Raw genomic sequence first — 243,793 nt, 5'->3', positions numbered from 1 at the left:
ACCCTTATAACTTCCTAGCAAAAAAAAAAATGTTTCCAAAATTGTGCTGATGTAAGGTAGACATGTGGGTAATGTTATTTATTAACTATTTTGTGTCACATACGTAACTCTCTGGTTTAACAGAATCAAAATTCAAAATTTGAAAATTGCGAAATTTTCAAAATTTTTGCCAAATTTCCATTTTTTTCACAAATAAACGCAAAGACTATCGACCTAAATTTACCACTAACATGAAGCCCAATATGTCATGAAAAAAAACATTCTCAGAATCGCTAGGATCCGTTGAAGCGTTCCTGAGTTATTACCTCATAAAAGGACACTGGTCAGAATTGCAAAAAATTGCCAGGTCATTAAGGTCAAAATAGGCTGGGTCATGAAGGGGTTAAATAAACATGCTGCCAGTGGCGTATCTAGGGGGGGGCAGCCGGGGAATGTGCCCCGGGCGCAGCTGGCAGGGGGGCGCAGTTGGGCCGCCAAATGTCTCCCCTGGCAGCTGCATTCTGCCGCCCCTGCACTCGGAGTCAGCTGTTCTCTGTGTCGGACTGTCAAGCTGACATCCGGCACAGAGACGCTGCAGCGCGCGGCTCCCAGTGTTCAATTGTACTCGTATCTTACGGACATGAGTACAATTGAACATCTGACTGCAGTGCCTGTCTAGAATGGAGCTGATTTTGGGAGGTAAGATGTCACCGGAAGGGGCGGGGCCTCCTTCAGTCCAGTGAAGACAGATAGCAGGAACCAGGAAGCTGCTGGAGTCGTGTGAGGAGGACTGAGGGTCTGCAGCATGCAGCCATGTGAGGAGATTACCGAGGTGTGTGGGGATTGGAGGGATAATGATGAGGGGCTGTGTAGTGGATGATGAGAAGCTGTGGGGATTGGAGGGATAATGATGAGGGGCTGTGTAGTGGATGATGAGAAGCTGTGGGGATTGGAGGGATAATGATGAGGGGCTGTGTAGTGGATGATGAGACGCTGTGGGGAATGGAGGGATAATGATGAGGGGCTGTGTAGTGGATGATGAGACGCTGTGGGGAATGGAGGGATAATGATGAGGGGCTGTGTAGTGGATGATGAGAAGCTGTGGGGATTGGAGGGATAATGATGAGGGGCTGTGTAGTGGATGATGAGACGCTGTGGGGAATGGAGGGATAATGATGAGGGGCTGTGTAGTGGATGATGAGAAGCTGTGGGGATTGGAGGGATAATGATGAGGGGCTGTGTAGTGGATGATGAGAAGCTGTGGGGATTGGAGGGATAATGATGAGGGGCTGTGTAGTGGATGATGAGAAGCTGTCTGGGGAATGGAGGGATAATGATAAGGGGCTGTGTAGTGGATGATGAGACGCTGTGGGGAATGGAGGGATAATGATGAGGGGCTGTGTAGTGGATGATGAGAGGCTGTGGGGAATGGAGGGATAATGATGAGGGGCTGTGTAGTGGATGATGAGAAGCTGTCTGGGGAATGGAGGGATAATGATAAGGGGCTGTGTAGTGGATGATGAGACGCTGTGGGGATTGGAGGGATAATGATGAGGGGCTGTGTAGTGGATGATGAGAAGCTGTCTGGGGAATGGAGGGATAATGATAAGGGGCTGTGTAGTGGATGATGAGACGCTGTGGGGAATGGAGGGATAATGATGAGGGGCTGTGTAGTGGATGATGAGAGGCTGTGGGGAATGGAGGGATAATGATGAGGGGCTGTGTAGTGGATGATGAGAAGCTGTCTGGGGAATGGAGGGATAATGATGAGGGGCTGTGTAGTGGATGATGAGAAGCTGTCTGGGGAATGGAGGGATAATGATGAGGGGCTGTGTAGTGGATGATGAGAGGCTGTGGGGAATGGAGGGATAATGATGAGGGGCTGTGTAGTGGATGATGAGAAGCTGTCTGGGGAATGGAGGGATAATGATGAGGGGCTGTGTAGTGGATGATGAGACGCTGTGGGGAATGGAGGGATAATGATGAGGGGCTGTGTAGTGGATGATGAGACGCTGTGGGGAATGGAGGGATAATGATGAGGGGCTGTGTAGTGGATGATGAGACGCTGTGGGGAATGGAGGGATAATGATGAGGGGCTGTGTAGTGGATGATGAGAAGCTGTGTGGGGAATGATGATGGGCTGTGTAGTGGATGATGAGGGGCTGTGTGGGGAATGGAGCATGATGAGGGGCAGTGTGGAAAAAGAAGGAATGATGAGGGGCTGTGTGGGAGAAGGGGGGTGATGAGGGGCTTTGGGGGAGAAGGGGGGTGATGAGGGGCTGTATGGGGGTGATGGGCTGTGTGGGGAATGGGGGATGAGAGGCTGTGTGGGTGATAATGAGGGCCTGTGGGGAATGGGGGGATGATGAGGGGCTCTGTGGAGAAGCGGGGTGATGAGGGCCTTTTTGGGGAATGATGAGGGCCTGTGGGGAATGGGAGGATGATGAGGGACTGTGTAGGGGTGATGAGGGGGAGATGGGGTTGATGAGGGGCTGTGTGGGGGATCAGGAGATGGGGGTGATGAGGGGCTGTGTGGGTAATGGGGGGATTTATTGTGTGGGGTTGAATTGGAGTGGAGATGGGAGATTTGAGGACACAAAATGAACAGCAAAGGGGGTGATGGGGCACAGAATAGAAACTGAGTAGTGGGTTCGTAGCATGGGGGCAGTGTAAGGGCACAGCCAGGAGGGGACAGTATACCAAGGAGGGGGAGTGTGATGAGAGAGTACAGTATAAATACTGGGCCCTATATGGGGGACACAGTGTGAGAGGACAGTGTGAAGAGGGGACCGGTATGGAAAGGAGAGGTCAGTGTGAAGAGTATGTACCATAAGAGGGACAGTGTGGGGGTCATATTTTGTGAAGACAATATAGTAAGGGGCAATTTTTCATTCAGGAGCATTATAATGACACTTGTATCTTTAAGGGCATCGTGAAGATGAAGAAAAGAAGAACGACTCCAGAGACGACATCATCTATAAGGTACCTGGATGTAAATGTTAATTGTGATACTGACTAACTCTCATGTTTTTATTTATGTTAGGAGCATTAAAGGGGATGTCCAGGTTTGTAATGTGTCTGCAGTCATTCTTCGTGACTGCAAACTTCTGAGTTCTCACAGTGCTCATTGCACGCTGTCAGGATTCTCTCGTGCTGGCAATTTACATACATGTGGTCACGTGCTGACTAGACATGTGTGGCCTCCGTCAATGAAAATGAACTGAGCGAGGCCGGGCACGTCTAGTCGGAATGTGTTCAGAATTATACAAATCACATGCTTGTACTGACATGACCGTCCACCGGCAAGGGAGAATCCTAAAAGTGTCCAGTGCATTCGTTGTGAGAATTCAGAAGTCTGCGCCAAAATGAATTCTTGCCCCGGGTGCCAGAAACCCTAGATACGCCTCTGCATGCTGCTGCTATATTTATGAGCTCTGTATAAACCCAAACCCACCATTCATTGGCAGCTTTCTGTCTATGCACAGTGCACACAGAAAGCTAAAATCAGTGGTGTGGGCAGAACTAAGTATTCAGAGAACTTCTAGATCTGCAGCAGAAAAAATGGATTTTATCAAAACAACAGCAAGCAGTTCAGTAAGTGACACATCCCTGGAATCAGTGTCTCTGCCATGCTGCTCTCATATGGGGTGGCAAAAACCTGATGGCAGATTCCATTTAAGAGCTGAATTAAGTAATAACTAGCCTAGTTAATGATAAACTTACCTGGAGCAGCCAGTGCCAGGCAGCAGCTGCCAAGGCAAACAGGATCATGGGGTGCATTAAAAGAGGTCTGGATACACATGATGAGAGCATTATACTGCCTCTGTACAAATCCCTAGTTAGACCGCACATGGAGTACTGTGTCCAGTTTTGGGCACCGGTGCTCAGGAAGGATATAATGGAACTAGAGAGAGTACAAAGGAGGGCAACAAAATTAATAAAGGGGATGGGAGAACTACAATACCCAGATAGATTAGCGAAATTAGGATTATTTAGTCTAGAAAAAAGACGACTGAGGGGCGATCTAATAACCATGTATAAGTATATAAGGGGACAATACAAATATCTCGCTGAGGATCTGTTTATACCAAGGAAGGTGACGGGCACAAGGGGGCATTCTTTGCGTCTGGAGGAGAGAAGGTTTTTCCACCAACATAGAAGAGGATTCTTTACTGTTAGGGCAGTGAGAATCTGGAATTGCTTGCCTGAGGAGGTGGTGATGGCAAACTCAGTCGAGGGGTTCAAGAGAGGCCTGGATGTCTTCCTGGAGCAGAACAATATTGTATCATACAATTATTAGGTTCTGTAGAAGGACGTAGATCTGGGGATTTATTATGATGGAATATAGGCTGAACTGGATGGACAAATGTCTTTTTTTGGCCTTACTAACTATGTTACTATGTAGCCTACTTGAGAATAACATGGTAAAAACTTTATATAAAGTAAACCTATTTGTTACTATTTTGCAATTTGGAGAAACTTCATACATTTTTGTAATATTTAACTAAGATAATGAATTTAAATAGACCTTGACAGTGAGTCTTATTCCATGTGAGAAAATCTGATTGTGGAGCACCTGCCTAGCTTAATGACATCACATAAAGAAACACCCCTGCTTCCATAATAGTCAGTGCATGGTAACCTGTGGTGAAACTTCTAGTTTTCTTTTACTTAGTGACATCGAGCACGATGGATCATAAAGCAGCGCTGTGCGTCCTCGCCATCTGTCTCTGTGTCAACGCAAACACCTCTGACACAGTAGAAAGGGTCCTAATAGAAGACACTGAAATCGCCAGGGGCACGGTCATTGTAAGTACTGAAGATCAGATTTGGTATATTTTGCTGTGAATCTATAGTAAAACAGAAATGACAAGCTGTTAATATCTTACCTCTGTGCAGTCGAAGATCATTTTGGCCTCTGAAACTCAACAAGCAATAAAAGCTTTACAGACTCCTCACTAAAAGTGAAATGCAATTCATTCACTATGGATTAGTAACAATCACACTGATTTATGAGTGAATCAATACGCCGAAAATTGCTTAGTAAATATTCTTGTTTTCTCTGGACTACAAATTAAGCTTCCATTATATATGTCCATATTATCATAACATATTCTCCTCCACCCCATATCCTTACATAGGTCTTTTTACCTATATTATGGCTCAAAATACGTAATTGAAGTGATTGAGGTAGCTCTGGTACATATCTGACATTAATAGCAGCTGGTGATGAGCCAATGTGCTCGAATAAAGTGTTACCTGAGCATGCTTGGGTGCTATCCCAGTATCTTCGATGTACTTGAATAATATGTTCGAGTCCCTGTGGCTTTATGTCTTGTGGCACATAGTTCTTAACTAGTGATGAGCGAAAGTACTCGTTTCTTGGGTTTTCCAGAGCACGCCCGGGTGACCTCCGAGTATTTATGACTGCTCGGAGATTTAGTTTTCATCACGGCAGCTGAATGATTTACAGCTATTAGCCAGGCTAAGTACATGTGGGGGTTGCCTGGTTGCTAGGGAATCCCCACATGTAATCAAGCTGTCTAGTAGCTGTAAATCATTCAGCTGCCGTGATGAAAACTAAATCTCCGAGAAGTCATAAATACTTGGAGGTCACCCGAGCATGCTCTGGAAAACCCGAGCAATGAGTACACTCGCTCATCACTATTCTTAACCTCTCATCGGTGTCCCCTTGAGGCAGTAGCGGGGTGCCTATGAGTTGCCATGACATCCACAGGTCTGCTGAAGACTTCTTGTGCCTGTCATGAAGGTTTTCTTATGACTGCCAAATTATTTCTAGAGTGTTCATAGGAGACCATGATTTGTGTTATATACAGCAATACTTTGGTAGTGATTAGTGATGAGCGCGTGCGCTCGTTACTTGAGTTTTCTGAGCATGCTCGGGTGTTCTCTAAGTATCTGGGGCATGCTCGTAAATTATGTTTATGTCTCACAGCTGCATGATTTTCAGATGTTAGACAGCCTGAATACATGCAGGGATTGCCTGTTTGTAAGGCCAGTCTCACACGTCCAGATAATTCCGGTACCGAAAAATCGGTACCAGAGTTATCCGTGTCCGTGAGCTCACGTAGGCCATCCGTGTGGCACACGTGCGGCACACGTGTGCCGCTCGTGGGCCGACTGGGTACCACATGGAGCGTGCAGGAGACAGCGCTAGAGATAAGCGCTGTCCCCTGCATCTGGTGCTGAAGCCGCCATTCATATCTTCTCTCCAGCAACGTTCACTACAGTCATGAATATGCGGCTCCAACCCTATGGGAGGTGGAGCTGCATATTCATGACTGTAATCGGCGGCACCACGTGGCCGCTCATACAGGAGAAGCTGGCGCTGAGAGGACGCTGCGAGGGAGCCGGGTGAGTATTTTATTACCAGCGGGCGGGCGCACAGGAGGTGTGAGGGGGGTGGGGACATGGATCTTTATTTAAAACAAGAAAAAAAAAAAAAAAGGATTTTTCATATCTTGACTTTGACTTTAATGGTTCCGTGTAATCCGTGCGCTCCCACGAACACTGACATGTCTCCATGTTTTGCACACGGACACACGGTCCGTGAAAACACGCTGACATGTGCAGAGACACATTGATTTCAATGTGTCTATGTGAGTCAGTGTCTCTGGTACGTGAGGAAACTGTCACCTCACGTACCGGAGCCACTGACGTGTGAAACCGGCCTTAGGGAATTCCCACATGTATTCAGGCTGACTAGCAGCCACAAATCATGCAGGAACACAAACATAATCCACAAGCATGCCCAAGACACTCAGAGAAGACCTGAGCATGCTCGGAAAACTCGAGTAACGAGCGCACTCGCTCATCATTAGTAGATCAAGTCCCGGAAGTGGAGTAATATTCAAAGTAATAAGTTGGAGTTTTTGTTTCCATTTTTCAGGACATTATATGGTAATATAAATTGTGTAATTCAAAAGTAGAAACCATCCGTCAAAACACAAGTTCTCATAAGGCTATGTGGATGGAGATGTTAAAAACTTATGGCTCTTGGAAAAGAGAAAGGGGAAAAAAGGGACATAGAGATTTCATCTTTTAGTTTTCCTAAGGGGTTAAACAGCGCAGAATTTGGACCTTACGCCCTATCCGACATGGTGATTTTCCATTTTTGCACTTTAGTTTTTTCTCCCATTCTTCCATCGATATAGCCTTATCCGAGAGCTTATTTTTCATAAGACGAGTTGTGCTGTTACATGACAACATACATTATACCATGCAATGTACTGGAAAACTGAAAACAAAATGCGGAAAAATTGCAAAAAAGCACAATTTTGCCATAGTCTTTTAGGTTTTTGTTTTATCGGCATACAGAATTGCAATATATCCAATAAAATGAAAGATATACTGTGGCTCAGCATGGCTTCTGAATTTATTTTCATATCCATAGACTTGAATAACTGAGTTTCATCCGATTTATTTAAGAAACTAGTGCATGCTGACATTTTTTTCACATGCAGATTCAGTCAGTGAAAAAAAAAATCACTCATCTGCATTTCCCCAGTGAATAACATTGGTCTGAACGCTGTCTATTGTTTCCACGGGAAGCACTAAACCTGAAAATATGATCCTGTGAAGGAGCCTAACTTGTGATAAACTCCAGGCGCTGATTAGGCACCAGTCAGGATTTTACCCAGAAGCTGATATACAGAATGCCAGGGTGAATTCAGAACAGTATCTTCGACAAAAGTTTAAAAACTTACAAAATGCTTATATTTGTACTTCAGTAACCATAGAAATGTCTGATTAAGGGCTCATCTCCACTTGTGTGAGAAAAAAATGGTCCGATTTACGGACCGAAAAAACTGATGTAACGTCTGTGAGTGCCATGCGAGTGCCATGCGAGTGTCATGCGAGTGTCATGCGAGTTTTTTATCGCAACATCCGTATGACATCCGTATTGCTGTCCGATTTTTACGCACCCCTGTCCTTAGAAAAGCCGGCAATTCAGCGCAGAGTACAGTAAAATCACACTGACAGGTTAGAGTAGATATATACACATAGAATAGGTATATATACATATACAGGTCCTTCTCAAAAAATTAGCATATAGTGTTAAATTTCATTATTTACCATAATGTAATGATTACAATTAAACTTTCATATATTATAGATTCATTATCCACCAACTGAAATTTGTCAGGTCTTTTATTGTTTTAATACTGATGATTTTGGCATACAACTCCTGATAACCCAAAAAACCTGTCTCAATAAATTAGCATATTTCACCCATCCAATCAAATAAAAGTGTTTTTTAATAACAAACAAAAAAACCATCAAATAATAATGTTCAGTTATGCACTCAATACTTGGTCGGGAATCCTTTGGCAGAAATGACTGCTTCAATGCGGCGTGGCATGGAGGCAATCAGCCTGTGACACTGCTGAGATGTTATGGAGGCCCAGGATGCTTCAATAGCGGCCTTAAGCTCATCCAGAGTGTTGGGTCTTGCGTCTCTCAACTTTCTCTTCACAATATCCCACAGATTCTCTATGGGGTTCAGGTCAGGAGAGTTGGCAGGCCAATTGAGCACAGTAATACCATGGTCAGTAAACCATTTACCAGTGGTTTTGGCACTGTGAGCAGGTGCCAGGTCGTGCTGAAAAATGAAATCTTCATCTCCATAAAGCATTTCAGCCGATGGAAGCATGAAGTGCTCCAAAATCTCCTGATAGCTAGCTGCATTGACCCTGCCCTTGATGAAACACAGTGGACCAACACCAGCAGCTGACATGGCACCCCACACCATCACTGACTGTGGGTACTTGACACTGGACTTCAGGCATTTTGGCATTTCCTTCTCCCCAGTCTTCCTCCAGACTCTGGCACCTTGATTTCCGAATGACATGCAAAATTTGCTTTCATCAGAAAAAAGTACTTGGGACCACTTAGCAACAGTCCAGTGCTGCTTCTCTGTAGCCCAGGTCAGGCGCCTCTGCCGCTGTTTATGGTTCAAAAGTGGCTTTACCTGGGGAATGCGGCACCTGTAGCCCATTTCCTGCACATGCCTGTGCATGGTGGCTCTGGATGTTTCCACACCAGACTCAGTCCACTGCTTCCTCAGGTTCCCCAAGGTCTGGAATCGGTCCTTCTCCACAATCTTCCTCAGGGTCCGGTCTCCTCTTCTCGTTGTACAGCGTTTTCTGCCACATTGTTTCCCTCCAACAGACTTACCATTGAGGTGCCTTGATACAGCACTCTGGGAACAGCCTATTTGTTGAGAAATTTCTTTCTGGGTCTTACCCTCTTGCTTGAGGGTGTCAATGATGGCCTTCTTGACATCTGTCAGGTCGCTAGTCTTAGGGTACCGTCACACTATACGATTTACCTACGATCACGACCAGCGATATGACCTGGCCGTGATCGTAGGTAAATCGTAGTGTGGTCGCTGGGGAGCTGTCACACAGACCGCTCTCCAGCGACCAAGATGCCGAGGTCCCTGGGTAACCAGGGTAAACATCGGGTAACTAAGCGCAGGACCGCGCTTAGTTACCCGATGTTTACCCTGGTTACAAGCGTTAAACTAAAAAAAAACAAACAGCACATACTTACATTCTGGTGTCCGTCAGGTCCCTTGCAGTCTCTGCTTCCCGCACTCAGTGACTGCCGGCCGTAAAGTGAAAGTGAAAGCACAGCCGCTGTGCTCTGCTTTCACTTTACGGCCGGCAGTCACAGTGCTGGAAGCAGACTGCAAGGGACCTGACGGACACCAGAATGTAAGTATGTGCTGTTTGTTTTTTTTTAGTTTAACGCTTGTAACCAGGGTAAACATCGGGTAACTAAGCGCGGTCCTGCGCTTAGTTACCCGATGTTTACCCTGGTTACAAGCGAACGCATCGCATCGCTAGATCGGTGTCACACACACCGATCTAGCGATGACAGCGGGAGATCCAGCGATGAAAGAAAGTTCTAAACGATCTGCTACGACGTACGATTCTCAGCAGGATCCCTGATCGCTGCTGCGTGTCAGACACAGCGATATCGTAACGATATCACTGGAACGTCACGAATCGTACCGTCGTAGCGATCGAAATGTTATAGTGTGACGGTACCCTTACCCATGATGGGGGTTTTGAGTAATGAACCAGGCAGGGAGTTTATAAAAGCCTCAGGTATCTTTTGCATGTGTTTAGAGTTAATTAGTTGATTCAGAAGATTAGGGTAATAGGTCGTTTAGAGAACCTTTTCTTGATATGCTAATTTATTGAGACAGGTTTTTTGGGTTATCAGGAGTTGTATGCCAAAATCATCAGTATTAAAACAATAAAAGACCTGACAAATTTCAGTTGGTGGATAATGAATCTATAATATATGAAAGTTTAATTGTAATCATTACATTATGGTAAATAATGAAATTTAACACTATATGCTAATTTTTTGAGAAGGACCTGTATATATATGTCAGGGAGACACATATATATATATATATATATATATATATATATATATTTATTTATATTTAATGCAGCGTGAGATAGCTTTAAAGCTGGTAATTCAATTACCGGCTTTTGCTTTCTCTTTCACAAACCCGACATGATATGAGACCTGGTTTACATACAGTAAACCATCTCATATCAGCATTTTTTTTGCATATTCCACACTACTAATGTCAGTAGTGTGTATATGCAAAATTTGGCCATTCTAGCTAGTAAAATAAGGGGTTAAATGGCGGAAAAAATTGGCGTGGGCTCCCGCGCAATTTTCTCCGCCAGAGTAGTAAAGCCAGTGACTGAGGGCAGATATTAATAGCCTGGAGAGGGTCCACGGTTATTGGCCCCCCCCGGCTAAAAATACCTGCCCCCAGCCACCCCAGAAAAGGCACATCTGGAAGATGCGCCTATTCTGGCACTTGGCCACTCTCTTCCCATTCCCGTGTAGCGGTGGGATATGGGGTAATGAAGGGTTAATGCCACCTTGCTATTGTAAGGTGACATTAAGCCTAATTAATAATGGAGAGGCGTCAATTATGACACCTATCCATTATTAATCCAATACTAGTAAAGGGTTAAAAAATTACCCAAACACATTATTAAAAATTATTTTAATGAAATAAAAACAAAGGTTGTTGTAATATTTTATTTAACGCCCAATCCAATCACTGAAGACCCTCGATCTGTAAATAAAAAAACATAAACCAACAATATACATACCTTCCGAGGATCTGTAAAGTCCAACGATGTAAATCCTTCTGAAGGGGTTAAAATATTTTGCAGCCAGGAGTTCTGCTAATGCAGCGCTACTCCTCGCTGCAAAACCCCGGGGAATGAAGGTAAAGTAGGTCAATGACCTATATTTACCTGCATTTGCGGTGAGGCGCCCTCTGCTGGCTGTTCATAGATCGTGGTAACTTTCCTAGAAAGCTCCCAGGCATATCATGTCGGGTTTGTGAAGGAGAAAGCAAAAGCCGGTAATTGAATTACCAGCTTTAAAGCTATCTCACGCTGCATTAAATATATATATATATATATATATATGTGTCTCCCTGACATATATATATGTATATATACCTATTCTATGTGTATATATCTACTCTAATCTAACCTGTCAGTGTGATTTTACTGTACTCTACGCTGAATTGCCGGCTTTTCTAAGGACGCGGGTGCGTAAAAATCGGACAGCACTCGCATGGTCCGAGTGCAATCCGATTTTTTATCGGATTGCACTCGTCCGTTTTTCTCACAAGTGGAGATGAGCCCTAGAGATTCTAAAATCAGTGAAGCAGCAAAAAGTGAAAACCAAAATTTGTGCCAGACTAGTTACTTACACTGCATATTCCACTGTCTGTTTTTCCATATGGTACAAAATAAACTATGTATATATTTCTGAAAAGACATTACAATAGAAGCGATCAGCCTGCAAAAAATGATTGTCCCATAGTGGGACAAAGTGTAAAAGTTAGAGTAATGTAAAACACTTTTTTTTAAATAATTGTAAAAATCTAAAACAATAAAATTACACATATGGTATGTTTGGTATCGCCGCATCCGTAATGATCCAACCTATAAAACTGTCCCACTAATTAACCCCTTTAGTGAACACCATGAAAAAAAACTAGGCAAAAAACAATGATTTATCATCATACTGCCGAACAAAAAGTGGAATAACACGTGATCAAAAAGAAGGATATAGGGCCCTAGAGGCTTGCCCTTCCTCTGGTCTAGAGCTAGTCCACCTGCCACTCTTAGGTTAGATGAGGTAACACTGATGACATTGCGAATCAAAAGGTTACTGTTAGAAGAGCTCCCACCCGACACTTTCCCATCAGTAATGACGCCTATTTGTGCCATACCATTTTTGTTATCCCCAGATTTTAGAGACCCTTATAACCTGTGGGTGGGTCTGCCGAGGGAAGATTTGAATAGTTTCTACATCAATAACACCCTACAGCTGGGTAGATGGCCGGCAAACGCATCATCCCAACCAAAAAATTTCCTCCAATGTCAACATATTAGGTGCACAATCACATGTTTCAAGCAGAAGTACCCAGCCAGACCTAGTTGGTCTTGGCTTGACATCCTAACCAAATTCCCTCTTCCGAGAGTCAAAATTATATCTCGTCTCTACTCCCACCTCATCACACCGGCCCTACATTTCAAACCCTCATTTATCCACTCTTGGGAGATGGAACTCAAAATCTCTTTTTCAGATTAACAGGTTTCCAAAATTTTATCACAAGCTAGAGGCTTTTCTAGATGCATTATCCTACAGGAGAACTCATACAAAGTCCTGACCAGATTGCACATGACCCCAGCTAAGCTTTCCCAACGTGGTTCTAGCGGACAGTGATGTTTGCTGGAGATGTCTGAACTCGACTGGTCACCACACTCACATATTTTGGGAATTTCCAAAAATTAGATCCTTCTGGGGGAGTGTAGAATCCGTTCTTAGAAAGCTGCACTTGATAAAACATAATCTGGAGGCACAGGAGATACTCCTCCATTGTCCGTCTCGAAATTTTACACCCAAAAAACATGGTCTGCTCCCATTATTATTGCGTGCTGCAAAACATATGTTAGTGTTGTATTGGAGGGAGGAGGCTTCCCCTACTTTGACAGAGAGAACGGCAAAGGTGAATCAAATCTCTCGCTTAGAGGAATTGTCGAGCTGGGAAGTCTTCTGTCATGATTCCTATCAAGCAACTTGGGAACCTTGGAAAAAATATCAGGAATCTCAGGCCTCTATAGGTATCTCTTGAATGGTCCCCCCGACGTTGCCCTCATTATAAATATAATGTTCCCGTTTGTTACTCACTTCAATGTGCTTTAGTTCATGTAGAGGTTAGGTGCTCACACCCTTTGTGTACATAGTTTTTATTAGGTTAATTTGTCCTCTTCCTGCTTTGCCCCTCAACCATATATGTTGCCTCCCCCCCTCCCCTCTCTTTCCTTTACAGGCAGAGGCGTAGCTAGGGTTTTGGTCCAGGGGGGGCGAAGCTTCTGAGTGGGCCCCTAACCAGGTATCCTTCATTACAATTCGGTGATGCGCCCTAATAGTAGAGGAGAACTTCAGCAGATGACAGCACTGTTACTGAAGATAATCTCTATATAAAGACCAACACTGATATTACCGCCATATGGTTAGTGGTAGATACCAGTCCTAAAGAACATATAACAGATCACTGCACAGTTACAGATAATGACTTACCTCTGATGTTCTTTCTGATAGAATTGTTCATTTTTCCCGTCTTTTCCATCTGGCCCAGACCGACATGACAAATTCTTCCAGCTACAACTCATCTGCAGAGAATACAACAAAGACACGTTTCACTTCTCACATTTCAGCCCAATCACCATCTATTCCCAACCTGCACAAACTCCTCATCCTGCTGATACCCCAATACTGAGCCGCTGCTGCCGTATGTGTCCCTATTACTGCTCCTGATACCCCAATACTGACCCACTGCTGCTGTATGTGTCCCTATTACTGCCCCTGATACCCCAATACTGAGCCGCTGCTGCCGTATGTGTCCCTATTACTGCACCTGATACCCCAATACTGAGCCACTGCTGCCGTATGTGTCCCCATTACTGCACCTGATACCCCAATACTGAGCCGCTGCTGCCGTATGTGTCCCTATTACTGCACCTGATACCCCAATACTGAGCCACTGCTGCCGTATGTGACCCTATTACTGCACCTGATACCCCAATACTGAGCCACTGCTGCCGTATGTGTCCCTATTACTGCACCTGATACTCCAATACTGAGCCGTTGCTGCCGTATGTGTCCCTATTACTACACCTGATACCCCAATACTGAGCCGCTGCTGCCGTATGTGTCCCTATTACTGCACCTGATACCCCAATACTGAGCCGCTGCTGCCGTATGTGTCCCTATTACTGCCCCATATACCCCAATACTGAGCCGCTGCTGCCGTATGTGTCCCCATTACTGCACCTGATACCCCAATACTGAGCCGCTGCTGCCGTATGTGTCCCTATTACTGCACCTGATACCCCAATACTGAGCCGCTGCTGCCGTATGTGTCCCTATTACTGCTGTGTGGTTCTCTGTACCCTCTAAATTCTAAAGCACCCCTCTATAATATAGTAATGACGGGTGCAAGTGCCCTAGAAAACAGTGCCCACATTTTGTCCCCTAGAAAGTAATAATGCTCTGTGTGTAACTCTTTGATAGTCACAGTAAATTGAGTTCCCTTATAAGAATAAGTGCCCACTTTACATTTAATAAAGTCCCGAGTCTCCCCCCTTGTACAGCTCCCCTATGCACAGTATGATGCCCCCTCACTGTATATACTGACCCCTTAATATCCCCCAAACTGGCTCCAACACTGTATGATGGCCCCGTCACTGTAATCTCCACACTGAATGATGGCCCTCTAGATAGCATCCATATAGCAAAATACACCAGATAGTCCTCAATATGGTATAATACATTCCCCATATAGTATAATGCAGCTCCCATAGGCAGCCTCTATAAGGAAGGCTGTAAATGTGTCTCCAATCCCCTCTGCAAGGTATAAAAATGACCTCTCATTATACTCACCAACGGCGCTCACCAAGGCATAGCTGGTCTGGACTTAAGATCGCCATCCTCCATTACGGCTCCATCTGGATGACACGTCCTACGTCATCCACACAGTGTTACCCAGCGCACTCCTGTGCAGGCGTACTTCTCTCTGGGCTGCTGAAAGCAGAGTCAAGTACTGTAGTGCATATGTGCTGGGAAAGGCCAAAGGGCGCTGATGACCTGGAAATAAAGCCGGTGCATGCACACTACAATACTGTGCTCTGACTTCAGCAGGGTAAAGAGAAGTGCGCCTACACGGGAGTGCGATAGAGGACACTGAATGCATGATGTAGGACGCATCTTCCACGCAAAGCGGGACAGCGATCACAAGAAGAGGGACGGTGCCGGATCAAGACTAGTGACGCCCAGATCGCGCCATCTGTGAGTATAATAAAAGCTCTTTTTTGTGCCTTGCATAGAGGATTGGGGACATAGAGAGCATTCAAGAACACTATGTGAGGGCGTACAGATGCTGGCCGGACCTTATATGGTGACAGGCTTCCACATGTAAAAGCCGTCCTGCAAGATTCCAGCCGCTAGCAAATTTAAGGGTACGTGTCCACCTTCAGGATGGCCAGTGGTTTGGACGGAGCGGCAAAACCCACTCCGCCCTCTTCTGTGATGCAATGATGCCGGATGTGTTCATTGCACACATCCGACATCATCGCACCCCACACATAGGGCCCTGTGTTATACCTTGTGGCGGCTCAGCAAGGTACACGGACATGCTGCGATCTTAAAAGATGCGCAGCATGTCTGGAATTGCAGGGCTGCCGGGTGCGTGTTACCACGCATAGTGGAGACAGGATTTGATAAAATCAACTCCACTATGCTGTAACATCTGGACGCTGCGGGTTTGACGCTGCGGCTCTGCGCAGCGTCAAACACGCAGTGTTTACTGCACGTGGACACATACCCTAAGAAAATAATCATTCTCCTTCTCATAAGCTAATCAGCAGTAAATAAATTATGTGCCAAGACACTTATCGATCACATGCCAGTTTTCAGTGTCTGTCCAGATTGCAGGATAAACAAGACCTACAAGTTTAAGAACCTTCATTGCTTTATATACTGTGCCTGTATGCATGTATTTAAGGCAACAGATCAGACATATCAAAAAGCAAATGACAAGTGCCAAAATACTCATCATGCTGGGTGGAGAGTGTCCTCTGGTCCTGGGGGCTGCTCCTCCGGCTCCTGCCAGTCAGATGCAGACATCATGTGTAGGCAGTGAGTCCCCCTGCGTCCCCGGCGGCTGCTGCTGGAGCTGATCTTCTCTGCAGCACCGGAGCTTTGAAGCAGAGCGCGCTCAGCCAGGATTGGGTGAGTGGTGGGTGACCTCCCTTCCCCCTATCCTCCACAGACTGCAGATGAGCGGTCACATGACTCACTCCCTGCACTCTGATTGGAGGCCTTCTCTTCCTTCTCTCTGCTGACTCCCTGTGAGCGTTTGTACTGTGCATGGACTTTAGCTACATACACAGTACAAACGCAGGGGAAACTAAAGATAAACATTGACCGGAGGCAGGGGCCCCTAATGCCGGCCCGAACAGTAGCGTAGCTCTGGGTGGGCCCCCTCAGAGCACTGGGCCCGGGGCGTCCGCCCCCTCTGCCCCCCTGGTAGCTACGCTACTGTTTACAGGCCTTTCTCTGATATGCAACGGATTAAATAGAGTTGGTATTGTTTTTTCTTGCAATTGTATGTAAGATTGTCACTTTACTACTTTCAATAAATAAAGAATTTACAAAAAAAAAGGATATAAAAAAATCATGGTACCGCTGTAAACGTGATCTTGTTCCGCAAAAATCGGGCCCCCATACAGCTCCATCAGCAAAATTGTCCACTCAGGACAATTTGGACAACAGCTTTTGGGGTCCAATTTCTCGTGTTACCCTTGTGAAAATAAAAAATTGGGGGCAAAAAGATTTTTTGTGAAAAAAAATATGATTTTTAATTTTTATGGATCTACGTTGTAAACTTATAAACTTCTGTGAAGCACTTGGGGGTTCAAAGTGCTCACCACACATCTAGATAAGTTCATTAGGGGGTCTAATTTCCAAAATGGTGTCACTTGTGGGGGGTTCCACTTTTTAGGCACATCAGGGTCTCTCCAAACCCAACATGGCGTCCGATCTCAATTTCAGCCAATTTTGAATTGAAAAGTCAAATGATGCTCCTTCCCTTCCGAGCTCTGCCATGTTACCCTTGGTAAAATAAAAAAAACTTGGATCTGAAGTAAATTTTTTGTGAAAAAAGTTAAATGTTCATTTCTTTTTAAACATTTCAAAAATTCCTGTGAAGCACGTGAAGGGTTAATAAACTTCTTGAACGTGGTTTTGAGAACCTTGAGGGGTGCAGTTTTTAGAATGGTGTCACACTTCATTATTTTCTATCATATAGACCCCTCAAAATGACTTCAAATGTGATGTGGTCCCCAAAAAATGGTGCCGTAAAAATGAGAAATCGCTGTTTAACTTTTCACCCTTTTTTACCTCCTAATAAAACAAATTTGGGTTCCAAAATTGTGCTGATGTAAAGTAGACATGTGGGAAATATTACTTATTAAGTATTTTTTGTGACATATCTCTGTGATTTAAGGGCATGAAAATTCAAAGTTAAAAAATTGCAAAATTTTCAAAATGTTCGTCAAATTTCCATTTTTTTCACAAACAAATGCAAGTTATATCAAATAAATTTTATCTCTATCATGAAGTACAATATGTCATGAGAAAACGTCAGAATTGCCAGGATCCATGGAAGCATTCCAGAGTTATAACCTCATAAAGGGACAGTGGTCAGAATTGTAAAAATTGGCCTGGTCATTAACATGCAAACCATCCTTGGGGATAAAGGGGATAATAATGTCAATTAAACGATACTTACCAAACACCTAGTCCACCGAATCAAAAGTCTCCTGCAATAAAAATAAAATAATAAACCACAATATTCCTCACCTATCCGTAGAGAAGGTAATCCAGAATGTCCAATGATCATCCTGATCACTTTGAGAGTAGTCACATCAGTAATGTGACTGCTCTCAAAGACAGCCGGCGATACACTGACAGGATATTAATCGCTCCCGCAATGTATCACTGAGCTGCCACGAGAGAGTTCACCGGAGTTTATCAGCTGATCAGCTATGGTGATCTCCCTTTCGGCACCACTGCTGCGTAGGAAATTCTCACGCAGTGGTGCCATAAGTGAGAGCATCAGAGCTGATGAACTCCTGTGAACTCTAACGGCAACTCAGTGATACACTGCAGGAGCGATTACCTACATGCGAGATTGCCGTGGGACACTCTGGATTAGGCCCGGATCACAAATACGAGAGATACGACCGAGTCTCGCAGGTGAAAACCCAGCTCTGAAGCCGGCACTCCAGAGCAGAGCATGCAGCCACAGCAATACATGGAGCTGCTCGCTCCACTGCAGAGTGCCGGTACCAGAGCTGGGTTTTCACCTGCGAGACTCAGCCGTATCTCGTGTATGTGTGATCCTGGCCTTACTTGGAGTACGGCAGACACCTGAATATATGTTGGCTTATTATTTTACATTATTTCTAGGAGATGAGGGCATCACACATTTTTTGTTAGGTGAGTATATAATTTTTTTTTTTTATTTGAATATGTATGTAATTTTACTTTTTTAATTTTAATTGTGAGCACAGGTGCTGGCAGATGAGACTACATCTCCCATCAGAAGCACCTGTTGTCACTGTTATCAGTTAAATATAGGGGTGCATGATGCATGCGTCGCCGCGGCTGCGCCCAACGCTGCCCCGCACAGTGCTAATGTGAACGTAGCTTAATATCTGCGTTTCTGCTGTGGATTTGACTGACTCAATTGAAGTCAATGCGTGAAAAACACTGCAGAAACGCATGAAGAATTGCACTGCAAATACTTAAGGAAATTTACTGATCATGTGCACAATACTTCAGGATTGTCATAGAATTAGCTTGCATAAGGATTCCATAGCGTTTTTGGCCCAGTTCCACACGGAAAAAAACACTGCAAAAATGCATCAGATACACACTATGTGCACATAGCCATATTATCCAGATCTGTATGATTATAACAAACTTATGATGTTGTTGTTTTTTCATCATTTTATTGGTGTAAAAAAGAAACATTAGATATTTCTAAAGTGAAAGTAAAAAATTTGGTTTAAGACGCCGTTTTAATTTTTTTTATTAGTGCCACTTAGGAGTACACATATTGAGACATTCTATTTCATTTTTATGACCAAAAAAACACAATTCTAGTTTAAAAAATTTTTTTTCTTTCATCTACGGATTATATAATTTGATTCTGGGATGGTGTGATTGCTTTTATTAAGCACTGCTTATATAGCGCTATTATATTCCACAGCGCTTTATATCATCATAGCAATCACCAAAGGGGCTCACAGTCTAAATTCCCTATCAATATGTCTTTGAAGTGTGCGAGGAAACTGGAGTACTCAGAGGAATCCCACGCAAAACATGGGGAGAACATGCAAACTGCTTGCAGATCTTGTCCTTGGCGGGATTTGAACACAGGACCCCAGGGCTGGAAATCAACAGTGCTAACCACTGAGCCACCATACTTAATCTACAGTTGATATAAAACGTCTACACACCCCGGCCAAATGTCAGGTTTTTGTGATGGAAGAAAATCATATCAAGATGAATCATCTCAGAACTTTTTCCACCTTTATTGTCACCTATAATTTCTAAACAATACAATTGAAAAATAAACTGAAATCTTTTCAGGCGGAAAAAGAGAATTAAAGAACGAAAATAAAATTCATATATGTGCGTCTTTTTCAGGTGGTTTTCGCCCATAATTCACCTGAAGAAGCCCCGTAAAGGCGCCTCATGAAATGAATTTAGTACACAGCAATGCCAAAAATGACATTGCTGTGTGCATAATTCCATTTTATGTCAGGATTCCACAGCGGTTAAAAGATGTGACATGCTCTTTCCTCTAATGAACGTATAGAGTGAAAGCTACTGGTGGCAGAGCCACCTCTTGAACTATGGCCAGCTTTTTCATGAAGTGGCTTCACTTTTGAAAGTTCGTGTGTGTCTGCGCTGGCATCTAAATGACACTGTGTACACATATCATTAAATTAATACTTTATTGAAATAACATTTGAAGCTAAGACAAAATTCAGTCTTTTGGATAAGAGTCTATCAGCATGGCACATCTAGGATTGGCAATCTTTGTCCATTCTTCCTTGCAGTAGCTCTCCAACTCTGTCAGATTGCGAGGGCATCTCCTGTGTACAGCCCTCTTGAGGTCAACCCACAGATTTTCAATTGAATTCAGGTCTGGGTCCTGGCTGGGGCATTCTGAAACTTTATCTTCTCCTATTGCAGCTACTCTTTAGTTGATTTGGATGTATGCTTAGGGTTAAGTCCTGATAATCAGTGTCTTCAACAGCTGCATTTTTGCAGAGGCCCAAAGTTTTGATGAAAAATTGATATTGGCATATGAAACTGTTCATAATTCCCTCCATCTTGACTAAAGCTCTTGTTCCAACTGTTGAAAAAGAGCTCTTGGTGATACACATTGTTGGCTTTTCACGAGTTTAAATTTAGTAAGTAATTCTAAGCACAAACACATCCCCAATTAGGCTACTTTCACACTGGCGTTTTTTTTAATATGTCGCAATGCGTCGTTTAGGGGAAAAAACGCATCCTGCAAAGTTGTTTGCAGGATGCGTTTTTGCCCCATAGAGTAACATTACCGACGCATTGCGATGTATTGACATACGTCGCAACCGTCGTGCGACGGTTGCGCCGTGTTGTGGCAGACCGCCGGGAGCAAAAAACGTTGAATGTAACGTTTTTTGCTGCCGACGGACCGCCCCCACCTCCCCGCACCTCGCAATGGGGCAGCGGATGCGCCGGAGAAATGCATCCGCTGCACCCGTTGTGCGGCGCATCAAACGCTAGCGTCGGAATCTCGGCCCGACGCAATGCGATGGGCCGAATCCGACGCTAGTGTGAAAGTAGCCTTATCAGAAGGTATTCACACTTATGAAACCACATTATTTTAGTTTTCTGCTTTTTATTTTTCACTTCAAAATGATTTCAGTTTATTTCTCCATGGATTGCTACAGATCTTGTGTGGCACTAACCCCTTCACCCCAAAGCCTGTTTTCACCTTCCTGAACAGGCCAATTTTTTTCATTTCTGACCAATGTCACTCTGAAACGCTTCAACGGATCCTAGTGATTCTGAGACTGTTTTCTTGTGACATATTCTTCACGATAGTGGTTAAATTTGTTTGATGCGACTTGCATTTATTTGTGAAAATATCAGAAATTTAGCAATTTTCAAACTTTTCATTTTTATGCCCTTAAACCATAGAGTTATGGAACACAAAATAGTTAGTAAATAACATGCTATCAGGAAAATCTTTGGAATGAAATGGCAAGCCACGACTGAGATTGAATCAACACCCAGGTTTATTTCTCATATGCGAGGAGTCAGCTCAAAAATCACCTCAGAAAGGATAAGGCAGAGTGTCTGACTCATCGTTTATTTTTGCGGTGATGGAGCTGTATGGCAGCTTATTTTATGACATTTTCAGAGATACCACTTTTATTTATATTTGGCTTTTTGATTGCGCTTTATTTTACTTTCTGTTTAACAGTATGATGAAAATGCATACGGTAGTTCTTTGCAGACTTTTTATTTATTTTTTTAACAGTGTTCATGGAAGGGGTTAACTAGCAGGACTGTTTCATAGGATGGGTTGTTCCGGATGTGGCGATACCTACCGTAATATGTGTACTTTATTAGTTTATTTTTATTTTTGCACAAAGAAATGGATTAATATTTTTTCTTTTTTTGTTCTTTAGTTTGGAATTTAAAAAAAAATATTTGTAAAACTTTTTAGTTTGTTACTAATGGTACATCAACTTTTCCTGCTTTTGCACTGCAGGACATGAGATCAGCGTCTCCCAGGCAGGGAGGAGGCATGTCAGCTTCTGTTCTGAGCAGGAGCTTACAGGCCACCATCCCTGGAGGAATCTGTGGCCATCTTTAGGCCCAGGGTCACCATGGAGACCATCAGCACATTGCAAATGCAATCGCAATCACTCTGTGGCAATTGGAGCAGAGAGGCAGCTCCCTCCCTCTGCGTTTCTCATCGATGTCGCTGTCACTATTGACAGCAGCATCAGAGGGGCTCAACGCCCATAATCGGTGCAAGCACAGATCGTGGGCGTTTCTGCAGAGTGTCAGCTGTCGTATAGAACTGACCCCCGCATTTGATCGGGGCGGTGCTTGACGTGAGCTCATGTGTTCATCAAGCAGTATCTGTACAGGGGTTTGAAGACTTTTTAAAGCCTTTGTATACACCGTGCTGCAATACATCAGCATTGCATTATACAGCTAAAATCATGGTCTCCTTTGAAGCGTAGCAGTTCCCATTCAGCAATGTTGGCAACTCCCACGTCATGGACAGTGCCCTGAGATGAGTGCTACAGATTGTCATAGAAAATATTAAAAATCCTTGAGGTCCCTCATGTGCCCCCTTCATGTGTCTTGAGGAGGCAGTGGTGGATTCCTTTATGTAAAATGGCAGTGACGGATGTGACAGAGATGTCTGCAAATTGAGATACTGATTTGGCTTTTATCCTAAGTCATATTACAAGACTCGTTAAAGGGTTTATTGTGACTTGTAGGATTGTTACTTCCAACAGGTGGCGCTTAAGAGCTCAAGTCCTCTTTTTCTCTGAAGAGGCAATTTGCATATTAAATTTCCCAGAGGAGCATTGCACGGCGAAAAAGCCTCCTTACCTTGACAAGCCAGAGCTGGTATGGCACTCTCCACAAGTAGAAACCTTACCCCTTAGACCCCAGTCCAGAGCCTCTCACCCTTTACAGCCAGCTATGGTAACTGCAGTACAATGTGAGCAGACAGTATGGCTCCAGGAGAAAATATGGAATATTGGATTACCTATACATCTAATATTAATGAGACGTACATTGTTGGATGCCATGTAATCACCGACAGATAAGCCATGTTTGGTTCCTAAGCATAGCTAAAATCACAATACAAAAGATGACATCAGTCTCAACCCTCTGTGATCGCTCTATGAGGAGTTATTACATAAATTTGGATTTCCTCATTCCTGATTGACCATTTTTTAAAGTCAGTTGTGGGGAATCTTTTATGTTGTTGCATAGGATTATAAAAGGGCTGCTCAATTTTTCAAGAAATAGAACCTGCTTATGGATTAATACTCATTGGGAATTACAGGCACAGATCATAGAGAAGAGTGTCACTGTTGCTGAAAAAAATCTTGTACAAACCCAATGATAAACAACCAGGAATCTTTCTATTATTAGCATGTAGTTAGAATTTTCGGTACAGTTTATAAATCAGTATTGTTAAAACTTAGTAACACTCACTTTGTATTTTTCTTGCTATACTTTTCATTTACAGGCCCCAAGTGTTGTAGGATGTGCTATAAAGAGCAAACCAGGACTCTACAAATTCATGCTGGACATCTTTGGACTATAGTATCCTTTTATTCTAAATAACATCTGTAGCCCATTACTCATTTTAAATCTCAAGATGAGACATATTAACAATACATACATACAGTTAAGTCCAGAAATATTTGAACAGTGAGTCACACAAGTTATTGTATTTAGCTGTTTAGCAAAACACATTCACAATATCGTTATATAATCAATATTGGCTTAAAGTGCATGCAGACTCTCAGCTTTAATTTGATGGAATTTCCATCCTAATTGGAGAAAGGGTTTAGGAATTGCAACTCTTTAATATGCAGTTGCCTCTTTTAAAATTGACCAAAAGTAATTGGACAATTATTTTAAAAGCTCTCTAATGGGCTCAATGAGCTATTCCCTTGTTAATCATTAATCATCAATTAAGCAGGTAAAGGGTCTGGAGCTGACTCTAGGTGTGGCATTTGCTTCTGGAAACATATGGTCAAAGGAGCTCTTAATAGTAGAGAAGCAGACCATCATTAGGTTGAAGACTAAAGAAGAAATCAGAGAGATAGCAAAAATGTTAGGAGTTGGAAAATAGACTATTTGGTACATTCTACAAAAAAAGAGCGCACTGGTGAGCTTTGTAACTCAAAACAGCCAGAATGTCCATGGTAGACAACAGTGGTGGATGATCATAGAATCTTTTCCATGGTGAAGAAAAATCTCTTCATAACATCTACCCAAGTGAGAAACTCGGGAAAATAGGTAACACACTAAAAATTACAATCGACCCTGCCGTTTCTGTACAAAGTATTGGTCCTGTCCCCAATGTCCCTAGTGGTTATTGCGTGAGCTGATGTAGCCCAAATCGTAGACTAGACAAGGCAACTCAAACCTATGCTTCCTGGAAGTCAGTCGAGTGCCCTCACGTTCCTCATAAAGAACCGGAGATCAGTGCAGAGTACAATTACCTACAGAAGGGAAATTGTGCTGAAATAGAAAGAGATCCCATAGTGAATAAAGCAAACCATGAAAAAGAAAATAAAGGATTAAATACGTAGTGTCAGCAAATATGCCGCCTACTTCCTAAAAAGAAACAAAAGAGAGGTGTATGGTAAAGAACATAAATAGCAGAGAGATAAACCCTAGCAGGTCTTTAAGTGACTGGCTAAAAACTACAGCAGTATAGCTGGACATCAAAATGAGACTATCACCAGCATGAAATACCAGCAGGGGGAAGTATATAAGGCTGCACCTGAAAGGTGATCTAGAGCAGACAAATGAGTAATCAAAAGCAATCTAGACACATGACAAACACTTTCCAGTAAGTTGGTGTTTCAGTATCTAAGTCTACCATAAAAAGAACACTTCATTAGAGAAAAAACAGAAGGTTCACTACAAGGTGAAAACCATTAATGAGCCTTAAAATTTAGAAATGGCAGATTAGACTTTGTCAAAAGACATCTAAAGAAGCCAGCCCAGTTCTGAGAAAGATTTATTTAGACAGAGGAAACTAAGATCAAATTGTACCAGAATAATGGGAAGAAAAAGAATGGAGGAGGCTTGGAACAGCTCATGATCCACAGCACACCACATCCTCTGTAAAACATGGTGGAGGCAGTGTGATTGCATGGGCTGGGTAATGCACGGCTTCCAATGTCACCAGGTCACTACTACGTATTTATGATGTGACTGAAGACAGAAGCAGCAGATGATTTCTGAAGTTTACAGCGCTATACTTTCTGCTGAGATTCAACCAAATGCAGCAAGTCTGATTAGACAGCACTTCACAGAACAGATGGACAATGACCCAAAACATACTGTGAAAGCAACCCAAGAGTTTTTTAAGGCAAGAAGTGGAATATTTTGCAATGACTGAGTCATTCTCCAGATGTCAACTCCATCCAGCAGCATTTCACATGCTTAAGACAAAACTAAAGACAGAAAGACCCACAAACAAGCAACAACTGAAGTGAGCTGCAGTTCAGGTGGCAAAGCATCGCAAAGGAGGAAATCCAACATTTGGTGACGTTCATGGCTTCCAGACTTCAGGCAGTCATTGTCATAAAGTATTAAAAATGAACATTTTATTTATGATAGTTCATTTATCCAATTACTTTTGAACCCCTGAAATGAGAAGGCTTTTTAGAAAAATGGTTGCAATTCCTAAACATATCACAGGATTTTTTGTTCAACCCCGTTAATTAAATGTGAAAGTCTATATTTCAATTTCATCTCAGTTGTTTAGTTTTAAATAAAAAATCATGGCATGCAGAGCCCAAATCACAAATATTTGGTCACTGTTCAGATATTTCTGGATTTAACTGTAAATGCAATAAATTAGAGTGAATTTTAATCAATTTTCCTAAGTGCATCTTTTTGGAATTAATTAAAGGGAATCTAACACCAAGTTTTTGCTGTGAAATCTGAGAACAGCATGGGATAAGGGTTAAAACACAGATTTCAAGGTTTGTCACATGTCCAGCTGTGTGCTGGTCTTTCCTCATCCTGAAGATTTTATCACCTTGTGATTATCAGGGTCTGGACTATATCAGCTACAGCAGCACATGTTTAAAGCAGGTGACCATATGCATCATGCAGATGGACAGGAGGTGGAAACAGCCAATGGCAGGAAGTTTCAGTAGTAATGAAAACAGTTAAACATTTTGAAATAGAATAATCCCAAGCAAATTATACAATATGGAACATGTAATGAGTCTTAGAATTCAATTTAAAGCTAGGGAAGTCTCTTAGGGATTATGTTTATGTCCATCCAACGGGTCATACACCCTTCCTGTGCGAGCTACCATGTTGATTTCGCCTGAAGCAATGGCCCTGGCAGGGGTCTCCGATTCTTCTAGATAGGCCTCAAGTCCTCATGATAAAGTCTACCAAAGCACATTGGGCCATCTACAATTCAATTGACCACTGCCCTGTCCGCTGTAATAGCCCAGGCCACCCCTGTACTGTACATCAGTGTTGGAAGCGAAGGCCTAGCTCACTCTCATCATCTGTTCACCACTGCAGTGGTCCACTCTCAGGCAAAGTCTCTTCATGAATCTTCGGTGCTTGAGTGCCTGTGGGTGTCCCATAGGTACAAAAGTGATGGGCTCTGGAGGTTCAAAGGAACGAGGACTGGACTCTGGTTCATGTCTGGCATCATCTCGGCTCTTGGTCTTGAGTGGTGGATTCAGGCCTTAACAGCATAGTCGGAACTACGGGTCTTGACCGACGTAGATCGAGTCCTTGGGCCTTGAATGGCATAGTCTGTACTCTGGGTCTTGTGCCGCTCGGATCCTGTCCCTTACTGTGCCGTGTCCACCAGCGCAGACTCCTTACTACGGCCTGTCAACCCGGCTGCAGCATCTTTCCCTGAGTGCGTCTGGTCCACTCTCCTTCCTGGAGCCAAAACCAGCTTCGGTTTGGTGCACAGACCTTTTATACCCAGGAACTTCATCAATGGCACCTGTCTAGGTGTTACATCCAACACATTCTCCCTGCAACTCTTCCTCTTCCGATTGGTTCTGAAAGGTCCTATTTGGATGGTAGGTGGCAGTCTTCTAGCACCAATGACAAACAGCGCTGTTTTTTTTTTATTATTGTCACTTCCTATTACTCATGCATGCTAGTCCCACTCCACCCCTTCAGTGATAAGCAGCTCACTGCCTATAGAATTTGTACACTATGAGCTTAGTGTGGGCAGGGGCAGCTTTTTCAGCTCTGGTGCATTGCTAAATCAAAGAACTCTGTATATGAACCGCTGCACTCAGTAAACTAAGTGATACATTGTTGGATTTAGGGTCTCTTTGCTCTCAGTTGAGGTAGCATATCCTGCTGACAGATTCCCTTTAAATTGTGTTGTTTTTCACTGATATATAAGTTAAACAACTTTCAAACAAATATCTATAACATACAGGCACCCAACCTGTGTCTATATAATTCTCATGTCTTTTGAGTAATATCTTAAAATATGTTCAGGGGCTAAAACATTTGCGATGAATATTGTCCCAGCAGAAAGTGTGTTTTCTTTAACATAACATTTTTACAGCCATAACCTTGTTTATGATTCCAATGATGATATTGAACCTCAGATCATTTTCTACAACTATAAGAATGAGGTTCTTAAGGTTTGTATATGAGTAATTACAAGTGACAAATGTAATTAGGGAAGTGCTAATACCTTATCTACCAATTAGGTTTAGTTTATACTCAAAGATTTCTGATGAATAAAATACAGATCTTAATAATAAATTTTGGTCCAGCCATATACAGTACAATACAATAAATAGGGACATTCAAATAATGTTGTATAAACTGGTTACTAGCCAGAATGTGTATAAATACAGATGCAAAGTGTTAATGAGAGCATGGGAGGAGGCCAAATTCTGAGGAAATGTTAGGAAATGAGAACAGGAAATAGATGAATGAGGTGAGGTGATAGACCAGTCTAAACAAATGTGTATTTGGAGCACACAATGGATACAGGGAATTAACTGGATTGTCTTAGGTAGTGCTTTCCAGAGAACTGGTGCAGCACAAGAGAAATCATGAAGACAGGAGTGGTAGATTCGTATTATAGAGGATGTTAGTCTTACTTTTAGGTCATTATTGGAATGGAGAACATGGGTACCCTGGTAAACAGGAGATGTAGGATGTTAAAGAATTGTGGAGAACTTTGTGGGTGAGTGATAAGTTTATATTGTACAGTATTGGCAATGACTGGTACAGGGTGGAGACATCGGTGGAGTGACTGTACAGACATATGAACTGGCTGATGCATTCAGGATAGATTGAAGAGGGAAGAGTTTAGTAAAATAGAGACTGATTAGTAGAGAGTTGCAGTAGTCCAGATGAGAATTAATCAGAGCCGCAGTAAGGCTATGTGCACACGTTGCGGATTTAGAAGCGGATCCGCAGCGTTTTTGAAAGCGTGGAATTGCATCAGATCCACAGTGTAGTGCACAAGCAATGTTAGTCAATGTGAAATTGACATTTGGTGTGCACATGCTGCGGAAAAAAATCGCGCGGAATCGCAGTTTTTTTTCCGCAGCATGTCAATTCTTTTTGCAGCGTTTCAGCGTTGACTTCCATTGTGTCACACCAATCCCAGCGTTTCTGCACCCATTGACTTCCATTGTATCAGGCCAATCCGCAGCAAAGCCACAAGTATACAAAAAAATCTGCGGATTTGCTGCTGATGTGCCTGCGAGAAACGCTGCAGATCAGGAGGGGGTAGAGTGTGTGGGCGGAGACTGTGTATGTGCGGAGAAGATGTGCGGGGCTGTGTGTGGGTGTTTGTGTGTGTCTGCGGGGCTGTGTGTGTCTGTGTGTGTGTGCGGGGCTGTGTGTGTTTGTGTGTGCGGAGAAGATGTGCGGGGCTGTGTGTGTGCGGAGAAGATGTGCGGGGCTGTGTGCGGGTGTTTGTGTGTGTGTGTGTCTGCGGGGCTATGTGTGTGTGTGTGTGTGCGGAGAAGATGTGCGGGGCTGTGTGTATCTGTGTGTGTGGGTATGCGGGGCTGTGTGTGTGCATGTGCGTCTGTGTGTAGGCAGGCATCGCCCGATGGGACTACTAGTCCCATCCGACTATGCCTGCTACAGTGACAGCTATCCGGATTATGGGACAGTAGTAGTCCCATCATCCAGGTTCTGTGTTCAAGTATAAAAAAAACCAAAAAAAAAACCACATACACACACATATACAGTACATACATATAGACATACAGTATATACTCACCAATCACCTAGTCCCCGAAGCCCTCGATCACCTGTAAAAAAATAATAAACCAACACTACTCTCTGATCCGATGTAATCCATTTAATAACGAGTGTCCCATGACGATCTCCCGTGGAAAGCTTTCACATCACCAGATGTGAGCGCTCTCCAGGGGCACCGGGATACAATGACAGAAGGTATCCCTCTGCCACTGTGAGTGCAGAGTTCATACTGTCACTTGCAGCACCGCTGCGTGGGAAAATTCTCACGCAGCAGTGCCCTAAAGTGAGAGGCTATTGAACCCTCAGTGATAACACTGCATTAGCCATTGTCTCCTGTCAGTGTGTCACTGGATGCCTATAGAGCAGTCACATCTCCTGATCTGACAGCTCTATAGGGGAGATCGTCATGGGACACTTGTTATTAAATGGACTGTGTCAGACCAGGGAGTATACTTTTGGTTTATTATTTTTTTATTTTTTGCGTTTTCTGCCAAGCGATGCAGATTCTGTGCAGAAAATTCTGCAGACAAATCTGCAACATGTGCACATACCCTAAGAGTTTTTGCAGAGCCAAAGGAAATGAAAGGTCGACTTCTAGAGATGTTTTTGAGGTGCATATGACATGATTACATGAGCAAGCAAATGATTGTATAGAGCGACGCTGTGCCCGCTAGACTGGTTGTGCAAGGGAGTATGCATACTGAATACCTGACCGCCATTCCCGGGGCAGAGAATGGTGAATCCTCGTAGTGCTCAATGTGTTCTCTGGGAGGATTCATTTTAGACTGGACAACCCCTTTATGGTACAACCAAACACAGAAATGGCAATATTGGTTTTACATGGGTTAGTAAATGGAGGAAACACAAGGAATTCACTTTTTGACAGATTTAGTTTTACACCATGTTCCACATTATTATGCAAATTGGATTTAAGTGTCAAAGATTTAATTGTTTTGTTTTTCAAATAAACTCATGGATGTGTCTCAGGGCTCAATGGATCACTTAAATCAATCTTAAACACATGTGATAATTAGTTTTCCAGGTGATTCTAATTAAAGTAAAACTACTTAAAAATGATGTTCCACATTATTAAACAGGCCACATGTTTCAAGCAATATGGGAAACAAAAAGGATCTCTCTGCTGCTGAAAAGCGTTAAATAGTGCAATGCCTTGGACAAGGTTTGAAAACATTAGATATTTCACGAAAACTTAAGATTGATCATCATACTGTGAAGAGATTTGTGACTGAAACAGAACACAGACAGAGTTCATGCAGATACAGGCATAACGAGGAAGGTTTCTGCCAGATAAATTAATTGGATTAAGAGAGCAGCTGCCAAAATACCATTACAAAGCAGCAAACAGTTATTTGAAGCTGCTGGTGCCTCTGGAGTCCCTCAAACCTCAAGATGTAGGATCCTTCAAAGGCTTGCTGTTGTGCATAAACCTACTATTCGGCCACCCCTAAACAGTGTTCACAAGCAGAAACGGTTGCAATGGGCCCAGAAATACATGAAGACTAATTTCCAAACAGTCTTGTTTATTGATGAGTGTTGAGCAACCCCGGATGGTCCAGATGGATAGAGTAGTGGGTGGTTGGTGGATGGCCACCATGTCCCAACAAGGCTGCGACGTCAGCAAGGAGGTGGAGGAGTCATGTTTTGGGCCGGAATCATGGGGAAACAGCTGGTAGGGCACTTTATGGTTCCTGAAGGTGTGAATATGACCTCTGCAAAGTATATAGAGTTTCGTTTCTGACTGATAACTTTCTTCCATGGTATAAAAAGCAGAAATGTGCCCTCAGGAGCAAAATTATCTACATGCATGACAATGCACCATCTCATGCTGCAAAGAATACCTCTGAGTCATTGGCTGCTATGGGCATAAAAGGAGATAAACTCATGGTGTAGCCACCATCTTCCCCTGACCTCAACCCTATAAAGAACCTTTGGAGTATCGTCAAGCAAAAGATCTATGAGGGTGGGAGGCAGTTCACATCAAAACAGCAGCTCTGGGAAGCTATTCTGTCTTCATGCAAAGAAATACAAGCAGAAACTCTCCAAACACTCACAGGTTCAATGGATGCAAGAACTGTGAAGGTGATATCAAAGAAGGGGTCCTATGTTAACATGTAACTTGGCCTGTTAGGAGGTTTTGGAGTTAAATAGATTTTTTGTTCAGTGAATGTGACCTCCTAATGCTGCAAATTCAATAAATGAGCATTTTCAGTACTTTAAAACATATCAAATGTTTAGAAATTCTACTGTGCCTAATAGTTTGGGACAGTGCATTTTGAGGTTTCATTAATTTTGGAGATTATACTGTTATCATTGGGAGGTTTCTTCAATAAAATTCGATGTATAATCTAACGGTTGATGACTTTTATTAGACTGACTAATTTGCACCGACCATTTAGGAAAATCCTAGAAAGATATCGTTTGCATAATAATTTGGAACATGGTGCAGATAGAGGGAGGACATAATGTTGGGGACAGCAGACACAGCCACCGCTATTTTATAGCAATGCAGGGGTGATGTCCAGAGATGATGGGTATAGTTGGGTGTCATCATATAGAGATGGTATTGAAAACCTAATCTACTGATAGTTGTCCAAATGTAGAAGGGACCCAGGACTGGATATTTTAAGGTGAGAGAAAGATGAGGGGACAAAGAGATAGGAGAAAAACTAGGAGAGAACGATGTCCGTGAAACCAATAGAGTGGGGCATAGAGAGGAGCAGCTGGAGATCCATAGTGATAAATGCTGCAGAAAGATTAATGAGATTCAGATGAGATTAGTGAGTGACCATTAGATATAGAATATAAAGAGCAGAAACCAGATTGTAAAGGGTAAAGAGGAAAGTTATCCGAAAAATAGCGGATTACACGAGAGTAGACCAAACATTCCCGGAGTTTGGAGTTGAAGGGAAGGTTAGAGACAGGTCTGTATTTAGCAGATGATGAAATTGATCTCAGTTGATGCTTCGCACCTAGAGATATTTACTTACTGTGAACCTGTCATCTGATTGATGCTGCCCAAATAGCAGTCAGCATCAACCAGAGCCTGGCTGAACAATTGCAGATGATCATATATTTCTCTAAATGCCCAGGCGTTTTAGAGAAGATATAGTTTGAAGATCCTGTCATAAACAGAAACGAGACCAGTCCGACTCTTCTTAGTGCTGCCAGAGCTGATTAGCAAGTCTTTCCCATTGCAAGAAACCTGTCAATCATCAGAAGCAAAGCTGGGTATATTTTCTCTGAACCACTGGAGCATGAAAAAAATATTAAAAAATATACCTGTCTGCTATCATGCAGCCAAGCTCTGATTCACCAACCAATTTCAATTTTGAAAATTTGCTATGAATGTCCTTAACCCCTTCATGACCTTGGGATTTCGTTTTTCCGTGTTCGTTTTTCACTCCCCTCCTTCCCAGAGCCATAACTTTTTTATTTTTCCGTCAATTTGGCCATGTGAGGGCTTATTTTTTGCGGGACGAGTTGTACTTTTGAACAACATTATTGGTTTTAGCATGTCGTGTACTAGAAAACGGGAAAAAAATTCCAAGTGCGGTGAAATTGCAAAAAAAGTGCAGTCCCACACTTGTTTTTTGTTTGGCTTTTTTGCTAGGTTCACTAAATGCTAAGACTGACCAGCCATTATGATTCTCTAGGTCATTACGGGTTCATAGACACCTAACATGACTAGGTTATTTTTTATCTAAGTGGTGAAAAAAAATTCCAAACTTTGCTATAAAAAAAAAAAAATTGCGCCATTTTCCGATACTCGTAGCGTCTCTATTTTTCATGATCTGGGGTCGGTTGAGGGCTTATTTTTTGTGTGCCGAGATGACGTTTTTAATGATAGCATTTTGGTGCAGATACGTTCTTTCGATCGCCCGTTATTGCATTTTAATGCAATGTCGCGGCGACCAAAAAAAGTAACTCTGGCGTTTTGATTTTTTTCTCGCTACGCCGTCTAGCAATCAGGTTAATGCTTTTTTTAATTGATAGATTGGGCGATACTGAACGCGGCGATACCAAATATGTGTAGATTTGATTTTTTTTTTATTGATTTATTTTGATTGGGGTGAAAGGGGGGTGATTTAAACTTTTATATTTTTTTTATTTTTTTCACATTTTTTTTTTAACTTTTGCCATGCTTCAATATCCTCCATGGGAGGCTAGAAGCAGGCACAGCAAAATCGGCTCTGCTACATGGCAGCGATCTGCTGTTCGCTGCTATGTAGCAGAAAATCAGGTGTAATGTGAGCGCCAACCACAGGGTGGCGCTCACAGCTGCCGGGGATCAGTAACCATAGAGGTCTCAAGGACCTCTATGGTTACTATTCTGAAGCATCGCCAACCTGCGATCATGTGACGGGGGTCGGCGATGATGTCATTTCCGGCCGCCCGGCCAGATGCGGTAGTTAAATGCCGCTGTCTGCGTTTGACAGCGGCATTTAACTAGTTAATAGGAGCGGGCAGATCGCGATTCTGCCCGCGCCTATTACGGGCACATGTCAGCTGTTCAAAACAGCTGACATGTCCCGGCTTTGATGCGGGCTCACCGCCGGAGCCCGCAACAAAGCGGGGCTTCTGACCTCGGACGTACTATCGGACGTAAATAAAACCTTTTTCCTATAACAGACTTGTATTTGAGATGCTGTTAATCTTAACAATCATTATATTTGTCAGACAAATTATGTTTTCAATCAGAAATATGAATTTAGGTTGACGTTTCTCTGATTGGACAGAAATAAGTCTAAACATACAAAGAAACCCCCTAATCTCAAGTGACAGCATGTAACAAATGAAAGCAATATACTACCTAAAGAGTTAAAGCTTCCACAGAACTGAATAATAAGTCTGTTTTAGGCCATGTTCTCACTATAAGGTCGGGGTCACACTAGCTAGTTTTACGGACGTATGAGAGACGCAAAATCTACGCATTGCACATGGACCAATGATTCTCTATGGGGCAGCTCCTATCTGCCGTATATTTCTCTGCCGTATTTTACAGGCATAGAAAATCGCAGCATGCTGCGTTTGTCAGCGTATTGCGCAAAAAATCCGCCAATGAAAGTCAATGGGGTGAGAAAAATACGGATTACACACGGACCAACAGTGTGACTTGCGAGAAATACGCACCGGTGCTCTATAGAAAAGCCGGCAATTCATCGCGGTGTACAGTAAAATCACACTGATAGGTTAGAATAGAATAGCTAAAATAAATGTCTACACATGGAATAGGTTTACTGTATGTAAACCATGTCTCATATCCGGTTGGGTTTGCGAAGGAGATAGCAAAAGCCGGCAATTGAATTACTGGCTATTAAGCTATCTAGCGCTGTATTAAATATAAATATATATATATATATAAATATATATATATATATATATATATATATATATATATATATAGGTGTCTCACTGATATATATATATATATATATATATATATATATATATATATATATATATATATATATATATACTAGCTATTGAACCCGTTCTGCGCCGGGGTGGCGAGCATTTATATTGGTATATGGTCTCCATCCTGGTATGTATTGCTTCCATCCTGCGCCCTAATCTTGTCATGTGCTGCTACCATCTTGCGGCCCCATCTTGTCATGTGCAGCCCCATCCTGTGCCCCCATGCTGTCATGTGCTAATCCTATCTTGAGCCCCCATTCTGTTATGTACTGCTCCCATCCTTCGCCCCAGTTCTGTCATGTGCTGCTCCTATCCTGCTCCCCCATCCTGTCATGTGCTGCTCCCATCCTGCGCCCCCATTCTGACATGTGCTGCACCCATCCTGTGCCTCCATTCTGTCATTTGCTGCTCCCATCCTGCGCCCCCGTTCTGTCATGTGCTGCCCTATTCTGTCATGTGCTGCTCCCATCCTGCGCCCCCGTTCTGTCATGTGCTGCTCCCATCCTGCGCCACCGTTCTGTAATTTGCTGCTCCCATCCATATGCCCCATACGCTGCTCCATAAAGGTTGATAGCCCCCATAAGATGCTCCATAGTATATGCCCCGTATGCTGCTCCATAATTGTTGATGGCCCCATAAGATGCTCCATAATATATGCCCCGTATGCTGCTCCATAAATGTTGATGGCCCCCATAAGATGCTCCATAGTATATGCCCCGTATGCTGCTCCATAAATGTTGATGGCCCCCATAAGATGCTCCATAGTATATGCCCCATATGCTGCTCCATTATGGTTCATGGCCCCCATAACATGCTCCATAGTATATGCCCCGTATGCTGCTCCATAAATGTTGATGGCCCCAATAAGATGCTCCATAGTATTATATGCCCCGTATGCTGCTGTGATATATAAAAAAAAAATAACATACTCACCTATCGTCGCTGGGCGCCGAGTGCTGGGGGGCCTGAGCAGGCGGGGACACCGGCGCGCTGTGGGGGTCAGGTGCCGGAGTCGCCACTAGCTCAGGCCCCCGACACTTGCTATATTCACCTGGCCCTGATCCAGTGCTGCGCGCCGCCGTCTTCCGGGTCCTCTGGCTGTGACTGTTCAGTCAGAGGGCGGCGCGCATTAAGAGCGTCATCGCGCCCTCTGAACTGAACGTCATAGCAGAGGACCCGGAAGACGGCGGCGCGCAGCGGTGGAACGGGGACAGGTGAATATAGCTCATACTCACCCTCCTGGCACGTCCCTGCTTCTCCGTTGGAGATTTCGGTGTGCATTCAGTGCTTACGCATACCGTGATCTCCTGGGCTGCGTCACTCTGTGCGGTCCAGACTGCTTGCGCAGTCTATAAAGGCTTCAGACAGAGTGACGCTCTCAGCGTTATAGATACTGTATATAGACTGTATATATGTTTTCATCAATATTTGCATGTCCATTTTGCAAGCCGGCGAGAAAATCTCGCTGTACGGATGCCATACGGATAACATACGGAGGTTTACATGCGCAAAATACGCTGACACACCCTGCCTACGGATGACATACGGATCACTATTTTGGGAATATTTATGCGTATTACGCATGTAAAATACGGACCGTATTTCCCTACGCTGAGTGTGACTCCGGCCTAAGTCTTGGGTCAGTATTTTGCCTCAGTATTTGTAAGTCGAAACCAGTAGTGGGTGATAAATACAGAAGTGGTGACATGTTTCTATTATACTTTTCCACTGACTGTGCCACTCCTGGTTGTGGCTTACAGATAGTGATATGAAATACTCACCAAATACTGAATGTGAGAACGTGGCCTTAGGCACACATACCCCATTAAAGGAATACTGCTGTCAAAAGTGATACACAGAGTTAGGGTATGTGCACACGCTGCGGAATGGTGTGCCGATTTTTTGGCACTGATGTTGGTAAATCCGCAGGTAAACCGCACTGTGGATTTATTGCAGAATTACTGTGTATTTACAGCGTTTTTCCGTGTTTTTTGTGCGATTTCCACCTGCAGTTTTACACTTGCGGATTCCTATTGAGGAGCAGGTGTAATCCGCTGCGGAATCCACACAAAGAATTGACATGCTGCAGAATGTAAACTGCTGCAGTTCCGCGCGTTTTTTTCCGCACCATGTGCACTGCGGATTTTGTTTTCCATAGGTTTACATTGTACTGTAAACTCATGGAAAACTGCTGCAGATCCGCAGCGTCAAATCTGCTGTGGATCTGCAGCAAAATCACATTATTGCCAATACTCTCATGTGAGAGAATTGGGATGATTATGCTAATGACACTTGGCTCAAACTCTGTCTGAGCCGAGTGTCATTTTAGTGTGATCTGTTTTTCTCAAATGAGAGAATCTTAACACAGGTGCAGAGAAGTCAGAGAATTTAATTTCTCCATCTTCACCATTCTCTCTGTGTGAGTACATCGGACTGCACTCGGATAACATCTGAGTGCAGCCCTATGTTTCACATGCACCCATAGATTTATATGGGTTTGCATGATCTGAATATCGGAGCCACATTGTGATTGTTTTGTCATACCGAATTGACATGAGAAAATAATCACAGATCTGCACTTCCCCATAGTAGGACATTGGGTCAAGTGCTATCCGATAAAACATCAGATAATCGGCCTTGTTATACAGCAGTGTGAGGGAGCCCTAAGGCTGCAGTCACACTGTCAGTATTTGTTCAGTATTTTACATCAGTATTTGTAAGCCAAAACCAGGAGTGGGTGATAAATGCAGAAGTGGTGCATATGTTTCTATTATACTTTTCCTCTATTTGTTCCACTCCTGGTTTTGGCTTACAAATACTGATGTAAAATACTGACCAAATACTGCTAGTGTGACGGCAGCCTAATACCTAGTACAGGGCCACACAGGTGGGACATGACATAGGGATATTAGGAGCACCACCAAGAGTCCCTGAGGCATTCACTGGCTCCATAGACCCTGCACTTTCACAGTGTAGTTTTTTTTACATGTGCCAAAGTGTTTCTAGTTATACCTGTCCAAATATTGGAAGCTCGATGTTCCTTCTGGCTACGTGATGTTACACGAAATGATCAATGTTTAGTATTTGACATCTTCAGGCAGATAATAAGCTTTTCGGATCGATGTGGAGGCCATTTAAAGGGAACCTGTCACCCCCAAAATCAAAGGAGAGCTAAGCCCACCAGCATCAGGGGCTTATCTACAGCATTCTGGAATGCTGTAGATAAGCCCCCGATGTATCCTTAAAGATGAGAAAAAAGAGGTTATATTAATATATTATACTCACCCAGGGGCGGTCCTGCTGCGGTCTGGTCCGATGGGCGTCGCGGTCCGGTCCTGGGCCTCCTATCTTCATCAGATGGCGTCTAGTGATGAGTGAATATACTCGTTACTCAAGATTTCCCGAGCATGTGAAGCGATGGCCGGGGTACCACCACGGTGCAGGAAAACTACTGTACACAAGATGAGGTGCAAACAACAAAGGGTAGATTTATTGGGAGGCAAGGAATGAATGGAATGAGGAAGATGCAAACAGGGGTATACAATGGCAAAAGACAATTTACAAGAGTAATAAACTTTATCTTTTCCATAAAATAGCACAGTGCTTCAACTATTACAGACTCAAAAAATGTCTAACAAGCAAATGTAAACAATAAACGAGTGATGATGTGTTATGAACAGGTAATTCAGAACCACAATGGACCTTGAAGTTCAGAGCACACAAAGTGACCTGACAATTACCAAAAACATAGGACGAGCTCTGAGACGTGGGAACTCTGCTGACCGCAATCCCTAATCCTATCCAACCACACTAAAGGTAGCCGTGGAGCGCTCCTGACCAGTCCTATGCGCCTCGAGCACAGCCTGAGAAACTAGCTAGCCCTGAAGATAGAAAAATAAGCCTACCTTGCCTCAGAGAAATACCCCAAAGGAAAAGGCAGCCCCCCACATATAATGACTGTGAGTTGAGATGAAAATACAAACGCAGAGATGAAATAGATTTAGCAAAGTGAGGCCCAACTTACTGAACAGACCGAAGATAGGAAAGATTGCTTTGCGGTCAACACAAAACCCTACAAACAACCACGCAGAGGGGGCAAAAAGACCCTCCGCACCGACTAACGGTACGGAGGTGCTCCCTCTGCGTCCCAGTGCTTCCAGCAAGCAAGAAAAACCAATATAGCAAGCTGGACAGAAAAAATAGCAAACAAAAATAACACAAGCAAAACTTAGCTTATGCAGGACAGACAGGCCACAGGAACGATCCAGGAGAAAGCAAGACCAATACTAGAACATTGACTGGAGGCCAGGATCAAAGCACTAGGTGGAGTTAAATAGAGCAGCACCTAACGACTTAACCTCATCACCTGAGGAAGGAAACTCAAAAGCCGCAGTACTACTCTCATCCACCAAAGGAAGCTCATAGACAGAACCAGCCGAAGTACCACTCACGACCACAGGAGGGAGCTTGGCCACAGAATTCACAACAATGATGCTACTCTACGTATAACCTCCCTGGCCTTTACTAAGCAGGCCACACGGCTCGCGTGTACTGACTATTGAAGCCTACACTAGTCCCTAACATGTGCACCAAACAGGAACAAGCTCACGGTGATATTGGAGAATCAGGTCCAGTCCCAGGGGGGCCCCCAGCAGTCCAATATGGTGGTGCGCACGGCTTTCTGTCAGCTCTATGAAATGTGGTCTTCTCCTTGCTTCTGGATCCTAGGGATGCTCCTGGAAACTGTAAATCCCTTTCTCTGTATCTTCATGGCTCTCTTGCAGCTATATCAGGACACAGTTATTCTCTCTTTCAGCTATTAGCACAGAAAGTCCTCTCTGCAGCAGCCTCAGCTCACACATGCTGCTCCAGCTCCACACCTGCACTCTGCGCAGACTAGTTCATTACAATGATTATTGCAGGGGAGAAGCAGAACATTCCATCACGCCAGACAAGGGGGTGCAGCCTCTTAAAATGACAGCGTGTTCCTTACTGTCCATAACAGCACCACCCTCTTACACATGCTTGGGGGTCCTCCGAGTATTTTTTAGTACTCGGAGATTTAGTTTTTCTTGCTGCAGCTGAATGATTTACATTTGTTAGCCAGCAGAAATACATGTGGGGGTTGCCTGGTTGCTATGGAATCCCCACATGTACTTATGCTGGATAATAGCTGGAAATCATTCAGCTGCGGCAAGAAAAACTAAATCTCCATGCACTAAAAAATACTGGGAGGACACCCGAGCATGCTCGAGAAGTCTCGAGTAACGAGTATATTCGCTCATCACTAATGACGTCCTCTTCTTGTCTTCATGCTGGGGCTCCGGCGTACTTTGTCTGCCCTGTTGAGGCCAGAGCAAAGTACTGCAGTGCGCAGGTGCCGGGTCTCTCTGACATTTCCTGGCACCTGCACACTGCAGTATTTTGCCCTCAACAGGGCAGACAAAGTACGCCTGTGCCGGAGCCGCAGCGTGAAGACAAGAAGAGGACGTCATCGTAAGAAGATGGGAGGCCGAGACCGGACCACGACGCCCATCGGAGCAGACCGCAGCGGGACCGCCCCTGGGTGAGTATAATTTAACCTCTTTTTCTCTTCTTTCAGGATATATCGGGGGCCTATCTACAGCATTCCAGAATGCTGTAGATAAGCTCCTGATGCTGGTGGGCTTAGCTCATCTTCGGGGGGTGACAGGTTCCCTTTAAAGCTCATGATTAAATTGATACTAGGCTGTGACACATAAATTCATATGAAAATGTTTATCTCATTGCTACCATTTCTTTTCTAACTCCATTTCATTATTACAAACTCTTGAGTATATTTTCTAGATCACCAAAATTAAGCAAAAATCAGCTGATGAAATTAGTGCAATACTGGATGAAGCAGGATTCTACAAAAAATCTAAAAAAGGAGAAGAGGTCCCTAAGGAATTCCAGCACTACCCACTGAAAGCACCAAGGGACGAGCTATGAGCTCCACATGTACAGGAAAAGCGAGCTCCACCAACAACCAAGAAATCTGTAGAATTTTTTTTTCTTCCTATAATAAAATATTAAATGAATTGCTCTTGTAGTAAACAAGGACTTTGTAGAATTTTACATTTTTATAATAAACTATTATAGTCAGTGTTTTATGTGACCGTAAATTTACTAAATGATGACATAGTTATCCAGGTATCATGAAAGGTACAATATTCTAGGCACTAAATAAAAAAATAAACCAAAACTGACTCTAGGAACAATTCAACCATATAAATGACATCTCCAAACCTACAAACATTTATAAAAAAAAACTCTATTAGGCTATGTGCTCACATTGCGGACTCGTGTGCGGATTTTCAGCACCGTTTTTTCAAAATCCGCAGGTAAAACGCACTGCGTTTTACCTGCGGATTTACTACAGATTTCCTGCGGTTTTTGTGTGGATTTCACCTGCGGTTTTCCACCTGCAGATTCCTATTGAGGAGCAGGTGTAAAACGCAAGTCAATGGGACACAAATATCGGAATGTAAATAAGCCCTTTCTGTCCTTCTACATCCTGTTCCGGAGGGGGAAAGAGTGTGGGCGGTGCGTGGGCGGACACTGTACGTGTCTATGTGTGCGGGCGGGGTCTGTGCGGGCCTGCTGGGGACTTGTATGGGCCTCTCAGGGCTCTGTGCGGGCTACTGGGGGTCTGTGCGGGCCTGCGGGGCTCTGTGTGGGCTGCTGTGGGTCTGTATGGGCCTGCTGGGGCTCTGTGCAGGCTGCTGGGGCTCTGTGCCAGCTGCCGGGGGTCTGTACGGGCCTGCCGAGGCTCTATGCGGCCTGCTGGGGCTCTGTGCGGGCTGACGGGGCTCTGTGCGGGCTGCCGGGGTTCTGTACGGGTCTGCCGGGGCTCTGTATGGGTCTGCCGGGGCTCTGTGCGGGCCTGCCGGGGCTCTGTGCAGGCATCGTCCGATAGGACTACAAGACCCATCAGACGATGCCTGCTACAGTGAAAATGATTGACACATTAGCCAATGGTGGGACAGTAGTAGTCCCATCATCTGGCTAATGAGTTGAATGAAAAAAAAAACATACATACTACATACATACTCCATACATACTACATACAATACATACATACTACATACAGTACATTCATACATTACATACAATACATACATATAGACATACAGTACATTAAACATAGAGTACATACTCACCATTACTTGTCATTTTGATCCCCGAAGCCAGTGTCACCTGTAAAAAATATTAAAAATAACAAACAACCAATATACTCCCTGTCCGCAGATATCCACGAGTGTCCCACGACGATCTCCCGTGGAGAACGGCAGCATCAGCTGATGCGACCGCTCTCCAGGGGCTCCAGGAACACAATGATGGGAGGAAGGTATCCTTCCGCACTGTATTCCTCCACCGCTGTAAAAAAAATAGTCCCTAGTCTCACTTTTGGCATTGCTGTGTGAGACTTTGAACTATAGTAACCTCAGTGTGCACTGCAGGAGCCATTGTCTCCTGTCAGTGTGCCACTGAGGGTCCTATAGAGCAGTGACATCACCCGATATCACTGTTCTATAGGGGAGATCGTCGTGGGACACTCGTTATTAATTGGACTACGGCGGACAGGTAGTATACGGTTTATTATTTTACGTTTTTTGCAGGTGCTGAAGTATGGTAAGTATGGTTAAATGAAGAATATTAAAATACTTTTTTCCTAATGTGTGCGTGTTTTATTAACCTTTATTACTATTGGATTAATAATGGATAGGCGTCTTATTGACGCCTCTCCTTTATTAACCCGGCTTAATGTCACCTTACAATAGCAAGGTGACATTAAAGCCTCATTACCCCATATCCCACTGCTACACGGGAGTGGGAAGAGAGGGGCTAAGTGCCAAAATTGGCGCATATTACAGATGCCGGGGGGGCCAATATCCATGGCCCATCTCTAGGCTATGAATATCAGCCCGCAGCTGTCTGCGTAGCCTTTCTGGCTATAAAATATAGGGGGACCCCACGCCATTTTTTGGGGGGGTCCCCCTATTTTAATAGCCAGTAAAGGCTACGCACACAGCTGCGGGCTGATATTCATAGCAGGTTACAAATATTGGCCCCCGCCCGTCGGCTTTCCCCCTCTAGCACCGTTTTTTTCCGGTTTTTTATTAAACGCTCATTAAGGCCTCTTTCACACTTGCGTCGGTACGGGTCTGTCGCTATGCATCGGGCCGACGTACCGACGCACGTTGTGGAAAATTGTGCATGACGTGGGCAGCGGATGCAGTTTTTCAACGCATCTGCTGCCCATTCTGAAGTCCGGGGAGGATGGGGCGGAGTTTCGGCCGCGCATGCGCAGTAGAAAATGGTGGACGCGAAGGACAAAAAAAACGCTCACTTGAATGTTTTTTCGTGCCGACGGTCCGCCAAAACACGACGGATCCGTTGCACGACGGACGCGACGTGTGGCCATCCGTCGCAATCCGTCGCTAATACCAGTCTATGGGTAAAAAATACATCCTGCAAGCACATTTGCAGATCCATTTTTTCCCAAAACGACAGATTGCAACGGATTGCTAAAAACGCAAGTATGAAAGTAGCCTTAGAAACATCGACCTTTCTATTATATATCTATGGATATATCTATCTATAGATATATTTATAGATAGATATATCTATAGATACATAGATGTATCTATCCATTTATCTGGCTGCTTTCACAGATCAGGTTTTTGCCGTCAGGCACAAACTGGTGAGTTTTGAAAAAAACGGATCTGGCGGAAAAAACGGATCCAGCGGAAAAAAAACGGATCGGTTTTTTTCAAAACTCGCCGGATTTTTCGTTTTTCCGTGTTCGTTTTTCACTCCCCTCCTTCCCAGAGCCATAACTTTTTTATTTTTCCGTCAATTTGGCTATGTGAGGGCTTATTTTTTGCGGGACGAGTTGTACTTTTGAACGACATCATTGGTTTTAGCAGGTCGTGTACTAGAAAACGGGAAAAAATTCCAAGTGCGGTGAAATTGCAAAAAAAGTGCAATCCCACACTTGTTTTTTGTTTGGCTTTTTTGCTAGGTTCACTAAATGCTAAAACTGACCTGACATTATGATTCTCCAGGTCAGTACGAGTTCATAGACACCTAACATGACTAGGTTATTTTTTATCTAAGTGGTGAAAAAAAATTCCAAACTTTTCTAAAAAAAAAAAAAAAAAAAAAAATTGCGCCATTTTCCGATACTTGTAGCGTCTCCATTTTTCATGATCTGGGGTCGGTTGAGGGCTTATTTTTTGCGTGCCAAGATGACGTTTTTAATGATAGCACTTTGGTGCAGATACGTTCTTTTGATCACCCGTTATTGCATTTTAATGCAATGTCGCGGCGACCTAAAAAACGTAATTCTGGCGTTTCGAATTTTTTTCTCGCTACGCCGTTTAGCGATCAGGTTAATGATTTTTTTATTGATTTATTTTGATTGGGGCGAAAGGGGGGTGATTTAAACTTTTATATTTTTTTTATTTTTTTCACATTTTTTTTAACTTTTTTTTTTTTAACTTTTGCCATGCTTCAATAGCCTCCATGGGAGGCTGGAAGCAGGCACAACTCGATCGCCTCTGCTACATAGCAGCGATCTGCTGATCGCTGCTATGTAGCAGAAATGGAGGTGTGCTGTGAGCGCCGACCACAGGGTGGCGCTCACAGCCACCGGTGATCAGTAACCATAGAGGTCTCTAGGACCTCTATGGTTACCATCCTGAGGCATCGCCGACCCCCGATCATGTGACGGGGGTCGGCGATGACGTCATTTCCGGCCGCCCGGCCGGAAGCGGCAGTTAAATGCCGCTGTCTGCGATTGACAGCGGCATTTAACTTGTTAATAGGTGCGGGCAGATCGCTATTCTGCCCGCGCCTATTACGGGCACATGTCAGCTGTTCAAAACAGCTGACATGTCCCGGCTTTGATGCGGGCTCATCGCGGAGCCCTGCATCAAAGCGGGGCTTCTGACCTCGGACGTACTATCCCGTCCGAGGTCAGAAAGGGGTTAAATACATTTTAAATTTTATTTTAAGCCATGTAAGGCTTCTTAAAGGATTGGTATTGACTTTTAGGATTGCTACATCCAATAAGTGGCACCAGAGTTCATGCTATTCTCCCCTCTCAAGAGGTTATTTGCACATTTAAATCCCCAGCATAGCATCGCTTACCCTATAAGTCTCCTTACGCCAGCTTCGTACTCTCCACAAGAAGAAATGTTCCCCCTTAGACACCTTATAATATGTATGAAGAGCTTAGCCAGTCATACATACAACTTGAATGGTGTGGTAGGCTAAAAACATTTATTCCAACACTATTTCGCATAATCATGTATGGTTATATTACATTATGAGGGGGAAAAGGAGTAAGCTGTTCCCAAATACACACTGGTAATTTAGCTCTTGTGGGTACACATGAAGTCAATGGCCTATCCAGTCGCTATTCTTGCTTTCGGCCATCTTTGCTCTCATGCTTATGGTCAGCGTTAGACACCTGATAGGAAAGAAACTAAATGTAAGCATACGTATAGGAACATAACTGAGTCACACCTGTACAGTAGATGTACAATACATATCATATAAATATGTTACTTGTGACTAAGTAGCTTTAAACATGGTCTAGGGAAATGGATCTCAAATACTCAATGAGTTAAAGTGGTTGTCTCATGTTCATTATTGTTAAAATTGCAAAGTGCTCATAAAAAAGCAACTGTGTAATTTATCTATTAACCATTTCACACTGCAGCCCAATTGTTTTAACGCTTCCGTTTTTTCCTCCTTTTTTTCCCCAGAGCCATCATTTTTATTTTTATGTGCACATATACATACGAGGACTTGTTTTTTTGAAGAACAATTTGTACTTTTGAATGACACCATTCATTTTACCACATAGTGTACTCGAAAACGTGAAAAAAAACAAAATTCTGATACAGTTTTTTGGTATTTTTTTTATGGGGTACATTTTGTGGTAAAAATGACCATGAAATATTATTTTCCTCATCAATAACATGTCCAGTGATAGTGATGAAAAAAAAAATAGAAATTTGCAAAACCAATTTTTTAGAGTTATGTAGAAATTTTCCGAGACCCGTAACATTTTTACTTTTCATCCAATGGAGCTGTATGACGGCTTATTTTTTGAGGGAGAGACGTTTTTATTAGTACCACTTTGGGATAAATGTGACTTTTTGATCACTTGTTACATAATTTTTGTGGAATTGTGGCTAGAAAAAAAATGTAATTTTGGCATTCTTGAAATTTTTTAATTTTTTCATTCACAGTGTTTACCGATCAAGTTACCATATTTTCTGCCATATAAGATGACTTTCTAACCCCTGAAAAATCTCAAAAGTCGGGGGTCTTCTTATACGCCGGGCACAGCGTGTGCAGGGAGCGGTCCTGTAGTTCCCAGGATCTGTAGGAGCGGAGACTCTCCTTCAGGCCCTGGGATTCATATTCATGTGAAAAAAAGAATAAAAAAAATATGGGATATAATTACCCTCCGACAACCCGCGGCTCTCAGCGGTGCAAGCAGCGGCCTCCATTCCTAAGGATGCATTGAGCAAAGGACCTTCGATGACGTCACAGTCATGTTTGGTTAAAAAAAGTAACTATTACTGACTACCACATTTTTTGTTCTTAATTTCATTAGTGTTTCTTAAAGCCAGAGAGTTGCCATTTGAAATGACTTTAGTTTTGTACCATGCCTGTGATCTGCTTTTCTCCTACAAAATTAAACAACTGATTGAACATCCTCCAAGACCGGTGATTCAATAATTTTTGCCAGGGGCTAGATAGATAGATCGGTGAAGTGAGTTCATTGGCCATGAACTTGCAGGACCTGTGAGATTTTTCTCTCTCGCTGGTGGTGCCCTCAGACAAGGAATATGAGTTCACAGGGAGACATTGAGCACACAGAGCTCAGTGTTTCTGCTGGATAACAGGCTGTATGGCCACATCATGCAACCATGTAGCCTGTCATCTAGATGTAGCAGAGCTGGACCCGTCATAGGACAAATGCATTTGCAGCATCTCTGCGGAAAAGTGAGGAATATTGTTGTTTGTTTTTTTTTTAAACTCTTTTGCATATGACGAGGGCATTGGGGGAATTGGCGAGGTTGTAAGTATAGTTTAATTAAGATTATTACACCATTATTCTTTCAATTAAAGGACTTTATTCTGGGCATCTGTGCTTTCATACAATGTGACTATGGGGTTAGTAATGGGGGCGTCTTATTGACGCCTCTCCATTACTAACCTCTGGGCTTGATGTCACCTGACAATGCAAAGGTGACATCAACTACCACCCAACTTGCCACTGCTACAGGGCAAGCAGGAAGAGCAAGGCTGAGTGCCAGAATTGTCATCTTTCTGGGGCGGCTGAAAGCTGATGTTTTTAGACTGGGGGAGGCCAGTATCCATGGCCCCTTCCTAGGCTATTAATATCAGCCCGCAGCTGTCTGCATATCCTTTGCTGGTTATTAATTATAGGGGGACCCCACACGATTTTTTTTTGGAGTCCTCCATTTTAATAGTCTGGGAAGCTCCATGGGTATTACCCCCTTCCCAGGCTATAAACATCTGCCCCAGCTATCGTCTTTCCCTCTGTTGGTTAAGACAATTATGCGGGAGCCCACGCCATTTTTTTTTCAGAAAAATAATCTTTTATTAATGAAATACATGTACAGTAAGCTGTTCACACACTGTACTAATTGTATATGTCCCTGACATCTATATAGCCATCTATTCTCTGTGAATTTACTGTATGAAATCCATCTCTTCTATCCTGTCAGCTCCTGCAGTGATTTTACAGTACACGGCAGATGAATTGTCAGCTTTTCTTCTATTTATCTATGTAATATATATACATATATATGTTTGTGACACTGACATATATATTTATTCTAGGTGTATATATATGTGGCACCCCTAGGGGTATTTGCCACAAAAATAGTTACTGACACTAGACACAAATACTAAAATAGCAAAACTGCACTACCACCTCCGGCCAGAAGGGGGAGCTCCAGAGACTCCCCTTAATCCATTCTGGTCTGAGAGAAGAAATGGCAGTTGGGCTAAGGAGCTGATAGTGAGAGGTCATACAGCTGAATTTCTAACAGCCCTATGACGGTTTCCAGGCCCAAATCACCGGCCTGAGGAGAAGAGGGACAGAGAAAAGGGACATTGTGAGAACCGGGTAGCATTAATCACTACCCAGAACAGGCGCAAAGACGGATACCGGATCCGTGGCTGTATTCATTATATATAATACAGCAACCGGAAAAACGTGAGGTGATATCAGCTTCACTAGGGCCAGACGCAGCAACAGACACAGAGTTCAGCGGTACTCCCGGAGGGGGTAAGCCGATAAAAGGACTCGGGTTGCCCGTCGAACCAGGACCCGGAGGGGACAGATTGGGCCGGCAGCCAGTTCACATACAGCAGCAGGGCCACACAGAAATTGCGCACAATAAGAGGCGAAGACCCCGGCAGGGTCAAAGTAACTCAGAGTTCCCATACAGACTCCGGTGACAGGACTGGTTGTAAATCCTTTTATGTTAAAGTAAACTGGTTAAACGTTTCAGTGCCTCAGTCTTTCATTTGGACAATAGCCATCTATCCAGGATCGGGATCGTCACCGCTGGGAGAACCTGCTGCTGATCAAGTAAGTGCCTGTCCCCTCACGATACCCCTTACACTGTGCATTGCCTGAGGCCACAGCACCGGGTCAAGCCACCTGTGACATCCCCCTCAAGAGACAGACCCCATTGGTCCGGTGCTGGGTATCCCGGTCTCCTAGGCGTCACATATATATCGGGATCGTCACTGCTGGGAGAACCTGCTGCTGATCAAGTAAGTGCCTGTCCCCTCACGATACCCCTTACACTGTGCATTGCCTGAGGCCACAGCACCGGGTCAAGCCACCTGTGACATCCCCTTCAAGAGACAGACCCCATTGGTCCGGTGCTGGGTATCCCGGTCTCCTGGGCGTCACATATATATCGGGATCGTCACTGCTGGGAGAACCTGCTGCTGATCAAGTAAGTGCCTGTCCCCTCACGATACCCCTTACACTGTGCATTGCCTGAGGCCACAGCACCGGGTCAAGCCACCTGTGACATCCCCCTCAAGAGACAGACCCCATTGGTCCGGTGCTGGGTATCCCGGTCTCCTGGGCGTCCTGGATAGATGGCTATTGTCCAAATGAAAGACTGAGGCACTGAAACGTTTAACCAGTTTACTTTAACATAAAAGGATTTACAACCAGTCCTGTCACCGGAGTCTGTATGGGAACTCTGAGTTACTTTGACCCTGCCGGGGTCTTCGCCTCTTATTGTGCGCAATTTCTGTGTGGCCCTGCTGCTGTATGTGAACTGGCTGCCGGCCCAATCTGAATTGTCAGCTTTTCTTCTATTTATCTATGTAATATATATACATATATATGTTTGTGACACTGACATATATATTTATTCTAGGTGTATATATATATATATATATATATATATATATATATACACACATATATATTTTATATATATATATATATATATACAGTTAGGTCCATATATATTTGGACAGAGACAACATTTTTCTAATTTTGGTTATAGACATTACCCCAATGAATTTTAAACAAAACAATTCAGATGCAGTTGAAGTACAGAGTTTCAGCTTTCATTTGAGGGTATCCACATTAAAATTGGATGAAGGGTTTAGGAGTTTCAGCTCCTTAACATGTGCCATCGGACGAAGCTCCTATACCGCACCCTCGTATATACCTGATGTCCTGATGGATGTAACTTGCATTTTTCTCCAATAAAGACCACAATCTTCACAGTTATCCTGGGGTGAGTGCCGCATATTTTCTTCTTCTCTGCTGTTGATAGACTCTATGCTTTACTTCAGAGACCGGCAGGGCAGTCGATTCCAAGTTGGCTGTCCGACCTAAACACCTAAGCAGACACAGTGGCAATCGCGGAGGAGGGGCGTCACTAGGGTCCCTATAAAATAGCCTCAGGCCATCACTGTCATACGGGTTTGTCCTATCCATCTGGGGGACAGAGATAGAGAAGTAACAACAGTGAGGACCTTATGGTAGCTAATGCAAGTAGGGACCTACTACGTTACTGTGCATAAGGGGAAAGCTACTGATTTCCACCTGGATAAGGGGACTCTGGAATTGCCATCAGACCGGCCGCACCCTGCCTACCCTGTCATCCGGCACTCTGGACTGTGGATGCTGAAGCCTTCAGTAAAGGTAAATAGACTGCACCCATTGTGTCCTCGTTATTCACTGCGCCTTGCACCACCCACCATCAACATCTACACTTCTGGGAAGCCCTGGGGATATACTTCACCTGTGGGAAGGTATACCATCTAGCTGCCATTCCATCACCCCAGCGGACCCCTAAGCAGCGTCGGTCACTCTGACCGAATACCACAGGTGGCGTCATGAACACTACCGTTATCTACCAACTCTGCTTTTTATTGGGCGCCCCTCGTAGGGCCATGGTCCGGGTCGGGCCACCGTGACATCCTCGCTGAGGGAACTGAAGGACCCGGTACAGAGTACCCCATTGCCCTTACATGGGGGCGATCCAAATCTTGGCGTCACGAACAGGATCTACTTAAGCCTGAAGAATTGGGTCATGTGTGCCTTAGAACTGTGCCAGAATTGTGTTTGAACTGTTTGTGCTTAAAGACTGTGTATTGCCATTTACCGCCAAAAATTCCCGCCAAAACTGCCGCCATTGCCGCGCCACGAGGAGTGCTGGAGAAGAAGAAGGGCGTGGATTTGTGGGTGTGAACGAACTGAGAAGCGCGAAAAACAATGGCCGCCCAGTCTATTATTGTATCTTGAGGACGTGTCCGTCAGCAGCCGAGATCCGCCTCCTGATTGTCTATGGAGGGCGGGGGCCGAGGAGTCGGGGCCGCCCCCGAAAGAGAGCGCAAGAGAAGAATGAAGAGGAAGAAGGGACCGACATGGCGACCCCCAGGCGTCCACATGGGAACGCTCTGGTCAAGCACGAGCCCTCATCAGAGGAAGGGGACTCAGGTCCGCCACCGCAAGAGGAGTCCGACGGCCAGTGTTGTGAATTCTGCTCTTGGGTTCCCTCCAGTGGTTGTAGGTGGGAATGCAGTTGTCTCTGAGTCACAGTCCTGGCCAGGTGTATCTGCTGATTGCAGTTCTGACTGGGATATTTAGGTGTGCAGGATACATTAGTCCTTGCCAGTTGTCAATGTTTCTTGTGAAGTGTTGGATCACTTTCTGGCTTCTCCTGCTTAGCTGCCAATTCAGCAAAGATAAGTGTCTGGTTTTGCTTCAGTGGCACACATGCAGTGTGCTTATATTCTGTGCTATTCTTTTGTTTTTCTCTTGTCCAGCTTAGACTGTGTCAGTGTTTTCTCAGTCTTGTTGGATTCTCTGGAGTTGCAGATATACGCTCCACATCTTTAGTTAGATGGTGGAGTTTTTGTATTTTCTGCTGAGGATATTTTTGGGAGGATTTTTAATACTGACTGCTTAGTATCCCGTCCTATCCTTTCCTATTTAGCTAGTGTGTGCCTCATTTGCTAAATCCTGTTTCCTGCCTGCGTGTGTCTTTTCCTCTACTACTCACAGTCAATATTTGTGGGGGGCTGCCTATCCTTTGAGGTTCTGCTCTGAGCCAAGGTAGAAATTCCTATTTTCATCTATAGTGGTATTTAGTCCTCCGGCTGTGTCGAGGTGTCTAGGTTTTGTTAGGCACACCCCACGGCTACTTCTAGTTGCGGTGTTAAGATTAGGGTTTGCGGTCACTATAGTTACCACCTACTCCAGTGAAAGTTTTCATGCTGCTCCAAGGTCACCTGATCATCACAGGCCAGCCCCTGGGCAGCTGGTCGACTATGGCTGAGGCCCGACGGCTGGTCTCCAGTTGGAGAAATGCTCAGGGGGGGACGTGACCCACGTCGTTGCTGGCTACGGTCTTCCCCTCTGCAGAGGAGACCGACCACGGTGAAGTTTACCCCCACGCGGATACTAGCCCTGGCTGTACCTCGGGGCTTCGCCTGTCTCCTGCATCCACTCCATTGCCTGCTGTTGCTACTGAAGATTCGACTGCACTGCTACCTGGTCACGGGTCACGGGGGCCGGACCTTAGGGTCCTTCCTTGAATGGAGTACCAGCGGCACCGGATGGCGGAATGGAGGGAGGAAGCTGGAAGCGAGATCCGGATCGCTCCGCTGGACGACCCCCTGTCGAAATGGGGTGTTGTCGTGACCTTTCATCCCCAGGAGGGAAGGGGGTCCATCCAAGAGATCGGACTGCCAGTGAGGTTGCACGTCGCCCGGGACGAGGTGGAGCCCTGCTGGGGAGAGAAAGATGCTGACCGTGATTTGCAGCCCGGGATGCCGTAACCTATACCCAGTGGCAAAGAGGAAATGCTTGGTGGGCTCAGGACGTCCAGCGGTGTGCAGCTCTCCTAGCGGTGCCTACGAATCAGAGAACCGAACCCGTTGTGGAAACAACGTCTGCGACCTCCGCTGCTTGCGATCACGCGGTCCGGACCCTGGGTTCTACCCTTTCTCGGCCGAGAAGGGTGGTGTGCAAGGTAAAGCCACTACAGCCGTTTAAGTAAACCTCGGAAAACCAAAATTGTATATAGTTCTTTTAAACTTCTTTCTTTGCTTCAAACGCATCCAGGGTTAATCCTTAAAGGGATCCCTTCGTTTACCCGGGATCCCTATTTGTTCCAGTTTGCACAAGTTTATCATGGTTTTTAAGAACTGTGGAATCATGAACGGAGCATGGTCACAAACTGTTCCTGTATATAATTTGCACCTTCTTAAAGGTGCTCTCTACTGGTTTTACAAGAAAGAAGACTTTGCAAAGAAACTGTTCCTGATGACGATGTGAAAGTTTCTATTGTCTTAAAGTTATAACTGACTTGTTGATTGTTTGCACTACCTCAGAAAAGACTTGAGTTTCCTCTTAAAGGGAATGTTTACTTGTTGTACCTTGATAGTGTTACTTTGAGAAGTTAAACAGTAATAATGTTTACATAACTGATAGTATGTTGCTAGATAGTGATAGAATGTTTAATGACGTAATTTAAATAATAGTGAGGTTTTAGGAAGAAAAGATGCAGTAGGCCCATGGGGTAGACAGATAGTCCTGCATATGAAGAAGAAGAATAAAGAAAATGTTGAATTGCACATTAAGGGTTAATGATAGTATACTCTTAGAGGGTACTTGCACTTAGTAAGATAGAATACCTGTATGGGTAATTGTATTTTATAGTAAGATAGTAATTGTTCTTCAATTTGCCTTAAAGGCTAATACGCACAATGTAAATATGTTCTTGTTTGCAACGTTCAAGTGTTCTCACCTCCCATAAAGGGAAGCACTGTTAAATTAATTTGTTTTATAGCATTTAAAAATGTTGCATGTCTTTTGGTAACCTGTAATTGTTGTTTTTTTTCCCAGCCTGGGAGTGCTGTATTTAACGGGGGAGCTGGGGGGTTTAGGAGTGCAGCGCCCCAGAATCCTAGTCGTTGCAGTAATGTCGTTCCTCCACCAGGGGGAGTGATGTTACATCTAATGGCACCAAGGGAGTTCACCCCCTGCCAGGTATCACAGCCACACACACACACACTTCACACGCCAGTCCACCAGGGGGAGCTAAGGGTTCTATTCACTAGGCCGCTCCTCACATGGGGTAAAATTGGTGGGTTGGTTAGGAAGTCAGTCAGTTGAAGGGAGAGTGAGTCAGGAGTCGGAAGGAAAAGGAGAGAAGCAGACTGGGCTCGGCCCAGGGAATTCCTGTCAGGCAGACAGAGGGAAAATGAAGAACATCAGCGGCTCAGTGGGAAAGAAGGACACGGAGCTGCGCCTGCAACCCATGCGGCAGAATCCTAAGAAAGGACACGAAAGGAAGTGTGCTGTAGTGAGTGAGCACAGAAGTCATAGCAACAGGAGTGAAACATCAGTGGGAGACCAGCTAGAAGCAGGCTGCCTCCATCTGAAGCGCAGATCCGGTGGCCGGAATATCGAGGGAGTAATAGACTCTATGCTTTACTTCAGAGACTGGCAGGGCAGTCGATTCCAAGTTGGCTGTCCGACCTAAACACCTAAGCAGACACGGTGGCAATCGTGGAGGAGGGGCGTCACTAGGGTCACTATAAAATAGCCTCAGGCCATCACCGTCATACGGGTTTGTCCTATCCATCTGGGGGACAGAGAGAGAGAAGTAACAACAGTGAGGACCTTATGGTAGCTAATGCAAGTAGGGACCTACTACGTTACTGATTTCCATCAGATTGCCATCAGACCGGCCGTTGTCTTGTGGAAGCCCGTGTTTCCCTGCCTCTCCTGCATTTGACATGATGTCAGAATAAAGTTTGGATTTTATTTGGATGGTGAGTGCCCGCATTTCTTCTATTTTCATGCAACAGTACTGATATCAGATGGCAACCACAGCCATTCATCAATTAGCAAATAACTCCTTTTACAAGAGAACACCATGAAAATAAGTAAAATAAAAATATACACAAAAATGATACCCACATAGCATATCACACCATCACACAGATAAACATAAAATTATAGAATAACATTGGTCCGAATGCAATCTGATTTTTAATCGGATTGCATTCATCCGATATCATCGTAAGTGGGAATGAGCTCTTACCCATAGAGTCTGAAGATTGTTGAAAACACTCAGAAGAGAACTGGATACCGAAAACGACAGTGGTAGTTAAGTATAATAGCACACTGACACTGCAATAAATACTCATATGAACAGGTTTAGTGAATAAAAAAATCATGAGAGTGCTACTTTAAATATGTTACGGCACAAAGATAGGTGATAGCATATGCCATAAATGCCTGATAGATGTGGGTCTTGATGTCGGGACTCGCATCTATGTCAAGAACAGAGCTTTTCCTACCGATATTCCATAAATGTCTCAGATGTAAAGGTCACAACACGTAGTTGCGCTAACACAGTCATTGTGTAGCACTTAATGCAGGGGCGGACATATCATTGGTGCAACCTGGGTCCTTTTCGAGCTCCAAAGCAGGAGGAATTTTGCATTATGATGAGCTATTAGACTGCAAAGGGCCCATATAAAGTTTCTGCACAGGGGCCCCAGTCTGTCTCTGCCAGTGACTTAATGAACACACCATCTGTTTTAATGACTTTGCGTAAGTATGAGAATCAACAGCTGTGGGGAGGTGAAAAAAGTCCTCCTGAAATAGCAGTTTCTGCAAAGGTAAAGATTATCTTATCACATAGAAGAAACTTGCCATACCACATGGTGCAAACACTATGGTGCAGCTATGATTGTGCAACATTTAAAAGCTTTACTCACCTTGTACTGTGAGATCACATACATAATCCCAGCCTGGCTATGCAGGAAAATTGTCCACTGATGACTAGGTCTTCATACTGGAATAAAGTAACCAATGGGTAAAAACAAGTTGACAAAGCAAGTATTTGGCAAAATTTTAGATGGAAGGTGAGTCATGGGGACTCAGTCTGGCAGCATGGGTGCTGTGCGGCACCAGGCCATCCGCCCTGCCGATGCATTGTCACTGGTCAGCGCACGACTAAGAAGAAAACTGGAGGGCACCACAAAAACGGGATCACCCCTTACATGCTGAAACCATGAACATGTAAGAAAACAAGGAAAGTAGCATGCAATTAAACGGGATCACCACGTAAATAATACAAGAATCTTTATTAGATGTACCACACTGTAAATTTAAAAACATTTAAACCACATGTAACGACATGATAGCCCTTAATAGGCTGTGCCTCTGCCAAACCCCCAAATGCACAGCTGCAATTTAAAAAATCACACTCTGGATACATAAAGTAGCACTGTTTATAGTTGGTACCCATCCAGGTAAGCACAATGGAGAAATGTTAGCGGCATTTACATTTAGCCCGTAAAATGCTGGTGTGCAAACCAAGGAAATAAAGGGGGACAAAAATAGTCCAACTGAGATACCATTAATGCATGCTAGTGAATAGCCAGATAGGGCTGACTCTGAAATAAGCCCAGTGTGACAAAGTACATACTCCCAAAATCAAAGGGATGGAAACATTGGAATAACAGTGTCCAGCAGTGGACCGTGAATCAGCATACTACGTGGACGTCAGCCAAATAATACCCACAAAGGGAAAAATCCTATGAGCAATAGTGCTGCAAGTGAGGATAATGGAGGAGGCAAGGGCACAGGATGTGCCCAACGTGTGTGTTGCCAGGTGACCTGGCTTCTTCAGGGGCAATCGCACAACTCCGCTCTGTTAGGGCGATACAGACCCACTAAGAGGTTTGCCGTGAAGTGGCAGTGGGCTTCATACAGTCTGATCAGAATGTTAAACTAAGAACCTCATGTTCAGCTATATACCGTATATTTTTGCCGACAGGCATTAGATCATTGTATGATTTTTGGAGGTGCTGTCCTTTTTCTTTTTTGAGCATGATCTGTCCTTTTTTTTTCTCTTCGGATGTGCACTCCTCCCCCTTGGCACAGCTGATTTTAATTAGCAGTAGACTGCAAAGACAGGGGTCTAGCTCATTTGTGCTTTCACTGGAGAGCTTGAGGAAGGTGAGTTTCAGTGCTCCTTTCATTTGGTGTTGGTGCTGTGTGACGGCCATTGTTGCTATGGTTTTATGCTCGTGGGGCGGTCTGGAGTCATGGGGACTCCGTCTTGCAGCATGGGTCCTGTGGGGCACCAGGCAGTTTGCCCTGCCGGTGCATTGTTGCTGTGCGGTGGTCGGCACATGGCTCTGCTCTGTTAGGGTGATAGGGACCCACTAACATGTTTGCCGTGACTTGGCAGTGGGCTTCATACAGTCTGTTCAGAATGTTAAACTAAGAACCTCATGTTCAGTTATATACATTTTTGCCTAGCGGCATTAGATCAATGTATGATTTTAGGAGGTGCAGTCCATGCTCTTTTTCAGTATATTGTAATGTTAAATTCTTTTAACTCCTTAAGGATTAAAGGCGTTGTTCAGTCATCATTATCAAATCTAAGGGGGTCTGACACCGGCAACCCCACTGATCAGCTGTTATTTGCTCCGGCAACATCTGAATGTAAACACTTTGAATGGAGCTGCAAAGCACAGCTGCATTCAACATGTACTGGCCGCTGTCAGGTACTGTCTGCACGCAGCTCTTTTGCCTTGTTTGACACAGACAGTAAGTTATCACTCAAACTTAATATGCTGGTGCTTGGCTGGAAACAACCTTAAGGTACTGTTACACTAAACGATTTACCAACGATCACGACCAGCGATACGACCTGGCCGTAATCGTTGGTAAGTCGTTGTGTGGTCGCTGGGGAGCTGTCAGACAGACAGCTCTCTCCAGCGACCAACGATCAGGGGAAAGACTTCGGCATCGTTGAAACTGTCTTCAACGATGCCGAAGTCCCCGGGTAACCAGGGTAAACATCGGGTTACTAAGTGCAGGGCTGCTCTTAGTAACCCGATATTTACCCTGGTTACCATTGTAAAAGTAAAAAAAAAAAAAACAGTACATACTCACATTCCTGTCACGTCCCCCGGCGTCAGCTTCCCTGCACTGTGTAAGCGCCGGCCGTAAAGCAGAGTGGTGACGTCACCGCTGTGCTCTGCTTTACGGCCGGCCGGCGCTGATACAGTCAATGAGGGAAGCTGACGCCGGGGGACGTGACAGGAATGTGAGTATGTACTGTTTTGTTTTTTTTTTACTTTTACAATGGTAACCAGGGTAAATATCGGGTTACCAAGCGCGGCCCTGCGCTTAGTAACCCGATATTTACCCTGGTTACCAGTGAACACATTGCTGGATCGGCGTCACACACGCCGATTCAGCGATGACAGCGGGTGATCAGCGACCAAAAAAAAGGTCCTGATCATTCCCAGCGACCAACGATCTCCCAGCAGGGGCCTGATCATTGGTCGCTGTCACGCATAATGATTTAGTTAACTATATCGTTGCTACGTCACAAAAAGCAACGATATCGTTAACGAAATCATTGTGTAAAGGTACCTTTAGGCCTCATTCACACGTCAGTATTTTTTTTATCAGTACTTGTATGCCAAAACAGGAGTGTCTCCAAAACAGAGTCCAGTTGTAAATCCTTCACTTAGGCCAGGGGTGTCAAACTGCATTCCTCGAGGGCCGCAAACCATGCGTGTTTTCAAGATTTCCTTAGCATTGCACAAGGTGCTGCAATCATTATGTGTGTAGGTGATTAAATTATCACCTGTGCAGTACAAGGAAATCCTGAAAACATGACCTGTTTGCAGCCCTCGAGGAATGCAGTTTGACACCCCTGACTTAGGCTATGTGCACACATTGCGGATTAGGCTTAGGAAATTCTGGTGCGGATTCTGCCTCTCCTGGCAGAAAACACACCTGCAGTTCCGCAGCGTTTTTTGTGCAGTTATTTTTTTGTGCAGCGTTTTTGCTGCGGTTTTCTTGCGGATTTGCTGCGGTTTTTACCTCTGCGGTTTTCTATAATGGAATGGGTACAAAAATGCTGCAGATTCACAAAAAATAAGTGACATGCTACTTCTTTTAAACCGCAGCGTTTCCACAGCGGATTTTCCGCAAAGTGTGCACAGCATTTTTTTTTTTTTTCATAGATTTACATTGTACTGTAAATCAATTGCGGATCTGCAGCGTTTCTGCACCTCAAACGCTGCGGATCCGCAGAAAATCCGCAACGTGTGCACATACCCTTATAGTTTTTCTTTGAAAGTTCCACTCCTGGTTTTGGCATACAAATACTGATCAAAAAATACTGACGTGTGAATGAGGCCTTAGAGACTTGCCATGCCCAGAACACTTAACATCATCTGTGAATGAAAACGCTGATTTCTGAGGAATGCAGCAACAGTATTAACGTCCAACTTTTTCAGTATGGTAGCAAGGAATTATTTTGTTCTGAAATGAATAGTTCGTTCTTTCTGATCATTACCAAGTAGTAAACAATATCACAACTTTTAAATGACCGGAGAACATGGTACAGTATATAGTATATTTATTTAGGATATTTTTGGCTTAATCACTCCATATATCTAAAGTTTAACACTTTCATAAATTGCATCTGTCTACTAAAAACAGTTGGCTAATCCCAGTTGGGCAGCAGATTGAAATCCTATTAAGACATCACAATTAGCAAACAAGCCTTTGATTAATCCGGTCTGTTAAGAAGAGAAAGACGGTGTTGAGAAGCATGAGTTTTGACCATGTCTCTTCATACTCCCCTGCCAAGTAATATCCGCCACGGTCTTGCAAACATCAGTGGTTCTTTCTTCATCCAGAACAAAACTAGGGATTGTCAAGAAAGTCTTCCTTATCACAGAGGTAATGATCTATGTTTTCTATATTTATGGGGTATAGAAGTCATGTACTCAGGCCTCTGCATAGTCCCTTAGTGCTGATCTGTTGAGGTTTTTTTTTATACTTCTATGCATTTTTGTTCACCAATCAGAATTATTTATTTAATACCTTAAATATACAAATGCTGTGGCCAATGTAATATATAATGACCTGTGTAGAAGGATTTCATGCTGTACAGAGCCCTATTAGGGTTCATCCAGATCCATGGAGCCTCTCTGATTCCATATTTAAGCATACAGAGGTTTTTTCTTCTTTGGAGCATTGCATGGCTTTTAAGTCTCACTGCACCGACTTTGCACTCTCTACCAGGAGAAGGTTTACTTCTTAGGCTGCCGTCACACTAGCAGTATTTGGTCAGTATTTTACATCAGTATTTGTAAGGCTGGGGTCACACTGCGTTATGGCGGTACGTTTAACGGACTACGTTACACGACGGCATAACGCGGTGTAACGTAGTCCGTTAACGCCGCCATTACTGTCTATGGCGAACGCATCGCTAGCGCACGCCCACGCAATGTGCCGTAATATGAGTGACGGACTGCGAACGCTGCTTGCAGCGTTCGCGGTCCGTTCCTTGCTAGCGCAGATCGGGGATCTGCGCTAGCAGGATCGGCTAACGTGAGCCCTTTTGGGACATTGCATTAGCGCAGTCCGTAGCGCTATGCGCTAAACGGACTGCCCTAACGTAATGTGACCCTAGCCTAAGCCAAAACCAGGAGTGGGTGATAAATACAGTAGTGGTGCATATGTTTCTATTATACTTTTCCTCTAATTGTTCCTCTCATGGTTTTGGCTACAAATACTGATGTAAAATACTGACCAAATACTGCTAGTGTGACGGCAGCCTCAGGCCGGCTTCACACTTGCGAGTTTTACGGACGTAAGAGCGCAGAAACTACGTCCGTAAAACTCGCAAAAAATACGGCACAATTATTCTCTATGCCCCTGCTCCTATCTGCCGTATTTTACTGATCAGTATTATACGGCTTTTTACGGCCGTACAAAATCGCAGCATGCTGCGTTTGTCACCGTACTGCGCAAGAAATACGCCAATGAAAGTCTATGGAAGCGTGAAAAATACGGATTACACACGGACAAGCAGTGTGACTTGCGAGAAATACGCAGCGCTGTTAGAGAGAAAAGCCGGTAATTCAGTGCGGTGTACAGTAAAATCATACTGACAGCTTACAGTCCAATAGGTAGAATAAATGTGTACACATAGAATAGGTATATATATATATATATATATATGTCAGTGAGACACATATATGTGTATATATATTAATATTTATTCCAGCGCTATACAGCTTGAAAGCCGGTAATTCAATTACCGGCTTTTTCTTTCTCCTTCCTAAAACCCGACATGATTTGAGACATGGTTTACATACAGTAAACCATGTCTTCTCTCCATTTTTTTTGCAGATTCCACACTACTAATGTCAGTAGAGTGTATCTGCAAAATTTGGCCGTTCTAGCTCTTAAAATAAAGGGTTAAATGGCAGAAAAAATTGGCGTGGGCTCCCGCGCAATTTTCTCCGCCAGAGTAGTAAAGCCAGTGACTGAGGGCAGATATTAATAGCCTGGAGAGGGTCCATGGTTATTGGCCCCCCCCTGGCTAAAAATATCTGCCCCCAGCCACCCCAGAAAAGGCACATCTGGAAGATGCGCCTATTCTGGCACTTGGCCACTCTCTTCCCATTCCCGTGTAGCGGTGGGATATGGGGTAATGAAGGGTTAATGCCACCTTGCTATTGTAAGGTGACATTAAGCCTAATTAATAATGGAGAGGCGTCAATTATGACACCTATCCATTATTAATCCAATTGAATGAAAGGGTTAAATAAAACACAAACACATTATTTAAAATTATTTTAATGAAATAAAAACAATGGTTGTTGGAGTATTTTATTCTACGCCCAATCCAATCACTGAAGACCCTCGTTCTGTGAAAGAAAAAACATAATAAACCAACAATATACTTACCCTCCGCAGATCTGTAACATCCAACGATGTAAATCCTTCTGAAGGGGTTAAAACATTTTGCAGCAAGGAGCTTTGCTAATGCAGGCTGCTCCTCACTGCAAAACCCCGGGAAATGAGTCTAAATATAGATCAATGAGCTATATTTAGCTTCATTTGCGGTGAGGCGCCCTCTGCTGGATGTTCATAGATCATGGGAACTTGCCTAGAAAGCCTGGGAGCTTTCTAGGAAATTTCCCACGATCTATGAACATCCAGCAGAGGGCGCCTCACCGCAAATGAAGCTAAATATAGCTCATTGATCTATATTTAGACTCATTTCCCGGGGTTTTGCAGTGAGGAGCAGCCTGCATTAGCACAGCTCCTTGCTGCAAAATGTTTTAACCCCTTCAGAAGGATTTACATCGTTGGATGTTACAGATCTGCGGAGGGTAAGTATATTGTTGGTTTATTATGTTTTTTCTTTCACAGAACGAGGGTCTTCAGTGATTGGATTGGGCGTAGAATAAAATACTCCAACAACCATTGTTTTTATTTCATTAAAATAATTTTAAATAATGTGTTTGTGTTTTATTTAACCCTTTCATTCAATTGGATTAATAATGGATAGGTGTCATAATTGACGCCTCTCCATTATTAATTAGGCTTAATGTCACCTTACAATAGCAAGGTGGCATTAACCCTTCTTTACCCCATATCCCACCGCTACACGGGAATGGGAAGAGAGTGGCCAAGTGCCAGAATAGGCGCATCTTCCAGATGTGCCTTTTCTGGGGTGGCTGGGGGCAGATATTTTTAGCCAGGGGGGGGGCCAATAACCATGGACCCTCTCCAGGCTATTAATATCTGCCCTCAGTCACTGGCTTTACTACTCTGGCGGAGAAAATTGCGCGGGAGCCCACGCCAATTTTTTCCGCCATTTAACCCTTTATTTTAAGAGCTAGAACGGCCAAATTTTACAGATACACACTACTGACATTAGTAGTGTGGAATCTGCAAAAAAAATGGAGAGAAGACATGGTTTACTGTATGTAAACCATGTCTCAAATCATGTCGGGTTTTAAGAAGGAGAAAGAAAAAGCCAGTAATTGAATTACCGGCTTTCAAGCTGTATAGCGCTGGAATAAATATTAATATATATACATATATGTGTCTAATGACATATATGTGTCTAATGACATTATATATATATGTATGTATGTATGTATGTGTATATATATATATATATATATATATATATATATATATATATATATATATATATATATATATATATATATATATAATTTATATTTTTTTCTTTTTGGGACACATGGATCATTTCTATAGCGGTATGTTGGTTTTGCAAGCCTGCGAGAAAACCACGCAGTACGGATGCCATACGGATTACATACGGAGGATGCCATGCGCAAAAAACGCTGACACACCCTGCCTACGGAGGAGCTACGGACCACTATTTTCGGGACATTTCAGCGTATTACGGCCGTAATATACGGACCGTATTTTCATACGCTGAGTGTGAAGCCGGCCTCAGACCTCCTGTCAGAAGCTTATCACCAAGCCAAACAAGTTCTCCTGCTTTACACTGATTAGGGGCAAATATCCTGAAAAAGGTGTCTGCAACTGGAGTTTCTGATTTGGCTTCTTACCCAAAGTCATGTGGCAAAACCCTTTAGGGTATGTTCCCACAGTCAGCAATTGCTACGGGTTGGACGATGTGTACATCTGCAGCGTCCAGATGTTACAGCATAGTGGATGGAATTTCAAGAAATTCCATCTCCACTATGCGTGCACCAACGCCCGCAGCTTCCCTGCGGAGACGGACAAGCGGCACGTCTTTCCAGACTGCAGCATGTCAATTTATCTTGCAGAGACACTAGTCTACGCAAAATAAATCTCACCCGTACAATGTATTGGACTCTGTAAATCCGCACGATTCAATGATCACATGTGGAATCACCTGCATTCAAAAGCCAGCAACGCTTTGGACGCAGCAGACATGTGCTGCGTACAGAGCGCAGCCAATTACTGACCGTGTGCACCTAGTCACAAAGTGTCAACACTGATTTTTAGGATTGTTATCTCCAATAGGTAATACTAGATTCCCTATCCTCTTAAGGTACTGTCACACTAGACGATATCGCTAGCGATCCGTGACGTTGCAGCGTCCTCGCTAGCGATATCGTCCAGTGTGACAGGCAGCAGCGATCAGGCCCCTGCTGGGAGATCGCTGGTCAGGGAAGAAAGTCCAGAACTTTATTTCGTCGCTGGACTCCCCGTAGACATCGCTGAATCGGCGTGTGTGACACCGATTCAGCGATGTCTTCGCTGGTAACCAGGGTAAACATCGGGTAACTAAGCGCAGGGCCGCGCTTAGTAACCCGATGTTTACCCTGGTTTCCATCCTAAAAGTAAAAAAACAAACACTACATACTTACCTACCGCTGTCTGTCCTCCAGCGCTGTGCTCTGCTCTCCTCCTGCTCTGGCTGTGAGCGTCGGTCAGCCGGAAAGCAGAGCGGTGACGTCACCGCTCTGCTTTCTGGCTGCCCGGCGCTCACAGCCAGACCAGAGAAGCAGAGCGCCGAGGACAGACAGCGGAAGGTAAGTATGTAGCGTTTGTTTTTTTACTTTTTAGGATGGTAACCAGGGTAAACATCGGGTTACTAAGCGCGGCCCTGCGCTTAGTTACCCGATGTTTACCCTGGTTACCGGGGACCTCGGGATCGTTGGTCGCTGGAGAGCTGTCTGTGTGACAGCTCTCCAGCGACCAAACAGCGACGCTGCAGCGATCCGGATCGTTGTCGGTATCGCTGCAGCGTCGCTATGTGTGACGGTACCTTAACTCTCTGAAGAAGCAGTTTGCATATAAAATGATCCCTCGGTATGTACTCACTGTTGGATATCATGTATACAAAGGTGTTATCCCCTACAATAATTGCTTCTAGAGGAGAAATCTTGTACAGATGGCACCCAGCAGACTGTGTACAGCAACACACATCCTCCCCATACTAAAGGTACCGTCACACATAACGATATCGTTGCAACGTCATGCTTTTGGTGACGTAGCAACGATCCTGCTAACGATCTCGTTATGTGTGACAGCGACCAACGATCAGGCCCCTGCTGGGAGATTGTTGGGGAATGATCAGGACCATTTTTTTGGTCGCTGATCACCCGCTGTCATCGCTGGATCGGCGTGTGTGACGCCGATCCAGCGGTGTTCACTTGTAACCAGGGTAAATATCGGGTTACTAAGCGCAGGGCTGCGCTTAGTAACCCGATATTTACCCTGGTTACCATTGTAAAAGTAAAAAAAAAAAACAGTACATACTCAAATACTGATGTCTGTCACGTCCCCCAGCATCCACAGGGTTAAAACTGCTTTCGGCAGGAGCGCTGCTAATGTGTCAGCACCGGCCGTAAAGCAGAGCACAGCGGTGACGTCACCGCTGTTACTGCCGGTGCTGACAAGTCAGTGCAGGGAAGCTCTCGGCAGCAGTGCGTGCATTAGCAGCGCTCTTGCCGAAAGCAGTTTTAACCCTGTGGACGCCGGTGGGGGACGTGACAGACATCAGAATGTGAGTATGTACTGTTTTTTTTTTTTTTTTTTTTTTACTTTTACAATGGTAACCAGGGTAAATATCGGGTTACTAAGCGCGGCCCTGCACTTAGTAACCCGATGTTTACCCTGCTTACCCGGGTGCTGCAGGGGGACTTCGGCATCGTTGAAGAGTTTCAAGGATGCCGGAAGTCTTTCCCCTGATCGTTGGTCGCTTGAGAGAGCTGTCTGTGTGACAGCTCCCCAGTGACCACACAACGACTTATCAACGATCACGGCCAGGTCGTATCGCTGGTCGTGATCGTTGGTAAGTCGTTTAGTGTGATAAAGCTTTAAGAAGCATTGCTGTATTGGCTGGACAAGATATATTAATTTTTAGTAGCATTATATTTATCTACTAGCTGAAGAGCCCGGCGTTGCCTGGGCATAGTAAATATCTGTGGTTAGTTATAGCACCTCACTTCTCTTATTTTCCCATCACACCTCTCATTTTCCCAATCACATCTTTCATTTTCCTCCTCACATCTCTCATTTTCTCCCTCACACCTCTCATTTTCTCCCTCACTCTTCTCATTCCCCCCTAACACTTGTCATTTTGACCTCACATCTGTCATTTTCCGATCACTCCACTATTTTCCCTCACTCCTCTCATTTTGCACTCACACCTTTTCATTTTTACCTCACACCTCTCATTTTCACCTCAGTATATACATGTTTGTCATCTCCCTTATATATAGTATACACCTGTATGTCATCTCCTGTATATATTATATACCTGTATGTAATCTCCCCTGTATATAGTATATACCTGTATGTCATCTCCTTCTATATATAGTATATACCTGTATGTCATCTCCTCCTGTATATAGTATATACCTGTATGTCATCTTCTATATATAGCATATACCTGTATGTCATCTCCTCCTGTATATAGTATATACCTGTAGGTCATCTGCTCCTGTATATAGTATATACCTGTCATCTCCTCCTGTATATACCTGTATGTCATCTCATCCTGTATATAGTATGTACCTGTATGTCATCTCCTCCTCTATATAGTATATACTTGTGTGTCATCTCTCCTGTATATAGTATATACGTGTGTCATCTCCTCCTGTATTAGACCTCGTTCACACGTTATTTGCTCAGTATTTGTAAGCTAATTTGGCAGCCTGATAAATCCCCAGCCAACAGGAAGCCCTCCCCCTGGCAGTATATATTAGCTCACACATAATAGACAGGTCATGTGACTGACAGCTGCCGTATTTCCTATATGGTACATTTGTTGCTCTTGTAGTTTGTCTGCTTATTAATCAGATTTTTATTTTTGAAGGATAATAACAGACTTGTGTGTGTTTTAGGGCGAGTTTCGTTTGTCAAGTTGTGTGTGTTGAGTTGCGTGTGGCGACATGCATGTAGCGACTTTTGTGAGATGAGTTTTGTGTGGCAACATGCGTGTAGCAACTTTTTGTGTGTCGAGTTGCATGTGACAGGTTAGTGTAGCAAGTTGTGTGCAGCAAGTTTTGCGCATGGCGAGTTTTGCGCGTGGCGAGTTTTGCGCGTGGCGAGTTTTATGTCTGGTGCCTTTTTGAGTATGTGCAAGTTTTGTGTGAGGCAACTTTTGCATGTGTTGCAACTTTTGTACATGTGGCAATTTTTCCGTGTGTGCAAGTTTTGCGTGTGGCAAGTTTTCCATGAGGTGAGTTTTGCACTTGTGGCGAGTTTTGCAAGAGCCTAGTTTTTGCATGTGGCGAGTTTTGAGCGGCGACTTTTGTGTTTCGACTTTTATGTGGCGAGGTTGGTGTATTTGTGGTGAAATGTGTGCTGAGGGTAATATGTGTTCAAGCACGTGGTAGTGTGTGGCGCATTTTGTGTGTGTTCATATCCCCGTGTGTGGTGAGTATCCCATGTCGGGGCCCCACCTTAGCAACTGTACGGTATATACTTTAGCGCCATGGCTCTCATTCTTTAAGTCCCCCTTGTTCACATCTGGCAGCTGTCAATTTGCCTCCTACACTTTTCCTTTCATTTTTTTCCCATTATGTAGATAGGGGCAAAATTGTTTGGTGAATTGGAAAGCACGGGGTTAAAATTTCACCTCACAACATAGCCTATGACGCTCTCAGGGTCCAGACGTGTGACTGTGCAAAATTTTATGGCTGTAGCTACGACGGTGCAGATGCCAATCCCGGAGACACACACACACACACACACACACACACACACACACACACACACACACACACACACACACACACACACACACACACACACACACACACACACACACACACATTCAGCTTTATATAGTAGATTATCAAATTCAAAGTTTACTGAGTGATATGCATGCACTTCTGTTATAATAGAAGATGGACACAAACCACTATTCACACCTTCATTACTTACATATGCACATTGGCTCTTCTGTATGCGAGCCTGGTAGAGATTGAGCAGATCGATTTTCATCATGCTACGATGATGACATCGTACCAGCCTGGTAATGAAAAGCTGCCATGGGGATCCCGGAAGGTAGAAGATTGGTGAGCTTCCCAGCCAGCGGGCAAAGACTATGGACCTGGCTAATGGACAGGTGTCCTGTAGCTCGATCCGCTCATCTATAGTGCCTGTTACTGCAGTTTGTGCGTTTTGAAGTAAATTTATGCCCCAGAAGGTCAAACCGCTGCCTATCAAACACCATAGTGTTTAGGCCTATCCTAAAGGAAAACTGTCAGATATAGGCCGGGATCACACATGCGAGAAACAAGTCCGTGTCTCGCATGTGAAATCCAAGCTCTGGCACTTGGGAGCGGAGCGTGTGGCTCCATGTGTTGCTATGCAGCCGCACGCTCAGCTCCCAAGTGTCGGCGCCAGAACTTGGATTTCACATGCGAGACACGGACGTGTTTCTCGCATGTGTGACTCCGGCCATATAGTATGAATCAGAGGCATACAGACCTGTATGGATGCTATATCATGGCTCTATCCAACTTGTGAAATTCTCTGTTCCTCTGTGACAACTAAATAAAGATTGACAACGGTGAGAAAAATATCTTGCTTCCAAAAGCAGCATAAACCCTAACTACAGGCTGTATATTTGATATCACAGCTCTGTACCATTGAATCAATAGCGCTGAGCCGCGACGCCAAACTCAATCTGAAGATGGGGATTTGGCTAATTTTGACAGAAGGTAACAATGTTGTTCCAAATCCTGAACAACACCTTTTAAAAACCAAACAACTCTATTATAAATGTGTCCAAAATGGCAGCTTCCCATAATGGTGCTTATAGTAATAAATTTGGCACTCAAAGACTGAGGTCCAACTTGCAAGTGTGATGAGAGAAACTTGCACATCAATACCTGACACTGCCGCCGACACTCGGACCGAGGTGTGTGGCTACATGTATTTCTATGCAAGTCTCTCGCATCACACTTACTAGTGTGACCTCGGCCCAAGAGTAAGTTCCTACTGAGGGTATGTTTCCACGTTCAGGAAGTGTAGAGCCAAAGCATCAAACACGCAGCGTCCAGATATTACAACATAGTGGAGGGGATTTCCTGAAATCCCTTCTCCACTATGCATTAAGACGCATGCGGCATACCAACGGAAACGGACAAGCGGCGCGTATTTTCAGAACAAAAGGACAGCGCAGGTGACCTGCCAGTGACCTGCCAGTGACCTCAGGTGCAAATTTGGTCAGGATTTTACCTGCATAAAATCCTGACCAAATCCTGATGCAATCCTGAACGTGGACACATACCTTAAGGGTATGTGTCCACGTTCAGGATTGCATCAGGATTTGGTCAGTATTTTCCATCAGTATTTGTAAGGCTAGGTTCAGATTGCGTTAGAGCAATCCGTTTAGCGCTAAGCGCTAGCGGGTTGCGCTAACGCAATGTGATTTTCGGGGTCGCGTTTAACGTCCCCGCTCTCGCAGATCCCTGATCTGCGAGAGCGGGGAACGGACCTCGGGCGCGCCGCAGACGCTGCAAGCAGCGTCCGCGGCGCGCTACAAAACACCGGCACATCGCTAGCGATGCGCGTTCCCATTGCCTTGAATGGGCGCGCTAACGGACGCGTTGCACGGCGTTAATTTCGCCGTGCAACGCTGTCCGTTAAACGCGATCCCATAACGCAATGGGAACCCAGCCTTAGCCAAAACCAGGAGTGGAACAATTAGAGGAAAAGTATAATAGAAACATATGCACCACTTTTGCATTTATCACCCACTCCTGGTTTTGGCTTACAAATACTGATGGTAAATACTGACCAAATCCTGATGCAATCCTGAACGTGGACACATACCCTTAGTGTTTTTTTTCTATTCGCCACGACAGCACCCACTAGAGAGAGGGGATCCGCCCCTAGGAACAGGAAACCTACAGAGAGATAAAAGGGGCGGCCCCCCCTCGCTCCTCAGTTGGTTTCCTGTTCCCAAGGAGGAAACCCTCAGAGAGAATCTCTGCAGCTAAGAAGAGGAAAAGCTCGCCTGGAACACAGCCTGTACGTCTCTGTTGAGCGACAGGGGCCCCAGAGCGAGCGTCAGAGACGGGTGTTCCTGTTGGTTCCCCCCTCATCTGGATACATCAGCAGCATGCCGGGATCACAACAGTCTCCCTGTTGGGAGACCGTTGGTTTTTGCTCCACCGCCTAAAGAATCCCCGTCAGCACATCAAGTAAGTGTCGCTATGGAAAGCGCTTACCCTCCGGCCACAGTGGGGCATGAACGGCCGCGGTAGCAGGAGCTTCTCTTCCTCTGCAGCATAGAAGGAAGACGCGCGAGCGCACATGCAGGCGCTGTATGGTCGGCGTACCCGGATGTAAAGAGGAACTTCCGGGTATGCGGGGTCAGCTGAGCGTGCTGGCGTGGACGCCTTGGACAGCGGTGGAGAGGGCTAATAAAGTTGGTCAGGTAAAAAAAAAAAAAAAAAAAAAGGGGGGAGGAAAGATGGGGGCGTGTATCCCTTGTAAGAACGGCTCTATATAAGGCTGGAGACACATGGCACTGTGCGCACCATGTCGTCTCAGGAAGATATTGAGCGCCCACTGGAGGTTGTAATCCTGCCTAGTGGTGATGCTAATAAGAAAATCAGCGGACACTCAAAAATGAGTGATTCCACGGATAAATCAGGGAAAAAATCGTCCCGTTCCAAACCCCAGGCCGACCAGACAACTCTGCAGCCGGCTAAGCGGACGTCAAAATCTAAACATAAGCAGTGTAAGATATGTAATGAGCCCCTACCTGACTCATATATTAAGGAGCTATGTCAACATTGCATTGATAACACTTTACAGCAGGAGAGTTCGGTCAGGATGAATGACATACGTCTCATGATCCGGGAAGAGCTTCAGTCCTTGAGGGGTAGTCCGGCGGTTAATATGGAAAGGAGAAGTAGAAGGACTCTTTCACCTATAGCCGACACATCAGCAGAAAGTGGAGAGGTGGACTCAGACATCTCTCAGAGATTGGATTCCTCGGAGGAGGAAGATTATGTCTGTTTTCCTACAGACAATGTAAATAATTTGGTTAAAGCTGTAAGAGGAACAATGGGGGTGTCAGAGTCTAAAGATCCCCAGACACCACAGGACATCATGTTCGCAGGTTTATCGCAGCGAAAGGGCCAAGTATTCCCTGTGAATCAGGCCATTAAAGACCTTGTTAAAAAAGAATGGGCTAAAGGACAGAAGGGCTTTGTACCGGTATCATGTAAGAGGCGGTACCCCTTTGATGATGAGGACTTGGCAGTTTGGTCTAAAATTCCTAAAGTGGATGCGGCTGTGGCATCAACTTCTCGCCGATCCTCCTTACCCGTAGAGGATGCGGGCTCCTTGCCTGACCCCATGGATAGAAAATCAGACGCTCTGCTTAAAAGGTCATGGGAAGCTTGTGTCACGGCATTTAAACCGGCGATCTCAGCCACGTCCACTAGTAGATCTATGCTGGTCTGGCTGGAGCAGTTGGACCAAAATATTAAGAGTGGTGTATCTAGGGAGAAACTACGTGCCTCTATTCCTTTGATTAAGGGGGCGGCAGCCTTCATTTCTGATGCCTCTATAGACTCTCTCCGCCTAGCAGCCAGAACAGCCAGCCTCACTAATACGGCACGACGCGCTTTATGGTTAAAGAATTGGAAAGGGGATGCCCAGTCCAGGGCTAAATTGTGTACTATACCCTGCCAGGGTGAGTACCTCTTTGGAACGGTCTTAGACGAAATTCTCACTAAGGCAGGTGAAAGGAAGAAGGGGTTCCCTAATCCCTTTATTCCTTCTTACAGAAGGGCGTTCAAGAAACCACCATTCGGAAGGAAGGGAGGCTTCAAGGACAGATGGAATAACAAAGATTTCAAACAAAGAGGAAATTTGTTCAATAAGCGCCCCTTCAAGCCAGCAGATAAATTCCGCTGATTATATTTCACCGGTGGGAGGAAGACTAAAACAATTTAGTAAGCAGTGGAAAGACATAACGGTTAATCCATGGGCCATTGATTTAATATCTTCAGGCCTCACATTAGACTTTATTAAAAGGCCTCCGGACTCCTTCCTCCTTACCACCTTAAGATCCAGGCCTCAACAAGAGGCACTTGAAACCGAAGTTAAATCCCTCATACTCAAACAAGTCCTGGTAGAGGTTCCATCTTCCCAGATAGGGAGGGGATTTTACTCTCCCTTATTTCTGATTAGTAAGCCTGATGGCTCTTTCAGAACTATAATTAACTTGAGAAAACTGAACTCCTTTATAAGACCCAAAACATTTAAAATGGAATCCATACGTTCGGCCATAAAAAATCTATTTCCAAACTGTTACATGGTAGTATTGGATCTTAAAGATGCTTATTACCATATTCCTATACACCATTTACATCAGCAATTTCTTCGGGTAGCAATTTGTATAGAAGGGCAAATTCGTCATCTACAATACCGGGCAATGCCCTTCGGTTTATCTATGGCCCCAAGGGTTTTTACTAAATTGCTAGCGGAAGTAATGTCCTTTTTACGGGTAAAAGATACCTTGGTCATTCCGTATTTGGATGACCTATTGATTGTAGGTAAGAACTCCCTACAGTTTGAGCAGAGGTTACAGGAGGTAGTGTCATCCTTACAAAACCTGGGCTGGCTGGTTAATTGGGAAAAATCTAGACTCCAGCCAGTAACGTGTCAGAAATTCCTTGGGCTCCTTCTAGATTCAGTTGACCAGATTTGCAAGCTTCCTGAGGATAAGAAAACTTCCATATTCGATAAAGTGTCCTTAGCGATCAGAAAGCGTAGTATGTCATTAAGGAATGTCATGTCACTACTAGGTTCTCTAACATCGTGCATTCCTGCGGTCCAGTGGGCGCAGTTCCATACTAGGCATCTACAAAAATTTGTATTGGATGAGGACATTAAAAATAGAGGATGTCTGGATAGAACAGTTTTCCTAACGTCAGAAGTAGTACACTCCCTTATGTGGTGGTTGAATCGAAAAAATCTTTCGAGAGGGGTTCTATGGGTAATCACCCCTTCTAGTATAGTGACCACAGACGCTAGTCCTGAAGGCTGGGGGGCACATTTTCAGGATCAGTGGGTCCAGGGTCTTTGGTCCAGTTCAGAACTTAATAATTCCTCAAATGTCAAAGAGTTGAGGGCTATATACTACTCCCTACTTCACTTTCTTCCTCAGCTCAGCGGCTCTCACACAAGAGTATTCTCCGACAACACCACTGCGGTGGCGTATCTGAACCATCAAGGAGGTACAGGGTCGGACAAACTCAGAGAAGTGGCTTCAGACATCATGGAGTTGGCCGAAGGTCCTCTGCTATCCTTGTCAGCAGTGCACATCAGGGGCATAGACAATTTTCATGCCGATTTCCTCAGCCGTCACACTCTTCATCAGGGAGAATGGATGCTGAACAGGAAGATTTTCAGATTAATAACAGCTCGATGGGGTGTTCCTCAAATAGACTTGTTTTCCACAAGAGCCAACCGTCAGGTCAGGAGGTTTGCCTCTCTATGCAGGGAGGACAAGCCGGACATACTCGATGCCCTCCAGGTACCATGGACATTCGACCTGGCCTATGCTTTCCCCCCATGGAATCTATTACCTATAGTAATAAGAAAAATAAGGGAGGAAGGCGCAAGAGTTCTGTTAATAGCCCCATTCTGGCCCAAAAGGCCATGGTTCTCATGGCTGAGGGCGATGTCAGTGTCAGACCCGTGGATTCTGCCTCAGTCCAAGGACTTGCTCTCTCAGGGACCATTCCTCCATCCTCAGGCAAAGGGCATGAACCTGACTGCCTGGAGTTTGAGAGGCAGTTACTAAGTATAAGGGGGTTTTCTAGTGGGTTAATTAACACTCTTATGAAGAGTAGAAAACCTTCAACTACTAGAATTTATGTTAGAATTTGGAGAAAATTTCTTCAATTCCATACTGCACAACTTTCATCTGAAGTTCCTATATTTCCAGTGTTGGAATTTCTACAAAGAGGTTTGGAATTAGGACTCTCCGTAAGCACTCTGAAGGTCCAGGTTTCAGCTTTAGGAGCTCTTTTTAATTATGATGTTGCGGGTAATAGGTGGATATCCCGATTTATATCTGCCTGTGAGCGTTCAAGACCAATTAGCATACCGCAGGTTCCTCAGTGGGATTTATCCATAGTCCTGGAAGCATTGACACAGCCACCGTTTGAGCCTCTCCATACAGCCTCACTAAAAAATATTTCTTTGAAAACGGTATTGTTAGTGGCATTAGTTTCTGCTAGAAGAGTGAGTGATCTCCATGCATTATCTATAGATCCTCCCTTTTTTATCTGTAACATCAGATAGGATAATTTTGAAAACAGACCCTTGTTATCTTCCTAAAGTAGCCACTACTTTTCATAGAGCCCAGGAGATCTTGTTACCTACCTTTTATGAGAACCACTCAACTCCAGAAGAAGTAAAACTTCATACTCTAGATGTAAAAAGGATTGTGCTAGCCTATTTAGAGAGAACCAGGGACTGGAGGAAGAGTAGGGCTCTCTTTGTGTCTTTCCAGGGTAAAACCAAAGGTACCAGAGTGACAAAGAACACATTATCTCACTGGATCAGAGAGGCCATAATCTTGGCGTATAAAGCTGGAGGTAGAGATCCTCCAATGCATATAAGAGCACACTCTACAAGAGCCTTGTCGACTTCCTGGGCAGAAAGGGCGAATGTGCCAATAGACCTTTATATGTAAGGCTGCAACTTGGTCTTCACCTAATACCTTCTATAAACATTATAGATTAGATCTATCTTCTGCTTCTGATCTGACTTTTGGGGTATCGGTCCTTGACTCAGTAAACCCACCCAGTCTATAGTCTCTGAAATTCTCTCTAGTGGGTGCTGTCGTGGCGAATAGAAAATACCGGATTACTCACTGGTAATGCTCTTTTATAGAGCCCACGACAGCACCCTTTCACATCCCTCCCTTTTCTGTATATAGTCGCACGTGGTGCTTCTTTGGTGAGGTGTAAATATTAGAAGAAAGTAGCATAAGGTTGTAAATATGTGTGTGTATATATATATATATATATATATATATATATATATATATATATATATATATATATATATAGATATACCTGAACCTGTTAACTAAAACCTGGCGGCGGTTCCTCCTATTCTCTGTAAAACAACTGAGGAGCGAGGGGGGGCCGCCCCTTTTATCTCTCTGTAGGTTTCCTGTTCCTAGGGGCGGATCCCCTCTCTCTAGTGGGTGCTGTCGTGGGCTCTATAAAAGAGCATTACCGGTGAGTAATCCGGTATTTTTTTTCCGTAGCAAAACCTGATCTCTTGGCCTGAAAGAAGCTGCAGGAAAAAAAGCAGGTTTTTCTTGTGGGTTTTTTTTTTTTTTTTTTGCTGTGTTTCTGGCATGCTAGATTTGTCTCTTGTGCATGCTGACTAACCCCTTTCTACCACTGGACGTACTATTCCACCCATGTGGGGTGGGCCCTACTTCCCAAGGACGGAATAGTACGTCCAGTGCGATCAGCCGCGCTCATGGGGGGAGCACGGCTGATCGCAGCCGGGTGTCAGCTATGTGCCAGGAGCGGTCACGGACCGCCCCCGACACATTAACCCCCAGCACACTGCCCAGCACATGGTCGCAGTGTTCCGGCAATATAGGAAAGCATTGCGCAGGGAAGGGGCTCCCTGCGTGCTTCCCTGAGACCCACGGAGCAACGCGATGTGATCGTGTTGCTCCGAGGGTCTTTTACCTTCCTCTCCCTGCAGGCTCCAGATCCAAAATGGCCACGGGGCTGCATTTGGGTCCTGCAGGGAGGAGGCTTTCGAGGGAAAGTCCTAAATAATAATAATAAATATATTGTTCCAATAAAGGAATGTATTTATCTAAATAAAAAAAACAATAAAAGTACACATATTTAGTATCGCTGCGTCCGTAGTGACCTGACCTATAAAACTAAGGGGCTACCAGGTACACATAAAATTGGCCATTTTTATGCGCTAAACGCTCTCATTTTTCATATTTCTAGTGCAGTAATGCAGTTCAAATTTCGTTTTTCAAGTTTGTATGTTCTAGCGCTGCAGTGTGCTGCCTTATTTACTTAACTATATACGAGTTGGCGACTCTAGGTTCAGCACCTGTTCACACTTAGTCTATGTTTGGATGTGCCGGTCAGGTTTTTTGAAATGTATTCTTTAGCCTTCTGATCGTGCACTCCGCCTCCTAGCCACAGGTGTTTTAATTACAGCAGGTCCAATACCCCTCCACAGAGAGAGAGAGAGAGAGAGAGAGAGAGAGAGAGAATTTTAGTCTAGGAAGAGGTTTCACATGTACCCATTCAGATGGAGACGTTTATTCTCAGCGAGGTAAGGCAAGCGTAGGACCTGGTATAAGAGAGATGCCGTAAAGGGGCTACCAGGTACACATAAAATTGGCCATTTTTATGCGCTAAACGCTCTCATTTTTCATATTTCTAGTGCAGTAATGCGGTTCAAATTTCGTGTTTCAAGTTTGCATGTTTCAGCGCTGCAGTGTGCTGCCTTATTTACTTAACTATATACGAGTTGGCGACTTTAGGTTCAGCACCTGTTCACACTTAGTCTATGTTTGGATGTGCCGGTCAGGTTTTTGAAATGTAATCCGACCTATAAAACTGTCCCACTAGTTAACCCCTTCAGTGAACACCGTAAAAAAAGAGACAAAAAACAACGCTCTATTATCATACCGCCAAACAAAAAGTGGAATAACACGCGATCAAAAAGACGGATATAAATAACCATGGTACTGCTGAAAACGTCATCTTGTCCCACAAAAAAACTAGCTGCCATACAGCATCATCAGCGAAAAAATGAAAAGTTAGTCCTCAGAATAAAGCGATGCAAAAATAATTATTTTTTTTTCTATAAAAGAGTTTTTATCGTATAAAAGCGCCAAAACATAAAAAAAATGATACAAATGAGGTATCGCTGTAATCGTACTGACCCGAAGAATAAAGCTGATTTATCCATTTTACCAAACGCGGAACGGTATAAACGTCACCTCCCCCCCCAAAAGAAATTCATGAATAGCTGGTTTTTGGTCATTCTGCCTCACAAAAATCGTAATAAAAAGCGATCAAAAAATGTCACGTGCCCAAAAATGTTACCAATAAAAACGTCAACTCATCCCGCAAAAATCAAGACCTCACATGACTCTGTGGACCGAAATATGGAAAAATTATAGCTCTCAAAATGTGGTAACGCAAAAAATATTTTTTTTGCAATGAAAAGCGTCTTTTAGAGTGTGATGGCTGCCAATCATAAAAATCCGCTAGAAAACCGCTATAAATAGTAAATCAAATCCCCCTTCATCACCCCTTATTTAATTAAAATATTTAAAAAAATTATTTATTTCCATTTTCCCGTTAGGGTTAGGGCTAGGGTTAGGGTTGAGGCTAAAGTTAGGGTTAGGCCGGGGTCACACTAGACCGTAATACGGACGAGTGCAATGCGATAAAAAAACGCATAGCACTCGTCCCAATGTTAATCTATGGGGCAGCTCCCATCATCCGATATTTTCTCGGCCGTATTCAGGATCCGAGTGAAATCGCAGCATGCTGCGATTGTCCGCGTATCTCGGCCGAGAATCGCCAATGAAAGTCTATGGGGGTGAGAAAAAATAGCACAGCACACGGACCATCAGTGTGACTTGCGAGAAATTCTCAGGCATTGGGCAGGTGACAGGAAAGGCTCAGCCATTATTTGCTCATTTTGCAAGTGTGTGAGAAAATCTCGCCATACGGATGTCACACGGATGTCATACGGATCATTTGATGCGAGAAAATCGCATCCTTGCACTGCACACGGATCACTGTTTTGGTAACATTTGTGCGATTCTCGTCCGTCAAAAACGGACCGTTTTTTAATACGTTGTGTGTGTCCCCGGCCTTAGGGTTAGGATTACATTTACGGTTGGGAATAGGGTTGGGATTAGGGTTAGGGGTGTGTCAGGGTTAGGGGTGTGGTTAGGGTTACTGTTGGGATTAGGGTTAGGGGAGTGTTTGGATTAGGGTTTCAGTTATAATTGGGGGGGTTTCCACTGTTTAGGCACATCAGGGGCTCTCCAAACATGACATGGTGTCCAATCTCAATTCCAGCCAATTCTGCGTTGAAAAAGTAAAACGGTGCTCCTTCCCTTCCGAGCTCTCCTGTGTGCCCAAACAGTGGTTCCCCCCCCCCCCCCACATATGGGGTATCCACATACTCAGGACAAATTGGACAACACTTTTGGCGTCTATTTTCTCCTGTTACCCTTGGTAAAATAAAACAAATTGGAGCTGAAATACATTTTTTTTTTTTGTGGAAAAAAAAAAAAAAAAAAGTTAAATGTTCATTTTTATTTAAACATTCCAAAAATTCCTGTGAAATACCTGAAGGGTTAATAAACTTCTTGAATGTGGTTTTGAGCACCTTGAGGGGTGCAGTTTTTAGAATGGTGTCACACTTGGGCATTTTCTATCGTATAGACCCCTCAAAGTGACTTCAAATGTGATGTAGTCTCTAAATTAATGGTGTTGTAAAAATTAGAAATTGCTGGTCAACTTTTAACCCTTATAACGCCCTAACAAAAAAAAATTTGGGTTCCAAAATTGTGCTGATGTAAGTTGACATGTGGGAAATGTTACTTTAAGTATTTTGTGTGACATCTCTGTGATTTAATTGCATAAAAATTCAAAGATGGAAAATTGCGAAATTTTCAAAATTTTTGCCAAATTTCTGTTTTTTTTTCACAAATTAAATGCAGGTAATATCAAAGAAATTTTACCACTATCGTGAAGTACAATATGTCAAGAGAAAACAGTGTCAGAATCACCGGGATCCGTTGAAGCATTCCAGAGTTATACAGTTATATGAAAAAGTTTGGGCACCCCTATTAATCTTAAGCTTAATGTTTTTTATAAAAATTGTTTTTTTTGCAACAGCTATTTCAGTTTCATATATCTAATAACTGTTGGACACAGTAATGTTTCTGCCTTGAAATGAGGTTTATTGTACTAACAGAAAATGTGCAATCTGCATTCAAACAAAATTTGACAGGCGCATAAGTATTGGCACCCCACCAGAAAAGTGACATTAATATTTAGTAGATCCTCTTTTTGCAAAAATAACAGCTTCTTGTCGCTTTTAATGAGTTCCTGGATCCTGGATGAAGGTATTTTTGACCATTCCTCTTTACAAAACAATTCCAGTTCAGTTAAGTTTGATGGTCGCCGAGCATGGACAGCCCTCTTTAAATGATCCTACAGATGTTCAATGATATTCAGGTCTGGGGACTGGGATGGCCATTCCAGAACAGTGTAATTGTTCCTCTGCATGAATGCCTGAGTAGATTTAACTGTAACCTCATAAAGGGACAGTGGTCAGAATTGTAAAAATTGTCCCGGTCATTAACGTGCAAACCACCCTTGGGGGTAAAGGGGTTAAGTTTAGTGTTGACAAAAAAAGTCCCATTGTATAGAATCTGATTTTGGCACAAAAAAACGAGGCAAAACTTGATACGTGCATTTATGGTGTGGTTTTTTTTTTTTTTTTTCAGCATTTTTTCGCCACCCATTCAAGTCAATGGGTGAAAAATGCTGAAATAAGCGACATGCCCCATGTCCAAAAAAACATGCAAAGCACAAAATCCTGATCACAACAAAAAAATAAATGTGTGCATGAGAATTCTGAAATCTCATAGGCTTTGCTGTTACTGTAAAACGCAGCTGAAAATTAGCATAAAAAAACCCGCAGCAAAAACGCCCAGTGTGAACTTAGCCTAAGGCCGGGGTCACACTAGACCGTAATACGGACGAGTGCAATGCGATAAAAAATCGCATAGCACTCGTCCCAATGTTAATCTATGGGGCAGCTCCCATCATCCGATATTTTCTCGGCCGTATTCAGGATCCGAGTGAAATCGCAGCATGCTGCGATTGTCAGCGTTTCTCGGCCGAGAATCGCCAATGAAAGTCTATGGGGGTGAGAAAAAATAGCACAGCACATGGACCATCAGTGTGACTTGCGAGAAATTCTCAGGCATTGGGCAGGTGACAGGAATGGCTCAGCCATTATTTGCTCATTTTGCAAGTGTGTGAGAAAATCTCACCATACGGATGCCACACGGATGTCACACGGATCATTTGATGCGAGAAAATCGCATCCTCGCACTGCACACGGATCACTGTTTTGGGAACATTTGTGCGATTCTCGTCCGTCAAAAACAGACCGTTTTTTTTATACGTTGTGTGTGTCCCCGGCCTAATAATCCCTGCTTCTTGTGTTTCTGCAGGACATGAAGTGGTGTCAAGTCTTCCACTACAGATGGCCTTGTATTTTAATGTGCTTTTCTTTCCTATATGGTTTATTTCTGAGGTCATCATGCTGGAGCTGAAGGTGAGGATACAGTAGACTTATTTATTTTTATTTCCTGAATATAAACAGCCACATACCTACAAATAACAGATAATGAAGAAAAGTCATCATACTTTTGCAGCCAACAATATTTAAGTGCAAAACATATAGGTATTTGTGAAACGAATAAAACGTGCATCAGTTCATCAAGGAAGGTACAATATCTCTTGGAGATCACCAAGGTCATTAAAATATAAATATTCTGCAGATCCTCTTAATATACTCTTGGCCTTTTGGAATAGTCAGTGACTCTTTGAGGGCAGTCTCACACGTCCAGATAATTCCGGTACTGGAATTATCCGTGTGCCAGTGCGTTTCTGTGGCACATCAGTGTGGTACACGTGTGCCGCCCGTGTGCCCACTGGGTACCACACGCACTGTGCAGGAGACAGCGCTAAAGTTTAGCACTGTCCCCTGCATCTGGTGCTGAAGCCGCGATTCATATCTTCCCTGCAGCAGCGTTTGCTGTAGAGAAGATATGAATAATCGTGTTTAAAATAAACATCCATATGCCCACCCTCCTCCCACCCCCTGTGCGCCCGCCCGCTGTTCTTAAAATACTCACCCGGCTCCCTCGCTGGCTGGCGCTGCTTCCTGCCCTGGCCGCACCTTCTACTGTATGAGCGGTCACGTGGGGCCGCTCATTTACAGTAATGAATATGCGGCTCCACCCCAATGGGAGGTGGAGCCGCATATTCATGATTGTAATGGGCGGCCCCACGTGACCTCTCATAGAGTAGAAGGTGCGGCCAGGACAGGAAGCAGTGCCAGCCAGCGAGGGAGCCGGGTGAGTATTTTAATAACAGCGGGGGGGCGCACAGGGGGTGGGGTCATGGATCTTTATTTTAAACACGATTATTCATATCTTCTCTACAGCAAACACTGCTGCAGGGAAGATATGAATCGCGGCTTCAGCACTATGTGGGGGTGACAGCGCTTACAGTAGCGCTGTCTCCTTCACGGCACACGGACAACGTCCGTGTGCGGTACGTGTTTTACACTGGCCCATTGACTTTAATGGGTCCGTGTAATCCGTGCGCTCCCACGAACACTGACATGTCTCCGTGTTTGGCACACGGAGACACGGTCCGCAAAAAATCAATGACATCTGCACAGATTTCACTGTGTCTGTGTGTCAGTGGCTCCGGTACGTGAGGAAACTGTCACCTCACGTACCGGAGCCACTGACGTGTGAAACCAGCCTAAAATAGTATTTCCATTCTCTAAATGACAAATAGACCAGTTCTATTCAAACTGCAAGGTGCCCATTAGTAACTGACGATGTGCAACAGGGAGGCGGTTTGGAAAGTAGGGAGCATATTTTGATTGCAAAGGCCTTTTGTTAGCCTGAATAAAGTCTGGATTAACAACTTCCTTTCACAAAATTGCAGTGGGGTTATCATATCAACTATAAAAACTGATCTAGAATGGATTAAGCGTACAATAAAGATTTTAAAACCCCATGTGTGTATTTTTCATTAAAATACTTTATTCATAATGTTTGTGTATTATTAACCCGTTACTACTATTGGATTAATAATGGATAGGTGTCTTGTTGACACCTCTTCATTATTAACCAGGCTTAATGTCTGCTTACATTAGCAAGGTGACATTAACCCTTTATTACCCCATATCCCACCACTACAGGGGACTGGGAAGAGAGTGGCTAAGTGCCAAAATAGTTGCATCTTAGATGTGCCTTTTCTGGGGTGGCTGGGGGCAGATGTTTTTAGCCGGGGGGCCTATAACCATGGTCCCTCTCTAGGCTATTAATATCTGCTCTGTCACTGGCTTTACCACTCTGGCGGAGAAAATTGCGTGGGAGCCCACGCCAGTTTTTTTTCCGTGACTTAACCCTTTATTTTAACACCTAGAGCCCCCAAATTTTGCACACACTTCTAACATTAGTAGTGAGGAATATGTAAAAAAAATAAGGGAGATGAAATGGTTTACTGTATGTAAACCATGTCTCATATCCTGTCGGGTTTGATAAGGAGATAGCAAAAGTCGGCAATTGAATTACCGGCTTTTAAGCTATCTAGCGCTGTATGAAATATAATATTTCACTGAATATATATATGTATGTATGTATGTATGTATGTATGTATGTATGTATGTATGTATATATATATATATATATATATATATATATATATATATATATATAAATTTATATTAATTTTGCAAGCCGGCGAGAAAATCTCGCCATACGGATGACACACAGATAATTTTTAGAGAAAAAAAATTGCATCCTCGTGTTGAATACAGATCACTGTTCAGGAACTTTTCTGCGTATTATGCCTGTAAAAATCGCCCTGTATTTCCCTACGCTAAGGCTACTTTCACACTAGCGTCGGAATCTCCCCGTCGCAATGCGTCGGGCAGAGATTCCGACGCTAGCGTTTAACGCACTGCACAACGGAGGCAGCGGATGCATTTTTCCGGCGCATCCGCTGCCCCATTGGGAGGTGGGGCGGAGTTCCGGCCGCGCATGCGCGGTCGGAAAAAGCGGTCCGTCAGGAGCAAAAAATGTTACATGTAGCGTTTTTTGCACCCGACGGTCCGCCAAAGCACGACGCATCTGTTGCACGACGGATGCGACGTGTGGCAATCCGTCGCAATGCGTCGTCAATACAAGTCTATGGGGAAAAAACGCATCCTGCAAGCACTTTTGCAGGATGCGTTTTTTTCTGCAAAACGACGCCTTGTGACGGATTGCAGTTAACGCTAGTGTGAAAGTAGCCTAAGTGTGACGCCGGCCTAAGTTGGTAAAAATGGCACCAAAATTTGTCCCACAATTTCTACTGAACGTGGCAATACCCCATATGTGGCTGTACAGTATTACTTAGCCATACGGAGAGACTCTGGAGGAACAGAGCGATATTTGCCTCCTGGAGCACAGATGTTCCTAGAACAGTTTGCAGACTCCATATACAGAGCCCCTAATTGCTAGAAGAGCAGAATCCCCCTCAAGTGACTCCATTTTGGAAACTATACTCCTTGTGGAATTTATCTACAGGTGTAGTGATGATTTTGACTCCATGGGTATTTCCCAGAAACAAGCAGCAATGAATGTTGCCGAGTGAAAATTGCAAACTGCCGCTGTAGTGACCAGCACGTTGCAGTCACCAGCACGTTATGCCCAACTCGTGCTTCTGGAGGCATGCACCCATAAGTTAGGAAGACTCTCGTCACTTCAGAAATGCCAAACGTGGACACAATGTGGTTTAGGTACATTGTGGGGCTCAGAAGGGAGGGGGGTATTTGGATTGGAGAGCGGAGAATATGTTGAATTTCTTTTGGCAGGTGAGAAGTCATTTTGCTTTTCTAGAGCCTTTGTTCCACCAGTAAAATGAAAGCCCCCTATATTTCAATCAACAGATGACAGACCTGATTGAGGGCTTGCTTTTTTTTTTTTTTTTGTGGATGGACTTGAAGCTTTTATTGAGATCATATTACATAACATTTCGGATCACATTTATCAGGCGTTCTACGCTGACCACTTACTTTGGGGTTTATATCTAAATCTCTGAGTGATGTGATTCAGAAGAAACCCCTGAGAGATCCATTCACTATAATGAGGCAGCAGAGTTACTCTGGACTCCGTCTGGCCTCTGTTCAGTGGTTATTCTTCTTTTCAGAAGTGCACAAAACTGTGGCTGACGGCATTTTTATGCAATCCTATAAAGATGGACACTGCCGGATCACAGGTCCGACGGTGTCCATAGTGCCTCCATCTGCCTCATTATAGGGAATCTTCCGCCAGAGGTTCCATCTGAATCGCGTATTTCAGAGATTTACATGGAAACCCTGATGCAAGCGCTCAGCGCAGAGCGCAGGATAAATGTGCGCCGAGCCTTACTGCGATCTTTGAGAGACAGAATGAAAAATTTTTACAGCAGATGAATTGGTTTTATTTTTTATTTTACGCCGTTCCTCGTGCGGTATATGTGATTAGGCAACTTTATTCTTCTGGTCTGTGTGATTTCGGCAATACCAGATTTATATCAGGATTTTATGCTTGGCTTCTGTCACATACTAAAAGACGCTTCTTATTGCAAAAAGTAGTTTTTGCATCACCACATTTTGAGAGCTATAATTTTTCCATATTTTGTCCCACAGTCATGTGAGGGCTTGTTTTTTGAGAGATGAGTTAATGTTTTTATTGGTACCATTTTCAGGCACGTGACATTTTTTGATCGATTGATCCAATTTTTGGGAGGCAGAATGAACAAATAGCAGCAATTTAGGAATTTATAATTTTTTTTTTTTTTTTGGGGGGGGGTTATGCTGGTCCATGTGTGGTAAAATGAATAAGGCAGTTTTATTTTTGGGGTCAGTACGATTACAGCAATACCTCATTTATATCTTCTTTTTTTTTCCCTGTTCTGGTGCTTATATACAATAAATACTATATTATAGAAAAAATTATTTTTGCATCGCTTTTATTCTGAGACCTATAACTTTTTTTATTTTTCTGCTGAAGGACCTACTCATATATGGTGGCTTGGTTTTTGTGGAACAAAATGACGTATAACAGTGGTACCATGTTTATTTATATCCGTCTTTTTTTTTTTTATTGCGTTTTATTCCACTTTTTGCTTGGCGGTATGATGATAAAGCATTGCATTTTGTCTTGTTTTACTTTTTTTTATAATGTTAACCCCTTTAGTGAACTAGAGTGACAGGTTTATAGGTCGGGTCGTTGCGGATACAACGATACCAAATATGTGTACTTTTATGTGTAAGGCAAGAAATCCCACTTATTAAACGTGACAGGGCACACCTGTCAAGTGAAAACCATTTCCGGTGACTACCTCTTGAAGCTCATCAAGAGAATGTCAAGAGTGTGCAAAGCAGTCATCAAAGCAAAAGGTGGCTACTTTCAAGAACCTAGAATATAACACATATTTTCAGTTGTTTCACACTTTAAGTATATAATTCCACATGTGTTAATTCATAGTCTTGATGCCTTCAGTGTGAATGTACAATTTTCATTGTCATGAACATACAGAAAAATCTTTAGATGAGGTATTTTGAGTCTTTCGGTCTGTACTGTATGTATGTATGTATGTATGTATGTGTATATATGTATGTATGTGTATATATGTATGTATGTATGTATATATATATGTATGTATGTATGTATGTATATATATATGTATATATATGTATATATATGTATATATATGTATATATATGTATATATATGTATATATATGTATATATATGTATATATATGTATATATATGTATATATATATACTCCAAAAACAAGAAAAAATAAGGCAGCACTCCTTTTTCTTCAAGTGAAAATCTGTGTTTTAATTCAGACCCACATGGCAGGCGATGTTTTGGCTCTGGATGAGCCTTTCTCAAGCCTGAATTAAGGTCTGAATTAAAAGCCAGATTTTCACTTGAAGAGGAGGAGTGCTGCCTTTTTTCTTATATATACAATTTTTTTTTTTTTTTTCCACTTTGTCCCACTATGGGACTATCATCTTTTGCAGGCTGATTGCTTATACAGCCTGAGGATGCAGCAAAATCCCCATACTATGCAAACTGTCAGCTCTGTACTGACAGACAGTTGCTGATCATGCACTGACGACATTTGGGCACCATGGCAACAATCAAGACCCCGCGTCACGCCGCAGGGTCTCCGATCCAATGGGAGAGGGGCTGTCAGCCCTCTGCCAGCTCCCAAACGCAGCATTTAGGAGGTTAAAGTGCTGAGTGTCAGCTGTCAGAATCAGCTGACACCCGGTGGCGATCGCCCATGTGCTCAGGCGATCGCGATGACGTAATTATCAGTCCCTGGCAGTATGTCAGTACGGGGTTAACGATCTTGCCCTATGTGCAGTTATAAACTGTACCCTGACTTCTTACTTGCTGAGCAAACTTTCAGGTCATGTTGATATTAGAGAGTTTACTGCTGATATTAATACTTCTGTCTTTGTTTCCTCCACCATATTCACATGGTCCTTTGATTCATTTGTTTGTTGCACCAAATCACATCCCCACCCTGCATGGTCCCATGGTGTTTATAGTTGCATCTAATTATCTCAAAGATTAATTTGGCACTTTTGGCATAATTCTTTGTTACCTTGACCGATTTGTTTTTGTCAAATAATGTCAACCAAAGAGGCAAATGGGCCCTAAAATGATGAGATATATATATATATATATATATATATATATATATATATATATATATATATATATATATATATATATATATATATATATATATATATATATATATATATATATCTCCAATTGGCTGTCAATCTCAGTAGTTCCTCATTTAAAGCAAAGACATAATTCAACTTTTCCAAGATATTTAAAGGCAAAGTCAACTTGGTGTATATAAACATCTGCCCAATTACGATTCACAATATCAAAATTCCAAAAGAAATGATCAGTTTGTGAATATTTCCTGAAAAGTTGCATACAAAGTTTATATTCGAAACAACTTGTTAAAAGTAGAGTTTGTAGACCTGGAGTCAGGAGGAATAATTATAAGTTGTAAAGACATCAATTATATACCGTAATTGAAAATGTCAGCTTCTGAATTCCTGTCTTTACAGTATCACTTGCTGCCTGCTTACTATCAATACCTCCTAATAGCAGCTGTCACCATTCTCACAATAACAGAAAGTCTGAGACTCTACCTGGGATACATTGGAAATTTGCAAGAGAAGGTAAGTTATATGTGGGGGATCACAGGCACATGTGTAGCATTGATTGATGAAACAAGGCTTGGATAAGTAATAGAAGTAGTAGAAATGTTATATGTGTAGCAATCATGTATAGCAATCACTCTAAGGCCGGCCTCACACTCGGCGTTGAAAAATACGGTCCGTATTTTATGGCCGTAATACGCTCCAAAATTAGAAATACGGTGGTCCGTAAGAACTCCGTAGGCAAGGTGTGGTCGCGTATTTTGCGCATGTAATGTTGCGTATGTAATCCGTATGCCCACCGTAATGCGTATTTTTCACGCAACCTGACAAAATGGACATATAACGGTTTTGGCGGCTGAAATTGATTTAAATTCCCCTCATCAACTCTATTTAAGGCCTCTACAACAGGTGTCTCACTCCCATATGGTCATTTTGTGGTTTTGCAACTGTTGGAGTGTTGTTGTAACATTTGGACCATGTCTGACCTCCTGCACTTCACCCCAACGCAGCGTGTTTTGTTTAACTGGCTATTGTCTCGTCTGTTTGGGCACCCATACCCTGTGATTGTGGATCCGCGAAGGAGGAGCAGAAGAATGTGGGTGCATCCTCTTCTGACTAAACGCGTCACTAAAGGCCATTTTCATCGGCTATATACAGCTCTGCGGGAACATCCAGACAAGTTTTATCTCTACTGTCGCATGTCTATACAAACCTTTGACAGATTGTTGGAGATATTACGCCCAGGAATAACATTTCAGGACACAAGGCTGCGCAAAGCCATCTCTGCTGAGGAGCGTCTTCTCCTCACGTTACGGTATGTATTCTCCATCCTCACATACTGTATGTTCTTTTTTTCTAAATTTTTCTTCTTTTTTAAATTTTTACCCATAATATGTGTACATTAAGGCCAAAGCAGATGTGACAACGTGACGTAACTGTTATATTTCAGCACCTTAAGGCCATTTTTCCCTTTTCAGTGTTAATTTAGTAGCCCACAAATGCAAATATGATTGTGCTTATTCATGTTTTGTGTGCACTCTTGAAACAAACCTAATTTGTGTTTTTCACTTACAGATTTCTGTCCACTGGATTGTCCTTTGCGGGTCTCCACCTTGAATTTTTGATTGGCAGCTCCACCATTTCTGGCATTGTGCGGTTAACCTGTCGCCAAATATGGGATAGACTTAAGGACCTTGTGATGCCTGAGCCCAAACAGGCTTATTGGCTCCAAATAGCCCGTGGGTTCAAGGTCAATTGTGACTTCCCAAACTGCATTGGAGCGGTGGATGGGAAACATATTAGGGTACGTAAGCCGCCGAACTCTGGCTCCCAATTCTACAACTATAAGCAGTTTTTCTCTGTAGTTCTGTTAGCTGTAGTTGACAGTAACTACAGGTTTATAATTGTAGACATTGGGGCCCATGGACGAACTGGAGACTCTAGGGTCTTCAATTCGTCTATAATGGGTCGGCGGCTACGTGAAAACCAGTTAGACTCCCACCACCACAACAACTCCCAGGCTCCACTGCAGAAGCACTGCCTTTTTTTTGGTTGGAGATGAGGCCTTCCAACTCACCAGACACGTCATGAGGCCTTATCCCCGGCGCAACCTGGACCACCGTCGGAGGATATTTAATTTGTGCCTTTCTAGGGCACGCAGACTGGTGGAGTGCGCCTTTGGTATTATGGTGGCCAAATGGCGTGTCCTACAGACTGCCACGCAGCTCAGTGAGGCTACAGTCAATGAAGTAATCAAAGCATCAGTAATTTTGCACAACTATACCCGCATACATGATTGCATCTCAGATGGTAATGATGAACACATGTTGCGTAGTATCATTAGTCCAACACCACATGGCCCACCTCCACGCCGTCCCCTTTCTGGTATCAAAGTTAGGGATGTATTGACCAATTATTTTGTTTCTCCTCAGGGTTCTACTCCCTGGCAAGATTATGCTGTTTCTCAGTTGTGATTTTTTTTTTTTTTTGTGAAAGATATGTTTTTGTAATATATTATCAACCACTGAAAACGTACTGTTTTTTTTACTTAATGACCATATGTTTGTTTTCTGAATATGTGTGTGATGCAAAAATGATTAGTCTACAAACATCAATTGGCTTTTTTGAAAACTTTTTACTATCTTTGCAACTTTTTTTTTTTTTTTTGTTTTTAACACCATATTTTAGCCATATGGTTTTTATAAGCCTTTTTTATGGGTTGCTTTATACCAAGGATCCACAACAAAGTGGAAATGTTTAGAAAACACAACATTAACATGGTAGCCAGCTACCAAAACAAAAACCAAAAAACAGAACAAAATTAAAGATCCCTGTAAGTTGGTGGGGGAGATGTTGCCAGCTCTGGGTCCTGGTCTGGGGGCCTTTGTTGGGCCGATGGCAGTTCATCCTGTGAGGATGCAGTGGCTTGTGGCCCAGAATACTGGCCTTGTCCATATTGGCCAGATGTGTGTTGACCATAAGCCAATTTGGCTCTGTGCATCATGCTGAGGTACAGATTGCCTTGCATCATACCCCAACCCAAAATGGCCATGTTGTCCAAACCCAGGTTGGGACCAGCCAACATCACTGGGTCTGGAGAAGTGGCCATATTGGGATTGGGGGATGAAGCCTGCCATTTGGTGACGGGCACAAGGGGGCATTCTTTGCGTCTGGAGGAGAGAAGGTTTTTCCACCAACATAGAAGAGGATTCTTTACGGTTAGGGCAGTGAGAATCTGGAATTGCTTGCCTGAGGAGGTGGTGATGGCGAACTCAGTCGAGGGGTTCAAGAGAGGCCTGGATGTCTTCCTGGAGCAGAACAATATTGTATCATGCAATTATTAGGTTCTGTAGAAGGACGTAGATCTGGGGATTTATCATGATGGAATATAGGCTGAACTGGATGGACAAATGTCTTTTTTCGGCCTTACCAACTATGTTACTATGTTATTTGGTACTCTAATGGCCTTTGTAGATTTTGGGATGGGAGGGGTTGCAGCAAATCCTGATTGATTTGGCTCCTGTTGAGGGAATTGAAGGCGCAAGAGGTTGGTTTGGCCAAGCTGCCTTCGCTCCAGGTATTCAAAAACCTCATAGGGGTTATTTGGAGGAGTGCTTAAATCAATCAGGATTTGCATACACCCTCTCACACGTAGCCTCACCTCACAGGGAAGGGGTCTAAGGTATCGGGCAAGGCTGCGGGCAAAGGCCTCCTCGCCATCATCTGTGGCTGCCCTGGCCAAATAGTTGAGGACCCCAGCATCAACATCACTTCTTCTGCATTCAAGCTCTCTCCTTCGCCGGGATCTCCGTAAAGGCCCAGCTGCCTGTGGGGATGACACCAGTGGGCCTGTAGGGCTGTTGCTGTGGCCATGTTCCACAAGCCTTGCCACATCATGTGCTGCTGAGGGTGGTGGTGCAGCATCTTCATCACTTGCTGCTGCCTGCAGTGATGATGCTGCTGATGGGTCCTCAATGATGCATGCTGATGCAGCCACAGAAGGTCCTGCAACCTCTTCCTCCACACTTACAGGATCAATGATGGGGTCTGATTCTGATCCGGTTTCCCTCTCTGTGAGGTTTGACTGTGTTCTGTTAAGAAAACAATAAAAGGAAATTATTCTTTTGACATTGTTTAATTAGACATCGGTGTGCAATATTAACACACACACAAAAAAAAACAGCAGCACAACATCTCCTTCTCTACTCCCCTATTATCTCATATTCACACAAGAATATACAAGATTTGTCTTGGAGAGCCCCACAAATGTAACAAACACTATCACGACACATCATAATGTGGCATACCATTTCAAGCTACACAAAAACCAGGCACAACCACCTCTTCAAACAATCAGATAACATGCAGTAACAACCCATCCAACAAAACACTGCCTGAACATCTCTAAACTCGCATACTACATTCTCACCCATCCCTTGTTGAAGCTTGGGATGCTTGGCGGCCAGGGTCCTCTCTCCTCCAGGACACTTTTTGAATTTATGCTTGTTTACATTATTGTTTGCACTATATTGACACATCCTTACATGGAATTTGCAATGTCATAACCCTAATCCACAAAAAAGACTAAGATTTAGTTTCATTACAAATGTGTAGAGTGGTTTTTACTTACTGCCTAAGATCCATACTGGCATCCAAAAAGGAAAGACTGTCGTAATATATATACTTCCGCTTCTTCAGTGGGGCTGCTGACCCACTCCTAGCCCGCTGCTGTCTTCCCCGCCGGTATTGGTCCCGGATGCTGCGCCATCGTGTCATAACATCATCCACTGCAATTACAAGGGCACAAATAATGTTCTATATCATTCTGAACATAGCTTAGTCCAGTTGTCAGACATATTTGTAATTTTTTTAAGCAAAAAGTTGCTATAGCACAATAATTTCCATGGTGAGTCAGATGATAAAGGGGTTACATGCAGAGGGCTATATATCGCCAAAAGGTAATAACTTGACAGTATCAGACTGGTAGAGAGGGGAGAGAACCCTGTTCTTGCAAACATACATTAGGTAAGATGCTAGGATAGGAAAGGAAAATGACTTGTGCTATAATGAGAATAATGCTCAAAATTATGTAAAAATAAGACAAGGGACAACAACCCTCTGGACGGGGTATGAGGCCAAGAAAATATTTAGCAGGGCAAGATCAACATGAACTATGTCCAGAAACACTTTGGCATGTTCCTCAGCTTTAGAAAATGACAAATAAGGCCATAAATGACATATAAAGATAAGAAGGATTGCTCAAGTAATCATGTAGGGAAAGCATCTTTTAAAGTTAAATCTTGTGAATACATGAGTGTACTTACATAGACTTGTCTGCTCCGCACGTGGCCGTTGGGCATAATCAGGGAATAGTAACCCACAGATGGCCCTCCAAGCTGCCTCTTTCCTGGCCTGGTTGGAGTAGTTGGGATCCCGCTGGTCCCATATTTCAGGCCTTTCTTGGACCAGGATGAGGAGCATATCAACATTGATGATGTTTGCCATGCTGCTTGGAACTCTGTGGAGGCGAGCACCAGACTTCCGGGATGTCTGTGTGGCTTTTTGAGCTAATTAGCATGTCTGAGATTCATGATTGTGGGCTTGGCTCAATTCCTTGCACCTGGTGATGTCTGGAGATGTCTGGCGTATTTAACGCAAGTCACACTGTTGGTCCGTGTGTAATCCGTATATTTATTCGGATTCCCATGACAGCACTATGAGAGAGGGGATCCGCCCTTCAGGAACAGGAAACCTACAGATACAAAAGGGCGGTACCTCTCCCTATGCATCAGTTGGTTTCCTGTTCCTGGAGGGACAGGATCCTACAGATTTCATCTCGTAAGGAGCCCAGGCCGGCCGGTCGAATCTGGTAGCGGGGGGGTCTCCTACCTCGACCGGTGCGGAGAGTCCTGGAGACGCCACGGTGGTACAGGCTGGATTGCACGTCAGTGGCGTTGGCAGCAGGGAGCAGGGTCCGGAGGATTCCTTGTCTCCAGAAGCCGGCGTTGGTAAGAGTTCTTTCCCCCCTCCTGGGTCGGGCGGCGGCGGTGGGGTGCGGTGGTGTGGTTGCGGCGTCGGAAGTGGAGCGCCGTCCGGAGCACTGCTGGGCATTCCTGGCATCCTGCATCGCTCACTGAGCGTTTCCGGAACGCTGGGGCGCCGGGGGTGGAGCCGGTAGGTGCTTCCGGTTCACGGGTTGACTGTGCATGCGCGGTCATTCCAAAATGGCGGCGCCCATGGTCCGGACGCCGGTTTTTCTGTATTACCACCGCTGACCTCCAGCTGCAGCCTGATCATCAGGGGCCAATGGGGAGCACGCCAGATGGCCTGCTGACCGGAATACAGGGGGATATAAGCAGGTGTTGGCGATAGAACCCTGCTTTTGGCCACAGCTTCATCATGGCAGATGATGGTGAGCAGCAGCCTCAGCTTCTGGATAAAGTGCGGCAGGAAGCCGTAGGGAAGGAGATCAGAAGTGACCAGTCCAGCCGTAAAAGCTCGTCCAGGCAAGGATCTAGAGCTTTGACTGGCAAGGAGCCCCCTCGTGTTCCGGTACCTCTTTCTTTGGCGTACACTGGTAAGTGATCTACGTGAATGTTCACTCAGTGACGCGGGCCCCTTATACTTTGTCATTCTAGGGGAAGAGAAGTGCAAAGTTGAAACATAAGGAGTGTGCCCTGTGTGAAGTCCCTTTACCAGATTCTTACCCTAAAAAATTGTGCGCCTCCTGTATACAACAGACGGTGAGGTCTACAGGAGTGGAGGGGTTGAGTGACATCAGGCTAGATAGATGGATCTCCCTTATTGTCCTCCCCTAGGTAGCGGAAGAATCTGCTTCTACGGCTAGTCTAAAGGAGATGATCCGTATGGAAGTTAAGGAATCCCTGCGGTCTCTGTCCCAGGCGGGAAGTTCAAAACAGAGAGCTTCGGTGATCTCAGATTCTTCGGAGGAAGATGACGAAGCTTCTTATGGCTCAATTCTCTCTTCCTCGTCATCAGAAGAGGAATCTGGCCGATTCTGTCTGCCTCTGGACCGGGTGGATAAACTAGTTAAGTCGGTCAGAAATACGATGGGCCTGGAAGAGCCTAAGACTCAGCTTTCCCGTCAGGAGCTAATGTTCAGCGGCTTGGAACACAAGAAACGCAGATCCTTCCCGGTGAATGATAAGATTCAAGACCTGATTCTCCGGGAATGGAAAAAACCGGAGAAGAAAGGTTCTTTGCCACCAGCTTTAAAACACAGGTATCCCTTTGAGGATGCGGCTGTGGACACCTGGGACAAGGCCCCTAAATTAGATGCTGCAGTGGCAAAGGCATCTAAGAAAGCAGCATTACCTTTTGAGGACATGGGGTCCCTTAAAGACCCTCTTGACAGGAAGGCGGAGATCTTCCTTAAAGGTACGTGGGAGATGGCAGCCGGATCCCTGAGGCCAGCAGTGGCTGCGACTTGTACAGCCAGATCCCTAATGGTCTGGCTGGAACAATTGGAATCCCAGCTTAAAGAAGGCGCTTCCAGAAGTTCTATTCTAAGTGCGCTTCCAGTGATTCAGGATGCTGCGGCTTTCCTGTCAGACGCGTCGGTGGACTCGGTCAGAATGGCGGCCAGAGCAGCAGGACTCTCCAACGTGGCTCGTAGAGCCTTATGGTTGAAGTGTTGGTCGGGGGATATTCAGTCAAGATCCAAGTTATGCGCTATCCCATGTAAAGGGGAATATCTCTTTGGACCAACCTTGGATGAGCTGCTCGAAAAGGCTGGGGATGATAAGAAGAAATTCCCTAATTTGTCATCAGCTTCTTTCCGGCGTCCATTCATCAGGAGGAGATTTGGTCGTGGAAGAAAGCGCGCATCCTCACCCTCTAGAGAGAATTTTAGATGGGAGGATAGACGCAGGAGAGGTACGGGTTACATGTTTCGCCGTTCCTCAAAATAACGTAAGAAACCAGACCAATGACTAGCGATCCCTGTGGGAGGGAGATTGTCAGCCTTCTCTTCCGCATGGACTAACATCACAAATAGTGTCTGGGTCCGAGGTATTATATCGGAAGGTCTAAAGTTGGAATTTATTCACTGGCCTCGGGATAAGTTTATGCTAACCCCCTTACGTTCCTCCACTATTGAGCAGACAGCCTTAGAGTCAGAGGTCATGACTTTATGCCTTAAAAATGTACTGATTGAGGTTCCGGAGTCAGAGAGAGGAAGAGGATTCTACTCTCCTCTTTTTCTGATTCAAAAACCAGACAAATCATTCAGGACTATTATTAACCTTAAATCCCTTAATGAATACCTGGTTAATACTACCTTTAAAATGGAGTCAATCAGCTCTGCAATAAAGATGTTGTTTAAACACTGCTTCATGGTAGTTGTGGACTTAAAGGATGCATACTATCATGTTCCTATCCACGGAAACTTCCAGAGGTTTCTACGTGTGGCGGTGTCTATGGGAGGTATTGTTCGCCATTTTCAATTTAGTGCCCTTCCTTCGGCCTCTCAGCATCTCCCCGTGTATTTGCTAAAATAGTTGCGGAGGTCATGGCGCACTTACGTGAATCCGATATACTCATTGTCCCTTATCTGGATGATTTCCTAATAGTTGGGAACTCAGTAGACCATTGCCTTGCTCAGGTTAAAACAGCTATATCTAGGCGCTAGCGAAGTGGATTAGGGAGGCTATCTCTCTGGCTTATACTGCAGGTGGAGGTCCAGCTCCGCAGAATCTGAGGGCACATTCCACCCGCGCCATGGCTGCATCCTGGGCTGAAAGATCTGGAGTGTCGATCGACCAGATATGTAAGGCAGCTACGTGGTCATCCCCTTCCACCTTTTTCAAGCACTATAGGTTGGACTTGCGCTTCTCTTCTGATCTCACCTTCGGGTTAAGGGTGCTGCAGGCTATAGTCCCTCCCTAAGGTAGTTTACATCTCTGTAATTCTCTCGTAGTGCTGTCATGGGAATCCGAATAAAGCATTAAGCTACTTACTGGTAGCGGCATTTTTCGGAGGCCCATGACAGCACCCTTAGTTCCCTCCCTATTCACGTGGGGGTTGCACTTCCTATAGTATATATAATGAAATAGATTTCACGTGTGGTATATAGTTCAATATGATGGATTATTTTTGTACATAAACTGTATATATTGTGTATTTGTGTGCTACTAACCGCGGTAGTCCTCTCAGGCTCTGAAATACAACTGATGTATAGGGAGAGGTACCGCCCTTTTGTACTGTAGGTTTCCTGTTCCTGAAGGGCGGATCCCCTCTCTCGTAGTGCTGTCATGGGCCTCCGAAAAATGCCGCTACCAGTAAGTAGCTTAATGCTTTCTCGCCCCATAGACTTTCATTGGCGAATTTTTTGCGCAATACGGTGACAAACGCAGCATGCTGCGATTTTCTACGGCCGTAGAAGGCCGTATAATACGGATCCGTAAAATACGGCAGATAGAAGCTTGGCCATAGAGATGCATTGTACCGTGTGCAATCCGTATTTTCTGCACCTCTTACGTCCGTAAAACTCGCTAGTGTGAAGCCGGCCTTAGATGTAGACAAGGCTGAGAGGTGTCTATAGCGTCTGAGCTGCAAGGAGATGTGATATGCTTGAATAAAGGAAGTTTTCCAATTTTTTTTTTAAGAATCTCCCAGATTTTTACTTCCTTATACTACCATGGAAAAAATGCAAAAAATGACTTTATGGGAATCTGCATATACTACTCCAAAATGTCTTGTCAGGTTTCTAGACATTTCACTCCAAGGCCTCATAGATCAGGATCTGCTTATAATAAATATAAACTTTAGTTAAAAAAAAAAAAAAAAAAAAAAGTACAGAGGGCAAAGTCGAAAGCTAGCACCATGGATTTCTAGGAGGCAAGGGTCACATTCTGACCTAATGACGGTAGTAAAGCTGCTAATGTAGTGATGTAACTACGTCTTGTGTCCAGAGACCAAATGAGGAATAAGTCTCAAGCATTAGAGGATGAAAACGCAGTGCACAATGATTAAAAAAGCAGCTGTTTTAATTGTTGTATTAAAATGTGCTTAATTGATAGTTGGCGCTGTATCTTTTTTTAATTTTTCCTTATTCACGTTCTCTCTTAGGTTCCAGAATTGTCCGGGTTTCTGCTCTTGACGTTCCTCATACAGATGCCGCTCATACTCTTCCTTTTAACAGATGAACAGATTGTGATTTTACCCCTGGAGTTTGCAGTTCATACAATTTATATCATTTTTCTTAACTTTGAGCTATTGGTGTCGTTCTTTGCTCTGAAAATCATGACACAACAACTTGCTACTCAGTTTTATTTACAGAGTACTGATGATTTAGAAGCCAAAGCCTTAACTTCTAAGGTGAAGACACAACAGAGCACATACTTTATGACAGAACAGCAAAAGAAGAACGCCTTGATGTACTGAACATGTGTCTTATGCTCTGCTCACATCATGCTTGAGGCTCAGAATTGAGTTTTAGTACTTTGCAGCATTTTTTTCACACCTGCTATAAGCTTCTGCAAAGTAAGAATGCTTTAAAAAATGGAAATGTTTATAGTTAATTTTAATCAATTAATAAAATGCAAAGATGAATGAACAAAGGGAAATCTAGATCAAATAATTGGTGTGAAAACCCTTTGCCTTCAAGACAGCATACATTTTTCTAGGTACACTTGCACGCAATATTTTTTTTTTTGTAAACTTATTTTATTGAAACATTTTTCAGAATAAACGCTGTAACATACAGTCATGTATATATAATTGCCTAAGGGTTTTTCCGTCTGTCTGTCTGTCTGTCTGTCTGTCCAGGAAATCCCGCGTCTCTGAGTGGTCTCACCAGCTGCCTGTCATGGCTGCCGCGACCAATCAGCGACTGGCAGAGTCCGGAAGAAAATGGCCGCTCCTTACTCCCCGCAGTCAGTGCCTGTCGCCTGCATACTCCCCTCCGGTCACCGCTAACACAGGGTTAATGCTGGCGGTAACGGACCGCGTTATGCCGCGGGTAATGCACTCCGTTACCACCGCTATTAACCCTGTGTGTCCCCCAACTTTTTACTATTGACGCTGCCTATGCGGCATCAATAGTAAAAAATGTAATGTTAAAAATAATAATAAAAAAAACCTGCTATACTCACGCTCCGTAGTCGCTCGTGCCGGCCGCCATCTTCCGTTGCAGGTTCCGGTGGCAAAAATGTTATGGGAGAAGGACCTGCCATGACATCACGGTCATGTGACCGCAACGTCATCACAGGCCCTGCGCGAGAAGGACCTGCCATGACGTCACGGTCATGTGACCGCGACATCATCACAGGTCCTGCGCTCATACCAACCCTGGGACCGGAAGCTGCCGTGGACTACAAGGGGCAGTCGGAAAGGTGAGTATATGTTTATTTTTTAACCTGTGACAAACCTGGCTGGGCAATATACTACGTGACTGGCCAATATACTACGTGGCTCTGTGCTATATACTACGCCACTGGGCAATATACTATGTGGGCTGTGCAATATACTACGTGGACATGCATATTCTAGAATACCCGACGTGTTAGAATCGGGCCACCATCTAGTAAAATATAAGTAGATAACTTCATTCTAATATTTCTGTGATGGCTCTACTCTGGGACTCAATCCTGGGATCTCAGGCTGTGGGTACGTTTCCCTCTCTATTGGACCACAGTCTGTGTGGTCCTTGTCCAACTGCTGATAATGCTCTGGTCTGTGCTTTGCTGCTTCTATGCAGCAGTTTTTACCTCCCCATTTTGGTTTCTCCTATCACTTCTTGGGAAGGAATATTTATACCATCCTGGCACATGCAGTCTTTGCTGGCTACATTCCAAGTTTGATGGATGTTTGTCCCAGCTCTCCAGTTAAAGGGAGGGTGCCGTGATTTTAGTTTTTGTATTAATAATTATTTATGATATAATCAATTATTTTTAATACAAAAGTAAATGTACTACTTTCATACTTTTTTATTTATTCATTTTTACTTTTACCACTGGAGGCCGCCATTTTCATTAGTGTGGGTGTAAGTGTCTGGGCACGACACTTGCACTCCTCACTTACGGCAGCCATGGACATAGGAGCCAACGGTCGACCTGACCGCATCTTTCATTGAAGCCGCTTCTCCTGCCTCTCAGCTGTGACTTGGGCACGCCCACTGAGCTGCTACGTCACAGCTGTGAGAGGAGATCGCGGCCATTTTGTTTTTTTTTCCTCTGTCATCGCACACACAGCTCAGTGCGTGCGATGGCAGGAGCTGCCAGGGAGAAGCTGCTGCTGGGAAGAGAGGTTCGGGGTGAGTACCTGCAGCCAGGAGCTGTGATTGCAGCCTGTACTTAGTATTACAGCACAGGCTGCAATCACTGCCGACCTGTTCTGAGCAGAGCAGGGAGATCGTCACACTGCTCTGCCCTGAACATGATTCAGCACTTCCTAGGAGAGGACTGAAGGTAAGTACAGAGTTTTTATTTTCTTATGCATCTACCACTGCTACCTGCCCCTATATACCACTGCTACCTGCCCCTATATACCACTTCTACCTGCCCCCATATACCATCTACCACTGCTACCTCTGTCCTGTGTAGCTAATCTAGTCCTGTGTAGCTAATCCTGTCCTGTGTACAGTATCACACAAGATAGGATTAGATACAAGGCGCAGCACAGTATCACACAGGACAGGATTAGATACACGGCTCAGCAGTCAGTATCTAATCCTCTCCTATGCACTCCTCTCCCCCTTGCGTGTCTTTCCCCATTGTGGTTTATTATTTTTGTTGTGGGAGATGAGGGAGTCGAGGATTATGCGTTCGGTATGGTTTAAACAAGATTAATAAAGGACTTTATTCTGGCCGAGTCTTTATTTACAATACATGACATCGATGTGGCGGCATTATGGGTGATCTATATGGCGGTATTATGTGAGAAGCATATGGTGGTATGTGAGAACACTGGCGGTATTATGTGATCTATATGGCGGTATGTGAGAACACTGGCGGTATTATGTGATCTATATGGCGGCATGTGAGAACACTGGCAGTATTATGTGATCTATGTGGCGGTATGTGAGAACACTGGCAGTATTATGTGATCTATATGGCGGTATGTGAGAACACTGGCAGTATTATGTGTGATCTATATGGTGGTATTATGTGAGAATTGTATGACAGCATTGTGTGATCCATTTGATAGTATTGTGTGTGATCTATATGGCGGTATTGTGTGAGAACACTATGGCAGTATTATCTTCAGAAAGCGGACCCATTCTATGGTGGTTCTGGCTGAGCACCTGCACGCGGGTCTGGGGTAATAGAGGGGGCAGCATGACCTCCAGTTAGGTGTAGTCAGGGGAAGGCTGGTGAGGTAGCTGAAGAGAGGCATCTCATTTTTATTGTTACTATATGGCTACATTTCCTTCCCAGCGTCACCCCGTACTTCGCCTGTCGCCTCGCTTTCACACATTGCCAGGACAGGATGGAGAAGACAGGATCTGAGGAGGGGAATGGGGTCTGCATGCAAAGTCTGGATCAGACCAGGCCATCAATCCGCAGAAATGTTTCCTGGATTTCTGTGCAGCAGATGGTCCATCCATGTGTATAAAAGACAGCGCTCTATGTACAATCCCTGGCTGCTCCGCACACCGAACAGGGGGCCCCCATAGACCAGCACACTGCTCTCCTGAAATACTCTGTGCTGCTGTCACCCTGCTCCCTCCACCACATATCTCCCAGAATCCTTGCTGCCTGCCATCCTCGGTGACTGTCTACTTGTCAGTATAAGGCTGCCTTCACACTATCAGTATTTGGTCAGCATTTTACCTTAGTATTTGTAGCCAAAACCAGGAGTGGGTGATAAATACAGAAGTGGTGCATATGTTTCTATTATACTTTTCCTCTAATTGTTCCACTCCTGGTTTTGGCTTACAAATACTGATGTAAAATACTGACCATACTCTGCAGTCACCAACAAAATGGCTGCTCACTGGGTTCCTGAATATCATCCTCTGGTTTCTTTGCGTATTCCCTTTGTCAGCTGTATTCCTATTTTGTTACATTCAGGATTTGGAGATTTTAACGTATACCAAATCCTTTTTTGTGTTCTTTTCATCTTTCAGACAGTGTTAGGTTAAGGATTTGACTAGTCTGTTCATGATGAATGTGTGGTGTGCAGGTTTTACATTTACCCTAGCTTGTTCATCCCCGTGTGCATGTTAGAGATCACTCAAAACAATCTCCTTATCGTACAGTTCCATATAAGATGGCAGAAATCCCTGCCCTGTTCCCAACACTTATGATTTGCACACAGTTTTTTAACACCTTAGTGACGGAGCCAAATTTTTGAAATCTGACCAGTGTCACTTTATGTGGTAATGACTCTGGAACGCTTCAACAAATCCCAATGATTTTGAGATTGTTTTTTCGTAACACATTATACTTTATGATAATGGTAAATTTACGTCAATATGTTTTGTGTTTATTTATAAAAATATCAAAAATTTGAGAAAAATGTTAAAAAATTAGCAATTTTCAAACTTTGAATGATTATCCCTTTATTCCAGATAGTCATACATTAGCAAACCATTAATAAATAACATTTCCCACATGTCTGCTTTACATCAGCACAATTTGTAAAATGTTATTTTATTTTGTTAGCATTTTAGGAGGATTAAAAATGTAGCAGCAATTTTTCATATTTTCAAGGAAATTTACAAAATTTATTTTTTTAGGGACTTATCCATGTTTGAAGTGACTTTAGGGGTCTCATATGTTGGGAAACACTCAAACGTGATACCATTTTAAAAACAGCACCCCCAGACATATTGAAAACTGCAGTCAGGTAGTTTATTAACTCTTTAGGTGCTTTACAGGAATTAATGCAAAGTGGCATGATAGCAATGAAAATGTGTTTTTTTACCACCTAAATGCTGCTAACTTCTGAACAGATTACTACAGCTGTCAGACTCTAAGGCCACTATTTGGTCATGAATTGCCATGGCAAACATCAGGACCACAAGATCAAGATCTGAGGGCACCAATATGGTTAAATAGGAAGCCCCTACACTCTGTTAACCATTTATAATGATGTAGTCACTATTGACAGCAGCATCTAAGGGGTTAAACAGAGTTGGAGGGTGCAAACACTGATCGTGGCTGATGCAGCAAGTTGTCTGCTATAGTGGACAGCCGACAGATACTGGATTATCACCTGTATGGGGAGGCTATTCTTTTATATCTAAGGTCAGTTAAAAGACGTATTGGCGGTCATTAAGGGGTTAAAGAACTCAGCAGAGACGCTGTTCTAAAACATGTTGAAGAACTAATCACAGATTGTATTGATGCAAGATTGTGCAAATCTGTCTCTTCATGTAATCCCAGACAGACTTGATGCCGAGATAAGGGTTTTGTGATGGCAATGTCATCACTTCCAGGACTCCTAGTTATTCTTTACACTAAAGATAGTTCTTTATGACATATCTAGATATGTCATTGCCTTCAAACTTATTCTTCAGCATAAGAACCCCAAACAAAGCCAGATGACTGATGGTACTGCATGATGGATACAGATCTGCCTGTGTTTCTTAGCATTGTGAACAATAAGTATTGGGCAACATTGAGGACTGTAGGTGCAGTGGTCAGCCAAGGGACCTTAAGGTACCGTCACACTCAGCGACGCTGCAGCGATATAGACAACGAGCCGATCGCTGGAGCGTCGCTGTTTAGGTCGCTGTAGAGACGTCAAACACGGCAACACCAGAACGACGCAGGAGCGATCCAGTGACGTAACGGCGACTCACTTATCGTTCTCGCTGGTTGTTAGCTCCATGTAAAACATTGCTGGCATCGTTGCTTTTGCTGTCAAACATGACGATACACGCCAACCTGACGACCAAATAAAGTTCTGGACTTCTAGCTCCGACCAGCGATGGCACAGCGGGATCCTGATCGCTGCTGCGTGTCAAACACAACGAGATCGCTATCCAGGACGCTGCAACGTCACAGATCGTTGTCGTTCTCGTTGCTGAGTGTGACGGTACCTTTAGTGCAACAGATGAAAGATACACCATGCCTACTTCCCTTCATGGGTGCAGCACGATAGCTCAGTGGTTTGTGTTGCAGCTGTGGGGACCTGTGTTCAAATACCACACTTTCAAGGAGTTAGTATGGGTTTCCGCCCACACTTCAAATAAACACTGACCGGGAACTTCGATTCTGAGCTCCAATGGGGAGGGAGATGATGTCTGTAAAGCACTGTAAAATATGATGGCACTATATAAGCAAGAATAATAAATATCAGAAGATGTCCAGCAGTGCCATCAACTCAGGACTAATACCAAATTCAGTGGGACCCATGCTACGCTGATCTACTGTTCGGAGAAGTCTGGTCACAAGTAGTTTTCATGGAAGAATTGTGCCAAAACCTATACCTTTGACATGGAAAAAAGTCAAGTGGCTTTTATACACAAAAATATAGGAACCTGGGTGCAGAAAAATGATGCAAAATCTGAAATATTTGACTAACAAAAGGCAGTTTGTTGCTTGGATAGTGGTATGATAATGTGTCTGCAGGCAACAATGAAATATTGTGGAGGTTCCTTGTAAGTCTGGGGCTGCATTTCAGCAAAGGGAGTTGGGAATCTGGCCAGAATAAGTAGTGTACATAGAAACACGCAGAACAAGGAGTCCTGGAAGTGATAATAAGGCACCCACAGAACCCCGATGTCAGTAGCATAAAGTCTGTATGGGATTACATGAAGAAACAGAGGGATTTCTGCAAGCCTACATCCACAGAAGATCTGTGGTTAGTTCTTCAAGATTTTTGGAAAAACCTCCCTACAGAATTCCCTCAAACTGTGTGCAAGCCTACCTAGTAAAATATTCTGTGATGCTATTTTGGGCAGTTACATCAAATAATGATTTAGATTTCTCTTTTGTTAATTATTTTTCCATTTTAATTGATAAAAATAAACAAATAAGACAAAACATGGTTTTTCTTTTCTATTTAAAAAAAAAAAAAAAAAACTTTGAATTTTTTTTCTAAACCTGCCTAAAACTTTTGCAGAGTACATGTATATTAATTTAAATTATGCAAACTACTTTGTCAAGCAGAATTAGAGACAATTTGCATATACAGTATTTTGGCAAAATTTTGACTATGTTGTCCATCAGGAACAAAACCCTGTGAGAGTGGAACCTAAATAGGGTTGATCGAATAGCTTTGGATAATTGCTTATCCGAATAGCTGCATTGGTAACCTGGAGCCCTCCCGATAATCAGTTGTTCGGTGCCACAGCTGCATGTGTCGCGGCTGTGTGACCGTCACAGCACATGTACAGAGAGCCAAACAAACAGGACATCCATGCATGAGTTATGACTGTCACACAGCTGCGACACATGCTGCTGCGGCACAGAACAGCTGATTATCGGGAGCGCCCCAGGTATCTGGGTTTCCGATGCAGCTATTCGGATAAGCTCTTATCCTAAGCTATTCCATCAACCCTAAATGCTAGCACGTTTTTTTGTGTTTGACTGCCACCTTGAGGTTAAATCCTGCACTACATAAATCACAACTTTGCTATCATGTTTGTGACTATACAATTTATGAGCAGAATTTTAGGAGAAATTTAACCTCAATTGGAACAGTTGTGTGGATATTACAGAAGAGTACCGTGTGGACTTATTTTCAGCTCCAAAACACTTGCATTTTCCATTCATTGCTCTGCACTCAAGTATAATTTATTGGAACATATCACGTCACAAAGGAGAGATTAAATACACCATTGTGCACAGAGGCTAGATGGTACTGTTTAAAAAATAATGACTATTTCTTCATACTAAAAAGGATGTACAGGAGAACATGCATAAAAGGGATGATGCTCCTGGCAAACCACTGCTGCTGAAGCCATCATTTATCAGGATTAATTGTAGATTACTATATGCAGTGCACACACTACAATTCTGCTATAACGTGCACTAGGAAGCAGGGGCCATTGAGAGTAGTTGTAGGTTTGTTCTTACAAGCCGTCTACCTCTGTCTGCTGCAAGACAACTGGACACTTGTTGCAAGGCGTCATAGATAACCCAGAATGGTTGTGTGCCCACCAGTGATAGGATCGGCGAGTTTTCTGGAGTCTCTACTTACCAAAATTCAATTATCCATAGTGGACAACCCTTTACTTCTACATGTACATAAGAAAATATGGAGCTGATCATGTAGGGCTTATCTTAGGATGCTAAAACTGATCAGAAAACAGAATGTCACATAATTTAAATATTTTATTCACAGTACAATAATTTACAAAAGGTTTATGAAAAATGGACTTTGTTCATAACAAATGAGAATTACACTGGCATAAATGCAGCTTTTACCAAAAGCAATCAAATCACATTTGCACATTTTCCCATTCTGCATTTATGCCACAAAGTCTCTTCCCCTTAGAATGAAGTGCAGCCAAAAGCTGAAAACACTGGCGATAAACTTGGCGCTCGGGTGTCATTTCTTAGGCGCGTCACAGTATGGCATATTGTCTAAAAGGACCTCTTCCCTTGGCTGCAAAACTGGAAAAAGACAAACCAAATAAGTTAGGATTTCTTGGGGGAAGCAGGAACATACATTTTCAGTTCTTTTAGGAGTAATGTGTATTTAAAGGGGTTACTTACTTTCTGGCCAAATTTCTAAAATGCCCTACTTAACTGGTCTAAGAAGTCAAACTTAACTATTACTTATCTCTGTGCTGGTGTGATGCCCCCTGCTGCCCACCGATCAGCGGACATTTGATCTAAAGGCCCCTTCACATTAAGCGACGCTGCAGCGATACAGACAATGATCCGGATCGCTGCAGCGTCGCTGTTTGGTCGCTGGAGAACTGTCACACAGACCGCTCTCCAGCGACCAACGATGCCGGTAACTAGGGTAAACATCGGGTAACTAAGCGCAGGGCCGCGCTTAGTAACCCGATGTTTACCCTGGTTACCTTCCTAAAAGTAAAAAAAACAAACCGTACATACTTACCTACCGCTGTCTGTCCTCCAGCGCTGTGCTCTGCACTCCTCCTGTACTGTCTGTGTGAGCACAGCGGCCGGAAAGCAGAGCGGTGACGTCACCGCTCTGCTTTCCGGCTGACCGACGCTCACAGCCAGTACAGGAGGAGTGCAGAGCACAGCGCTGGAGGACAGACAGCGGTAGGTAAGTATGTACTGTTTCTTTTTTTTTACTTTTAGGATGGTAACCAGGGTAAACATCGGGTTACTAAGTGCGGCCCTGCGCTTAGTTACCCGATGTTTACCCTGGTTACCAGTGAAGACATCGCTGGATCGGTGTCACACACGCCAATCCAGCGATGTCCACGGGAGATCCAGCGACGAAATAAAGTTCTGGACTTTCTTCAGCGACCAACGATCTCCCAGCAGGGGCCTGATCGTTGGTCGCTGTCACACATAACGATTTTATTAACGATATCGTTGCTACGTCACAAAAAGCAACGATATCGTTAACAATATCGTTATGTGTGAAGGTACCTTTAGCAATGAAGATGGAGTCAGTGGTGTGGAGGCAACTGCTTCCCTAGCTCCATCCAAGTCTGTGCAGAAAAGCATGAAAGCATTCAGCAAAGACAAGACATTCTGCTGCTCTTACTTGGCGATGAGGATGGAGCCAGGGAAGCCATATTGGGAGTATCTGTGTAATGGCTGCCATCTTGGTTGCTTTCAATTCGGCATGCTGTCCTTTGTACAAAACACTATTTGCACTGTGCTCTGAAATGGATTTTGAAAAAAAAAAAAAAAAAATGTCATCACACCATATGACATTCTCCCAGTACTCTTCTGGATAATCCAAATGCTCTCTAGTAAACTTCAGACGGGCCCAGACATGTACTGGCTTAAGCAGGGGGGCACGTCTGGCACTGCAAGATCTGAGTCCCTGGTAGCGTAGTGTGTTACTGATGGTAGCCTTTGTTACGGTGGTCCCAGCTCTATGCAGGTCATTCACTAGGTCCCCATGTGGTTCTGGGATTTTTGCTCATCGTTTTTGTGATCATTTTGACCCTACGGGGTGAGATCTTGGGTGAAGCCCCAGATCGAGGGAGATTATCAGTGGTCTTACATGTCTTCCATTTTCTTATTATTGCTCCCACAGTTGATTTCTTCACTCCAAGCTGGTTGGCTATTGCAGATTCTGTCTTCCCAGCCTGGCGCAGGGCTACAATTTTGTTTCTGGTGTCCTTCGACAGCTCTTTGGTCTTCACCATAGTGGAGTTTGGAGTGTGACTGTTTGAGGTTGTGGACAGGTGTCTTTCATACTGATAAGTTCAAACCGTTGCCATTACTACAGGTAATGAGTGGAGGACAGAGGAGCCTCTTAAAGAAGAAGTTATAGGTCTGTGAGAGCCAGAAATCTTTGAATGTTTTTAGGCGACCAAATACTTTTTTTCCCACCAAAATTTGCAGAATAACTCTTCCCAAATCAGACAAGGTGATTTTCTGGATTTGTGTTCTCATTTTGACTCTCATAGTTGTGGTCTACCTATGATGTCAATTACAGGTCTCTTTCATCTTTTTAAGTGGGAGAACTTGCACAATTGGTGGCTGACTAAATACAGTACTTTTTCCCCACTGTAGAATAAAGGCTATTCTAGCAAGGGGATGGCGAAGGCTTGTATGGTAAGTTACACCAAGCTCTGTTATAAAGTATAGTAAATTTGACATGAAGCCCTGTCCCCTCCCTATTAAAGTCTACCAGCTTTCTAGAAAAGCAAATGTTGCAAACTATGCAAAAATGTCATGAACTGTAGTGTGATATATACACAAAAACCGATACCCTCATTGGGTGATTGATACATTTCCTCTAATGTGTAATTCCCACCTAGAACTCCACTAGAAAAATATAGGAACACATACCTATTGTATTAGAATCAGTGTGAACCCCTTGGATAACTGTTGTCCTCAACAAAACTTCAACATCTTGTCCAATTTTTATCAGCTAAAAAAAAAATAAAAAAAATTTCAGATGAGCCGTAAAGCATTAAATTTACTATTTTCAAAAATATTTCACTGTGGTATATACAAATGCTGTAAGGGGAGTGTAATAGCAGATGATGGCCTATTGTTACACGTTTTCATATTTTGATAATGTGTTCATTTTTCAATTACTATCTACTATATAATTGTCTAAGGGTCACTTCTGTCTTTGTCTGTCTGTCCTTCTTTCTGTCACGGATATTCATTGGTCGCGGCCTCTGTCTGTCATGGAATCCAAGTCGCTGATTGGTCTCGCCAGCTGCCTGTCATGGCTGCCGCGACCAATCAGCGATGGCCACAGTTCGATTAGTCCCTCCCTACTCCCCTGCAGTCAGCTCCCGATGCCCGCTCCATACTCCCCGCAGTCACCGCTCACACAGGGTTAATGCCAGCGGTAACGGACCGCGTTATGCCGTGGGTAACTCACTCCATTACCGCTGCTATTAACCCTGTGTGACCAAGTTTTTACTATTGATGCTGCCTATGCAGCGTCAATAGTAAAAACATCTAATGTTAAAAATAATTTAAAAAATAAAAAAATTATATACTCGCCTTCCGCCGCCTTTCCCGCTCCTGGCTACGCTCCGGTGACCGCTCCATGCAAGCGGCAGGTTCCGGTGGCAAGGATGGTATGGGAGAAGGACCTGCCATGACGTCACGGTCATGTGACTGAACTACAAGGGGCCCTCGGAAGGTGAGTATATGTTTATTTTTTAACCTGTGACATACGTGGCTGGGCAATATACAACGTAGCTGGGCAATATACTATGTGACTGGCCAATATACTAAGTCACTGGGCAATATACTACGTGGCTCTGTGCTGTCTACTACGTGGCTGGGCAATATACTACGTGGCTGGGCAATATACTACGTGGCCATGCATATTCTAGAATACCCGATGCGTTAGAATCGGGCCACCATCTAGTAATATCAATATTATTAATACAACTTGCATTTTTACACTGGCCACTAAGCCAAATTTTAGACTCATTTACTGCTCAGACTTTTCAGCAGTCTTATTATCAATACAGACAGGATAATTCTTTACAGTTAGAGCAGTCAGACTGTGGGATGCCACAAGAGGTAGTAATGGCCGACACTGACAGCTTTTAAAAAAGGGCTGGACGATTTCCTCTATAAACATTAAATTAACTATAACCCGCAATCTTGTGACAAAAAAGAAAAAACAATTGGTGGAGAAAGGTTGAACTTGATGGACCTAGGTCTTTTTTCAACCTATGGAACCATGTAACAAAGGATGTGCCATTTTACAAACAGGCAATACCATAGAGATTATTATTAAAGGGAAGGTGCCACCAGTTTTCTTGTATTTAGTTTTTTTGTGAAATTAAGCTTAAAATAGTAATTAAAATGTATTAATGCAATGTTTGCACTGTTTGCAAACATTTCTATATGAAAAATATTATATATTTTTCTACAAATATACATATTTACCACTAGGGGGAGCATTTTCCGTTTTAGACCTCAAGCAGCTATAGTAAGATTTAGCAGCTTTACTGTTAGCAGCAAAATTCGGGCAGTAACTGCTGACATTACCATTTCCCTCCTCTTTTGGGTGGTCTAATATCCCTGGGGCAGAATGAAGAGCAGCATCACAGGGCAGCACCATTTTGTGTGTGACTGCCCTGTGATCTACTATCACCAGCAGTTACTGCATCAGAGGCACAGCTTGTTTACAGAGGAGCAGAACACAGTGGACTCAGCAGCATTTTTTGTGAATAACATTCTTGCCATCCCCCTTCCCCCACCTTCATCCCTGTCCTGTCAGCTGCCCTGCTCTCTCTCTCCAGGTGTCACCTCCCTCTCTGCAGGCTGTGAGTGCAGCTTACCAGAGATCACAGGGACTGTGTGTGAGGGAGAGGCGGAGACACAGCAGGAGAAGCACACATGGCAGCATGGGAGAGCCAAGGATGTGTGCCCAGGTTGTGCCTGCCTGGAGTACAGAGGAGCAGTGAGCGCTTCTTCTGTCCTGCGATAGAGTGTAAGTGGAGCTCGGCAGATAGCACAGGGCTATAATAAAATGGCAGCTAGTCACACCTACAGCAGTGAGTTGTGCAGCCCACAGAGGCGTGCCCAGCTCACTGCTAATGCTGCTACAATGTTAGAGATAGGAGATAATAGACCGGAGCTGACCCTATGTCCATGGGGTGCCGTAATCTGACACTGATAGTGCCCTGCTACTGCTGCAAAACCAAGATGTCAGCCCCCAGTGCATTCTTTAAACTCATATAACACATGAAATCTGTTTCACATGCATTTCAAACTTGCTTATAGCAGCATGTTATGCTACATTACAGTGATTTATTAATGACCTACAAACGCGGTACCTTCCCTTTAAAGGGAACCTGTCACCTGAATTTGGTGGGACCGGTTTTGGGTCATATGGGCGGAGTTTTCGGGTGTTTGATTCACCCTTTCCTTACCCACTGGCTGCATGCTGGCCGCAATAGTGGATTGAAGTTCATTCTCTGTCCTCCGTAGTACACGCCTGCGCAAGGCAAGATTGCCTGTGTGTCATCTCCCCTGTATATAGTATATACCTGTGTGTCATCTCCTGTATTAGACCTCGTTCATACGTTATTTGGTCAGTATTTTTACCTCAGTATTTGTAAGCTAAATTGGTAGCCTGATAAATCCCCAGCCAACAGGAAGCCCTCGCGCTCTGCTCCTGTATATATTAGCTCACACATACACAGGTCATGTGACTGACAGCTGCCGTATTTCCTATATGGTACATTTTTTGCTCTTGTAGTTTGTCTGCTTATTAATCAGATTTTTATTTTTGAAGGATAATACCAGACTTGTGTGTGTTTTAGGGCAAGTTTCATGTTTCAAGTTGTGTGTGTTGAGTTGCGTGTGGCGACAAGCATGTAGCGACTTTTGTGAGAGGAGTTGTGTGGCGACATGCGTGTAGCAACTTTGTGTGTCGAGTTGCATGTGACAGGTTAGTGTAGCAAGTTGTGTGCAGCAAGTTTTGCGCATGGCAAGTTTTATGTGTGGTGCCTTTTGAGTATGTGCAAATTTTGTGTGATGCAACTTTTGCATGTGTTGCAACTTTTGTGCATGTAGCAATTTTTCCACGTGTGCAAGTTTTGGATGTGGCGAGTTTTCCATGAGGTGAGTTTTGCACGAGTGGCGAGTTTTGCATGTGGCGAACTTTGCGCGTGGTGAGTTTTGAGCGGTGACTTTTGTGTTTCGAATTTTGTGGCGAAGTTGGTGTATGTGTGGTGAAATGTGTGCTGAGGGTGGTATATGTGTTCAAGCACGTGGTAGTGTGTGGCGCATTTTGTGTGTGTTCATATACCCGTGTGTGGTGAGTATCCCATGTCAGGGCCCCACCTTAGCACCTGTACGGTATATACTCTTTGGCGCCATCGCTCTCATTCTTTAAGTCCCCCTTGTTCACATCTGGCAGCTGTCAATTTGCCTCCAACACTTTTCCTTTCACTTTTTCTCCATTATGTAGATAGGGGCAAAATTGTTTGGTGAATTGGAACGCGCGGGGTTAAAATTTCGCCTCACAACATAGCCTATGACGCTCTCGGGGTCCAGACGTGTGACTGTGCAAAATTTTGTGGCTGTAGCTGCGACGGTGCAGATGCCAATCCCAGACATACACACACACACACATTTAGTGTGTGTGTGTGTGTGTGTGTGTGTGTGTGTGTGTGTGTGTGTGTCTGTATATGTAGATCACCTTGGGCAGGTAGAGTTGATTACTGCCACCTGCAAGGTCAATGGGAGGAGTGCAAGATCAGTCTGGATGCAGCCACATCCAGTAACTAAATAGCGAAGAAAAGCCAATCAGCACTCCCAATGTGAACACGTGCAAGCTGCATCATATAGATAAAAAAGAACACAGCAGCACATGTACATGAATCTAGGCCATGTGAAAACAGACAAATATTCAACATGAATCATACTTCTCAAGAATATTTTTCACAAATTTTTTCAATTTTTTTTTCATAAAAACTTACAGTAATAGATGAAATGAAGATTCTTAGCGCATAAATTGGCCAATTCATGTGTGCCCATCAACCACGGCGAGGTGATCTCCCTCTGATGGGTCCTACTCTACCATACATGAGATAGAGATTACATTATATATATATATATATATATATATATATATATATATATATATATATATATATATATATATATATATATATATATATATATATATAAAATCTCTCTCTCTCTCTCTATATATATATATATATATATATATATATATATATATATATATATATATATATATATATATATATACATATACACATACACACACACACATACACACACATTGGTCCAAAAGTAGGTGGACAGTGAGTGTAATAGGGTTATGAAGGGGGAGATTTATCAAACATGGTGTAAACTTAAACTGTCTCAGTTGCCCTTAGCAACCAATCAGATTCCACTTTTCATTCTTCACAGACTCATTGGAAAATGAAAGGTGGAATCTGATTGCTTGCTAAGGGCAACTGAGTCAGCTTCACAGATCCAGTTTTCATAGATAAATCTCCCCCAAATCTGTTTTCTATTCAGAAAACCCATAATGGCAAATAATTTTAATACAGATCAAAGAAAATGGATTTTAAAAGAGTATTGGAAATCTCAAAATGCTGAAACAGTTAGAGCAAATTGGGTTGAAACATTTGGTACTCAAGCCCCAACGAGACAAACCATTTACAGCATTCATGACAAATTCATTGCCACTGGCTCTGCTCCAAAACAGGTCGACCCAAAACAGCCTGTACAGAAAATAATAAACAACTTGTTGATGAAACATTTGTTCAGAGTCCAAAAAAGTCCACCAGAACAGTCTTTTACAATTGGGAATTTCACGAGCTTCCATCATGCGAATCCTGAAATCTATTGGGTGGAAAGTTTATCGTACACGTCTAATTCATGGTTTATTGGAGGATGATCCAGACAGGCGGCTGCAATTTAGTGAGATTATGCTTAACGAAATTGAAGAAAATCCAGTAATTTTAGATAACATTATGTGGAGTGATGAAGCTTCTGGCCATATTAACAGACATAATTGTATTTACTGGTATAATGAGAACATGCATTTAACATTAGAGCTGTGCAAATTGTGATAGAAAACAGTTTGAGCACCTGCGTTGATAGAATTGAAGGGCTTTTGTATTATTGTTCAGAATAAAAGTAGTGTCAATGTTATGCTTGTGTTAGTAAATATAATTTTATATATAATCAAAACAGATGTTATTTTCTGTCCACCTATATTTGGACCACCCTCTATATATAATATATATATAGTGTGCGTGCGTATGTATATATAAGTATGTATGTATGCACACACATACTGTACATACATACACACACGAACGTTCCAAAGTTTAGGGTCACTTAGAAATTTATTTTTCCAAAGACTTTAAAAAAAAAAAAAACAAGTACAGTTTTTTCCAATAAAGCTAACACTAAATGATTCAGAAATACACTCTATACATTGTTAATGTGGTAAATGACTATTCTAGCTGCAAACATCTGGTTTGTAAAGCAATACCTTCATAGGTGTATAGAGGTCTATTTCCAACAACTATCACTCCAGTGTTCTTATAGTACTTTGTGTTTGCTAACTGTGTAAGAAGGCTAATGGATGGTTAGAATACCCTTGAAAACCCTTGTGCCAGTATGTTAGCACAGCTGAAAACAGTTTGGCTGATTAGAGAACCTATAAACCTGACCTTCCTTTGAGCTAGTTGAGAACCTGGAGCATTACATGTGTTCTATTAACCCCTTCATGACCCAGCCTATTTTGACCTTAAAGACTTTGCCGTTTTTTGCAATTCTGACCAGTGTCCCTTCATGAGGTAATAACTCAGGAACGCTTCAACGGATCCTAGCGGTTCTGAGATTGTTTTTTCGTGACATATTGGGCTTCATGTTAGTGGTAAATTTAGGTCAATAAATTCTGCGTTTATTTGTGATAAAAACGGAAATTTGGCGAAAATTTTAAAAATTTCGCAATTTTCACATTTTTAATTTTTATTCTGTTAAACCAGAGAGTTATGTGACACAAAATAGTTAATAAATAACATTTCCCACATGTTTACTTTACATCAGCACAATTTTGGAAACAAAATTTTTTTTTGTTAGGAAGTTATAAGGGTTAAAATTTGACCAGCGATTTCTCATTTTTACAACGAAATTTACAAAACCATTTTTTTTAGGGACCACCTCACATTTGAAGTCAGTTTGAGGGGTCTATATGGCTGAAAATACCCAAAAGTGACACCATTCTAAAAACTGCACCCCTCAAGGTACTCAAAACCACATTCAAGAAGTTTATTAACCCTTCAGGTGCTTCACAGCAGCAGAAGCAACATGGAAGGAAAAAATGAACATTTAACTTTTTAGTCACAAAAATTATCTTTTAGCAACAATTTTTTTATTTTCCCAATGGTAAAAGGAGAAACTGAGCCACGAAAGTTGTTGTCCAATTTGTCCTGAGTACGCTGATACCTCATATGTGGGGGTAAACCACTGTTTGGGCGCACGGCAGGGCTTGGAAGGGAAGGAGCGCCATTTGACTTTTTGAATGAAAAATTGGCTCCAATCTTTAGCGGACACCATGTCACGCTTGGAGAGCCCCCGTGTGCCTAAAAATTGGAGCTCCCCCACAAGTGACCCCATTTTGGAAACTAGACGCCCCAAGGAACTTATCTAGATGCATAGTGAGCACTTTGAACCCCCAGGTGCTTCACAAATTGATCCGTAAAAATGAAAAAGTACTTTTTTTTCACAAAAAAATTCTTTTAGCCTCAATTTTTTCATTTTCACATGGGCAACAGGATAAAATGGATCCTAAAATGTGTTGGGCAATTTCTCCTGAGTACACCAATACCTCATATGTGGGGGTAAACCACTGTTTGGGCACATGGTAAGGCTCGGAAGGGAAGGAGCGCCATTTGACTTTTTGAATGAAAAATTAGCTCCAATTGTTAGCGGACACCATGTCGCGTTTGGAGAGCCCCTGTGTGCCTAAACATTGGAGCTCCCCCACAAGTGACCCCATTTTGGAAACTAGACCCCTCAAGGAACTTATCTAGATGCATATTGAGCACTTTAAACCCCCAGGTGCTTCACAGAAGTTTATAACGCAGAGCCATGAAAATAAAAAATAATTTTTCTTTCCTCAAAAATGATTTTTTAGCCTGGAATTTCCTATTTTGCCAAGGATAATAGGAGAAATTGGACCCCAAATATTGTTGTCCAGTTTGTCCTGAGTACGCTGATACCCCATATGTGGGGGTAAACCACTGTTTGGGCGCACGGCAGGGCTCGGAAGGGATGGCACGCCATTTGGCTTTTTAAATGGAAAATTAGCTCCAATCATTAGCGGACACCATGTCACGTTTGGAGAGCCCCTGTGTGCCTAAACATTGGAGATACCCCAGAAATGACCCCATTTTGGAAACTAGACCCCCAAAGGAACTAATCTAGATGTGTGGTGAGGACTTTGAACCCCCAAGTGCTTCACAGAAGTTTATAACGCAGAGCCATGAAAATAAAAAAAAAAAATTATTTTCTCAAAAATGATCTTTTAGCCTGCAATTTTTTATTTTCCCAAGGGTAACAGGAGAAAATTGACCCCAAAAGTTGTTGTCCAGTTTCTCCTGAGTACGCTGAGACTCCATATGTGGGGGTAAATCACTGTTTGGGCACATGCCGGGGCTCGGAAGTGAAGTAGTGACGTTTTGAAATGCAGACTTTGATGGAATGCTCTGTGGGCGTCACGTTGCGTTTGCAGAGCCCCTGATGTGGCTTAACAGTAGAAACCCCCCACAAGTGACCCCATTTTGGAAACTAGACCCCCAAAGTAACTTTTCTAGATATGTGGTGAGCACTTTGAACCCTCAAGTGCTTCATAGAAGTTTATAATGCAGAGCCGTGAAAATAATAAATACGTTTTCTTTCCTCAAAAATAATTATTTAGCCCAGAATTTTTTATTTTCCCAAGGGTTACAGAAGAAATTGGACCCCAAAAGTTGTTTTCCAGTTTCTCCTGAGTACGCTGATACCCCATATGTGGGGGTAAACCACTGTTTGGGCACATGCCGAGGCTCGGAAGTGAAGTAGTGACGTTTTGAAATGCAGACTTTGATGGAATGCTCTGTGGGCGTCACGTTGCGTTTGCAGAGCCCCTGATGTGGCTTAACAGTAGAAACCCCCCACAAGTGACCCCATTTTGGAAACTAGACCCCGAAAGAAACTTATCTAGATGTGTAGTGAGCACTTTGAACCCCCAAGCGCTTCATAGAAGTTTATAATGCAGAGCCGTGAAAATAATAAATACGTTTTCTTTCCTCAAAAATAATTATTTAGCCCAGAATTTTTTAATTTTCCCAAAGGTAACAGGAGAAATTTGACCCCAATATTTGTTGTCCAGTTTCTCCTGAGTACGGTGATACCCCATATGTGGGGGTAAACTACTGTTTGGGCACATGCCGGGGCTTGGAATTGAAGTAGTGACGTTTTGAAATGCAGACTTTGATGGAATGCTCTGCGGGCGTCATGTTGCGTTTGCAGAGCCCCTGATGTGCCTAAACAGTAGAAACCCCCCACAAGTGACCTCATTTTGGAAACTAGACCCCCAATGGAACTTATCTAGATGTGTGGTGAGCACTTTGAACCCCCAAGTGCTTCATAGAAGTTTATAATGCAGAGCCGTGAAAATAATAAATAAGTTTTCTTTCCTCAAAAATAATTATTTAGCCCAGAATTTTTTATTTTCCCAAGGGTTACAGGAGAAATTGGACCCCAAAAGTTGTTGTCCAGTTTCTCCTGAGTATGCTGATACCCCATATGTGGGGGTAAACTACTGTTTGGGCACACGTCGGGGCTCAGAAGGGAAGTAGTGACTTTTGAAATGCAGACTTTGATGGAATGGTCTGCGGGTGTCACGTTGCGTTTGCAAAGCCCCTGGTGTGCCTAAACAGTAGAAACCCCCACAAGTGACCCCATTTTAGAAACTAGACCCCCCAAGGAACTTATCTAGATATGTGGTGAGCACTTTGAACCCCCAAGTGCTTCACAGACGTTTACAACGCAGAGCCGTGAAAATAAAAAATCATTTTTCTTTCCTCAAAAATTATGTTTTAGCAAGCATTTTTTTAGATTCACAAGGGTAACAGGAGAAATTGGACCCCAGTAATTGTTGCGCAGTTTGTCCTGAGTATGCTGGTACCCCATATGTGGGGGTAAACCACTGTTTTGGCACACGTCAGGGCTCGGAAGTGAGGGAGCACCATTTGACTTTTTGAATACGAGATTGGCTGGAATCAATGGTGGCGCCATGTTGCGTTTGGAGACCCCTGATGTGCCTAAACAGTGGTAACCCCTCAATTCTAACGCCAACACACCCCTAACCCTTATCCCAACTGTAGCCATAACCCTTATCACAACCCTAACCCCAACACACCCCTAACCCTAATCCCAACTGTAGCCATAACCCTAATCACAACCCTAATCCCAACACACCCCTAACCACAACCCTAATTCCAACCCAACCCTAACCCTAAGGCTATGTGCCCACGTTGCGGATTCGTGTGAGATATTTCCGCACTATTTTTGAAAAATCCGCGGGTAAAAGGCACTGCGTTTTACCTGCGGATTTTCCGCGGATTTCCAGTGTTTTTTGTGCGGATTTCACCTGCGGATTCCTATTGAGGAACAGGTGTAAAACACTGCGGAATCCGCACAAAGAATTGACATGCTGCGGAAAATACAACGCAGCGTTTCCGCGCGGTATTTTCCGCACCATGGGCACAGCGGATTTGGTTTTTCATATGTTTACATGGTACTGTAAACCTGATGGAACACTGCTGCGAATCCGCAGCGGCCAATCCGCAGCCAAATCCGCACCGTGTGCACATAGCCTAATTCTAAAGGTATGTGCACACGCTGCGGAAAACGCTGCGGATCCGCAGCAGTTTCCCATGAGTTTACAGTTCAATGTAAACCTACGGGAAACAAAAATCGCTGTACACATGCTGCGGAAAAACTGCACGGAAACGCAGCGGTTTACATTCCGCAGCATGTCACTTCTTTGTGCGGATTCCGCAGCGGTTTTACAACTGCTCCAATAGAAAATCGCAGTTGTAAAACCGCAGTGAAATGCGCAGAAAAAAACGCGGTAAATCCGCCATAAATCCGCAGCGGTTTAGCACTGCGGATTTATCAAATCCGCAGCGGAAAAATCCGCAGAGGACCAGAATACGTGTGCACATACCGAAACCCTAACCCTAGCCCTAACCCTACCCCTAACCCTACCCCTAACCCTACCCCTAACCCTACCCCTAACCCTACCCCTAACCCTACCCCTAACCCTACCCCTAACCCTACCCCTAACCCTAACCCTAACCCTAACCCTAGCCCTAACCCTACCCCTAACCCTACCCCTAACCTAACATTAGCGGAAAAAAAAAATTCTTTATTTTTTTATTGTCCCTACCTATGGGGGTGACAAAGGGGGGGGGGGTCATTTATTATTTTTTTTATTTTGATCACTGAGATATAATCTATCTCAGTGATCAAAATGCACTTTGGAACGAATCTGCCGGCCGGCAGATTCGGCGGGCGCACTGCGCATGCGCCCGCCATTTTGGAAGATGGCGGCGCCCAGGGAGAAGACGGACGGGACCCCGGCTGGATCGGTAAGTATGATGGGGTGGGGGTGGGACCACGGGGGGGGATCGGAGCACAGGGGGGGGAATCGGAGCGCGGGAGGGGTGGAACGGAGCACGGGGGGCGTGGAACGGAGCACGGGGGGGCTGGAATGGAGCACGGGGGGGTGGAACGGAGCACCGGGGGGGGTGGATCGGAGTGCAGGGGGGGTGATTGGAGCACGGGGGGGGTGATTGGAGCACGGGGGGAGCGGACAAGAGCACGGGGGGGAGCGGAGCACTGGACGGAGGGGAGCCGGAGCAGTGTACCGGCCAGATCGGGGGGCTGGGGGGGCGATCGGTGGGGTGAGGTGGGGGCACATTAGTATTTCCAGCCATGGCCGATGATATTTCAGCATCGGCCATGGCTGGATTGTAATATTTCACCAGTTATAATAGGTGAAATATTACAAATCGCTCTGATTGGTAGTTTCACTTTCAACAGCCAATCAGAGCGATCGTAGCCACGAGGGGGTGAAGCCACCCCCCCTGGGCTAAACTACCACTCCCCCTGTCCCTGCAGATCGGGTGAAATGGGAGTTAACCCTTTCACCCGATCTGCAGGGACGCGATCTTTCCATGACGCCACATAGGCGTCATGGGTCGGAATGGCACCGACTTTCATGACGCCTACGTGGCGTCATGGGTCGGGAAGGGGTTAAACTCTCAAAATGGCCAGAAGAAAAGAACTTTCATGTGAAACTCAACAGTTTATTCTTGTTCTTAGAAATAAAGGCTATTCCATGCGAGAAATTGCCAAGAAACTGAAAAATTTCCTACAACGATGTGTACTACTCCCTTCAGAGGAGAGCACAAACAGGCTCTAACCAGAGTAGAAGGAGAAGTGGGAGGCCCGCTGCACAACTGAGCAACAAGACAAGTACATTAGAGTCTGTAGTTTGAGAAATCGACGCCTCACAGGTCCTCAAATGGAAGCTTCATTAAATGGTACACGCAAAACGCCAGTGTCAACGTCTAATGTGAAGAGGTGACTCCAAGATGCTGACCTTCAGGGCAGAGTGGCAAAGAAAAAGCCATATCTGAGACTGGCTAATAAAAGGAAAAACATTAATATGGGCAAAAGAACACAGACATTGGACAGAGGAAGATTGGAAAAAAGTGTTCTGGACAGATGAATCCAAGTTTGAGGTGTTTGGATCACACACAAGAACATTTGTGCCATCTGTCAAGCATGGTGGAGGTAACGTGATGGTCTGGGGTTGCTTTGGTGCTGATAAAGTGGGAGATTTGTACAAGGTAAAATGGATTTTGAATAAGGAAGGCTATCACTCCATTTTGCAACGCCATCCCATACCCTGTGGACAGCGCTTGACTGGAGCCAATTTCATCCTACAACAGGACAATCACCCAAAGCACACCTCCAAATTATGCAAGAACTATTTAGGGAAGAAGCAGGCAGCTGGTATTCTATCTGTAATGGAGTGGCCAGCGCAGTCACCAGATCTCAACCCCATTGAGCTGTTGTGGGAGCAGCATGACCGTATGGTTCACAAAAAGTGCCCATCAAGCCAAACCAACTTGTGGGAGGGGCTTCTGGAAGCATGGGGTGAAACTTCTCCAGATTACCTCAGCAAATTAACTGCTAGAATGCCAAAGGTCTGTAGTGCTGTAATTGCTGCAAAGGGAGCATTCTTTGATGAAAACAAAGTTTGAATGAGAAAATTATTATTTAAAATCGTTTTTTTTTAAACTTGTCAATGTCTGGACTAGATTTTCAATTCATTTGACAACTCATTTGATTAATAAAAGTATGAGTTTTCATGGAAAACACAAAGTTGTCTGGGTGACCCTAAACTTTGGAACCGGGGGAGCAGACGGGGCCATCACCCTGGGCCCCCACGCTCTAAGGAGTCCCACCCTGAGCTACGCTACTGTAACTACATTGGTGTGCATGCCGATACAGTTACATTCTGCGGCAGAGCAGGGAGAATCGATCTCCTTGCACTGCCACCCGGCCGCTATGCAGCCCCTGAGCAGGCAGGGGCGGGGCTTTTCCCAGTGCCAGCAGTGGGCCCCCCGCCCGTCATCGCAGGTTCAGTTGTATCAGCATCTAGCCGATACAGCTGACCGCATTGATGAGAGGAGCGCTATACTCCCTCTCCCATCATCCCCCTGTCAGCGTCTGACACCAACAATGACAGGGTTGCGATGTTGTTACTACTCAGCGCCCGCAGTCCGGAGACATGCAGGTGCTCAGAGCAGCGGAGGAACCAGGAAGAAGAGAGGCTAGTATTGGATTTATTTTTTTATGGGGGTGCATCATGTTATACATTTCATCATGTTATACAGGCTGCCTATGGGGGGTGTATTATACTGTAGAGGCTGCCTATGGGGATGCATTATACTATACAGGCTGCCTATGGATGGGGGTGCAATATACTATATAGGCTGCCTATGCGGGTGCATTATACTATGTATACAGGCTGCCTATGGATGGGGGTGCAATATACTATGCAGGCTGCCTATAGGGGCGCAATATTCTATACAGGCTGCCTATAGGGGCGCAATATTCTATACAGGCTGCCTATAGGGGCGCAATATTCTACACAGGCTGCCTATGGTGGCGCAATATACTATACAGGCTGCCTATGGGGGAACATTACACTATACAGGCTGCCTATGGGGGCGCATTACTATACAGGCTGCCTATAGGGGCGCATTATACTATACAGGCTGCCTATGGGGGTGCAATATACTATTTGACAATCAATTTCACATGCTGTTGTGCAAATGGAATAAACAACAGATGCTAAATTATTGGCAATTATCAAGACACACTCAAGAAAGGAGTGGTTCTGCCGGTGGGGACCACAGACCAAATCTCAGAACCAATGCTTTCTGGCTGATGTCTGTCACTTTTGAATGTTGGTTGTGCTTTCACACTCGTGGTAGCATGAGACGGACTCTACAACCCACACAAGTGGCTCAGGTAGTGCAGCTCATCCAGGATGGCACATCAATGTGAGCTGTGGCAAGAAAGTTTGCTCTGTCTGTCAGTGTAGTGTCCAGAGGCGCTACCAGGAGACAGGTCAGTACACCAGGAGACGTGGATGGAGCCATAGCAGGGCAACAACCCAGCAGAAGGACAGGTACCTCAGCCTTTGTGCAAGGAGGAACAGGAGGAGAGCTGCCAGAGACCTGCAAAATGACCTCCTTCAGGCCACAAATGTGCATGTGTCTGCACAAATGGTTAGAAACCGACTCCATGAGGATGGTTTGAGTGCCCGACACCCACAGATGGAGGTTGTGCTCACAGCCAAACACCGTGCAGGACGCTTGGCATTTGCCACAGAACACCAGGATTGGCAAATTTGCCACTGGTGCCCTGTGCTCTTCACAGATGAAAGCAGGTACACACTGAGCACGTGACAGAGTCTGGAGATGCCGTGGAGAGCGATCTGCTGCCTTCAACATTCTTCAGCATGAAAGGTTTGGCTGTGGGTCAGTAATGGTGTGGGGTGGCATTTCTTTGGAGGACTGCACAGCCCTCCATTTGCTTGCCAGAGGTAGCCTGACTGCCATTATGTACCGAGATAAGATCCTCAGACCCTTTGAGACCATATGCTGATGCGGTTGGCCCTGGGTACCTCCTAGTGCAGGACAATGCCAGACCTCATGTGGCTGGTGTGTGTCAGCAGTTCTTGCAAGATGAAGGCATTGAAGCTATGAACACATCTGGGACATCATGTCTCGCACCATTCACCAACGTCACATTGCACCACAGACTGTCGAGGAGTTGGCGGATGCTTTAGTCCACGTCTGGGAGGAGATCCCTCAGGAGACCATCCGCCACCTCATCAGGAGCATGCCCAGGCATTGTAGGGAGGTCATACAGGAACGTGGAGGCCACACACACTACTGAGCATCATTTCCTTGTCTTGAGGCATTTCCACTGAAGTTGGATCAGCCTGTAACTTCATTTTCCACTTTGATTTTGAGCATCATTCCAACTCCAGACCTCAGTGGGATATTAGTTGTGATTTACATTGATAATTTTTAGGTTTTATTGTTCTCAACACATTCCACTATATAATGAATAAAGATTTACAACGGGAATATTTCATTCAGTGATATCTAGGATGTGGGATTTTAGTGTTTAGTGTTTTTGGAGCAGTGTATTTTGCATCCCCTGGGAAACATGTACCATAGGTTGAGAACTAGAGCCTAGAAGACAAAGGATATCAAGTGGTGCAGTTCAGATACACTAAATTTAAAACAGCTGAGCAGTTTTACATTTTCAAAGTTACGTTTAGAAGTTTGATCAAAGGATCCCTATGGATCTTGGCATTTTGATACAAAATATATAATGTCATAATAACTACTGTGATTCACTATAAGGCCGGGATCACACATGCGAGAAATACGGCATTCTTGCATGTTAATACCCAGCATTGTCAGCGTCACTCAGGAGCGGAGCGTGTGGCCGCATAGCAATACATGCAGCTGCACACTCTGCTCCCGAGTGCCGGGTATTAACATGCGAGACTCGGCCGTGTTTCTCACATGTGTGATCCTGGCCTAATAGTAATGAAAGGACATAAGCCATCTTAGTCACTGTTCACACTTTTGTAGTAGAATTTTATGGCTTATACTTCATACAGTATACAGTCAAGAACAAAAGTTTTGAGACTGACATAAGTCGCAAACTTTGTGAAAACCAAAATTTCTGAGTTTAAGATTTTTTTAGTCAGATGTTTCTGTGGTAAAACCTGCCATCTGACAACTCTGACTAATGAAATAAAGGTTCCTTACCTCAGATATTTTTTCAGGAGCACTTTCATTTCTATTCTTCTGGAATTCTTCGTTGATTTTCTGCCTGGCAGCTGAAATATAAAACAGCCAATCTGTAAACTCAAGGAGTATACAAGAAGAGGTTAATTTAGGGGTTGTTTCATTATCCAATTAGGGCATAACTTTAAACACAAGAGCTGACGGCCATACAGAAAAATGGCTGCCGCTCAACACCACATTGCCCCGGCGACCGACCAGTCCTGTATAGCCAGAAGCAACAAAACATGTGTCTGACAGATTAACATCTGTTCCTTTTTGAGAAGGAAAGTAACAGCAATCATTGGCAATGGAGAACATTTATTAAAACCGAATACGAATATTGAAAGGATTGTTCGCATAAAAAAAAAAAAAAAAAAACAAAAAAAAAAAAAAAAAAAAAAAAAAACACACAACGACATTGATGATCATATAACAAAAAATCCACAGATGAAATCAATTGAAAATAAAAAGATCCTTGAATCTACTGTACTTCCACTGATTTATATTCATGTAAACCTTTATTTTACCTGTGATAAATCGTTGGACTTGTATTATGTGCCTTATCCAAATCCTGTCATTATGTTACATTTACAGTGCCTTATAAAAAGACTAAATCACTTACCGGTAATAGGATTTTCCAGAACCCATGACAGCACCACCTGAGAGAGATCTGCCCATCAAGGACAGGAAACCTACAGCATAAAAGGGCGGAACCACTCTCCCACATCAGTTGGATGGGAGAGCATGAGAGGACCTCAGTCAACACCCCCCCCCCCCCCCCCGATCACTTGAGGAATAGGCTAAACTAGTGGCCTCTCTGATCCATCTAGCTAGAGTACTCTTTGAAACTTTCATACCCTTCCTAGGGCCATGGAAGGAGATGAACAATGATTCTTTTGCCATGGGCTTATGGCCAAAACATTTTATCTGTCATTTTCTAGCATCTAAACATCTAATGTCCAGGAATTGCATAAAGTGAACTCGAAACGACAAGGCCTGAATGTCACCCTAGGAGTAGATGTTAGGCCTACCAAGAGATTTTTTTCAACGTAAAGATTGACACAATCTCTTGGTTCGAAAGCAGAGCAAGTCAGTGCCTCAAGTACCAGGTTCAAATCCCATGGTGGAATTTTTGGAGTAACAACTCGTTTTCATCCTTCTGAAGGAGTGCAGGGCGCAGGAGCGGGATTCTGGAGCCATAACTGATGTGCATGGGATGTGGGTAGTATTGTAATGAGGACAGGGGCAAGGATTACTTCCAGGCACTGCACGCCCCAGAGCCTCGAAGAAATCATTAGCATAAAAACAGAATATAACATTTCTCCACAAGACCACTAATGAGGCATACAGGTAGGACAAGTGTAACATTTCTATTACCTGTATGCCCATATTAATAGGTCATAGACATCCCAGGGGTGTGACAGAATCCCTTTAAGAATGTCATTATTCATCTATTGCTTGCCAAGTTATAATTATATAGTGCTTCTAAGACCATGTTCACACATTCAGTATTTCGTCAGTATTTTACCTCAGTATTTGTAAGTCAAAGTCACCACTTGTGCATTTTTCACCTACTCCTGGTTTTGACTTACAAATACTGATATAAAATACTGAACATGTGAACATGACCCAAGGCAGATATCTGTGTTTGTGTTAATGGATAGACCACTTTCCCGTCCCTCCTGGAGAAATTCTAAGATTGACAGATTAACAGTATAGAGGATATATAGGATAGTATCAATTATGTCTTACGAAAAAACCCTCATCCATTAAAAAGTTATACATTTTATTAATATTTGATTAAAAAAGAACTACCACATACGGTATATTCCCAAAACACAAATTTTTTACAAAGTGGCACTACAAAAGTAAACTATAAGTCATAGGTGATATATATCAAATCAGGGATTATAGGTAGGCAGGGATCCTCAATCCTTTCCCTAATAATTATCCCTCATTATGGTACTTGCCCGAAAGTTGGCACCCTGAATTAAGCACGCAAGTTGTGGCGCACCGGCTCGCTGTCGTCTCACCCTGACAAAAATCAAACCAAACAGATAACCATGAACAGGAATAGGGAAACGTGTTGAGGTCGCAATATAATGGTAGCCATGTGGGTGTCTATATTATGTGACAAGCTGGGACCTGCTGCATTTAATGGACTCACTATTTACATCTTTATTCCAAGATTAGGCGGTATTTATTATTATTATTTATTTATATAGCACCATTGATTCCATGGTGCTGTACATGAGAAGGGGTTACATACAAGTTACAAGTATCACATATAGTAAACAAACTAACAATGATGGACTGATACAGAGGGGCGAGGACCCTGCCCTTGCGGGCTTACATTCTACAGGATTATGGGGAAGGAGACAGTAGGTTGAGGGTTGCAGGAGCTCCGGTGTTGGTGAGGCGGTAGCTCCGGTGTTGGTGAGGTGGTAGCTCCGGTGTTGGTGAGGCGGTAGCTTCGATAGTGATGAGGCAGCAGCGGTGTCAGTGCAGGCTGTAGGCTTTCCTGAAGAGATGAGTTTTCAGGTTCCGTCTGAAGGATCCGACTGTGGTTGATAGTCGGACGTGTTGGGGCAGAGAGTTCCAGAGGATGGGGGATATTCGGGAGAAGTCTTGGAGGCGATTGGATGAGGAGCGAATAAGTGTGGAGGAGAGAAGGAGGTCTTGGGAGGACCGGAGGTCACGTGAGGGAAGATATTGAGAGATTAGTTCAGAGATATATGGAGGAGACAGGTTGTGGATGGCTTTGTAGGTCAGTATTAGCAATTTGAACAGGATGCGCTGAGGGAATGGGAGCCAGTGAAGAGATTTGCAGAGGGGGGAAGCGGAGGAGTAGCGAGGAGAGAGATGGATTAGTCGGGCAGCAGAGTTAAGGATGGACTGGAGAGGTGCAAGGGTGTTAGCAGGGAGGCCACAGAAAAGGATGTTGCAGTAGTCAAGGCAGGAAATGAAGGTATTTGACACTGTTGCAGTATTGGCAGCTTATTAGAGGCACGGACACTTATCAATTTGTTTTGAGAATACTTGAATTATGCTTTGCAAATATTGGAGAAGCCATATTTAGTATAAGCTATATTTCAGTTATATGCATTGTCACTCTATTTATGCTCATTGTTATATCATTTGCCAAAACTACATTTGGTTTGATATGTTTTCGCATGCTGTCTTCTCTGTACAAGCCTGGCAGAGCTTTTTCTGGCATAAGCTGGGTTTGAGTTTAGATATGTATCTTCTAGGCCAAGAGAGTGACCCGTTACAAAAGTGAACTTTCTCAAAGATTACTTACCAAACAGCTACTAGTGATGGTACCAGATCACAGTCTATTTCAAGTGTCTCTACAACATCAGAGGGATCATGCGGAGATCATTTTTTAGGTGGAAGAAATGGACCCACAACATCCGGCAGTCCGACAGGGAACTACCTTCGGGGTCACTTACACCAGCCATAAAAAGGAAAAAACACTCATACAATATGAGAAACCAGAAGGGGAGGAAACTCTGAAGGTAATTAACCTCTCACAACATCTGTTATCATCAGCACAGGTTGAGGTTCTCTCTAGAGGCCTCTCTTTTTCACCGGTGGAGGGTTCTGATCGTTTTACATTGCTTAAGAACCTCGAACTTTTCGCTCGCAAGCTTATTAAAAAAAAAAAATTTTTCATCCAAAATTGATCACTCGATGTCTGCGATCGAACTGCAGACATTGAGTGATCTTGAATCCCTTGCAGCAGAAAATGAAGAAGCAGAGGTTCTTTCAGTTCCAATACACCTGTACGACGGTCACACACCTTTCCCCCCTTGTCAGCATGTCCTCAAGTAGAGATCTTTGTGAAATTAGTCAAGGAAGATATTAACAAACTTGACCTCTCACAGATCTCTCAAGATAATCTATCTAATCCCCTTAGAAGAGCTATTAAAACATTGAGAGATATGAGGGATGTAGTTATCAAACGGGCTGACAAGGGGGGAAATGTGGTCATTTGGCCAGTTGAGATGTACGAGAAAGAAGTCTTTAGGCAACTTAATAAAAAGGAGTCCTATCGCAGACTTGACACCTTACCCTTATTGGCCGTCCAGCGAGAACTCACTCATCTTTTAGATGAGGGAGTGGAGAATAGTGTTATTACTAATAAGATACGAGAGGCTTTACTACCAGAATTCCCTGTGGTTCCCACCTTCTACGTGCTCCCTAAAGTTCACAAGGACCCCGATGCCCACCGGGTAGACCTATAGTTTATGGCATCGGAGGTCTTTGTGAACCAGCATGCAGATTAATTGATTTTTATCTACAGAGATGTGTGGAGACATTACCGTCCTTTGTAAAGGACACTACTGATGTCCTCAAAAGACTGGACGGTCTTATTCTCGATGATGACATGTGGCTAGTGACTTGCGACGTGGAGTCCCTATACACTTCGATCGACCACAGCCACGGGACACGAGCTGCTCAATTTTTTCTGAATATGACCAATCTCGATTCGAGACTTATACAATTTATTTTGGATCTGTTAAATTTCATACTCACTCAATTTTTTTGTGTTCAAGGACCGCCCCGTCCTGCAGCTCCAAGGAACAGCAATGGGGGTATCCTGTGCGCCCTCATATGCTAATTTGTTCCTGGGGCTGTGGGAGAGGGATACGGTCCTTGACACACCTGGTCACGGCTCTGTCGTCTTGTGGCTGCGATATATCGACGATGTATTCTTTATTTGGCAGGGCTCCACGTCGCGACTCGATTCATTCCTAGGTCACCTTAACGATAATCCACTTAACATCAAATTGACCTGGAAATATAGCCAAAGCTCAATCAATTTTTTAGATCTTCAAATGCTTAAATCCAGCGATGGCACAGTGTGCACAGATATTTTTAGGAAGACGACCGCTACGAATGCATTACTGCATTTCTCATCTTCACATCCACCCAAACTAAAGAGTTCTATCCCTATAGGGCAATTCCTGCGACCCCGGCGTATTTGTTCAACTGACGCAAGATTTCACAAGCAGGCAAAAGACCTGCATCAAAGATTCAAAAACAGGGGTTATTCGACCAGAGATATTGTCAGGGGTTATTCCCGCGCCCTGAATGTAGATAATCTACTGTCTAAATCATCCCAAAAGAAAATTACGTCCACAAATACAGGACCTAGATTTATTACTAAGTTTAACTCTAATTGGGCTGAAATTAATCAAATCTTCAGGAGGCACTGGCCAATATTACTAACAGACAGAGACCTGTCAGGTCAAATAACTGCATACCCCTCGATTACTTGGCGCAAATCCCAGACTCTGGGGGATGTGCTATGCAGGAGTCATTATATACCCCCTAAAAAAAGCTCTTTTTTGAACAATGGCAAAGGACGTCCGTGGGGAAGTTTCCCTTGTGAAAATTGTTCGGCCTGCCGCTACATTATCAGGGCAAAGGAAATTTTCAAACTCTAGGGGTGATGTGACATACAAAATAGTTCATCACATCACTTGCAACACAGAGGCAGTTGTCTATCATACCAGCTGCCCCTGTGGCTATATATATATATATTGGAATGACAACTAGACCCTTGAAAATACGGATTCAAGAACATATCAGAGACATAAAAAAATGCAGTGGACTGCTCGGAACCACATCTTTTAAAAACGATTCCGAGACACTTTTTCGAGATTCATAGATGTAACCCAAAGGGGTTTGTAGTCCGAGGTATAGACCATGTCTATATGGGCATCCGAGGCAGGAACCTTAAACAGAAACTTTTACAAAAAGTAACACGCTGGATAGTCACACTGAATACTATGACGCCTAACGGCCTTAATGAAGCCGTCAGCTTCAAGTCCTTTCTTTAATCTTATGTGCGCTATTTTAATAAGGGTCATGGTAATTTTTTGTTTTGGTTTTTAGTATTTATGCTTCTAACTTGTGTTTTGTATTTATAGATATATCTTCTCTGGTAAGGTTTTGATGAATCATCTGTATGTCGCTTTCTGATTGAGCATCTGTCTGAACTAGCATTCATGGATATTTTGAAGAAAAAATCTGGGATGACCTAAATATGGACATATGATAAGGCAAAAAATGCGGCCTGGACTAAGATGTGATGATCAGGATTGCTACCAACTGATGTACTCATATTATGCTCTAATTACTGGGAATCGTTTGGCGATTTAGATCTATATGTCGTTGGTGGGGTTGTTTTAAATCCGGCCGACAAATTTGTGCAACATAGATGTTTAGTTAATGGAACTTTATAATGTGTTGGCACCCGGATATGAGCAATGAGGATTATGTTAAATGCTATCTCTTTACCCTATATTGGGAAGTTGACATATTTGAAACTTATTTGACTAAAAGAGATTTAATTTATTACACCTACCCTTGACCTATCCAGACGCCGACTACTAGCCACTACATAGTTTATATTTTTTCATCATAATCATTTTGGCTTTACTACTGCACGACCATTCGGGGTGGCTGACATTAGTGCAGTATAATACTTATCTGTGGATACAGTTGGCCCATATGGGCTCTGATCGATTTGCCATTGTGGGCAGGTATGCCTAACATCCCTTTTTCTGATATCATGCACTTATCGGTCCATCATATGATTCTTACGCTCACCTATGAGCAGACGCACATCACGCATGTGCTGTTCTTCCCTTTGTGGTGCGGCGGGTCAGTCGCGTTGCCATGGCGATGTGGAGTGATGTCGCGCGTCACCCCGCCCCCTTGGAGGGCGGAGCATCATGCATGAAGGTGTGCCAACTCGCTAATGATTTTCGGTATCTGTGCACTTCAGACGCGCACCACGTGTGCGCTGCTTTCTTCCCCCATGGTGCGGCGTACCAGACGCCTTGCCATGGCGACGTGGAGTGATGACGCATGTCCTCCTCCCCGTCGTGCATGTCGCGCGCTAGCCCGCCTTCCGGGGGGCGGAGCATCACGAATGAAGGCGTGCTGATTCGTCAATGACCTTCTAGCTTCACATACATATACCCCTGACCGTACCCTCTTAGTCACGCCTCCTGACGAAGCAGTGGGCTGTGAAACACGCGTCGAGGCTTTGGCTTGTCCCACTAACACCATTACGCTGGGGTGACCACCATGTTGCAAGGTAAATACCTAACATATATCTGAATTCTGGTCTCTTATTATGGTAACTGTGGATAGACTGATCTATTAACCATCGACTCTCCTACAGAGCAAGATAGGGAATAATATAGAGCCACACGCCATAGGTTATAACTATCCCTGATAGGGCTTTCTGGCTGACACAACATATGACTATATTAGTCACTGCTGATAGCTAATATTTATAGCCCATATCACCAATTGGCATTATACGACATGAATAAGGATCTAAACTGAGTTTCCTTAAGAGTCACTATTCCACTCAACAGTGTATATTGGTGCCTACTGAGACACGGCCACTTTTTTCCTATCTCCTGGTGTCAGATTGTCCATCTCTGACAACACCAGGGAACTTTTTAGCTGTTTCTTATGTACGAACACCGCTTGTTCATTTGTCTGCTTGCTACACTAAATATATTGAATAAAAATTTATATTGTTAACTTGAAAAAAATAATCCCCTTATCTTCTTTTTTTGTGAACTCCTTTTGATTATACATGGATTGTCATATGACCTGATAATATACCAGGCATACCTCTTATGGAGATAAAAAAAGTTTGCTTTTGTGTAGGTTTAATGTGTTGGGCTTAAGGGGTATTTTCCGGTCTGGCCACGGAAATTGAGTTGAATCCGGGATGAGTTTATACCCCTACCCACCTTGGACGTGTGGCTTGAAATTGCGGAAAAATTCTGGAGTGTGTGCGATTTCCCCAACTGTTTGGGAGCAGATGATGGAAAGCACATCCGCATTATAAAACCAGCCAGAACAGGATCGGAGTACTTAAATTACAAAAAATATTTTTCTGTTGTGCTCATAGCAATAGCCGATGCAGATTGTCGCTTCATCGCCGTGGACATTGGAGCTTTTGGCCGTGGCAACGATTCCCAGACTTTTAAGAACTCTGATATGGGCCACCGTGTGTATGGCAAAAATTTTAGTTTTCCACGGCCACAACTGCTCCCCAACACTCAAGGTCCACCGATGCCATTTGTTATGGTTGAGGATGAGGCCTTTCAGATGTGTGAAAACCTACTGAAGCCATATTCCAGTCGGGACTTGAACCACACTAAAAGGATCTTTAACTACAGATTGACCAGGGCCCGAAGAACAGTAGAGTGTGCCTTTGGCATTCTAGTCTCAAAATGGCGCATTCTTGCATCAGCCATTAATCTAAAAATAGAAACAGTCGACGAGGTGGTCAAAGCCTGTGTGGTTCTGCACAATTACATAATGGCTAAGGAGCGACCCAACATTGAATTGGATGAACCAGTTGCACACCCACTGCCCGATTACCATCATCAGCCGCTGCGGTCAACTGCAGCCGTTGGTCACATGCGGGATCAATTTGCCGCCTTTTTTGATTCTGACATTGGACGTGTGTCATGGCAGGACAATGTTGTGTAAATGTCCTGTTGTAATTTTATCTGTACCAGTAATTTTCTTAAATGTTAATAATATTTCTCATTAATAAACTTTATTTTTTGTGGTCTTGACCGTGTCTCCTATGTATTTCCTCTACAAACCTAGGCTGTCCTCAAACTAGCAGTATTTGGTCTGTATTTAATACCAGTATTTGTAATCCAAAACCAGGAGTGGGTGATAACTAGCACCTCTGCCTTTATGTTAATATTATAATTTACCTCTAATTGTTTCACTCCTTGTTTTGGCTTACAAATACTGATATAAAACACTGACCACATAATGCTATTGTGACGGCAGCCATGTTGCTTTAGTGGTAAGGTTGTTGACGTCATTGCGTCCTGATTCTGTTCTGCAGTATCTATTGGACACAGACTGAAGAGACAATGACTGTCATACAAAACAGATCTATACTCATCAGGTCAGGTGTCAGAAATAATGAATTCATGATGCACATATAACAGCCCCATGAATTCACCATTTCTGACACATGTACAGATGAGCATAGATATGCCGTGTTTATGACCACCACCATCCCTTCACTTTGTGTGGAATATTACGTACACAGACGAGAAAATGGAGGTTATACAAGGCAGTTCTCTACTCACCGTGTCAGGTGTCCGAAATAATGAGTTTTTGGACACCTGACCTGTTGAGTATAGTTCTGCATTGTATTTCCGCCATTTTCTCTTCAGTCTGCAACACTAGTCACAGACTAAAGGAAGAGATTATGGAGATAATACATGAATTATTTTTTTGGTCCACCTGATATCTCTATACTAAAGACACACAAAGCTGCAGTCATTTATTTGCTAACTACTGGAGCTATGATGTGGCCAAAAAATTAAGTGTTCGGCGCACAGTGTGTGTTGACGGCAGCGAAACCGGTTTTTACGTACCGGTAATAGGATTTTACAGAGTCCACGACAGCACCCACAACGAGAGAGGGGATCCGCCCACCTTCCGGACAGGAACCTACAGGTTAAAAAGGGGCGGTCCCCCTCGCCCTCCAGTTTGTGTTGCAGAGTACAAGGGTTACCGCCAATGAATCAGTACATGACAATATCATATTAAACAATACTAAATACCACCACCTCTATAGAGTGAACTCTACGGCACACCTTCCAACAGAGTGCAGGAATAAGAACTAAATACGGGGGGGAATGTATGGGTGCTGTCGTGGACTCTGTAAAATCCTATTACCGGTACGTAAAAACCGGTTTTCCTATCGCCACGACAGCACCCACAACGAGAGACTTTCAAAGACTATTTAACTGGGAGGGACCACAGCACTAAGTACTGAACGGCCAAACTGTAAGCTGGAATTAGCAGATAGATCAAGGCGATAGTGCTTATAAAAGGTGGAAGGTGATGACCAAGTTGCCGCCTTACATATCATTTCAATGGGGACATCTGCCTTCTCCGCCCAGGATGATGCCATGGCCCGAGTGGAGTGCACCCTGATGCCTTCTGGTGGTGTTACTCCCCTGGCAGAATAGGAAAGACATATCGCTTCTTTAATCCATCTAGCGATAGAGTTCTTTGTGACACCAGAAGCCTTTTTCCGATTCTGGAAAGAAACAAACAGAGCCCTACTCTGTCTCCAGCTTTGTGTCCTATCCAGGTATTCTAATATCGCCCTCTTTACATCTAGGGTATGATATTTTTTCTCCTCTTCTGAACCTGGATTTTCATAGAAAGATGGTAAATAAATCTCCTGACTTCTATGAAATTTAGATGCTACTTTTGGTAAATATGCAGGATCAGGCTTTAAGACAATCTTATCCTGGAGAATTATTAGATAGGGAGGATCTACTGATAACGCATGTATATCACTGACCCTCCTGGCAGATGTTAATGCTAAGAGTAGAGCTGTTTTTAAGGTTAAATTTTTTATTGAAATAGAGTCTAATGGCTCGAACGGAGGTTCAGTCAACGCCTCAAGTACCAAATTTAAATCCCAAGGGGGTACTCTTACAATATGGATTGGGTTAGAACGCTGACATGCCTTAATAAACCTAGCAACCCATCTATTACCAGCTACATCACTGTTATATAGAGCTCCCAAGGCTGAAACATGAACTCTTAGAGTGTTGACCGCTAAGCCCAATTCCCAACCTTTCTGAAGGAATTCTAAAATAGCTGAAATCGGAGCCTTATCTCCTAATGGTTGCTGATGAAACAAAAGGAATTTTTTCCAAATTTTCGAGTAGATCTTTGTAGTGACCTCCTTCCTACTTTTCAATAAAGTAGCTATTAAAGCGTTAGAGAACCCCCTCTCCCTCAGAAGCTCCCTCTCAAATTCCAGGCCGTTAAGTGAAGAGTCTCCAAATTTGGATGATGAAAAGGGCCCTGAGAGAGGAGTTCCGGAACCACTGGCAACACCCAGGGATCGGTCACAGACATTGTCATGAGGAGAGAGAACCAAGGCCTCCTGGGCCAGAAGGGGGCAATTAGGATCACTCTGGCTCTTTCCTCCCGGATCTTCCTGAGAACTATCGGAATCAGACACATTGGGGGAAAGGCATATGCCAGCTGGAAGTCCCAACGGACACGAAGGGAATCCACTATAAATGGTTGGTCTGTTATGTGTAAGGATGCGAACTTCCTGACCTTCCTGTTCTTCCTCGTAGCAAACAGATCTATTGTCGGCAAACCCCACAGATTGACTATCTGATCGAATATCTGTTGGTCTAGGGACCACTCTCCCTGACGAAGGGAATGGCGACTGAGGTAGTCCGCCTCTATATTGAGTTCCCCTCTTATATGTACTGCCGACAGGGATTGTAAGTGTTTCTCGGCCAGGGACAATATCTGTGCTGTAGTGGTCATCAGGGATCGAGACCTTGTCCCCCCCGATGATTGATGTAGGCTACCACAGTCATATTGTCTGTTTGTATCTGTACATGCGTATTCCTCAGGGATGGTAGTAAGGAAAGAAGAGCCTGATAGACTGCAGTAAGCTCTCTTAGATTCGAGGAATTCTGGGACTCCTGACTCGACCATCGCCCTTGGGTTAGAATGTCTCCCATATGGGCTCCCCAACCGAACGGGCTGGCATCTGTTGTAACTATATTGTCCGGAGTGATGGTCCAGAGAACTCCTTTTGACAAATGTGCTGGATTGAGCCACCATCTCAGATCGTGAAGAGTGGCGGGAGATAATTTGAACTTTCTGCTCAGAGCACCGTGAAGATCTTTTTCTGCTCGAAGAACTTCGTACTGAAGTATTCGGGTATGAGCCTGAGCCCATCTTACTGCCGATATACACGCAGTCAAAGATCCTAGTAGAGACATTGCGTCTCTTAAACTTAAGTTTGGAGCTTTTCTTACGGCCGTGATCCTTTGAACGATCTTCCGCTTCTTCTCTTCTGGTAGGAAGGATGACTGATCTTCTGAGTCTAGAAGAACTCCTAGGAACATTTGACGTCTTGTGGGTTCCAGTTTTGACTTTTCCCAGTTGATTATCCATCAGAGATCCTGTAGGGATGATATTATGGCATTTACCCTAGACGTACACTGGTCAATTGAATTTCCTACTATCAAAAAATCGTCTAGATAGGGCACCACAAGGGTTTCTCTTTCCCTAATATGGGCCATTACTTCAGAGACAACCTTAGTAAAAACTCTAGGTGCCATGGACAGGCCAAAGGGCATTGCCAAAAATTGAAAATGTTTAATCTGATGGTTTACCCATACTGCCATCCTGAGGAATTGCTGGTGATTTCTGTGAACTGGAAGATGGTAGTACGCATCTTTTAGATCCAAGACCGACATGTAGCACCTAGGAAACAAAAGCTTAGTTGTTGACTTAATGGATTCCATCTTAAAAGCGTGGTACTGAAGATATCTATTCAATTTACGTAAATTTAGGATAGTCCTAAAGGACCCATCAGGTTTAGAGATTAAGAATAGCGGAGAATAAAAGCCTGTCTTCTCCTGATGTTTTGGTACTTCTTCAATAACTCGCTTTGTAAGCAATTGTTGAATCTCTAATTCTAAGGCCTGTTGTTGGGCCGGAGTGTCCAGTGATGTTATCACAAAATGATCTGGGGGAGTTCTCAAAAATTCTAATTTTAATCCGGACTCAACCACCCCCATTATTCAGGCACTAGAAGTAATCTTTTTCCATCTATCTGAGAAGAACTTTAGTCTTCCCCCTACTGGTAGATCTGTTCTATCTGTAGTTACGTCTACGTCTTGAGAAAGATGAAGGGTTCTTATATTATCCACCTTTCTTCTTATGATCTGATGTTTCCGAATCGCGATTATATCCCTGCTGGTCTGGCTGGAATCTCCTGAAGGGCATGCGTCTTCGGAAGGCGTTCCTAAAAGTGGGATTAAACGTTTTAGGAAATCCCTTCTTCCTATCTTCTGCCTTTGCAAGGATGTCATCCAGCACCGGGCCGAATAGGTACTCACCCCTACATGGAATGGAGCAAAGTTTGGCCTTAGCCTGGGCATCCCCCTTCCATGTCTTTAGCCATAGAGCCCGTCTGGCTGCATTCGAAAGACCTGCCGATCTTGCAGCCAATTTCAGAGAATCAATTGAGGCGTCTGCTAGATAAGCTGCTCCTTCTCTGACCTGAGACAGGGAATTCAGCAACTTATCCCTGGGTACCTTCGCTTTAAGCTGCTCCTCCAGCTGAGTCACCCAGACCATGATTGATCTAGCCGTACAGGTGCCTGCAATAGCCGGCTTAAAGGCTCCAGATGATGACTCCCATAGTTTTTTAAGGAGCATGTCAGCCTTTCTATCTGAAGGATCCTTGAGGAGCCCTACATCTTCTAACGGAAGTGAGGCTGTTTTTGAAGTAGAGGCTACTGCCGCATCTATTTTAGGAACCTTCATCCACTGTGACAAAGTGTCATCTTCAAAGGGGTACCTTCTTTTTGCAGCTTAAGGTAAAAACCCTTTATCCAGCTTGTCCCACTCCCGTTTGACCAGATCTTTAACAGAATCCACCACTGGGAAAGCTTTCCGACTTCTCTGGCTCAGCCCTGCGAACATGATCTCCTGGGTTGTTTTTGGTTCTTTACTCTCTGCAACCCCCATAGTTGCACGGACTGCCTTAATTAAGGTTTCCATACCCTCCATGGAAAAGCAAGGTCTTCCCTCCTCATCTGAAGAGGATGCCGAAGAACTTTCCGAACACTCGCCTTCTTGTACTGAAGGGCTGGAATCGGACACCAACTCCACACTGCTTTTTTCATGCCGTCTGGTCTTAAGGGATGATTTTATTTCTTCCCTAATTACTTCCCTCAGATCCGATACCCGGAGAGGGGCCTCTTCTTCTAACATACGACATATGCATAATTGGCATAACTTTTTAACATAGGTGTCAGGTAGGAGGCTCTGTGCATACAGCACACTGCTTATGCTTGGATTTGGAGACCTTTTTCCCCTATAATAAAGCATAGTGTAGAAAACGGCTGTATCAGGCAATGGTTTACATATTACACTCACCACTGCTGAAAAAATGTAGAGTACCGGTTTTTGAGGGGGTGAGGCGCGACGTGACGCTGGTTTGCCAGGATCCTGCTGCCCACGTTCGCCGCTATGAGACCTGTGCTCTCCTGCCTGTCGGTGTTCAGCGTCTCCTGCTGAAGACATATTGCCGCACACACATCTCACCTGAGCGCTGCTCCTTTTCAAAAGTCCCGCGCTCCTCCTCCCGGTCTCCTCCGGAAGTCGATCGATCACTTCCGGGTCATAAGCGCCGACCTGCTCCCGCAGCGTCGCGCGCGTGTGGACGACCCAGGGCGGCGTGCCTTCCCCTGGGAACGCCACTTCGGCATTCAGCCGCTCCTTGCCAGACGAGGGGGGAAGCTGGACACAGGACTTCCCCCGACGCTGCTTCCGGGCCCCCGACTCTGCCGTTCTCACCTGGACACCGCACAGAGGCTTGGCGGACCCGGGTAGGTGAAACGACCTGTAGGCTCCCGCCGTCCGGACAGGAACCCAAACTGGAGGGCGAGGGGGACTGCCCCTTTTAAACCTGTAGGTTCCTGTCCGGAAGGTGGGCGGATCCCCTCTCTCGTTGTGGGTGCTGTCGTGGCGATAGGAAAAGACACAATAAACCACAAATAATTGGGTGCAAAACAACATTATTTATTTATTTTTATTTTTTTACACAAACTTTTAATTTAACTGCGTCTGCTTGGGGTAGAGTGATGTAAACGGGGGGTGTGAAACAGTGAGGCCTGGCTAACAGTCGACAACACAGGGGTGGCAGGAGAAGGGGCAATGAAACTTGAGGGGTCTGGTAGTTCGGGGATAGGGCTTGACACATGAGAGGCTTGAGATGCACTGGATGGGTGAGACAAACCTGACATTACAGACCCACTAGGAGGTGAAGGGGGAGGAATACTAAGAGTCCGCTGTTTTGTTTTTTTTTTGCTTTCTGGGATTGCCGGGTTCTGGGAAGCCTCAGAGGACTCATTTGTCGTGGCATGGTCATGGTGGGTGACCTGTTAGGGTCCAGCTGCACTGTGCCAGAGTCCATAGTGCTCGTAGAGTGTGCAGCCGTGCCAGAGTCCATAATGCTCGTAGAGCGGAAGGCCATGCCAGGGTCCTGCTGCATCATGGTGGTGGCAGTACGGAAGGCCATGCCAGGGTCCTGCTGCATCGTGGTGGTGGCGGTACCGAAGGCCATGCCAGGGTCCTGCTGCATCGTGGTGTCAGTGGAGGAGATCCAAGCAGGAGCAGCGGTTGTCGTGGCGGTGGGCTGTCCAACAGCACTCGGCATGGTGGTGGTGCTGTACTGGTGTCCGGCAGTGCTAGGAATAGAGGTGTCGTGCAGTGGTATGCAGCAGAGGTCGGCATTGAGGTTAATCGTGACAGTGAAGGCACAGGTGGATATGCCGCCACTGTCTGCGGAAAATACCGACTCTGCTGCATAGCCTGCATGTAAGCAGCATTGCAGGCCTGCATGACACTAAGGCTAGGTTCACATTGCGTTAGGGCAATCCATTAAGCGCATAGCGCTAGCGGATTGCGCTAATGCAATGTTTATTTTGGTGCCGCATTCGCCTTCCCCGCTAGCGCAGATCACCGATCTGCGCTAGCAAGGGACGGACCTCGGACGGAGGTCCGTCACAAAATAACGACACATCGCTAGCGCGTGCCGAAAATGGCATGCGCTAGCGATGCGCTACAAGCAGAAATCACATTGCTGTCAATGGGTGCGCTAACGGACCCGTTGCACGGCGTTAATTGCGACATTTTCGCTGTGCAACGCAGTCCGTTAACCCATTAACGCAATGTGAACCTAGCCTAAGCTGGAGATCAGGAGTAAGGTGCTCAATTTGGTTAAAAAAAAAAAAAAAAAAATGATGTGCTGGCCTCTGGAGGTCGGCTTTTACTTGGTCAAGGCTTTTGGTGACCTCCTGGATACATGTATTCATGTGGCTAAGGGAACTATCCATTCGGTCACCCAAAGCCTTGAGTCCTTCGTGAAAAACCGAGCAAGTGCAAAAACTCGGGCATGAGGGACCTGTCCAATGCTCTCTGCCGTTGCCGGGAGGAGCCCCCCCCCAAAAAAAAGGGGTAGTGGCAGAGGACTGGGAAAGGGGAAGACCTGATGGACCAGCTTCCTGGTCTCCAGGTAGTGTGGCAGGCCCACTTGCTGCAGCGCTGCTGGATGGCTGGGACAGGTCCGTGGCTGTTTGATGAAGGACCGCTCCAGAACCTGGGCCAACAGTAGTGCTCCATGTGCTGTGAAAAAAGGAAAAAATAAATTAATACCAAAAATTAAACAGGCGACAACTCCTGTGGAATAGAAACATACAGATTATGGCAATACAACACAACCTAATGCACGGGATAAATACTTACATTCTCTGGGCAAGGACCGGTCTTAAAAATGCCAGAACACGATGGTATTTGTACTTTCGGATCCTTGCTCCTGAACCACTGGGAACACGGCTCTCTTGACGCAGGTCCTTGTTGAAGCGGTCCTTCATCGAACACCAACGTGTTTGGACTTTGGCCACTGTTAAAAAAAACCCCATTATGGTCAGAAAATGGAATTTTGCCCGTGCTCACACAACTGTGTGTGATGAGAGAAACTCCGGAGAGTTTCTTTCATCACACACAGTTGAGTGAGCACGGCCAAGGTCTCTGCTGCATCACACTGCAGTGCAATACTTACCAAACGCATTTCGGACCCGAGTCAGGGCATTGTCCCAGCCATCCCACATCGCTTCGGCCACCTCATTCCATAGGCGCAGGATCGTTACGTTGTTTGAGTGCAGTGGATCCCGGGTGTCCCACAACAGGACTCGCTCCTGGACCAGGGAGATGAGGAGGTCATTTTCTATGAGGTCTTCATCCCATTCTGGAACCTAAAAATTAAATAAAGACATTAATGTTGGATACATTAACATAAGGAAAAGAAAGAAAACAGAGGCTGAGAAATGGCATGAATAAGACAAGTCAAGATAAAAAAGGAGTCCAGAAGAGAATTAAAAAGAAAGAGTAAAGTACAGAAAGGAAGATTAAAGAATACAACAGTGAGGATACGTACCCGCTGCCGCCTTGCCACCCGACTGTGACTCCGCTGCTCCTGCCTAGTCTCTGCCGCAGTAGAAGAAGTGCTCTAAAAAAAATGAAAAACAAAAAATTGTTATATGTGTAGATTTGCCAGTGAATACTTACCAATCTGAGGAGGGGAGTACTCACTTCACTGACATGTTCTACTTCAGAAGGCCCAGGACGTTGCTCCTCATCAGAAGAAGAAGACATTCTGATGCATGCAGAAATAAAGGGCAGAAGTTAGGACATGTAGAGACAGAAAATAAAGGCATTGGCTATGATATACTCACATTGTTCAGAGGCTTGTTTTCTCAAAGGTGCTGTGGTTTGTATTCTCTGCTTGGCTGTCTGCTGTGGTCTGTCTGTTCTGCTTGGCTGTCTGCTGAGAAGTGACCTGCAAATGTCCACTACCTCCCTTTATCACCTGGTATGTGGGGGGTGGCTTATCATTGTCTAGACATCTTTTTCTCTGGTGCAACGCATGCTTTTACGAACGCAAACAAACGCATGCGCTTGTGAACGCATGCGTTTACATAGACAGCAATACATTTTTTTGGCGCATTCCTTACGCAATCGACCGCATACGTTTATAAGCGGCAAATTGACGCCTCTAAAAATTACTACATGTTGCATTTCCACGCAAAACCGCAGACGACAAAACGACACATGCGTCGTCAAACGCGGCAAAAAGCAAACGATCGCAGACGCATGCGTCCCTAATGTTAAATATAGGAATACACAACGCATGCGGATATATGCGGAAGAAACGCTGCGGACACAACCGCAAATGTGAAACCGGCCTAACCCATAGATATTCTAGATGGCATGTAACAGCACAAGAGGATCGAGGGGAGATACTATGAAAATGTGTGGCATTGAGCCATAAAGATTGTACAGGGTTTTATGACAGTGCAGAAGCCACGACCCATTTGTACATATTAATCATTTTATTTATACAGCTCCAACATATTCTTCAGAACTTTACAATTATCCTCGGCACAACTGTCTGTTTACTATGAAATGCACAAAAGTGACCAGAACAGAAAAACATTGTGTATTCAGTAATTCCTGCTCACCGGCTAATGCCCGCACATCATTCTGGAACACGTGTTGTCTTGTTCGGTGCAAGGTCTTGAAAAGCTTCAGAACCTGAAATTTACAGGAAACAACAAGTCTGAACATTGTGGCTGGAAAAGTGACTAACCAATAATGATCTTTATTTTTATATAGCGCTAACATATTCCGCAGCGCTTTACAGTTTTGCACACATCATCATCACTGTTCCCGATGGGGCTCACAATCTAGAATCCCTATCAGTATGTCTTTGGAATGTGGGAGGAAACCGGAGTGCCCGGAGGAAACCCACGCAAACACGGAGAGAACATACAAACTATTTGCAGATGTTGTCCTGGGTGGGATTAGAACCCAGGACCCCAGCGCTGCAAGGCTGCTGTGCTAACCATTGCGCCACCGTGCTGCCCTAACCAATATTAGGCCAATGCACGGTAACAAGCAGGTCCTTGCAGTAAACCCCCGGGACCAGTGGTACAATACTGCGGCAAAATGCCCTTAATTACTTATGCAAAAAAACCTGTTCCAGGACCAATTCACACAGTAATGTGTCATTTTTATACCAAAAGTCTACAAATGATGCTTTACGAAAAAAATCAGTCTCCTTCCCCCTCTAGTAGCTAACAATGTAGTCCATTCTTCTCTCCATGCAAATAGAGGACATAGCATCCAAGGCTGAAGAGATATCCTGTGTGACATCCAGAAAGCAATGAAAATATAAGGAGATACAACAGTAGAGACCACACGCGCACACACACACGCACGCACACGGACATACACACACACACACACGGACACACACGGACATACACACACACACACACACACACACAGTGTCTCCTAGCTACATAGCATGTGACAATCGGTTCTGGAGAACCGGCAAGCAGTAAAACAATGTTAATGTTAGCAAGGTGTCCAGCAGGTGCCTGGTGGTTGGGGGTATGAGGGGTTTGGGTGGGCAGCTTGGTCAAAAAGGTAGATGGTGACTGCACTTGGATGACATCGGAGTGCACACAATTTTTCACAGACTGACACAATGGAGAATTATTTTTTTTTCCCCACCTTCTCCATGTCCGAGAGAATCGGATCACACGCTGATCAGAGTGTGATTAGCAGAACTGGAGCGATTTTCTTGGAGGAGAGCCAACATGGTGGTGTGACCCCAGCCTTACACGGACACATGGCACATGTTGGGATGTTGCTGGGGAACATCACCGTCTGTGGGAATGAAGCCGTCACCGGTGGTGAGAAATAACGCGGCCACATCCAGAACCATCGTGGGTGGCACAATGCTGACCTCACAGCAGCACTGTAAGGCTACGTTCACACTAGCGTTTCCCGTTTTGCGTCGTGTTTGCGTCGGGCGACGCATGCGTCATGCGCCCCTATATTTAACATGGGGGACGTATGCGTCTTTTTGTGCTGCGTTGTGCGACGCATGCGTCTTTTTTGCTGCAAGCGTCGGACCAAGAAAACGCAACAAGTTGCATTTTTCTTGCGTCCAAATTTCGGCAAAAAACGACGCATGCGTCGCAAAACGCAGCGTTTTTGCGTGCGTTTTAGCGTGCGTTGTGCGTTGCGTCGCACAACGCTAATGTGAACGTAGCCTAAGTGGAAGGTAATGCATCTTGGAATGACAGCCAGTCAGCCAGCCACGCGCAGCTAATATTCCGCCAGGGCGAGTGTCTGCAGTGCTGACATATAAAGGCTGCTGCTGACGGGCCACTGTGGATTGGCTGCAGCCGTCACTCTTTGGGGACAGAGCCGCCATTGCTGACATGGGGCCCATATGGGAGAAGGGAAGGAATAGTTTTCTATTGTAAATGGGGTCTTGAAACAATTCGTGCAGAATTGAAACAGTGACCCCCTCACAAGTCTACAATGTATCTCCTCCATGAGCCCCGCACTGCCTTCACTACTCACCTTCATTCTGCCAGCCATGCCCCTCACATCCTCCACCACCCCAGGTCAGAAACGTCCAGTTTCTCACCAATCACAGCTCAGTGGAATAACCACGCCCCTTGTCGCGTGCGTGACTCGTCGGGCGTCATTTTGGAAATGGGAACCTCATACACGTCCGCTTTATATTCCAGTCTTTCCCAATTCCAAAATGGCGGCCAGATGAGCTCCCAGTGACGACATTGGCCGGCGCCGACGAGTCGCAGGATTATTTGCTGTAGGTACACCATAGACACGCCCCCGTGTTCTGTCAGTCCCTCGGCCTGCAGTGCAATCATGGCGGATGAGATCAGCAAAGCCCAGGCGGCCCGTCCTGGGGGGGACACCATATTCGGGAAAATAATCCGTAAGGAAATCCCGGCCAAAGTCTTCTATGAGGACGATCAAGTACGTGGCGTGCAGCCGTGTGCATGAGCAGCCCCCCAGGGCCCGACAGTACCACGTGTGACAGTGTGACCGGTGCTGGGTGCAGGCGATCATTATACCGCTGCTGTCCGTCAGCGATCGCACATGGTCTGAGCCCTCACACTGGGTCACGTTCACACTCGGCAGAATTGTTGATATTTCTGAAAGTTCTCTAATATTTCATGCAGTTGTTGATGCAGATTTGCCCCACAAGCGCGAGATCTGGGATGACGTGCATTAACCCTTTAAGGCGTATTCACAAATCACATTCTCCTGAGATAGGGGAGAACTTATCAATCGCTGGGGGTCGGATTGCTGGCATCCCTCCGATCAGAGGAGTGATCGATCATGAGCGCTGCGGCGCCATTCATTGTGTGCGACTGCTGGAGTCTCCGGAGCGCAGGGGCTGGACTCCACTCCCATAAGAATGAATGGGGCGTCTCCGTTCAGAAGCTCGAGATCGGTGGGGTCCAAGCGGTCGGACCCCCAGTGATCTTATTCCCAGGATAAATATCATGATCGATTTTCACATTTTTTAATATTCAGCAGCCCTGGATGAGCGGATACAAATTACGTGTCTACACTGAACAGCACAGATGATATTTTCTATGTTTTGCGCCACTCGTTATAAGTTCTTTATTTTTTTTCTTAACTAATCTCATCCAAATATTTTAGACAGATTCCTGAAATGCTGCTTTTACTAAATGTCACGTTTTTTCATGTCAGTCCCCCTTGAATAGTGGTTTGTGGGGGTAGCTGAGGGAAATAGGACATGGACTGATGTCACTGTAATGCTACGTTCACATTTGCGTTGTGCGGCGCTGGGTCGGCGACGCAACGCATGCAAAAAGCATGCACAACGCAGCGTTTTGTGACGCATGCGTTCATTTTTTGCATGATTTTTGGCGCAGAAAAAACTGCATCATGCAGCGTCCTCTGCGCCCTGACAGTTGCGCCAAAATGACGCATGCGTCACAAAACACAAAACAATGCATGTCCATGCGCCCCCCATGTTAAATATAGGGACGCATGCGTCGCCGCGGCTGCGCCCGACGCTGCGCCGCACAACGCTAATGTGAACATAGCATAACTTGTATGGCAAAAGCCAGAATGTCCCACAGGTTCTATTGATTCTATACTCTGCTCTGAGGGGACACTCAGAAAAGAGCTGAGCCTTTGGCCCCTCCCGCCTGCTGAGCCTTGGCCCCTCCCGCCTGCTGAGCCTTTGGCCCCTCCCGCCTGCTGAGCCTTTGGCCCCTCCCGCCTGCTGAGCCTTTGGCCCCTCCCGCCTGCTGAGCCTTGGCCCCTCCCGCCTGCTGAGCCTTGGCCCCTCCCGCCTGCTGAGCCTTTGGCCCTCCCGCCTGCTGAGCCTTTGGCCCTCCCGCCTGCTGAGCCTTCGGCCCTCCCGCCTGCTGAGCCTTCGGCCCTCCCGCCTGCTGGGCCTTCGCCCCTCCCGCCTGCTGGGCCTTCGCCCCTCCCACCTGCTGAGCCTTCGCCCCTCCCACCTGCTGAGCCTTCGCCCCTCCCACCTGCTGAGCCTTCGCCCCTCCCACCTGCTGAGCCTTCGCCCCTCCCACCTGCTGAGCCTTCGCCCCTCCCACCTGCTGAGCCTTTGCCCCTCCCACCTGCTGAGCCTTCGCCCCTCCCACCTGCTGAGCCTTCGCCCCTCCCACCTGCTGAGCCTTCGCCCCTCCCACCTGCTGAGCCTTCGCCCCTCCCACCTGCTGAGCCTTCGCCCCTCCCACCTGCTGAGCCTTCGCCCCTCCCACCTGCTGAGCCTTCGCCCCTCCCACCTGCTGAGCCTTCGCCCCTCCCACCTGCTGAGCCTTCGCCCCTCCCACCTGCTGAGCCTTCGCCCCTCCCACCTGCTGAGCCTTCGACAGATTGTCATACCATAAGGGGGTGCTCCGAAACAAATATTGATTTTTTTAATCCTAAATGGCTACTTATTGTAACAAACTTATTGCTTTTCTAATGTACTATAATTAAAAAGACCTTACCATTCCCTCTCTATTACTGCTTTTTTTAAAATCTACATCCATGTTAATGGCATATCATTTCAGAAACCCCAGTGCATACTGGGATACTCGAGACATCATCTCTGGGCAGAAGCCGTAGTCACTGCTGCAGCCTCTGTCCCCATCCTAAAAGGAAACGTCAGCAGTGACGTCTGTTTCAGGGAATGGGCTAGTCCCAGCTCTACTGAGCATGCTTTGGTTGTCCATTCCGACGAGCTCCCCTGTCACTGTGTAATATTTTTTTCTTCAGTTCTTTATGGCTTTCCAGGAGCCATAACTTTTTTTTTCCGCTGACAGTCATAAGAGCTCTTGTTTTTTTATGTCAATTGCATCATTTTATGGTACATATAACTTATAAAAATTTTATTAAATCCTGTGCTTATACCATCCCTGGCAATCACCTGCATTCTGGGAGTACACTAAAATCCATTTGAGGTACATTAGATAGATCATGCAATATTGTTTGCAATGCACAGTGACAGTGCTCTCCCTCATTGGCTCTAATGACAAGTGATAGCTGGAAAGAAAGCGCACTGTCAGTGTGCTTTATAAGGAGAGAATTCAGCAAGCAGGGACCATCCCCACCTTTGAAAGTAATGTCTGTTTTGGAGGCGGGGCAAGTCTGTCCATTTTGCTTGCCGCGTTTTCTCCGTACAATGTGCACTGACAGTGTGCTCTCTTGGTGGCTTGTCACTTCTTAGTATAGACAGTGAGGGAGTGCACTGTCACTGTGCATTGAGAAGAATACTGCAGGGTTTGTCTGATTTACCTACGTTCACCCCTTCTCATAAATGGACATAACTGTACACCCAGATTGCAGGTGATTGCCATAGGTGGTACAAGCACAGAAGTTAATAAAAGTTCAACAAGTTATATGTACCACAAACTGATGCTATTAACAAAAACAACTCATCCTGGATAAAAAAAACAACTATTGTTGTCAAAATAATTATGGCTCCTGCAATTCCATAAAAAAATGTCAAAAACATCAGAACATACTCTGATTCCTAGTGTATTTTGCAGCAAATCTAACCCTCAATGTACACATTTAAGACATCCATGCTATGAAATATGCATTGTGTGAATGGACACATATAAACCCCACTTGCTGTACTACTTTCCAGATATTCTGTGACCTGCGCCCATGGAACTTGATTTTGGTTACATTTTAGACATCGGGATCCATTCCCCATCTACTAAAGTGGAAACGTCCAAAGTCCAATGTTTCGAAGCTTAGTGTGAAACATTACAGAGCAAAGCACGTCTGTTTTAGTGAATGCTTGTTTTCCTCATAAGTAATATTTTTGGGGGGAATTTTGTGCTGTTCCTTTATTTTTACTGGAAATGTAATAAGACTATAGGCTGTGACTATATTGGCTATAGACTGTGTCCAAGGATGGCCATTAACAAGAGAAATGTTAAGACTCAGTTGTGAATGTATTAAAAGAATCCTGTCACCTGATTCATGCTACCCAATCTGCGGACAGCTTGAATTAGAGCCAGGCTGCATGACTGCATCCAGGTATACGTTTCACAGAAAATAGACTTTAAAGGGAACCTGTCACCCCCAAAATCGATGGTGAGGTAAGCTCACCGTCATCAGGGGCTTATCTATAGCATTCTGTAATGCTGTAGGTAAGCCCCCGATGTTACCTGAAAGAGGAGAAAAAGACGTTGGATTATACTCACCCAGGGGCGCTCTCGCTGCGGTCTGGTCAAATGGGTGTCAGGTCCACTCCGGCTCCTCCCATCTTCATTCCATGACGTCCTCTTCTGTTATTCAGGCTCCAGCGCAGGCGTTGAGGGCAGAGGAAAGTACTGCAGTGCGCAGGCGCCGGAAAGGTTGGAGAGGCCCAGCGCCTGCGCACTGCAGTACTTTGCTCTGCCCTCAACAGGGCAGACAAAGTACGCCTGCGCCGGAGCTGCGGCGTGAAGACAAGAAGAGGACGTCATCGTGAGAAGATGGGAGGAGCCGGAGTGGACCTGAGACACCCATTTGACCAGACCGCAGCGGGACCGCCACTGGGTGAGTATAATCCAACGTCTTTTTTTTTTGTAGATAAGCCCGTGATGACGGTGAGCTTACCTCACCATCGATTTTGGGGGTGACAGGTTCCCTTTCAGGGTATGTGCATATGATAAGTAAATGCTGCGTAATTGTGCATCGCCCACCCGCAGCGTCCAGATGTTCAAGAAATCCCATGTCCACTATGTGTCCGGAGACAGACTGCAGTATGTCTTCATCTTGAGGCAAGCCTCCTCAAAGTAAACGTCGCCCGTACAATATATTGCACGCGGTGATTCCGCACGGTTCAGTGAACACATACGGAATCACCTGTGTTCAATAACCGGCAGCGTTTTGGTTGCAGCGGACATGTGCTCCATCCAAAGCGCTGCCAATTACTTATCGTCTGCACGTACCAATAATATTCAACCAGGGATCATATCCGGAGATGAGACTAGTCCGGCTGACTCTTCCCAGAGGCACTGGAGGTGTTTCCATCATGTCTACATAGGGAAAGACCTATCAATCACCTGCCGCTGGCCTGGGAAGATCTTTTAAAGTACATTTTCTCTGAAATGCTGGAGCGTTCCAGAAAGGTCCATGTATGGTTGCATTCATGCAGCCAGGCCCTGATTTATCCTGCCTGTGGTTGAAGTAGCTTGAATCAGGCAACAGATAGAAAAGATGCTTTAGAATTGTTATACAAGTTTTTTTTTTTAAATCATATTTTTTTCTGGCTACAAAAATGTGTTACCTAGATGGTGATTTTTCTTTGTTACCTTACAATATTTCTCCATGCAATTAAATGACTGTAAGGCCCGGGTGCACACGATCCAGAATTGCCAGCACTTTGGACACAGCGCATGTTTGCAGTTTATTGAACGCAGGTGAATCTGCCTGTGCTCAATGATCCGTGCGGATTCACGGCGTAAAATACATTCTATGGGTGAAATTTCTTTTGCGTCGAGACACGTCGTATGTCCGACTGTCCGTGTCTGCAGGCTTCTCTGGACGCATAGTGGACATGGGATTTCTTGACATCCCATCCACTATGCTGTAACAGCTGGCCTCTGTGGGTTTGATGCTACATAAGTACGCAGCGTCAAATTCTCTATCGATTACTCTCTACCCGGAAAAATTGCTGTAACTTCTAAAAGACACCGTTGACCAGTGGTCCCCAACTCCAGGCCTCGAGGGCCGCCAACAGTGCAGGTTTTCAGGATTTCCTTAGTATTGCACAGGGGTTGGAATCATCACCTGTGCAGATGATCACATTACCACCGATGCAATACTAAAGAAATCCTGAAAACCTGCACTGTTGGCGGCTCTCGAGGCCTGGAGTTGGGGACCCCTGCCGTTGACTGTACTGAAATTGGGACTGTACATACTTTGGTTCATGAGAAACTGATGGTTTAAAGCTGGTTGAAAATGTCCACCATTCACCTCCAAGCTGGCCTGCTGGCGCCAATCCATATTGTTGAATGTATTTCGCTGGACATCTGGGGTCATTACCTGAATTTCTCGCTGCATGTTCTTTCGAAGTGCCTGTAATGTTCATGGCTTGTTACCATACACCTGACCCTTTAAATATCCCCAGGCGCAAAAAAAAGGCGGTGTTAAGTCAGGTGACCTTGGTGGCCACAGTCCCTTGGGGATTGCTCTGTCAATTTTCTGGCATCTCATGAAGTGCATGCGGGTTGTCAGCTGCCCAAGTACGGGTGTTTTGGGATTTGACGTAGCCACATAGGTGACACCAGGCTTCATCAGTGTACCAAGTGTGTCCAGTATGTTTTCTTTTTTAGCAATGAAGGTCTGGAACCACTGATAATAGCAAATTATTTTCCCTTGATCGTGCCCTTTCAATTTCTGAACGGCAGAGACTCTGAACAGGTAAATACGATCTTTCTTGGCCGCTTGTTGACATGTGAAAGATGACATGGCTGTCTCCCAATGAAAGATCGCTCCGAACTGTTAATAAATCAAGAAGGAATTCGGCAGGAGTGAAATGCGAGCACCACACAAACTACCGATGTGCAGACAGGCATATGTAGCAGGTCTTTCTCGTAATGGAGGCAACCGGTGGAGGACAAGTCAGCAAAACGACTCGACGTGAGGATGTTTTTCATTGCTGAGATTCATGGCACCTCACTTCTCCTGAACCAAAGTATGCACAGTCATAATGTCATACATTCGACGTCTTTTAGAAGTTACAGCAATATTTCTGGGTAAAGTAGCGAGTGAATCACCCTGTATTCTCTGGTACAGTCACCCGATGGTGCCATGGAGTTGTGCCCTGGTGATGGGCATACATTAGCCCATCAAGCACATACCATGTGCAGCAGTCTGTTTTGTCTGTCTGATTAATCATTGGCACAGGCCATGTACTTTTGACTGACCCCAACAAAAATAAATCCTAAAACAATTTAGAATACACATCTACAGGTGCTTCTCACAAAATTAGAATATCATCAAAAAGTTAATTTATTTCAGTTCTTCAATGCAAAAAGTGAAACTCCTATATTATATAGAGTCATTACAAACAGAGTGATCTATTTCAAGTGTTAATTTCTGTTAATGTTGATGATTATGTCTAACAGCCAATGAAAAACCAAAAGTCATTATCTCAGAAAATTAGAAAAAGTAACAAACACCTGCAAAGGCTTCTTTAGCATTTAAAAAGGTCCCTTAGTCTGTTTCAGTAGCTCCACAATCATGGGGAAGACTGCTGACTTGACAATGTCCAGAAGGCAGTCATTGACACACTCCACAAGGAGGGTAAACCACCAATGGTCATTGCTAAAGAAGCTGGCTGTTCAGAGTTCTGTATCCAAGCATATTAATAGAACGTTGAGTGGAAGGAAAAAGTGTGGTAGAAAAAGGTGCACAAGCAACCGAGATAACTGCAGCCTTTAAAGGATTGTTAAGAAAAGGCCATTAAAAAATTTGGGGGAGATTCTCAAGGAGTGGACAGATGCTGGAGTCACTGCTTCAAGCGCAACCACACACAGACGTATCCAGGACATGGGCTACAAGTGTCGCAATTCTTGTGTCAAGTCACTCATGACCAACAGACAACGCCAGAAGCGTCTTACCTGGGCCAAGGAGAAAAAGAACTGGACTGTTGCTCAGTGGTCCAAGGTGTTGTTTTCAGATGAAAGTAAATTTTGCATTTCATTTGCAAATCAAGGTCCCAGAGTTTTGGGGAAGAGTGGAGAGGCCACAATCCAAGCTGCTTGAGGTCTAATGTGAAGTTTCCACAATCAGTGATGGTTTGGGGAGCCATGTCATCTGCTGGTGTAGGTCCACTGTGTTTTATCAAGACCAAAGTCAGCGCAGCCGTCTACCAGGAAATTTTAGAGCACTTCTTGCTTCCCTCTGCCGACAAGCTTTTAGGAGATGGAAATTTCATTCTCCAGCAGGACATGGCACCTGTCCACACTGCCAAAAGTACCAATACCTGGTTTATAAACAACAGTATCACTGTGCTTGATTGGCCAGCAAACTTGCCTGACCTTGACCCCATAGATAATTGACGGGGTATTGTCGAGGAAGATAAGAGACACCAGACCCAACAATGCAGATGAGCTGAAGGCTGCTATCAAAGCAACCTGGGCTTCCATAACACCTCAGCAGTGCCACAGGCTGACTGCCTCCATGCCATGCTGCATTGATGCTGTAATTGATGCCTCGACCGAGTATTGAGTACATTTACTGAACATACATTTCATTAGGCCAACATTTTGGATTTTAAAATCATTTTTCAAGCTGGTGTTGTAAAGTATTCTAATTTACTGAGATAATGACTTTTGGGTTTTCATTTTCTGTAAGCCATAATCATCAACATTAACAGAAATAAAACACTGGAAATAGATCACTCTGTTTGTAATGACAATATAAAGAAGAACTAAAATAAAGTATATTGTATTTCTTGGAAAGCCCAGTGCTTTGTCTCAGCATGAAGGATCTGCTTAATATCGCTGAGTTCTCATTTGCACCTTAATATTCATGGAAAAAATGCCATTTGTTTCCTAGTTGTGGGCTTTTTTAAATACATTTTTAACAAGCTTTTTGGGCATTTTTTCAAAATCTATAAAGAAGCCTATGGATGAACACAAAAAATACTGCCCAGAATAGGGAGAAGAAAAATGAGAAAGATTTCACAATACAAACAGCATACATTGTTAAATAAATCTTACGCCTGAAGATGCTGGTGTACTTACAATGAAGTCCATGTCAGAAAGGCTTTAAAAATACCCCTCCCCTATTTAATTTTTTTTTTGTTGAGAAATTTGCTTTCCTAGTATGTAAATGCTCATTTCAGTATTAAGTGCGCCTTAAACAAGAATGTACAGCCGTCCCGACAAGGATTATTTTTTGCAAATATGTTGACTTGATCAAGTCTAAAGGATTTATTTAATAATTAAATGAGTTAGTACTGTGAAATCTGGAGACAGATCTGCTTTATAGTTAAATTACTGACTTACAGAAAAAAGTGATTTTTCGCATTGTTCTACAACTTTTTTTTACCATAATCTGTCCCAGTCACTTCTCTCCGACCCTGCTCTTTGGTGTGTGTTCTTGGTTCTGATCTTCCTATCCCTGTACCATATGAGCACTGGGCGCCTCGGGTTTTATCATTATTTAATGTGCCTTGATTTTCTTCTTTTGTAGTGTATCGCTTTCCATGATGTCGCTCCACAAGCGCCAACACATTTCTTAGTGGTTCCTAAGAAGGCCATTAGCCGTGTTTCGGAAGCGGATCCTGCTGATGAAGCTGTAAGTGAAAGCTTGTTTTGATATTGATTAATAGCCGCTTTCTTTCGGCCCGTTGAGGATTCATTGCCTCCAACCGTTCACGTAGCGGAGGGACACATTTACTTTCATGTATTCTGTTTCAACCGGGAGCAGAAATGAAACCCACAGCTGGGAAGACAGTTTGTTTTTAACGTAAAGAAGACTCAGATCTGTCTCCTACTGTGTAGCTGTAGGAGAGCAACAGAGGAAATGTGATTTATTAGACTGGGAAGTTCCAAAAGTTCAATCTCAGATAAAGCAAAGCCAGACCCTCCTCTGTATGTGAGAAAGGTACGTGATAGGCAATGGCTGAGCTGCAGGGGTAAAAGGTTAGCTAGGAATAGTTAAACTCTTTAATATACAGTAATGTCACTTTACCTCAGCGTTGGATCACCAAATGTGGATGGAGCTCCGGAGCCGAAATTCCTCCACACACAGTAGATCTTACATAGGCTGCATCTTCCTTTTCCCAAATTAAAAATAAGGAAACAAGAAAAGCCTATTCTTTGCCACCTAGTCTGTAAAAGTTCGGTCTATTAAAATCTAAAATTAATTAACCTAACCGGTAAACTCTAAGGCTGCTTTCACACATCAGGTTTTTTCTTTCAGGCACAATCCGGATCCGTTTTTTCTTATGCTGGATCTGTTTTTTTCCCATAGAGTTGTATTAGCGCCGGATTGTGCCTGAAGGACATGCGTTTCATCCGTTTTGTGCCGGATCCGTCCCTTCAGGCTTTTTTGCCGGACACAAAAAACGTTCACTGCAACGTTTTTTGTGTCCGGCGAAAAAGCCTGAAGGGACGTTTGCGGCAATAAACGCATGGAACGGATGTGTGAATGAACGTTTCCGGCGGCCGAATCCGTTTTTTACACATTTAGCATGCCCAGAAGCCTTGTTTTTAATTCTGGGATGGAATCTCTCTCGCTCTCTCTTTCTCTCTCTCGCTCTCGCTCTCTCTCGCTCGCGCTCTCGCTCTCTCTCGCTCTCTGTCGCGCTCTCTCTCTCGCGCTCTCTCTCTCGCGCTCTCTCTCTCGCGCTCTCTCTCTCGCGCTCTCTCTCTCTCTCTCTCGCGCCGGATCCGTTTTTTAGCAAATTTGCCGCATTTAGCCTGTAACCAAAAACCTGTGAAAGCAGCCTAAGCCATGTTACTCCGATTGCCTCTGCACAAGTTTGGTAAAGCGAAAGAGAAGCACCAGAATTGGAGCATGTAATGTAATGCTCCACTTTTGGTGTGGCTGCACGCTGGTGTTTTCAGGCAGGTAACCTGGGATTTTCCCATCCACATAATATAAGCCCACGGCTGTCTGCTTTACCTTTGCTGGTTACCAAAATTGGGCGGGACCACACAATTTTTTTCATTTATTTATTAGGTTAATACATGTGCAGTAAACTACACACACAAAGCTCATCTCACGGATATCTATATCTTTGTACATTTTCAACACCTAAAATCTGTAATTTCTATTCTGGTACGTGTCACACGGATAGTACACAAGGATAGTACATAAGGACGACAAACAGAAAACCACACAGATAGTAAAAATGCATGCTATTTTTTTTTTAAGTGGACTTGTGGCAGGGGTCTAAGCATTAGAGAGGGAAGATAACTGATACCTTATTCTAGCTGTAACCTAGTACAGTGACTTGGGGAATGGTTAATTGGGGGGGGGGGCTTCTCCTTTGAGGGTCGGCTGCAATAAACTGCATGATGATACACAATTTTGTGGCAATTGTTCACTATTTTTTTTAAGCTCACTCAAGTGGAGAACGTGAGATTGGTCTTTAAGTATTGCAAAAAAAAAAATAAAAAAATGAGGACATTATTGAACTAAAGGCATTTTTAGCAAAAGGTTCCTGCTGTTGTGTTTTTCTTTTTTTTTCCTTATGATGTGCCAGGGGAAAGCCTCTATAGTTAACTGGCAAAAAAATGAAAAATTGTTTGTTCCATAAAAAAAAAAGAAAGTGTGGTGATGTCTTAAAAGGATTGATGATGAATTTTAAAATGTCAGAAAATAAGTCTGACAAAGCCAAACAATGAAAACCCAAAAGGGTAAGTCCTACTGTCTTGATATAAATGGTAAAAACAAAAATCATCTTTTAATGGTTATGGAATCTTGTCTTTAAGGCTATGTGCACACGTTGCGCAATGGGGTGCAGAAATTTCTGCACAAAATCCGCATCTCCTGGCAGAAACCGCAGGTGCAGATTTGCCGCAGATTTTGTGCGGATTGTGGATTTTCTGCGGTTTTTACCACTGCGGATTTCTATAATGGAAGGGTGCAGAAACGCTGCAGATCCGCACAAAAGAAGTGACATGAACTTCTTTTAAATCCGCAGCGTTTCCGCAGTGATTTTTTCTGCACCATGTGCACAGCTTTTTTTTTTTCTTTTTTTTTTCACTATTGATTTACATTATACTGTAAATCACAGTGCGGATCTGCAGCGTTTCTACGCGGAAAAGTACGCTGCGGATCCGCGCTAAATCAGCATCGTGTGCACATAGCCTTAAGGGAATCTGTCAGTAGGATTAACCCTCCTAAGCCATTTAAAATGGGCATTTTGGTCATAGGAAGCTGAATAAAATTATACCTTGGTAGCTGCCATCCGATGTCTTAGTCCAGAGAAATTCACGTTGTTATATGTAGCTCAGCTGTTCAGGACTACTGGCCGGACACTGATCTGTATGAGAATCTGCCTCCAGAGATTATTATAAATTAGAGCCAGTGATAGACATGTAGATCAGGAGATCATACTGTCAGTCATTACATGGCTCACTCTGGTAACTTCCCCTTTCATTCCCTTTAAAACAAAGCTTTATGATAAATGTATTTCCTGTACAGAGACCTCTGCACATATAATTGAGCATGTCCAGTAGATATGTCCAGATGCCTGCTATTACTCATATCATTATTGTTATAAATGATACATATACAGTCATGGCCAAAAGTATTGACACCCCTGTAATTCTGTCAGATAATACTCATTTTCTTCCTGAAAATGATTGCAAACACAAATTATTTGGTATTATTATCTTCATTTAATTTGTCTTCAATGAAAAAACACAAAAAAAATTGTCCTAAAGCCAAATTAGATATAATTCCACACCAAACATAACAAAGGGGGTGGACAAAAGTATTGGCACTGTTCGAAAAATCATGTGATGCTTCTCTAATTTGTGTAATTAACAGCACCTGTAACTTACCTGTGGCACCTAACAGGTGTTGGCAATAACTAAATCACACTTGCAGCCAGTTGACATGGATTAAAGCTGACTCAACCTCTGTCCTGTTTCCTTGTGTGTACCACATTTAGCATGGAGAAAAGAAAGAAGACCAAAGGACTTGAGAAACCAAATTGTGAGGAAGCATGAGCAATGATTTTGCGGTCCTGATGTTTGCCATGGCAATTCATGACCAAATAGCGGCCTTAGAGTCTGACGGCTGTAGTAATCTGTTTAGAAGTTAGCAACATTGCTACCAATATAGTATTGGATATCCAGAGAGAAAAGTTACAGCCTATATGGGTGCTGTCATCGCGGTGGATATCCAATACTATATTGGTAGCAACCTCCGGGCAGGCCATATAGCCACTTGAATCTATACATTGTCCCAGTAAACGTTACTGATGAAGGTCCAGCTGTGGGACCGAAACGTTTTCTGATTTGGGATAATAAATCTTTCGTTTCTTCACACCACAAAGTTGAGTGCCGGGTTTTGTATTATTTGCTGATTACGGTTTGGGAACCTACCCGTGCACCTCATACGGTTGTGCACACGTGTTTCTAAATACTTTTGGCCATGACTGCAGTATTAATAATGCTTTGCTATTTGTGTACTTTTTTTTTTAATTTTATCTCTACAATCTGAGAGAAATGTTAGTAAATGTGGTAGAAATAGTCTGTATTATTGGTACCATGATGTCCACTGAATCTGTGGACTGTGTTTACAAGCCACAATGACATGACATGAGGTGGTTTTTCCTTTCTTGAGTGATTTGTCCTGCAGATTTCCTATAAAAGTTTCCCTCTTTTCTTTTATCCAGCATTACGTGTTGTAGTATTGGTAGGCAACCTATACAATCTAGCTGAAATTACCTCTGTTCTTTTTCTCTTGCCAGCTCCTAGGACATATGATGATTGTTGGCAAGAAATGCGCTGCTGATGTAGGCCTGACAAATGGCTTCCGTATGGTGATAAATGAAGGACCAGATGGTGGCCAGTCTGTGTACCACCTTCACCTGCATGTTCTTGGAGGACGTCAGCTGGGCTGGCCTCCAGGCTAATGGCCAACGGTGTATATCACCCAGCAGTCTCAATCTGTCCCTTCAGATGATACGCATTCTCTAAATGTCAACCCCAAAACTTAGTCATCTGTTTAGACGAGAACTCATCAAATGTCGCATTGAGCATGGAATGAATAAATTAATTTTTTTCTTCATTTTGTGGAGCTGGTCTTTTCATTTTATCTTCTGTCCTTCAGAATCTAGGCTTTGGAGCTTTGACGGTTGCTTGTATAGAGATTTATCCTTTAGCTCCTTCTTTTAATGGAAATCTGTAACCAATTTTTTTTTCTTCCCCATCTGAGAGCAGCATGATATAGGGCAGAGACCCAGATTCCCGTAATATATCACTTTCTGACTTGCTTGCCGCAGTTTTAATTAAAAGCTCCTATCTGCTGCAGATCTACCAGTTTTCTGAATGCTAGGCTCTGTCTAACCCCACTCACACCACTGATTGGCAGTTTTCTGTCTATGCACTGTGTACACAGCATGATATCACAGTGGTGGGGACTAGGTTATACAGCATTGTAAAATATGGAGAACTACATGGGCGCAGGTGTACTGGTTCTCTAGGGGTTAACTTTTGCTGCTAAAACAATGATTTGATCAAAAGTACAGCGAGCAACCCAGTAAGTTATAAATCAGCGTCTCTGCACTCAACTTAGGAAGACAAAACATGGTAACAGACTCCCTTTAAAACTATCTTACTGCTGCCGTCTCCATTGAAGCCTTGTAATCCTAGCATAGGCTATTTCTGGGGAGATAATTAGTAGTGATGAGTGAACGTGCTCCCATGAGGTGTTATCCGTGCATGACGTGTGCTAACTCGATAAATATGTTCCAGTCCCCGTGGCTGCATGTCTCATGGCTGTTCGACAGCCGCAACGCATGCAAGAATTGCCAAACAAACAGGAAACCCTGCATGTGTTTTCAAACAGCCGCGAGACATGGAGCCACGGGGACTGGAACATATTTTTCGAGCACGACGAAGACACTTGGTTAGCACCCGAGCATGCATGGGTAACACATACTGTGAGCACGTTCACTCATCACTAATTAGTAAAAAAACATTTTACCAAAAGACTGCAGTGGATCCCAATATTTTACATGATGACTGGCTGCATTAAAGAGGTATTCCCATCTCCAAGATCGTATATCCTATTCCAATATGTATTGGAACAGAACATTTTATTTAAACACGTCCAGTTGTGGCACTTACTCTAATTACAAGATGTATTGATTAAAATGTACTTTTGTTCTTGGGAAAACCTCTTTTAAGTCATATTTGCCGCTGACGTTGTTGCTGCCTCCGAGGCTGAGCCCGCATCTTTCCCCCGCACATGACAGCTGATTTAATGTGCTATTCTTACACCTAGAAACAACTGATGAGGTAGATATTTTTATTTCAATACTTCGTCTCCTGACCGGTAGACATGTAGGATGAGTGGTATCAGTCATTTACAGTAGTAATATGTGGAAAAAGTGTAGATATCTAGGTATTTATTCCTGCATTGCATTTCAGAACAATGATCCCGCGTAGGCCTGCACTGCCGTTGGAAACCTATTTAGAGAAGCCTGTGGAGGACACCAACCACATTGGGAATCGAAAGCCCTGGAGAAAAGATTCCCTTCAAAGGACTTACAAAAACATTTGCAATTCCCAATTTATTTTAACCTTGGTGAACCCCAACCACAGAGGTGCCCATGTGAGAGCAGTATATGGCTTTTCAGTTTCCAGCTTCTAATTTCATGGTACTTATAGTATCGACTGCAATTCAGACTACCGTGAACACACAGCGGCTTCTGTGTGGCTCAGAAGATGATTTAGATAGGACTGTGACTTAGCTAGGCTGTATGGTGGTTATGTGGTGCAGAAGATGACTGAAATACTGCAGATTATGGGAGAAGATGGCAATTGGTAAGTATATGACCACATTTGCAATGTGGAGAATACTTATTTTAAAGGAACTATGACTTAACATTTTTTTGGCGCGAGTGCGATGGCTTCACAAAACGCATCCTGACCAATCAGAAGTTGGCTAATAGCAGTCATCAGAGCTGTGCTCCTAGTGCTGTTGTTAATCATTTTATGCTGCTGTCAATCTAACTAGGTTTACCTTGCAGGTGAGGGTTTAATGAAGGCCTCAGTCACTGGCATCTTGGATCTTCTGAGAAAAAAAATCACAGGCTGAGCTTCTTACGAAACTTTTTTCACTGTATATTGCAGAACCATAATATCCGGCTGGCTGTTCTGTTTTTGCAAAGCCTGGAGGGCGTTCTTCAGAAAGAAATTTTAAATTGAGGATTTAACACAGCAGGAACAAACTTGCCCAGGCTCTCAAGGTGTAAAACTGCTCGGCAGCCTTTTACCTTGCATGAATGAAAAGATTGAGGGCAGTGGGTGCAAATCTACTCTTTTGCTTTAGGTGATGGGGTCATATCTGTTGAGAGGATGTGGAGGAGGTGTAGTAGAGACAAATAACCGCCTCCTGGTAGTGGAAATAGACTGAGTCTATATAAATTGTTACTGTGGTCCGATTCATTATTTACTTTTTTGCGTCTTGTATTATTAGTTGCAGCTTTTTGCGCCACATTCTTCAAAATGGTGAACTTGATCCAAGCTTAAGAATTTGGAGCAAAATTAAATCTGATCTTTTTTTCTGTTTGAGACTTTTTGTTTTTCAAGATGGGGCAAAACTGTCAAAATGCTGGTGTACTCCAAGATACAACACGGGAGGGGGACTGGAGTAGAGTTGCGCTAAACTTTGTTAAAAAGTTGCAATTGATGAATGAGGATGAAAACATCTGGAATCCCCAAACTCCAGTCAAAAGCCGGATGAGTTCATAAGGAATAATAGTACAAATTAAAAAAAATGCACAAAACTAGACAAAAAAACAAGCTAACAGGTAATGATGAATTGGGGCCTTAGTATTCTCTGTGTGAGATGTAAGGGAGAATTGAAATAGTTGCCGTGTTGGTGAGTGCTGTCAAAATGGATGAGAGCATTGAAGGATACAACTTTGTTCAGAATATGCATTTCTGGCCTTCATCAGGTACCTTTTTTTAATTCGTCTTTGTGTCTCGGAGTCCTGGCTATCCCCCCAGGGCTTTACGGAAGCAGCTGCAGTCTGTGGATTTTGAGTACCGTAATCACACTCATGTTAGTGTTGAGCTTGCTGCACAACACCTCCAGGTGAGTTTAACCTATCACTGTTTCATTCAAGCCTGCCATTTTTGATCACACTAGGAGCACTATTTCACTTTTTTCTTGTTTGAGATGTGACAAGGTTTGAGTGGTGAATTTGAGACCCAAGTCCCAAAGCATTCACAGTATGGATACTGATGTGAGATGTTTGTATGCTGTCTCTAACGTGTTAATATTGTCAACCAATGTTAAAGGCCTTAACAGTAATGTGAATGGTCAAAATTGAAGAAGATGTGAAGGTAGCAAATAAAAAGTTGAAGCCCAGCTCACCTAGTTGTAAATGCGGTTCGTGGACTTAATCCTGGGGCGGTGAAGGGACAGAAACTGTGTCGGCAGCATTTGCGGATGTATCCACGTCCAAGGAAAGTTATTAGAATCAAAAACTTATTGATCCATACCTGCCCGACGCGCGTTTCGCCTGAGCTTTTCCCTCGTCAAAGCTCAGGCGAAACGCGCGTCAGGCAGGTCCAGGCTCTCACAGGCTCCATTACTGGTTGGTATGCTACTCTATATTATTCATGGCACTATGACACTTTCTTAAAACATTTTTTTACCATTTATCTAAGGATGTCATTTATATATCTATTGTGCACACAGCACTTTATATAGTATGATATTTACTAATTTATTACTCTAGATGCCATTATCCTACTAGGCGTTTGAGATTATGTAATGTGGTTATGTAATGTGGTTACCTATCTATATGGGCTGTATCATCTAAATAATTTTTTTACTTGCTATTTGCTATTATATATTATGTGGAACTTCATTGATACTCTGTGATACCCTGTATTTTATCTACCTTACTGTTATCCCCTATATTATTTAATTTTATTATTTTTCGTTAATAAAATCGTGATTTTCTATACATATTGAGTCGTGCATCATATTTATAGGTTTTGTAACATTAGATGCGGTAAAACCACATCTAATTATTCACATGCGTAATAACTGCGAAAACGCAGCTTACTATGCATGCAAACTAATTTAAATAATGTCTTGCCTTGTGACTGCCGGAAGTGCGCGTCCACTGCAGTTCTCGCGATGACTAAGGTGGTTCTTATGGTCAGCTGATCATGAGTACTGCAGTGCAGGTGACCGCCGGAGAGTTATCTCCGGTGGTCATCTACAAGCTCTTCTACATCTGGATGTCAATCCGAGCCAGGCACCCAGATGTAGCAGAGCTGAACTCGTCGTGGGGCAGTCATTATTAAGGGCTACGTCGGAACAGGGAGTATTTGTGTTGGTTTATTATTTTATTTTTATTACAGGAGATCGAGGGCGTTGCATGGATTAGCTGTACAATAAAGATGGGAAACCGGTGTTTTATTTCATTAAAATACTTTATTCTGGCTGTGTCTTTATTTAACAACTATTGGATTAGTAATGGAAACATGTCTTATAAACACCTCTCCATTACTAAGCCGGACTTGATGTCACCTTACAATACAAAGGTGAGATTAACCCCCAAACTATTACCCCACCTGCCACCGCTACAGGGCAAGTGGGAAGAGCGAGGCTAAGCGCCGGAATTGGTGCATCTTACAGATGCGCCTTTTCTGGGGCGGCTGAGTGCTGATTTTTTTAGCCGGGGGGGATGGGAGGGGGCAATATCCATGGCCCCTTCCTAGGCTGTGAATATCAGCCCGCAGTTGTCTGCATAACATTTTCTGGTTCTTAATTATGGGGGAACAAATGTCATTTTTTGGGGGGTTCCCCCTATTTTAATAGCCAGTAAAGGCTAAGTTTACAGCTCTGAGCTGATCTTAATAGCCTGGGAAGCTCCATGGGTATTACCCACTTCCCAGGCTATAAACATTGTCCACCAGTCGCTGGCTTTCCCTCTGCTGGTTTGGAAAATTGCGTGGGAACGTCCTTTTAAAAAAAAATTGGTTAAAAAGGAAAGGACATTACATATTCTTCTCTCTGCTTTCAGGAACTTCCTGTGTGGCCGATGACACACTTACGAGTGTGATGTGAGAAACTCACGCGAGTCTCTCACATCAATACTCGGGAACGGAGTGTGTGGCTGCATGTATTTCCCGAGTGCCAGCGACAGTGCTGGGTGTTGATGCGAGAGACTCACATCACACTCGTAAGTGTGACCCCGGCCTGTCACATGCTTCCAGATGTGACACAAGATTCAACATATGTAAATTAATACACATGCGTAGTGAGCTGTGTTTCCACAGTTATTACACATGTGACTAATGATTAGATGCAGTTTTACCGCATCTAATGATAGTCTATGGGAAATTTACACTGCGGGGACGGAGCATCTCCACATCGTAAATAGACATACTGCAGTCTATAAAGATGTGCCACATGTCCGTTTACGCAGGTCTGCCGCCTGTGTCTTTGAACGCTTAGTGGAGATGGGATTTCATGAAATCCCCTCCACTATGCTGTAACATCTGGCCGCTGCGGGTTGAACGCTGCAGATGTGAGCAGCGTCTAACTCGCAGCGTTTACTGACTGTGTGCACATACCCTATCTGCAAACAGGCAATCACAGGAAATTTCCTGCAAGCAGGAAATTTCAAGTGACAAAAAAATGCATGTAATGAAAAAATGCATCAAAAACGTATATAAAAAACGCAAGTGACCTGCCAGTGACTTCAGATGCCGGAATCACCTGCGGCAAATCCTGACCGTGGAAACATACCCTAATACATGTAAATCAATAAAGTGCCTTTCAATATTAGATATAAATGAGTATAAAACATAGTAATCAGATTCTGATATTTCAATAAAGTAATAATATTAAATAGTAAGGTGCTTGGTGCTCATACTACTACAGTACTTTACTGGTAATAATATAAATCATAAACAACAGTCATACAGACCCCCCACCAAGTAGCGTATGATCATGTGACCCTAGAAGCTCTTTCGCATCTTGCTTCATCAGAAGGGCTTTACAAACTGAATGAGGGGCAGGTGTTAAATACTCCTCTGGCCCTCACAAGCCTTAGAAATCGCACATGGTGATAGGAAGTTCTTATCACCCTGTATGTTTGCTCTTGTGTTATGACCTGGTGGTTAGGAGCACCCGGCACAACCTGATAGTTAAACTCACACAGGACAAGCTCTGGGATGTGGGAGCTCTGCTGACCGCAAGCCCTAATCCTATCACAACAACTAGAAATAGCCGTGGAGCGTTCCTGACTCTCCCTAGACGCCTCTTCACAGCCTAAGAGTTAGCTAGCCCTAGAGATAGAAAATAAAGCCTACCTTGCCTCAGAGAAATTCCCCAAAGGAAAAGGCAGCCCCCCACATATATTGACTGTGAGTAAAGATGAAGTCACAAACGCAGAAATGAAACAGGTTTCAGCAAAGGGAGGCCAGACTTACCAAACAGACAGAGGATAGGAAAGGTATCTTTGCGGTCAGCACAAAAACTACAAAAGACCACGCAGAGTGTGCAAAAAGCCCTCCGCACCGACTCACGGTGCGGAGATGCCACTCTGCATCCCAGAGCTTCCAGCTAGCAAGACAAAATCATGATAACCAGCTGGACAAGTAAACAATGAACAAATAATAACTATCAGGAACTTAGCTTCTGCTGGAGAAGACAGGTCACCAGAAAGATCCAAGAGCGAACTGAACCAATGCAGGAACATTGACAGCTGGCATGGAGTAACGATCTGAGTGGAGTTAAATAGAGCAGCCAACCAAAGGATAAACCACGTCACCTGTGCAAGGAACCTCAGAAGCAGCAGCCTCACTCAGAGCCACCAGAGGGAGTCCATGGACAGAACTCGCTGAAGTACCATTCACGACCACAGGAGGGAGTTCGACAACAGAATTCACAACAGTACCCCCCCCCCTTGAGGAGGGGTCACCGAACCCTCACCAGAGCCCCCAGGCCGATCAGGATGAGCCAAATGAAAGGCACGAACTAGATCGGCAGCATGAACATCAGAGGCAAAAACCCAGGAATTATCTTCCTGACCATAAACCTTCCACTTGACCAGGTACTGGAGTTTCCGTCTCGAAACACGAGAATCCAAAATCTTCTCCACCACATACTCCAACTCCCCCTCAACCAACACCGGGGCAGGAGGATCAACGGAGGGAACCATAGGCGCCACGTATCTCCGCAACAACGACCTATGGAACACATTATGGATGGCAAAAGAAGCTGGAAGGTCCAAACGAAATGACACAGGATTAAGAACTTCAGAAATCTTATATGGCTCAATGAAACGAGGCTTAAACTTAGGAGAGGAAACCTTCATAGGAACATGACGAGATGACAACCAAACCAAATCCCCAACACGAAGTCGGGGACATACACAGCGCCGGCGGTTAGCGAAACGTTGAGCCTTCTCCTGGGACAATGTCAAATTGTCCACCACATGAGTCCAAATCTGCTGCAACCTGTCCACCACCGTATCCACACCAGGACAGTCCGAAGGCTCAACCAGGGGCGGACATACCGCATGTTCAGCCGGTGCGGCTGCACAGGGGCCCGGAGGAGGAGGGGGGCCCTGCAGGACAGCTAATAATGATGGTAATCTGGCCAGTTTATCTGGCTCCGAGGCTCCGGAGGGCGCCTGGCCAGATTGCCCTCATGTGCTGCGGGCAGGGAGCCATCCTTCCTGCTCCCTTCCTGGCTTCCTGTCTCTCACTCTGCAGCGCGGCTAGGCGCTGCTGTGCCAGAGAGGAAGCTGCCAGTGACTGTGATCCAAGGAGAGATAGGTGCATGTGTCATTGTATCCACAGAGTGCAGGGGGGCTTGATTTGATGATTCTGCAGTCTTCTTCCTATACAACTTCACTTCAACTCAGACAATACTCCTGCTCTGCATGTGCTGAAGCCAATAAAAGGACAGTGAAGTCACATTAGTCCCAGGAGAATGTGCTGGGGGGAGGTAAGGAGAGAAGGGGGGGCTCCTCCCTCTGCATTCACTTTACTGAGCGTGCCATAACAAAGAATGGCCAAATTGCTGCCATAGAAAAACTTTACATCCAAAGCTTTGTAGCAGTCATATGCAGCATGGCCAGGCCCAGGCTCCTTCTAGGAGGCGCAGCAGCTGTGGAGGAGGTTGGCAGCAGGTCCTCAAGGAGAGCTGTGTGCAGGGTCTCTCCAGTGCTATAGGTGCAGGGGTCGTCCACTGCAGAGCATCCCCGCTGCTGAACCCATATGGCAGCAATGGAACCAGGGAATAAGATGCACAATAAATGTGATTTTACTATCTGTCCATATATCTGTCTGTCTATCTGTCTGTCTATCAATCAATCAATCTATCTATTATCTACCTACCTATCTATCTATCTCATCTATCTATATATTATCTATCCCATTTCTATCTATTATCTAGCTATCATCTATTATATATCATCTATCTATTATCTTTCTATATATTATCTACTTATTATTTATCTATATATTTATTTATTATCTATCTAACATCTATCTATTCTATCTAAATATTATCTATCCATGTATCTACCTCCAACAATGACAGCTCCTGGTGTTTTTGGGATCTTGGGCAATGGAGACTCACTGGACCAGCTATGAGACTCACACTAAAGCCGGGATCACACATGCGAGAAACACGTCCATGTCTTGCATGTGAAATCCAAGCTCTGGCGCCGGCACTGTGGAGCGTAGCGTGCGGACGCATAGCAACACATGGAGCCGCACGCTCCGCTCTGGAGTGCTGTCACCAGAGCTTGGATTTCACATGCAAGACACGGACATGTTTCTCGCATGTGTGATTCCGGCCTAAAGGTCTCTGTGCACATTAGAGAGAAATCAACACAATTTGATCATTCTTGCAGGTCCAAGAGAGCAATAAATGTATAACCGGACCTCCCGAATCTCCCCAGAGGTGGAGAAAAGGATCAGGCTCTTTGAACGTCAACTACTGATCCTCTTCCTCTCCTGTGAGATAATCCACTATCAGTGTCTGGTAATGACTTAATGGCTTACTCCCCACTCCTATTGGAAGCCCGTACGTTGCCCGTACGGGTGGTGGAGGAGGAGGAAATGATGGACGTGGTGGAATGAGCAATGATGAGGGTGGTAGTGGAAAGGACAATGATGGTGGAAAGAGCAATAATGGGGGTGGTGGGGAGGAGGAAATGGTGGAGGTGATGGAATGGGCAATGATTGGGGTGGTGGGGGAGAAAGCAATGATGGGGGTGGTGAGGGAGAGGACAATGATGGTATGTGGGGGGGCAGGACAATGAAGGGTGTGGGGGATTGAGATGGGAGGAAAGGGGATTTATAATGAATTTAGGAACGGGGAGGTGGAGGAAGATGTTATTATCGCTTATTATGTCTAAACCAGCCCGTTAGTATATAGTGTACTCACTTATGTATAGCACAGTCACTTAGTATAGTGTACTCAATTATTATGTATAGTGCCATCCCTCAGTATATAGTGTAGTCACTTTTTATGATGCCATCCCTTATTATATAGCTTTTTCTGCTGTTATGTACAGTGCTTTCTCTTACATAGTGTATTCTTGTTATTCACAGCGCCCTCTTTTATTACACAGTCCCCTCTCTTTTTAGATATAAAATGACTGCTGATGGAGGAGCCGGTGACCAGACGATCAGTCCATCAGCTCCTCCATTAGAAAGGAAGCTTTCCCATGCTCTATCAGCCATCATTGCATTATACAGCTAGCAAGACAGGGCAGTATGTAATAAAAACGGGGCTTTATATAATCCTATATGTAAGGGACGGTGCTGTACCTAACAAGAGAGGGCACTGTATAATAAGGGACAGCAATAAACATAATGAAGGAGACTATGTAATATATGTATGTATGTGTAGCTGTATATATATATATATATATATATATATAATGTAGCTTTGTCGCAATAGATGTTGAGGGGCCCAGACACATTTCTTGCACAGGGGCCCCAAGCTGTCAGTGTCCGCCCCTGGGCTCAACCTGCCCTGAAGAGAAACGAGGATGGAAACCAGAATTACAGAAAAAAGGAGAAACTAAAGTAGCCGAGCTGGCCCGATTATTAAGGGCGAACTCAGCCAAAGGCAAGAAGGACACCCAATCATCCTGATCAGCAGAAACAAAGCATTTCAGATATGTTTCCAAAGTCTGATTAGTTCGTTCGGTTTGGCCATTAGTCTGGGGATGGAAAGCCGAAGAAAAAGACAAATCAATGCCCATCTTAGCACAAAAGGACCGCCAAAACCTCGAAACAAACTGGGAACCTCTGTCCGAGACGATGTTCTCTGGAATGCCATGCAAACGAACCACATGCTGGAAAAACAATGGCACCAAATCAGAGGAGGAAGGCAATTTAGACAAGGGTACCAAATGGACCATCTTAGAGAAGCGATCACAAACCACCCAAATGACCGACATCCTTTGAGAAACAGGGAGATCAGAAATAAAATCCATGGAAACATGCATCCAGGGCCTCTTCGGGACCGGCAAGGGCAAAAGCAACCCACTGGCACGAGAACAGCAGGGCTTAGCCCGAGCACAAGTCCCACAGGACTGCACAAAAGAACGCACATCCCGTGACAAGGAAGGCCACCAAAAGGATCTAGCCACCAAATCTCTGGTACCAAAGATTCCAGGATGACCAGCCAACACCGAACAATGAACATCAGAGATAACTCTACTAGTCCATCTATCAGGGACAAACAGTTTCTCCGTAGGACAACGGTCAGGTCTATCAGCCTGAAACTTCTACAGCACGCGCCGCAAATCAGGGGAGATGGCAGACAAAATTACCCCCTCTTTAAGAATACCCGCCGGCTTCGGAACACCCGGAGAATCAGGCACAAAACTCCTTGACAGGGCATCAGCCTTCACATTCTTAGATCCCGGAAGGTATGAAACCACAAAATCAAAATGGGAGAAAAAGAGCGACCATCGAGCCTGTCTAGGATTCAACCGTTTGGCAGACTCGAGATAAGTCAAATTCTTGTGATCCGTCAAGACCACCACGCGATGTTTAGCTCCTTCAAGCCAATGTCGCCACTCCTCGAATGCCCACTTCATGGCCAACAACTCTCGATTGCCAACATCATAATTGCGCTCAGCAGGCGAGAATTTTCTAGAAAAGAAGGCACATGGTTTCATCACCGAGCCATCAGAACTTCTTTGAGACAAAACAGCCCCTGCTCCAATCTCAGAAGCATCAACCTCGACCTGAAACGGGAGCGAAACATCTGGCTGGCACAACACAGGGGCAGAAGAAAAACGACGCTTCAACTCCTGAAAAGCCTCTACAGCCGCAGAGGACCAATTGACCACATCAGCACCTTTCTTGGTCAAATCAGTCAACGGTTTAGCAATACTGGAAAAATTAGCGATGAAGCGACGGTAAAAATTAGCAAAGCCCAGGAACTTCTGCAGGCTCTTCACAGATGTAGGCTGAGTCCAATCATAAATGGCCTGAACTTTAACAGGGTCCATCTCGATAGTAGAAGGGGAAAAAATGAAACCCAAAAATGAAACCTTCTGAACTCCAAAGAGACACTTCGACCCCTTCACAAACAAGGAATTCGCACGAAGGACCTGGAACACCATTCTGACCTGCTTCACATGAGACTCCCAATCATCCGAAAAGACCAAAATGTCATCCAAATATACAATCATGAATCTATCCAGGTACTCTCGGAAGATGTCATGCATAAAGGACTGAAACACAGATGGAGCATTAGAAAGCCCGAATGGCATAACCAGGTATCAAAATGGCCCTCGGGCGTATTAAATGCGGTTTTCCATTCATCGCCCTGTTTAATTCGCACAAGATTATACGACCCTCGAAGATCTATCTTGGTGAACCAACTAGCCCCCTTAATCCGAGCAAACAAATCAGACAGCAGCGGCAAAGGATACTGAAATTTGACTGTGATCTTATTAAGAAGGCAGTAATCAATACAAGGTCTCAAAGAGCCATCCTTCTTGGCCACAAAAAAGAAGCCTGCTCCCAATGGTGACGACGACGGGCGAATATGACCCTTCTCCAAGGATTCCTTTACATAACTCCGCATAGCGGTGTGCTCTGGCACAGATAAATTAAACAGACGGCCCTTAGGAAACTTACTACCAGGAATCAAATTAATAGCACAATCGCAATCCCTATGAGGAGGTAGGGCACCGGATTTGGGCTCTTCAAATACATCCCGGTAATCTGATAAAAACTCAGGGACTTCAGAAGGAGTGGAAGGCGAAATTGACAACAATGGAACATCACCATGTACCCCCTGACAACCCCAGCCGGACACAGACCTAGACTTCCAATCCAACACTGGATTATGGACCTGTAGCCATGGCAACCCCAAAACGACCACATCATGCAGATTATGCAACACCAAAAAGCGAATATCCTCCTGATGTGCAGGAGCCATGCACATGGTCAATTGAGTCCAGTACTGAGGCTTATTCTTGGCCAAAGGCGTAGCATCAATTCCTCTCAATGGAATAGGATACTGCAAGGGCTCCAAGAAAAAACCACAGCGCCTGGCAAACTCCAAGTCCATCAAATTCAGGGCAGCGCCTGAATCCACAAATGCCATAACAGAATAGGACGACAGAGAGCAAATCAGAGTAACGGACAAAGGAAATTTAGACTGTACCGTACCAATGGTGGCAGACCTAGCGAACCGCTTAGTGCGCTTAGGACAATCGGAGATAGCATGATTGGATTCACCACAGTAAAAACACAACCCATTCCGACATCTGTGTTCTTGCCGTTCAGCTCTGGTCAAAGTCCTATCACACTGCATAGGCTCAGGCCCATGCTCAGAGAATACCGCCAGATGGTGCACTGCTTTGCGCTCATGCAAGCGCCGATCGATCTGAATGGCCAAGGACATAGACGCATTCAGACCAGCAGGCGTGGGAAATCCCACCATGACATCCTTAAGGGCTTCAGAAAGACCCTTTCTGAAAATTGCCGCCAGGGCACACTCATTCCACTGAGTAAGCACAGACCACTTTCTAAACTTCTGACAGTACACCTCCGCTTCATCCTGACCCTGACACAAAGCCAGCAAGATTTTCTCTGCCTTATCCACTGAATTTGGTTCATCATAAAGCAATCCAAGCGCCAGAAAAAACGCATCAACATCACGCAATGCAGGATCTCCTGGTGCAAGGGAAAATGCCCAGTCTTGAGGGTCACCACACAACAAAGAAATAATGATTTTTACTTGTTGAACGGGGTCACCAGAGGAGCGGGGTTTCAAAGCTAGAAACAGTTTACAATTATTTTTGAAATTCAAGAACTTAGATCTATCCCCAGAAAACAAATCAAGTATAGGAATTCTAGGCTCTAACATAGGATTCTGAACCACAAAATCTTGAATGTTTTGTACCCTTGCAGTGAGGTGATCCACACAAGAGGACAGACCTTGAATGTCCATATCTACACCTGTGTCCTGAACCACCCAAAGATTTAGGGGAAAAGAAAGACAAAACACAGTGCAAAGAAAAAAAAATGGTCTCAGAACTTCTCTTATCCCTCTATTGAGATGCATTAATACTTTAGGCCAGCTGTACTGTTATGACCTGGTGGTTAGGAGCACCCGGCACGACCTGATAGTTAAACTCAAACAGGACAAGCTCTGGGATGTGGGAGCTCTGCTGACCGCAAGCCCTAATCCTATCACAACAACTAGAAATAGCCGTGGAGTGTTCCTGACTCTCCCTAGACGCCTCTTCACAGCCTAAGAGTTAGCTAGCCCTAGAGATAGAGAATAAAGCCTACCTTGCCTCAGAGAAATTCCCCAAAGGAAAAGGCAGCCCCCCACATATATTGACTGTGAGTAAAGATGAAGTCACAAACGCAGAAATGAAACAGGTTTCAGCAAAGGGAGGCCAGACTTACTAAACAGACAGAGGATAGGAAAGGTATCTTTGCGGTCAGCACAAAAACTACAAAAGACCACGCAGAGTGTGCAAAAAGACCTCCGCACCGACTCACGGTGCGGAGGTGCCACTCTGCATCCCAGAGCTTCCAGCTAGCAAGACAAAATCATGATAACCAGCTGGACAAAGAAACAATGAACAAATAATAACTATCAGGAACTTAGCTTCTGCTGGAGAAGACAGGTCACCAGAAAGATCCAAGAGCGAACTGAACCAATGCAGGAACATTGACAGCTGGCATGGAGTAACGATCTGAGTGGAGTTAAATAGAGCAGCCAACCAAAGGATAAACCACGTCACCTGTGCAAGGAACCTCAGAAGCAGCAGCCTCACTCAGAGCCACCAGAGGGAGTCCATGGACAGAACTCGCCGAAGTACCATTCCCGACCACAGGAGGGAGTTCGACAACAGAATTCACAACACTCTTGTCATGTTTGCCACAATCCCCACGTGTTTTTAATGTGTTTTAGAATTTTGATGTTCATAAATAAAGATATCAATTATTGTTATTACACAGTAGTCTCTTTGTTTGGATTCATTCAAATATATGACTGCTCTATGTGTGTGGCCTGTTAGGCTCTTTCCCAGGGCCGTATTTGCCACTAGGCACTTGAGGGCACGTGCCTAGGGCGTGACGATGCGGGGGGCGGCACCTGAGCCAGGGTTTTTTGTTTCTTTATTTAAGTCCTGGGTCACCTCCCGACCGACCGCCCCCCCAGCCCTTCCCCCGGCCGCCTGCCTGCCTGACTCCCACCCACCCTCCTTGAAGACGTCATAATCACCCTGCTCCAGCGATGCCTGGTCTCAGCGTCTGCAGCTCGTCCTGAGTGAGCAGTCACGTGGTACCGCTCATTAAGGTGATAAATATGTGCATATTCATGACCTTAATGAGCGGTACCACATGACCGCTCACTCAGGAAGAAGGTGCTGCGCCCGGAGTTGGGACAGAGCCAGAGGGATGTTCGGCGCAGCAGCGCAGCGTGGGAAAGGTGAGTATGAGGGATGGGGGGAACAGGGGATGGGGGAGATGAAGGAAGACAATAAGCCGAGCCATGCAAGATGGGAGCAGGAGCGTTGAGAGATGAGCCATGCATACAAGGGGGGGGGGAATATGAGGCATGCGTACAGGAAAGGGGGAATATGAGCCATGAATACAGGAGGGGGAGGGGAATATGAGCCATGCATACAGGAGGAGGGGGTGGGGGAATATGAGCCATGCATACAAGAGGGGGAATAGGAGCCATGCATCCAGGAGGGGGAGGAATATGAGCCATGCATACAGGAGGGGGAATATGAGCCATGCATAGAGGAGGGGGGGGGAATATGAGCCATACATACAGGAGGGGGGGAATATGAGCTATGCATACAGGAGGGAGGATATGAGCCATACATACAGGAGGGGGGAATATGAGCCATGCATACAGGAGGGGGGAATATGAGCCATGCATATGGGATGGGAGGGAGATGAGCCATGCATACAGGAGGGGGGATATGAGCCATGCATACAGGATGGGGGGAGATGAGCCATGCATACAAGATGGGAGGGGGGCATTATCCAGTATTGAGCATCATGTGGGGTCATTATGCAGTATGGAGCATCATTTATGGCCATTATACAGTGTGGAGCATCATGTGTGGCCATTATACAGTTTGGAGCATCATGTGTGGCCATTATACAGTATGGAGCATCATGTGTGGCCATTATACAGTATGGCGCATCATGTGTGGCCATTATACACTATAGAGCATCATGTGTGGCTATTATACAGTATTGAGCATCATATCGGATCATTATACAGTATGGAGAACTGTGTGTGCTCATTATACAGTATTGAGCATCATGTGTGGCCATTATACAGTATGGAGCATCATGTGTGGCCATTATACAGTATTGAGCATCATGTGTGGCCAGTATACAGTATGGAGCACTGTGTGGCCATATTTTTTTTTGGTTATAATTTTTGTGTATGAAACAGTGTGATCAGCAGTGCTAAATGGTTGTGGTTGGGACTTGGATATGGGTGTGACTAGTTGTGAAATGGGTGTGGTCAGAGGCGTGGCCTAAAATTTGCCGTGGTGCACTACGTGCGCCGCAAACTTTATAACTTTATACCTCTTTCCCTTCTTCAAAAGTTGGTAGGTATGGTACCACATTTGCCAGATCACGGCAAGTGCTGCAAATACCATAGGGAATGAATGAAGCCAAACACACTGTTGCCGTAAGTGATCCTTTACGTGGCAGATGCGGGAAAACTGCTGGATCTGCTGCAAAAGGCAACTTTCACAACAGCGATTCTTGCCAAAGTCAATGCCGATAGTGTCATGCTCACCAAAGGGGAGGCAGCGCTAAAAGTGCCTAGGGCAGCAGAAACTCTAAATACGGCCCTGCTCTTTCCTCTAAAGAAGCTGCGTGATAGCAGGGAAACATGTCAAAAATTGTGCATCTGAACGAGCCCTAAGCCTTACTCCAGTTGGGGACTGAGGTAAGATTTCTAGCATAGAGAATGCCATAAGTAATCATGAATTAGACGAATTATGGCGTCAAGGTTTCCGACATTTCAAAGGTTTTACGCCACCGTTTGGATTTAAGATCTTTGATGAATCGGGCCAATGTGAAACATAGCCTAAGTTTCTTATTTCAGTTTTTGTCCTTTTTTTTGTTTTAATAAATGTAGCCTGAATATCTCAACGCAGGTCGTGCATTACTCGCATTGTAGATTCTTCTTCATGGTCATTACCGTAAGTGTAATTTACTCAAGAAATATTTAAACCTGACAAGTTAATTCAAGAAGTCAAAACTACAATCATTACCCCTTACTATACACCTGCGGAATCCAAGCTAAGGACCTGTTTTAGAGAGTCTATTTTTTTTAATTAACATCATGATATATTTCTGGGGTTTTGTCTGCAGATTAGGGCATTAACGATTTTCAGCTGCATAACATTTTTTTTCACTTATAGTTACCGTACTTCTCCAAGAATCCAAGGATAGTAAAATGATCCTTGAAGCACTGACAGACTAATACCTGTCAATGTTACAGCTCACAAAGCTGAATAATGCTTATTCCCCTTTTAGTATTGATTCTGGCCTGCTTGCTTATGAGACAATTATTGTTCTGTCTGGTCGAGATTTGGTTTATTTATCTCTTCTGATGGGATTTTTCTTGTAGCTACGGATCATACGTATATTTTTTGTTTTGGAATTATATGTTCTGCTATTGTATTTTATATCGCAGGAATCACCCAGACATCATCAGCTCCTTGGCAAGCTGTTATATTCTGGAAACCACACTAGAATATTTATCTCTGCAAATTCAGGCTGCTAAATGAATACCCATTTCTTGCTGATAAAAGTGCTGTACAGTTATAATGGATAACACTGATATGGAAGACTCGTATTTTAGAGAATGTTTCTTCTATAATAGTCATTTTCCAATAATATCATCAACTGAGGAAACACATAGAGAATAAAAAGTCCACAATGTGTCTTTGCATGTGTGATTGTTTAAAGGGACAGATTGACTGTTCATACCAAGTACAGGCGCTCTGTGCTCCCTTGGCGCGGCCAAACATTTGTCACCTTCCCACCTACTTATTGTCCATCTATCTTCACCCTTCTCTGGCTCTAAAAAGCCAGAGCTGTCAATCACAAAAGAGGGGGTGGAGATAGAGGGGAAAATAAGTGGGTGGGAAGGTGCACTTAAATGTTTGGGCACTCCAAGGGTGCATAGAGTGCCTGTACTTGGTTTGAACATTCATTCTGCTAACAGACTCCCTTTAGCACCTTCATTATATGTGACGTCCCTGATTTTGATTTAATCAGCCATCTTGTGCCCTTAACAGCTGCGGGTGTCAAACTCTGACAATGATATTTAACACCATTGCCAACAGTGGGGCAGGACAATCCATGCACCCATAGGCGTGCCCGTGATGTTATTGGTGTGGTGAGGAGGGGTTGACATGACAGCTGGGGATCTGCTGAAGACCTCCGTGCTTGTCATGGCGATTCTCCTGTAACCTAAAGCTGACGTTCATAGAAGGCTGTGATTTTCACTGTGCAGAGCAGTGCTGATGTACTGTTATGTATAGTACAAGCGATCACATGATCTCAAATTCAAGATCCCCTAAGGCGACTATTCAATACAGCAAAAAGTTGAAAAAAAGTTTGTAAAAATATGAAAAAGTAAATTCAAATCGCCTCCATTAAAAATAAATCAATTTTTAAAACTGCACATATTTGGTATCGCTGCATTTGGAAAAGTCTCATCAATCAAAATATGAAGTAAATGAATTTGATCGGTAAATGTAACGAGAAAATAAATTAAAATGACAGAATTATGTTTTATCTTTTGGCCGCAGCAACATTGCAATAAAATACAGTGAGGCTATCAATGCAGTGGCGTAACTACCGCGGTCGCAGCGGTCGCCACTGCGACGGGGCCCGGCAGGTCAGGGGCCCGCCGCCCGGCAGGTCAGACCGGCAGCGATACTACATAGCGGCGCGCACTATCCCTCCAGCCGGCCCTTTAAATGTTCCTGTATGCTCGTGTTTAGTTGCTCGCACTGACAAGGGCCGCCCACGGCGGCCGGCGTCAGTGCGGGTCGCGGGAGCAATGAGCATGGCCGCGGTCTTTGATCCTGCCGCCTGCGTGTGCTCGTCTGCTGCTGCTGCCCTTGCGAGTGCGGGCAAGCAGGAGACCCCGCGTGCACACTGCGATATTTGAAAAGGCTGGCGCGCAGTAGGACGCGCGCCTCCACCTGTGTCTGACGCTGGCCGGCCCGAACCAGCGTCAGAGAAGACTGCTCTCACCAATGCTGGCTTCCTGCGGGATCCTCTACCAACGACGCTGGGACCTCCACCTGTGTCTGACGCTGGCCGGCCTGAACCAGCGTCAGAGAAGACTGCGTGCTCGCCAATGCTGCCTGGCTGCGGCCTGGATCCTCTACCGCCGACGCTGGAACCTCCACCTGTGTGTCTGACGCTGGCCGGCCTGAACCAGCGTCAGAGAAGACTGCTCTGCCTCTCACCAATGCTGCCAGCCTGCCTGGGATCCTCTACCGCCGATGCTGGGACCCGACCCACCTCAGCCCTTTATCCTACCTCCCCCCATCTCAGGGACCTGGGTAAGTCCCACGATGATTTTTTTTTAATGTGTATATACAGCAGTTGCACCTATATAATGTGTAAAGACTGCTATATATACATTATATAGGTGATACTGCTGTATATAATCACTGTATCACCTATATAATGTATGTATAGCAGCCTATATATATTATATAGGGAATGCTGCTACTGATTTATATGGATTGTATAGGTGACACTGCGGTGTGTGTGTGTATATATATATATATATATATATATATATATACACACCCGTACATATATACACAGCAGTATCACCTATATAACGTATATACACATCAGTAGCAGTATTCACTATATAATGTATATAGACTGCTATACATACATTATATAGGTGATACAGTGATTATATACAGCAGTATCACCTATATAATGTGTATATATATGTCTATATACATTATATAGGAAATACTGCTATTGATGTGTATATTCGTTATAGAGGCCATACTGGTGTGTGTGTGTGTATATATACACACACACGTACATATATACCCAGCAGTATCACCTATATTTAACGTATATACACATCAGTAGTAGTATTGCCTATAGAATGTATATAGACTGCTGTATATACAATATATAAGTGATACTGGCTGCTTCTGTATATAATGATAGTATCACCTATATAATGTATATACAGCAGTCTATATACATTCTATAGGCAATACTGCTACTGATGGGTATATTCGTTATAGGTGACACTGCGGACGGTGTATGTATATATACACACACATACCCAGCAGTATCACCTATATATAACGTATATTATATACAGTAGCAGTATCTCCTGTAAAATATATATAGACTGCTGTATATACAATATATGTGATACTGGCTGCTTCTGTATATAATGATAGTATCACCTAAATAATGTATATACAGCAGTCTATATACATTCTATAGGCAATACTGCTACTGATGTGTATATTCGTTATAGTTGACACTGCGGACGGTGTATGTATACACACACACACACACACACACAGCAGTATCACCTATATATAACGTATATACAGTAGCAGTATTTCCTATAGAATGTGTATAGATTGCTGTATATACATTATATAGGTGATACTATCATTATATACAGCAGTAGCAGTATATACAATGTGTATCCAACATTTGCAGTATCATCTGTGTAATGCATAGACTACTTCATATTCGTTATATAGGTGATACTGCTGTATATAGTCGCAGTATCTATCTATATAATCGTCTAAGGGTCACTTCCGTCTGTTTGTCTGTCATGGAAAGCCGGCCGCGACCAATCCTCGACAGGCACAGTCCGGCCACGAATTGGCCCCTCCCTACTCCCCTCCAGTCAGTGCCCCCATAGCGGTTTAGCAGTCCGTTAAACGGACTGCGTTACACTGTGGCATAACACGGTGTAATGCAGTCTGTTACCGCTGCTATTAACCCTGTGTGACCAACTTTTTACTATTGATGCTGCCTATGCAGCATCAATAGTAAAAAGATCTAATGTTAAAAATTATTTAAAAAAAATAAAAAATTGTGCTATTTTCACCTTCCGGTGCCTTTCCCGCTGCTCCTCGCGACGCTCCGGTCCCAATATATTTAATATATGGAGGACTATGTGGCGTGTATAATACTAAATGGAGGACTGAGGAGTGTATTATACTATATGGAGGACTATGAGGGGTGCATTATACTATATGGAGGACTGAGCAGTGTATTATACTATATGGAGCACTACGAAGAGTGTAGTATGCTATATGGAGCACTATGAGGAGTGTATTTTAATATACGGAGCCTGAGGAGTGTATTATACTATATGGAGGACTGAGGAGTGTACAATACTATATGGGGGACTATGGGGAGTGTATTATACTATAAGGAGGACTATGGGGGTGCATTATACTTCTTATATGTCTCCCCATGACTTCTATGTTAGCCCCTGATGAGTATAATGGTTTATTTTCTTTTATACATTACATAACAATGACAGTACGGGGGACAAATATATACCAGGATGGGGCACCGGATAGTTATGCAACTGAGGTCACACTATACAACTTTGCAATAAAGCTATAGTGTGCAAAATTAATAGGGAAAATGTGAATTTGGGTGGAAAATATTTTGGCATGGTGGGGGGGCCCCATTTGAAAGTTCGCACCAGGGCCCATAACTTTGTAGTTACGCCACTGTATCAATGCATTGTATATACCCCAAAATGGTATTAGTAAAAACGTCAGCCCAGGGCACAAGAAAACAAGCCATCATACAGTCCCCATATGCCAAAAATGTAAAGCATTATGGGTCTTGGAATATGGCGATACAAGCAAACTTTTTTGTTTTGTTTCTAAATTTCAGATTTTTTTTACACCACTTAAAAAAAATAAACATGTTTGGTATCTGCATAATCATACTGACCTGAAGAATCATATAGACAGGCCAGTTTTACCACATAGTGAACATGATAAATTATGCCCCAGCCACCCCCCATAAAAAATGATACATTTCTTTCCACAATTTCATGGCACTTGGAATTTTTTTTCCCGATTTTCAGTGTATCACATGATAAAATAAATGGTGTCATTCAAAAGTATAACTCGTCCCACAAAAAAAAACAACCCTCATATGGCTATATGGATGGTAATATAAAAAAAAAGTTAAAGCTCTTGGGAGAAGGGGAGGAAAAAAATGAAAAATTGCCCAGGGGTGAAGGGATTTCATCAAACCAGTGGTAGAATATTGTATCAGTGCAGGAATTGTAGTTGTACAATACGTTTATTTTCGGCCAACTAACTTAATTGGTGATTCAGGCTTTCCCAACAGTTTAGGTTTCCCAAATAGATATTGTGTTAAAAGTTTGTATCTACTGATTAAATCACGTATAAGAGTAGATGCACTCTCCAAAAATACTCCGTGTGCACACAGCCAAAGGGTATTTTCACAAATCTTTATGAGTTAGCTGTTTTTTTTTTTATCTCCTTGGGCCCTTATAACCATGAATATAATGCAAAAGTCAAGTTAAACAGATCATCCAGATGCCCAAATATACCGTACAGACCAAAAGTTTGGACACACCTCATTTAAAGATTTTTCTGTATTTTCATGACTATGAAAATTGTAAATTCACACTGAAAGCATCAAAACTATGAATTAACACATGTGGAATTATATACTTAACAAAAAAGTGTGAAACAATTGAAAATATGTCTTATATTCTAGGTTCTTCAAAGTATTCACCTTTTGCTTTGATGACTGCTTTGCACACTCTTGGCATTCTCTTGATGAGCTTCAAGAGGTAGTCACCGGAAATGGTTTTCACTTCACAGGTGTACCCTGTCAGGTTTAATAAGTGGGATTTCTTGCCTTATAAATGGGGTTGGGACCATCAGTTGTATTGAGCAGAAGTCTGGTGGATACACAGCTGATAGTCCTACTGAATAGACTGTTAGCTGCTTTTTTCTTGCCATAAAACAAATTCTAAGTAAACAAAAACGAGTGGCCATCATTACTTTAAGAAAGGAAGGTTAGTCAGTCCGAAAAATTGGAAAAACTTTGAAAGTGTCCCTAAGTGCAGTTCCAAAAACCATCAGGTGCTACAAAGAAACTGGCTCACATGAGGACCGCCCCAGGAAAGGAAGACCAAGAGTCACCTCTGCTTCTGAGGATAAGTTTATCCAAGTCACCAGTCTCAGAAATCACAGGTTAACAGCAGCTCAGAATAGAGACCAGGTCAATGCCGCACAGAGTTCTAGCAGCAGACACATCTCTACAACAACTGTTAAGAGGAGACTTTGTGCAGCACGCTTTCATGGCAAAATAGCTGCTAGGAAACCACTGCTAAGGACAGGCAACAAACAGAAGATACTTGTTTGTGCTAAAGAACACAAGCAATGGACATTAGACCAGTGGAAATCTGTGTTTTGGTCTGATGAGTCCAAATTTGAGATCTTTGTTTCCAACCACCGTGTCTTTGTGCGACGCAAAAAAGGTGAACGGATGGACTCTACATGCCTGGTTCCCACCGTGAAGCATGGAGGAGGAGGTGTGATGGTGCTTTGCTGACGACACTGTTGGGGATTTATTCAAAATTGAAGGCATACTGAACCAGCATGGCTACCACAGCATCTTGCAGAGGCATGCTGTTCCATCTGGTTTGCGTTTAGTTGGACCATCATTTATTTTTCAACAGGACAATGACCCCAAACACACCTCCAGGCTGTGGAAGGGTTATTTTACCAACAAGGAAAGTGATGGGGTGGTACGCCAGATGACCTGGCCTCCACAGTCACCAGACCTGAACCCAGTCAAGATGGTTTGGGGTGAGCTGGACCGCAGAGTGAAGGCAAAAGGGCCAACAAGTGCTAAACATCTCTGGGAACTCCTTCAAGATGGTTGGAAGACCATTTTCGGTGAATAGCTCTTAAAGCTCATCAAGAGAATGCCAAGACTGTGCAAAAGCAGTCATCAAAGCAAAAGGTGGCTACTTTGAAGAACCTACAATATAAGACATATTTTCAATTGTTTCACAATTTTTTGTTAAGTATATAATTCCATATGTGTTAATTCATAGTTTTGATGCCTTCCCTGTGAATTTACAATTTTCATAGTCATGAAAATACAGAAAATTAAATGAGAAGGTGTGTCCAGACTTTTGGTCTGTACTGTATTCAGTATTTTGTGTATCTGGTATCTCTTTACATCCTAAACAGCAAAGCAGGTTCATATGCAGCGCCCCAGGGTCCTGGTTGTTGCAGTAAAGTAATTTTCCTCTAGGGGGAAGTGATATTACGTTTGGAGGCAAAGAAGGACAACCGAATCCAGGTATCACAAACATGCAACACATTTCGCATTCCAGGCCACCAGGGGGAGCTCTGCTCCTATTTATTAGGACACTCCTCACACTTAGGTAAAACTGGTTGCCTGGGGAGGAAGTTAGTTGCTGGCTGAGCTTCGCTCAGGTAGTTGGTCCCTGACAAGGGTAAGATCCTGTCAGAGATCGAGACAGAAGGACACGGCGCTATGCCTGCCCTAAGTGTGGCAGCCTCTAGAAAGAGACACTGAAGGAGAACTGTATTGTAGAGAGGGTGAAGAAGTCGTAGCAAAGGAGCTAATATCAGAAGAGTTCTGCCCTACACAGGCTGCCTCCTTCTGAGGCGCAAGATGCCGGTAGCCGGATCACCGAGGGAGGAACAGTCCTTTATGCCTTGCTCCAGAGACCGGCAGGACAGCTAATTTCACGTTACCTGTCCGCCCCTATACCCAGGAGGCAAGGTGGCACCCCTTAGAGGCTGGGGCATGATAGAGTCCCTGTAAAATGCCTCAAGCCACCAGTCATACGGGTTTGTCCTATCCATCTGGGGGACAGAGAGAGAGACATAACATCTACAACATCTGTGAGGACCCTATGAGAAGCTTAGCAGTAAGGTACTACAACACCACGCCGCTAGAGGAAGGCTACTGATTTCCACCTGGATAAGGGGACTCTGGCTTTGCCTCCAAACTGGCCGGACTCTGCCTGCCGTGTGGTCTGGTACCCTGGACTGTGGATGCTGATGCCTTCAGTAACAGGTAAAGAGACTGCAACCTTGTGTCCTCATTCTTCACTGCGATTCTCACCATCCACCATCTACACACTGGGAAGCCCTGGGGACATACATCACCTATGGGAAGGTATACCATCTAGCTGCCATAACATCACCCCAGCGGACCCCTTAAAGCAGCATCGGTCACCCTGACCGAATACCACAGGTGGTGTCACGAACATTCTCTTTAAAGACCTTTCTCTTTTACACGGACGTCCCAGGCCCACGGACTGGGTCAGCCACCGTGACATCCACCTGTGAACCCAAGGACCCGGTACCGAGTACCCCGCTGCCCTGACGGGGCGATCCACACACATGGTGTGAACATTGCAAAACCTGTAAGGTAAACACTGAAAAAAATGCCAGAATTGTTTTTGTTATGACTAGGGTTGAGCGAAACAGGTCGAACATTTTCAAAAGTCGCCGACTTTTGGCGAAGTCGAGTTTCATGAAACCCGATCCTACCCCTGTGCGTGGTCGGCCATGCGGTACGCGACTTTCGCGCCAAAGTCGCGTTTCAATGACGCGAAAAGCGCCATTTCTCAGCCAATGAAGGTAAACGCAGAGTGTGGGCAGCGTGATGACATAGGTCCTGGTCCCCACCATCTTAGAGAAGGGCATTGCAGTGATTGGCTTGCTGTCTGCGGCGTCACAGGGGCTATAAAGGGGAGTTCCCGCCGACCGCCATGTTACTGCTGCTGATCTGAGCTTAGGGAGAGGTTGCTGCCGCTTCGTCAGAAGCAGGGATAGCGTTAGGCAGGGTCCATTAACCACAAAACCGCTTGTGCTGTAGCGATTTCCACTGCCCAACACCACCTTCGGTGTGCAGGGACAGTGGAAGCTCCTTTTTTTTTTTTTTCCTCAGCGCTGTAGCTCATTGGGCTGCCCTAGAAGGCTCCCTGATAGCTGCATTGCTGTGTGTACGCCGCTGTGCAAACCAACTGCTTTTTTCAAAGCACAAATCCTCTTGTTCCTTCCTTTCTGCACAGCTATCTTGTTTGTTTGTCCACACTTTTTATTTAATTTGTGCATCAGTCCACTCCTTATTGCTGCCTGCCATACCTGGCTGAGATTACTGCAGGGAGATAGTAATTGAAGGACAGTTCCTTTTTTTTTTTTTTTTTTTTTGTGGGAGATTAAGATTGACATTTCTGCTAGAGTGCCATCTCTGTCTGTGTCATCTCTCACTCAGTGGGCCATAGAAAGCCTATTTATTTTTTTGCTTGATTTGGGTTCCAAAATCTACCAGAAAAAATCACAACATCAATCAGTGGGAGAAAAATATTGGCCTCAGGGCTTGTGTGCCACTCCTTACTCCTGTGTGTGCCATCTCTCACTCAGTGGGCCATAGAAAGCCTATTAATTTTTTTGCTTGATTTGGGTTCTAAATTCTACCTGAAAAAATAACTAAATCAATCAGTGGGAGATTAATATTGGCCTCTGGGCTTGTGTGCCACTCCTGACTCCTGTGTGCGTCATCTGTCACTCAGTGGGCCCTAGAAAGCCTATTTTTTGTTTTATTTGTTTTCTAAATTCTCCCTGAAACAATCATTTTATTTTCTTTGGTTTCTAAATTATTCCTGAAAAAAATCATTTTTTTTGTATTTTTTTTTCTCTCAAGTCTCCCTGAAAAAAAAAAAAAAAAAAAAAATCTGTGGGAGATTCATATTGCCCCTTCTGCTTGTGTGCCAGTCTTGACTCCTGGGTGTGCCATCTGTCTCTCTCTCCCCAATTGTGGGCCATAGAAAGCCTATTAATTTTTTTGCTTGATTTGGGTTCCAAAATCTACCAAAAAAAATAACTAAATCAATCGGTGGGAGATTAATATTGGCCTCTGGGCTTGTGTGCCACTCCTGACTCCTGTGTGCGTCCTCTCTCACTCAGTGGGCCCTACAAAGCCTTTTTTTTTTTTTTTTTTCCTAAATTCTCCCTGAAACAATCATTTCATTTTATTTGTTTTATAAATTCTTCTGTAAAAAATAATTTTTTTTAATTTTTTTTTTTTTCTGAAGTCTCCCTTTTAAAAAAAACAAACACAAATCAGTGGGAGATAAATATTTACATTTGCGCTTCAGTGACAGTCCTGCGTGTGTGCCATCTCATTTGTTGCCAACAACAACAGAGTGTGTAACATTGTGGCTGATTTTCGTTGTGGTCTCACCCACCTGTAAAGGGGTAGCTAAATCATACTGAAGTTATAGCTCACCGTGTAAGTTGTGTGACAGCAACAAATACCGTTCGTTTGGTAACGTTTTTAAAACAATGAGGAAGTCTGGTGGAAGAGGTCGTGGCCGGGGGCGTTCATTGTCAGCTGGTAATGAGGGTAGTGGTAGTGGTGGAGCATCAGGTGGTCGTGGGAAAAAAAATATTGCACCTAAGTCTGGAGCTGTGGAGCCAGGTTCGTCGTCTGGCTACACAAGGCCTCGAACCCTCCCTTTTCTGGGAGTAGGAAAACCGCTTTTAAAGCCGGAGCATCAAGAGCAAGTTTTGGCTTATCTTGCTGACTCAGCCTCTAGCTCTTTTGCCTCCTCTCGTGAAACTGGTAAAAGTAAAAGCAGCGCGTCGTTAGTGGATGTTCACGGTCAGGGACAAGTCGCTTCCTTGTCCTCTTCAGCAAAAACAACAACAGAGTAGAATGCAGCAGGCGACACAACGGGTTACTCCATGGAGCTCTTTACACATACCGTCCCTGGCTTAGAAAGTGAAGCAGTTAACAGTCCATGCCCATTACAAGTTGAATCTGACATGGAGTGCACTGCTGCACAGTCACAGCCAGACTACTATGCTGGTCCTTTGACTCAGACCACAACATTGCCCTCGCAGGGTGCTGATCAAGAATCAGACCCTGATGAGACTATGTTGCCCCATCACGAACGCTATACCACCGACCGACACGGTGACACAGACGAAGTTGCACACGAGCTACAAGAAGAGGTAATAGATGACCCAGTTCTTGACCCCGATTGGCAGCCATTGGGGGAACAGGGTGCAGGCGGCAGCAGTTCTGAAGCGGAGGAGGAGGGGCCGCAGCAGGCATCAACATCGCAACAGGTTCCATCTGCCGGGCCCGTATCTTGGCCAAAACGCGTGGCAAAGTCAAAACCTGTTGGAGGACAGCGTGGCCATCCGGTTAAAGCTCAGTCTGCAATGCCTGAAAAGGTATCCGATGCTAGAAAGAGTGCAGTCTGGCATTTTTTTAAACAACATCCAATTGATCAGCACAAAGTAATCTGTCAAAAATGTTCAACTACCTTAAGCAGAGGGCAGAATCTGAAAAGTCTCAATACAAGTTGCATGCATAGACATTTAACCACCATGCATTTGCAAGCTTGGACTAACTACCAAACGTCCCTTAAGGTTGTAGCACCCTCGGCCAATGAAGCTACTCATCAACGCAACATCCCTTCCGGCAGTGTAGGGCCACCATTTTCTGCACCACCTGCAGTATCTGTGCAGGTTTCTTTGCCAGGCCAAAGCAGTCAGGGTCAGGGAATCTCCAGTTTCGTAGTAGGAAACACTGCATCTAGGGCACCGGCGGCAACAATACCATCTCCCACCGTCTCTCAGTCTGCCATGTCCACCGGCACCCCCGCTAGTTCCACGATCTCCAGCTCTCCAGTCCAGCTCACCCTACATGAGACTATGGTTAGAAAAAGGAAGTACTTAGCCTCGCATCCGCGTACACAGGGTTTGAACGCCCACATAGCTAGACTAATCTCGTTAGAGATGATGCCCTACCGGTTAGTTGAAAGCGAAGCTTTCAAAGACCTGATGGACTACGCTGTACCACGCTACGAGCTACCCAGTCGACACTTTTTTTCCAGAAAAGCCATCCCAGCCCTCCACCAGCATGTTAAAGAGCGCATCGTCCATGCACTCAGGCAATCTGTGAGCACAAAGGTGCACCTGACAACAGATGCATGGACCAGTAGGCATGGCCAGGGACGTTACGTGTCCATCACGGCACACTGGGTAAATGTGGTGGATTCAGGGTCCACAGGGGACAGCAAGTTTGGGACAGTTCTGCCTAGCCCACGGTCTAGGAAACAGTTGGCTGTAGCCGTTCGCACCCCCTCCTCCTCCTCCTCCTCCTCGTCCTCCTGCAGAAGCGAGAGCTCGTCCACAGACCGCAGTCGCACAACCACTCCATCCGCAGCTGCCACTGTTGCACACCAGGTCTCCCATTATGGGGCAGCTACTGGCAAACGTCAGCAGGCTGTATTGGCTATGAAGTGTTTGGGCGACAACAGACACACCGCGGAAGTTCTGTCCGAGTTCTTGCAGCAAGAAACGCAGTCGTGGCTGGGCACTGTAGATCTTGAGGCAGGCAAGGTAGTGAGTGATAACGGAAGGAATTTCATGGCTGCCATCTCCCTTTCCCAACTGAAACACATTCCTTGCCTGGCTCACACCTTAAACCTGGTGGTGCAGTGCTTCCTGAAAAGTTATCCGGGGTTATCCGACCTGCTCCTCAAAGTGCGTGGACTTTGCGCACATATCCGCCGTTCGCCTGTACACTCCAGCCGTATGCAGACCTATCAGCGTTCTTTGAACCTTCCCCAGCATCGCCTAATCATAGACGTTGTTACAAGGTGGAACTCAACACTGCACATGCTTCAGAGACTGTGCGAACAGAGGCGGGCTGTTATGTTTTTGTGGGAGGATACACATACACGAGCAGGCAGTAGGATGGCAGACATGGAGTTGTCAGGTGTGCAGTGGTCGAAGATTCAAGACATGTGTCAAGTCCTTCAGTGTTTTGAGGAATGCACACAGCTGGTTAGTGCAGACAACACCATAATAAGCATGAGCATCCCCCTAATGTGTCTGCTGATGCAAAGTTTGACGCACATAAAGGATCAGGCGTCTGCACCAGAGGAAGAGGAAAGCCTTGATGACAGTCAGCCATTGTCTGGTCAGGGCAGTGTACAGGACGAGGTAGCGGGCGAAGAGGAGGTGGAGGATGAGGAGGATGATGGGGATGAGTATATTTTTAATGAGGAAGCTTTCCCGGGGTCATTGGAAATTGGTGGCGTGGCAAGGGCGGGTTCTGGTTTTTTGAGGGACACAAGTGACGTAGATTTGCCTGCAACTGCCCCTCAACCAAGCACAACCGCAGATTTGACAACTGGAACTTTGGCCCACATGGCGGATTATGCCTTGCGTATCCTCAAAAGGGACACACGCATTACAAAAATGATGAACGATGACGATTACTGGTTGGCCTGCCTCCTTGATCCTCGCTATAAAGGCAAATTGCAAAATATTATGCCACATGAGAACTTGGAACTAATATTAGCAACAAAACAATCAACTCTTGTTGACCGTTTGCTTCTGGCATTCCCTGCACTCACTGTTCTCACACGAGCTCCAGGGACCAGCAGACCAGAGGTGTTAGAGGGGCAGAAATCAGAAGTGGCGTTGGCCAGAGGGGTTTTCTGACCAGGTTGTGGAGTGATTTTGCTATGACCGCAGACAGGACAGGTACTGCAGCATCAATTCAAAGTGACAGGAGACAACATTTGTCCAGTATGGTTACAAACTATTTTTCATCCCTTATCGACGTTCTCCCTCAACCGTCATTCCCATTTGATTACTGGGCATCCAAATTAGACACCTGGCCAGAATTGGCAGAATATGCATTGCAGGAGCTTGCTTGCCCGGCAGCTAGTGTCCTATCAGAAAGAGTATTCAGTGCTGCAGGTTCAATACTAACTGAAAAAAGGACTCGTCTGGCTACCCAAAATGTAGATGATCTAACCTTCATTAAAATGAACCACAACTGGATTTCGAAATCTTTTGCCCCACCTTGCCCGGCTGACACCTAACTTTCCTATGAAAAGGTCTTGCCTGTGGACTCTTCTGAATGACTTTTCCAATCTCGTAATTTTCTGCACCTGATTGTCCAGCATACGACATGTTTACTCCTAACAAAATGGCCAAACTCCCCACACGGGGCCGTGGTATCGCCACTTTGCGCCAGCACCCGTGAGAGTGCTGTTTGTCTGAAGAGGTGGGTGTGCCCGCTTTTGGTCGATGGCACTGCCACTGGGTCCCTCATAGTACAATAAAGTGTCTCTGGCGGTGGTGGTGCGCACCCAACGTCAGACACACCGTTGTAATATGAGGGGCCCTGGGCCTGTACCGCCGGCCACAAGACAGTTCCCCCCCCCAGCTCAAACAGTGCTCTACCACTAGCAAAATTATCTCTCACAGCTTCACCAATGTTTAGTCTATGCGCTGACATCCTTCAATGCCTGGCACTGACAATATCATTGTTTTGACATTTTTGTTATGTTAGGCCTTCGAAGCCTGTCTGCGGTCCGTTCTTTCTACAACTACTACACTGACCAGGCCACTGCTGGCCGTGTTCCCCTGGAACCAATTTAAACTTGCCTACAGCCAGCCCAATTTTGTTATGTTAGGCCTTCTTAGCCTGTCTGCCGTCACTCCTTCCACTAGACTTCCACTGACCAGACCACTGTTGCCCGTGTACCCCTGGAACCAATTTTAAATTGCCAACAGCCAAATGTTATTATGTTAGGCCTTTGATGCCTGTCTGCCGTCACTCCTTCCACTAGACTTCCACTGACCAGACCACTGTTGCCCGTGTACCCCTGGAACCAATTTTAAATTGCCAACAGCCCAATGTTATGATGTTAGGCCTTTGATGCCTGTCTGCCGTCACTCCTTCCACTAGGCCTCCACTGACCTGTCTACTGCTGCCCGTGTTCCCATGGAACCAATTGTAAATTGCCTACAGCCAGCCCATTTTATTACGTTAGGCCTTCGAAGCCTGTCTGCGGTCCCGCCTTCCACTAGGCCTCCACTTACCTGTCTACTGCTGCCCGTGTTCCCCTGGAACCAATTTTAAATTGCCTACAGGCAGCCCAATTTATTATGTTAGGCCTTCGAAGCCTGTCTGCGGTCCCTCCTTCCACTAGGCCTCCACTTACCTGTCTACTGCTGCCCGTGTTCCCCTGGAACCAATTTTAAATTGCCTACAGCCAGCCCATTTTATTATGTTAGGCCTTCAAAGCCTGTCTGCGGTCCCTCCTTCCACTAGGCCTCCACTGACCTGTCTACTGCTGCCCGTGTTCCCCTGGAACCAATTTTAAATTGCCTACAGCCAGCCCATTTTATTATGTTAGGCCTTCGAAGCCTGTCTGCGGTCCCTCCTTCCACTAGGCCTCCACTTACCTGTCTACTGCTGCCCGTGTTCCCCTGGAACCAATTTTAAATTGCCTACAAGCAGCCCAATTTATTATGTTAGGGCTTCGAAGCCTGTCTGCGGTCCCTCCTTCCACTAGGCCTCCACTGACCTGTCTACTGCTGCCCGTGTTCCCCTGGAACCAATTTTAAACTGCCTACAGGCAGCCCAATTTATTATGTTAGGGCTTCGAAGCCTGTCTGCGGTCCCTCCTTCCACTAGGCCTCCACTGACCTGTCTTCTGCTGCCCGTGTACCCCTTGAACCAACATCATAAAATAAAAAAAAAAGTATTTTGCTTATAAAAAAGAAAATACTGGTGAGATATCAAATGCAGACATTTTAACATTAAAAACAAACACACAACTAAAATCTGGTACAGTACTAAAAATGGCCACCAGCTACAATTACTTTATCCTGCAAGTATTTAACTGAAAGGTTTTTTAAATTGAAAACACAGATATGGCATCCACCGAGTGTTGTCCTGTCGCGTCTTCTTTATATTATTGCCGAGAAGATGCAAAACAATGAAAATAATAAAATCATTAATTACCAAAATAATAGAGAAAGTCAACACCACATTGCAAATAAACATTCATTCCAAATAAAGAAGCAGGGCACGTCCGAGGGTGAGTATATACCTAATAAGAATATAATCACCCTCGGACGCGCAATGCTTATTTCCAACAGCCTTCCTTCCTAAGAATCAGCCCTTCCGTGGTGTAGAGAGACGTTGTGTTACACTTCAAGGTGTTCCCCAGGTTGTCTTTCCTGAGCTTCGATCTTCCGGCTCTCGTTTAGTAGTTCTTGGAAACTACACTGCATTAGGCCTTCAAATTGGGTATGGGGTGTAGAGAGAGGGTGTGTTACACTCCAAGGTGTTCCCCAGGTTGCCTTTCCTGAGCTTCGATCTTCCGGCTCTCGTTTAGTAGTTGTTGGAAACTACGCTGCATTAGGCCTTCAAATTGGGTATGGGGTGTAGAGAGAGGGTGTGTTACACTCCAAGGTGTTCCCCAGGTTGCCTTTCCTGAGCTTCGATCTTCCGGCTCTCGTTTAGTAGTTCTTGGAAACTACACTGCATTAGGCCTTCAAATTGGGTATGGGGTGTAGAGAGAGGGTGTGTTACACTCCAAGGTGTTCCCCAGGTTGCCTTTCCTGAGCTTCGATCTTCATGCTCTCGTTTAGTAGTTGTCGGAAACTACGCTGCATTAGGCCTACAAATTGGGTATGGGGTGTAGAGAGAGGGTTTGTTACACTCCAAGGTGTTCCCCAGGTTGCCTTTCCTGAGCTTCGATCTTCCGGCTCTCGTTTAGTAGTTGTTGGAAACTACGCTGCATTAGGCCTTCAAATTGGGTATGGGGTGTAGAGAGAGGGTGTGTTACACTCCAAGGTGTTCCCCAGGTTGCCTTTCTTGAGCTTCGATCTTCCGGCTCTCGTTTAGTAGTTCTTGGAAACTACACTGCATTAGGCCTTCAAATTGGGTATGGGGTGCAGAGAGAGGGTGTGTTACACTCCAAGGTGTTCCCCAGGTTGCCTTTCCTGAGCTTCGATATTCCGGCTCTCGTTTAGTAGTTGTTGGAAACTACACTGCATTAGGCCTACAAATTTGGTATGGGGGAAACATTGGCGCATCTGCGGTCCCTCCTTCCTCTAGGCCTCCACTGACCTGTCTACTGCTGCCCGTGTTCCCCTGGAACCAATTTTAAATTGCCTACAGGCAGCCCAATTTATTATGTTAGGGCTTCGAAGCCTGTCTGCGGTCCCTCCTTCCACTAGGCCTCCACTGACCTGTCTACTGCTGCCCGTGTACCCCTTGAACCAACATCATAAAATAAAAAAAAAAGTATTTTGCTTATAAAAAAGAAAATACTGGTGAGATATCAAATGCAGACATTTTAACATTAAAAACAAACACACAACTAAAATCTGGTACAGTACTAAAAATGGCCACCAGCTACAATTACTTTCTCCTGCAAGTAGTTAACTGAAAGGTTTTTTAAATTGAAAACACAGATATGGCATCCACCGAGTGTTGTCCTGTCGCGTCTTCTTTATATTATTGCCGAGAAGATGCAAAACAATGAAAATAATAAAATCATTAATTACCAAAATAATAGAGAAAGTCAACACCACATTGCAAATAAACATTCATTCCAAATAAAGAAGCAGGGCGCGTCCGAGGGTGAGTATATACCTAATAAGAATATAATCACCCTCGGACGCGCAATGCTTATTTCCAACAGCCTTCCTTCCTAAGAATCAGCCCTTCCGTGGTGTAGAGAGACGTTGTGTTACACTCCAAGGTGTTCCCCAGGTTGCCTTTCCTGAGCTTCGATCTTCCGGCTCTCGTTTAGTAGTTGTTGGAAACTACGCTGCATTAGGCCTTCAAATTGGGTATGGGGTGTAGAGAGATGGTGTGTTCCACTCCAAGGTGTTCCCCAGGTTGCCTTTCCTGAGCTTCGATCTTCCGGCTCTCGTTTAGTAGTTCTTGGAAACTACACTGCATTAGGCCTTCAAATTGGGTATGGGGTGTAGAGAGAGGGTGTGTTACACTCCAAGGTGTTCCCCAGGTTGCCTTGCCATTGCTTCGGTCTTCCGACTCTCGTTTAGTAGTTGTAGAAAAGTACACTGCATTAGGCCTACAAAATGGGTATGGGGTGGAGAGAGATGGTGTGTTACACTCCAAGGTGTTCCCCAGGTTGCCTTTCCTGAGCTTCTATCTTCAGGCTCTCATTAAATTGTGGTTAAATGGAACAACTGCATTTGGCGTACTAGTTGGTTTGGGGCCTACTATCGGTGTCTGCCACTCCTTGCTGTTCTCCTGGTTTCCTGTCCTGAAATTCCATTTTCAGGCTCTCGTTAAGTAGTTGTTAATGTTAGACTGCATTTGGCCTACTAGTTGGGTTGGGGCCTACTATCGGTGTCTGCCACTCCTTGCTGTTCTCCTCCACTGAACAAAGCTGTGCCGCCTGTTTAGTACGGTTGCCAATTTTGAACTGCATTTCGACTACTTACTGATTTGGCCCTACTCTCTGTGTCAGCCTCTCATTCCAGTTGTCCTCCACTGCAATGCCCCCTGGTTATTCCTGTGTTACCAATTTTGAACTGCATTTAGCCCACTTTATTCTTTGGGCCTATATCTGTGTTTCCACTTCATCGTGCCCATTGCCCAGCCAGTGATAGATGAGTCTGCTGGTACATTGACCCATAACGCAACATTCCCCGTGCATGCTACACAACAACATTGTGACCCTGCTGAAAGTCAGGTTGCTCTTCCCGCATACCATACCACCTTACACGGGGACAAAGAGGAAGGTGCAGATGAAAGTGCAGGTTCCTTCATCAGGTGGGGGGAGGAATACTAGTTGGCGACGTCACTGGCACAGGGCCTCTCATAGTACGCAAAAGTGTTGCTGCCGGTGGGAGGCGCCCCCGCCGTGCAAACACACCGCTGTACTTTGAGGGGCCCTGTGCCAGTGCCAATGCCAACAAGTGGGCCCCCCCTGCTTGCTCAGGATCACAGCACTTGCAAAGTTGAAATACTTACCTCTCCCTGCTCCACTGCCGTGACGTGGTCCAGATTTCCTGGGCCCACTAATTACTTGAACCAGCCCTACCCCACACAACTTTAGCCAAATGACCCCCAATTTCAAATGCCTTCCAATTATTATAAGGTAAATTACGCTTGACAAGCTTCATTAAGAAGAATGGATGGTTTTGACATTAAAATGGGCACTCTAGGTGTTTTCCTGGCCCCCACTCACTGCCGACTATGCTGCCCCATTGACTTGCATTGGGTTTCGTGTTTCGGTCGATCCCGACTTTTCGCCATAATCGGCCGATTTCACTCGACCCGACTTTTGAGATAGTCGGGTTTCGCGAAACCCGGCTCGACTCTAAAAAGGTCAAGGTCGCTCAACTCTAGTTATGACATTTCCCAAAAGAAAATAGAATTACAAGCTATCAAGTAGAACCAGAGCCGCCAAATGATTGCAATAACAATAAAAATGTCAACTTTTCATGTGAAAACCAAGCAATGACACAAATTTGTTGCTCGGAAAAGAAAATATTATTTTTAAAGTGTATTTATTATGCAAAAGTATTAAAATAAAAAAGATAAACATTTGATACAATCACAGTCAAACAATAACCCATGTACAATTAGAATGCTGAAAAAACAATACCCACAAAACCAATCTCCTAGGATTGCAGCACTCCCAAAATTAAAGTTTTTCAGTGCATGACATTCTTAAAAATGGTGCCAATGAGAAATACACTTTGCAAAAATAAACTAAACAAAACAATCCCATTTATGTTTTTTGAAGCAGAAAAAGAATTTGGCTCTTGGAATACAGAAAAAAATCAAAGTAACAAAAATTGCTTTGTCCTTAACCCCTTCATGACCTTGGGATTTTTCGTTTTTCCGTGTTCGTTTTTCACTCCCCTCCTTCCCAGAGCCATAACTTTTTTATTTTTCCGTCAATTTGGCCATGTGAGGGCTTATTTTTTGCGGGACGAGTTGTACTTTTGAACGACATCATTGGTTTTACCATATCGTGTACTAGAAAACGGGAAAAAAATTCCAAGTGCGATGAAATTGCAAAAAAAAGTGCAATCCCACACTTGTTTTTTGCTTGGCTTTTTTGCTAGGTTCACTAAATGCTAAAACTGACCAGCCATTATGATTCTCCAGGTCATTACGAGCTCATAGACACCTAACATGACTAGGTTATTTTTTACCTAAGTGGTGAAAAAAATATTCCAAACTTTGCTAAAAAAAAAAAAAAAAAAAAAAAATTGCGCCATTTTCCGATACTTGTAGCGTCTCCATTTTTCATGATCTGGGGTCGGTTGAGGGCTTATTTTTTGCGTGCCGAGATGACGTTTTTAATGATAGCATTTTGGTGCAGATACGTTCCTTTGATCGCCCGTTATTGCATTTTAATGCAATGTCGCGGCGACCAAAAAAACGTAATTCTGGCATTTCGCATTTTTTTTCGCTACACTATTTTGTGATCAGGTTAATGCTTTTTTTTAATTGATAGATTGGGCGATTCTGAGCGCGGCGATACCAAATATGTGTAGATTTGATGTTTTTTTTATTCATTTATTTTGATTGGGGCGAAAGGGGGTGATTTAAACTTTTATATTTTTTTTATTTTTTTCACATTTTTTTTTACTTTTTTTTTTTTTACTTTTGCCATGCTTCAATAGCCTCCATGGGAGGCTAGAAGCAGGCACAACCCGATCGCCTCTGCTACATAGCAGCGATCTGCTGATCGCTGCTATGTAGCTGAAAATCAGGTGTGCTGTGAGCACCGACCACAAGGTGGCGCTCACAGCTGCCGGGGATCAGTAACCATAGAGGTCTCAAGGACCTCTATGGTTACTATTCTGAAGCATCGCCGACCTCCGATCATGTGACGGGGGTCGGCGATGCGATCATTTCTGGCCGCTCGGCCGGATGCGGTAGTTAAATGCCGCTGTCTGCGTTTGACAGCGGCATTTAACTAGTTAATAGGTGCGGGCAGATCGCGATTCTGCCCACGCCTATTACGTGCACATGTCAGCTGTTGAAAACAGCTGACATGTCCCGGCTTTGATGCAGGCTCACCGCGGAGCCCTGCATCAAAGCAGGGGATCTGACCTCGGACGTACTATCCCGTCCGAGGTCAGAAAGGGGTTAAATGGGGTTTCCAGTAATTATTTATTCAAGTTAGTGTTGAGCATTCCGATACCGCAAGTATCGGGTATCGACCGATATTTGCGGTATCGGAATTCTGATACCGAGTTCCGATACTTTCAGTATATCGGATACCGGAATCGGAAGTTCCCATAATTCTAAGAGCCAGAATTCAGCCAATGAGGAATGATTAGAAGTGTGGGCACATCCTGTCCTGCATGTTAGGCATGTAACTACTGGCATGGCTGTGATTGGCTGCTGAAATGATGTCATGATGCACTATTAAAGTCGCCGCCGCCATTTTGGGTATACTCTGCTGTGAATTCAGTTAGGGACAGGACGCTGTGTTCTGACTGAGGGCCAGTTTTGAGATATCAATTTGCTTCATTGTGCTTTACCCAGGCTAATTTAGCAACCGCTGTGTGAGAACTTTGTTTTTGCCTTGCAGCGCTGTTCACAGCTGTCTGCAAGGTCTCTGTGTGAGTGCAGCTCACGCTGTTGTCTGTTCTACAGCCACCGCTGGTTGTAGTCAGCTCAGCGTGCGTCACTGCCTCATACTGTTCAATTGTCCTTTTTTGTATTAGTGCTGCCTGCAGCACATTTTTCCTGTTTTTCTCCTATTTGTGGGTTTCCATCCGTATCCTGCTAGATTGTGGAAAAACACTATATAGGAGTACATAGAGGAGCTTTTTTTGGCCTTGCAGCGCCGTTCACGGCTGTCTACATGGTCTGCGTGTGAGTGCAGCTCACTCTGTAGTCTGTTCTGCCACCTGTTGTGAATTCTGTTGTTAAGCTCCCTCCTGTGGTCATGAATGGTACTTCGGCTGGTTCTGTCCATGGGCTTCCTCTGGTGGTTGTGAGTAGGGCTGCGGCTTCTGAGGTTCCTTCCACAGGCGACGAGGTTAATTCGTTAGCTGGCTGCTCTATTTAACTCCACCTAGATCATTGCTCCATGCCACCTGTCAATGTTCCAGTATTGGTCTAGTTCGCTCCTGGATCGTTCTTGTGACCTGTCTTCCCAGCAGAAGCTAAGTTCCTGCTTGTTTTTCTCTGTTTGCTATTTTTTCTGTCCAGCTTGCTATTTTGATTTTTGTCTTGCTTGCTGGAAGCTCTGGGACGCAGAGGGTCGCCTCCGCTCCGTGAGTCGGTGCGGAGGGTCTTTTTGCGCCCTCTGCGTGGTCTTTTTGTAGTTTTTTGTGCTGACCGCAAAGTTACCTTTCCTATCCTCTGTCTGTTCAGTAAGTCGGGCCTCACTTTGCTAAATCTATTTCATCTCTGTGTTTGTAATTTTCATCTTAACTCACAGTCATTATATGTGGGGGGCTGCCTGTTCCTTTGGGGAATTTCTCTGAGGCAAGGTAGGCTTTATTTTTCTATCTCTAGGGCTAGCTAGTTCTTTAGGCTGTGATGAGTTGCATAGGGAGCGTTAGGAGCAATCCACGGCTATTTCTAGTGTGTGTGATAGGATTAGGGATTGCGGTCAGCAGAGTTCCCACGTCTCAGAGCTTGTCTGTATTATTAGTAACTATCAGGTCATTCCGTGTGCTCTTAACCACCAGGTCCATTATTGTCCTCACCACCAGGTCATAACAGCCACCATAGCCGGTTGTAGTCAGCTCAGGGTGCGTCACTGCCTCATACTGTTCCATTGTCCTTTTTTCAATTAGTGCTGCCTGCTGCACATTTTTTAAAAATTATCCTATTAGTGGCTTTCCATCCGTATCCTGCTAGATTGTGGAAAAACACTATAAAGGAGTACATAGAGGAGCTTTTTTTTTCTTGCAGCGCCGTTCACGGCTGTCTGCATGGTCTGTGTGAGTGCAGCTCACTCTGTAGTCTGTTCTGCGAAAAAATCAAAAAGTTAATAAAGTTCACCAAACACTCCACTTTACAGTTGTGTAGGCTACATTAGCTCATATTAAAGTTTAGTCCACACTTTAGCAAATTAGTGTTTCTTATACCTGTATGGAGCTGTTCAGGAATAAGCAAACTAAGCCGTTAGTACTTTTCTGCCTATCTTTATCAGTCTACCAAGATGAAGAAGGTAGGGAGCAAGGCAGGTGGGCGTGGGCGTGGAGCAGAGAAAGGACATGGGGATTTTGTGCCTGCTGCGGGCACCGGTGACTTATCCCCCAGTTTCAGCAGGGAACAGTCCTTCATGCGCAGCTTTGTAGGAGATCGCCTTACCCCGCTGCTGCAGGATGAACAAATTGAAGCCATTGTCGGATAAATGGCAGCTAATGCATCGACTTCAATTAGTGCCACATCCTCTCAGGCACAGAGTACTGAAGAGCACCCATCTGTCTCTTCACGACCTGCCAAATTGCCCAGGCAGTCAGAGAGCCCATGACAGGAGCCATCTCTACTTCTGATCTCTGAATCTCTTGGCTTGGAAAGAGGGGGCCAGCCAAGCAGCATTCGAGAAATGGAAGAAGAGGCAGTATGCAGTGATGCCCAACAGCTTTGTCTCTCTGAATCTAAAGAGGCGGGTGGGCCAGTGCCTCCGGTAAGCACACCTCAGTACGCATCTGATGATGCGACTCAGGTGCCACTTTCTGGTGCGTACTGTGCTGCTGAGACTACCCAGGAGAACACTTTGTGTAAGAGGGTAGTGTAGATGATGAGGTCCTTGACCCATCATGGTATGAGGTACAGGAAGGTGGTGGGAGCAGCTCTGAGGAAGAGATTCCCTGAACGGCCCAAAGAGGGAGGAGGAAGACTGCGTTGCCTCCACTTCGGCACTCATTAGGAGCATGCCTCTTCCAAAAGCCAAAACGGGTGCTCCGAAGACTTGCAGTGCCTGGTCCTTTTTTGACACAGTTGCAGATGACATTTGCTTTGTCAAAAGAGGGAAAAGTGTCAGCAACCTCAATACCACAAATATGTGGAAACATGTGCGGACCAAGCACGCGGTGGAGTTACAAAAACACACTGAAGACCTAGGCTAACCAACAGCGGCACCTACCACCTCTTCAGCTCGTGTTGTAGCCTCTTCTTCCAGCTCACACACAGCTGGTTCGGCTTCCTCACAGGATCGCCATGGAAGAACCTCTGGCACTGTTGTACAGAGACCCAGTGTAATTCCACCCACAGCACCACGTTCCCAGTCATCCTCACACTCCCAGCCCAGACTACAGCCATCGGTAGCACAGACATGGGAGAAATGGCGGCCATTCTCGGCAAACCACCCCTGAGCACAGGCTCTGAATGCTGGCATTGCAAAACTACTGTCCCTTGAAATGCTGTCATTCAGGCTGGTGGAGACTGACACCTTCCGTAACTTCATGGCATTGGCACTCCCACAATACAACGTGCCCAGCCACTTTTATTTCAGCAGGCAAGCTGTACCTGCCCTGCAAAAGCATGTGAATGGAAACATTAAACATGCACTACTAAACGCTGTCAGTAGCAAGGTCCACCTCACCACCGATGCGTGGACCAGTCACCATGGACAGGGATGATACCTTTCCCTCACTGCCCTTTGGGTCAATGTTGTGGAGCCAGGTACAGATTTTGAGAGTGGCGTTGTACGTGTTCTGCCAACTCCAAGGATTGCAGGAATCCAGTCTGTACACATTGACTCCTCCTCATACTCCAGTTCCTCTGAATCAGCGCTGCAGGAGCCGTCAAGGTCAACCTCCACATGGACCCGTGAACGCTTACCTGTTACGACCAATATGAGCACAGTCGTGGCCAAACGTCAACAGGCCGTATTGAAATTAATTTCTTTGGGGAATCGATTTCACACAGCACAGTAGCATTGGAATGCCATCAAGCAGGAGAGCAACGTGTGGTTTGTGCCAGCGAATCTCCAGCCAGGCATGGTAGTGTGTGACGATGGCTGAAATCTGGTGGCAGCTCTGGGCCTAGGCAATCTCACTCACATCCTATGTCTGGCACATATGTTCAACTTGGTCATGCAGAGTTTTTTGGGGACTATCCGGATCTTGATGCACTGCTGCACAAGGTCCACATAAAGTGCGCTCACTTGCAGCATTCCAGCATGGCAAGATCGCGCATTGAGGCTCTGCAGCGCCGATTCCGCCTTCCGGAACATCGCATCATATGCGACCTACCCACCAGGTGGAATTCAATGTTACATACAGTGGGGCAAAAAAGTATTTAGTCAGTCAGCAATAGTGCAAGTTTCACCACTTAAAAAGATGAGAGGCGTCTGTAATTTACATCATAGGTAGACCTCAACTATGGGAGACAAACTGAGAAAAAAAAATCCAGAAAATCACATTGTCTGTTTTTTTATCACTTTTTTTGCATATTATGGTGGAAAATAAGTATTTGGTCAGAAACAAACAATCAAGATTTCAGGCTCTCACAGACCTGTAACTTCTTCTTTAAGAGTCTCCTCTTTCCTCCACTCATTACCTGTAGTAATGGCACCTGTTTAAACTTGTTATCAGTATAAAAAGACACCTGTGCACACCCTCAAACAGTCTGACGCCAAACTCCACTATGGTGAAGACCAAAGAGCTGTCAAAGGACACCAGAAACAAAATTGTAGCCCTGCACCAGGCTGGGAAGACTGAATCTGCAATAGCCAACCAGCTTGGAGTGAAGAAATCAACAGTGGGAGCAATAATTAGAAAATGGAAGACATACAAGACCACTGATAATCTCCCTCGATCTGGGGCTCCACGCAAAATCCCACCCCGTGGGGTCAGAATGATCACAAGAATGGTGAGCAAAAATCCCAGAACCACGCGGGGGGCCTAGTGAATGAACTGCAGAGAGCTGGGACCAATGTAACAAGGCCTACCATAAGTAACACACTACGCCACCATGGACTCAGATCCTGCAGTGCCAGACGTGTCCCACTGCTTAAGCCAGTACATGTCCGGGCCCGTCTGAAGTTTGCTAGAGAGCATTTGGATGATCCAGAGGAGTTTTGGGAGAATGTCCTATTTTCTGATGAAACCAAACTGGAACTGTTTGGTAGAAACACAACTTGTCGTGTTTGGAGGAAAAAGAATACTGAGTTGCATCCATCAAACACCATACCTACTGTAAAGCATGGTGGTGGAAACATCATGCTTTGGGGCTGTTTCTCTGCAAAGGGGCCAGGACGACTGATCCGGGTACATGAAAGAATGAATGGGGCCATGTATCGTGAGATTTTGAGTGCAAACCTCCTTCCATCAGCAAGGGCATTGAAGATGAAACGTGGCTGGGTCTTTCAACATGACAATGATCCAAAGCACACCGCCAGGGCAACGAAGGAGTGGCTTCGTAAGAAGCATTTCAAGGTCCTGGAGTGGCCTAGCCAGTCTCCAGATCTCAACCCTATAGAAAACCTTTGGAGGGAGTTGAAAGTCCGTGTTGCCAAGCGAAAAGCCAAAAACATCACTGCTCTAGAGGAGATCTGCATGGAGGAATGGGCCAACATACCAACAACAGTGTGTGGCAACCTTGTGAAGACTTACAGAAAACGTTTGACCTCTGTCATTGCCAACAAAGGATATATTACAAAGTATTGAGATGAAATTTTGTTTCTGACCAAATACTTATTTTCCACCATTATATGCAAATAAAATGTTAAAAAAACAGACAATGTGATTTTCTGGATTTATTTTTCTCAGTTTGTCTCCCATAGTTGAGGTCTACCTATGATGTAAATTACAGACGCCTCTCATCTTTTTAAGTGGTGGAACTTGCACTATTGCTGACTGACTAAATACTTTTTTGCCCCACTGTATGTTGGAGAGGTTGTGTGAGCAGTAGGCAGCTGTAATGACCAGAGGTCCGAATAAGATCCAGTGAGTCACAAACCAAGACCAAGGCAGAAATCTCCAACGGTATTTACTCAAAGGCAAATTAATCAAGGTAATATGGAGAATATTAAGGCAGATGCACCCCAAAGATACACTAATTCAGCAGCAGCTGAAATCACTGTGCCACTCAAAGGTCTCCTGAGAACTGTGTACTACAACAGACTAGTAAGAAATTTACCTAACAGGCAACTAAAAACAGGAACAAGTGTAAATTGAATGTAGTGTTATTAAGGGAGCCCCTGGAATGGCACATTGAGTATAACTTACACAACTCTAATATAAGATACACCTCTAAAGTAACAATTTAACACTCTGAGCAGAGATACCCGGGTATCTATAACTATGGTACCGTATCCTGAGATGGATTTCCTCTCAGGCAGGAATCCGCAGAGGCTGTAGCCAGTTCATATCTTCAGCGCCAATAAGTTACAGCAAGCTCCTCTTGTCTTGTCCAAGCCCAAACGCCGGGGACTTAGTTAGTGGTCTCACGATGTAGTCTCTGCTTCTGTAGCTCCTAGGAATGGTTCCACGACAATCCGTCCGTCTCTGTATCAGCAGTCTGTCCAGACTTGTTCCTCCACTCAATGCACAGGGAATCCACAGACTTCCAAATTCGTACTGGGTTCTTAGCAAAGTCTCCGTCTTTTCTTAGATAAAGGGTTAGCTCCTCTCCAGGAAACGTTAGCAACACAAGTCTCTCACAGAGTTAAACAAAAGGTTAGCTCTTCTCCAGGGGAACGTTAGCAACAAAAAGTCTCTCAAAAGCTTCTTTTCCTCCAAAAACACTTGCAGTAAATCCACACAGTCTCTTTTTAAGATCTCACAGCAGCTTCTCCTTTTCTTCCCGCCTTTTCTCTCTCAGCTCTCACTTCCTACTTTCACTTTACACTCGAGACACTAGACCCCACCCCGCAGCACACATTGTCTCTGGGAGGTCTGTCCTCTGCTGCAACAGGCAAAAACCACAGGGTCCTAGTGCCCTCTCAGTGGGACTACAGTTCACCCTCTTACATGCCACCCCACTAGAGGTTGGCGTCCTCGACATACCTTCCCACTCAAATTCATCTTGAGCATATCGCTGAGGCGGTATTCCTGCCGTAGATCGTGTAGTTCTCCTGAGTCCTACATCAACAGGTGCGACCTTAGGTGGAGCTAGAGTCTCTTCCGTGGTCGTGTTAGTGGGCGTAAGTGGAGTTGTCTCCTCCTGCGGCTCGATGTCCTGTGATACAGCGTCAGGACCAAGCAGTTGACCTGATGCACTCTCCTCAACAACATCCTCCATATCCCCAACATTCTCATCACCCGAGGCCAGATCGGTCACAGGGGGCAAATAAGCAGGCGCAGGAGTAAGCACACCATCAAATTCAAGATCATTCAGAGCTTCCGCCCCTTGGAACATGGCCTCTGGCTCTAGGGGGGTAGGCGCTGAATCTTCAAACCAGCACCGTTGTAACATGTTACGATGCAAATTACGGGTTGGCCCCCCTGTCCCCACCGGTTCGACCTCGTACACTGGAATCTCAGGGTTCACCTGTTTTTTTATCAGATACGGTATCGCCTCCCATCGGTCACTCAGCTTTCCTGACCGTCGTTTTGTCCTCACCAACACTCTGTCCCCCGGAGAGAACAGCTCTGTTTGTACAGGTCGCGTGTCCTTATGGACCACCTGTCGAAGGCGGTCGCCCACCACCTGATGCACCACCCTCAACCGCCGCCGATGCTCTCGTACCCACTCGGATGCAGTCCGAAGGGGGGCGGAGGAGGGATCTGGCATGTTCAAATCCTCAATGTCTCGGCCAGGTCTACCAAACATCAACATGTGTGGTGAGTAACCAGTAGTACTGTGCACCCTGTTATTGTAAGCCCACATCAATTCGGGGAGATACTCAGGCCAGCATGTCTGTTGCTGACTCTCTAAGGACCTCAACATTTGCAACAGAGTCCGATTAAAACGCTCACACGCCCCGTTACCCTGAGGGTGGTAAGGCGTTGTTCTCGACTGCTCGATACCATAGAGCTGGTGCAACTCTTTCATCAGCGTCCCCTGAAAGCAGGCCCCTTGATCTGAATGTATTCTCTGCGGACACCCGAACACTTGGAAGAAATGTCGGCACACTGCCTCAGCCGCCGACTTGGCCGTCTGATCTCTTGTCGGCACCGCTACAGCATACTTGGTAAAGTGATCTGTCATCACCAGGCAATAGGAGTACCCTGACGTAGAGTACCCTATCAACACGTAGTCAATCATGAGTAGCTCCAGTGGAGCTGAAGTCTTAATAGACTGTGTGGGAGCCCGCTGCTCAGGGCTTTTGTTGAGCCCACAAATTCGGCACTGCCGACACGCGTCGGCCACCATCCCTCCCAACTCAGGGCAGTAGAGGACTCGCTGCAACCACTGAAGTGTCTTTTCACTTCCAAAATGGGCCCCCTTCTCATGCGCCTCACGAGCGACCACTGGCCCCATCCCCACAGGAATTATCAGTTGGTACCGATGCTGCAGCTCCGATGGCAGGTACACCTTACGATACAAAAGACCTTGCTCCACACACAATTTATCCCATTGTCGAAGGAGTTTCATTCCTTCCATGGACAACTGAGCCTTGTCCTCTGCACTGGGCCAGGCCTTGTTTTGTACCCAACGGCGCACAAGTGCAATGTCCGGACACTCATCCTGGACTCTTGTCCAATCTGAGGGTGTTTTACCCAGGACACAGGGCATCCCGGTGGCCACCCCACTTGAGTGTACCACACTTTGGAAGATAGGTATCTGCCCCAAAGCTGGAGTTTCAGTATCCTCAAGTTGTTCGTCAACATCTTCCCCGGATGACACAAGGGGCACCCTTGACAATGCATCTGCATTGCCGTTCTCTCGACCAGAGCGAAATTTAACCCCTTCCCGACCCATGACGCCACGTAGGCGTCATGAAAGTCGGTGCCAATCCGACCCATGACGCCTATGTGGCGTCATGGAAAGATCGCGTCCCTGCAGATCAGGTGAAAGGGTTAACTCCCATTTCACCCGATCTGCAGGGACAGGGGGAGTGGTAGTTTAGCCCAGGGGGGGTGGCTTCACCCCCCCGTGGCTACGATCGCTCTGATTGGCTGTTGAAAGTGAAACTGCCAATCAGAGCGATTTGTAATATTTCACCTATTATAACTGGTGAAATATTACAATCCAGCCATGGCCGATGCTGAAATATCATCGGCCATGGCTGGAAATACTAATGTGCCCCCACCCCACCCCACCGATCGCCCCCCAGCCCCCCGATCTGGCCGGTACACTGCTCCGGCTCCCCTCCGTCCAGTGCTCCGCTCCCCCCCGTGCTCTTGTCCGCTCCCCCCGTGCTCCAATCACCCCCCCGTGCTCCAATCACCCCCCCGTGCTCCAATCACCCCCCCGTGCTCCAATCACCCCCCCTGCACTCCGATCCACCCCCCCCCGGTGCTCCGTTCCACCCCCCCGTGCTCCATTCCAGCCCCCCCGTGCTCCGTTCCACGCCCCCGTGCTCCGTTCCACCCCTCCCGCGCTCCGATTCCCCCCCCGTGCTCCGATCCCCCCCCCCCGTGGTCCTCCCCACCCCATCATACTTACCGATCCAGCCGGGGTCCCGTCCGTCTTCTCCCTGGGCGCCGCCATCTTCCAAAATGGCGGGCGCATGCGCAGTGCGCCCGCCGAATCTGCCGGCCGGCAGATTCGTTCCAAAGTGCATTTTGATCACTGAGATAGATTATATCTCAGTGATCAAAATAAAAAAAATAATAAATGACCCCCCCCCTTTGTCACCCCCATAGGTAGGGACAATAAAAAAATTAAAGAAATTTTTTTTTTCCACTAATGTTAGAATAGGGTTAGGGTTAGGGGTAGGGTTAGGGGTAGGGTTAGGGGTAGGGTTAGGGGTAGGGTTAGGGTTAGGGGTAGGGTTAGGGCTAGGGCTAGGGTTAGGGTTAGGGTTAGGGCTAGGGTTAGGGTTTCGGTATGTGCACACGTATTCTGGTCCTCTGCGGATTTTTCCGCTGCGGATTTGATAAATCCGCAGTGCTAAACCGCTGCGGATTTATGGCGTTTTTTTCTGCGCATTTCACTGCGGTTTTACAACTGCGATTTTCTATTGGAGCAGTTGTAAAACCGCTGCGGAATCCGCACAAAGAAGAGACATGCTGCGGAATGTAAACCGTTGCGTTTCCGTGCAGTTTTTCCGCAGCATGTGTACAGCGATTTTTGTTTCCCGTAGGTTTACATTGAACTGTAAACTCATGGGAAACTGCTGCGGATCCGCAGCGTTTTCCGCAGCGTGTGCACATACCTTTAGAATTAGGCTATGTGCACACTGTGCGGATTTGGCTGCGGATTGGCCGCTGCGGATTCGCAGCAGTGTTCCATCAGGTTTACAGTACCATGTAAACATATGAAAAACCAAATCCGCTGTGCCCATGGTGCGGAAAATACCGCACGGAAACGCTGCGTTGTATTTTCCGCAGCATGTCAATTCTTTGTGCGGATTCTGCAGCGTTTTACACCTGTTCCTCAATAGGAATCCGCAGGTGAAATCCGCACAAAAAACACTGGAAATCCACGGAAAATCCGCAGGTAAAACGCAGTGCCTTTTACCCGCGGATTTTTCAAAAATGGTGCGGAAATATCTCACACGAATCCGCAACGTGGGCACATAGCCTTAGGGTTAGGGTTGGAATTAGGGTTGTGGTTAGGGTTGTGATTAGGGTTATGGCTACAGTTGGGATTAGGGTTAGGGGTGTGTTGGGGTTAGTGTTGGAGTTAGAATTGAGGGGTTACCACTGTTTAGGCACATCAGGGGTCTCCAAACGCAACATGGAGCCAGCATTGATTCCAGCCAATCTCGTATTCAAAAAGTCAAATGGTGCTCCCTCACTTCCGAGCCCTGACGTGTGCCCAAACAGTGGTTTACCCCCACATATGGGGTCCCAGCATACTCAGGACAAACTGCGCAACAATTACTGGGGTCCAATTTCTCCTGTTACCCTTGTGAATCTAAAAAAATGCTTGCTAAAACATAATTTTTGAGGAAAGAAAAATGATTTTTTATTTTCACGGCTCTGCGTTGTAAACGTCTGTGAAGCACTTGGGGGTTCAAAGTGCTCACCACATATCTAGATAAGTTCCTTGGGGGGTCTAGTTTCTAAAATGGGGTCACTTGTGGGGGGTTTCTACTGTTTAGGCACACCAGGGGCTCTGCAAACGCAACGTGACACCCGCAGACCATTCCATCAAAGTCTGCATTTCAAAAGTCACTACTTCCCTTCTGAGCCCCGACGTGTGCCCAAACAGTGGTTTACCCCCACTCATGGGGTATCAGCGTACTCAGGAGAAACTGGACAACAACTTTTGGGGTCCAATTTCTCCTGTAACCCTTGGGAAAATAAAAAATTCTGGGCTAAATAATTATTTTTGAGGAAAGAAAACGTATTTATTATTTTCACGGCTCTGCATTATAAACTTCTACGAAGCACTTGGGGGTTCAAAGTGCTCACCACACATCTAGATAAGTTCCTTTCGGGGTCTAGTTTCCAAAATGGGGTCACTTGTGGGGGGTTTCTACTGTTTAGGCACATCAGGGGCTCTGCAAACGCAACGTGACGCCCGCAGAGCATTCCATCAAAGTCTGCATTTCAAAACGTCACTACTTCAATTCCAAGCCCCGGCATGTGCCCAAACAGTAGTTTACCCCCACATATGGGGTATCACCGTACTCAGGAGAAACTGGACAACAAATATTGGGGTCAAATTTCTCCTGTTACCCTTGGGAAAATTAAAAAATTCTGGGCTAAATAATTATTTTTGAGGAAAGAAAATGTATTTATTATTTTCACGGCTCTGCATTATAAACTTCTATGAAGCGCTTGGGGGTTCAAAGTGCTCACCACACATCTAGATAAGTTCCTTTCGGGGTCTAGTTTCCAAAATGGGGTCACTTGTGGGGGGTTTCTACTGTTAAGCCACATCAGGGGCTCTGCAAACGCAACGTGACGCCCACAGAGCATTCCATCAAAGTCTGCATTTCAAAACGTCACTACTTCACTTCCAAGCCTTGGCATGTGCCCAAACAGTGGTTTACCCCCACATATGGGGTATCAGCGTACTCAGGAGAAACTGGACAACAACTTTTGGGGTCCAATTTCCTCTGTAACCCTTGGGAAAATAAAAAATTCTGGGCTAAATAATTATTTTTGAGGAAAGAAAACGTATATATTATTTTCACGGCTCTGCATTATAAACTTCTATGAAGCACTTGGGGGTTCAAAGTGCTCACCACACATCTAGATAAGTTCCTTTGGGGGTCTAGTTTCCAAAATGGGGTCACTTGTGGGGGGTTTCTACTGTTAAGCCACATCAGGGGCTCTGCAAACGCAACGTGACGCCCACAAAGCATTCCATCAAAGTCTGCATTTCAAAACGTCACTACTTCACTTCCGAGCCCCAGCATGTGCCTAAACAGTGGTTTACCCCCACATATGGGGTATCAGCGTACTCAGGAGAAACTGGACAACAACTTTTGGGGTCAAATTTCTCCTGTTACCCTTGGGAAAATAAAAAATTGCAGGCTAAAAGATCATTTTTGAGAAAATAATTTTTTTATTTTTATTTTCATGGCTCTGAGTTATAAACTTCTGTGAAGCACTTGGGGGTTCAAAGTCCTCACCACACATCTAGATTAGTTCCTTTGGGGGTCTAGTTTCCAAAATGGTGTCATTTCTGGGGGATCTCCAATGTTTAGGCACACAGGGGCTCTCCAAACGTGACATGGTGTCCGCTAATGATTGGAGCTAATTTTCCATTTAAAAAGCCAAATGGCGTGCCATCCCTTCCGAGCCCTGCCGTGCGCCCAAACAGTGGTTTACCCCCACATATGGGGTATCAGCGTACTCAGGACAAACTGGACAACAATATTTGGGGTCCAATTTCTCCTATTATCCTTGGCAAAATAGGAAATTCCAGGCTAAAAAATCATTTTTGAGGAAAGAAAAATTATTTTTTATTTTCATGGCTCTGCGTTATAAACTTCTGTGAAGCACCTGGGGGTTTAAAGTGCTCAATATGCATCTAGATAAGTTCCTTGGGGGGTCTAGTTTCCAAAATGGGGTCACTTGTGGGGGAGCTTTAATGTTTAGGCACACAGGGGCTCTCCAAACGCGACATGGTGTCCGCTAACAATTGGAGCTAATTTTCCATTCAAAAAGTCAAATGGCGCGCCTTCCCGTCCGAGCCCTGCCGAGTGCCCAAACAGTGGTTTACCCCCACATATGAGGTATTGACGTACTCGGGAGAAATTGCCCAACAAATTTTATGATCCATTTTATCCTACTGCCCATGTGAAAATGAAAAAATTGAGGCGAAAAGAATTTTTTTGTGAAAAAAAGTACTTTTTTATTTTTACAGATCAATTTGTGAAGCACCTGAGGGTTTAAAGTGCTCACTAGGCATCTAAATAAGTTCCTTGGGGGGTCTAGTTTCCAAAATGGGGTCACTTGTGGGGGAGCGCCAATGTTTAGGCACACAGGAGCTATCCAAACGCGACATGGTGTCCGCTAACGATGGAAATAATTTTTCATTCAATAAGTCAAATGGCGCTCCTTCCCTTCCGAGCCTTACCATGTGCCCAAACAGTGGTTTACCCCCACATGTGAGGTATTGGTGTACTCAGGAGAAATTGCCCAACACATTTTAGAATCCATTTTATCCTGTTGCCCATGTGAAAATGAAAAAATTGAGGCTAAAGAATTTTTTTGTGAAAAAAAAGTACTTTTTCATTTTTACGGATCAATTTGTGAAGCACTTGGGGGTTCAAAGTGCTCACTAGGCATCTAGATAAGTTCCTTGGGGCGTCTAGTTTCCAAAATGGGGTCACTTGTGGGGGGAGCTCCAATTTTTAGGCACACGGGGGCTCTCCAAACGTGACATGGTGTCCGCTAAAGAGTGGAGCCAATTTTTGATTCAAAAAGTCAAATGGCGCTCCTTCCCTTCCAAGCCCTGCCGTGCGCCCAAACAGTGGTTTACCCCCACATATGAGGTATCAGCGTACTCAGGACAAATTGGACAACAACTTTCGTGGTTCAGTTTCTCCTTTTACCATTAGGAAAATAAAAAAATTGTTGCTAAAAGATAATTTTTGTGACTAAAAAGTTAAATGTTCATTTTTTCCTTCCATGTTGCTTCTGCTGCTGTGAAGCACCTGAAGGGTTAATAAACTTCTTGAATGTGGTTTTGAGTACCTTGAGGGGTGCAGTTTTTAGAATGGTGTCACTTTTGGGTATTTTCAGCCATATAGACCCCTCAAACTGACTTCAAATGTGAGGTGGTCCCTAAAAAAAATGGTTTTGTAAATTTCGTTGTAAAAATGAGAAATCGCTGGTCAAATTTTAACCCTTATAACTTCCTAACAAAAAAAAATTTTGTTTCCAAAATTGTGCTGATGTAAAGTAAACATGTGGGAAATGTTATTTATTAACTATTTTGTGTCACATATCTCTCTGGTTTAACAGAATAAAAATTCAAAATGTGAAAATTGCGAAATTTTCAAAATTTTCGCCAAATTTCCGTTTTTATCACAAATAAACGCAGAATTTATTGACCTAAATTTATCACTAACATGAAGCCCAATATGTCACGAAAAAACAATCTCAGAACCGCTAGGATCCGTTGAAGCGTTCCTGAGTTATTACCTCATAAAGGGACACTGGTCAGAATTGCAAAAAACGGCAAGGTCTTTAAGGTCAAAATAGGCTGGGTCATGAAGGGGTTAATGCGGTAATTGAACTTGGCCAGTCTGGCGACCCACCGCTGCTCCAACGCCCCCAGTTTTGCATTCTCTAAGTGAGCTAGCGGGTTGTTATCTGTCATGACTAGCACCTCAGCCCCTGTTAGATACTCGGCGAAACATTCTGTCATTGCCCACACCAGGGCCAGCAATTCCAGCCGGAATGAGCTGTAGTTAGCCGGATTTCGCTCGGAGTCTCTTAAAGATCTGCTGCCATAAGAAATCACTCGTTCTCGGCCGTCCTGCACCTGTGCTAGTACTGCCCTCAACCCATGAAGACTACCATCGGTATACAACAAAAAAGGGGTGTCAAACCGGGCGTAGGCCAGCAATGGGGCACTCGTTAGGGCGGTTTTCACTCCATCAAATGCCTTTTTCTGTAGGGGCCCCCATGGAATGGGGCGATTTCGAGGACCCAGCGCTGTCCCTCTCAAAAGTTCATTCAAGGGACTCACCACCTGTGAGAATTTAGGCACAAACCGCCGATAGTATCCTGCTAGGCCCAGGAAGGCCCGCACTTCTCGCAGGTCACAAGGAGGTGGCCACTCTTGTACCGCCTTAATCTTACTGGCTAAAGGTAGTACCCCGTCCAGGGTCACCAGATGCCCCAAATATTCAATCTGGTTTCGTAACAGTTGACATTTTTTTGGCTTTATTTTCAGGCCGTAGCTCTTGAGCCGCCGGAGAACTTGACGCAGCTTCTCCAGATGATCTTCAAATGAGGTTCCGAACACCACAATGTCGTCTAGATATATCAGGACTGATTCAAAATTTAGATCGCCCAAGCAATGTTCCATCAGGCGTTGGAAGGTTCCTGGGGCGGTAGCGAGGCCAAAGGGCATCCGGTTGAACTCAAAGAGCCCCATTGGCAAGACAAACGCCGTCTTGGCCCGATCTTTTTCAGCCATTGGGACCTGCCAGTACCCGCTTGCCAAATCCAACATTGAGAAATACTTGGCCCGACCCAGGGCCGACAGGGATTCTTCAATACGGGGTAAAGGATATGCGTCCCATACGGTGTGGACATTCAATTTCCGATAGTCCACACAAAATCGGAGTGTCCCATCCTTCTTGCGGACCAAGACTACAGGGGCCGCCCAGGGACTCCGGCTCTCTCGGATCACTTGGTTGTCCAGCATACTGGCCACCATGCTCTTCACCTCTTGATAGAGCGCCGGAGGAATTTGACGATATCTTTCTCTAATGGGTGGAGTATCCCCCGTTGGAATCTCATGCTCAATCGTCTGGGTACACCCGAAGTCCTCTCCATGTCGGGAAAATGTCTCTTGATGTTCCCACAAAACTCTCTCCAACTGCTCCAACTGCACGGGGGTCAGCTTCTCCCGATCCACTCCCATCTGCTCCATGATCACATGAACATTCCATTCCTCCGTAGGAGGTTCAGTCCGGCCTACCTCGACCGCGAATGTCCAGGATGACTGTTGGTCTGGTCGCAATTCGAACCCTGCATTTTCCGGCACCTTCTCTGCCGGCACGAACAGTTCAGCCAGTATGGTCCCAGCGGGAATTGCAACAGCTTCATCTAAAACATTGATGCATCGGACCGGCACTCGCCCATTCTTCACAATCGCCAAAGACCGGGCCACGTGTACCTTGGCAAATGAGGAACCCTCTCGAGCGGGCTCAAGTAGCACTTCAAGCCCATTCAATCTCTGTGCAGCTCCCACAGGCAGCATTAAGAGTTCCTCTTGTCTGGGTCCCAGCAGGATCGGGGCCCTCGAAGTCACTCGGACCCGGCCCACCCGGCCACCTGGGACCGCACTTTTCAGCAAGTCGCAACTCAGCACTAGACGGTGTAGAATTCTCTGTGTGGGTCGGTGTCTTGTCGCACGGGCCCAGTATCGGGGTCCTTCACTGGCATACATCTGGTGATTCAAATCTCGCAGCACGTTCATTCCGAGCGTCACTTCCATCCCTCTTCTAGGGGGGTGATCCACCAGTACTACCCCTTTCTGCCCCAGCTCTTGACCAAACATTTTTAGTTGCATCCACACGATCCCTTTGACTGACAATTGACCATTATTTGCGGCGGTCAGTCGTATCACTCGGCCATCCTCTGGAATCACTAGTCGACTGAAGTATCTCTCATATACTTCTAGAGGCATTATAGTACATTCGGATCCCGTGTCAACCAAGCACCTCATCTTCCGCCCTTCAAACTCTGCTTCTATCACTGGACTACATGCAAACAAATCTTGTTCATTCCGTCGAGGGCTTTGTGTGGGTGGGGCCGCTGCTGCTTGCCCTCTCATGGCAGCGGCCGGAAGTTTAAAGCCGGCGACGGGGTTTCTGGGGCTGTAAGCGCCCGGCAGTAACGCGAGATGTGTCCCTGGCGGCCACACTTCCAGCAGGTGATTGTTCCTCGTGGGCGAGGGCTTGACTCATTCTGATAGGACGACCTGGCCATTTGCGGGGTCACCGTTCCAGGGGGTGGGGCAGGAGGTTCCCGTGAGGTGGTAGAGGCGGGATCAACTGTCAGTTGAGACAATTTCAGCTTCAACTCCTTCACCTCAGCACGCAAAGCTTGTACCACGCTTACAAGCCCCTCTCCCCCCGACCCTGATGACACACCTTCCTCCAGCTGGGCACTGTTCACTGACCCCTCGGGAACATAGGCTGATTTCTCTTCCCTTTCCACTGCAGCTCGGTAAATCTGCCAGAAAGATAACTCTGGTGCAACCCGGGCCATTTCCAACAGCTTGTCCCGGAGAAGTCTATGGACTAAACCGGTGATGAATTGGTCCCGGAGCAAGCGGTCTACCTCCCGGAACGCCCCCATGGCCCCCGGGTCTAGTCGCTGCATCTCATTCAACATCTCTTGTAAAATATTAGAGTACTGCATCAGGGACTCACACTCTCTCTGGGGACGATTAAAGAATAGGGACCGAAGCTGGGCCACACGCGCTCGGCCCCCCAAACTCCCCTCTAACAGTTCCAAAATCTTTTCTAATGTATCCCTCTCTGATTCTGGGCGCACCATCACCATACGCCTAATATCACCCTCCAGTGCATTTAATGCCAGCTCAGCGCGTAACGCGGGGGTCAAATTACACATGCGCAGAATACTCCGGATTCTCTCAGCCCAATCTTGCAACGCCATATTGCGCCCATCGTATTTCGGCATGTGCTGAAGTAAAGCTCCTACAGGCACATACCCTCCCGGAGTCGCAGCGGCTGCCAGGGGAACCCCAACCCCCGAGGAGGATGCGGATACAGCGGGGTCATTTCCACCCTCGCCCTCGTCCATGACAAACACTGGATCCTGCCGACTACGCCAAAAATGTAATGACCAGAGGTCCGAATAAGATCCAGTGAGTCACAAACCAAGACCAAGGCAGAAATCTCCAACGGTATTTACTCAAAGGCAAATTAATCAAGGTAATATGGAGAATATTAAGGCAGATGCACCCCAAAGATACACTAATTCAGCAGCAGCTGAAATCACTGTGCCACTCAAAGGTCTCCTGAGAACTGTGTACTACAACAGACTAGTAAGAAATTTACCTAACAGGCAACTAAAAACAGGAACAAGTGTAAATTGAATGTAGTGTTATTAAGGGAGCCCCTGGAATGGCACATTGAGTATAACTTACACAACTCTAATATAAGATACACCTCTAAAGTAACAATTTAACACTCTGAGCAGAGATACCCGGGTATCTATAACTATGGTACCGTATCCTGAGATGGATTTCCTCTCAGGCAGGAATCCGCAGAGGCTGTAGCCAGTTCATATCTTCAGCGCCAATAAGTTACAGCAAGCTCCTCTTGTCTTGTCGGCCGATGCCAAGCCCAAACGCCGGGGACTTAGTTAGTGGTCTCACGATGTAGTCTCTGCTTCTGTAGCTCCTAGGAATGGTTCCACGACAATCCGTCCGTCTCTGTATCAGCAGTCTGTCCAGACTTGTTCCTCCACTCAATGCACAGGGAATCCACAGACTTCCAAATTCGTACTGGGTTCTTAGCAAAGTCTCCGTCTTTTCTTAGATAAAGGGTTAGCTCCTCTCCAGGAAACGTTAGCAACACAAGTCTCTCACAGAGTTAAACAAAAGGTTAGCTCTTCTCCAGGGGAACGTTAGCAACAAAAAGTCTCTCAAAAGCTTCTTTTCCTCCAAAAACACTTGCAGTAAATCCACACAGTCTCTTTTTAAGATCTCACAGCAGCTTCTCCTTTTCTTCCCGCCTTTTCTCTCTCAGCTCTCACTTCCTACTTTCACTTTACACTCGAGACACTAGACCCCACCCCGCAGCACACATTGTCTCTGGGAGGTCTGTCCTCTGCTGCAACAGGCAAAAACCACAGGGTCCTAGTGCCCTCTCAGTGGGACTACAGTTCACCCTCTTACACAGCAGTAATGGAGTACCAGCTGCATCAGGCGCAAACAAGTCGCACTGCGTGCCGTTCACACTTCACCACCACTGTGTGGGCCTCTATGAAGGACGTCTGCCACGTTTTGCGTGCCTTCGATGATTCCACGTGGATGGCGAGTGCAGATAATGCACTAGTCAGCATGGCTATCGCCCTTATCTGCCGACTTGAAAAAACACTGCAAGCACTAAGGGAGGAGGTTTTGGAAGAGATGGAGGATGAGGAGTCACAAATGCCATCTGCTTCTGGACGGTCTGTGCACTGTGGTTCCTCACAAAGGCCTAGGCAGGGGTCACTTTGTGAGGAGGATGAGGAAGAGTCAATGGAGGATGAAGACATCTGTCTAGAGGAGGGAGGTAAACAATGCTCTAGTCGTCAGTATGTAGAGCGAGGGTGGGGTGATGCAGAGCAGGCAGAGATCATGCCTCAAGCAGGGAACAGCATTTCTTGGCCAGTTGGCAGTCTGCAGCACATGGTTGATTTCATACTTCAGTGCCTGAGAAACGACCGCTGCATCGCCCACATTCTCAACACGGCTGATTATTGGGTGTCCACCCTCCTAGATCCTTGCTACCGGGACAACGTACAAAGCCTCATAACATTGTTGAACCGGGAGCGTAAAATGCGGGAGTACCAAGACGCACTGGTGCATTCCATCATCTTCTCCATCTCACCCGGGAGCAGTGCTGCTAGTGCTTTACAAAGCAGCTCAGTGCGTCGAGGCAGTGGAGGAAGCTCTGCAGAAAGAGGGAGCAGAAGCAGCGCCTCAGCACAAAGCAAGACCAGTATGGCCCAAATGTGGCAAAGTTTTGTGTCCCCGCCACAAATGTCTACACATCACAGACGGCTCCAGTCAGCAGGAGGCAACGTTTCCGTCAGATGGTGACAGACTACATGTCTTGCCCTCTCACTGTACTCCCAGATGGCTCTTCCCTCTTCAAGTTTTGGGTCTCTAAGCTGGATACATGGCCAGAGCTTAGCCAGTATGCATTGGAGGTGCTGGCTTGCCCTGCTGCTAGTGTATTATCGGAACACATCTTTAGTGCCGCAGGTGGTGTACTAACAGACCGTCGCATGCGACTATCCTCCGATAACGTTGACCGGCTTACTTTTCTGAAAATGAACAAGGCTTGATCTCGCAGGAATTTGCCAGTGCTCTTCCAGATTAAATAATTGGTTGGCAACAGTATCCAGGTCCCCTGTTGTGTTCATGTTTCTACCACCTGAACTGTAATCACTGGGCTCCAACACCACCAGTTGCTGCTCAGAAGTGCCATCTGCACAGTCAACACTTGCTCCTGTATTATTTGGGTTCAGTAACGTCAGCTGATCCCCTGCTGTGTGTCCGGAAATTTCTCCTGCTCTGTCCACATTCCCACTTCTACTGATTTTAAACTTGCTCCAATTAGGCCTCCTCCACCACTGTTTCTAGTTTTTACCCTGGGCTCCAACACCGCCAGTTGCTGCTCAGAAGTGCCGTCTGCACAGTCAACACTTGCTCCTGTGTTATTGAGGTTCAGTAACGTCAGCTGATCCCCTGCTGTGTGTCTGGCAATTTCTACTGCTCTGTCCACATTTACACTACTACTGATTTTAAACTTGCTCCAATTAGGCCTCTGCCTCCACTCTATTTTTAGTATTTACCCTGGGCTCCAACACCGCCGGTTGCTGCTCAGAAATGCCGTCTGCACAGTCAACACTTGCTCCTGTGTAATTGGGGTTCAGTAATGTCAGCTGATCCCCTGCTGTGTGTCCAGCAATTTCTCCTGCTCTGTCCACATTTACACTACTACTGATTTTAAACTTGCTCCAATTAGGCCTCTGCCTCCACTCTGTTTTTAGTATTTACCCTGGGCTCCAACACCGCCGGTTGCTGCTCAGAAGTGCCGTCTGCACAGTCAACACTTGCTCCTGTGTAATTGGGGTTCAGTAATGTCAGCTGATCCCCTGCTGTGTGTCCAGCAATTTCTCCTGCTCTGTCCACATTCACACTACTACTCATTTTAAACTTGCTCCAATTAGGCCTCTGCCTCCACTCTGTTTCTAGTATTTACCCTGGGCTCCAGCACCACCAGCTGTTTCCCGGCAGTGTCTTTGGCACGTGTGCTCCCTCTTGCCCAGCCTGGTTCCAGCACGCCAGCTGTTTCCGAGTAGTGTCAATGTCACTTTGCCTCCAATACGTTGTCCTGTCGTGTTGCGGTCGGGTTAGCCGACTCTATGGCGCCTGCAGTTTAGGTGCTTCCTATGTGGGCTGAGGGATCTGGCAATGAAGGGTGGTTCCATAGTGGCAATAGGACAAGCATCCCCTGTAGGACTGTGGGTTTCGGTAACTCCGGCCGGCTCACGGCCTTGCAACTTTTTTTTTCATGTGTACCTTCTGCTGCCTATATGAGTTCCAGTACCATTAGCTGGTTCTTTGGAAGTCAATCTTGAATATGTCCCCCTGGGTTCCAGTAACATCAGCTGGTTTCAGGCAGTGCCTTTGGATTAGGTGCCTCCTTTTCGGTATCCGAGTTCCACCAACGTCTGCTGGTCCTTGGTAGTGCTTTCTGGCACAGGTACCTCCTGCTTAGTAACCTGGTTCCAGTACCATCAGCTGGTCCTCGGTAGTTCCATTGGCTCTTGTACCTTCTGCTACCCATCCGGGTTCCATTACCATCAGCTGGTCCTCGGTAGTTCCTCGGCCTTCTTGTACCTTCTGCTACATTTCCAAGTTCAAGCTTTTTGAAATGAGTTTTGGTAATCACTCTGGATCTCCCTGACGATGACCCTAAAGACGATGACCCTGAAGACCACCCCGAAGAGGACGATGACCCTGAAGACCACCCTGATGACCACCCCGAAGAAGATGACGACCCCGAAGACGACGACCCTGAAGATGACGACCCTGAAGACCACCCCGAAGACCACCTCAAAGAAGACCAAGAAGATGACTCTGAAGATGACCAAGAGGACAAAGAGCAAGAAGACAACCACCAAGATACAGAAGAACATGAGACAGAAGACCAAGAAGCAGAAGAACAAGAAGCTGCAGAACAAAAAGCAGAAGAACATTAAGCATAAGACTAAAAAACAGAGCAAAAGATATTATCTAAATTATAAGCAGAAGAAGACTAAGCAGTGTATGAGGGTGAGTCCTTTCCTCCTTGTGGTGCCCCTGGAAAATACCTGCTGCTGCAGGCCAAACTGAACGCGGACAAATCCTTTTGTAAATCTTTTGTGACAGGCAGAACGGAAGGTGTAATCTTCAAACTTATATAGATAACAACTACAGGAATGCATGTCACAAATAAGAATAGGATGAAGAAGAAGAAAATGAAGAAGTAGAATATGAAGAAGAATAATAGTTGAATAAGAAGAATATGAAGAATGTAAAAAAAAAGAATAATAGGAAGAATGTGAAGAAGAAGATGAATAAGGTGAAGAAGAAGTTTATGAAAAAGATGCTGCTGAGAATGATGAAGGAGAAAGTGTGGGAGAAGAAGGTGAAGAGCATGGAAGTAGTGAAACATAAATATCTGACAAAATATAAAGAAACTTAACATAGTCAATATCTTTGTAACTCCGAACGTCTTAAAAATTTTTTAATTCCTGCTATTCCATTTGATTGGGCTAAACCTCTATGCCTTTAATGTCTCCTCCACCTCCCCCAATGCATTCTACATTATTCTTAGTTGTTTTCCTTCATGTAGAATTAACCTACAAGGAAAGAAAGGGTTTATTTTCATTCCGATATTTGTGTCCCATTGACTTGCATTGGTTTCCGGTATCGGAATTGGCGATATCCGATATTTTTTGGGTATCGGTCCGATCCAATCCAATCCGATATTTCCCGATATCGGAAGGTATCGCTCAACACTACTCATTAGCAATCAAACTAAATAGAGACAGTAGGACACAATAAATGTAGTGAACAGATAAACAAATGTCCTGGTCTACATGGATCATACACCACTTTGAAGACAGTTATATGCCTCTCTGCATAAGGGACAAGCAGAAGTAAGTTCAATAGCTATATAACAAAATATAACAAATGCTTGCTAAGATGGCAAACAAATCTAAATACATGCAGGATTCAATGCCGGAGATAGAATGATATGATTACCATTCAGGTTGCTTGCTGACATAGAATGCAGTGAAAAAGACATGGAAGGTAGTTCAGTTCAGAGATACAATGATATGATTACCATTCAGGTAATACTGAATGAGGCCCCACACAACCTCCCCATATACTGCACAAGGCTCCCATAGCCTCCTCAAATACTGAATGAGGCTCCCATATCCTCCCCATATACTGCATGAGGCCCCCATAGCCTTCCCATGTGCAGCATGTAACCCCATAGCACCCCCATGTTAAGCATGTCACCCCTATAGCCTCCCCATGTCCACCCAAACATCCCACAAACATGAAAAAAAGGACCCTCACATACTCACCTCGGCGCCGTTCCCCGGCACTCTGCTTCTGCTCCTTTCTCTGTGTATCCGGTGTGCTGGCTCTCCGAAGTACACAGCTGACGTGATGACATCATCGCATCAGCTGTTTACCACGCTGATTGGTGGAGGAAGTGGCCGGAAGCCCTCCTCCATCAGTGCAGTCAGTGTGGATATAGACAGCGGAGACAGCGAGCGGGCGGGCACGGTGTGGCATGTGGACCTCTGGTTTCCAGCCCCACGGCTGTCTTGGTTCGTGGTCCGGATTGAGACAGGCAAGTGGCCAGATGTGGCCCACGGGCCACCCTTTGCCCAGGTCTGGGCTAAACTGTGTGTAGGCTAGAGTCAATGCCATGCCAACGTCAGCTGCTGGCCTCTGATTGGCCAGTGGTATGTATTGCAGTGCAGGGACCCAGCAATGTCTCTGCTCCGTAACACACCTCAGCTGATTGTGAGTCCTCAGGTGCACATCCAACTGACGTAGGCACTGGCATCAGCATGGACCCAGTTGGACTTTCTGCAACCGCAATCATTACGCCTGTGGGTAATATAGGGGAGATGTAATGACTATCAACACTGTGGATGTGGTATGAAGTGTAGTGATCAGTGCTGCACTGCCACAGATAGTCTAGAAAGTACCATGTAAACAAAAGTGGTGCAGGAAATGAAGTTAAATTAAAGAGTGAAGGAAAGGTTGAGAAGAAAACAATTTATTGGGGTGTCTTACAAAATTATCTTTATTAAAACATAAAATTGGTTGGACAACCTTGTGGTTGGTTGCCAGGTGGTAAGTCACTGCTGATTGCCAATTGGTAAATGGTGGCTGGTTCCCAGGTGGTGAGTGACAGCTGGTTGCCAGGTGGTAAGTGACGGCTGGTTGCCAGGTGGTAGGTGGCAGCTGGTTGCCAGGTGGTAAGTGGCGACTGGTTGCCAGGTGGTAATATGCAAGCTTGTTGCCAGGTGGTTAGTGGCAGCTGGTTGCCAGGTGATAAGAGGTGGCTTGTTGCCAGGTGATAAGAGGCGGCTCATTGCCAGGTGGTAAGAGGCGGCTGGTTACTAGGTGGTAAGTGGTAGCTGGTTGACAGGTGGTAGGTGGCAGCTGTTGCCAGGTGGTAGATGATGGCTGCTTGCCAGGTAATAGGTGGCAGCTGATTGACGGATTGTAGGTGGTAGCTGTTGCTGGGTGGTAGGTGGCTGCTGGTTGCCAGGTGATAGGTGGCGGCTGGTTGACAGGTGGTAGGTGACGACTGTTGCTAGGTTGTAGGTGGCAGCTGGTTACCAAGTGGTAGGTGACGGCTGTTGCCAGGTGGTAGGTGGCAGCTGGTTGCCAGGTGGTAGGTGGTGGCTGGTTGCCAGGTGGTAGGTGGCAGCTGGTTGCCAGGTGGTAAGTGGCGACTGGTTGCCAGGTGGTAATATGCAAGCTTGTTGCCAGGTGGTTAGTGGCAGCTGGTTGCCAGGTGATAAGAGGCGGCTCATTGCCAGGTGGTAAGAGGCGGCTGGTTACTAGGTGGTAAGTGGTAGCTGGTTGACAGGTGGTAGGTGGCAGCTGTTGCCAGGTGGTAGATGATGGCTGCTTGCCAGGTAATAGGTGGCAGCTGATTGACGGATTGTAGGTGGTAGCTGTTGCTGGGTGGTAGGTGGCTGCTGGTTGCCAGGTGATAGGTGGCGGCTGGTTGACAGGTGGTAGGTGACGACTGTTGCTAGGTTGTAGGTGGCAGCTGGTTACCAAGTGGTAGGTGACGGCTGTTGCCAGGTGGTAGGTGGCAGCTGGTTGCCAGGTGGTAGGTGGTGGCTGGTTGCCAGGTGGTAGGTGGCAGCTGGTTTCCAGGTGGTAAGTGGCGACTGGTTGCCAGGTGGTAATATGCAAGCTTGTTGCCAGGTGGTTAGTGGCAGCTGGTTGCCAGGTGATAAGAGGCGGCTTGTTGCCAGGTGATAAGAGGCGGCTCATTGCCAGGTGGTAAGAGGCGGCTGGTTTCTAGGTGGTAAGTGGTAGCTGGTTGACAGGTGGTAGGTGGCAGCTGTTGCCAGGTGGTAGATGATGGCTGCTTGCCAGGTAATAGGTGGCAGCTGATTGACGGATTGTAGGTGGTAGCTGTTGCTGGGTGGTAGGTGGCTGCTGGTTGCCAGGTGATAGGTGGCGGCTGGTTGACAGGTGGTAGGTGACGACTGTTGCTAGGTTGTAGGTGGCAGCTGGTTACCAAGTGGTAGGTGACGGCTGTTGCCAGGTGGTAGGTGGCAGCTGGTTGCCAGGTGGTAGGTGGTGGCTGTTGCCAGGTGGTAGGTGGTGGCTGTTTGCCAGGTGATAGGTGGTGGCTGGTTGCCAGGTGGTAGGTGGCTGGTTGCCAGGTGGTACGTGGCATCCGGTTGCTAGGTGGTAGGTGGCGGCCGGTTGCCAGGTGGTAGATGGCAGCTGGTTGCCAGGTTGTAGATGGCAGCTGATTGCCAGGTGGTAGGTGGCAGCTGGTTGTCAGGTGGTAGGTGGCGGCTTGTTGGCAGGTGCTAGGTGGTGTATGTTGGCAGGTGATAGTTGACGGCTGGTTGCCAGGTGGTAAGGTGGTAGGTGGCAGCCAGTTGCCAGATGGTAGGTGGCAGCTGATTGCCCATTGGTAGATGGCGGTTGGTTGCCAGGTGGTAGATGGCAGCTGGTTGCCAGGTGGTAGGTGGCAGCTGGTTGTCAGGTGGAAGGTGTCGGCTTGTTGGCAGGTGGTAGGTGGCGGCTGGTTGCCAGGTGGTAGGTGGCAGCTGTTGTTAGGTTGTAGGTGGTGGCTGGTTGCCAAGTGGTAGGTGGCAACTGGTTACCAAGTAGTAGGTGGAGGCTGGTTGCCAGGTGGTAGGTGGCGGCTGTTACCAGGTGGTAGGTGGTGGCTGTTTCCAGGTGGTAGATAGCAGCTGCTTTCCAGGTGGTTGGTGGCAGCTGGTTGCCAGGTGGTAGGTAGCGGCTTGTTGGCAGGTGCTAGGTGGTGGATGTTGGCAGGTGGTAGTTGGTGGATGGTTGCCAGGTGGTAGGTGGCTGGTTGCCAGGTGGTAGGTGGCGGCTGGTTGCCAGATGATAGGTGGCAGCTGGTTGCCAGGTGGTAGATGGCGGCTGGTTGCCAGGTGGTAGATGGCAGCTGGTTGCCAGGTGGTAGATGGCAGCTGGTTGTCAGGTGGTAGGTGGCAGCTTGTTGGCAGGTGCTAGGTGGTGGATGTTGGCAGATGGTAGTTGGCGGCTGGTTGCCAGGTGGTAGGTGGCAGCTGTTATCAGGTGGTAGGTGTTGGCTGGTTGTAAGGTGGTAGCTGGTGGCTGGTTGTCATGTGTTAGGTGGCAGCTGGTTGCCAGGTGGTAGGTGGCAGCTGGTTGCCCGTTGGTAGGCTGGGGCTGGTTACCAGGTGGTAGGTGTCTTTTTCCTACATAGAATGGAGATACAACACACAATGTTAAAGCGCATTTCAGTCACAAGATATTGATGATTTATGCTGAGGACTTACATTATATAACAAAAGTGAGTAAGTGTAAATGGCCATATTGTGCGCAATTAAACATTTTTTCTCCCCAGTGTCATGTGACTCATTAATTTTATAAGGTCTCAGATGTGAAGGGGGAACAGGTGGGTTTAATTTGGTGTTATCTCTCTCACACTCTCATAATGGACAGTGGAAGTTCAACATGGTGTAAGATGCTCAATGAAGGTAGTTGTGGGCGAGCTTTTGTGCCACTCGCTCTGGCATCCTACAGACAAGATATGTCTCAGTACCTGTGTACTGCTAAGTATGTGGTGCTTTCCACTTACTTTTGGCCTGCAGGCCTCTTCTGACTCCAGAAATCCTTCTTCTGGAACAAGGGTAGCAATTAATCCAGGAGACATGTGGTTCATAAAAACCAAACTTTTACATTGTGAATGGCTGTCTGTACAGTATTTACAAGCAGATGCAAAGGATAAGGCCCAACAGTTGTCATTTTTCCCACAGGTACAAGATACAACTTCAGTCCTGGTTCTCGGTATAGGTGGCATATGCCAGTCTCTGGCTTTCCTAGCCCTTGGGGATCTTCCTCACCTCTAGCAGTATATCTAGATTGCAATACCTTCTGCCCCATGTAGTCCATCCTTCCCTGTAGCTTCACAAGCTCACTGTGCCTCTGGCCGCCGCTGTCCATATTGAGGTTGCCCCAGGCCATTTAGACTGAATCACACGGAAGGGTAATCCACTGCCCCAATTGTTTGGCTCATGACGTCCCTAGCAGCCTGCTGCAGCCCGCAAGTATACTCTCTGCTGTTCACACACTGACTGACTTGTCAATTCCTGCACTTGCCACAAGCACTCAGTTCCCACTCCCAAACTGGGCTGGCTACTACAGCTAACACTGTCGCAGCTACCTGCAGCCTTAGAGGGTGTAATACCTTTATCATATACACGGGGATCAAAAATACTTAACCTCTGAGTGTCGGGGAGCAATCCATCAGCTACCACTAATTTTACAATGGCACCTCATGGCAAAAAAACTCTCTGAGGATCTAAAAAAAAATATTGTTGCTCTACATAAAGATGGCCCAGGGTCTAAGACGATTGCCAACACCCTGAGACTGAACTGCAGCACAGTGGCCATACAGAGGTTTAACAAGACAGGTTCCACTCAGAGTTGACCATGCCATTTTCTAGCCAAGAAGTTGAGCATGTGCTCAGCGTCATATCCAGAGGTTGAGTTTTCAAAATATATGTGAGTGCTGCCAGGATTACTTGAAAGGTTAAAGATGTGGGCTGTCAGTGCTCAGACCACATATTGCATCACATTTTTCTGCATGGTTGTCATCCCAGTAGGAAGCCTCATCTAAAGATGATGCACATGGAAGCCCGTAAACACTTTGCTGAAGACAAGCAGAGAAGGACATGAGTTACTTGAACTAAGTCCTGTGGACTGGTGAGAAACTTATTTGGTTAAGATTGGGTCAAGCAAGTGCACTAGCAGGCCCCTATCTGGGAGGAATCCATCAGCCAGGCTGGGTCCAGTGGCGGTTAACAGGCCTCCACCTCAGCCTGTGTTGTAGGTGGGTCCTGTGCGTGCCGGGCATCGTAGGACCAGTGATGTCACGGCTGGTTGCCATGGTGATGATCCTGTTGGGCGGCCCACCTCTTCCTCCGTGCATGACATCGGGATATACCAGGATGACTTTCCGGCGGGTGGTATGTCCCTGCCTGCAGGGCTATCATCCCTGTTAGGAACCCCTGTGGTAGTTCCACCTGCATCATCAGGATCCTTGACTAGTACTACTCAGCCCCTGCTGCCAGGGGGTGTATCGGGTAGCGGGTTGCTTGCTGGGGGGGTCGACTTCTCGGCTACAGCCTGCTGGTCCTGGGGCTGTATACGGATCGGTCCCCTCCAGTGTGGTGCGGCCTCCCAGGGCCATGATGACGGCTTTTATTGGATCCTCTGGATTCGGACCTCAGGCACCTGAGGGTCCATTGGGAAGAATCGGAGTATATGACGGATATCTGGACTTGGGATTTCCGGCTGGAGGGATCACAGCTCCCTTGCAGCCTGGTGAGTATTACTCCATGTCATGTCCATTTCCTCCAATTTTGATGTCTCCGGGGATGGGTGGTAGTCAGGTAATGGGGCCCTTAGGTTCGTGTCAGGGGGTTGTTGGCGTTCGATAAGATTTGGTTGGTGAGGGAGTTTGAAATGTCCTTGCAAATGTAACAGATTTACTGACACATTTGGACGGGAGTGGGGCGAATCCGGGGCATTTAGCTGCATGGGCATGGTTATTCGGGTAGTGGGACCGGAGTGCCAAGTAGACTTTCTGATCCTGTGTCTATATCAGTGCAGACGGAAAAGGAGAAGGAGTGTAGGATTCATTTGGATTACTGGGCACATGGGAAGGTGTACGTTTGTTTCGAGGGTCCACTGGGGGCTCATCATAAAAAGGCGGTAAGGAAAAAAATTTGGAAGGACAAATACATCAAAATTTAGTTCCCTCCTACGATTAGAAAGCTTTAATTTGAAGTAGAGCAAAAAGGATGATAGTAAGGAGGAGGAGGAAAAACGTAGGTGGCGCCTGAGTCATGAAACATTTGTTAATTGGCTTCAAGCTTTCGCCATTTTGGCAAGTGTTATAGGTGAGAGAGTGCCGGAGAACTGCTCTCCCCTACTCTACTATATGGACTCCGTTGGTGATGCCCATAAGATTTATGGGGGACAAGTATGGCTCCGCTATGATGAGCAGTTCCGTCAGAGAAAAGCTATTCGTGCTGCGATTCGGTGGGATCAGAAGGACATAAGTCTTTGGTTGAGAGTTATGGCTCCTACTAGATTCATCATTCCTTTCACGGGGGGGGGGGGGGATGGGGGGGAATGGGGGGATGGGGCCCTGGGCATTCTGCTAGTCAGTCAAGTACACAAGGGGCTGGGGGCAATCCAGTCAGTCAGTCAGGAATACAAAAGCCGGATTTATGCTGGCAGTTAAACGAAAGCCAGCGTAAATTTGGGGCTAACTGTAGGTTCAAGCTTCTCTGCTTGCATTGCAGTGGTTTCTCCCATGGTGCTGCCAGATGTTTTAAAAATAACAAGGCAAAGTCAGGTAACAATAATACTCAAGGGAGAGAAGCCAGTGAAGCTAATTGTGATGGTCCCTTATCTAAATAGATTTCTGGATAGGGGTAAGGCGGCACTATTGTTGTTTGGTTTTAAGGAAGTTTTTAAATTCCTGCACCTCCATTTGATATTCCTTAAAAATCTTCGCTTGTTGGATCAGTACGCACTGGTGGTTTCAGAGAAGTTGGGTAAGGAATTTGCCTTGGGTTGGATGTCTGGACCGTTCACTGACCCTCCTGTTGTCGATTTGGTAGACTCCCCTTAGGGGTTGTGGTTAAGAAGGAACCAAATAAAATTTATTCAGCTCATTCACATTTGTCTTATCCTGGGGGATGTCTGTGAATGACAGGATTGACCCAGAGCTTTGCTCTGTGACGTGTACGTCATTCGATGAATCAGCGTGTTGGGTTAGGAGTTGTCGGAGGGCCCCTTCTGGCTAAGACAAACATTGAATATGCATTTAGGTTGCTACCGGTTCATCCTGAAATCGTTAGATTGTTGGGTTGTTATTGTGGGAAGGGGAATTTTTTTATAGATGTTTGCCAATGGGCTGTTCTCTGTCTTGTGCGCTTTTTGAGGCATTCAGTTCCTTTTTAGAATGGGATGTCGGTGATGTGTCAGGTTTTCATTCACTGATACATTATTTAGATGACTTTTTATGTGTTGGTCCTGGTGATTCTGTATCCTGTGAAACCATTCTGAGGGCATTTGTTTGAGTGGGAGGCAGAGCGCTTCGGGGCACCTTTAGCTTTGGGAAAAAAATGGAAGGCCCGAGTACGTGTCTTTTTAGGCATTGTAATTGATTCAGTTAATTGGGAATTTAGATTGCCAGAGAAGGTTGTAGCGCTAAGGGAGGAGTTAGCTAGAGCATACCATCTGAAAAAATTGTTGTTGTGGTAAGTACAGTCACTTCTCGGAAAACTTAATCTTGCTTGCCGCATCATCCCGATGGGGAGGCTTTTTTCTAGTCGGCTGGCTTGTGCTTCTGTGTGAGTGCGAGCTCCGCATCACTACGTTTGTCTGTCTGCAGAGCACAAGCCGATTGTGGTTTGGGGTAAATTCTTGGAACAATATAATAGCAGTTCGTTGCTTATGGATGAGGCAGTAGACTGTGCATTGGATTAATTTACAGATTCGGGAGGTGGTATTGGTTTTGGGGTCATGCAGATTGCTTGAAGATTTTTAGTTTTTTTATTTTTGTCAGGCCTGGTTAAACATGTAGCGCTGTTGGAGATTTTTCCCATTTTGGTGGCGATTCATTTGTGTAGGTGAGAGTTCCAGGACAGGAAGGTGGTTTTTAACTGTAAAAACATGGAGGTAGTGTGTGCAATCAATAGTCTTACTACAACTTCGCCGGCGATAAATATAATTCTGTATAACTAGAATCATCTAATGAGATGGTGTGCGAACACTTAGCTAATTTAAATTAATTTAAATCTCCTGGTCCAGATGAATTGCACACTAAGGTACTCAATGTGAATACTTTTCTGCCCAATGATGACAAAAATGTTCTCGGAGTGATACTTTTATTGGCTAACCAGAAAAAAATATATGTTTGCAAGCTTTCAGAGCACAGAGGCTCCTTCTTCAGGCGGTATTACAAAGTTATCACCTTGAGAATACTGGGCAGAATAGTATTCACATCGATTTTTCTAGATAATACGGTACCACAATATAATTTGTTATTGTGCATCACACTAGAGTACTGAAATAGTTTGCAGAGGAAATTGCAGAATCACTAGCAAGAATCTTTGTTGAAAAATCCTGTACAACAGGAGAAGTCCCACAAGATTGGAGATGGGCAAATGTTGTCCCAATCTTCAAAAAAGAAAGAAGATAGAGCCTGGAAATTACAGGCCAGTGAGCCTTACTTCCATACCAGGAAAGATATTTGAGCAAATTATTAAGCAGCATATATGTAAGTACTTGGATAAGAATACAGTAGTTATCCAAAGCCAGCATGGGTTTGCAGCAAACAAGTTATGCCAGACTAATCTAATTTCCTTCTATGATGGAATCACTGACTGGGTACATTTATGCTGAGGTCGGAATGGGGTTAAAAAGGAGAAATGCAAGATTCTACATCTAGGCAAGAAAAATGAAAAATACAACAACAATATGGGAGGAATAGAACTAAGCAACAGCACATATAAAAAAGACTTGTATTCTAATGGATCACAGACTGCCCATGAGTCAACAGCGAGATGCAGCAGCAAAAAGGCAAACACAGATCTAGAATGTATTCTTCGTCGATTCCCGATCTTGCCAAGGCTTTAGCAAGTTCACGTGGTATACTTGGTGAGGCTTCCTTCCTCCTGGCTGGTGGATCTTGTAATTAAACTCACCCAGTTTTTCGACCACCTCAAATGGGCCTTGCCACTTGGCCAGCATCTTGCACTGGAAGTGCCTCAGCCTTGCTAATCGGTTATACACCCTTGCCTAGAAGAGATGTGCCTTCATGATAGGCATCACTTTCACCATTCTCTCCTGCATCTGAGCAACGTGTTTTATGATGCTCCGATGGGGTGAGACCTCAGCTTCCCAGGTTTTTTTGGCAATATCGCCCTGGCAGATGACGACCATACAGGAGTTCAAACTGAGAGAAACCAGTGGAGACTTGAGGAACTTCTCTAACAGAGAAGAGCAGGAATGGAAGCAGATAGTCCCAGTCTCGACCATACTTCTCAATGACCTTCTTGAGCATTGCCTATATAAGGTCTTATTGAAGCACTCCACTAGGCCATCTGTCTGTGGATGATAGTTGGAGGTTTGCAGCTGGGCAATCTGGTGGACCCTACACAGTTCCTTTATCACCTTGCTCATGAAGAGTGTCCCTTGGTCCATCAAGATCTCCTTTGGCAGGCCGGTCCTAGACTTAACTAGGAAACCTACTAGGTCCATTGCAATTCTCTCAAATGCGATCTCTATAACAGGTAATGGGACTAATGTACTTTGGAAGTTGGAAAAGGGAGAGGTTATCTGGCAGGTGGGGCAGGACCTACAATAATGCTCAGTAGCATCCGGGCCAATAGAACCTCTGCATTATCCTCTCCTGTTTTTTTTCTACATGCAGATGTCCCCCCAAAACATGCGAATGGGCCCTCTCTAAAACTCTCCGCTGATAGGGACCAGGAACCAACAGCTGCTCCATGATTTCCCCTCGCCTTAGTTTAGTCACTCGAGCCTGGTATCTCTCCAAGGCTCTTGAGCAACCCCGTTACATATGGTAACATTATCAAATTCCCACTTTAAGGTAAGGTCACTAATTTGAGCAGTTCCAAAGTTCTTTCCAGACACTCTCAACTCAGGGAGGTTAGTCTTCCTGGTCAGTGTCTCATCCTCCTCACCAGCAAGGACACACGGGTAACTCATCCACCTTTGATTTTGACGGAGCCTCTTCCTGAAGAGACTGGCCTTTGTCCGCGATGCTCGGTATGGCCCACTTTTGCCATGAATTCCAAAATAAGGAAAAATCTTCCCTAACTGAATGTATCAAATCCTTGACTACCCAGACCTAATGGGACTTGATACCACAGTCTTTTCCCATAGTTACTCTGTTCACCGGGCAGTCCATGCCATCTCTGTGTATACAGTGAATGCCCATGAATTTGTAAGGGATCAACTGGTGGGGAACTGATCAGGGTCACCAGAATTCCCGAATACAAGTACCAGTACCCCATTAACTGACACGGCACACGCCTGCGGCTCCTTGCCGAGTTGACGGTCCTTACTGCAGGCCGGATATGCATAAAAGGAGCATGGCTGCCCTAGGTTGCAGTCCATCAATTCAGAGGACATATGACCAGGATTGTGACATCGCCAACCGCCCACATTCTATACAAGTCTTTGGAGGACCCTAAGCAGAATTTGGGTATCCCCATTTGGGGCTCTAGACCCCTTCCACAATGAGTCCACCCCCTTTTGGGTATTTGATTAATTAGATCAGAGCCACAAATGCGTCCAATAAAGGACAGACAAAACTCCCAATGATAGCATAAACAATTAGGAAAAAAGGAGTCAAAACGTTGCCAAATAGATCAATAAAATTATTTCAAGCATTTATTAGAAAGTAACATGATATATACAATCAAAAAAACAACTAGTAAAAATCTACAGTACATATAGGGTTACTCATGTGAAGGGTACAGGTAATAAGATCACATACCACACAAAAAGGTTATATGACTTAAGGTCCAAGGTTCAGAGCGCGAGATAAGTATACCAAAAGTGAAAAAACACTTATTTAGTCCCTCTGGGAACCTATGTGAAAGTAGCTGTCACAAAAAATGTATAGGACTGGACCTTACCCATGTCAGTCGTGGTGTGCACGTGAGGATTGCCAGCCCCTACGTGCGTTTCGCGTAGGCTTCTTCGGGGGGCTGTACAGCGTGTGTCACTACCCGGTTATTTATAATGCCACCGCACCTGGAAGTCATTACAGGACTGTGTGTACTGCGCATGCGCTAGCGACGTCAGCGCCGGAACTAGCATCGCCGCGCGGCTTCCTGAGCGCAGCAAGACGTCAGAGAAGCCGAAACCATGGCAACAATGACAGCCCCGCCTCACCCAATGGGCGCCGGCAGCGATGCACCGTCACGCCGACGTCACAAGCATGCGCACACGTCCCCATAATAGGTAAGAACACAGAAGCAGGTCAGTGCTGCGCTCAATGTGGAATAATAAGCTGTGCATATGTAACTAAAGTGCTGTGCAAACTAGTAGTTGATCATAAAAACAGATATACATAATAAACACATATGCTTCACATGTAAACATTGTACAATAATAAAGCAATAATCATCATAAATACAACAAGAATTATTGAAATACAGTGTATAGAAAAACGTGATCCAAATATCCAAATATTTGAAGAAGTAGATAAAGTTCCTGCTTTCATGGTCACACACTATGGTGAGGTGGGCATCGGTCACAAGATAGTCCTATGCTAAATAACTAAAAATAAAGATAAAAATCTAAATATAAATATAACAATACAAGGACACACACAGACTTTAAAAACCAAGTCCAGATACTACTATTTAACGAAATTAACACACTGGTCTCCTTTGGGCTCAATGAGCAAATTAGTTTTGCCTCTTTCCTCTATATGTACTGTAGATTTTTACTAGTTGTTTTTTTGATTGTATATATCATGTTACTATCTAATAAATGCTTGAAATAATTTTATCGATCTATTTGGCAGCGTTTTGACTCCTTTTTTCCTAATTGTTTATACCCCTTTTGGGTATTGCAATATGGGGAAGTGGTGATGTCCCATTTCCCTAGGGATTTCTCAACAATCTGGTACCTCTCCACTGGACAAACAGGTCGCTTGCATTTTGAGGATCGCTCTGGGCGACCCATGTCTGCACCAGGTTGGAAAGGGTGTGGATGAATCTGTCCATCACTACATGCTTGACAATCTGGGCAGGAGTGGAAAACTCTGACTGCAACCACTTCTGGACTAGACATAGCAAGTCAAACATCTGCGAGCGAGGAGTGTTTGTACCCAGTATATGCCCAGTAGTGGACTTGTAACCGACATAGTTACTCCCAGGCGTGCCAAGATTTCAGTTTTTAACTTGGCATATTCCTTGGCATCCTGCAGTGCTAAGTCATAGTATGCCTGTCAACCATGGCACTGCTATGGCGGAAATCTCTGGTTCAGCCACCCTCTCGAAAATCGTGAGAAAGACTTCCATATAATCCCCCAAGATCATCTTCTGCATGGCCTGTCTTTACTGTCTTCTGGACATGTGAGTCGTCATCTGGACTTGGGGAAGGGGCTGCCAGCCTCAAACGCATTGCCTCTGCAAGCAACTCAATCTGCTGCTGCTGTCAGTGCTGGTCTTGTTGCTGCTGTTGTTGAATCTGCTGCTTGTGCTGCTGAAACTGTTGCAGCTTACTTGTCTCCTGATGTGCCAGCTGTTGTTGCTGCTGTGTTTTCACAAGGTCCTTAATCAGGTTGTCTGACTTTGCTTCCTGGCTCACTGCCAAATTCACCCAAGACATACAGAGTATCTGTAGCAGCTACATGTTCCTGGAACGTTGCCCGCATTTGAAAACCCAACTGTGGTAGGTTGACTCAGTCAGCTGCTCACAGAGGTAGTCACAGGAACATTTCTTCTGCTGGTTTATTTAAATTACTGCATAAACCAGTGCAGGGTTCAACAAAATAAACATGACCTTTCTGGCAAAACCGGCAAACAAAAAGATAACGTATAGCACAGTCCTTATACCTGCGGGAATCTGCCCGTTAGGGGTACAATCAACAGAGTCCAGCACAGCTGCACATAAAGACTTCTCTGGAGCACTCCTGCCTCCAGATCCACAGACAGTGGCAGGAAATTTAACTTACCAGACCTCACCCTTGGGGTGTAGATATGCTGAGTTACCATCCCACCCATCTCTTACAGCTATGCACAAAAAGTACAATCCTGTCATGGCTGATTAACCCCTGTCAGCACATAACATGCTGGAAAGAAACTTCTGGGTTTTTACATTATAGAGGATATCAAACTTCTTGATACGTATCTCCACTCACATACATTGCCAGTGACCCTGTCACGCAAGGCATAAGCTTTTTTTATTCTTACTTTGTTGATTTTAGAACTAAATAAATGTATGTATGATGCTTTCTTGTGAAATGTTTTGATGCCAATTTATAGACATTATTTATATGCAATGCAATGCATGGATTGCAATAGGAGGGCAGTTTACAAGAGTCCTTATTTTCAAATTCACCCCTTTTCACCTAGTATTGGCTTCAAAAACTGCTTAAAAATGACATTTGAATGTCACCACCTTCTATACTGTACTAGACATGTCATTTACCTTGTTTTCTTTATACTATGTATTTTTCATGTCATTAATTTATTTGTTTGTATGCTAAAATATATATTGAATAAAAAGTTAAAAATAATAAAGCATTGTTGCAATAAATTTCTACCACTATCCAACTCATCTGAGTAGAACTTTCTGAAATCCATTTGCTTGCCATTCATTTAGATGCAAGGAAATCAGTTTCGCAGAAATTTCTGCAACAAAATCTGCTGTATGGGGATGTACTCTAAATGCAGTTGCAAGTGGCCAGGTGAAAAAGGTCAATAACTATGTTATACTTCCAGGTTTTTATTTTTTTAATGGCCTTTGGCTTGATCTCAAGCGTAAAGGTTCTTAGACAACTCTTTGGTCTTGGCCATCTTGGAGAGGCTGGAGTGTGATTGATAGAGTGTGTGGACAGGTGTCTTTTATACAGGTAATGAGATGAAACAGGTAATGAGTGCAGAGTAGGTTGGCTTCTTAAAGAAAAACTAACAGGACTGTGAGAGCCAGAATTCTTGCTGGTTGGTAGGTGATCAAATAGTTATTTCATGCAATAAAATGCTAATTAATTATGTAAAAAACCATACAATGTGATTTTATGGATTTTTTTTAAGATTCTGCCTCTCACAGTTGAAGTGTACCTATGATACAAATATCAAATACTTATTTTCTCCACTGTAAGTGACTTTTACAATGTACGTCTATGGAGCGTCAGAAGGAGGCTTCTATTGCAAAAGAGACTTCCTGGTCACACATAGAGCATAGAGTGACCCGGAGAGTCTGAAGAGCAGTGACGTCACTGAGAAGAGGAGAAAAACACCTCTGGATCCTGGAGAAAGTGACGGTAGCTGAGTATATTAATACAATCATTACATGCATTACATGCACATATACACCCATTTAATGAAAAACAATATTCACGGGACGGCTTCTTTAAGTTTCTAGATTAGAACCTGAGCTCCTAAGCGATTGTCAGACTCCATGTCGATCAAATATTAAAATCCCAAATGCAAAATTAGCAGCAATTCCAGACCATTAGTACATGATCATTGTTCCTTTTTGTGTGTGCAATGATGTGACATGCATTGAAGGAGAATATAAAGAACATCTACAGTATGTCAACTTTTCTGAAAGTACATTTTGTCTAGTTTCCCATTTTTTACGTCATGCAGATATTTTATCTTCACAAGATGGATAAATCTAACATGACAGCTCAATTTTCTGTTACTAACTACAAAAAATCTGAACAATGTTTTTTGTAACAATTTATAGGAAAAAAATCTTTTAAGCAAAATCACATACTTTTATATGAGTAGGTATATTTTCCGAAACTTATGATAGGTTGTTCTTAAATGAAATTCAGGAATATGTTAACATAGCATTTTGACTATAATATATTATTTTAGTAATTTTGACCTCAGAAGAACTTGCCAATAATATTTCAGAAAAACAGGACAGATATGAGTTATAGTTGCTCGGTAAATTGACCTGACTAGAAGTTATCATATTCATCTTTTTATATATGTATTCTGTCATACCCTTGGAAAAAAAAGCATCAAGGCTGACATGATAAATAACCAACAGAAACCTCATATTATTATACATGAGAAATGAAGGTGCAGCCATTTGTTTTACTAGGAGTCATCATTTCCAGGCTATATTACATTGTCCATCTAAAATAAGATTTATTTGGGGAATGTTTAAATCATAGCAATTAAAAATGTTTCTTTTTAGATCTCAGCTAGGCATAACTTTCCAGTACAGGTCAGAGTGTGGCAGCTATTCAGATATGTGAATGTCCATGTAATGTAAGGGTGACTTAAGTCCACCAGAATGAGAACCACTCTAAGGCCAGGGTCGGTCACACTACCATAGAATATGGATGAGTGCTATGCGAGAAAACATCACATAGCACTCGGACCAGTGTTATCTATGGGGCAGCTCACATCACTATTTTTTCTCAGGCTTATTCAACGTGCGTGCAAAATCGCAGCATGCTGACATTTTACACGTATATCATCTGAGACTCGCCAATGCAAGCCTTTGGGTGCGAGAAAAAAATCGTATTGATGACTGCTTTGCACACAATTGGCATTCTCTTGATGAGCTTCCAGAGGTAGTCACCGGGAATGGTTTTCTCTTCACAGGTGTGCCCTGTCAGGTTTAATAAGTGGGATTTCTTGCCTTATAAATGGGGTTGGGACCATCAGTTGTGTTGAGCAGAAGTCTGGTGGATACACAGCTGATAGTCCTACTGAATAGACTGTTAGAATTTGTATTATGGCAAGAAAAAAGCAGCTAAGTAAAGAAAAACAAGTGGCCATCAATACTTTAAGAAATGAAGGTCAGTCAGTCCGAAAAATTGGGCAAACTTTGAAAGTGTCCCGAGTGCAGTGGCAAAAAACTATCAAGCGCTACAAAGAAACTGGCTCACAAGAGGACCACCCCAGGAAAGGAAGACTAAGAGTCACCTCTGCTTTTGAGGATAAGTTTATCTGAGTCACCAGCCTCAGAAATCGCAGGTTAACAGCAGCTCAGATTAGAGACCAGGTCAATGCTACACAGAGTTCTAGCAGCAGACACATCTCTACAACAACTGTTAAGAGGAGACTTTGTGCTGCAGGCCTTCATGGTAAAATAACTGCTAGGAAACCGCTGCTAAGGACAGACAACAAGCAGAAGAGATTTGTTTGGGCTAAAGAACACAAGGAATGGACATTAGACCAGTGGAAATCTGTACTTTGGTGTGATGAGATCTTTGGTTCCAACCACCGTGTCTTTGTGCGACGCAAAAAAGGTGAACGGATGGACTCTACATGCCTGGTTCCCACTGTGAAGCATGGAGGAGGAGGTGTGATGGTGTGGGGGTGCTTTTCTGGCGACATTGTTGGGGATTTATTCAAAATTGAAGGCATACTGAACCAGCATGGCTACCACAGCATCTTGCAGCGGCATGCTATTCCATCCGGTTTGCGTTTAGTTGGACCATCATTTATTTTTCAGCAGACAATGACCCCAAGCACACCTCCAAGCTGTGTAAGGGCTATTTGACCAAGAAGTAGAGTGATGGGGTGCTACACAAGATGACCTGGCCTTCACAGTCACCAGACCTGAACCCAATCGAGATGGTTTGGGGTGAGCTGGACCACAGAGTAAAGGCAAAAGGGCCAACAAGTGCTAAACATCTCTGGGAACTCCTTCAATATTGTTGGAAGACCATTCCCGGTGACTACCTCTTGAAGCTCATCAAGAGAATGCCAAGAGCGTGCAAAGCAGTCATCAAAGCAAAAGGTGGCTACTTTGAAGAACCTAGAATATAAGACATAATTTCTGTTTTTTCACATTTTTTTGTTAAGTATATAATTCCACATGTGTTAATTCATAGTTTTGATGCCTTCAGTGTGAATGTACAATTTTCCTAGTCATGAAAATACAGAAAAATCTTTAAATGAGGTGTGTCCAAACTTTTGGTCAGTACTGTATATACAGTGGGTGCGGAAAGTATTCAGACCTCTTTACATTTTTCACTTTTTGTTTAATTGCAGCCATTTGCTAAGTTCAAAAAAGTTCATTTTTTTCTCATTAATGTACACTCAGCACCCCATCTTGACTGAAAAAAACAGAAATGTTGATTTTTTTTGCAAATTTAATAAAAAAGAAAGACTGAAATATCACATGATCATAAGTATTCAGACCCTTTGCTCAGTCACTCATATTTAAGTCACATGCTGTCCATTTCCTTGTGATCCTCCTTGAGATGGTTTTACTCCTCCATTGGAGTCCAGCTGTGTTTAAATAAACTGATAGGACTTGATTTGGAAAGTCACACACCTGGCTATATAAGACCTCACAGCTCACAATGCATGTCAGACCAACTGAGAATCATGAGGTCAAAGGAACTTGCCAAGGAGCTCAGAGACAGAATTGTGGCAAGGCACAGATCTAGCCAAGGTTACAACAGAATTTCTGCAATACTCATGGTTCTTAAGAGCACAGTGGCCTCCATAATCTTTAAATGGAAGAAGTTTGGGACCACCAGATGTCTTCCTAGACCTGGCCGTCCAAACTGAGCAATCATTGGAGAAGAGCCTTTGTGAGAGAGGTAAAGAAGAACCCCAAGATCACTGTGGCTGAGCTCCAGAGATGCAGTAGGGAGATGGGAGAAAATTCCACAAAGTCAACTATCACTGCAGCACTCCATCAGTTGGGCCTTTATGGCAGAATGGCCTGACAGAAGCGTCTCCTTAGTGCAAGACATATGAAAGCCTGCGTAGAGTTTGCTTAAAGGGACTCTGTCACCTGAATTTGGAGGGAACAATTTTCAGCCATAGAGGCGGGGTTTTCGGGTGTTTAATTCACCCTTTCCTTACCCGCTGGCTGCATGCTGGCTGCAATATTGGATTGAAGTTTATTCTCTGTCCTCCATAGTACATGCCTGCGCAAGGCAAGATTGCTTTGGTAAGGAAAGGGTGAATCAAACTCCCGAAAACCCCACCCCTATGGCTGAAGATTGTTCCCTCCAAATTCAGGTGACAGAGTCCCTTTAAAAACACATGAAGGACTTCCAGACTATGAGAAATAAGATTGTCTGGTCTGATGATATGAAGATAGACATTTTTGGTGATAATTAGTGTTGAGCATTCCGATACCGCAAGTATCGGGTATCGGCCGATACTTGCGGTATCGGAATTCCGATACCGAGTTCCGATACTTTTGTGGTATCGGGAATCGGTATCGGATCAATAGTGATGTGTAAAATAAAGAATTAAAATAAAAAATATTGATATATTCACCTCTCCGGCGGCCCCTGGACATCACCACTGGTAACCGGCAGGCTTCTTTGTTTAAAATGAGCGCGTTTAGGACCTGAGAATGACGTCGCGGCTTCTGATTGGTCGCGTGCCGCTCATGTGACCGCCACGCGACCAATCACAAGCCGCGACATCATTCTCAGGCACTAAACTCCTCATTCTAAGAATTTAGGACCTGCGAATGACGTCGCGGCTTCTGATTGGTCGCGTGGCGGTCACATGAGCGGCACGCGACCAATCAGAAGCCGCGACGTCATTCTCAGGTCCTAAACGCGCTCATTTTAAACAAAGAAGCCTGCCGGTTACCCGCGGTGATGTCCAGGGGCCGCCGGAGAGGTGAATATATCAATATTTTTTATTTTAATTCTTTATTTTACACATTAATATGGATCCCAGGGCCTGAAGGAGAGTTTCCTCTCCTTCAGACCCTGGGAACCATTACGGATACCTTCCGATACTTGGTGTCCCATTGACTTGTATTGGTATCGGATATCGGTATCGGCGATATCCGATACTTTTCGGGTATCGGCCGATACTATCCGATACCGATACTTTCAAGTATCGGACGGTATCGCTCAACACTAGTGATAATTCCAAGCGATATGTGTGGAGAAAACCAGGCACTGCTCATCACCTGCCCAATACAATTCCAACAGTGAAACATGGTGGTGGCAGCATCATGCTATGGGGGTGCTTTTCAGCTGCAGGGATAGGATGGCTCATTGTCATTGAAGGAAACATGGATGTGGCCAAGTACAGAGATATCCTGGATGAAGACCTCTTCCAGGGGGCTCTGGACCTCAGACTTGGCCAAAGGTTCACCTTCCAACAAGACAATGACCCTAAGCACACAGCTAAAATAACAAAGGAGTGGCTTCAGAACAACTCTGTGACCATTCTTGACTGGCCCAGCCAGAGACCTGACCTAAACCCAATTGGTCATCTCTGGAAAGACCTGAAAATGACTGTCATCAACGTTCACCATCCAACCTGATGGAACTGGAGAGGATCTGCAAAGAAGAATGGCAGAGGATCCAAAATCCAGGTGTGAAAAACTTGTTGCATCATTCACAAGAAGACTCATAGCTGTACTAGGGTGCTTCAATTCAATAATGAGCAAAGCGTCTGAATACGTATGACCATGTGATATTTCAGTTTTTCTTTTTTAATATATTTGAAAAAAATTCTACATTTTTGTTTTTTCAGTCAAGATGGGGTGCAGATTGTACATTAATGAGAAAAAAAAAGAATTTTTGGATTTGCCAAATGGCTGCAGTGAAGCAAAGAGTGAAAAATTTAAAGGGATATGAATAATTTCCATACCCACTGTAGATGTCAGTGATACACACACATAGATCGATAGATAGATAGATAGATAGATAGATAGATAGAGAAAAAAAACCAACCAGCACTACTAATGTGAACACGTGCAAGCTGCATCATATAGATAAAGAAGAACACAGCAGCACATGTACATGAATCTAGGCCATGTGAAAACACAGACAAATATTCAATATGAATTATACTTCTCAAAAATATTTTTTCATAAAAATTTTTTCAATTTTTTTTCATAAAACTTACAGTTATAGATGAAATGAAGATTCTTAGCGCATAAATTGGCCAATTCATGTGTGCCCATCAACCATGGCAAGGTGATCTCCTTCTGATGGGTCCTACTCTACCATACATGCCACTTTTGGGCCACCAGCCTACAACTCTGGACAAAACATGTCAATCTGGGCTAAACGTACAATTTATGGGCAGGCAGAGTTGATTATCACCACCTGCAAGGTTAATGGGAGGAGTGCAAGATCAGTCGGGATGCAGCCGCATCCATACATCAAATAGAGAAAAAAAAAACAACCAGCACTCCTAATGTGAACACGTGCAAGCTGCAAGCTGCATCATATAGATAAAGAAGAACACAGCAGCACATGTACATGAATCTAGGCCATGTGAAAACACAGACAAATATTGAATATGAATTATACTTCTCAAAAATATTTTTTCATAAAAATTTTTCAAAAATGTTTTTTTCATTAAACTTACAGTTATAGATGAAATGAAGATTTTTAGCGCATAAATTGGCCAATTCATGTGTGCCCATCAACCATGGCAAGGTGATCTCCTTCTGATGGGTCCTACTCTACCATACATGCCACTTTTGGGCCACCAGCCTACAACTCTGGACAAAACATGTCACTCTGGGCTAAACGTACAATTTATGGGCAGGCAGAGTTGATTATCACCACCTGCAAGGTTAATGGGAGGAGTGCAAGATCAGTCGGGATGCAGCCGCATCCATACATCAAATAGAGAAAAAAAAACAACCAGCACTCCTAATGTGAACACGTGCAAGCTGCAAGCTGCATCATATAGATAAAGAAGAACACAGCAGCACATGTACGAGGGGCGATCCAAAAGTAATGATAATCGGTTATTTCTATTGCACACAGAAATTAAAATAAAATGTTTTCTTCTCTCTTAGGTACCCACTAGTCCAGGAAAAAAAAATCACTTAAATAGAGCACAATTCCCGGGAGCTACATTCATTTGAATATGAACTGCCGAAGAGTGAACATCAAAATGGAAAAAAACGAGCTCAGAGCTGTCATCAAATACCTCTGCTTGAAAAAAATGACTACCAAAGACATACACAGCGACTTGGTGGAAACATTGGGGGACTCTTCTCCTCCATATTCCACAGTTGCACGCTGGGCCAAGGAATTTAAGCTGGGAAGAACATCGACGGAAAATGAACATCGTGAAGGACGCCCATCCACGTCCCTCAATGAAGAAAACGTGAAAAAAGTTGAAGAAGTTGTATTGGCAGATCGAAGAGTGACTATCAGGCATGTAGCTGAGGTCACAGGGATCTCATATGGCAGTATTCAAAGAATCCTTGCAAAAGAATTGCATATGAGAAAGGTCTCCGCGCGTTGGGTGCCAAAAATGTTAACCGACGAACAAAAGAAGAAACGAGTTGACATTTCAATAGCAAATCTCGAAAAGTTCCAAGCAGACAAGGAAAATTTTCGTCACGTTTTTTGACCATGGACGAGACCTGGATCCACCACTTTGATCCCGAAACTAAACAACAATCGATGACAAGGAAACGAGCCGACGAACCGACGCCGAAGAAATTCAAAGTGTCAAGCTCAGCAGGGAAGGTTATGGCGTCCGTTTTTTGGGACGCTGAAGGAATTATTATGGTGGACTATTTGGAGAAGGGAGCCACTATTAAGGGCTCCTACTACGCAGAACAAATAAGAAGATTGCGGGAGGCTATCAAGGAGAAAAGGCGCGGCAAACTGCAGGCTGGAGTGTTGTTTCAACAAGATAACGCGCCGGCTCACAAAGCTGCTGTTGCCATGGCTACGATTCAAGAAGCGGGCTTTGAACTGGTGAAACACACCCCCTATTCACCACATCTAGCCCCCAGTGACTTCTTTCTCTTTCCTCGGCTCAAGGAACACCTCCGGGGCAAGAAATTTGATGAAAATAGCGACGTGATAACCGCTGTTGGGGATTTTTTTGAGGGTCAAGATCAAGAATTTTTTTTCGAAGGGAATTCTAAGTTTAGAAAAGAGATGGACTAAATATATAGACTTGTTAGGAGACTATGTAGAAAAATAAATTTATTTTTTGACTATATTCATTGTGTTTAGTATTGATTATCATTACTTTTGGATCGCCCCTCGTACATGAATCTAGGCCATGTGAAAACACAGACAAATATTCAATATGAATTATGCTTCTCAAAAATATTTTTTAATAAAAAAATGTTTACAATTTTTTTTTCATTAAACTTACAGTTATAGATGAAATGAAGATTCTTAGCACATAAATTGGCCAATTCATGTGTGCCCATCAACCACGGCAAGGTGATCTCCTTCTGATGGGTCCTACTCTACCATACATGCCACTTTTGGGCCACCAGCCTACAACTCTGGACAAAATATGTCACTCTGGGCTAAACATACAAATTTATGGGCAGGCATAGTTGATTATCACCAGATAGATAGATAGATATAGAAGAAAAGTCGGTATTTCATCTGCCGTGTTCTACAAAATCACTTCAGGAGCTGACAGGATAGAAGAGATGGATTGTATACAGTGTATACAAATGGAATAGATAGATATATAGATGTCAGTGACAAATACAATTAGTACAGTGTGTGTGTAAATTACTGGACAAGTATTTAATTAAACATAAATAAAAGGGAGTGAATAAACTACCATCAAAGAATATAATCCTTATAAAATTAGAACTTTAAGTATACATTGTGCCGCACAAGAGGTTGGTACACAAAATGAGAATGCTTGGTCTGGGGGAAAATGTGTGTAAATGGGTTAGTAACTGGCTTAGTGATAGAAAGCAGAGGGTGGTTATAAATGGTATAGTCTCTAACTGGGTCGCTGTGACCAGTGGGGTACCGCAGGGGTCGGTATTGGGACCTGTTCTCTTCAACATATTCATTAATGATCTGGTAGAAGGTTTACACAGTAAAATATCGATATTTGCAGATGATACAAAACTATGTAAAGCAGTTAATACAAGATAAGATAGTATTCTGCTACAGATGGATCTGGATAAGTTGGAAACTTGGGCTGAAAGGTGGCAGATGAGGTTTAACAATGATAAATGTAAGGTTATACACATGGGAAGAAGGAATCAATTTAAATAAATAGGGCAGCACACTGCAGCGCCAAAACATGCAAACTTGAAAAAACGAAATTTGAACTGCATTACTGCACTAGAAATATGAAAAATGAGAGCTTTTAGCGCACAAAAATGGCCAATTTTATGTGTACCTCGTAGCCACGTTAAGGCATCTCTCTTATACGAGGTCCTACGTTTGACCTACCTCACTGAGAATAAACGTCTCCATCTGAATGGGTACATGTAAAAACCTCTTCTTGGACTCAAATTCTCTCTCTATGTGGAGGGGTATTGGACCTACTATAATTAAAACACCTGAAGCTAGGAGGCGGGGAGTGCACGATCAGAAGGCTAGAGAATACATTTCAAAAACCTGACCTGCACATCCAAACATAGACTGAGTGTGAACAGGTGCTGAACCCAGAGTCGCCAACTCGTATATAGTTAAATAAATAGGGCAGCACACTGCAGCGCCAAAACATGCAAACTTGAAAAAACGAAATTTGAACTGCATTACTGCACTAGAAATATGAAAAATGAGAGCTTTTAGCGCACAAAAATGGCCAATTTTATGTGTACCTCGTAGCCACGTTAAGGCATCTCTCTTATACGAGGTCCTACGTTTGACCTACCTCACTGAGAATAAACGTCTCCATCTGAATGGGTACATGTAAAAACCTCTTCTTGGACTCAAATTCTCTCTCTATGTGGAGGGGTATTGGACCTACTATAATTAAAACACCTGAAGCTAGGAGGCGGGGAGTGCACGATCAGAAGGCTAGAGAATACATTTCAAAAACCTGACCTGCACATCCAAACATAGACTGAGTGTGAACAGGTGCTGAACCCAGAGTCGCCAACTCGTATATAGTTAAATAAATAGGGCAGCACACTGCAGCGCCAAAACATGCAAACTTGAAAAAACGAAATTTGAACTGCATTACTGCACTAGAAATATGAAAAATGAGAGCTTTTAGCGCACAAAAATGGCCAATTTTATGTGTACCTCGTAGCCACGTTAAGGCATCTCTCTTATACGAGGTCCTACGTTTGACCTACCTCACTGAGAATAAACGTCTCCATCTGAATGGGTACATGTAAAAACCTCTTCTTGGACTCAAATTCTCTCTCTATGTGGAGGGGTATTGGACCTACTATAATTAAAACACCTGAAGCTAGGAGGCGGGGAGTGCACGATCAGAAGGCTAGAGAATACATTTCAAAAACCTGACCTGCACATCCAAACATAGACTGAGTGTGAACAGGTGCTGAACCCAGAGTCGCCAACTCGTATATAGTTAAATAAATAGGGCAGCACACTGCAGCGCCAAAACATGCAAACTTGAAAAAACGAAATTTGAACTGCATTACTGCACTAGAAATATGAAAAATGAGAGCTTTTAGCGCACAAAAATGGCCAATTTTATGTGTACCTCGTAGCCACGTTAAGGCATCTCTCTTATACGAGGTCCTACGTTTGACCTACCTCACTGAGAATAAACGTCTCCATCTGAATGGGTACATGTAAAAACCTCTTCTTGGACTCAAATTCTCTCTCTATGTGGAGGGGTATTGGACCTACTATAATTAAAACACCTGAAGCTAGGAGGCGGGGAGTGCACGATCAGAAGGCTAGAGAATACATTTCAAAAACCTGACCTGCACATCCAAACATAGACTGAGTGTGAACAGGTGCTGAACCCAGAGTCGCCAACTCGTATATAGTTAAATAAATAGGGCAGCACACTGCAGCGCCAAAACATGCAAACTTGAAAAAACGAAATTTGAACTGCATTACTGCACTAGAAATATGAAAAATGAGAGCTTTTAGCGCACAAAAATGGCCAATTTTATGTGTACCTCGTAGCCACGTTAAGGCATCTCTCTTATACGAGGTCCTACGTTTGACCTACCTCACTGAGAATAAACGTCTCCATCTGAATGGGTACATGTAAAAACCTCTTCTTGGACTCAAATTCTCTCTCTATGTGGAGGGGTATTGGACCTACTATAATTAAAACACCTGAAGCTAGGAGGCGGGGAGTGCACGATCAGAAGGCTAGAGAATACATTTCAAAAACCTGACCTGCACATCCAAACATAGACTGAGTGTGAACAGGTGCTGAACCCAGAGTCGCCAACTCGTATATAGTTAAATAAATAGGGCAGCACACTGCAGCGCCAAAACATGCAAACTTGAAAAAACGAAATTTGAACTGCATTACTGCACTAGAAATATGAAAAATGAGAGCTTTTAGCGCACAAAAATGGCCAATTTTATGTGTACCTCGTAGCCACGTTAAGGCATCTCTCTTATACGAGGTCCTACGTTTGACCTACCTCACTGAGAATAAACGTCTCCATCTGAATGGGTACATGTATAAACCTCTTCTTGGACTCAAATTCTCTCTCTATGTGGAGGGGTATTGGACCTACTATAATTAAAACACCTGAAGCTAGGAAGCGGGGAGTGCACGATCAGAAGGCTAGAGAATACATTTCAAAAACCTGACCTGCACATCCAAACATAGACTGAGTGTGAACAGGTGCTGAACCCAGAGTCGCCAACTCGTATATAGTTAAATAAATAGGGCAGCACACTGCAGCGCCAAAACATGCAAACTTGAAAAAACGAAATTTGAACTGCATTACTGCACTAGAAATATGAAAAATGAGAGCTTTTAGCGCACAAAAATGGCCAATTTTATGTGTACCTCGTAGCCACGTTAAGGCATCTCTCTTATACGAGGTCCTACGTTTGACCTACCTCACTGAGAATAAACGTCTCCATCTGAATGGGTACATGTAAAAACCTCTTCTTGGACTCAAATTCTCTCTCTATGTGGAGGGGTATTGGACCTACTATAATTAAAACACCTGAAGCTAGGAGGCGGGGAGTGCACGATCAGAAGGCTAGAGAATACATTTCAAAAACCTGACCTGCACATCCAAACATAGAATGAGTGTGAACAGGTGCTGAACCCAGAGTCGCCAACTCGTATATAGTTAAATAAATAGGGCAGCACACTGCAGCGCCAAAACATGCAAACTTGAAAAAACGAAATTTGAACTGCATTACTGCACTAGAAATATGAAAAATGAGAGCTTTTAGCGCACAAAAATGGCCAATTTTATGTGTACCTCGTAGCCATGTTAAGGCATCTCTCTTATACGAGGTCCTACGTTTGACCTACCTCACTGAGAATAAACGTCTCCATCTGAATGGGTACATGTAAAAACCTCTTCTTGGACTCAAATTCTCTCTCCATGTGGAGGGGTATTGGACCTACTATAATTAAAACACCTGAAGCTAGGTGGCGGGGAGTGCACGATCAGAAGGCTAGAGAATACATTTCAAAAACCTGACCTGCACATCCAAACATAGACTGAGTGTGAACAGGTGCTGAACCCAGAGTCGCCAACTCGTATATAGTTAAATAAATAGGGCAGCACACTGCAGCGCCAAAACATGCAAACTTGAAAAAACGAAATTTGAACTGCATTACTGCACTAGAAATATGAAAAATGAGAGCTTTTAGCGCACAAAAATGGCCAATTTTATGTGTACCTCGTAGCCACGTTAAGGCATCTCTCTTATACGAGGTCCTACGTTTGACCTACCTCACTGAGAATAAACGTCTCCATCTGAATGGGTACATGTAAAAACCTCTTCTTGGACTCAAATTCTCTCTCTATGTGGAGGGGTATTGGACCTACTATAATTAAAACACCTGAAGCTAGGAGGCGGGGAGTGCACGATCAGAAGGCTAGAGAATACATTTCAAAAACCTGACCTGCACATCCAAACATAGACTGAGTGTGAACAGGTGCTGAACCCAGAGTCGCCAACTCGTATATAGTTAAATAAATAGGGCAGCACACTGCAGCGCCAAAACATGCAAACTTGAAAAAACGAAATTTGAACTGCATTACTGCACTAGAAATATGAAAAATGAGAGCTTTTAGCGCACAAAAATGGCCAATTTTATGTGTACCTCGTAGCCACGTTAAGGCATCTCTCTTATACGAGGTCCTACGTTTGACCTACCTCACTGAGAATAAACGTCTCCATCTGAATGGGTACATGTAAAAACCTC

General features: G+C 44.7%; 4 protein-coding genes across 6 annotated transcripts; 3 read left to right on the top strand and 1 right to left on the bottom strand.

Annotated features, from left to right (window-relative positions):
• Positions 1 to 578: 578 nt before the first annotated feature.
• LOC138657697 (selenoprotein M-like) lies at positions 579 to 40,767 on the top strand. Its single transcript, XM_069745396.1, has 5 exons — positions 579 to 811; positions 4,655 to 4,788; positions 23,477 to 23,553; positions 27,539 to 27,617; positions 40,468 to 40,767. Exons 2-5 carry the CDS (start codon positions 4,669 to 4,671, stop codon positions 40,609 to 40,611), a joined length of 420 nt encoding a protein of 139 aa, XP_069601497.1. The 5' UTR covers positions 579 to 811; positions 4,655 to 4,668; the 3' UTR covers positions 40,612 to 40,767.
• Positions 40,768 to 58,827: 18,060 nt separating this feature from the next.
• On the top strand, positions 58,828 to 96,389 carry LOC138657696 (transmembrane protein 17B-like). 2 transcript variants are annotated; one of them, XM_069745392.1, is made up of 4 exons: positions 58,828 to 58,996; positions 79,347 to 79,450; positions 86,055 to 86,168; positions 95,739 to 96,389. In XM_069745392.1, the coding sequence occupies exons 1-4, from the start codon at positions 58,879 to 58,881 to the stop codon at positions 96,051 to 96,053; spliced, it is 651 nt and encodes a 216-aa protein (XP_069601493.1). In that variant the 5' UTR covers positions 58,828 to 58,878; the 3' UTR covers positions 96,054 to 96,389. The 2 variants fall into 2 exon arrangements, with proteins under 2 accessions (XP_069601493.1, XP_069601494.1); XM_069745393.1 differs by lacking the exon at positions 86,055 to 86,168 and having other exon boundaries at positions 95,739 to 96,388.
• A 7,490-nt stretch (positions 96,390 to 103,879) lies between these two features.
• On the bottom strand, positions 103,880 to 142,329 carry LYRM7 (LYR motif containing 7). 2 transcript variants are annotated; one of them, XM_069754079.1, is made up of 6 exons: positions 142,225 to 142,329; positions 140,307 to 140,379; positions 122,128 to 122,198; positions 106,520 to 106,601; positions 105,258 to 105,376; positions 103,880 to 104,179 (listed from the first exon to the last, which is right to left on the bottom strand). In XM_069754079.1, exons 1-6 carry the CDS (start codon positions 142,240 to 142,242, stop codon positions 104,150 to 104,152), a joined length of 393 nt encoding a protein of 130 aa, XP_069610180.1. In that variant the 5' UTR covers positions 142,243 to 142,329; the 3' UTR covers positions 103,880 to 104,149. The 2 variants fall into 2 exon arrangements, with proteins under 2 accessions (XP_069610180.1, XP_069610189.1); XM_069754088.1 differs by lacking the exon at positions 105,258 to 105,376.
• A 154-nt stretch (positions 142,330 to 142,483) lies between these two features.
• Positions 142,484 to 155,919, top strand: HINT1 (histidine triad nucleotide binding protein 1). Its single transcript, XM_069754055.1, has 3 exons — positions 142,484 to 142,647; positions 151,360 to 151,464; positions 155,600 to 155,919. The coding sequence occupies exons 1-3, from the start codon at positions 142,537 to 142,539 to the stop codon at positions 155,762 to 155,764; spliced, it is 381 nt and encodes a 126-aa protein (XP_069610156.1). The 5' UTR covers positions 142,484 to 142,536; the 3' UTR covers positions 155,765 to 155,919.
• The last annotated feature ends 87,874 nt before the right edge of the window (positions 155,920 to 243,793 follow it).

Source organism: Ranitomeya imitator, chromosome 1 (genome assembly GCF_032444005.1).
Source record: "Ranitomeya imitator isolate aRanImi1 chromosome 1, aRanImi1.pri, whole genome shotgun sequence".
Taxonomy (NCBI): Eukaryota; Metazoa; Chordata; class Amphibia; order Anura; family Dendrobatidae; genus Ranitomeya; species Ranitomeya imitator.
This window is presented reverse-complemented; position numbering and strand designations above follow the sequence as displayed.

Coding starts and splice junctions, on each gene's coding strand:
- LOC138657697 (XM_069745396.1), top strand. CDS start 4,669: ATGGATCATAAAGCAGCGCTGTGCGTCCTCGCCATCTGTCTCTGTGTC. Junction 4,789..23,476: donor TCGCCAGGGGCACGGTCATT/GTAAGTACTGAA, acceptor TTTCATTTACAG/GCCCCAAGTGTTGTAGGATG. Junction 23,554..27,538: donor CTGGACATCTTTGGACTATA/GTATCCTTTTAT, acceptor ACATTTTTACAG/CCATAACCTTGTTTATGATT.
- LOC138657696 (XM_069745392.1), top strand. CDS start 58,879: ATGTCTCTTCATACTCCCCTGCCAAGTAATATCCGCCACGGTCTTGCA. Junction 58,997..79,346: donor AAGTCTTCCTTATCACAGAG/GTAATGATCTAT, acceptor GTGTTTCTGCAG/GACATGAAGTGGTGTCAAGT. Junction 79,451..86,054: donor TCATCATGCTGGAGCTGAAG/GTGAGGATACAG, acceptor CTGTCTTTACAG/TATCACTTGCTGCCTGCTTA.
- LYRM7 (XM_069754079.1), bottom strand. Junction 105,377..106,519: donor CACTGATTCTAATACAATAG/GTATGTGTTCCT, acceptor AATCCATTTCAG/AGCACAGTGCAAATAGTGTT. Junction 104,180..105,257: donor GGCTCCATCCTCATCGCCAA/GTAAGAGCAGCA, acceptor GTCTTTTTCCAG/TTTTGCAGCCAAGGGAAGAG.
- HINT1 (XM_069754055.1), top strand. CDS start 142,537: ATGGCGGATGAGATCAGCAAAGCCCAGGCGGCCCGTCCTGGGGGGGAC. Junction 142,648..151,359: donor TCTTCTATGAGGACGATCAA/GTACGTGGCGTG, acceptor CTTCTTTTGTAG/TGTATCGCTTTCCATGATGT. Junction 151,465..155,599: donor CGGATCCTGCTGATGAAGCT/GTAAGTGAAAGC, acceptor TTCTCTTGCCAG/CTCCTAGGACATATGATGAT.